The sequence below is a fragment of the Bidens hawaiensis genome, unplaced genomic scaffold, assembly GCF_021521415.1.
Source record: "Bidens hawaiensis isolate Kalapana, Puna unplaced genomic scaffold, B.hawaiensis_p1.1 tig00009539_1, whole genome shotgun sequence".
Lineage (NCBI taxonomy): Eukaryota > Viridiplantae > Streptophyta > Magnoliopsida > Asterales > Asteraceae > Bidens > Bidens hawaiensis.
Window position 1 is genome coordinate 314,254 of NW_027491707.1, and position 288,358 is coordinate 602,611.

Here is a 288,358-nt window from a genome sequence, read left to right on the forward strand (position 1 = left end):
AACTTTTCATAAAACTAAACCATAACAACTATGCTTTCATAATGATAAACAATCAGAAAATAGGCAAAAGATTAGAGTTATTATTAAAATCACCTGGATTTACCAAAAGCTTTAACCCGGATTTCACCATATAAACATGGACCATCCACCCGGGTTAAACAGGTGTTAGTAATAGTTCATAAAGTGTAGGAAAGATAAAAGAAGGGGCATCAAAGGCGTCATCCCCGAAAAAAGAGGATCCATCCACCTTTGCTACCCCCCCCCAAGTAATTGTCTAAGGATCATGGATCCTTCATCCTAATTATTTGTTGTCTTGTTACAAACCACCAAACATTCCAAAACACAAACAAATAAAAAAAAATGGGCTCAGGCCTTATCTCAGCATCCTTCATCACCCACCTTTGCAGCTTCCTCCTCCGCTACCACACCTTTACAGGCCTCGTTCCCCTCAGCTTCATTTCCTCTAGTTGTTGTGTCAGTACTCTCACCAGATTAATCCTTGCCTCCTCCAAGAGCCACCAGAGCCTGCTTCCACTTGGCCATGTCCCATGCTGATTTGTTAAACAAAGGATCACCAGCCTCTATCGCCATCTTGATCCTCGCCTGAAGCACATACTTAGCATCCCATATCTTAGACATATTAGTAGAATGAGTCACCTTTTCTTGTAGTTGGGCTTCCACTGTGGATGCTTGATCCTCCACCTACTTCTTTTCCTTTATCAGCAAAAATATGGTCTTGTCCTTAGCGGCAGCCATAGCCCTTATTCCCGAGAGTGTGTCTTCCAGGTCCTTGACGATCTTGTCGTGATAGCTCTTGGCAACATCTATGACCTACATGTAAAGATAAAGTAAGTTCAAGATAAAGTATTTTCCAAAGAGAATAATGGATCCGCAGCAAACGACAGACATGATAAAGGATCCTTACCTTGGTAAGAAGGTGCCTCCCAGCTTCAAGGGATCCTCAGGCTCAATAGTTTTCTTCTTTTTGGAGGCTCCAGATTTGGCGCGGGTAGTCACTGGACGTGGTTCTTGAAGAGGAGTGGGCTTGGGAGTTTCTTTCTTCACGATTAGACAGTCGATATCCTCCAGAGAGAACTGAGATGCTGATTTGTTGGACTTTTGAGCACCTACAGAACATATGAAATAGATAGGTCTCCTATTATTTGTCTTTATTGTAAAATATTAATAAATCTTACTTGACATGTCGCATGATGTCTCTGAAAAGGATTCTTGAAGAACTTCTACGGTTTTGGCTTTAAATGATCTGATTTCAGGATCCAATGCTAAAAACATTTTCACCATCTCCTTCACACCGGGGAGTTCATCAATCAGTACAAAGTTATCCACAGAAAAATTAAAAAGAAATTTATCAGAAGAAAGATAACTTTCCTCAATAACTTATCAGAGGATATAGGATCCTACCCTTCCTAATCTACTTTAAGGGCAAATCAACTCCACTAGGGATGGTGTCTCTTTTGACGAAAAAGAATTGGTTTTTCCATAATGAGCCATTTTGGGTGGCTTTGAGGATGGGGGCTGATTGATGAGGTCTGGATTTTAGGATAAAATGAGTGGATCCATGGGTAACCAGGGTATATAGGTACGCCAATTCCGACAGTCCAAACTCAATGTTATCTTCTTTTATGATTCTTTATACAGTATATAACACCCTCCAAAGCATCGGCATTGCTTGGATGTAACTCATGCCGGTCAGAGTAAAGAAATTTTTGGTAAACTACGGGAGAGGATATGAGTAACCGATGAGAAAAGGATGCATCGAAAAACACTCCCAGGTGTTTGAATAAGAAACGCTTCTTGTAGAAGAGTTGAAAGGTCGGAATACTAGGTCGGTTGGAAATAAAGAAGCCAAATCGTCAACCTTCGGATCTGTGAACTTATAAATCTCAGAGGAAGGATTGGTAAGGAAATTTTGAGAATGCGGGTTGTTCGATTCCGATTACTCGGAAGAAGAAATATAAATACAAGACATACTCAAAAAAAATATACGATAGAGAAAGAGCAGAAAGGATACCTGGGTTTCCGCTGATATGTGATTATAAAAGGATGAAAATGTTTGCATATATAGGCGGAAGGGAATATCCCAATGTATTATATAAATATATGATCATTATATCTAACATGTCACATCTAATATGTTTTTTGCAGGCTATTTGAATTCAAAATGACAGTTGTGATCTACTCATAACCGCCATTTTGGGGGCAATTTTCAGGGCACGAATATTTTGTGCTGAGGATACATTATCCTTACGTGATTTCGAGATCAGTTATCCTTAATATATGTTCCAGATTATCTCATGATCAAGGATCCTCAATATTTATTATATACTCAACAGTTGTTCTCTTTGCATGGTGTTATATTAATAGGTCTAACGGCTAACACTACGTGAATATCGACCTTCGGCCACACATGTGGTCTGGGCGATTTGCCACACTTCGGCTTAAATGTGTGGCTAAAAGGTCTTTGACCATGTTGGAAAACCTTCCAGAATGTTTTGGCCACACATATTATTCTTCACGTGACCATTGTATACCTAGTCAGGTACTTTTCGCCACACTATGAACAAAACTGTGATAAAAACTAGCCACTTTATAAAAACGTGTGGCGAAATGTGACCTACAGTCATAGTTTGTTTGATCTTTAATACATGTGACCAAAAACACATGCATTAGCCACAAACTATGACATTTAACTAGCCACATGTTTTAAAAGTGTGGCCAAATTTGACAAACGGCTACTGTATTGATAAGAGAGGTGTCTAAAAGGTAAAAGATATAGCCACTTATATTACGTTGTGTGACCTAATGTCACATTTTCTAGCCACATTTTTAATAAAGTGGCGAAAAATGACGAACAACCATTGTATTTATTAGTTATGTGGCTAAAACGCTTAAAATATATGGCCACTTACACGAAGTTGTGTGACCAAAGAGTAGTTTACTTTTATTTTTCATAAGTTTTTTATTGTCACGGAAACACATACTATGTGTGGCTATAAGTTATAAATTGTCACACTTAAAGGATGTTTTTGTGTGTCCAAATGTAATTAATGGCCACTTATACGAGGTTGTGTGACCAAAGAGTATCTTAGTTTTACTTTTTATAAGTTTTTTATTGTCACGGATACACTTATTATGTGTGGCTATAAGTTATAAATTGTCACACTAAAAGGATGTTTTAGTGTGTCCAAATGTTATTAATGGCCACGTATTACAGGTTGTGTGACTAAAGAGTAAGTTATGTTTTTTTATAAGTTTTTTATTGTCACGGATATAGTTATTATGTGTTGCTATACGTTATAAATTGTCACACTTAAAGGTTGTTTTAGTGTGTCCAAATGTAATTAATGACCACTTATTTGTGGTTGTGTGACCAAAGAATATCTTAGTTTTATTTTTTGTAAGTTTTTTATTGTCACGGATACACTTATTATGTGTGGCTATAAGTTATAAATGGTAACACAATAATATTTTTAAGCGTGTCCAATCGTCATTAATGAGCACACGTTGATTTGACGACTGGCGACGTCATCATTGCCCTTACAGTTTCTTGTGCCGCCAAATTCAAATTGTCAGGGAGATGTACCGGCGGTTTCCGATGATGATAAATACCAGTCACAATCACAATCACAATCCACAATCACAATCACTATCACAATCACAATCCACCTTTCTTCCTATTATAATTTCCGATAATGGATGCAGCTAAATGGCTCGAACGTGCACCGGGTGCTCAAGCCCCCAACTACTACGACAACCCCACATTTTTCACGATACGGTTCCACTTTTATTCCGGCGCCTTCCGGAGGAACCAAAGGGTGGGGTATATTGACAATGTCGACCCTCAAACCTTCTCGTACCAACAACTTAACCGAATGGTTAGGTGGCTTGGGTACACGACTATTGATTATTTTAGCACTCAAATGGTAGTGCCGGGAATCGAGGTGGCGTACATCGACTTGGAAGACTTCCCGCACTTCAGGGCGGTGTCCGTTTATGGGACATTCCATTCTGAGGTGAACCTTCGCCTCCGTAGGCTTAGGGACTCCACCTACACCTCCGTTGGCATGTACCAGAGGATCATGCCCTCTCACCTCAGAAGGAGAATTGAGGCTCAAATTAAGGTAGATAAGGCTTGTTGGGAAACTCTTACTGAAGAACTTGTGAAGACTAGAAACAGCTTGGATGCCAGGGATCTCATTACAAAAGTTCTTACTCGGATGCCCGCTTGTTGTATCCGAGATCTTGCTGTTTTGTTTATGGTTTATGTAGGAAATAGGGAGCTTGACGAGTTAAAACTTTTAGGCAAGGCAATTCTTGAACTGAATTGCTCAATGGAATTGAAGTTGAATTTTCTTATGTCACTCAGAGATTAGTATGTGATGGTGTTTCATGGTGTATTTTTATGTGTGTCGCTCAGAAATTAGTAGTAATAAAATTTGTATGTTTGTGATGGTGTGTTTGTATGTATGTTTTGGTAATAATAAAATTTGTTGGTTATGTGTTAAAACATTGATTCAACATGTAACTATTATCTTAAAGTGGTAATGTACATAGCAGAACATAACAAGTATCTTAAAGTACATAGCAGTCAGTTTTGAAATCATTCAAATTTGTTGTTGCCTTTTCTTAAGTTTAGCAGTCAACTCTTCTCCGGTTAAACGAGTGTCGTCATTTTCATGAAATAGCAGCGCTTTCTTGATAAGAGTATTTCGGTTTCGGTTTGTATCCGAGAGGAGGATTTTGCACAAATACATTAACCTTAACCCTCTTAGCTGTCTTTGTTGTTCAGGGCCTTCCGTTTGGAGATTACACCGCCATGGTCTCTTCCCATAATATTTCTCCATGTGTCTCATAGAAAAAATACCACAATCTATTCCATTATTTTTTGTTCTCCATCTCATCTTCAATCTATTGATTGTTGCTACCTGGATTTTCTGAGCAATGGGGTGTTTGATTGTTTTAAGATACATGCAAAAGACGTTTCTCTACACAAAATAGAAAGCAATTTAAGTATTTTGACAATTTTTATAACATGTATGTATTTTTTTGGGTCAAAGGTATATATTTTTATCAGTATATCAGGATTCTTTCCGTATCTTTCTTCAAATTTCTCTCTAATTGCTTTTGATTTGTCTTCTAAGCTTTTAAACTTTGCATCAGCTGGTATTTATTGGTTTGCACTGTTGTCAAGTAAGTCTATCACTCCTGTTTGAAGATTGAAGGCAACCACAATGAAATGCTCATGTTGTAGAATTGGCACGAGCACTATAGCAACCTCCTTGAGTGATAGAATTCCAGTCCTTGCCATTTCTCTTTCGAAGTTGTCTGTAAACAAATCCAGTCTTTCTTTGTATGTGAAACCCTTTGACTCAGAATAATGGTCACTTGTCTGTATAATAATTAAAATGCAGATGATTAAAGCGTTTAGTCAGCGTTTTCTAATAGTACAAAAAAATAGATTAATCTGTACCAGCAAATTGCTTGAAGCAAAGAATCTGAACGGTGATGCTGCAGATTTTTTCTTTTCCTCATAGTTCATTAATTCATTGAATGCATCTATTGCATTGGTTCAGATATTAATGCCATGAGAGAAGCTTTCAAAGAGCACCTTGAATTTTTCTGTGTAAGTGGTCTTGTAGACCTCATCCCAAATGTCTCCAAGACAAAAAAAATTTATACTCTGAAAGTATTTCTTCATCTTCTGTGACACTAGCGTATGCGTCAACCTCTCTCAGAAGATATGGAGAGTTCAGGCTATCACTTGTTGACAATCCGGTGTCAACTGTTACAAATAAAACAACTCACATTAAATTTGACTGAAAATAATTGTAACTATAAGTAAATACCTTATTTGCCCTTTTGGTTTTTATTTATAATTACATACCCTCTTTTGCCCACGCAACCACTGTATTAACAACTTCATCAACATCTTCGCACGAGACATTGTTTTCTTGACCTGCATCACCTGCATCATTTTTTACGACAGCCAAAGATGTAATATGTTCAACTATGATTATAATTAAGCTGGTACATATATGATATACCTTTCTGAGCAGCCACTGGACCACCAACACCAACATCTGAATCAACTGCATCACACAGATGTAATAAGTTTAAAAAAACAACATACGTGTTTTAAGAGCGTTTTAACTATACTAATAATTAATTAATTTAACCCAAATACCTTTTAGAGCAGCCACTGGACCACCAACATCTGAATCTTGTGTTTTAGGGACCACATTAGATGTTGTGAATCTGTTTTCCCATTCACAACATCTAGCAAAGATATTCTCATTCGATGGATGTCTATCCTTTCCTTGACGGACCAACTCGTTGATCTCGGAGCAAATCTTATCAAATTTCTTCAACTTGTTATCCATTGCCTTATTCCAAGACTATAAAAAGAGAATATAGTTTGGGTTAATTCAAAAACATTTTCAATTTATCCCAGCCAGTTGTAATAGAGTTAAATAATAGTCAACAAGCACGATAGGCATTTGCAAACTTAAAGGTGAATAATCGCTTACATAATCATCCAAATCTTGTTCAGCTGTTTGATCAGCATTATCTGTTTCAGATGCACTTTGCCCATCTGTTTTTTAATTACATATAATGTTGTATTACATATAATGCATGTAGAGATAAGATATATGAGAGTTTTTTACAATAAAATAAGAAGTATAATACCATGTTCTTGTTTCTCCTCAGCTGTAGTGTTTTCTTCAACTCCAGGCTTACCGGCAGCACTAACTGTCACAGCAGCAGCAGTCTCATCAAGTCTCTTCTCGGCAGCACTAACTGTCACAGCAGCAGTATCAGCAACAGCAGCATCAGCAGTCTCATCAAGTCCCTTCCCGGCAGCACTAACGGTCACAGCAGCAGGAGTAGAATCAGCCGCATCAATCCCTTTCCCTTTAACACTACACGTCACAGCAGCAACATCTTCTTCTAAGGGAACGCCATTATTCTCCAAGTATTTTTCCATCTTATTAAGAGTAGTTGTTGTTATGTAGTTGACTGCAGGCGTTGTGACGGGAGTCCCAAATGGACCATATTTTTTCTGGTATTCATGCGTGTAAAGCATCACAAGGAAGGTGATCGGACCGTTGTATTGAACGTCGATACCTCTCCATTCTTCCTTTGTCATTTTCAAGTTTTCAATAACATAGCTGCACCAGTCCATATTTGGAATATCGGAGGTTTATCAATTGCGGCGATTAATCGTTGATTGACTGTTGTTGATTTTGTCACAAATCCTATATAGGTGTTGACCAACACAAGGAAATTAATCTTAAACAGTTCACCAACTCCTTGATCTGTGGCCAGTTTATCTTTCACATTCTTTACACTTATTCTTGAACCTGTCGGGAATTGAGATTTGAACAAATCAGTAGTAACATCTTCCCCCAATCTTGGTCTACTCTTGCCTAAAACAGCAATCTTACCCATTGGTATCCCAACACTTCATGTACTTTTTGTGGTGTTATCTTAATAACACCGCTCCCAATGTTCAATTCATTTAAACGGTTATTATAGTTCATGAGCAACCAATATCCCAAAGTTGTTGGAGTTTGGGTTACTTGAAGTCTTAACATTTACCTGAAATCCATTTCTTCTACACAAGTTTTTTGGGCAATAGTCATTGCCTTCACTGCCTCAACAATATGAGTAGGTGCACACCTATTCATCAACCTTTTTTCTACAAATTCAACAAAAGGTTGTCCCCTCTCGGCTGGCTTCTTTTCTTTAACAGCTCTTTTTTTCGGACGCTGAAAGTCCGGGCCGGAGGTGCTGGGTTCCACCTATTTCCGCTTTGACAACAACCTGTCGATTTTTGTGTCAAGGTCTAAATCAGAGTCTGCTTCCACGTCATGTTTTGTTTTCCCCACCGGAGCAACTTTTTTAGTCTTCCTTTTATCAGTCTTGGTTTTTTCAACAACAAAATCACATACATACAATAAAACACGGGGGTAGGAGATAACAACACGAATCACAAGGAAACAGGAAACTCTTATCAAATATCATAGTGATAAATTTTCATACCAAATCCATAACACGCTAATCATACACTTATAATATGCTTTAATATTATACATAGATTTAAAAAAACAAGGATATGTATTACAACAACAACATGCTTATCAAACGTATTAATACATAAGAAGATTCAAACAAATGCTTACATTTAAAGAATAAGTAAACCTAAAACGCTAAAAAAATCATAAAGTAACACATGTTCCATCTTCATTTTGAGACCTATCGTGCCTTTGCTTCGTCCTTGGTTCCGTTTCTGAAGTAGATGAGTTAGGGTTCTTCATTTTGGTTCCGTTCCAGAAGTAGATGAGTTAGAGTTCTGAGAACTCATGCATGTACTTGTGCTTGTGCTTCACCGTAGAAATCGCCGACGGTTTTTAGGAATTTTGACTTACGAGGGTAGTTATTCGACTTTTTGAAAAGAAGGCGCGTGCTTTTTAATTTTTAATCATACGGTAGTTATTTGACCCTTTTAAAAGAAGGCGCGTGCAAGGTGGTCATGATGGTGGTGGACGGTGGCGGAGGTGCGGTGGTTCGTGGTGGCGGATGTGTGGTGGTGGGTGGTGAGGTGGGCAGTAGGTGGTGGTGGCGGAGGTCGGTGGTGGTGGTGGTGGTGATGGGTGGTGGTGGTGGTGGGTAGTGGGTGGTGGTGGTGGATGGGTATAAATAAATGTATATATACTTATATATAATATTAGTGGGTGGTGGTGGTGTGGTGGGTGGTTGTACGTGGTGGGTGGTGATGGAGTGTGGTTACTGGTGGGTGCTGGGGATCGTTGTGGCGAATGTGGGCGGTGGTGTGTAGTATGATTGCGGATATGTAATACATGAGACAATGACGGTGCTATCCCGTATGATGACCATGATGATTGACCCAATTATGACGAGACGTTGCTAATATAACTACCTGGGTTGGTGGTGGTTATCATATTGATGCTGCTAACCTATATATACGGTTTGCTTACGCCAACCCATACAATGGCGACTGTAGCTCGTACGACGAGCATGACGTCTATGATGATGATCACACATATATATGATGAGGACCAATTATATGTACCTATATGACAATACGCCACACAGGTGCCCCCCGCCCCCACACACACACATATATGTTGATGATAATGGTGACACCAATGTTTAATGACATATAACCCGTATGATCGACGACGACCATGATAACGTATACGATGGTCATACTGATGGTAGCATGTACGACTGATGATGTCGTTTGATAACGACGACAATTCATAAGATGGTGCCGACGGTGATAGCTAATATTGGGCGTTTTGTTTATGATAACCCATACGATGTTGGCTACATCCACTACATGGCAATCGGATGATAATGATGATGATGATGATGGAGATGTGCGACGATGATGACGACACTGATAGCGAGATATATGTTTGAGCCATTATGATCAACGCCGACTACGATAGCCTATACAATGACCACGTTGATTACCCGCACGTCTGATGATGATGCCTTTTCATGGTGATGGTGATCGATGATTATGATGATGATAACCACTATATTACATGATAACGATGATAACTTTATGATGGTGATCATCATCATAACACATATGGTGATGATGATAACCTAGAAGATGATAATGATACAAAACTACATATTTGAAAATCTTACTAACGGTTATGAGCCTCTCTATTACGAAGTTGTAAATCATATCCAGAAAATCTTACTAACGATTAAGATAATACTTCAATAATGGATAAAATTTTAAATTTATTTAAAAAATATGATTTATTAAACGAACTTCTCTTTTAACGAAATTTAATACCGGAATGTTAGTAAAAAAACTAAAAGTAAATGTTTTTATACTATTTTTAGAAAGTTATAAAACAAAAAACCAAAATATATAAATAATTAAATGTGTAGAAATAAATAAAACCAAAATTCAAAACCCTTTTAACTTCAAAACCCTAAATCGACTTCTACTTCACTAGACTGTAACTCGTAGACATCGCTTATCGAGTTAAGAGCATAAAAATGCACGTCTCAATAATGGAGTTGGTTCCTGGTAGATATCGACAGCGATTCCATGAGTAGGATGGTATGTTAATGTTATCGCTTAATTTTTTTTATGAAACATTCTAAGAACATTTTTTGTGTTACTTATAGCTCATTCCTAAAGCTGTTCAACCAATGTTTGCTGACATGAAATTGAATACCGGCTGTTGTTTGATTTACGATCAAAGTGGTAGAACGTTTTCTGTTGTTATAATCAAAGTACTTGCTGACTTTTATTTTGGAACCGGTTGGACTGAATTAATCAGAGAATGTTGTATAGAAGCTAGAACATATGTTGTTTTTGAGATTAAACCAAGATGTATGTTAAAAATGTTTACTTTCAAAAGAAACGTAAATGATCAATCCGGTATTATGATATGTATTCCAGTCAGAAACCGACACGTCCATTACTTGGTAAGTTTTAATTTATGTTTCTAATGATGGTTTACAAATTCAAATGTCCTATAATTAACATGTTTAATAGGATTTCCCTGAGTGGTACGTGATTCAAGAATTTGGTGACAATTACATGAATTCGCTTTTCGAGCTTATTGCTCCAGATAGATATATGTTTAAAGTTTCATGTCTTAGGGATGGAATGGGTTGTAGGCTAGAGGATGGACGGAATGAGGTTTTTAAACAAACCAACTTGAAAGGTGGCTCGTTTGTTGTGTTTTAAATCATATCAGATAAGACATTTCATATTAATGTCTTTCATGAAGATGGTATAGAATTTATCCTTCCTGATCCAAATCAGCTGTTTCTCAACTATCAATCAAGCAATCAGGGTAGTTCCTCCCAAAACCCAATTCATCTTGATGAGCAATATGATGACTCTAAAATCGTCTTCCACATGAACGTACCCAAGAAATTGGTAAATTGAATTTTTAAATTTCTTTTTTATTTACAAGTATATTTGAAATTTGCTTTTCACATCGTCTTCCGAGTCACATTGCTACCAAGTTTGATGCCTATGATGGAATGCCAATCACTTTGGTCAATCCCGAAGGTCGTAAAAAGAAAATGAGACTTCATGGTGAACTATCGGACCTGAACTTCAGATATCGGTTACCAAAATGGAAAATTTTCAAGGTGGAAAATGATATACAGATTGGTGATAAGTGCAGACTTGAATATAACTTCAATGAAGCTACTTTGTTAGTTTCAAAAGTTGATTAGTGATTTGGTGATGTTTGGAACATTTGGGAAATATTTGGTGACGTGTTTGGAAACATTTGTGATTTGGGTATTTGTATATGTATGGTTGTTGTATTGATACACTTTTTAGTTTATTGTGTTGAATGTTTGTTGGTTAACTAGCTTTTAAATGCTTTAATTTTTATAGTTTCTTGTATCATCTATTTTGTTATTCACTCTTATTTTTGTTTCATGGAATGTATTGTAATGGTGCCTTTTGTATGAAAACTTGTAATGAATGGTAATTATGGTTAAATCTAAAAATAAAACAAAAAACACTTTGTTAAAAAACACTATTACGCTTGTCATGCGCTAATATACATAAACATATATAAATACCTAATACGCAATACACGCTTATCCAACCATATTCTGGCAAAGTGCTTATTTTCAGGTTCTCTGCCAATAATTAATCTATTGGTTCTTAGTTAAAAGGGAGGCAAAACTCAAAAACTCCAAAATATTGGCTCCAAATATTCAAAAACTCCAAATTTCATTTAACACTCCAAAAATCAAGTTACACTCCAAATTATTAAAAATTTTCCAATCCACAAATCAGCCAAATTATTAAAAAAAAACAATCGAAGATGAAGCTTATAGATGAAAGAATCGAAGAACATGTTTTATACTCCGACGAGGAAGCCAACTATGACGACGACGCTCAATCAGACGACACTGAAGGCTACTCCAGCGAGGAAGCCAACGACGACGACGGTCAACCAGACGAGGTTATAGGGACGATGGTTATCGAACCCCTCAACAGTTTGGAGGCTATCCAACCCCTCAACAGTTTTGCTACTACGAAAAAACCTACAAGGGGGTTGACGAGGCTACCTAAGCTGCGTACCCAATATGCAAACTCTGGTGGTGTCAAACTGGCAGTGGAATTTGATAATCTGGGTAGGTTCACTGGCAAAAACAGATCAAAGTTTGCAAGTTTTTTAGGGGATGTTGTAAGGGAAATAGTTGGCTTGAGACATTTAAGTTGGAGGGAGGTCACAAAGGAGCTTAGAGATGAACTGTGGGAACAGATGACGGTTATTCTTTATTTCTATTTGTGCATTTTATATTTTGAGATGTAATTTACCTTTACTGTATTATATTATGTAGAAATATTTTGAGATTGAGGATTGTCGCAGGCCTTCTGTGATGAATCGGCTCGGACACCTTCTTCGGGATTTCAGAAGAAAAATGTATGCCAAATACATTATGCCGAACATCGGTAAACCTCTGAAGCTGAAGGCGATACCTAAGGGACACAGGACGATGATCAGGTAAGAAGACTGGGATCGCTTCGTTGAGTACACACAATCAGAGATGTTTCAGGTATAAATCCTCTACTCTGCAAACGTAGATTGATCGACTATATATGGTTTATGTTTTTTGTTTAAATATAATGAAATTTTATAATGTGTGGTTGAAGAAAATATCGGCTTCATCAAAGGGAGCTCGAGCAAATAATGTTTTTGATCATCACATGGGACGAGGGGGTTATACCTACCTTCGAGAGAAACAGGTAATCACCATCAGCTGCTTTCTCTCTAGTTCAATGATTTGTTGGTTATGTGTCTAACGCATGACCATCACCTGCTTTCTATTGAATATTTTACAAGGTCAAAAAGAAGGAAATTGGACCGGATGAGATCCCCGGCCGCGCATTAATGTGGATGAAAGGAAGGGAGGACAAAGATGGTGCATACAAGAATGCTGTTGTCGAAGGCGTGGCAACCAAATTAGTATGTTTTAGTATTAAACTTTTTAAATCATGTTAAAGTCAATTCATTGCCTTATATTGGTGTCAAAAAAAACTTGAGTCTGTATAACTTGTCTCAACACTTGATGTGGATACATAAGCGTGTTACAAGTGTGTTAGAATATTTGTTTTCTTGCAGGTTGAGCATGAGGAGCAGATCGCCTCCGAAGCCCTGGCACTTCAACCGTGCACAGATGCCGTCACCTTAGTGCTTGGCAAAAAGAAAGGTGGGTTTTTAAAAGGGATTGGGTACGGATTGACAACATGTAAATATTGGGGTATGAGTCGGGTAAAAGGCTAGTTTAAGCAATGGATTGCCTAACTTGAGCATGAGGCGGTGCAGAGAGATGTAGTGGTGAACAGGTTGACATCTCTACTTGAATCCACGACTGCTTTGCTAGCAAGCCGTGAGAAGGAACGGTTAGCATTTGAAGCCAGGTTCAGATATCTCAAAGGATTGTTGCCGAAAATGTCGGGAAGTCAAGTAAGTGATGTATGCTGCATATTTATTAATGCATTCGACATACATAATTGGCACTGTTTTTTTGTCACAATTCGTAGGTAAATCCTGTTCCCAACCAGGTTGGTTCTAACCAAAGTACTAGTGTTGTGGCCCAAAATAAAATGCCAGGACCAGTAAGTATCTGACAGTTTCTTTGTTTTTAACAACTTTCCATGTGACTTTTCATTTTCCATAACCTAATAAATTGATTTGTAGGCCAGTTTGTGGGAAACATCTTAACCTCATGTGAGGTTGTGCAACAAGAATCCGCTTCTCAGGTAACCATTTGACAGTTTGATAGATTTGTTTTAATAATTAACTTTCCATGAGTGTGTGCTGATTTTGCATAAGTTAATTGTAGCCCAAGTCTGTGGATAAAATAGTTGTCAAAATGGTAGCCGCTCCCCATATCGCGACATCAATAAGTATTTGACAATTTCAGTACTTGTTATAATTCGTTTCCAATGTGAGTGTGCTTATTTTCTATTACCGAATTGCAGGCCAAGTCTGTGGAAAAAAGTGTAGACGAACCGGTACCCGCTCCCTATATCGCGACATCAGTAAGTATTTGAAAATTTCAGTACTTTTTATAATTCGTTTCCAATGTTAGTGTGCTCATTTTCTATTTACCGAATTGCAGGCCAATTCAGTGGAAAAAGTTGTTGACCAAACGGTAGTCGATCCCCATAGTGCGACATCAGTAAGTATTTGGCAGTTTCAGTTTTATATTTTATAACCTAATAAGTCCTAACAAATCCAATTTCTGTTATATTACCAATGAAGCCTGTAGAAAACAATGTTGACTAAGCATCAACACAACTACACCACACTCCGAATAGTAACGGCTCGAAAAAATCGTCAGTAAGTATCTGGAAATTTCAGTTTTTCCTTTAATTGTTGATTGATTCATTGAACGGTTTTTAGGTAAAACGGAGAAGCCGTAAAAGAAAAGTTGATGTATCTATGGATGAAGCTTCCCCAGCTGCTGAAATAAAGGTATGTACTGCGCGAAACATTGTTAATTTCCCACCAACATGGGTATGTACTTATATATTGACTTCAACTAAGCCATCTCAATTTCACATGCTGGTTTATAGGTGTATGAGTGTCGTTTGTGTTTGAATGACAAGCTTAACAAGGTGGCAAATGGTAAAGTTTATTGGTCACCGGTTCCACAACAGTTGCATGGAAAAGCAATCCCGGAGGGTTGCTATAAAGTTAGTATTGATGAAGTCATAAAGGAACAAGCAATTATTCCTTGTGAGGCAGGTGAAATTGTGACTGTTGGCAACGCACGTGGTTCTTTTGTTGCTTGGCCAGAACACCTAATCTTATGTGACCAGTAGGTTTGTTCCTTTCTAACTTAACCGAACAAATATCTATGTTCTTTTTCATTTAGTTTAAAAAATGAACACTTTTGTTCGTTTATGTTTGTTTGTTTATAATCTAAACTAACGTAATTGAACAAAGATAAACGAACATAAATGAACTTCCCGCCGAAAGGTTCACGAACAGTTAAACGAACGTTCGGTATGTACGTATGCATACCGTTTTGTTCTATTCAATTACAAAATACGACATTAATTATACATATTTGTTTTTTATATTCTGTTGTTCCAGCTACCACCACTCCCATCCTCACAAGAACCAGACAAAGCTGGCAAGAAGACAAAGGCAAAGTACACAACGATAGACCGGGTGACCAAACAGAAGACAAGGAGCAGTGCCAAGAAAACCGACGCCTTAGCTAGTATACAGGTAGTCGTTATTTTTGTATTTTGTAAGATATTTTGCATATACATTTGCTTAAGTGAATATTATTGTTAATATAATTTGTTTCTAATTTTGTTTTGTCATGCTTGCTTATAACTGTTTTATATTACAGCACAAAAAATAAAAATAATTATATATTTTCTAATTACACACAATTTGGCCACATAGAACACATTAAATAGGTGTGGCCAAAAGTAAGACAATAGCCACACCTGAAATGACCATTAGCCACAACATAAAAATTTTTGTGTGACGAAAAGTATGATAATAGCCACACTTTGTATTACAAACGGTAAAGACAATGGCCACACCACAAACAACAAAAGAAGGTTTGAGTGGCAACTTCACATTTTTAGCCACATTAACAACAACCTCCAATGTCTATATGATATTATTAGCCACACAGTACCTCACTAGGTGTGACGAAAAGTGTAAGGCCCCGTTCCCGGTAGCCCTACTTTAGCGTCGGATTTACTCATAAACACAATTCTTACAAATCAGAGTTAATTAAAACTTTCGCGGAATATAAAACTTAACCGTTTATTACAAAACATTTAATCTTTTCTTTAAAACCAACTTAAAACATTACTTTTAAAACATCATTTCTTTCATCTTCAGATGCCAGTCGTTCAGTCCATGCCACGTGCCATCCTCATGCTAACTCTTCAGTCTGATCACCTGCGTGCATACTAAAAGTCAGCTACGCTGAGTGAGTTCTAGTTAATCAGGTAATCATACATTACATACACATATCATACATACTTACGTATCCGAAGATACATACTCATAATTAACTAGTTACCCTTCTTATCTACATACATACTTACTACCATACATATCTACAATCACAATCCTCAGTCTACCGAGAGTACGTTCATAGTCCGCCGTCTATACCTGTACTCAAGGTCGTGAACATGTAAAAGGTCCGCAGTCCTTACCTATGTTCACCGAATATGGTACGTGCAAGGTCCCCAGTTCTTTCCTATACCATCCTAGATTAACAACACATACAAGGTCCACCGTCCTTCCCTATGTTGCAACCTAATTCATAGCACGTACGAGGTCCACAGTCCTCCCCTATGCAATCACAACACAATTACAGCACGTATAAGGTCCGCAGTCCTTTTTTATGCTGGCTCCTAACTGAAGTACGTATAAGGTCCGCAGTCCTTAACTATGTTCTCATCTATCATCTATAACACGTATAAGGCCCACAGTCCTTAACTACGCCATCACATGCGAAGTCTATGTCCAACGAAAGTTAGAGGGATTTGCCATCCTAACTTGCTACGTCAGACGTAGAACTACCATACCGTTCATGTACCTGCAAACACATTCTTCACATATACAATTTATAGCATAAGAACACTCTAGGCATTCTTCACCTCATTCAATTAACAATCATACTCTTTGTCGGCACGTGTAATATCCGAAGATCGTTCACCGCCCGAAAAGCATTCATTCATAACAATCATACATCATCCATATATAATATTTTTATTTTTATATATAACCTGACAGTACACGCAATATCCAAAGATCGTTCGCGTACCGACAAGCAATCATTCATATCTATCACATATATCACATATGGCATACACTTATCACTTAGGATAAATGTATTAACAAACACATCGAGTATGCACACAGCCCCGAAAAATATAACAAGGAGTGGGGCAAGAAACTCACCTGAACTCTGCTTCTTCCTCCAATAATCTTTCCTTACGTGAGCTCGGCTAACTGTATAATGTTTACATGTGTCAATTAACTATTACTACTCAAAATCACTTTTCTATCTTAGCTATTACCCACAACGAACGGGGGTCCGGGGGCAACGCCCCTGGCAGCGGGGTCTAGGGGCGGCAGCACCTAGCAGGGTCCAAGGGGCAGAGCCCCTGGATGGGGTCGATCTAAATTTTATTTACATTAACTGTCTTAACACATTTTCCCTTAGGATTTTAAGTCATTATTTTATTCACCTACTCTTTTGTTAGCCCGATTCGTGGTCTAGAACTGGATTACTTTTACTTAGTATCTTAGGCGAACTTAACATTAAGCGAACTTAACCTAAGCGAACTTAGGTTAAGCGAACTTAACGTAAGTGCTCTCATCAGTGGCGAACCTAACGCCAGCGAACTTAAGGCAGCGGACTTGTGTACATGCGGACTTATCATTGGGAGAACATATGGAAAGGCGAAGTTACGTGTAGGCGAACTTATCTACATGCGAAGTTGTACACAAGCAAGCTTATCATTCGGCGAAGTTAGCGCCCGACGAACTTAGCGCCCAGAGAACTCTTACGGCGAAGTTACTCAGTGGCGGCTACGCGTTTGGTTACAGTCACTGGTTCCAATCCTATCGCCTCATTTTGGTTCGTATTTGACCCATTCATAACCCCCGTCAGCTTATAAAGATTCGACATAACCCGTATACACTTCCTCCAATGTCCCCGACTCGATACTTAACCCGTTTAACCTAAGGTATAAACCTTTAAGGCTAAATGTTTAATACTAGATCTGGGTTTATTTTAAACGAGCCATTAGCAGCCGTGTGGTCGTTTATGACATCAAGTTTGCTACTTTAATACTCTCTTATACCCGATCTATACTAGGTTCAAGTTTCAAAGACTAAACGTTCATAAAAACGTAAACTTTAGATCGAAACGTACCTTTTCGTGTTTGTTTGGCTTAGTTATGGACTTAAGATCTTGTATTTGTCTTGTGTATTGAAGGATCTATCAAGAATCACGTTCGCTTGGCCTTGGATCTCAGCCTCTCTCTCTCGGCCGTGTATACGTGTAGGAGTATGTGTGTTTTTGAGTGTGTTAGAATAAGATGGAAATGAATGAGGGTTTAGGGTTTTAGGATGGTTTAAGGGGTATTTATATCCCTTAAAGCCCATGGACCTAAGGCCCATTATCCTTTAATCCACCATCTCAATCCATTTAATTACCCAAGTCCATAGTTCTTTCTATAATTAATATTAATTAAATATTAACGCTCGTTTCAAATCATAGACTTCTTTTATTTATTACTATAATATTCGGGATGTTACAAGTCTTCCCTCCTTAAAGGGGTTTCGTCCCCGAAACCTAACTTATTCCTTGTAAAAGGAAAACTCCATATATTCGCACATTTTATTGAATTGCCTTGCTTCATGGGTTGTCCTTCTTACTCCTGACTTGTAGCCATCGAGCCATGTTCATGTGTTTTAGCTATTAAGGTAGCTTGTCCATGAGGCCCTCGATGTACCATGTCTCGTCTCATTTTTCCAAAGGCGTCACTTCGCACTATTTAACACTACTATCTAAAACGACATTCTATCATAATATAACAATCATTCATAACCAAACTCAATGTATTACACATCACAAATAAGCATAGGTTTTAATCCTTAACACAAAACAAGTTCTTAGGCAGTCATAATTAAAACGAAATAAAACTATTGCATAAGCAATTTTTCTTTCATCGAGCGCTCATCTCTGCAGTTTTCCTAACTCCTTACCCTTTCGCACCTCCCGCCTTTGGTTCCTTGCAATCCCTAGCCTTGTGGTCAGCTTTTCCGCATTTGAAGCACTTTGGACGATCATGGCATTCTCGAGAGTAGTGCCCACTCTTGCCACACCGATAGCACTTGTTTGTCCCAGTCTTGCATTCTCCCTGGTGCACTTGCCCACACGCCTTACATGCATCCTTGTTTCCAACCTTGGCCTTCCTCTCGTCAGTTATTGTCACCATCTCGCCAGACCGCTTAGAAGAGGTAGCCCATTTCTTCTCCTTCTTTTCCTCCACCACCACATCGTCCTCAGCCAGGTCACCATAAACCACTTCCACAAGCTCAACAGTAGAGTCAAAAGTAGCAGGTTTATTTGCCCTGACTAACATGCGGACTTTTTGTGGCAATCCCCTCACATAACATTTGATTCTCTTTGTCTCGGTGTCAACCATATCCGGCACCAACCTCGACGGTCGGTTGAATTCAGTAGTATACTCACGGTGTGTCATCTTGCCCGCCTTCAGATTCAGAAACTTCATCTCGGCCCTCTCAACCTCAGCATCAGCACAGAACCTTTTCATCACTAACTCCTTCAGGTCATCCCACCTCATTGCCTTAATCTCCTCTCGGGTCTTCCTTTGTTCCACAGTTTCCCACCAGTACATAGCCCCATCTTCGAATGACTGAGTGACATAACCCACTGCTTGGTCGGGACGGCATTCGCTAATACAGATTTTCTTGTCCATTGTGGTTATCCATTGGAGAGTAGCGATTGCGTCTCCCAAACCAGTCAGCTTTGACGGGTCGCATCCTTTGAAGGACTTATAGTTGCACCCACCTCGGCCTATTTTCCTGTCATCGACCTTCACAGACTTAACCTCACTCGAGGCCTCTCTTTCTCCTTCCCCATCCTTCCTACCATCACCATCCGCTCCTTCGGCAGTTCGTTCACGGCTTCCAGCAGATCTTTCGAGATTCAGGTTCTTCACAACAACAACTACAGCTTGAACAATGGCTGCTTGAACTGCAGGGCTAAGTTGAACCTCTTCGTTGTTGACCGGACCTCCTCCAGCTGCACTCCCTTCTCTCCAGTGTTAGAAGCTGTCTCCACCGAAGGTCGTCGGACCCTACGTGGCCTACCCCGACGTCCAGTGCGACCTCTCGCTCCGTCAACTGCTCTAGATCCAGCCATCGTATACTAAAAGAAGAAAACACAAACGTCATCACTCGAGGAATTATTTAGCACGTGATTCGTAAGGTAAGTAGTTAATGACGTTGATCAAGTGTAATTAACTATTTGCATTACTACTCAGGTTCTACATACTTCCCTTTATGATTTCACTTGTGCTAGTTTCTACTCTTAAACAGTTAATCAATCAAGATCAATTAATCATATCCCTAATATTCACAAATACTTTATTTAGCAGTTAAGCTAACATTAACATTCATATTTAACCATAAACCTTACCTTTACTGAGCTTGCTTGAGCGACACATGGCATTCTTGAACTGGCATCTTCTTTCTTTTCTTACTTAAATCACATTCTCTGTTCGAGTCTAAGCATTTAGGATGCTTAAATCTCTCGAACTTATGCTCTGATACAACTTGTAAGGCCCCGTTCCCGGTAGCCCTACTTTAGCGATGGATTTACTCATAAACACAGTTCTTACAAATCAGAGTTAACTAAAACTTTTGCGGAATATAAAACTTAACCGTTTAGTACAAAACATTTAATCTTTTATTTAAAACCAACTTAAAACATTACTTTTAAAACATCATTTCTTTCATCTTCAGATGCCAGTCGTTCAGTCCATGCCACGTGCCATCCTCATGCTAACTCTTCAGTCTGATCACCTGCGTGCATACTAAAAGTCAGCTACGCTGAGTGAGTTCTAGTTAATCAGTAATCATACATTACATACACATATCATACATACTTACGTATCCGAAGATACATACTAATACTTAACTAGTTACCCTTCTGATCTACATACATACTTACTACCATACATATCTACAATCACAATCCTCAGTCTACCGAGAGTACGTTCATAGTCCGCCGTCTATACATGTACTCAAGGTCATGAACATGTAAAAGGTCCGCAGTCCTTACCTATGTTCACCGAATATGGTATGTGCAAGGTCCCCAGTACTTCCCTATACCATCCTAGATTAACAACACGTACAAGGTCCACCGTCCTTCCCTATGTTGCAACCTAATTCATAGCACGTACGAGGTCCACAGTCCTCCCCTATGCTATCACAACACAATTACAGCACGTATAAGGTCCGCAGTCCTTTCCTATGCTAGCTCCTAACTGAAGTACGTATTAGGTCCGCAGTCCTTATCTACGTTCTCATCTATCATCTATAACACGTATAAGGCCCACAGTCCTTAACTATGCCATCACATGCCAAGTCTATGTCCAACGAAAGTTAAAGGGATTTGCCATCCTAACTTGCTACGTCGGACGTAGAACTACCATACCGTTCCTGTACCTGCAAACACATTCTTCACATATACAACTTATAGCATAAGAACACCTCATTCAATTAACAATCATACTCTTTGTCGGCACGTGTAATATCCGAAGATCGTTCACCGCCCGAAAAGTATTCATTCATAACAATCATACATCATCCATATATAATATTTATATCTTTATAAATAACCTGACAGTACGCGCAATATCCGAAGATCGTTCGCGTACCGACAAGCAATAATTCATATCTATCACATATATCACATATGGCATACACTTATCACTTAGGATAAATGTATTAACAAACACATCGAGTATGCACACAGCCCCGAAAAACATAACAAGGAGTGGGGCTAGAAACTCACCTGAACTCTGCTTCTTCCTCCGATAATCTTTCCTTACGTGAGTTCGGCTAACTGTATAATGTTTACATGTGTCAATTAACTATTACTACTCAAAATCACTTTTCTATCTTCGCTATTACCCACAACGAACGGGGGTCCAGGGGTAGCGCCCCTGGCAGCGGGGTCTAGGGGCGGCAGCCCCTAGCAGGGAAGGGGCAGAGCCCTGGCTGGGGTCGATCTAAATTTTATTTACGTTAACTGTCTTAACACATTTTCCCTTAGGATATTAAGTCATTATTTTATTCACCTACTCTTTCGTTAGCCCGATTCGTGGTCTAGAACTGGATTACTTTTAATTAGCATCTTAGGCGAACTTAACATTAAGCGAACTTAACTTAAGTGAACTTAGGTTAATCGAACTTAACGTAAGTGCTCTCATCAGTGGCGAACGTAACGCCAGCGAACTTAAGGCAGCGAACTTGTGTACATGCGGACTTATCATTGGGCGAACATATGGATAGGCGAAGTTACGTGTAGGCGAAATTATCTACATGCGAAGTAGTACACAAGCGAGCTTATCATTCGGCGAAGTTAGGCATAGAGAACTCTTACGGCGAAGTTACTCAGTGGCGGCTACGCGTTTGGTTACAGTCACTGGTTCCAATCCTATCGCCTCGTTTTGGTTCGTATTTGACCCATTCATAACCCCCGTCAGCTTATAAAGATTCGACATAACCCGTATACACTTCCTCCAATGTCCCCGACTCGATACTTAACCCGTTTAACCTAAGGTATAAACCTTTAAGGCTAAATGTTTAATACTAGATCTGGGTTTATTTTAAACGAGCCATTAGCATCCGTGTGTTCGTTTATGACATCAAGTTTGCTACTTTAATACTCGTTTATACCCGATCTATACTAGGTTCAAGTTTCAAAGACTAAACGTTCATAAAAACGTAAACTTTAGATCGAAACGTACCTTTTCGTGTTTGTTTGGCTTAGTTATGGACTTAAGATCTTGTATTTGTCTTGTGTATTGAAGGATCTATCGAGAATCACGTTCGCTTGGCCTTCGATCTCACCCTCTCTCTCGGCCGTGTATACGTGTAGGAGTATGTGTGTTTTTGAGTGTGTTAGAATAAGATGGAAATGAATGAGGGTTTTGGGTTTTAGGGTGGTTTAATGGGTATTTATATCCCTTAAAGCCCATGGACCTAAGGCCCATTATCCATTAATCCACCATCTCAATCCATTTAATTACCCAAGTCCATAGTTCTTTCTATAATTAATATTAATTAAATATTAACGCTCGTTTCAAATCATAGACTTCTTTTATTTATTACTATAAAATTCGGGATGTTACAAAAAGTCTGATAATAGCCACACTTTATATTAGGAAAAGCATTATGTGTGACAAACGGTAAGACAATGGCCACACCACAAACTACAAAAGAATTTTTTACTAGCAAGTTCACATTTTTAGCCACATTTAGAATAACCTCCATTGTCTATAAGTTATTATTAGCCACACAGAATTTAACTATGTGTGACGAAAAGTTTTACAATAACCACACTTTATATTAGGAAAAACATTTTGTGTGACAAACGGTAAGACGATAGCCACACTATAACCTACAAATCAGTTTCCGAGTGGCAAATAAAAATATTTAGCGACTTTTAATGTAACATCCAGTGTCTATATAATATAATTAGCCACACTATTATTAAATATATGTGGCCATTGCTTTGTTATATCCACACGGTATAGGTCACAATGCACGCTTAACACAACCCTATTGGCCACATTATTATAAAATCCATGTGGCTGAAACATTAATATATGTGGCCGAAATATGTGCAATGGTCATGTGGCCATTTTTTACCGTTTAGCCACACTTATTGGAGAGGCTTCTTGATGGCCAGCAACTAAGGCATGTGCCCTTTAGCCACACTTATTACAATATAAGGCCACTAAAAACTGTGTGTAGCCATATCATACCCACGGTGTCGCGACCTTTGGCCACATATGACCTGAAACAAATGTGTGTGGCTAAAGGCCTACGGCCACACTTTTTTTGGGTGGCTGAAGGTCGCTATTCACGTAGTGTAATGACTTAGTCAATCCTATTATTATGCCATCCAAATGGTCTAGCACGTGGTTAAAGTGCATGGAGCCGCTTTAGTGGAGTAGTGACGGATTTATAGGACATTTTATTAGTATAATTTTTGTATTTATATTGAGGCATGATCAGCTAGGAGAGGACACATTACACACAGTTGATAACATACAATTTATACCATAATCCAAGCAGTATACACACACACTTAGTGTTAGGCCATGATTTTTATACCGAGGATCCTTTATCCTTAATTATTTTATGCATAGTTTATCCTTGAAATACATGTCAGGATATAAAGGATCGACGATCCTCGGTATTGTTTGTTACTAATGATTGCATTTAGCATGGTGATGTGTTAAACAAGTATATCAACTTGGAGACGCATTTACATCAATTATCCTCATGGAACATCATATAACTGGAATATGGATATAGGATCCTAATACAACGTAGCTGATTATGGACGAACTCTCTAGAAGATCGAAGTTTAAATATCACCAACGGCTGAACGACTGGTTCCTCCGCTTTCCTCGCTATTGAACGAGTATACGCACGTGGTCAAAGTCATGGAGCGGCTAGTGGAAGACTTCCGTCTAATTAAGAGATATTGTTATTGTTATGTTATTATTTAAACGAGTAATGATCGACTAGATAAACACACTTGTATTCCCACACACTAGAGCAGATTCAACACTTCTCTCTACGCACTAGCTTACATTGTAACCTCGATCATATACTCTAAAAGCATTTGTAACCACTTTTCGATTATTAATAAACTCGACGGTTATAGTTTTCACCGTCCGGGGGTTTTTTATGCCGGAGACCACGATAACCACATACTAACCGACCAAAGGTTATCTTGTTGATCATTGATTAATATACTTCAACCAAAGATTATCCAATTAATCCTTGACCAGAGCTATTTTACCAACGATTGCCTCGATAAGTTTTGACCGAAGTAAGACTATCTTGGTTAAGGGCTTTTTCCCTCGTAATCACATCTTTGTGTTCACCAATATTACGCTTATACACTTGCCATTATCGAGTCAGCACCTTACCTCACATAACGGATTTGGATACTTGATCCTTAGCTGATTTTTGTCCAAAATAATTTGGCACCCACCGTGGGGCAATTGATGCTATAATCTATATTATTCTTATCATTCTCAACTCTTTCATACCCATATCACTATCAATGGCCTCTCAATCATCCTCTACTTCATCAACCATGCCGGCTATTGTCCCTCTCTCTTCAAGGACTTTGCCACTGATGCCTCCGCCAATCACGGGAGCTCCAAGGGATGCTGCTGCCGGAAGCAAGACGCAACTGCCAGTCTTCTAGAGCACAAAAACTGATGCTGCTGCCCTGGTGGTTAATACTAACAATGATGTTTCATCTATGTCTTCGCAGGTTAAAGCATACATGGAGCAGCAGAACAAGACCAACCAGAGGATCCTTCATGAGATAGAGGATCTCAGGAAGTACAAGAGGCCAGCTGAGGATATCACCCCCTTGATGCCCAGGATGTTGGATTTCAGCAGTCCAGAATCCATGGCACAGTTCTCGCAAGGAGCATCCATCCTTCAACCAGGGTCCATGGGTCAACAGGCTCCAGGATCCTCAATCTTTCAACCAGGATCCTCTATCCTTTAATAGAGGCCCGCGAATCAACAAGCTCATGGGTTCTCATTAGATCAGCCAATGTCATCCAACCTCCATCAAGGATCCATGGGCCAGCAAAGCCAAGGATCCTCATATTATTGACAAGGGTTAACTTTCTTTCCGCCAAGGTCTACCGGGACGTATCCTCAGCAAGGATCCTTCTTCCAGAATCAAGGATTCTTAGGAGTACAACAGCAACGATCCTCCGAAGTTCATGAAGGAGACATAATTCCCATGGAAACCATAGCCTCTGGAGGACCAACTCCAATCGCTGAGTCCTCTTATCCCAGATACTCGACTGGAATACCAAACTCCACCCAGCAGAGAGGTAACTGGTACGATACCATATCTTTAGACACTAACCATGTTCCCATGCAGGATTCAGGCATCAACCAGGCCATGGTTAGGGAGTTACAGAAGTTAAAGGATATGACATCCAGTGTCCCAGGAGTGATACGTCCAATTCCCGAAATACCGGAAGGGAGTCACAAATTATCAAGATTTGCTCCTCCCATATGTGACGCTGAAATTCCAAAGCGGTTTCAAACTCCCAACATGAAGACGTATGACGGGAGCACCGAATCTGAGGTGCATGTTGCCCAATATCGGGAGAGAATGGAAATTAATCCCGTACCTGAGAAACTCAAAGAGGCTTGCCTTTGTAAGGGGTTTGGAGTCACATTAACGGAAACTGCACTAAAATGGCTACTAAGTCTTCCACCTTTCTCGGTTACATCTTTCTCTCATTTAGTTAATTTGTTTAACACTCAATTTTCCTGTAGTCGGAAATTTGAGAGGTTAACCAGTGATTTATATCGTGTTATCCAAACCAGTGATGAATCCCTTAGGGATTTCGTTACCAGGTTCGGAAAGGAAGCTCTAGAAATCCCAAACCTTGATATGACTACTGCTGTTGAAGCATTCAAGATGGGAATTCAAAAGAGCTCCCCTTTTTATGATAATTTAGTGATGACTCCATACAGGACATTAGATGAAGTCAGAAGTAGGGCTTTGAGATACATCCGCCTAGAAGAAGATAAAAAGATCCAGGATCGTCTCGGTGGACAAACGAAACAAGAAACCCCCGAGAAAAATAAAGGATCCTGGAATAGGAACAACAATGCGAAGCCATATGCCAAGTTCAACAATCAGAACGTGCTGACAGTTGAAGAAGGAGAAGACAACGAAGACTATCCTTGCATCTCCAACTATTGTTTCTCTTTAGATACTCATGGTTTGATTTGTGCCATGAAGGATCTGGGAGAAAAAGCAAGGTGGCCCCGAAAGAATGAAAAGGTCGTCGGCTTCAAAGACAAATCTAAATGGTGCGCTTTTCACGAAGATTTTGGCCATGCAACAGACGAATGTATTGCCTTAAGGAAAGAAATTGGGTATCTTTTAAGCGAAGGTCACTTTAAAGAACTCTTGGGAAGAAAGAAATCCGAGATCCAAGATCCTGAAGATCTTCCACAGAAAGCAACACCACCACCACCAGATGCTCATGTGATCAACTTCGTCTCCAGAGACTACGAGCTATTCCAAGATTCTTGTACCATCAAAGAAAATTCTGTAGAGAAGTTCGAGTTGGATGATGAGAGAAGACCGCTCATCCCTACTACTCGAGTGACTGATCAAAGAATATATTTAAAATCAAGGATCCAGGGTCCTCATCAGGACAAGTTGGATACGCAAGCGGTCAGTTTCATCTCTGGAGGGTCAGACATATGTGGAACTTCTTTCTCAGTAGCAAAAAGACTTGCCAAGGAGATTAAGATGGATAACGGGGATCATCTGATAGTATCGACAACATTAACAAAAGACAAAAGAATCTTCTTCGATGAGGAAGACAAGCTGAACATCCAGGATCCTCATCAAGACGGTTTGATTATTACTTTATTTATCTCTAACCATTATATGCGTAGGATCCTAGTGGACGGTGGCAGCTCGGTCAACATTATCCAACATGATGTCCTGAAGAAAATGAACATCCCGGATTCAGAAATCGTTCCTAGGACGTCCGTGCTGGTCGACTTCAGTGGTGAAACTAAAAATACATTGGGGTACATCAACTTGCCAATCTATATCGAAGGGTTAAATTCATATCAAAAATTTTGTGTTATAGATAACCTTTCCTGTTGCAATGTTATTTTAGGTATGCCCTGGCTCCATGGAATGAAAGCAGTAGCTTCAACTTATCAACAATGTATCAAACTACCTATCCCTTGGGGAGTCGTGAAGATAGTGGGTGATCAAGCGGAGGCCAGAAACTACTATTCATCGTCAATGAAGCCAATAGCCAAGCCAACCATAGCGTAGCAATTACAGCAACATCCTAGGAACGTGTTGGAGGCTTGGGAGAAAGATCTTAAAGAGGTATCATTGGGCCCCGAAGATCCAGAAATAAAGGTGTTCCTAGGATCCAATATCCCTAGTAAGATCGAGGAGGATATAGTATCCTTCTTATAATGAAGAAGATCCACTTTTGCCTTCAAGCACTCGGATATGACAGGTATTTCAAAAGAGGTAATCACTCATAAACTCGGCCTTGATTTATCTGTAAAACCCGTCCAACAGAAGCGAAGGAAATTCGCTCCTGAGAGGAACAAGATCATACAAGAAGAAGTTGAAAAACTTCTTAAGGCCGGTATGATCAGAGAGGTTCAATATCCTCGATGGCTAGCCAATGTGGTCGTTTTTTCAAAAAAGAATGGAAAGTGGAGGGTGTGTGTCGATTTTACCGATTTAAACAAGGCATGCCCCAAGGATCCTTTCCCATTACCACATATAGATGCCATGGTGGATGCAACAGCTGGACATGAAATGCTCACCTTTTGGATGCTTCCTCTGGATTCCAACAAATTTAGATGGAACCATCTGATCAAGAAGATACAACATTCATGACTCCAACCGGCATATATTGTTACACTGCTATGCCATTCGGACTAAGAAATGCAGGGGCAACATACCAAAGATTAGTCAACATGATGTTTAAGGATCAGTTGGGTAAGACTATGGAAGTATACATAGATGATATGGTAGTGAAGTCAAAGAAATCTGAGGATCACCTTAGAGACCTCGAGGAAGCATTCAATATCCTTGACCACTATAACATGAAACTAAATCCGTCCAAATGCCACTTCGGTGTTAAGGCTGGAAAGTTTCTGGGATATATGGTCACAAAGAGAGGAATTGAAGCAAGTCCGGAGCAAATCGAAACCATTATCAATCTCAAATCTCCTGCAAATGCCAAAGACGTCCAGAGACTCTGTTTGTTCATTGTGTCAGTAGTTTAATATCTTGTGTTTTACGTGTGTCTGTAATTGTTAAAGTTTGATATGTTTGGTTTATTATCTGTTTGATTAAGTTCGCAGCTTATGTATAGCCGAACTTGTGTTTGTGTCAGCGAAGTTATGGACAACTTCGCTAATGATTTTAGGCGAAGTTGTCATAACTATATAATGTTTCGCTGTTTTGGTTTAGGGTTAAAGTTTTTGGTTTCAACTCAGCCGAACGTGTTCTAAGTGTGATTCTTGTTTATCACGTGGTCTGAATTAATCAATATACTAGCGTTTATTAGTATTATCGTGTGTTTCGCGTTATCGATTATTCATCGTATTATTAATAACACTCGTATCGCTTTACGTGGGGATTCCGCACCCGCGTACGACGAAATAGTCCTGTGAGATCTGGCTAGGAACCTACAATTGGTATCAGAGCATTTGCTCGTGATTGTGTGGTTCGGGATTATCACACGGGTGTTAAGATTGTTCCGTTCGACTTTTCGCGGAACAAGTTTACGTTGAATTACTTTGTGTTTTTGCATTACCCATCTTTTCGCTTATCACGGAATCCTAAAACAACCTCACTCACCTTGTAATTGCCCAAATTGTAACCTGCGTAATCTCGTGTTCAAGAGGCGAAGTTGCCTTCACTGTATTTAGGGTTTCGGCGAAGTTATAGATTTGGCGAAGATAAGTTGAGGCGAAGTTGTGGAGGCGAACTTAGGAGAAGTTAAGAGCTCTAGCGAAGTTATAATAACTTCGCTTCCTCAGCGAAGTTAGAAATAACTTCGCCGTTTGTGCACTTTTCACAGAAGGTTCTCTTTTAAGGACTTGGGTTATTCTATCTTTTCAATAATGGCATCATTGAACATTACGGAACTTGTAAAGATGGAAGTTGAAGCAGGGTCTGCAACGAAAGCTCCAAAACTGTTGAAGGGTACTGATTTTTTTGCTTGGAAAGATCGGTTTGAACAATATGTCAAGTATCAAGACGCGAAAATGTGGGTGTGCATTCAAGACGGGTATATTCGACCAACATCCGAGTTTGAGGGTCGTGAACAGATCAAAAAGTATAGTAAAATGGAAGATGATGAAAAGAAGATGTATGAAGCTGAAAGTAAAGCTCATGCAGCGATAACTATGGCTCTTCCACAAGTGATACTTCACACTTTCAAGAAATACAAGACTGCTAGAGAGTTATGGGAAGCATTAGAGAACAGATATGAAGGTAATGTGGGTATACGTACTTCAAAAACTAAGTTGCTGAAAACTCAATTCTCGGTATTTAAGTATCTGAAAAATGAATCACTTGATGATATCATCACTAGATATTATCATCTGATGACCGAACTTAACAATTACTCAATTGAATACAAGGAAGAAGAGATTGTAGAGAAGCTACTAGATGCTCTCCCACCGAAATGGGAGATGTATACTGTTCTGATGAGAGAGGATAAAGATTTTGATAAGGTTGATTTAGAAACAGTGGTAAACAAGTTAAGAAATTTTGAGCTGAATATGGTTCGAAAGGAGACACCAACTGATCAGGTACAGGATCCGGGAATGTATGGTGCTAAGGTTACTCCAAGCTCAAGTTCGAGATCAGAATCCTTTGCTTATTATTCAAAGGGGGAACCGAACTCCTCGTCAGATGGACACGTTTCTCTCAATATGGATGGTGACATATGCTTTGTAGCAGGGGGTAATAATTCAGCAAAACCTCAACCACAGACTGGTAATTTCTCAACAAATGCTCCAAGTAATAATTATTCAAATATGCCCTATGAGTGTGAAGTCAGCAGAACAACAATTTGCTCTTTATGCATCCTTCATCGCTTCTTATGAAAATTATATTAAGGGTAAAATAGTCGACCCTGCAACTCTAGATGAAGACTATGACCAGATTGATGCTGATGATCTAGAAGAGATGGATCTACAATGGCAGATGGCAATGATAGTCAGAAGGGTGAAGAGATTTATAAAGAAGACGGGTAGAAAGTTTGTTGGTGAGAGACCGGGATTTGATAAGTCAAAGATTCGTTGTTACAACTGTCAACAGAATGGTCATTTTGCTAAGGAATGTAAGAATGAAAGGGTCGAAAGAAGTCAGAACAGGCCTGCTCAACAGAATGGGAATGGTAGTGAGAATAAAGCTATGGTGTCACAACATAATGGGGTTATAACTGGAGCATATAGGTTGAGGAGGTTTTCGAACAAGCAAACTTGGTAAACATCATAGTTGGAGGAAGTGAGAGAGAGACAGGAGAAGATCTAGCATACATGGCAGAAGTGAATGATCAGCTCTCTGAGGTAAGTTCTGAACTTCATTGTGAACAATGTGATAACCTGTCTGAACAATTGAAAACTTTAAATGATCAGTATGTTAGTTTGGATACTCAATTTAAAACATTAAAAGAAGATCATTATTATTCTAAAACTTAAGAAAATAGGTATTCGGTAAAGCTAAAAGCTAGTGAAAAGGATATCAGAAGTCTTAAAGCTAGTTTAGCTGAAAAAATTCAAGTAATTGATCTAAGCTACGAAGTTTTAGAAGAGAAAACCAAACTAATTGCTGAAAAGGATAAACAGATAGCTGATTACCAGGTGAAAGTGGTGGAATTAAACAGAAAAATTGAACAATTTAGAAATTCTTCCAATATGTTAGATCATATAATAAGCGTTCAACGTTTCCCAAAGGAAAAAGGGGGAATTGGTTTCTGTGAAATTCCACCACCGTACAACAATAATTACACTTATAATCCTTGTAATCAGGAATCTGAAATTGATGAAATTAGTCAGACGGTTCCCACAAATGTGTTTGTTAAACAAACAGAAGTTCCTGAGAGTGGGACGAGTCAGAAAACCTCTACTGTCTATAATTCTGCCTCTAGTTCCCTCTCGTCAAATTTGGACACACCGTCTGAATCTGATGAGAAAGTGGAAAAGGTCGTGTTGCTTAAACGGGGGGATGAATATAAACCAGGTGATAAGAAGTCTTCTTTAAACCCGTTTGTCCCACTATATATTAGAAAAACGGATAGTAACACAACTTCGACAACTGAAACAACTTCTAAAGCCAATGTTCAACAGAACCAGGGAAATACGAACAGAAGTTGTTTCAGATGCAACAGAGTTGGACACCTGGTAGCTGATTGTCCTCTAAAATAGAAAAAATCTGAAAATATGAGGCCTCCTAAAACTGAGAATAAAGCGAATACTAATTATAATTCGGGTAAGAATGTGAACAAACCATATTTCAATCATTGGACTAATCCAAGATTACAAAGAAATCAGTCTCGTTTTTTCCCAGTAAACTACCAAACCAACTATTATAATTCTGCTAATTCACGAAGGTTTGGATGGCCTCATAGCCAGTCTTCTACACGTTTTCCGTTCAGAACTCATAGAAACTATTCTCAAACTGACTTTGGGCAACCAAGGTACTGGATGCCGGATAACAGGTTTAATCAACCCAAGACGAGAATGTCTTGGGTCCCCAGATTTTAATCTGTTTCTTTAAGTGTGCAGGAACAGTCTGAAAGGACTGTGAACAACAGGTGGGTTGTCGAAACTGGCTGTTCCCGGCACTTGACTGGTAACAAGAAATTGTTACGTGATTGGAAAGTTATACAAGAAGGAAGAGTGCGTGTTGAAGGTGAAAGTGAAAAGAGTACTTCAAGCGCTGATATGGGAGAAAGGATGGACACTCAGATGTTAACTGTCGAAGAAGAGAGCTACACGCATAACTCAAAGGTTGATTCCATGAATAACTTTGCCGATCTTTTTACTAAAGCGTTTGACCGATCCCGTTTTCAAAACCTTGTTGAACTTAATGGGATGATCAATCCCGAGTAACCTTGTTTTCAGTTTTCTTTAAATAAAAAATATTTAAAAAAAAACCATCACTACTACTTAAAATTATGTCGGTTGCTCAAGTTTGAAAGACGTATCCTCGGAAACGGTTGGTCCTTATCTCTACATGTAGAGTATGAGAATAGCCATTAACTGGATGACTGAAAGTGACTGGGGCGGTTATGATGAGCTTTGGTTCTTTCGCTTAAAATTAATCATTCATACTTAGTTAGAAGTACACATACTTGTATCTGGTCGGTCCGGCTGATCCATTGGATCTTCAGGATAGCCATTTACCTGATGACTTTGCCGTGTTCGGGGCGTTAGAATTTAAAATTTTTTTAGGGAGATAATATAATTTTTCAAGTCTATAACTTCGTAAGAAGTTTCAAATTGTTGTTTAAGAGAAAATTGATCTAACCTTGGAAAGTGATAGATAAACTGATTTTGTGTGCCTAACTGGTAAAGTTATTAGGCTTAAAAGGCTCTAGAACAGTCATTGTATGTCACGGTAGCTTTCTATAGTATGTAAAAGTAGAATTGATACAAACTAAATCTTCTCGATTTATTGTGGAGTTTCATTCTGATTTGTGCATGTCTCCATATATATCTTTCCGAATGATAGGCAGAAAAGTGATTACCCAGTTATACACGAGCCCGTAAGTGTTCTGATTCTCGTGAAGTTCTGTGCTGAGTATCTGCAGTGATCCAGATTCGGGGCTTGCAATTTGTCTTCAATTTTGAGTTATGTAAATGTTAAAATGTGTATTAAAATAAAAAGTTATTAAGCCTTACGAAGCTCGAGTTTACTACAACAATATCAAGACAAAGGCTACAAAGAGGTGTACATAAATAAGATAGAACGGGAAGAAGACTCTGAAGAAAGTGGTGTGCTCGTAACTAAATCTGACACTACGGGTCAAAGTCAACTCGGGGTGAGTTGGGGAAAGCCAAATACGCTTTGAGAATAGATAGGAGGCATCACAATCTCTCACGTGATGTCCATCTAAATTTAGAGCTTAATTGAACCTAATCTGTATCACAGAAGCAATGAAACACCATACTAAGTTTTATACCTGCTTGCAACCTGTTTCTTTATGTCATAATGTAACGATTCCGACAAAACCCGGTATACCCTAACCGGTAGACAATAGTTACGTTATATTTAACGTCGGGTACATGAATTACCATAGTAATTATACGAGAATACATGGTTCACTGTATTGATTGTACGTGAATATATAATTCATCGCATTGAATATGCGATTAACCGATCGATAGTTATTGAAACCTGAACGAATCGAGGGTTCAATTATAAACGAGATATATGATATTTAGTGATTTTACGAAGCATTAAAGCTTCGGGATAAGTGAATTAAAGCACAGAAAAAGAATTTCGATTTAATACCTCAAGCTGGCCCTGTTGCTAAAGCATCCTACCGACTTGCACCGTCCGAGATGCAAGAATTATTCAATCAGTTACAAGAATTGTTGGATAAGGTTTTATACGACCTAGTTAGTCACCATGGGGTGCACCAGAGTTATTTGGGAAATGAAGGACGGAAGTGTTAGGATATGTATTGATTAGGGAGAATTGAATAAAGTGACGATCAGGAATAGGTATTCACTTCTTCGAAGTAAATGATCTATTTAACCAATTGCAAGGGGCGATTTATTTTTAGAAAATTGATCTTAGATATAGTTATCACCAAATGAAAAATCCAAGAGGAGGACGTTGCAACAACAGCGTTCGGACTCGTTACGGCCATTATGAATTCTTAGTTATGCCTCTCGGGCTAACAAATGCGCCGGCAGTGGTCATGGACCTCATGAACCGAGTCTATAAACTTTATTTTGACAAATTTGTCATAACATTCATTGATGATATTTTGATATATTTGCAACGTAAGGAAGAGCACGAACGACGGTTAAGGAAAATTGTGGAAGTGTAAAAGCAAGAGGAGTTGTACGCGAAGTTTTCGAAATATGATGTTGAATAAAGAAGGCATAACCCCTTGGTCATGTTGTAAAGCAACAAGGATTTCACATAGACCCAAATAAAATAGAAACCATTAAAACTGGCAGTCACCCAAGGCACCAAAAAGGGAATGCGCCAATTTTTAGGACTAGCCGGAGACTATCAGCGGTTGACTGAATAATTTTTAGCATTACCCAATTCATAATCCTTTGTACTACGCAAATGTACAAATTTTATAGATGATGACAGACCGCTGTCTCATATTCAACGAAGATGGGTCGAGTTGTTAAGCGATTATGACGGTGACATCCGTTATCACCCCGGCAAGGCTAACGTCGTAGCCGATGCCTTGAGTAGGAAGGATCGGGTTAAGCCATTGCGAGTGCGAGCGCTGGGGAAGATAGTTCAGTCGAACCCTTCGGACCTGATTCGAGTCGCTCAACGTGAGGCGTTGGAAGAGGAACAATTGGAAAAGGAGGGAGTTTACGGCAACGAGAAGAATTTCGAACAAGCGCGTGGACGAAATTCTCTATTTCAAAGATCGGGTTTGGATCCCGACCCTCCATGACCTTCGTGAATTAATCATGGACGAAGCGCATAGATCGAAATATTCCATACATCTGGGATCGGATTAGACTATTGATGATACGAATATCTAAAAGGATTTTGTTAATGGCCGAGTTTGGAGAAGGATATGGTTACGTATGTTGGTGAATATTTAAGTTGTGCAAGAGATAAGGCTACATACCGAAAACCCTTGGGAACGCCACAACGACAGAAAATTCGCCAACGATAGTGGGAATAAATTACATTGGATTTCGGGACGCAAATTCCCAAGATATATCAAAGGCATGAGGACAATTGGGTAATCGCGGATCGATTAACCAATCCTCGCATTTCATTCCAATCTATGACGTTTACCACAATGAATTCTCGCCCAAATTCCTAATGGTGAAATGGTATCTCGTCGTGGAGTACCATTTTCAATTATCTTAGATCGAAATAGCCATCCTACTTTCATTATTGGAAGGCGGGGGAGGAAGCATCGAGAGCTTGAAGCTTTCTATGGGTGAAGTACTTATCACCAATTTGCTAAATTGAAAATGGGCGTCAATCAAGCCATTTCTTTCAAATTGATTCGAGAAACAACCAATCGGATTTATAATATTTAAGGTAAGTTGAAAGCAGCGCGAGATTGGCAAAGGATTTATGCCAACATACAAAGGAAACCATTATCACTGCAAAGATGTGACAAGGTATTCTTAAGGCATCACCTTAGAGAGGTGATATGAGGTTTGGCAAAACTGAAAATAACTCCGTAATATATTGGACCTCATGAAACTATTTCCATGATTGGTCAGTTAGTTTATCGATTAAAGTACTCCAGGGGATAAGTACTATACATGATGTTTTGCCATGTATACGGATTGAAAAGTACCTAAGCGATGAGGCAACGAAAGTACTAGTATTGGAGGTACTCATAGAAGACATACTTGATATCATAAATAATTCCGTAGAGATAGTAGACGGGAAAACTAAACAGTTTGGACATACCAAGCTTTATTGATTAAGATTAAGTGGAATTCACAGCGAGGACCAGATTATACCTGGTAACGCGGGGGTAAATTCTGAAGGAAAAACCCCCACCTTTCTCTCGGAAGGGGATAGTGGACGTGTAAAATTTCGAGGACGAAATTTCTTAACGGGGGGAGAATGTAACGATTCCGACAAAACCCGGTATACCCTAACCGGTAGACAATAGTTACGTTATATTTAACGTCGGGTACATGAATTACCATAGTAATTATACGAGAATACATGGTTCACTGTATTGATTGTACGTGAATATATAATTCATCGCATTGAATATGCGATTAACCGATCGATAGTTATTGAAACCTGAACGAATCAAGGGTTCAATTATAGACGAGATATATGATATTTAGTGATTTTACGAAGCATTAAAGCTTCGGGATAAGTGAATTAAAGCACAGAAAAAGAATTTCGATTTAATAGTACGTCGGTACGTTAAACGAAACCTTTAATACCAAACCGAGCAAGAGACGATCGATCAAGCCGAAAAAGATGCGTAATAATTAATAATATGACATTTTAAGTTAATAAATGTCATGATTTAAGTTTTTGAAGTTTTTAAATCGGTTTTATATAAATTTGATTTTTTAGCCGAAAAATGACCGTTTTAGCCTCGTTTTAAGCCGAATTAAACATTTAACCGAAAAACGAACTGAACCAGATTATCCAAAACATTATCCAGATCTCCGATATCCGAATGTGTGGCTAGAAATGAAGAGGTGGGTCCCACCCCACCCCCTATCAATTCCGATCGGAATTATTGGATAACCCCAAGCCTTCATTTCTTTTTTTCATCCAAAAATCCAACAATCCTTCAAACCTCTCAACTTCATGATCAAAAACCCGAGCTTTTGGAGCAAGAAAACAAGGTAAAGAATCGAGTTAATCACGTTTCTATCTTCGTTGCTTGAGTTTGTTTGCAAGAAAATGAGGTTTCAAAGTTGAAAACCGATTCTTGCATGATCAAGTGATGTATACGGGTTATACAAGGGATCTTGGTCCAAGAAAGGAGTTAAACGAATCAAAAACGAATTTTTACGGTTTAAATCTTTGTTTTTGAATCATAACCGAAACTATAGTGTAAGAGGCTTGATCGTGAGTGTAACTTGCTTGGTATTGTGGTATGTTGGTTGTAGGTTCTGTGTTTAGTGGTAGATAAGGCAGAAAGACGAGTTTGTAGCTTGTAGTGGCGGAAAACGAAAGGTATATTCGGTTATGTTCGGTTTTGGGAGATTTGGACAGATTGTTGATGCTTTAGAGTTAGGTCATGAAATTTTACAGAGGTGTTAAACACATGAAAATATGAGTTTTGTGAATTTTTGGTAATTTTTGGATAAAGGATGAATATTTGGTGAATTTAATGCTCGGTTTTGGCTAAAAATGGTGAAAAATAGTTAAATATTATGAAAAATTCTGGTAAATTTCAGATAAGCTTTTTATATCATGTATAAGTCACACACAAAATTTTAGGTCAGTTGGAGAAGTCTAAGAAGGCTTTTCGGTTAAATGAGTTCTAGGGTTTTCTAACTCGGTTTTAGTGAAAATGGCATGTAAAAGAAGATTTTGGTTCTGGAAAAATTACAGGGGACTATGTGGATGGAAGGGGACATCCAGGAGAAATTTGGGATTTTTCTAAGATCGTTTGGTATTTACAACATATTTAGTGTTTAAATGGTGTTTAAAAATAGATAAATAAATTTTAAATATAAGAATTAATTCTGGAAATATTTTTATAAAATTCCCCACTGTTAAAAAGTGATTTGTGCAAAATTTCAAGATCCGAGATTAAACGGATAATTATTTGTGCTAATTATCAAACTTTTAAAGTTAAAACGCGTAAACTGGTGAAGTTCGCTTAAGCGAGCTGACTGGTGTATAAAAACCCTAAAAATGAACTATTTTCATATAATAGAGTTTAACAAGTAAAAATAAATCATCCGAACATAATTCGGATGATTTGAGTAATTTTAACCTATTTTAACAGTTTCCGTTACGCCAAAGACGGAAACGAGTCTCGCGGCCAATCGGGACGTCTAAACCGAGCTCTAATTTCACATCTTTAATTAAATTATCAGTCAACCACTACTTTCGGGTCGTGTGTGACCAAACTCATTTTTGAAACGTAAAAACGGATAACCGAGCTAGGCACGCAAAACGAGAAAAACGACTAATAGTAGTTGTGACCATGGAACTCTAAACGACATCACAATCTGAGTCCGGAGAAGTGTTTCTGGGTTAACATTGCCCCCAGAACGGGTACAGTGCTGGGTTAACAGTGTCCCCAGATGTACCGGTTAACTTGGTTAAAGTTATATTAATAATGAGTGTATAGTAACGATCGTAGGGATCATATTACAGATTGGACGTGTTAACTGATAATGATTGTTGTTACCTGCTTGCATTTGATAAGGTGAGTTTCACGAGCCCCTTTTTCTGAATTGTTTTCAAATATCTTCCCGGGGCGGAAAGCATGTTACTATTGAAATGTTTAAATACATACCGAACGCATGGATTTGCGTGTATTTATAAATATTTGATTGTACGGGAATCGTACGGAATGGGTACAGCACTGGGTTAACAGTGTCCCCAGATGTCTTTGGAAGTGTTTCCGGGTTAACATTGCCCCCGGAGTGAGTACAGTACTGGGTTAACAGTGTCCCCAGGGGTTCCTAGAAGTGTTTCCGGGTTAACATTGCCCCCGGAGTGAGTACAGTACTGGGTTAACAGTGTCCCCAGGGGTTCCTAGAAGTGTTTCCGGGTTAACATTGCCCCCGGAGTGAGTACAGTACTGGGTTAACAGTGTCCCCAGGGGTTCCTAGAAGTGTTTCTGGGTTAACATTGTCCCCATAGTGAGTACAGTACTGGGTTAACAGTGTCCCCAGATAATATTATATTATGATATGGATTTATCATGGTTTACTAAAATTGTGAAACTCACCAACTATTCGTAGTTGACCCGTTTTCTCACATGCTTTTCAGGTACAATTAAGATGAAGTGATTGCTTACGTGCTAAGTGCTTGATGTGTGTAAGATTTGCGTGCAGGATGTTAGGATACATTATAACAAATAGAATTGTGTACCGCATTGTATGATGCGTGTATCACCTAGACGGTAATGAAATACCAGATAATGTAATTTGAAGTATATTAATGCATTCAGTTTTCTTTATAAACAATGTGGTTGATATCAGAGGTGTCTGTCGCATTCCGTTTACGTTTCCGCTGCGGTTACGGGGTGTTACAGAACTTGGTATCAGAGCCATTGGTTATAAAAGAATTAGGATGTCTATAAAAGATACCTAAAATATAACCAGTAGCTCAAGTTTTATAGGATCTGAATATCAACTAATAATTTATAGTGACGAGAGCTGGATGAACTTCGATGGACAAGTGGGTTATTATGGTCCGGAACATAATAACAGACTTGTCCGCACGAGGGAATTCAGGGGAAGTCACGGGGAACATTAATAGGTAAAAATGGCAACATATGTGTAAAGTATATAATATTATTTATGCGCGCTAATGTGTATATATATATATCTCTATGTGCATATCTTGTGGGAACATTTATTGAGAAATAGGACCCGGATAAGGAACCGGGGGATAAAATAATAAAAGTACCGAGGATGCTGAGATTTCTAGAGCATCGGTTGATGATAAGTCTGACTTATCGGGCCATAATTATGATGGTACCAAGTTAGATCTCCCGTTTGGCATTAACCAGAAATATCTAGTAACCGTCACTCCCAACCAAAATTTATAAATCCCTTACCCTACCAACACCGGTACCGTATATCCTAATAGCCCCCTATGTTCACCCGAACCATCGACCCTCACGTACGGACGAACCTGTACCTGAACCCATCCTTATTCCATTAAAAAAAATAATAAAAAAATAAATAAAATAAAATAATAATAATAAATTTGATGATAAATGAGCAGATAAAAATAATATATAGAAATATATATGTGTATTTCTCACTCTCAAACATATGAGACATACCACCTCCAGATCGAGAATTACCGATTTTAGCGAACCTAGAACGCCTGAGGACATTGACTGAGCAAGTGATAGAGTTTCCCATAATAGTAATTGATAATATATGAAGGCAACCCATGTCGTGCGATTACCTTGAACCTTGCAACTCCCTATGTTAACCTTACATCCGTTAGATGCCTATACCCATGTATACTCGAATAGAATGGTTACCCATACACAGAGAGGTGTTGGAACCATTATAGCATAGTTGATTATTCGTTCGTAGGTGGTATACCGTGTATGCCGGATATACGAATAAACACGGATATTATAACACCGTGGTACGTAATCGTTTGATGCTCACAGTGAGCATGTGTCGGTTATGCTGACATGCAGAAGGATATTGAAATCAAGTATATTAAACATTAATCTTTGTTGAGAAAGATCTATATTTCAGTTGGTGACAAGGGTTATGAAACATATTTAAACGTTAACCGACGTCAGGCTAAGTCCAAGTGTTATTATATTTATGGGACATATATATACTAGATACTGGTATGTGTAATATGTATGATAATATTTGGTGTGTATGTGTACCTGCTGTTATGATTGAGCTGGTAACGAGTTATATGGTGAGATTAGTATTGCTTACTGCGTACGGGATGAGTACGGCAGAATGACGTAAAATGAGTAACTCCAATGATGGAGATTGATATGATTCAGTTGATTGCTCAAGGATAGCAGATGATGATACCGAATGTCGTATCACAGATCACTGCTAGTGTTGATGCAAATGTGATCGCAGACTTATAGATCGAACAATCACATGATTATGAATATTTCAATTCTTAGTGTTATTACTAAGAGTGTTAATGTCCCACCGAATACTATTATGACTACAAGTATTAGTTATAAACTAAACATGAATAGTAGTCGTAATGAATTAGATCCGGTATGAAGGATATGTTTATCGGTTGTGTTAAGGGGATTATTAATAGTTTACTGATGGTAAAGGGAGGAATAGATTAGCGAGTGGATATAAAAGATCGAAATGGTTAAGGTTATTGGTAAGAGTCTAGAACATTGTGTAGTGAAATATGCTACAGATATGTTGGTAGATTATGTTGTATCGTGATGGAACACGATGGTACAAAATTATAGTTAGAAAATTATTGCTCAGATGATATGGTCAGGATTTAAAATTCTTGTGCTAGAGCACTTTTATTCGAGTAATTAAACTCAGAGATTGGAAACTGAGCTATGAAAGATAGAAATGTTGTGTGCTGATCACTTTGAACACGCTAATCGTTTGAAGGAATTGTCATGTCTGGTAACATGGCTAATTACTCCTGAAATTAAGCAAAGTGAGCGCTATATTGGGAGCTAACTCCATCGATAAGGAGTATAGTCAACCCTGTAAAATATACAACCTTTGGAAGGGTTGTGTCACAAGCCAGCATTGATATATTTGATTCTATGGGAAGCGGAATGGAAGGACGTTAGGTGAAACGTCGAGTGTTAAAGAAGGGAAATGATAAAGGTATAGTGCAAGATAGACTTGTGAATAAGTAGGTATGTCCTACAACCCAGAATTATACTAAGACTAGTTCTGGTGTGAAAACATGAACCGCATAAAGGGTCCTTCCTTAAATGTGGAAAATATAGTTATCGGCAGAAAGAAGAATATCGGGTGATAGTAGGCCACAGGTATGGTAAAGATGGACGTAATGCCCCAATTGTAGAACCAACTGAAGCCATGTGGACCGGCAACCCCAACCCATTCGTGTACAACCACTCCGAACCCAACAACTTCAATAACAATCCATCCAAAGAAATCAAATTATGCCAAACAGTTATACTTGCTATGAATGTGGCAGTACAGAACGTTTCAAGAGAAATTGCCCAAAGTGAACCAAGGTGTTGTTGGAAGATGAACCTCATGACAAGCATCAACCTCTGATCAAGCAAGGAGCCGTGCTTTTGTGAGTAATTCAAATAAAGCACATCATGATCCAAAAGTGGTATTAAGTACGTTGTAGTTTTAAATCAATAGGCTTCAGTGATATTTATACGGTCGTCGATAGAAGTTAGTTCCTGCTTGTTAGGACATGAAATGTCATGTGTATGTCCCCAGTTCTATCCGGATGGTTCGATATGAAAATAACGATCGTGGAACCAAGTTAACGGACTGAAAATGTCAAAAGAAACTGATTCGATCGAATCAGTGACTGATTCGATCGAACCAGGACTCATTCGATCGAATGAGATACTCATTCGATCGAATCAGTATTCGATATATAAACGAAACTTAGGAAATTTCACAAGAGAGAGCACACATTACACACAGTCACGAACCTGCTGCTGCCGAAAATCCTCTCTGCCAATCTTCGTCGTGTCGGTCTTTTCCTCCGTCCCTAGGTGTCAAACCGTCTTTGGAATCGTAACCGTGCGTTGTTGATCACCACCGAATCGCCGTGTTAGAGGATTCCGCACTCTAACACGTTGTCCCGTGAATCGTTGGGAAACCGTGTCCCGCACCGGTCCGACAAAGTGGTATCAGAGCCTTTGGTTCTTGATTCACGTTAGATTCGTGGTGAAATTCGTGTTTTTCTCGCGAAAATCGTAATTTTTGCCGGAAAATTCCGAATTTTTGGTGTTTTTGATCTTGGTGTTCGTCGTGTTCTTGTCAAAAACTGTTAAAATTGTCATATTTTGGTGTTTTGATCTTAGAATTGTGTGTTAAAAGTTCGAGTTTCGTCAAGAACGTTCTTCGCGTTCTTCGTGTTCTTCGTATTTTTGGTGGTTTTGATCCGTTTTTTGGTTGGTCTTAAATTGTTTTTGTGTTAAAAGTCATATTTCGATCTTAATTTGCCTCTGGATCTTTCAAAATTCGTGTTTTTGATTCAAAATTCGAAAATCCGTCAAAATCTTCTAATTTTAGAATTTCCAGAAATTTCGATCGAACCAGTCTATTTTTGGAACTCATTCGATCGAATAGCCTTCCTATTCGATCGAACAAGTTTGAACTTTGACCGAATCAGTTTTTCCCGCCGAGAATTACTCCTAGTTCATTCGATCGAACCAGAATTGTTCATTCGATCGAATTAGTCACCATTCGATCGAATAAGTCTTTTATTCGATCCGACGATTCGATCTTTGTCTTATTCGACTGTCAGAACCCGTTCGATTGAACCAGAAACTCTTTCGATCGAACCTCTCAACCCATTCGATCGAACCAGATTCACATTCGATCGAATAACTTTCAGAAGATCAGATCAGTATTTCAGTGAGACATTCGATCGAACCAGAACACATTCGATCGAATAGGTCTCTCATCCGATTGAATCAAACCCATTCGATCAACAGTTCAACGTTAAAGCAAAGAAACAAAGATGGCTGCAGGTTCGAGTACCAACAAGAGGATTCAATCGATTCTCGAAAGTGATTCTGAATCGGGAAGCTATAACAAGCCACCAAAGCTAATGACTTTAAACGAGTTTACAACCTGGAAGACAAGATTTCAAATTCATATAACAGGTGTAAATCCTGGACTTTGGGAAGCTGTCCAGACAACTTGGGTGCATCCAACGAATGATGATGGTGAGTCGTTGAGCTATTTTAGGTTATCTGAAGAACAAAAGATAGCCTTCGATGCTGAGAAGAAAGCCTTCTCCTTACTATCACAAGCACTCTCCATTGATCTTTTTCATCAGTTTAACCAGTTTACTACAGCGTCAACTCTTTGGAACGCACTGGTTGACCGATGTGAAGGATCTGATTCCCTTAGAGAAATTCACGCACGGGAGCTCAAGCGTGAATTTGATCTGTTTAGTCCAGAGTCGGGAGAAGATATTGATTCGTTACTGTCGAGATTTTATCATCTAATGTCAGAACTCAAGTCCTATAACGTCAAAACTACAGGGACTGAGAAAGTTAGATGTCTTGCACAAGGACTTCCACCTAGCTGGAGCACCTTCCTGACAGTAATGAGAAGAAGTCATCAGCTGGAGACGATTCTCCTGTCTGATTTTATTAAAGAAATCAGACACGAAGAGGCAGAACTAAGAGCCTCCTCCAGAAAACCGAGATCAACTTCTGACAAATCTCTTTACATGTTAAAACCTCCTATGTCAGATTCAACTGATCATGCTCCGATGAAGACCGCTTTTGTCTCCTCAACGTCAAATCAATCAAAGGGGACTGAAACGAGATCTTCCGTCCCACCATCAACTTATGGAAACTCAAGTACTAACTCCGGACCCAAGTCAACGGAGAAAGCAACGTTGAATACTGAAGGCTTGGGAACAGTAACAGTGGAGGTTGCCAAAGAACACATGGCAACTCTAGGCACGATAATTGAATCCTACAGTTTAATGGTGGCGGGTAAGCTAGGAAATAGTCATCTGGACAGCGATGACTATGAACAGCTTGACGAAGATGATATGGAACGCATAGACATTATGTGGGCTCTTGGCAGTGCGTTCCGAAGGGCCAGAAAGTGGACGAAGAAAACAGGTCAGGCCCTCTCAATAAACAACAAATCCAAGTTCGGCTTTGATAAAAACAAAGTAAAATGCTACAACTGTGGCGAACTTGGTCACTTTGCCAAGGAGTGCTCGAAGCCAAGAAGGGAAGGTCACCAATATCCCTTCCGAACCACTTCATCATCATCCACTCCTGCTGCAGCAGCTGCAACTGTCAACCTTGAGAGACAACTGGTCCCTCAAAATCAAACCGCAGCAGACAACGTCAACATCAACAACGAGACTGCTCTTGCAGTTCAAGGGGATGAAGGCGAGACATGGAACTTGAGCATCAACATGGCTGATGTCACAATAGTAGATGAAAACTCTGAAACCGAGTCTGTTGTTTCCTCGACCATTGAAGAATATATTGTCGATGAACCAGCTGCTGAAGTCCATGAAGGAGAACCTGAGGTTGAAGTGGTATCTTTGGAGATTAAGGAGGATCACGAAAAAGAGTCAAATGTTCCTCAAATATCTCCATGTTCGACAATTCCCGCAGAGGCTGCTAAAGTTGAAGAAGTTAACGAAGTAGAGTCTAAAGCAACTTCTGCATCGTTTCTGGAAAAAGCTGGGAATCTTTGCTTTGCATTCATGGCAGAAACATCAAATGCCAAGGTAAGTTCTAACCCATCAACTCCCAAACCAGAAAATGTTAAATGTTTAAAATGTGAATTGTATGAACAAGAAATTCAATCTCTAAAAGAGAGAATTGAAGATCTCGAGGCTTACAAACAAGCAGCCTCAAGATCTTTAATGGAACTGACTGACGCGCTTGCACAGAATAAGGCTTGGAAGCAGAAAGAGTCTGTTTTTAAAGAAAAGATTGATAGCCTTAAGCGTCAGAACAAGGAACTTGAAATATGTGTTCTGAATCAACAAGATTCTATCAATTTTCACATAAATAAGAATAATGTTTTGAAAAAAGAATTGGAAAACTTGAAAGCTGATTTTGAATCATTGAATTTCAAATTAAAAAGTTACTCAAATTCATCTTATTTATTAGAACACATCATTCCCGAGTTCCGAGGCAAAAAGGAAAAAGGCGTGGGATATAACAATGTCCCACCCCCGATCCTGAATCAATTTGCAAGCACACCAGGAGCTGTGCCGGATGATGAATCAAATGATTATATACCCGAGGACACAAACGAAATTTCTAAGTCTAAGGGTAAAGAAGTCATTGACCCGGCTCCTGAGTCCAAACAAAATGTTGTTGCCACAGACTTAGGTTCCACAACTAAATCGGGCCCACCACCATCTAAGTCAAAGGCAACAACAACAAGAAATTCTCAGAAGAAAAAGTTTAATCCTAAATCTGAGAAAGTCTATGTGGAACATAGTACCCAGTTTGTAAAGGAGGGTAACGTTAATGAAAAACATAATTTCTCAAAACACCCTCCTAGACAAACTACACCCCAAAATGTCAAATCCAGGGGGTACTATGATAACAGACAAAACCAGAGTTATTTCTCTCCACCAAGTCAAAGGGGGAGAAACTACTGCTTTTCGTGTGGAGAGGTAGGGCATATAGCAAGATTTTGCTATAAGTACACGGATCCTAAGCAGTACATATCGACTCCGGATCCGAGGTATGCCAAGTCACCTCCTAGGAGGCGACCGACCATTGACGTTCAAGGTCAAGAACGGTTTCACACACCGAGGTCGGTTTCTCCTCGGAAACCTCAGCCAACCTCACCACACCAATCCCCAAACCCCTCAGATCCAAATGTTTCCACTTCGACAAGTGAAACTCAGTCTTCAACCAGCTATCTCAAACATGTTGAGAAGAAGACTGACTTTTGGAAACCAAAGAAAACTAACACTGTTGATAACAACGTCAAATCTGAAAACAGTGTTAATGAGGGTAAATGGATTGAATTGTTCATTCGTGATGAAGATGGAAAACCCAAGACCTTAAGGGCTTGGGTTTCCAATGATATTTAAACCTTTTGTTTTTGTGTGCAGGTTGCTCTATATGATTCAAGATTCAATATGTGGATCATAGACTCAGGAGCTTCCAGGCACATGACTGGAAACATGAATCTCCTTTCAAGTGTCAGACAAATAAAAGGAGGTGCAGTTTCCTTTGCAGGAAATCAAGGAGGTTATATCACGGCCCAAGGAATTGTGTCTAATGGGCGAATTTCGTTTGAGAAAGTTAATTTCATCAAAGAGTTGGAGAACAACCTGTTGTCGATAAGTCAAATCTGCGACAAAGGTTTCAAAGTTATGTTTGACGACCGAGATTGCCACATCTTGGCTAAGGATTTCAACTTTCCTGAAGACAAGGTTTTAATGTCAGCTGCACGCCAGAGTGATCTCTACATTCTGGATATGGCTAAGGCAGGGTCATCGTCTCCAACGGCGACATGTTTTGTGTCCAAGGCATCCGAACGTGATACTGTCTTATGGCATAGACGGATGGGACACATAAATGTCAGGAACATGAACAAGCTTGTGCACAACAGACTAGTTGAGGGAGTTAATCTGAGAAGTTTTCGTCTCCCTGATTCGTGTGTGCAGTGCAAAGCCGGAAAGCAAATAAAAAGGTCCCACAAATCTAAGAGTTTCCACTCAATTGATATTCCATTGGAACTCCTTCATATGGATCTTTTTGGCCCAATAAGCGTCAAAAGTATCTCTGGGCACTCATACTGTCTAGTGGTTACTGATGAATATTCTAGATTCTCTTGGGTGTTTTTCTTGAAAGTAAAATCAGAAACGTTTGGGTGTATACAACTGCTGGTTACAACTATTGAGTCTCAATACAATCTGAAGGTTCGAAGAATGCGGTCAGATAACGGTACAGAATTTAAAAATGCGAATGTTGAAAATTTCTGCAAAGAAAAAGGGATCGTTCAGGAGTTCAGTGCCCCATATGTTCCACAAATGAACGGGGTTGCTGAAAGGAAAAATCGTACGTTAATCGAGACAGCAAGAACAATGTTAGCCGACTCAGTGTTACCTGTTACGTTTTGGAGTGAGGCAATTGCCAACGCCTGTTTCACATTAAATCGGGTAGGCATTGTCAAGCGCCACGGCAAGACAAGTTTCGAGCTTCTTCAACGACGAAGGCCTAACTTAGAGCACCTGGAACCATTCGGGGCTCTTTGCACGTTACTTAAAAGGCAAGTCGATAATAAGTTCGAGGAGAAGATCATCAACGGCTATTTTCTGGGTTACAGCATACCTCTCAAAAGGGTCTTCAACAGAACAACAAAATTAGTTGAAGAATGGTACCATGTCGATGTTCAACGCTACACAGAACCAGCCAAGGGGACAGGAGAAGACTGGTTGTTTGATTATGACAAATTGTTCAAGTCATTCAATCTGTATGAGATTGCTATTCAAATGATGTATGAGGCGCAAAATGCACCTCCTGATGAATCTTTGCAATCTTCAATTCATCCTGGTCCGTCATCATCTTCCTCCACAGAGTCTAGCGATCAAGTTCAAGAATCTTCCGAATCTGAATCTGAAGATGAATCTCCAGCAGATGATGTACAATCGGCACCAACTCAGGTTACTTCACAACCTTCATCGTCGAATCCAGAAGTGCCGAATGCAGATCAGCCTCTAACGTCTAATTCAGAGGCACCACAAACCGCTCCAGTTCCTGAGCCGAACTTAACTAACTTGGAACAAAATGTTGTCGTTCCTGACAATCCGGTTGTTAGAACTGAACGTGATCATCCACAAGACAACATTATAGGGGACATTCAACAGGGTGTCAAAACTCGTCGACAGCTGAATTTTGGTCTCTACACAGAAATGATGGAGTCAGGATCAGTTGCTCTTAATGCCCATGAATGCTTCTTAGCACAAGAAGAACCACACAGCACCACCGATGCATTGAAAGATCCCAACTGGGTCTCAGCCATGCAAGAGGAATTATTGCAGTTTAAAAGACTTGGTGTGTGGAAGCTGGTGGATCTCCCCAAAGGACAGAAGAAAATTGGCACTAAGTGGGTACTAAAATGTAAACGTGACGATCGTGGAGTGATTGTTCGCAACAAAGCCCGCCTGGTGGTCCAAGGGTTTAGGCAAATCGAAGGCCTAGACTACAATGAGGTATATGCTCCGGTTGCTCGTTTGGAGGCAATTCGGATGTTCTTGGCGTATGCATCTTTCAAGAAATTCAAAGTATATCAGATGGACGTCAAGAGTGCCTTTTTGTACGGTCACATCGAAGAGACCGTATATGTGGCACAACCTCCAGGTTTTGAAGACCCATATCACAAGGACAAAGCCTATCTGCTCAACAAGGCTTTGTACGGTCTTCACCAAGCCCCGAGAGCTTGGTATAAAGAACTATCCAAACACCTTCTGAACAACGGGTTTAGAAGGGGAACCATTGACTGCACGCTATTCACAAAAGAAAAAGAAGGAGATCTAATTATGGTACAAGTGTACGTGGACGACATCATCTTCGGGTCCACGAATAAAACACTTTGTAAGGAGTTCGAACAAGTGATGAAAGAAAAATTTGAAATGAGCTCCATGGGTGAGATGAAGTTCTTCTTAGGACTTCAAGTTGATCAAAAAGATTCCGGTATCTTCATTCACCAGACAAAATACGTCAATGACATCTTGAAACGGTTTGAGATGTTGAGTTCTTCTTCACAGGGAACTCCTTTAGAGGTTAATCACGGGATTAATCCTGACGAGAAGGGTGAATTGATCAATCCAACTCACTATAGAGGGATCATCGGATCTCTAATGTACCTGACTGCTTCTCGACCAGACATAATGTTTGCTACGTGTCTCTGTGCACGTTACCAGTCAAAGCCGAAGGTCTCCCATCTGATTGCAGTCAAAAGAATTTTGCGTTATCTGAAGGGTACTCCAGATTGGGGTCTCTGGTATCCTTATGATGACAACTTCGATCTTCATGCGTATAGTGATTCGGATTATGGTGGTTGTAAACTCGATTACAAATCAACTACAGCAGGATGTCAGTTCTTTGGAAGTCGTTTAGTAACGTGGCAATGCAAAAAGCAGACGTCAGTCTCCACTTCAACAGCTGAGGCGGAATATATTGCGGCTGCCAGTTGCTGTTCTCAAGTTATTTGGATTCAGCAACAAATGCGTGACTACGGTATTGAATGTTTTACTACTCCCATATATATTGATAATTCTGCTGCAATTTCAATTACCAAAAATCCGGTCCATTTTAGCAAAACGAAGCACATCGAAATTCGATATCACTTCCTTCGTGACTGCTACGAAAAGAAGTTAATCGATGTGATAAAAATCCCCACTCAGGAACAACGCGCTGATCTCTTCACTAAAGCATTTGATAAATCACGGTTTTTATATTTACTAGAGATCAACGGCGTTAAACGTATATCAGATGATGTTCCTGAAGATATCATTTAAATTGTTTTCATTTTTTCTTTTCTTAAAAATTTAAAAAAAAAAATCCAAAAAAAAAAGATTTTGTTTTTTTATAAATTCTAGGGGGATTTTGGTTTCAAGAAAAACCAAAAACAATATAAAATACAAAAACCCAAAAACATTAAAAAAAAATTTTCAAAATTTTGAGAAGTTGATCTTGTTACAAGATCGCTGATAGTACACAGACGCTATCATACTGAGACATCAAAAAGATTTGCTATTTCTGTACAGCTTATTTTCATTTTTCTTATATTAAATTTTTATACATCACTATCGCTTAAAATTATGTCGATTACCTCAGTTTGATGGACACATTTTCGGATGTGTTTTGGTCCTTACTTCTACTAGTAGATTATGAGGATAGCCATTAACCAGATGACTGAAAGTGATCGGGGCGGGTTTTGATGGGTTTTTATTCTTTCGCTGAAAAATAGTCGGTTATACTTAGTTAGAAGGACACATACTCGTATGTGGTCGGTCCAGTTGATCCATTGGATCTTCAGGATAGCCGTTTACCTGAAGACTTTGACTTGATCGGGGCGAAATAATTTAAACGTTATTTAAAAAAAAAAAAAAAAAAAAAAAAAAAAAAAAGAAAAAGACATTCATATATATTCAGAAAATGAGAAATTGATCCAACCTTGGAAAATGATAGATACACTGATTATGTGTGCTTAACTAGTGAAGTGATTAGGCTTAAAAGGCTTTAGAACGGTCATTGTGTGTCATGTTAGCTTTTTATGGTGCGTAAAAGTAGATGTGATACAAACTAAATCTACTCGATTTTACGTGGAAACTCCTTAAGAGTTTTGTATGTCTTCATATATATCTTTCCGAATGATAGGCAGAAAAGCGATTACCCAGTCATACACGAGCCCATAAGTGTTCTGATTCCCGTAAAGATAGTGTGTGAAGAAACTGCAGTGATCCAGATTCGGGACTTGCAATTGTTTACTACTCTGAAGTCTATGTAAAAAAAAAAAAAAAAAAAAAAAAAAAAAAAAAAAAAAAAAAAAAATTTTACCTTATGAGTGATTGAAACATTCTAGAGTTAACAATGTCAAGACTTCTCAATCATGGAGTAAGAAAGAAAACGGGAAGCAGATGAAGACACTTACAACTTTAATCAGACACTATGGGTCAAGGTCAATTCGGGGTGACTTGGGGAAAGCCAAATACGCTTTGAGAATAGATAGGAGGCATCATAATCTCTGAATTGTTACCCACTTAAATTTTGAGACATAATTGAACCTAACTCGTATCACAGAAACGATGAAAACCATTTTAAGTTATTTACATGCTCACAACCTGTTTCTTTATGTCATAATACAGCTAAACACGGATCTGTGTGACAGTCACGTAATTAGTATGATTCCTGTTCGGATCTTTCTCACAAAAAGAATATTCATTATGTCTTGTTTAACTTCGTATATTCTGTTAAAAAAAAAAAAAAAAAAAAAAAAAAAAAAAAAAAAAAAATCTCGAAAAGTCTCAGTAGATAGTCATATACGTCTGTATGATTTCTTATTATAGATCCTTCTCAACCAAAAATAATGTGTTTTAAATTTTTGTACGGTTGTTTATTTCAGTTTGAATATTATAAAAAAAAAAAAAAAAAAAAAAGATTTTTATTCTGAATTAATTTTTTTTATTTATTTTATTCTGCTTTAATGTTGATGAGAAATCATCGTGACAGGTAGTCTGATCCCTGTCCCTCCCTGTAAATATTTTGATAAAAACCAAAAAGATTTTATTTCTATTTATTTTTTTCATTTTATCTATTTCTGTTTGTTTGAGAATCGATGAGAAATCATCGTGACAGGTAGTCTGATCCCTGTCTGTTCCTACTAAATGTTTATCCAGTGTGTAGGAATGAAAGAAAACTTCATGCAGGTTGCTAAATGTTCATCTGTGCAACAGGCTGTGCATGAAAGAAAGAATGAAGTGACAAGAAAACCCAAAGACGTTTGAGCCTGATATTTTTCCATTTGTTACTAATGTATTATGATCTATATGTTCTGTAGGAACGAAGCTCTCAGGATTGGAAAATGTCTAAGAAAACTAACCAAGTGTCAAAAGTTTATGTTTTCGTGCAGGTTCAAAGGCATCACGATCGATGGACTGGAAATAAGAAATTTAAAAAAAAAAAAAAAAAAAAATTATTTTTTCAAAAGTTTTCCCTCATTCGATCGAATAGGTTGCTATTCGAATGAATAACTCGATCGAATGAACTGATTCGATCGAATCAGTGTGTGAGAGAATGCGAACAGTTGTGAAGAGACTCATTCGATCGAATAGAATCTCATTCGATCGAATGATCCAAACGAACAAGTCCATTCGATCGAATAAGTCCAAAAACAGTATAAATATTCAAACTTATTCGATCGGACAGATTTATTCGAAAAATATTACGGATTTTCTCTCTCAAATTTGTTTTTCTCAAACCCTCTTTTTGATCCGATCACATTATTCAGTTTTTCACGTAGATTACAAAAATGTAAGTTTTACTTGTTTTTAACCGTGTTTTGATCGGGTTTTTGGTCGTGTTGGTTCGGGTGTTCTTCATTTCCGGGTTTCTGCTTGAATGAGTCGAATCAGTCTATTCGATCGAACGAGTTTCTTATTCGATCGAATGTGACTTATTCGATTAGTAGTTCGATCGAATCAGAAGTAAATGATAAGATCTATCTCATTCGATTGTCTGTTATCGAACCAGATCTCATTCGATCGAATGAATAGCTCAACCGATCGAATGTGTCGCTCGTTCGATCGAACTAGTCCAGAAAATTTGAAAACTTTAAACGCATTCAGTTGTTTCGATATCTGTTCGTTCTAACACGTTTAAGTTTACAGATTCAATGGCTGAAGTTGCAGAAGTGGTTGCTCCATTCAAAACGTCTATCAAGCACAATATCGTGGCTTTCCTGGACGAAAAGTCTAGCCACGGGAAGGATTTTGCAACAATTATCAAATTTCTGAAGAGGTCGAGGATTTCTGGACCTATCTCGAGGATCGTTGAGCCTATAATGTCAATTCAACAAGAGTTCTGGAGGAATGCCACGCACGACAAAACAGTCGTGCCGTCGGTTATTCGCTCCACGGTCAGAGGGCATGCCATCGTAGTATCTGCCCAGGTAATCCGAGAAGTCTGCGGTTTTGAAGACTTAGAATCAGATCCTACATCATTACATCCTGCGGCAACTAGAGGATGTTTCGCAAGAATGAAGTATGACGGCGATCTCAATGCCGGTCTGCTTCACAAAGCCAACCTGTGCCCCGAATTCAAGTATCTGGCACACGTGGTGATGCATTGCTTGGGGCCTCAACGAACTAGCTTTGACAAGCTGAGGGAAAGCATGCAGTTCACCGTAGCTGCTCTGGTGATGAACCGCCCCTACAACTTCTCTCAAATGACGTTTGGTCATATGGTGGAAAACATCACGTTAAAACAAGGGAAGAGCGAGAAGTTTCTTCAGTACCCGAGGTTCATTCAGATGATAGTTGATACTCAAGCACCGGGTCTACTGAAAGAAAATGAAGGTGATGTGGTGAAACTGGACCACATGAAGAATGAGACTCTCAACCGTCTCAAATCCTACAAAGAACGTCCCACCAGGCCACCACTCAAACGATGCTTCGGGCATATAGTCAATCCGTCCTACAGGGCCCCTCCGAAGAGGAAGTGGAGAAATGCTGCCAGTGATTCAGACGTCGAGAATTTACCGTATCAGGAATCCAGCGACGATTCTGACACTGAGGAGGTGGCGGTCACGGAAGACACAAGGACAGAAGCTGAAAAACAGGCAGATTGGTATCTAAATGTCGAGGATCTGGAGGCAGGTGAAGAAGTTAGAGCCGAGAAACAACCGGCTGAGGTAGATGCGTGTGAAGAAAGGCCTGCAAAGAGGCAGAAGAAGAAGGTTACAAGAAAGTATCGGAGTTTATTTTCCGATCAACCACGTCCTTCAATGGTACCATCAGTTGGGACTTCTGCTGCCCCTCCTGCTCAACCAGCACAGCCACCAACACCGCAGTCAGCACCACAACCTACTCCTCAACCTCAACCTGAAATGTCTATACCTCAAAAGGTTGCAACTGAAATTGCTGATCTTCACAAGGCTATGATGAAGATGTTATTGTTCAAGACAGAGCAAGAAGAACAGAATCGACTCAGAGATGAGCAGATTGCTAAACTTCAAGCTGAGAACGAAATGCTCAGGCTTGAAAACAGTCAGCTAAATGCTACTGTCGCTGAACAAGGATCTTCGATCAACGAGCTGAAAGAGTCAAATCTAAGCCTTGAAGCAAAGATCACTGAGCTGAAAGGAGATGTTCTTCGTCTGGAAGGTCCAACAAATGTCGATGTGGACACAGACGAACTGGACTCTTCTGATGATGGAGGTGAAGGTATTTAAGAGTATTTTGAGTGAATGTAGTGAGGACTTAAATGTTAAATCTTTTTAATTAATGATTTGTGTGTAAACTTAGTTTCATATGTAATGGTATTGTATTTCATGTTTATGATATTACATATGTTTATTTAAAATTTGTGTTACATTTTTTTTTTAATCAAACAGGTGATGCTGATCCGTTTAATGTCCAACCGCTGCAATCAAAAACAGCAGCGGAATATTTCACGTTTTTACTGGACAATCCAGATGAGCAGCAAAACTTCGCAAGTGGAGACTTGGAAGAAGGTGAAATTTCACACAATTTCACAGAAGAAGAACTGGAACAAATGTTTGAGCTATACAATGAAGAAACAGGCAAGTATCTGGCTTTGCCTTCAACAGAACAAACATCTTCTTCGGCTGCTACACCTGACTCAACATCATCTACGGCCGCTGATCCCTCTCAATTTGATGAAGTTGAAATGGAAGACTTGACACAGGAAGAATATCCAGAATACTACACGTCTCAAACTGACAATCTTCCTAACTCTGCAAGTTTCTTCCAAAATGTAACAGAGGAGGAAATACAGAAGAAGGCTGACGAAAGGTCAAACACAATGAAACAGCCTTCTGAAGCAGATCAAGCCGAATTCGTTGAGAAAACAGAAGAATGCAAGAAAGCTTTCAACGCTATTCTTGAGAAGATAAGGTCCAGACGACAAGCAAAGCCGACCATTCCTCACACAACGTCTTATAAGATGAAGGGTCGTAGAACTTCAGGAGAGATTATTGCTTGGGCGTGTCTGAAGGATCTTAATTGCATTGCTATCAAGAGAGAAAAAGGGATTGAGTACTTTCAACGTATCACTGACTTGAAGACTCTTCCTACTTATGATCTAAACCGTCTGAACTATCTTGATATGCTTTACGCCAGTTCATCTCCATTTGCCACGTACTATCAGAGTGTATTGCGAAAGGAATACAACTCAAAATGGAAGATGATCACTCCACAGAGGCCAAAGAGATATACAAGTAAAAAGGAGATCGATCCGATCACCAACAGGCCAAAGATTATCTTGAAGTACATGCCACCACTCACGATGAAGAAGATTCCTCTAAGAAAGATGAAGCAGGACTTCTACAAAGCATTCAGGCATTGGTACTATGATGGAAGACTGCATGAAGCAGTTATCGTGCTCAACGACAATGGAAATTGGAGCACAATTCGCATTTTTGATCCTATGTGGCTCACAAACTTGTCACGGGAGGATGTCTATACGCTATACAAGACAGAGATTCTTTATGCCCCCGAAGACAGAGAGCAAGCATTAACGTATAGAAATGTCATTAGGATTTGCTTTGCCTATGACATACATGCAGGATCAAACTGGAAAGAGCAACAGAAGAAGTATGCACAAGAAACTGAAGCTTAATTGTCATGTTTATTTTGTTTCCTGTTGTAATTCAAGGTTTAATCTTCTGATTGTAATTGTTCTTGAGTTGAATGTAATTTGTTTTGGAACATTGGGATAGATTGTGCTTAAATGTTTATCTAAAATTCCAATTGACAGCTTCTCAGGATATGCGGAACCTATGGTAAGTCTGACTGACTGAACCATTTGATCTTGAGAGAACTTCATGAAGAAAGGAGTTCGTGGATGCAACGTGCGCACCACTAGCTTTGAGAAAAGAGAGAGTGAGATAACTCCAAGGGGGAGTTACGATCGAGCAAGAGAACTCGATTGATTATAAGTAAATAGAACTGGCTCCAAGGGGGAGTTTGTTAGGACATGAAATGTCATGTGTATGTCCCCAGTTCTATCCGGATGGTTCGATATGAAAATAACGATCGTGAAACCAAGTTAACGGACTGAAAATGTCAAAAGAAACTGATTCGATCGAATCAGTGACTGATTCGATCGAACCAGGACTCATTCGATCGAATGAGATACTCATTCGATCGAATCAGTATTCGATATATAAACGAAACTTAGGAAATTTCACAAGAGAGAGCACACATTACACACAGTCACGAACCTGCTGCTGCCGAAAATCCTCTCTGCCAATCTTCGTCGTGTCGGTCTTTTCCTCCGTCCCTAGGTGTCAAACCGTCTTTGGAATCGTAACCGTGCGTTGTTGATCACCACCGAATCGCCGTGTTAGAGGATTCCGCACTCTAACACGTTATCCCGTGAATCGTTGGGAAACCGTGTCCCGCACCGGTCCGACACTGCTAACCTCCTATCATTTGGAAAGATACCGATTAGTGAAACTATAGAACCCCATACGGTAAAATCGCTAACGGTAAATCCCTAATGGTTAATTAAATTGTTCGGAATTGTCCTATTATTCTGAACGATTAACCTTCCCTTATTAACCTACGACCAGTAAAGTTAAGAAGTTGTGACGTAATAGTTAACGTGGATTGGCTAACTCAACATGAAGCTGAGATCAAATAGGACAAGAAGATGATTAGAAGCTCTCTTTCGGACGATGAAGCGATTAGATACAGAGAAAAGTGTACGGTATTATGTTACCACTCTAATCTCATCTTGAGATGTTATAATATTTATGACAAGAAGACGTGGTGTATTTAACAAACGCGATTGCCAAAGTATTTAAAAGAAAACATATAGAAGATGTTTCGGTGATACTTAGATATCCAGAAGTTTTCCCAGAAGAACTTCCTGGATTACCGCCAACCCGACAGGTCGAATTCAGAATCGATTTAATACCTCAAGCTGGCCCTGTTGCTAAAGCATCCTACCGACTTGCACCGTCCGAGATGCAAGAATTATTCAATCAGTTACAAGAATTGTTGGATAAGGTTTTATACGACCTAGTTAGTCACCATGGGGTGCACCAGAGTTATTTGGGAAATGAAGGACGGAAGTGTTAGGATATGTATTGATTAGGGAGAATTGAATAAAGTGACGATCAGGAATAGGTATTCACTTCTTCGAAGTAAATGATCTATTTAACCAATTGCAAGGGGCGATTTATTTTTAGAAAATTGATCTTAGATATAGTTATCACCAAATGAAAAATCCAAGAGGAGGACGTTGCAACAACAGCGTTCGGACTCGTTACGGCCATTATGAATTCTTAGTTATGCCTCTCGGGCTAACAAATGCGCCGGCAGTGGTCATGGACCTCATGAACCGAGTCTATAAACTTTATTTTGACAAATTTGTCATAACATTCATTGATGATATTTTGATATATTTGCAACGTAAGGAAGAGCACGAACGACGGTTAAGGAAAATTGTGGAAGTGTAAAAGCAAGAGGAGTTGTACGCGAAGTTTTCGAAATATGATGTTGAATAAAGAAGGCATAACCCCTTGGTCATGTTGTAAAGCAACAAGGATTTCACATAGACCCAAATAAAATAGAAACCATTAAAACTGGCAGTCACCCAAGGCACCAAAAAGGGAATGCGCCAATTTTTAGGACTAGCCGGAGACTATCAGCGGTTGACTGAATAATTTTTAGCATTACCCAATTCATAATCCTTTGTACTACGCAAATGTACAAATTTTATAGATGATGAGAGACCGCTGTCTCATATTCAACGAAGATGGGTCGAGTTGTTAAGCGATTATGACGGTGACATCCGTTATCACCCCGGCAAGGCTAACGTCGTAGCCGATGCCTTGAGTAGGAAGGATCGGGTTAAGCCATTGCGAGTGCGAGCGCTGGGGAAGATAGTTCAGTCGAACCCTTCGGACCTGATTCGAGTCGCTCAACGTGAGGCGTTGGAAGAGGAACAATTGGAAAAGGAGGGAGTTTACGGCAACGAGAAGAATTTCGAACAAGCGCGTGGACGAAATTCTCTATTTCAAAGATCGGGTTTGGATCCCGACCCTCCATGACCTTCGTGAATTAATCATGGACGAAGCGCATAGATCGAAATATTCCATACATCTGGGATCGGATTAGACTATTGATGATACGAATATCTAAAAGGATTTTGTTAATGGCCGAGTTTGGAGAAGGATATGGTTACGTATGTTGGTGAATATTTAAGTTGTGCAAGAGATAAGGCTACATACCAAAAACCCTTGGGAACGCCACAACGACAGAAAATTCGCCAACGATAGTGGGAATAAATTACATTGGATTTCGGGACGCAAATTCCCAAGATATATCAAAGGCATGAGGACAATTGGGTAATCGCGGATCGATTAACCAATCCTCGCATTTCATTCCAATCTATGACGTTTACCACAATGAATTCTCGCCCAAATTCCTAATGGTGAAATGGTATCTCGTCGTGGAGTACCATTTTCAATTATCTTAGATCGAAATAGCCATCCTACTTTCATTATTGGAAGGCGGGGGAGGAAGCATCGAGAGCTTGAAGCTTTCTATGGGTGAAGTACTTATCACCAATTTGCTAAATTGAAAATGGGCGTCAATCAAGCCATTTCTTTCAAATTGATTCGAGAAACAACCAATCGGATTTATAATATTTAAGGTAAGTTGAAAGCAGCGCGAGATTGGCAAAGGATTTATGCCAACATACAAAGGAAACCATTATCACTGCAAAGATGTGACAAGGTATTCTTAAGGCATCACCTTAGAGAGGTGATATGAGGTTTGGCAAAACTGAAAATAACTCCGTAATATATTGGACCTCATGAAACTATTTCCATGATTGGTCAGTTAGTTTATCGATTAAAGTACTCCAGGGGATAAGTACTATACATGATGTTTTGCCATGTATACGGATTGAAAAGTACCTAAGCGATGAGGCAACGAAAGTACTAGTATTGGAGGTACTCATAGAAGACATACTTGATATCATAAATAATTCCGTAGAGATAGTAGACGGGAAAACTAAACAGTTTGGACATACCAAGCTTTATTGATTAAGATTAAGTGGAATTCACAGCGAGGACCAGATTATACCTGGTAACGCGGGGGTAAATTCTGAAGGAAAAACCCCCACCTTTCTCTCGGAAGGGGATAGTGGACGTGTAAAATTTCGAGGACGAAATTTCTTAACGGGGGGAGAATGTAACGATTCCGACAAAACCCGGTATACCCTAACCGGTAGACAATAGTTACGTTATATTTAACGTCGGGTACATGAATTACCATAGTAATTATACGAGAATACATGGTTCACTGTATTGATTGTACGTGAATATATAATTCATCGCATTGAATATGCGATTAACCGATCGATAGTTATTGAAACCTGAACGAATCGAGGGTTCAATTATAGACGAGATATATGATATTTAGTGATTTTACGAAGCATTAAAGCTTCGGGATAAGTGAATTAAAGCACAGAAAAAGAATTTCGATTTAATAGTACGTCGGTACGTTAAACGAAACCTTTAATACCAAACCGAGCAAGAGACGATCGATCAAGCCGAAAAAGATGCGTAATAATTAATAATATGACATTTTAAGTTAATAAATGTCATGATTTAAGTTTTTGAAGTTTTTAAATCGGTTTTATATAAATTTCATTTTTTAGCCGAAAAACGACCGTTTTAGGCTCGTTTTATGCCGAATTAAACATTTAACCGAAAAACGAACTGAACCAGATTATCCAAAACATTATCCAGATCTCCGATATCCGAATGTGTGGCTAGAAATGAAGAGGTGGGTCCCACCCCACCCCCTATCAATTCCGATCGGAATTATTGGATAACCCCAAGCCTTCATTTCTTTTTTTCATCCAAAAATCCAACAATCCTTCAAACCTCTCAACTTCATGATCAAAAACCCGAGCTTTTAGAGCAAGAAAACAAGGTAAAGAATCGAGTTAATCACGTTTCTATCTTCGTTGCTTGAGTTTGTTTGCAAGAAAATGAGGTTTCAAAGATGAAAACCGATTCTTGCATGATCAAGTGATGTATACGGGTTATACAAGGGATCTTGGTCCAAGAAAGGAGTTAAACGAATCAAAAACGAATTTTTACGGTTTAAATCTTTGTTTTTGAATCATAACCGAAACTATAGTGTAAGAGGCTTGATCGTGAGTGTAACTTGCTTGGTATTGTGGTATGTTGGTTGTAGGTTCTGTGTTTAGTGGTAGATAAGGCGGAAAGACGAGTTTGTAGCTTGTAGTGGCGGAAAACGAAAGGTATATTCGGTTATGTTCGGTTTTGGGAGATTTGGACAGATTGTTGATGCTTTAGAGTTAGGTCATGAAATTTTACAGAGGTGTTAAACACATGAAAATATGAGTTTTGTGAATTTTTGGTAATTTTTGGATAAAGGATGAATATTTGGTGAATTTAATGCTCGGTTTTGGCTAAAAATGGTGAAAAATAGTTAAATATTATGAAAAATTCTGGTAAATTTCAGATAAGCTTTTTATATCATGTATAAGTCACACACAAAATTTTAGGTCAGTTGGAGAAGTCTAAGAAGGCTTTTCGGTTAAACGAGTTCTAGGGTTTTCTAGCTCGGTTTTAGTGAAAATGGCATGTAAAAGAAGATTTTGGTTCTGGAAAAATTACAGGGGACTATGTGGATGGAAGGCGACATCCAGGAGAAATTTGGGATTTTTCTAAGATCGTTTGGTATTTACAACATATTTAGTGTTTAAATGGTGTTTAAAAATAGATAAATAAATTTTAAATATAAGAATTAATTCTGGAAATATTTTTATAAAATTCCCCACTGTTAAAAAGTGATTTGTGCAAAATTTCAAGATCCGAGATTAAACGGATAATTATTTGTGCTAATTATCAAACTTTTAAAGTTAAAACGCGTAAACCGGTGAAGTTCGCTTAAGCGAGCTGACTGGTGTATAAAAACCCTAAAAATGAACTATTTTCATATAATAGAGTTTAACAAGTAAAATTAATCATCCGAACATAATTCGGATGATTTGAGTAATTTTAACCTATTTTAACAGTTTCCGGTACGCCAAAGACGGAAACGAGTCTCGCGGCCAATCGGGACGTCTAAACCGAGCTCTAATTTCACATCTTTAATTAAATTATCAGTCAACCACTACTTTCGGGTCGTGTGTGACCAAACTCATTTTTGAAACGTAAAAACGGATAACCGAGCTAGGCACGCAAAACGAGAAAAACGACTAATAGTAGTTGTGACCATGGAACTCTAAACGACATCACAATCTGAGTCCGGAGAAGTGTTTCTGGGTTAACATTGCCCCCAGAACGGGTACAGTGCTGGGTTAACAGTGTCCCCAGATGTACCGGTTAACTTGGTTAAAGTTATATTAATAATGAGTGTATAGTAACGATCGTAGGGATCATATTACAGATTGGACGTGTTAACTGATAATGATTGTTGTTACCTGCTTGCATGTGCTAAGGTGAGTTTCACGAGCCCCTTTTTCTGAATTGTTTTCAAATATCTTCCCGGGGCGGAAAGCATGTTACTATTGAAATGTTTAAATACATACTGAACGCATGGATTTGCGTGTATTTATAAATATTTGATTGTACGGGAATCGTACGGAATGGGTACAGGACTGGGTTAACAGTGTCCCCAGATGTCTTTGGAAGTGTTTCCGGGTTAACATTGCCCCCGGAGTGAGTACAGTACTGGGTTAACAGTGTCCCCAGGGGTTCCTAGAAGTGTTTCCGGGTTAACATTGCCCCCGGAGTGAGTACAGTACTGGGTTAACAGTGTCCCCAGGGGTTCCTAGAAGTGTTTCCGGGTTAACATTGCCCCCGGAGTGAGTACAGTACTGGGTTAACAGTGTCCCCAGGGGTTCCTAGAAGTGTTTCTGGGTTAACATTGTCCCCAGAGTGAGTACAGTACTGGGTTAACAGTATCCCCAGATAATATTATATTATGATATGGATTTATCATGGTTTACTAAAATTGTGAAACTCACCAACTATTCGTAGTTGACCCGTTTTCTCACATGCTTTTCAGGTACAATTAAGATGAAGTGATTGATTACGTGCTAAGTGCTTGATGTGTGTAAGATTTGCGTGCAGGATGTTAGAATACATTATAACAAATAGAATTGTGTACCGCATTGTATGATGCGTGTATCACCTAGACTGTAATGAAATACCAGATAATGTAATTTGAAGTATATTAATGCATTCAGTTTTCTTTATAAACAATGTGGTTGATATCAGAGGTGTCTGTCGCATTCCGTTTACGTTTCCGCTGCTGTTACGGGGTGTTACACATAATACCGCTGAACATGGATCTGAGTGATAGCCACTTAATCAGTATGATTCCTGTTCGGATCTTTTCTAAAACATGCAGGTTCTCGTCAAGACTGAAATTTGATCCCGTTTGTTTATATTAACTGTGTTTGATATTACTTTATTTACTTGTTTTGTTTGTGTTTAAAATAAAGCTTGTGTTACTATTAAAAGGCAGACTTTTATCCAAATTGGTCAAACCATTTTTACTCTTAAAACCCTCGGCAAATTTACTCTTAGAATCAACCTCGATCAAACCTGGTCGGGAGGACAGAGTACTTGGCATCTCAGGGGGATAGTAGCTGTATGGGTGATGAACTGAGATCAAAAAGTAGGGAGGAAAAAGACGATGATCCCAATGCATCGAAAGGTGCAGGTGGTGAGTTGCCAAGAACTGATCAAACTCTTGGGACTTCCACATCTGAGGGGGAGTCAGCAGCAGCGGGTGGATCTGGAGGTGAAAATGTTGTGGTGGTTGATGATGAGGAACCGGTGGTTGTTGATGATGATGAGTTGTTAGATGATGTATTGACTGTCTAGGAACTAGAGAAGTTAGGGGAACAGATTGTGATTGATAGTGAGATAGAGGAAGGTGAGATTGTGTATGACGGTATAGAACATGATATCCCCGTGGCTGATAGGGTGATTGAGGGACAGGATGTGTCGGATGAGTCTGAATGGGAGGAGCAGCCGAATTGGAAAGAATGATGTGCTCAATGGTTTTTCAAGACCAAGAAACCTGCCGTGCCACCAACTATGTTCAAGAAAAGTTATAACATTAAGGGGTACGCAGAGTCGAGGAAAGGTATTATCTGGTGGTTGTATGATGAGCAGTTGAAGTTGTTTGTGATCAAACGTTTTGATGGGATTCAGTACTTTGAGAGGACTTTGAGAGCACTTACCACCTTGCCTGAGTGTGAGGTAAAAGATTTGGCAAGACTGGGATTGATAAATAGGGGTGGTGACAATATAGCTAGTACGATTGAGAAGATTGTATGGAGGGAGAGTAGAAAAGAGAAGAAGTTTGAGTTACTGAAGCCTCAGAAAGACAAGATTGTGGAGGATAAGGAGAGGGGAATAAGGGATGATGGCAAGCCGTGGTTGGTGATGAAATATAAACCGATCAAATGTTTAAAAGATGTCCCTATGAAGTTGATGCCGAGAGATGTGTTGAAGAAGTTTAAATGGTGGTATGTTGACTGTGAGACTGCTGAAGCTGTTATGGAAGATGAAGACGAGCAAGAGCTTCTAAGAGTGTGTGATCCTATGCACTTGGTAAACTTGTCTCAAGCTGACTTGCAGGTACTCAATGATAAGAAGATTTTGTATACGGAGTATTGGAACGAGGAAGCCAAGAAGTACCAGAGGGTTGTCTCCGTGTGTGTCAAAAAGGGAGTTCATGCTAGTTGATGAGAAGCACGAGATTTTGGGATTACAAGACAAGGGATTGAAGAATAGAGATATGAAGCTACTGCCAAGGGGGAATCTGTTGGTGCATTGTGTCAGTAGTTTAATATCTTGTGTTTTACGTGTGTCTGTAATTGTTAAAGTTTGATATGTTTGGTTTATTATCTGTTTGATTAAGTTCGCAGCTTACGTATAGGCGAACTTGTGTTTGTGTCAGCGAAGTTATGGACAACTTCGCTAATGATTTTAGGCGAAGTTGTCATAACTATATAATGTTTCGCTGTTTTGGTTTAGGGTTAAGGTTTTTGGTTTCAACTCAGCCGAACGTGTTCTAAGTGTGATTCTTGTTTATCACGTGGTTTGAATTAATCAATATACTAGCGTTTATTAGTATTATCGTGTGTTTCGTGTTATCGATTATTCATCGTATTATTACTAACACTCGTATCGCTTTACGTGGGGATTCCGCACCCGCGTACGACGAAATAGTCTTGTGAGATCCGGCTAGGAACCTACAGACTCACCGGAAGAATAGCGGCCTTGAATAGATTTATCTCAAGATCTTCCGAGAAGTGCAAAGACTTCTATGATATTCTCAGAAAGAACAAGAAATTCGAGTGGACTGCAAAGCATGAAGCTGCACTCATGGCACTAAAGGATTATTTATCCTCAGCTCCAGCCCTAATGAAGCCCGTGGATGGAGAATCCATATATTTATATCTTGCCGTCTCAGACGGAAATGCAGTAAGTGCAGTCTTGGTAAAAGATTATGAAGGTGAACAACATCCTGTATACTATGTAAGTAAAAGTCTTCTAGATGCAGAGTCCATGTATTTTTAGAAAAACTAATTCTTGCACTTATTATGGCTTCCACTAAACTGAGACACTATTTTGAAACTCATCCTATTATTTTGAGAACTAACTATCCTATAAAGAATGTTCTTAGAAAACCAGAGATGTCAGGTAGAATGGCTAAATGGGCTGTAAAATTGAGTGCATATGATATCCAATATGAGCCGAGAACAGCAATCAAGTCTCAAGCGCTAGCGAACTTTGTGGCTGATTTCACTAGTTGTAGGTTCCCTGGATGGATATGCACGGGATATCTCGATCTACACAGGTGCGGAATCCCTGCGTAGGTCGTTACGAGCGTAGAACACGAATCAAACAAACACACGATACGAATAAACGAACACACGTTATATTATAACCGAAACACGTGATGTAATATCACTGATTACAGAGAACTCTCGAATACACGTCTGACGACTTACAATTCACAAAACTGAACTCTCTAAGCTAAGCCGTAACCTAGCATATAAATACACGACAACTTCGCCTGGCATGTTCAGGCGAAGTTGTCCCTAACTTCGCTTGACTAACAAGTTCGCCTGATAAGCGAACTTGTCAGTAACTTCGCTTAAACATAAACAAAACACAATTAACATTACAGACTCGATTACAGACACTAGACTATGAACTACTGACATTATGCACCAACACTAGTGATCTACAAAAAGAGGCTGACTTGGAAGTCCAACAATTAGAAAAGACCAAGGATCCTTGGATACCCTTTACAGACGGAGCATCTAACATAAGGGGAACAGGATTAGGGATCCTACTGAAATCGCCACAGGGGGACATATTACCCCAATCCATAGCTTTTGAGTTTCAGGCAACAAACAATGAAGCAGAATACGAGGCTTTAATCGCAGGTTTGCAATTAGACAAAAGCATGAGGATCAGGTATCTTCAACTTTATGTAGATTCTTTATTTGTCACACCCTCAAAATCCACTAACGGAGTTTTACCGTCAGAGGGTGTGAACTAACAGGATCGGAATCATCAGTTATAACTAAACGTTATGTTCAAAGTTTTTCAAACCACAAAACAATAAGTTTTAAACAAGTGCGAAAGCGTAAAAGCATAAACCAAATGTCGCGTCACGCAGGACGACTTAAAAACCCAATTTATAACAGTTTAAAAATAAGCTTTTGAAATAATAGAGTTCGACAATATGCATGATCCTAAACCGCGCGCCCGCCTCGGCTACCTGAGAATAACATACTAAAAGTGTCAACACAAGGTTGGTGAGTTCACATAAATAAATAAAAGTAAAAGTTTGCGTTTTTAACATTTGCGTTTGCGTTTGCGTTTTTGCGTTACCAGATAATGTTACGTTAATTATATATCAAATAGGTAGCTAGCCTATATAACAAGTATACTAAGTGTTCGACACCGAAGCTGACTGTTTATCAATTGCCTTGCCACTATGGTCAACCACGATCATGGTAAATGTGTTAGCCAAAATTACCCACTCGACCTACAGTCGAGTTTAGAGTTGGGTGGGGTTTGTCAAACCCAGTAGTACTACTCAACAGTGACTCGCTATTACTCAATATTAAACGGTTCGATGTTATGAAGGACTTAGTTGGTTTGTTTGCCCCTTAGTCTTTACAGGTGATATACAAAAACTAACAGAATCTACTGCGTTTGGAGTATGTTATCTCCCCCGAAATAAAGCGTTTAAATAAAGAGTAAAAAGGGGAACGTGAAACTCACTGTTTGCGAAGATTACTAAAAACAAAAGTCCGAGAGATGCGCGTCACAGAAAAATCCTCACTCGAGCTCTAAGACAAAAATGAGATCTTTCTAAGTATTTAAGCTATTAACGAGTCTCTAGACTCGGCACGTAATACCTATGTAAATAATACACTTCGTGTTTCGTTTGTGAATTTCGTGTGACTCGACAAGCACATTAGTGACTCATTACAAATGTAAACAACTTCTCAAGCATCAAGTATTATCATAGCATACTTCTAGTAATCATCTAACACAAGGGTATTTTGGTCAAACACGTAGCAATTATCGATCATCAACATAATTCATGTACTTTTGCCTAACTCAGCAGCTAGTTTTTATCGAGGCAGATTACTACTAGAAAGATTACTTGATTCAACAGATCATATCATAACAATTAATTTACCAAAAATCATCACAAAAGCATATATGACTTTGGTTTCCAGAAATATTTATATTGTAATTTTATTCCACATATGTTTCTCACAATGATCAAATTTCTAGAGCAAACTTACAGCAGTCAAAATCATGCGCAACAGAATGTTATTTAACATTCCCATCAATCTACAGATCCAATTAATGCAAGACTAATTGGGTTGAGTTCTTAACTCAAAATGCTAACTTCCAGAGGTGGAACCAACCCATTTGGTCTTGTAACCCACGAGTTATGATATTTACAAAACAGCCTTCCATCAGGTCTAAAAATTCAGATTCGCACAACGTTTTTGTAAAATCATAAAAGTTAACTTTTACACGTCCAAAAATTGCAAAGTTATATTCTTTAGAAACTAGACTCAACCTAGTTCACTTTAGTATTAAAAATCTCGACCAATTCTCACATTAACACCCCGTTACAGTCAATTGAACATCAACAACACAATCTGACCAGAAACAGTTTGCATCCAAACTTAACATATTAACCATCTATGGACCAAAATCCGTTCATATAACATTCTAGACACCATAATCACTATCCATGCACATCAAATACACACTACATACATGATTAGGGTTTTACTTGAACTCAAAATCAAAGAAAAAAGCGATAAACATGCAATAACATCAATTCTAGTTATCAAATCAACAACCAATGCACTTCCAGATTATAGGTTGGACTCTGATTATGGGTGTGCGATGGATCGTTTACGTACTTCACTTCCAGATTTTGATCTTAGCGGGTTCTCTAATAAGGACACCGCCCCCCCCCCCTAAAGCCCAACATGTTGTGGCGAGTGCCTTATTTAGTGGAATCGTCAAGAGTTTAGAAGTGAAGTTTGATCTATCCCCTCGCCAAAAGGCGGTGTTTGAATGCCTTCGGCCTCCTCGGGCTCAGGATTTTCTAACGGCTATCCCCATTGAAGGATTAGGCCAACGTATGTCGGGTTTGGAGTATCAGGCTATCCTTAGGTACCGGTTAATGATCCCTATGTTCCCGACGGATGAACCTTGCCCAATTTGTCGCAAGGTCTGTTTGGATTCTTTTGGTGACCATGCGGTGCATTGCAAAGAATTGCCTGGCTTTAAATACAGACATGATCTGGTTAGGGATGTTCTGTGTGATGTTCTTAAACGGGTAGGGATTTCTGCTAAAAAGGAGGCCCCTGTTAACTTTCTCACGGATCCTATTGAAGGGAGGTCTACTTTACGACCAGCTGATATTCTTGTGTTCGGGTGGGCAGGGGGGAAACACGCCTGTGTGGATCTTACAGGAGTGTCTCCTCTTATTGGGCTCAGGGACCGTGGGTTTGTTGTGGGTCAGGCTGCGTTGAAGGCTGAATCGGGCAAAGTTGTTAAACACGAGAAAGCTTGTTTAGATAATCAACATGTCTTTCTACCATTTGCCTTTGATACATTTGGTTTTCTGGCTCCAGAGGCTGTGAAATTTTTGAGTAGGGTTCAGCGCGTCGTACACGGAACCTCTTCAGCTTCTAGGTCTCAAAGCTTCATTTTTAGCAGGATTGGCTTTGCTGTTCAAAAGGGGGTTGCGGCGCAGCTTGTTGCCCGTTTGCCTGCCACTTTATTGTAATCGTTTTATAGTAAATTATATAAAACTTCGATATTAAAAGTAAAAAAAAATTGCCAACTTAAAAAAAAAAAAAAAAAAAAAAAAAAAAAAAAAAACAATGCATAATTAAACATTAACTAATCAAAACAAACCATATGAACATCATACATATGATTTTCGAAATCTAGGGTTTATAATTATACCTTCAAAAGCATAAAAACAAGCAAGAGGGAGGTGAGGGATGACTAGAAACGGGTGTAGAATGCTTCAATTGTGAAAACCGAGGTCGATTAAGGGTGGTATTGTATGTGTGTGTGTGTGCCGTCGCCAAAGAGAGGGAGAGGGAGGGGGATCGATCGTATGAATGGGTAAGGGTGTAGGATTTTATTTTTTTGATATTATTAATAATAAGATGTTACCCTTTAGTCCCTCAACTTCTAGTTTGCTAACTTTCTAGTATAATTAACTTAGTTCTTATTTCTTGTTTAGCATCACATATAATATAATCAAGTAACACATATGCTCATAAGGTTATCACGTATTTGTTGTTTTGATGTTCGTCATTTGTTAACCAATAGTTTGAGTCAACTCGTGTGCGTTTCGGTGCAATCCCGAAAGATTTCATGCATAATGATTGTCAAGCGTTATTTAAACCCTAGTTTAAATGTAATGAGATGTGCGTTATAGTTTTAGTGATCTTAAGTTTGAATTGACGGAGTTTGGATTAGTGGAGTTAACCTGAAATAGACGAGTGTCACATTATTGATAACTAACCACTGTAACGGCTCGTATGCTGTTAAAGGTGAAAAAATAATGAAATATTTAGATATTGTGAAGGAATTATCAAAATCCTTCGAAATATTTAGTATAACACAGGTACCGAGGGAAGAAAACGTTGGGGCAGATACCTTAGCAAACTTAGCCTCATCTTTGAAGATTCCTGAGGATTTGAAAATCCCAATAATCCACATTCTCTCGCCAGCGATAGGAGAACAGGAAGTTGGAGAGATAGCAAATGATAAAGAAATCGTGCTCTGGGATCCTTCATCCTCAAACAATAAAGGATCATGGATCCATCCGATCAAGAACTATACTCAGACTATAGAAACTCCAGCCACAGAAAATCCCAAGTCCTTCAAACTTAAGGTATCCCAATATATTTTGTTAAACGATATGGTATATAGAAAATCTCTTGCATGTCCAAATTTGAGATGCATCGAGGATCCTGAGATCCAAGAAGTACTCAAGGACTTTCATGAAGGAGATTGCGGCAATCACACAGGTGGAAGAACACTATTCTCTAGAATACTTAGAACTGGATACTTTCGGCCAACAATGAAGAAGCACGCAGTAGAATATTCAAAGAAATGTGATGCTTGTCAAAGACATGCGAATATCCTTCATCAACCGGCAGAGCCTCTATATCCTATATCCTCCTCATGGCATTTCATGAAATGGGGTATGGATATTGTAGGCAAGCTACCAAAAGCACCAGGTGGAAGAGTCTTTATGCTTGCTATGACCGACTACTTCTCCAAATGAATTGAGGCAGAAGCGTTTGTACAAGTCCGAGAAAAGTAAGTAATATCTTTTATTAAACGAAATATTATAACTAGATTTGGTATTCCTGCTGAAATTGTGTGTGACAATGGTTCCCAGTTTATCGGGAAAAGAACCACTAACTTTTGTGACAGCTGGGGCATCAAGATGATTACCTCTACTCCAGTACATCCTCAAGCTAATGGCCAAGCAGAGTCTAGCAACAAGATCATCATCAACAATCTAAAGAAGAAACTAGGATCCAAAAAGGGAAAATGGGCTGAAGAACTTCCTTATGTTCTTTGGGAAAATAGAACTACGCCCAAACATGCCAAACGCCCTTCTCTTTGGTGTTTGGATCAGAAGCAGTGATTCCCACAGAAATGGTTGTCACCACTGCGAGAACCAGCATCCGTGATCCTGAAGCCAATGAAGGAATCCTTCTTGAAGACTTGGATACTATAGAAGAACTAAGAGACCTGGAAAAGATTAGAATGGCAGCTTATCAACAAAGGGTGGCTGGGGCATACAACAAAAATATCAGAATCAGAAGATTTCAAGAAGGAGATTTAGTATTGAGGAAAGCCTTCCAAAACACAACAAATCCGGCTGATGGGAAACTAGCGCCCAAATGGGAAGGACCTTATCAGATTGAATCGGGGGCAGGAAAGGGGGCATATCATTCGCTCACAATGGAAGGCAATAGACTACCAAGAGCTTGGAATGCTGTCCACCTCAAGAAGTACTTTTTCTAATCAGGATCCAGTATCCTGAGAGGATGTATTATCCTTAGAGAATCAAGGATCCTAAAATCGGTATTATCTATCTGATTACTTATTCATTTTTCATTCTTATAATTCTAAGGATAGTGTATTTTTAACATTTATTTTTTTTTCCAAGTTTTTTAAGTAACAATGCAGATTTCAATGAGAAGATCAATGTCTAAGAGGTTGGCCACCTCTCCCTTACATTCAAGGTACTATCCTATTCCTCTCGGCTTAGCCCACGTTTTGATATGACTCCCGATGGTCATGTCTTCTAAGGTTTAAAGGTTTTCACCTTTCTTATAAATAGAGTTTCTACACTCTCGCCTGGAGCGCACGTTATCCAACGTATAGTCCGAGGCAGTGGGACCAGTACACGCTTAGTGGCTGACAATTTCGTTGCTTTCGGCTATATGGAGGATCCTAACATATATGGTAGACGTACCATTTCCTAAGGTTTTAGAGGTTTTCATCTCTTCCTAAGGGTCTTTTCGCCAGTTTTAATTCTAATGTTTTAGAGGTTTTCACCTCTTCTCAAGGGCCAAGTCGCCAGTTTAACGCCAGTTTATTGGGCTTGTCCCCAGAATATTTATTGGGCTTGTCCCCAGTTTATTAGGCTTGTCCCCAGAATATTTGTTGGGCTTGTCCCCAGTTTAATTTTTGGGCTTGTCCCCAGATTAATGGGTTTGATCCCAGTTAACATTATGAGATATTTGCAACAGAATTACTAAAGTTGTCTACAAAGATCAAACACGTAAGGATCCTGAATCCTAAATCTAGCACTTTAAGGATCATTGAGAGTTCAACATTTCTGGTAACTTGGGTCTATCTAGACCTTCCGGTATGATCTCTATTAATTAACCTTTGTGTTATTTTTAAATATTTCGGTTTAGAAAATTATTCCTTTAAAAACTGTTTTAAGGATATTTTATCTAAAAATTTACCCTTTGCAAGAACTCTCTTATGAAATTTTCATCAATTCTTAAAGATATGATTTCCTACTATTTATTCTTTGAGGATATTCTATCCTAAATGATTTTCTTGAGAATATTTTGTCCTATAAATCATATACTTAAAACTATTTTTCAAACTGTCGATAATGCTAAACTTATGCGCAACAAATTTTAGAAAATAAATGACAAGTAAATAATCAAAAGATTTATTCAAAATTATCTAACCCGGACTTCACCATACGAAAATATGGACCGTCCATCCGGGTTAGGTAGAAGTTACTAATTGTTCATAAAGTGTTGGAAATTAAAAACAGGGACAACAAAGGCTTCATCCCCACAAACAGAGGATCCCTCCACCTTTGTCACCCCCACCAATTGTCTTAAGGATCATAGATCATTTATCCTAAATATCTATTGTTTATTACAGACCACAATACTTGTTAATAAAAACATCATAAAAGCAAAATAAAACAGACTCGTGCCTTATCTGTTGTATCCTTCATCACCTTTCGTTGCCTCGTTTCCACCTTCAGTTCCATCCAAACCCTTCACCCCACTAGTTCCTGCTTTGCCCACGTCAACCATGACAACCACAGTCTCCTCCTCACCTCCACCTAGATCAATCAAGGCCTGCTTCCATTCTTTGATTTGCCATAAAGATTTATCAAAGGATGGATCGTTGGCTTCGGTAACTAGCTTGATTCTGGCCTCTAAGATCGACTTGGCTGCCCATACCTTCGCCTCTTCAGCTACTCGGTTGATTTCATCCTGCATCTGAACGGCTAGGGCGGCAGCATGCGCCTCTATTTCCCTTTTTTCTCTGGTCATCTTGGCAAGGGCCTTCTCATTAGCAGCAGCTGTTGATCTCAGCATGTTAAGGGTCTTATTATGTTCAGCAACAGTTTTCTCGTAATGATCTCGGGCAGAGTCAATGGCCTACAAATGAAAGCAGAAGAAGTAAAGGAAAAAGTCTAAGATAATGGAAGGTGGTGAAGATAAAGGATCCTTACAGAAGAAAGCATGTCCAGAATATGTTTTTCGGCCTCAAATGGGTTCTCTATCTCTGAGCTTTTCTTCCTCTTAGATCCAGACTTTGTTCGGGTTGTAATTGGACGAGGTTCGGATGTTGGAGTTGGGGTCGAAGTCTTTTTCTTGTTAAGAATATAATCGGTATCCTTGATGGAGAACTTGGAAGCAGACTTTCCATACTTTGGGGTACCTATAAATAGCAGTTAGCAGATAAGTTTTCAACTTTTAACATTTTTCACTAAAAATTATTATTCTTACTTGACATGATTGATTCTGGTCTTGGTCTCTGAAAAGCTTCAACAGACTTTGCCTGAAAAGTCCTAATTGCAGGATCCAAGGACAAAAACCTCTTCACTCTGTCTTCTACTCCCGGAAGATCAATCAGCAAATCCCAATTTTCAACTGTACAAATAACAAAAGTTATAGCGGAAGAATCCAGTATCCTATCTAAACTATCTAAGGATCCTAGATTCTACGCCTTGGTATCCACTTCTTGGGAAGATTGTTTCCACCTGGGATGGAATCGCGTCTTACAAAGACGAATTGGTTTTTCCAGAGGGTATTTTTAGGGGTAACCTTAAAGATGGGGTTTTCTTGATTAGGTTTCGACTTGAAAATGAAACGTTTAGAACCATGGGTAACAAGGTTGTACAGGTATGCTAATTCCACTAAGCCAAACTAGATTCCCTCCTCCGCGGTAATCCTTTCTATGGTATGAAGGACTCTCCACAACATTGGCATGGTCTGAATATAAAAAATTCCCGCCAAGTTGAAGAGCCTTTGAGTAAAGTTAGGAAATGGATACTTATAACCTATGAGGAATGGTTGGGCCGGAAAGCAAATCCAAGTTTTCGAGATGCTGTCACTACGGGCTGTGGAATCGAAGGGTCGGAAAACCGCGTTGAGTGGAAAGCATGATCGAATTTCATTGATTTTTGAGTCTGTGAATTTAAAGACCTCGGCAGATGGTGAGTGAAGAATGTTTTACGAATACAGTTCGTCATGAAGAAAATTGGAAGAAGAAGAGGATGTAGAAGCAGTTGACATATCGGATAGAGAGTAATAAAAAGATGAAAGGATACCTAAGAAGACGATTGAAATGTGTGATTATAAAAGGATTATAGTTATCACATATATAGGCGGCTTGTAATTATGGTTTACGAATACCAACCGCCTGACACACGTCTAATCATCTACTATTTTGCAGGATTTTAAATTTCAAAATGACAGTTGTGCTCCAGTGTCACCCGCCATTTTGGGGGGCAATTGTTAGGCCATGATTTTTATACTGGGGATCATTTATCCTTAACTATTTTATGGATAGTTTATCCTTGAAATACATGTCAGGATATAAATGACCGACGATCCTCTGTATTGTTTGTTACTAATGATTGTATTTAGCATGGTGATGTGTTAAACATGTATATCAACTTGGAGACGCATTTGCATCAATTATCCTCGTGGAACATCATATAGCTGGAATATGGATATATGATCCTAATACAGCGTAGCTGATTATGGACGAACTCTCTAGAAGATCGAAGTTTAAATATCACCAACGGCTGAACGACTGGTTCTTCCGCTTTCCTCGCTATTGAACGAGTATACGCACGTGGTCAAAGTCATGGAGCGGCTAGTGGAAGACTTCCGTCTAATTAGGAGATATTTTTATTGTTATGTTATTATTTAAACGAGTAATGATCGACTAGATAAACACACTTGTATTCACACACACTAGAACAGATTCAACACTTCTCTCTACCCACTAGCTTGCATTGTAACCTCGATCATATACTCTAAAAGCATTTGTAACCACTTTTCGATTATTAATAAACTCGATGGTGATAGTTTTCACCGTCCGGGGGTTTTTTGTGTCGGAGACCACGATAACCACGTACTAACCGACCAAAGGTTATCTTGTTGATCATTGATTAAGATACTTCGACCAAAGATTATCCAATTAATCCTTGACCGGAGCTATTTTACCAACGATTGCCTCGATAAGTTTTGACCGAAGTAAGACTATCTTGGTTAAGGGCTTTTTCCCTCGTAATCACATCTTTGTGTTCACCAATATTACGCTTATACACTTGCCATTATCGAGTCAGCACCTTACCTCACATAACGGATTTGGATACTTGATCCTTAGCTGATTTTTGTCCAAAACACTTAGAATCTCTGTAATCGTTGATTATAGCTTCCAATCTTGTAACCTTATTTTCTTGATTAATATAGTGGTAATAGATAATTGTTATCACCCGGGGTTTTTGTGCGGCCATCATCATCTAATCAAGGGCTTTTCCTCGTAACAAATCTTTGTGTTCATCCTTATTTCGTTTTCATAATTACCATTATAGTACAAGCGCTCTACCTCACAAAATCATATTTGGTTACATTATTCTTAAACTGATTTTTAACCAAAACAGTCCCATGACAATTCTGCAGCAATTTTCTCTTGTTATCGGTATTACATGGATAAATTTTTAACCTTTTTAGTTGGCCATTATGGATTCATTTTAAATTATTTTAGTTGGAACTTCATAGTTTCAAAATTTTATTATTTAAAAGTATTCTATTTTTCATAATACAAAAAGAAATTGAATTTTAATAATTTCATATTTTTTATAGTTAGCCAATTATAATTACACCTAAGAATATATTCATGTCACCAGTCTCACCTTTTACATTATTTTTTTCTTATTGGACCTTCGTTAGATTAAACTTTACCAAAGTAACTCGATTTTTTTATCTGAATTTCAAACTAATGTTTTAGACTTCATACAACTCCTTTGTGAAGTCTGAAGACTTCATACAACTCCTTTATGGGCTTTTAATCGGAAAGAGAATACGAGTCGATTAACGTAAAACTTACCTTGAAAGGGTGCTCCAAATGACAGTTAGTTTGATTAATTGTAAATTTAAACACACAATTTGAAACGAGGCTTCACTGTTTGGAGCACGGTTCGAGATAGGTTTTACATCAATCTACTTGTATCCTCGTTCAATAAAAAGTTCTAAAATATCAGTTTGAAATTCGATTTTTAACGGATGTTCAATAAGAAAAAATAGTGTAAAAGGTGAGAATGATAACAATAATATTCTCATGTAGTATTATTATAAGTCAATTTAAAAAAAGTAAGATTATTAAATCCCAATTTACCTAATTTAAATTTATAAAATTTTCAATGGAATAATGTTGTGAAATTGATAAAGTCTCTTTATTTTGAGGCTTCAATGTTTTTTCTTGTTAATGAATTGTATTCCATTCATTAGTTATTTACCACATACTAAACAACGCATAGTAATTATATATTTTGTTCATATATGATAACCAAACCAAACAATAAATTATAATGATCAATTTCTTTCTTTTCTCCATCATGTTGCCTCATATTTAGGGGTGTTCAAAAGAATCTGAATCTGATAATCCGTATCCGAAATATTCAAAATTTCGGATATCCGAACCCTAAAAATTTGAAGATTCGGATTTTCAGATAGTTTTGATATCTGAACTATCCGAAATACTAATTTTAATATATTTTTATTTTAGTATATACCGACTAATAATATTAGATGGAGTCACATAACCCTAATTTCACTCATATGTGCTGCCTTTCACTCTAGTAGATCTCCGTCTACGTTCTTTCCCTCTCTCATTCCCATATCATGTATATAATACTATTAAGTCAAATCACAATTCCAGCTTGTCTCAACTCATAACCGTCACCACCTCCGGTTCTCCAAAAGGACCACAACTGGCACGAAAGTGACGAATCAACCACTCCACGTCCGTCACCATCTCCAGCTCCCCGTCCGTCACCACCACTTCCACGCTCCACCACTGTTACTCCATTCTCCATCTAGATAAGAACATTTGCTTGTTTATATGTATTTTGAGCAATTTGTGCTTAATTTATTAGATTGAAAAACTTGTATATTTAAGTTTATTTTTAAAATAGTTTTTTTTTCGGGTATCTAATTAACTATCTGATCAGATATTTCAGATTCGGATAGTGAAATCCACTATCTGAAGGGTCCGGTTATCCAACGATTGGATATACGAATGAATTGTTACTTTTTATTGTTTAATAGACAGAAAAAACAGACAAAGAAATGAACACATACAACAAAAATGCCCCAAACTTCAGACAAATATAAAATTGTTAACAGTGGTCAGGATGATGGTGTGGTAGTGATGGTGGTGGAAACAATAGCGGTGGTGGCATTGGCGACGGTGATGGTGGTCTAATGAATTGTAGTGGTGAGGATAGTGGTGGTCACGTGGTGACCGCGAAGGAGATATGGGTGGTGGTTGTGATGATGGTGGCGGTGGTCAGGCGGTGATGTCTTTAAAGTATGGTTAAAGAGGGAATGCAATTTAATAAAATAAGAAAAAAGAAAAAGAAGTCAAAGAAAAAGGAGGTGTAGATAAATGATATTGATATGTTTAGAATGAGTGAAATTTCTCATTTAATAGATGATTATATTGCATTGACAAACCAAAAATCCATTTTTTTTTCATTTTTCTTAAAATGGTTCTTTCCATAATCCATATCATTTCAGCATATCAAATATTACCTTCTTGCCTACTATAGTTATAGTTTTATACTCGTTGTGAGACCATTATGGGGTAGTTAGAAAATACGTAGGGTTTATTAGTGGGTTAGCAAAGAAAAGAGTTTCTAGTGTCTTCTTTCAAAACTAAGTGACCCATAGAGTAAGCTATTTTTCTTCCATATTTTATATGTATTGCTAAAATTTTTCTTCTCCTTGTAGATGTGACAAACTGTACATATGATGGAGGCATCATTGTTGTTTGATAAAGGCTTGGGCACGGGGCAATTAAGGATATTGTGGAGATTCTTTTTCTGTAGACCTCCAATGACGACTTGCTTTTTTACCTATTATATTTGAGGGTTTGTGGTTGTATAAAGCAGTAGAGGCCTCATTATATGCCTTTGTAGCCTCTGGGGCACAATCTTGTGTAATTTAAAACCATAACTTATTAGATAGTGATGACAAGGTTTGTAAAATACATTATGTTTGTGTTTTGTCTTGTCTTTGTGACACGATTCCAAGCTTTATGTTCTACACTTTTACTACCAAGGAGACCCCCCCCCCCCTCCCCCGAAAGGCCAACATGTATAGAAAAAAAGCCGTTTTTGAGTGTCTACAAGAACTACATGTTCAACATTTTGTTCTAGATATCCCTAAAGATTGGCTAAACCAACATATATCGTCTGTGGAGTATTTTTATATCCATAAGCATCGTCTAATGATTCTTATTTTCAGTTGATGAGATATGCGATGTATGTCGTGTTTGGACTCCTTTGAAGAGAGCTCATTTAGTTCAAGTGCCGACATAATTTGGTTAGGGATGTTATCCTTGACATATTCAGGCGCACCGTGAGTACTATTTTAAAAAAATCATTTTTTAATTTCTTGACCGATCCGTTGGAAGGAAGGTCAATATTCAGATCAGCTGACATTATGGTCTTTAGATGGATATGAGGAAACACATGTGTGTAGATCTAACATGAGTTTCTTGTGGGCTTGGGTGTAGTATTTTCATGGTTGGTCTGGTTGCGTTAAAAGCTACTTTGTGAACATAATTAAACACGAGAGAGCGTGTCTTCCCAACAAACACGTGTTTATACCTTTTGTGTTGGACATTGTTTGTTTCCTTGCGCCTGAGGCTCTGAAGCTACATAGTCATGTTCAACTGCCCACGAAAAGTAATGCTATGACTCTAGGATCTTTGAATGCGATTTTTAAACGACTTAGTTTTGCTGAATGTGTTTAAAAAAATTATTATTATTATTATTATTATTATTATTATTATTATTGTTGTTGTTGTTGTACAACATGCATGTTAATATCTAGGAGTAGGCTAAACGTACCCCCTCGTGTACATGTCATACCCTTTCCTCTAGACTTTCAATTCATTTAACAATTTTATTTGACATATTAACACTCTAATATTTTTTGTAAACCTTATCATGATAGTAATATTGATTATTTTTTGTAAAGTTTTTTTTTGTTTTCACTCGTTTTGTGTTTATTATTTTTTTATCATAATAACAATAATATTTATTATCATTATAAAATATATTTAAACAAATAATGATATAATCTCTTTATAAAAACGATAAAACGATTTGTATATTTTTATCTTATTTTATGTCTCCCACCCGAGAAAAAAAATTCGTTGAATATATTTTGTTAGATTCGGACGTATAAGACTATTGTCACATTAGAAAATGACCAACTTGTTGATTATCAAGTCGATTTTATTTAATCCCTTTTATTGGTTAAAAACAATGCAATTTTCTTTAAACAAAACGTATGTTATCTCTAAAAAGTAAAAAACAAAAAAACTCCTAAGTATTAAAACAATTATAAAAACACATTTTTTTTAGATAAAAAATGTTTTTTACATAAACATGTTTTTTTTCATTAATTTTTTTTTAAATTATGAAAAAAAAGGAAAGAAAAACTCTTTAAAGAATATAAAAAACTTTTTAAAATAATAAATTAATAATGATAATAAAAGATAATAAAATGGTAAAGAAAAAACAAAAGGAATTAAATTGTATTAATGAAAAACTTGAAGGTAATGGTACATTTAGTAAATATGAAGTTGATGAGATGCACTTAGCATCACCCTAATCTCTATTGCATCTTAATTGTTTTCTCTAAGACTTAGACTTAGTTGTTTTTGGCCATGCTAATAATTTTTAGGTGTTTAGGATAGAATCAGGTACGATAAACTTTGACCAAGACAACGTAATTGGAGTCAATAATGACGTGGAAGCTTACGTAACGCTAAAAGACGGCATTTACTAATAGTTTTAGCACGACGTTGATTGAATAAGGGTATTTTATGTAACTAGCTTGACCAAATTTGAAACTTTGTTGTTTTTTGTTTAACCTGTACCTAATAAGAGCTAGTTAAACTAAAAGCTATTGTGTTTTTGTTAATTATAAATTATGAAACCATCAGACATATTGATAAATGATTGGGCTTTTGTCTCGTGTTACAGCTAGCGTATTAGATTAAGTGTAAATATGTTGTTTTTAGAACGACAGTTTTGATAAAAGAAGACTTCAAAGGATAGTATGAAACAAAGTTTCACCACTCTTTTAATTAGGTCATTTTTTTAAGTCCCATTTTTTTTGAACGGCCAACTAAGTAACGCCGGTACCCCGTACGCGGTCCCCATTGGCCAAAGGTAGCCCGAGCCGGCCACTAGTCCAGACGGACGGAGCCCCTAACGGTCCACCTGTTGAGGGATTCACCGGATAAAACCCAACCCCCACGCCCGCCAAACAGCACGACAGCGAGGAGCCGGTAAAACCGGGTGAGATCAGGACTCGAACCTTGGCAAGGCAGGGTTATCCCTCATATCTCCCATATTAGTTGGTGATAGTGAGGTTTGATCCCCTTACCTCTCACTTGTAAAGTGAGTGCTCTACCATTGAGCCACAACCAACTTACTTTTTAAGTCTCATTTAGCTCAATTAAATTTCACTTAATTGTTTAATTCTATGTTTTTTACTCATTTAACAATTCGTCATACAAGCATAAATTACAAAATATAAAATGAGTTCCTTGTTTTGGTCCTTTTTTTAAACAGTCTTATTATTAATGCATATAAAGGTAAAATAGTAAAAATTCTTGAATTATATATAATAAAATAATTAAAATTAAAATAGATAGCAATTACACATCAGTATATTTAGAAAAAGAAAAACAAATGTCACTTAGGCATGGTAACAAGCTTAACCTGGTAAAAAAGCTAGAATTAGCACATAAGTTAAAACTTAAGTGACTTAATCGAGATAAGAAACAAAAAAAAGAATAAATAACTTAATCAGAACAGTAGTGAATTTAGTTTCTATTCTATTAGTTCTATTAAATTACACCGTTTTGATGAAGGGTTGACTTACACTCTTTTTTATGCCTAAATTCTACGTTAAATATTTTAACCACTAAATTATCCATTTTTCACTTAAAAAGAATATAAAAGGTTTAATTTTTTTATATCATACCCAAACAATTTATTACACAACGATATATGTTTAAGATATTTTGAGAACTCTTACGAGTTATGAGAGCTCAAACAAACTCCATTAGGCCATGTGTAGTGGGCGTGGGCTCGGGAGATTTGTGGGCGCGAATGAGCTAGAACACCGCCCCCAACCCCCCCCCCCCCCCCCGGGCGATAATTGGGCGGAAAGGGGCGGGGACGGGTTGTTTTTGTCGCCGTGGAAGAAGAAGAAATATTATTATTTTAATACATGTTGTGTGTGTGTATATATGTATATGTATATGTATATATGTTGTGTGTGATATATATATATATATAGAAGAGGGTTTAAATAAAAAACAATTGTTTTGTGAGAAGTGTAAGAATGCTTTAAAATAAAACAAAACCACCTAAATAGGAAACTATACCATGTAAATAGGAAACTATACGGTTTTTAAAAACTACTAATCTCAACCGTCAGATCCTAGATCCAAGAGTCTAGATCTCTTCTTATGTTTCTCACAAAGTTATTGTTTTTTACATTAACCCTACCCTATATATATATATATATATATATATATATATATATATATATATATATCTACCTATTCTAATAAAGTAAAATAATGTAGACACATGTCAGTTAGTGGTTAATCCTCACAATTGTTTTCCCTCCAAAACTAATATATGTTATAGATTAATAATAATTCACTTTCCTTTTATATTATATTTATATTATATCTATAACATGATTAAATTATTTATTTTTCTTTAAACTCTATTTATATTATATCTATACACTTTTATAATAATAAATATTTACATATTATACCACTACTAATTGTTAAAATATATTTCACAACATACTTGGTGAAATCTAAAAATCAACAACAAATCGTTAAATATTGAAAAGAATATAATTTTAAATGTTATCATAAACATATTATATTATGTATATTGTTGAATATTGTAAATAATAAAACACTAATAAGCTTTCAATTTACGAAGTAATTTTTTTAATCATTAAATTATAAATATATGCTTAAAAGTTGATCCATTTTTTTATACATAAATCCATTTATCTGTTTTTTTTGTACATTGTCATATAATTTTATAAATTATAAATATATGATGTAAATCTATCTATTTCTTTTTCTGATTAATTTAGTAAACTATACATATATGTGTTAAATTGTAAGGAGAGTATATACCAACACTTTCAAATATATTAAAGTTTATCATATTTAGTTTCTTGTGGTTTTATTTTATCAATGATTGCTGCGGGTTTTTGTAGAACTTAAGTTTGATCGTAACGGGTTAAAAGTTGGTTAATAGATCGTTTGGTACAAATTAACTACATTTGGCTCAAATTTGTTACGGGTAAAAAGGGGTAATCTGAATATTTTTAAAATTTTGATAATGCAAATAGATTTATTGTTAAGTTTGTTACATGTTCAAAGTTTTGACTTGAAAATGTAAAACAAATTAAAGTTACAATTTTAAATGTGATTGGGTTTCGAATTTATTTTTAATGACATTTTTGAAAATAGTCAAGATTCGGGATTTTGCACTTTGGGTATTTTTCCCTTCACTATTAAAATTTAACAAAAAATGACGAACACTTCCGATATGCCACCTCAATGCCTATCAATGCTTCTAACTTTTATCAAATTAGAAAAAAATGTGTCAACATTGACTTTTCCTTGAATAGTGATCAGAATGTTTTATGTGAAGCATGACGTACAAAATTATGTTCAAGTGAAGCAAAACAATCATAAAATTGAACGGGTTAACATGTTATTTTTTTTATTGTCAATTGGCAAAGTCGAGAAACCTCTCAAAGTTATTAAATTCTTTTTTATGATGCCACTCAAAATTATTATTATATGAGAAGTATTTTTCAAAATTAGTTCATAACTAAATTTATTTCACTTATACATATATGATACTGAGAATAATTTTTCAATAGATGGAGTGTTCTTTAGTATGTTTTTGCACGTACAATATTTTTTAATTTAAGTTCATTTTTATTTTTTTTTTTGAAAAATTCATTTTGTGATATAAGTAAAATCAATTTATGTATAATGATACAAGCATATATGTAATACATTTTTCTATACACATTATGTATTGCTTTATTTGTAACTTATTTATTTAGATCATTCCGTGTGCTACACGGGCTTTAAAACTAGTATATATATATATATGTATAGGTGAGATCTAGAGAGAACTCCTTTTAAAGAGAGAACTAGAGAACTAGTAAAAATTTATTTTTAACTATTTAAAAAAAATATTTTATGATTTTTTTTCTTTCCTCCTTCTAGTAAGATGATATTGTTCCTAAAAAAATAAAAAATAAATAAATAACAAATAAAAAAATCGTCGATGTAATGCGTATGTGCATTATTGTGTATTTTTTATATAAAATAGTGTTTTATTGCATATAATACAACACAAATACATTATCTAATACACACTATTAAATATATGCAAATACTACATTAATAATTGTGTGCAAAACACATTATTGCATATCTACTATTATAATAAAAGACTACCCACTTGTGCCACTTGTCACTCTCTTAGCCATTCTCATCTATTTTTAACTTTTTTTTACAAAAACATTAATTTGAATTTGGTTAACTCATTTACCATGCTTCCTAAAAATTCGAATTTTTTGTTTATTTGGAAAGCTACAATCACGATTTACTAGATGTTTAAAACTTTTCATTATATATCTTTTTTTAATAACTAAAATACCATTAGTTGTTTCTTTTTTCATTATATAATATATATATATATATATATATATATATATATATATATATATATATATATTGACTATATTTTGTTTAATGTGCAGAGTTTAACATTTTCATTAAAATTACTTTATTTAAAAATTTTAAAATTAAGAGAATTTTAGGTATACATTAAAACCATTATTAGTTTTAGCTGAAACTTTGGAAACCTATAATTATGGTTTTCTGCTAAAACTCTAATCATACATATATAAGTGTGGAAACAATCATGGTTTACTAGGTGTTTAATATTTCAACAATTTTCTAAACGAAATTATCTAATCACAGGGGATGTGTATCAAATTATAAACACTCATTATTTAACACTTTTAACTAATATAAATGTGAACGATTTGATTTTTCAATCTTCCCTAAATTTAAATCAATAGATTATTTTAGGTAGATTTTTTAAGAAAGAAATTAATGGTCTAATATGATCAAGCTATAATTACGGGTTTTTTATTTAATTTGGTCAACTCATTTACCATGATTGTTTCTGAATTCATTCATTATTTTGAAAGCTGCAATCATAATTTTTAATAGTTATAGAGATATAAATATATCAACTTAATTAAATATTGCAACTTCTTTTTAAAATAATCATTAATTACACTTTAAAGTTTAAAACATTCATTCTCTAATATTTTCAAGTACTATATATAAGACACATCATGTAGTACTTTGCTAACTCGTCTCATACAGTTTAACATCTTCACAACTATGGCAAACATGTTAGTATGTCTTTTTTATATTTCTATCAATTGCATTCCTTATCTAATACTTCTACTATTTCATATATTCCTTGATTATATGACTTTTAATTGCAATAAATTAACAAATTGAAATATTTCAATACAAGTCGGTTGGTGATAGCAAATTTATCATGCTCAAACAACTTCTAAGTTCTACGGACTCTAAAGATGACTATCATCAAAGTTCGTGTAATTCGGTTTTGAGATAATCATGTTTGGGATAACCATGAACAAATAATCTCAAAGGACATGATATTAATTAATCAAGAGGTATGATATGTTATATGTGTTTATATATATTAGTTTCATTATATTATCATTTATATTACCTTTTTTAACATATGTATTCTTTGTATATGTCAGGGAAACATTGTTCATGAGAGCATATTACAAAAATTTATATACATATTTGAGAGATATATATCTGAAAATACGTGTTACATTTTAAAGAATGTTTATGCAGGTGACTACATTCCTACATACAAGTATGTGGATAAGAAAAAAAAAGTCAATCTCTTTTTAAAGTCAACTATTACACCTTGTGAGGAATTTGGTGGTGATTTATAAAGATTCAAATTTCACAACGTTGATGCACTTATTGACAAGGTTACTAAAACAAACACCATTGTTGGTAAGTATTATGTTACAAAATGATAGTTTGTATTAAAATTCCGTTAGTATAATATTATTAAAAGTATCCAATTCAATAAAAAAAATTAACCAACATATATGTTTTTACTTGAAAGAACTTTTGTTCTCACATGGACAACTATACATCGCCTTATCAAGAGTTACAAGCAGGCATATGCTAAAGATTTTGATTCTTGATAAACAAGGTAATCTGACCAATACAACTACAAATGCAGTGTAGAAGGTAATTTTCTTTCGTAAAATATTTGCGTAACGATTCTTTTGTAATTATTGTAATTTTAATGTAAGTTGTAATTGCATTAACAATATATGATACTTTCGGTGTTGATTGTATATTTCTTAATGTTTAAATTTTGAAATGAGAAAATTATGATTTGTCTCCCTATGTTTTATAGGCGGGAGCACTTTACATGCCCCCGTCCGATTTTACGTGTTACGTGCCATTAAAGCACAGGAGACAAATCATAATTTTCTCTTTTAAAATTTTAATCAATTACCTGTGTAATACACGGGTCTCAAACTAGTATGTAATACAACACTAATGCATATATGCACTATATCGATTTTTTTTAATTTTTGTATATAATATAAAACTATTGCAAATATACAATACAAACAACTATGTATATGCTATTTAACACTATTTCAAATATCAAAATGCACACTATTGCACATATGCAATATAAAAAAAAGTCGACGTATTGCATATATGCATTACAACGTTAATTTTTTTATTTGTTTTTCATTTTTATATTTTTTTTGTGGTGAAGAATAACAAAAAAAATAAGAAGGATGAAAGAAAAAAAAATTTAGAAAATATTTTTTTAATTAAATTAAAAATACTTCTTTATTAGTTCCCTAGTTCTCTCCATAAAATGGAGTTATCTCATGATCCTCTCCCTATATATGTATATTTATATATGTTGTGTGTGTATATATATGTATATGGGATTGATTTCTTTTGAGAACCACTTTGAGTTTTAAGAAATCGAAAGACCTCAACGTAACAAATTTTTTTTCGAAATTTTTTTTACACATGTGTAATACGTAAGTGTAAGTGGTGTACAAAAAATTACGGTATTTTTTTACACACCGAATCGACTTTTTATACATGTGTAACTAACGCTTAAACTTGTGTAATTATCAAAAATATTTATTCTCTCTCCTGCTTTATTTTTTAATTGAATTTAATCTCATGCACATATTTCATATCACTTAATTAAATGTGTGGTTCAAAATTGAGTTCTTAAAACTCACCATGGTTCTCAAAATAACCCTCCCATATGTATATGTATATGCAAAATGAATCATAGAAACAACCCGAACCACCCATTCCCTCATTTCGGTCAACACCATGGTTCCCAAAACCAACCGAACGTGAAGTTACAATGGAACCCGATGGACCTAAACCAACCGAGCTATCTGATTAACTTTTTGTTAGTTATGTATTTTTTTGTATTTCTTTTTAATTTTAATGCATTTTATTTAATTATTTAAAGAAATTGGTTTTTATTTGATTAGTTTAATTATAAAAGGAAAATAATAAAAAAAGATATCGTGGATCCAATTTGTAGCCCCTACACTAGAGGTGCACAAAAAACCCGTACCCGGAACTGGGCCCGAAAAAAATACCCGGAACCGGTTTTTATAATACACGGGTATTCCATACCCGAAACCGGAACCGACCCTACCCGTAGGGTATGAATAGGGTATGCATTTTGAGCTCAATACCCGTACCCGATTTATACTCGTAAATACCCAGAACTGGTCATACCCTATACTCATACCCGGTTATACCCGATACCAATTTTCTACTACTCGAAATAATACATGAGTTTTTATAGTATATGTTTATGTTTACTTCACAACTTTTATGTTTAAGTTTTTTAAAATTCATATTATTAAGTAAATAATTTGTACTTAAGTGAATTTACGGTTTTTGTAATATAGTTTAATTATTTTTATAAATTACAAAGCAAATTTAAATTTTAAATAAATTTAAAATTGTATAAAAAATTATAAATTCAAAACCCGGTATTAATAACTGGTCGTACCCGAACACACACTCGGTTCTTATACCCGAACCCGATCATACCCTACCCGGATACATAGGGTTGATTTTTTCTCCCCAATACCCTACCCGAACCCAATACCCGATTTTCCAATACCCGATCATACCCGAAACCGGTTCATACCCGAACCCGAGTATTAGAAAAAACCCGATTTGTGCACCTCTACCCTACACCATTACACCCCAAAAACAAATTCGCCCCCTTTGCTGACCGGGCGCCACGTGTTACAATTCGCCCCCATTTGTAGCGCTCCACTATACATAGCCTTATGATTTGACAATTATGTTTTTCATATATACTATATATAAGTTATATTACCTAGCTATGTTTTTTTTAACTTTTTCGTTACACGAGTTGACTATTGAAATATGTGTAACGAGTTGTTACAATTTAGTGTGAATATATAACATAACTTCTCGTTACATATGTTTTAGTAGTCGACTTGTGCAAAAGTAAAAAATAAAATTTTTTTCCAGTAAATGTAACTTTCTTTTTAAAGGGCAGGTAAATTGCACTGCGTAAATGTAACCTACATATTGATATGAAGAAAAAAATTAAATAAATATTGTTATAAATTTTCTTTGAGTTCTCAAAACTCATAAGAGTTTAGAAAATACCCTAACCATACCACGCTATAAGCATGAATTAACATCAGATTTAAAGTTTTTAAACTATATGAAAGTGCAGGTATTATTCATGAAGTCGGCATCATGTATTGCCCTAAACTATAAGTTATTGCATATCGTCTACAATTGTATGGTCATCTGCTTAAAAAACAAAAGATTCCTTGGATATTGATTGACCAACTCCGAAGTCGACATCATGTCATGTATAAACATTTTAGAAATCAAATTCAAAAAACATACATGTCAAATTACCTTGTATTCAATGGACTTTTATTAGTTGTTCATGACTTTTGGGGGAAATAATTTGTGGTCTACAAGATTTTTTTTTAAGTCTATCCTATTAGTTTTTTAAGATCTTGTTTCGAACGTTATGTTTGTAATCTTTGGATTCATTTGTTGTTTATATTTGCAAATTAAAATCAAGAAACAATTACATTTATTTTTTGTTTGTGGGATTGAAAAAATAAGTTATATGTACGGACGCATTCCTTTCACATATAATTTTATGTTAAAAACTGTTAAAACCGCATAAAATACATGTATCACATTTCAAACAAGTAAAATTTATCATGCGGATCTTAGAGTTTTCAGCAATTGTTTTTTTTTTAATATTTTCCTATATAACGACAAGCTATATAACTGTAATAGTATCCAAGTCCATTTGAGTTTATTATTGAAATATTTAATAAACAATCACTTTCTCTTCATTGGATTTTAAAAATGCGGTAATTATTTATTTATTTATTTCAAAATATATATTTATTTGTGAGTAATATGTGGGACAGCGCCATATACATAAAAATCAACGTCATAAACATCTCTTAATAAAGTTGAACATAATTCACATATCACCATTCATCGTAACAATATCATCAAAATAACAAGAGACGGAAAATAACTATGAACGAACCTCACACCAGATGCACGCTTTCACAATAAGCATACATGGTTTTCCCAAGGATAAACTTTTGTCAAATCACAAATTAATGTCACTCTTGACATATGTTAGGATGGTAAAGTGTCACATCACATGCAGTCAATATAGTTAGTCAAATGTCAACTGTGGTTAGTTGATTAACTGAGGTTTTCTGCACTTAGTTTATTAAATCTCCCGGCCCCCTCCGTAAACAATATGAAAATCATCTAAAATACATATATTCTTTTGCAAACTTACATTATATATCAAGGTTGCAAAAATCGTTAGCTAACCTAGACGGCCGACTGAAGAGTTGGGTGTACTCGAAATACTTGGTGAGAACTCGGACATGGTAAATATAAAGAAAATTAATTTTTAGATATAATATATATGTCAAATATCATAAGTTTACTAATACTTATAACAAAATAAATGAAGATCAATATAAATAAGAGTAATATATTGTTAAATAATAAATTATTCTAAAAAATTGTTAGTCATTAAGTAAAAAAAATAATATTTATTCTTTAACATTAAAAGATACGAGTTATGTTTTTATTTTTTTTAAGTAAAAATCGGCCAAAGTTCACTGAATAGATGCGATTGTGGCTGAGGTTGACCACCTTGTAGCTAGTACTCGGGGAGTACTCGGCCTTAGAAACCTACTTTTACAACATTGGTATATAACTTATCAATATCGATACAATATAATGCAACTGAATTTCCATATTATTCTATCAATAATACACAAACCCTTAGTAATGAAAACATAGAAATGATCACCAATCCAAACTCCACACTCTAATCCATGTACGTAATGCATCTTTCTTAGATTCAGCAAATAACACAATTATTTGGATATTCGTCCACAGTGCAAACACCGTATTGTTGTGGCATGTAATAAGGATAGTAATACCTATTATATTCCAGCCATTTCTTAAAGTCTTCTTCTTGTTCCTTCTTCTTCTTGTCATCACCTTTTTTGTCATCTTTCGCCGGTCCAACAGTGAGTATTGTCGGGTGCCATTTCTTAAGCTTACTGACAATACATACTGGATCAATGTCACCGATCACAGTTAGCTTCTTGTCTTTCATGTCCATCGCTATGGACTCGATCCCTGAAATTATTTCAAAAGAAGTTTTTGTGTAAGTTAAGTGCAATACATGGTTACTAAAATGGAAATAGAATGTAAAGAAACAATTCTTTACCTTGAAGGCTGGAAACTGACTTCAAAGCATTCCTTTTATCTTTATCGTCATGCACATCCACTTTAACAACCACTTTCTGCAAAGTCAATGATAAAATAAACTTAGGAAAGACTTAAATGCCGTAGTTGACTCAATGGTAGAGGCATATGCCTGTCAGTGGATGGTCACAGACACGCAGTTTAATCCTTGGCCATCGCGTTAATTCAGGAGTAGTATAGTTTTCATTCAAAGAAAAAAAAGATTGAAACGAGTCTAAATTAAGCATTGTTTTTATATAAATGATGTAAAGAAGTTGAAAACCATAAAGAAATATAAACAAAGATTATATTTTTAAGAAAAAAGACTTTCACTTGATTAAAAGTTTGTGATTTCAACATTAATATAAAACAGGAGTGAAGAAATTTCACCTTGTTTTCAGACATGTTGGCAGGTGTATTAAATAGTTAAAGAACTTAAGAGAAAACTTTGATTTCAAGTTGTGGGATGGTGAGTGATATGTGTATAAGATTTATAAGAAAAATAGGAGGGAAGGTAAGAGGGAGGAAACAGTGCGCTGATAGTTACTTGTGGAACAAATGTTACTAAAAAATGACTAGTTGGTCATAAGGCCAAAACAATATTCAATATTTGCAAAAGGGATTAGAAATATCAAAGACAAATATGAACACTTCGACCATGTCTGTAAAGTCATGAAGTGTGACATCAAGTGTTAGAATTCTTTGCTTTTGAGAATTGGGTCAAACGGATTGGTTAAATACGTCAAAACATGTATATGTTTTCCTGGTTAAGATGAAAAAAATAAGTTAGCAAGCGCTTTTGATAAAAGAACACTTTTGAAACAAACACTCTCTAATCAAGAATCTAGATCTTTAATCTTCGTTAAATTAAATATAATGTCAAAGAGAAATGATGCAATATAACGTACCTTAACTTACAAGAATACCTATATTCACGAAATTGATCCATAAAATCACATCTCAACATCTCGGAATCATCAATACATACCCAATTATTAATCGATTCACTGAAAAAAACAGATTTGGATGGTTAATCGATTAATTTTTTTCCCTTTTTTTCACGAAACTTGTTTTATGAGTGTTCTAATTTTTGACTGAGCGTTTTAGGTTTTCGGCTGAGCGTTTTGAGCGTTTTGCCTTTGTTTTTTTTTCTTTTGAGCGTGTCGCATACCTATCGTACGTTAATGCAGTATCTTGACCCTAATGTCAAATATATATTATTATAAAATACCTATTATTTATTAGGAATTATGTATTAAAGATTAAACCATTTGGCATATTTCCCGGCAATTAGCTTAATTATATAGTTCTAGCCATGCAACACTAGAGTAAGAATATAAAATAAGAATCGTCCAATTAGTAGGAAAATGAATAGAAATTGTCTAGTGCCTGAAACTAGATAAAATGTGCACGTATGCGCATGTGCGTGCGTGTATGTGTGTGTCACAAACCAGACTAATGATAGTTTGTAAATTTCAAAAGTGTTTTAATTTGGTCCATCATGCAAGTTTTCTCAAATTAAGTCATTAAATTTTTAAATCGGGCCTCATCAAATTTTTGGTGTAACAAGAAAGGAATGCAAGAGAAGATGCAATGTGCATTATATGTAGTTAGAAAAGGGTTCAAATAAAAAGAAGTTGTTTCTTAGGAATGGTAAGAACTTATAGAATTTTGATATTTGGCATTAAAACCTATGGTGAATGAATAATTTTAGTAAACTATGTCGGTTATAATGGTGAAAGAGTATTTCTAGGAAACTATGACAGTTTTTGATAATTTTAAATCTCAACCATTGATTGATATGATCCAATGGCTATGATTTATTCTTAGTCTTTCTATGAAATTACTTATTTTTAGGATAACCCTCTCCTATGTAGTTATACTTAAAATAAGTATAAAAAACTTTAAATTATATTATATTTAAAAAAAATCAACGTCTCCATACCACATCAACAATAAAGATAAAAAAAATTCTTAATGAAACAATTCAAAATGAAAATAAAACCTATAAATTAATTTAAATACAAAAATTTGTAACTTAACTGAAATATTTTTTTAAATTTAATTACTATTATAAAATTTTAATATTTGGTAAATATATTATTTAAAACTTAACTCTTCAAAATATTATAGCATTTGGGCCTTGGGTAAACGAAACTAATTGTCTGTCAAGTACAAAGTCAATGAGTCTATGGATCTATGGATGCATGTTAAAGAATGGTTTCAAGAAAATTTTATAGTAGAGGGAGACAAAATGTCATGTTCAAAAGTGACACACTTTTTTATATTTTATATATAAGAGGATAGGGATATTTCATACAGAGATACGTTTTTAAGGTTATAAAAACTCCTATAAAAATTACATAAAAATTTTTGTCCTTGGTAATTTGATTTCCCATATGTGGTTATGGTTCATTCAATGATTTAAGATATACCAAACATGCAACACTGTTTTCACGTCTGCTAGATTACACTTTGTGAAGGTTGAAAAGATGAACATGCCATGAAAAGTCTTGTTTACAGTCACTAACTTGTAGTCGTAAATGACTGTTGGAATATACATATCTTCAAAGATGTTAGATAAAGGTATGGATGAGGTTTACTATTAAATTTAAATTTTATTTTTTTTCCCGATTTGGGTTAATTCAAATCAACTTGAGTTCATACTTTTATATTTAAATAGGTTTTGAAAATTTTGAATTTGAGTTGATTGGAATAAAAATTGAGTTTTAAAAATGCCAAACCCTAGTAACTTGTTTCGAATAAACTGAATAACCCGAAAATCAATTATGTGGACACTTCAAATCCCTAACTTTAGGTGTTTTTTAAATTGATTCAGTTGTGAAATAAAATATCACGATGTATGTAAAAAACTTCACACCTCCCGTTCTTCATACTTTTTCAACTTCATACTTTTCCAAAAGAAACTCGAGTTTTTGGTGCGATTGCACAGACCAATCAATGGTTCAAGTCACACCTCCCATAATCCCATTGTGGAAGACATAATTTTTTCTGAAGAAAGCGCCATGATATATCTGACCCTGACCGGCGATTACTAGCGATTCTGGCTTCATGCAGGCGAGTTGCTGCCTGTTATCCGAACTCATGCCGGATTAATAGTATTTAGGGCCCTAGTTTGATGAAAAGTTCGTGTTAAACCTAATACAATGGATTTGGGGACTTTTGGCTATTACTAGTTTAAGTCACTTCTAATATGTAAAATATGTTGGATTGAATCAATTATATGTAACTGACCTGGGTGATAAGAATGGATTAATACGATAACAACAAAATAATTTGTGTGCTTGTGCATACTAGATGTTTGATAAAATGGTAAAAAAAAATTCTCGTAAAATTTAAATGATTTTGTTACCATATACATGACAAATCTTATCAATGGGTAAAAATGAATCAAATCAAAATGTTAACTTGTTTTGAATATCGTACATGTATGAATGTCGTAATACATTCTTAAACAAAAATCTAAACAAGACACCAGATATGAACGATCAAACACAAGAAATATAATCAACCACCAACCATGTAGAATGGAGTTGGCCTTATGACATGCCAGTTCGTGCCGTTGAGTGGTGCAATTTTGCGTGATTTTGCATCGTGTGATTCATTACATGTTAACTCATTGTATAACTAAGTTATTACATGATTATATTAATCAGTTATGTTGTGAAGGTCATCGGTAAAGCCAACGAATATGATGGTGGATAGTAATGATTGTGTTGTATCGATCATGAAAAAACTCAATTAATTAACATATAGACAAGGTAAGCCATGTATCGAATCTAGAGGAGCATGTGATCAACATCATGCGTTTGTTTGTTTATTTAAACTATTTACAAAATAACTATAAGAAACAATTATGAAGTTTCGTCGGAGTGCTGATCACACTAGTAGATTGACATTTAGATCGAGTAACACATAATGGTTTAAACAACTAACGAGAAGCAAATCACACCCAAGGTTCAAGCAAGTAATCATTCAGACCATTCATATTATTCAACAATACTTAATTACTAATTGAAAAATGTGATTTATATAAATGCCTAATCGTAGGCATTAACAATCATAGCACATATGTAACTCGTGTAAGGTAACCATCACTACATGAAAAAATGTTTGCTCAACAATAATAGAATTCATTACATAACATAAAATAATCTAAAAATCACACATAATCTACACCCAGGAATGGTTCTAGACGAGTCTCATAATCACACATACTCTACACCCAAGATGATGAACTACGACCCTGGTGGTGATTGGAGATGATCTAGGGCTCCTTGAATCGTCCCATGTCATCCCCAAGATGGATGAAGTAGGAGATGATCATTTTTTATTCAAAAAATGGTTTACATATGTAACGATACAAAAATTTCAGAGAAGATTAACATGGACCAATTGTTCACCCTAGGCAAATCAAACATCGGTCGTGGACATGAAAGATCCTTGAATCGTCCCATGTCATCCCCAAGATGGATGAAGTAGGAGATGATCATTTTTATTCAAAAAATGGTTTACATATGTAACGATACAAAAATTTCAGAGAAGATTAACATGGACCAATTGTTCACCCTAGGCAAATCAAACATCGGTCGTGGACATGAAAGATCCTTGGTTCATAAGTAATGGTCCCGCCTCTTGAATCACTAACGCATTTTGGGCTTAATGCTAGTGGACGAGAGGAGATCTCCACAATTAAGAGTGCTCTGATGGAGATCTCCACAGTTAAGATTGCTCAAGCTCAGTTAAGAGTGTGCAGAACCAGTCATGGAACAAGGTCTAGTGACTCCTAAGAAAGTGCAAGACAGGTTAGAGCCAGCAAGTACCGCAAAACCAAAAAAGCCATTCAGAACTAACGTTCCACCTATTCCATATCCTGGTCGTCTGAAGAATGAAATATTGTAAGCCTAGTACGCGAAGTTTCTAGAACTTTTCAAACAACTCCATATCAACATCCATTTTGTTGAAGTTATCGCTCAAATGCCAAAGTATGCAAAAATTTTGAAAGAAGTCCTCACAAACAAACTACCACCAAAGACGACTGATCCAGGGAGCTTTACGATCCCTTGTCTCATAGGAAATTTATTTGTTAGCAATGCCCATGGCCGACCTAGGAGCTAGCATTAATTTAATGCCTTGCGCGGTTTATGCAAAACTAGGGATAAGAGAGCCAAAGCCTACCCGCATGAGCTTTAGTAGCTGATCGTTCCAATAAATATTCTCGAGGAATTGTTGAAAACATGCTTGTCAACATTGACAAATTATTTTCTTAGTAGATTTTGTAATTCTTGATATGGATGAGGACAAAAGTGTACCTTTCTTGGCCACCACTAAAGCCCTCGTTGATGTATGCACATGAAAACTGACACTTAGGATAAATGATGAGGCAGTCACTTTGGATATAGATAAATCTACTCAACATCTACAACATCATGATGACACAATATATTGTATTGATATTATTTATTCCATTGTAAGTTGTTATATGAGAGAGTTTGTTATCATAGCCGTGCTCGAAACACAAATCATAGCGAAACTTTTCAAGAAGAGATCTATAAGTTCATCGAATGCAATGAAAAGGCATAGCCTTTTAGTGAAGAACAACCAACCTTTGAGTTAAAGGAAATCCTGGCTCATCTAGCATATGCCTTTCTAGAAAATGACTCCCAACTTCCCATAATTGTTTATGCCCATCTTGCCTAAGACGAAAAAGATAAAATTCTTAAGGTCTTGAAACAACATTAGAAGGCCATCGCCTAGAAGATGATGGACAACAAAGACATCAATCCTTTGTTTTGTACCTATAAAATCCTCATGGAGGAAGAGTACAAACCCGTAGTCCAACAACAAAGGCATCTTAATCCTAAAATGCAATATGTGGTGAAGAAAGAGGCTATGAACGATCAAACACAAGAAATATAATCCACCATCAACCATGTAGATTGGAGTTGGCCTTATGATACGCCACTTCGTGTCGTTGAGTGGTGCAATTTTGCGTGATTTTGCATCGTGTGATTCGTTACATGTTAACACGTTGTATAACTAAGTTATTACATGATTATACTAATCAGTTATGTTGTGAAGGTCATCAGTAAAGCCAACAAATATTATGGTGATAGTAATGATTGTGTTGTATCGATCATGAAAAAACTCAATTAACACATAGACAAGGTAAGCCATGTATCGAATCCAGAGGAGCATGTGATCAACATCATGCATTTGTTTGTTTATTTAAACTATTTACAGATTAACTATAAGAAACAATTATGAAGTTTCGTCGGAGTGCTGATCACACTAGTAGATTGACATTTAGATCGAGTAACACTTAGGGGGTGTTTGGTACAGAGAATGGAATTGTAGAGAAATGGAATAGAGAAATGGAATTGCAGAGAAAGGGAATTGGTCTGGAGAATGAGAATTGACTGTTCTGTTTGGTAGTACAGAGATTTCAGTAGAGAAATATAGCTGAGAATCATTTCTCTTGTTTGGTACATAGGAAATAAACTGAGAATTATAATAGTTAACGCTATGCACGGATGAGGTGATTACCAACCGAATCCAGTAAAAAGAAAGAAATAATACAAACACTTCATAAGATACCATCCACTTACAAAACTTAGTTGGTTTTGCACAATGGCAACACCAGCCCGTTTTTTTGGGCTTAGTCACTTATTATTCATTTTACAACAACGTGTTCGTTTTCAAAGAAACATGCCTGAAGATGGGAGAACAAGTCATTTTAATGACATCTATTTTTAGACAGTTACTGTGTATACACTGTATCTATGATGACAAATTGCTATTCAATCTAGATATTTCCTACCAGTCATGGAGTCGTATGTTGCAGAGCAGATGCATCAAAATTCCCTTCAGCCAGAAGCCGCATGGCCCCGTCTCTAGAGAACTTGCGAGCAAACAGAAAACAAGGGACCAATATTCCATTAGTCTTACACCATTCTGTTCGGTGTTCAGTCTCATAATACACATGGTTTATATCCTGCAATTGCAATATATATAAGTGGTTTCGCCATTTTAAGCAAAATGAATAATGATAGAAAAACATACAATATATAACCTTGATTCTTTGGATTTGTTGAGGGTTGGCACTTGCATAGTTATAGGTTACAGGATGCCAGCTTCTCGTTTCCATGTTTGTGGCGGACTGGATCCATGAAGTGTATGTCACAGTTCGCCTTTCAAGCTCTCCCTCGAGATCATTCATCTTAGGACACACAATTTAAACCTTATTATAAAGGGAAATAAGATTTCATAAGAAATTAAAAAATGTTTCTTACTGCAAGTAATGTCTGCACATAATGCTCATCAGGAATGCAATTACGCTGCTTCTGAAGTTTCTGCATATTTTGAAAAAAAAAATCACAATTGAGTTTTAGGCTGACCTTAAAATGATTTCAAGAAAATGTAATAACTTACATAATTCTGTTTTCCTTTACTATAATCTAAGGGTGGACGTCTCTGAAAAACATTAAATAAATAATGTTAGTAACAAATAAAAACCAATATGTTCATATGTTGTCCTTTTCTGATGTTATAACAAAAATGGAAATACAAACCTTACATAACTTCTTAAAAACAGGAAATACGATGCCGTCATATGCTACAACTTTTGCATGGCTTCTAATTAAAGCAATCCACTGAAAAGTTCAATTAAAAGGAGCCAAATTAAGGCAAAATTGCATAAGACAAAATGTGATAAAAATATGGTTCAACCTGTGAGGCTTTTCGCCATTTCCCCATTGGTATAACAGAAGACATCCTAGGATTGTAGCGACCTTCTTTCATATCAAGAAAGCTAAAACACATAAAGCCCAGATCAACAACAGTTTATACTAGGTGTTTGAATGGAAGTAATTATCTAATTACTTCAACTACAAGTTGCAATAATCAGTTTCGAGTATTTGGGCAACCTACGTTTGTTTATGATTTTCTGGTGTCAAATAAACTAACTAACTATTCAAAGCTGCTCGAATACTAAACAACTATCTACCTACGATTTCTAACTTCACGATTGAAATCAACATAATTAAGTACAATTAGGTCAAAATTAACAGCAATAGAACCACAAATTATGTACAGTACAATTGAATTATGCTTTAGAAATGATCTCCAAGCTCATGTACAATCAAATTAAGCATCATAAACATAATTCAAATCCGATAATAATAACAATAATAATAGATAGAACAACCTAACGATAAGCTTTTGGACGAGTACAATATCAACGAATACAATTCAATTCTGCTTAATCAATGATCTCCAAGCTCACGTACAGTCAAATTAAACATCATAAAGATAACTCAATTCTAATAATATTAGAATAACCTAATTATAACAGCTAGAACAACTAAATAACTTCATGATTAAAATCAACATAATTAAGTACACTCAGGTCAAAATAATAGAACAATCTAACGATAAGCTTTTGGACGAGTACAGAACTCAATAAATACAACTCAATTCTGCTTCAGCAATCATCTTCAAGCTCGAGTACAATCAAGTTAAACATCACCAATATAATTCAATTCTGACAACAACAACAATAATTAAATAACCTAATTACAAAAGTTTGAATAAGTAAATAACTATCTACCTAACCATTTCTAACTTCACGATTGAAATCAACAAATTAAGCACAATTAGGTCAAAATTCGCCAAGCTCATGTATAGTCAAGTTAAACATCATAAACATAATCCAAATCCAATAATAACAATAATAAGTAATAACAACTACCTGACTACAACAGCTTGAATAAGTAAATAACTAATAACTATCTGCTATGATTTCTATCTAACATCACGATTCAATTCAACATAATTAACTCCAATTAGGTCAAAACTAACGGCAAATAAGCCGTACCTTTTGAGACGAAGAGCCAATTAGCGCGTTCGCAAGAGCACCTAGCGGATTTGACGACGAAGAAGAGCCAGGTACGGCACACGCCGCAACGCCGGTGACTAAATCACGCATCGCCATCGGTCAATTGACTGTGAGCTCTGGTTCGATTGAGCTAGGGTTTGGATAGCAATCGATAATCTGTTTGGACCTTTATAGAGGAGGATGTTTGATCACGTTATGTATTGATGAACAAAACAACAAAGCCGAACAATAATAGGATCGTTGGAGAGAGTGAGGAAGAGGCGTGAGAGAGTGAGGCTGAGAAATGAAATCAGAGAAATCCAATTCTCCGCTTTTTGTAGAGAAACAAAATCAGAGAAATGGAAATGGTTTATTTCCATTTCTCACCTTTTTCTTACATAAACAAACAAGAGAATTCTTTCCAATTCCATTTCTCACCTCTCAATTCCCTCTACCAAACACCCCCTTAATGATTTTAACAATTAACGAGAAGCAAATCACACCCAAGGTTCAAGCAAGTAATCATTCAGACCATTCATATTATTCAACAATACTTAATTACTAATTGACAAATGTGATTTATATAAATTCCTAATCGTAGGCATTAACAATCATAGCACATAAGTAACTCGTGTAAGGTAACCATCACTACATGAAAAAAATGTTTGCTCAACAATACTAGAATTCATTACATAACATAAAATAATCTAAAAAAACACACATATTCTACACCCAGGAATGATTCTAGACGAGTCTCATAATCACACATACTCTACACCCAAGATGATGAACTACGACCTTGGTGGTGATTGGAGATGATCTAGGGCTCCTTGAATCATCCCATGTCATCCCCAAGATGGATTAAGTAGGAGATAATCATTTTTTATTCAAAAAATGGTTTATATATGTAATGATACAAAAATTTCAGAGAAGATTAACATGGACCAATTGTTCACCCTAGGCAAATCAAACATCGTTCGTGGACATGAGAGATCCTTGGTTCATAAGTAATGGTCTCGCCTCTTGAACCACTAACTCATTTTGGGCTTAATGCTAGCGGACTAGAGGATATCTCCACAATTAAGAGTTCTTTGATGGAGATCTCCACAGTTAAGAATGCTCAAGCTCAGTTAAGAGTGTGCAGAACCAGTCATGGAACAAGGTCTAGTGACTCCTAAGAAAGTGCAAGACAAGTTAGAGCCAGCAAGTACCGCAAAACCAAAGAAGCCAGTCAGAACTAACTTTCCACCTATTCTATATCCTGGTCGTCTGAAGAATGAAAGATTGGAAGCCTGGTATAGGAAGTTTCTAGAACTTTTCAAACAACTCCATATCAACATCCATTTTGTTGAAGTTATCGATCAAATGCCAAAGTATGCCAAAATTCTGAAAGAAGTCCTCAAACAAACTACCACCAAAGACGACTGATCCAGGGAGCTTTACAATCCCTTGTCTCATAGGAAATTTATTTGTTAGCAATGCCCATGGCCGACCTAGGAGCTAGCATTAATTTAATGCCTTGCGCGGTTTATGCAAAACTAGGGATAAGAGAGCCAAAGCCTACCCGCATGAGCTTTAGTTAGCTGATCGTTCCATTAAATATCCTCGAGAAATTGTTGAAAACATGCTTGTCAAAATTGACAAATTATTTTCTTATTAGATTTTGTATTTCTTGATATGGATGAGGACAAAAGTGTACCTTTCTTGGCCACCACTAAAGCCCTCGTTGATGTATGCACATGAAAACTCAAACTTAGGATAAATGATGAGGCAGTCACTTTTGATATAGGTAAATCTACTCAACATCTACAACATCATGATGACACAATATATTGTATTGATATTATTTATTCCATTGTAAGTTGTTATATGAGAGAGTTTGTTATCATAGCCGTGCCCGAAACACAAACATACCGAAACTTATTCCTGAACCCATTCAAGAAGCACCAGAAGAGATCTATGAGATCATCGAATGCAATGAAAAGGCAGAGCCTTCCGGTGAAGAACAACCAACCTTTGAGTTAAAGAAATTCCTGGCTCATCTAGAATATGCCTTTCTTGAAAATGACTCCCAACTTCCTATAATTGTTTATGCCCATCTTGCCTAAGACAAATAAGATAAACTACTTAAGGTCTTGAAACAACATTAGAAGGCCATCGCCTGGATGATCATGGACAACAAAGACATCAATCCTTTGTTTTGTACCTATAAAATCCTCATGGAGGAAGAGTACAAACCCGTAGTCCAACATCAAAGGCATCTTAATCCGAAAATGCAATATGTGGTGAAGAAAGAGGCTATGAACGATCAAACACAAGATATATAATCAACCATCAACCATGTAGAATGGAGTTGGCCTTATGATACGCCACTCCGTGCCGTTGAGTGGTGCAATTATGCGTGATTTTGCATCGTGTGATTCGTTACATGTTAACTCGTTGTATAACTAAGTTATTACATGATTATACTAATCAGTTATGTTGTGAATGTCATCGGTAAAGCAAACAAATATGATGGTGGATAGTAATGATTGTGTTGGATCGATCATGAAAAAGCTCAATTAACATATAGAAAAGGTAAGCCATGTATCGAATCTAAAGGAGCATGTGATCAACATCATGCATTTGTTTGTTTATTTAAACTATTTACAAAATAACTATAAAAAACAATTATGAAGTTTCATCGGAGTGCTGATAACACTAGTAGATTGACATTTAGATCGAGTAACACTTAATGATTTTAACAATTAACGAGAAGCAAATCACCCCAAGGTTCAAGCAAGTAATCATTCAGACCATTCATATTATTCAACAATACTTAATTACTAATTGACAAATGTTTTTTATATAAATTCCTAATCATAGGCATTAACAATCATAACACATATGTAACTCGTGTAAGGTAACCATCACTACATGAAAAAATATTTGCTCAACAATACTAGAATTCATTACATAACATAAAATAATCTAAAAATCACACATAATCTACACCAGGAATGATTCTAGACGAGTCTCATAATCACACATACTCTATACCCACGATGATTAACTACGACCCTGGTGGTGATTGGAGATGATCTAGGGCTCCTTGAATCGTCCCATGTCATCCCAAGATGGATGAAGCAGGAGAAGATCATTTTTGATTCAAAAAATGGTTTATATATGTAACGATACAAAAGTTTCAGAGAAGATTAACACGTACCAATTGTTCACCCTAGGCAAATCCAACATCAGTCGTGGACATGAGAGATCCTTGGTTCATAAGTAATGGTCCCGCCTCTTGAACCACTAACGCATTTTGGGCTTAATGCTAGAGGACGAGAGGAGATCTCCACAATTAAGAGTGCTCTGATTGAGATCTCCACAGTTAAGAGTGCTCAAGCTTAGTTAAGAGTGTGCAGAACCAGTCATGGAACAAGGTCTAGTGACTCCTAAGAAAGTGCAAGACAGGTTAGAGCCAGCAAGTACCGTAAAACCAAAGAAGCCAGTCAGAACTAACGTTCCACCTATTCCATATCCTGGTCATCTGAAGAATGAAATATTGGAAGCCTAGTACGGGAAGTTTCTAGAACTTTTCAAACAACCCCATATCAACATCCATTTTGTTGAAGTCATCACTCAAATGCCAAAGTATGCCAAAATTCTGAAAGAAGTCCTCACAAACAAACTACCACCAAAGACGACTGATCCAGGGAGCTTTACGATCCCTTGTCTCATAGGAAATTTATTTGTTTGAAATGCCCATGGCCGACCTAGGAGCTAGCATTAATTTAATGCCTTGCGCGGTTTATGCAAAACTAGGGATAAGAGAGCCAAAGCCTACCCGCATGAGCTTTAGTTAGCTGATCATTCCATTAAATATCCTCGAGGAATTGTTGAAAACATGCTTGTCAAAATTGACAAATTGTTTTCTTAGTAGATATTGTAATTCTTGATATGGATGTGGACAAAGTGTACCTTTCTTGGCCACCACTAAAGCCCTCATTGATGTATGCACATGAAAACTCACACTTAGGATAAATGATGAGGCAGTCACTTTTGTTATAGATAAATCTACTCAACATCTACAACATCATGATGACACAATATATTGTATTGATATTATTTATTCCATTGTAGGTTGTTATATGACAGAGTTTGTTATCATAGCCGTGCTCGAAACACAAATCATAGCAAAACTTATTCCTGAACCCATTCAAGAAGCGCCAGAAGAGATCTATAAGATCATCGAATGCAATGAAAAGGCAGAGCCTTCCAGTGAAGAACAACCAACCTTTGAGTTAAAGGAATTCATGGCTCATCTAGTGTAACACCACGTCCCGAACCCTCTCAATTTGAGCTTAAAAGTAATAACTTAGAAAGTACAGGGACCAAAAATGTATATTCTTAAAATATCCTCCCATCGCGCTACGCGACAGATTGACCAGTTAACCCATCGCGTACCGCGATGAGGTTAGTGAGTCAGCCAGACACTTGTCGTGTCGTAATGACACGTGGCTCAACGTGACAGGCCACGTGTCACACGCTGGTAAGGCGGCGTAAAAAGGGCGGCGTCGCGATACGCGACGGGTCACTAGGGATCCATTGCGGGACCCATTGCGTACCGCGATGGGGTTCTGGATCGGCTATAAAAGTAAGGTTACGAGCATAAGCCTCATTCATTCCACAATACACCATTTCAAACACACACATAACCTAGGGAAACGTGCCCAAGAGCAGTGACGAGCCGAAGCGCTGTTTTCTCGATTTTCGTGCAAGAAACGAGGTTATAATCAAGCTAGCAATCATATAAAGAGTAGATCAAGATCTTACCCTTTTCTTATTAGCAATCTAAGCATCAGAATTAAGGTAGGGGTTACGTTTAAGTTATTTGAATCATAGCTTAGACTATCAATCGAGGCTATGGCCTTCAACCTTGATCATATTTTACAAACATTCAATCACAATCATGTTTTCATAAACGTTACTTTATGATGAAGTAATGTTAAACGAAAGACATATTTTGACGGGCATGTCAGGGGAATACCATTAGTAGTATGTTTCTTGCCTAAGGAAAGTATTCGCATAAATCCCAATGAACCGAGGGACCCGTTACTTTCCTGAAGAAACTTATCCAACGTGGTAACCTCTTCTATGATATGCTACATAAAACGTCACATAAAACCTAGTGTTTTCAATCACAATCAATGATAAATGATTTCAAGGTGAAGCTCACAATCATAGCTTACCATCATTCAAAACATTCATACGAACCTATTTGTATATAGGTTAAGTATCATTCACAATCAATCAATCAATCAGTCAAGGTTTACAACACCGACGGAACAGGTGAATACGTCAACCTTTTCATCAGTCAAAATATATTTATACTCAATGAGACAAACGGGTGTTTGTCTTAACGAGTCAATCAATGTTTATATGAGATAATTAAATCTCTAAAACGTTATTAAATACAAAGCAGAGAATAATATCAACTCAGACCGAATACACATGTGTATGGATCCAAACATAACTGTTAAAAGCTCAAATCAATCAACCCATGGCAATGAAACCACGAGCTTAAACGGTCACGAACAGTTCTCAGATCAGGTCCGTTTGGCTCGGGGAATACCGTTGTGTGTGTAGGGCAGTGGTACATATACCGGAAGTAGAAATGCTTCCGCTGAGATTGTCAAGAAAACTACGTTTGTATTATAATGTCATTCAAAATGTTTTATTGAGTCATACGTTTTCACCAGCATATAGCTGACGTATTTTTCCCACCCATTGCAGGTAATTAGTACTAGTAGCATTAGCAAGGATTGGAGTCTATATGAAGATAGAAGCGCTTACTAGATGGCTCCGTTTTTGATATATAATCCTTGTAATATGAAAACTTATCTTTTGTAAACATATACTCGGGTATTTAAATCCCGAGTAAATTTTCAATGTAAATTAATATTATATTCAAATCTAAAGTCTTCCGCTAAAATCAATCCAATACTCTGATATATTTACAAAACAGGTACCAACTTGTGGTCACACGCCTAGGCCCTGAATACGGGTGTGACAGGTTGGTATCAGAGCCATCGGTTTCAGCGAATTAGGTATTAAAGCATTAGTACCTAGGCTTTAACCATTATTATGATTATTATTCATAGGGATAAGATAGGATTGGTAAACCTCCTATCCCTAATCTAACTAAAAGTGCAGATGTCTTATGTTAACTACTTTGGTCGTAGACACCGAGTAGCCAATCGATCAAAACCGACAATCAATTACGAACCATCCGATATGGAGAGTAGCAATAGTTATTATACTAGCTTTTTCAATCACAATCAACCAATCAATCCGGAATTACCATATGGGAGCCAACCCATGTATCTCCCAGGCAGTCAACAATATCCAATCGAAATCTCTGATAATACTGAGGACAACATTCCCCAGTATTACCCCTCCGACATTCCAACATATCATCCTTCCGAAGAACAGGAAGTGCAAAGCAAAATCAAGTAGGGAACTGAATCGGAGTCATCGAGCTGGATGAATTGTTACTCTGATCAAAGAAGATGGAAATAAAGATCACCACCATTTAACTACCAATACGAGACTCCACCAGCATCTGTAGAACTCGGTCACAAACCAAAATGGGGGTTAGCATGACATATAAAAGGAGGTTTGATTCACCAATCAAGAACCCTTATGAATCAGAGGCTGATCCCGAAGAGGATGAAGAGAATGAGAACCCTTGTTTCCCTTCATATTTAGGATCAAGACCTTCAATTTCACAACAAGCAAAGGAGATTCGCGAGAAAGCAAATCTCATCGAGAAATTTTATACCAATAATATTCCCGATGAAGAAATGCAAGCATACGTTGCTAATCCGCATCTCTATCCCAAGGAAAACGCTTATCTCTTCCCAGTTGCATCCGCACCGACGGGATATCCGAACCCGCCAAATTCAGTGATGGACAAGCTAAGGAATGAGAAAGTTGACAAGAAGAAGATTGGGAAAAAGATAGCTAAGAAGTGTGACAAGATGAAAAATCTTGTTACAAAATGGATTAAGGATTAGGAATCGTTGTTATATACAGTTGTTTATTGTTATGATCTTTTCTTGTAAGATAAATAATGTAATATAAAGTGTGTCTTTTCTAAAATCTTATTTTATTCATGTAACAACATGTCTAAAGCAAACACAAATCAAGAAACTCAAATTTAGAATAAAGGAAAGACAATCGAGGAAATTTTACAAGAAAAATCAACCGTGGAAAACATAAAAGCCTTACCACCAAATTATGTGCTTGGTATCCGTGATTTGATAAAAGAGGTTGTAGGTCCAATATATGAAATTCTTAAAAACGATCCTAGCCGTACTGCCTCTTAATCTAAAAGAGCAAGTGAAAGTCAAATTGCTACCTCAAAGAGAGAACCCAAGAAAGAACCAAAAAAGAAAGAAAAAGAACCAAAGATAAAAGAATCGAGTGATGAAAGCTCGACTGCTTAAAATCACTTACCTAAGAAAATAAAGAAACTTAAGATACAAGAAGGAAACGACCTCCGTGAAAAGAAAAAGAAACCTAAGATATACGAAGGTTGTGATTTCAAAGTATTCAAAGTCTATAACCCCCAAAGAGTTTCATGGGGATAAAGGTGTGATTCATACCCTCCGATGGTTGGAGGAGATAGAATCATTTGTGTTGATAAGAAAATGCACCGAGAGCGAGAAGGTGCAATATACCTCCCAAATGTTCAAAGGAGAGGCGTTAGAGTGGTGGAATACCCTGATCGGAATCAAGGGTAGAAAGAATCTGTACAAATTGTATTGGGAAACATTCAAGACTATGATATTAAAGAAATTATGTCCAATCAATGAGATGGATCAGATTCAAACCAAACTATAGAATCTTAAGGTCGTGGGAACCAACCTCAAGGAATATAACACCAAGTTCCTTGAGTACTGTAGGATTGTACCACATCTGGTTACTCCTGAAATCAACAAGGTGACACGATATATTTACGGATTACCAATCGAAATCCGTGATTATGTTCGCTCACATATGCCGTCTTCGACGGAATCAGCAATGGAGTTGGCCGGATATTTGATGGACGGGATGATAAGGAATAGAGACGAGAAGAAGAAAGACGATGGCAAAACGCCAGTTGGAGGAAAGATAAGAAAAACCGAGAAGAAGAAAGAGGGGGCATTTGTGTATAGCCGCCATGTTTGCAAAACTTGTGGTAGGAGACACTTCGGTAGATGTCTTCGACCAACTAACACCGGAGTATGTGGATTTTGCAAGAAGCCAGGACACTCGGAAGCAGAATGTAGGAAGAAGACTGGGGTGTGTTTTGAGTGTGGCGAGAAGGGGCACTATAGTACTGAGTGTCCAAAGAAGAAGCCAACTAGTAACAGTTGGTGCAAGTGGCAGCGGGGTGAAGACCGATGCCAAGAAAGGAAATGCTCGTGTCTTTATGTTAGACACTCAGAAGGCAGCAGACATACCTGACGTGATCACCGGTACGTTTCCTATAAATAATGTTTATGCCAGAATATTATTTGACTCGGGTGCAAACCAAAGCTTTATAGATTATAAATTTTGTAGTCTATCAAATGAGCCCTTAGTTAAACGAGATAAACATTATGAAGTCGAGACTGCTGATGGCAGTATAAGTAGAATAACCGAGGCTTTAGAAAATGCCACAATTTCTTTAGCCAATCATGTCATTCCTATACGACTATTACCCATGACATTAGCAGGTTTCGATGTTGTTCTACGTATGTAATGGTTATCGTATAATCAAGCCCATATCCTATGTAACGACAAAGCCATTGACATTCGAACATCCAATAATAAAACCATTCGTATAATTGGAGACAAAGAAGGAGGAAAAATAGGAATCATTACCAAGATCAAAGCAAGTCATTGCATAGGTAAGGGATGCCTCGCATTCATGGCCTATGTAACTAAAGAACCAGAACCAAAAAAGATGGAGGAAGTACCGATCGTTTCCGAAATTCAAGATGTATTTCCCGAAGAGCTACCAGGAGCCCTGCCTGACAGAGAAGTAGAATTCAAGATCGACTTATACCAGGAACATCACCGATAGCCAAATCTCCTTATCGTCTAGCGCCTACGGAAATGAAAGAGCTGAAGAAGCAGTTGGATGAGTTATTAGAGAAAGGATTCATACGACCAAGTTCGTCACCGTGGGGAGCTCCAATCTTGTTTGTAAAGAAGAAGGACGGATCTATGAGGATGTGCATAGATTACCGAGAGCTAAACAAAGTCACGATCAAGAATAAATACCCATTACCAAGAATCGACGACTTGTTCGATCAGCTTCAAGGAGCAAGTTGTTTTTCTAAGATTGACCTAAGACGGGTTATCACCAATTGAAAGTACAAGAAGAAGATATACCTAAGACAGCATTTAGAAACCGATATGGACATTATGAGTTCACCGTTATGCCTTTTGGACTCACTAATGCTCCGGCAGCTTTCATGGACATGATGAATCGGATTTGTAAGCCATACTTAGACAAGTTTGTTATCATTTTCATTGACGACATTCTTGTTTATTCAAAATCCAAAGACGATCATCAAGTTCACCTCAAAATCATACTTGAAACCCTAAGGAACGAGAAATTATACGCCAAGTTCTCCAAGTGTGAATTTTGGTTGTCCGAAGTACAATTTCTTGGTCATTTCATAAATGAGAAGGGTATTCAAGTAGACCCAACAAAGATCGAAGCCATAACCAAATGGGAGGAACCCAAGACACCGACTCAAGTCCGAAGTTTCTTTGGTTTAGCCGGATATTATAGATGATTCATTCAAGACTTCTCCCAAATAGCTGTCCCATTAACTTCACTCACAAGAAAAGCAATTAAGTTTGAATGGGGACCAAAGCAAGAAGAAGCCTTCGAAACACTCAAACGAAAGTTAACTAATGCACCTATCTTAGCTTTGCCAGAAGGATTAGAAAACTTTATCATTTACTGTGATGCTTCGCACACGGGAATGGGAAGTGTTTTAATGCAAGAAAAGAAAGTGATTGCTTACGCTTCAAGACAATTGAAAACTCATGAAAAGAACTACACCACGCATGACCTTGAATTAGGTGCGATAATTTTCGCGTTGAAATTATGGCGACATTACTTGTATGGTGTAAGGTTCACGGTATATACTGATCACAAAAGCTTGAAGCACATATTCGATCAAAAAGAATTGAATATGAGACAAAGCCGTTGGATGGAAACGCTTAATGATTACGACAGTGAGATCGTATATCATGAAGGAAAAGCCAACGTAGTGGCTGACGCCTTAAGTAGAAAAGAACATGAGAAGCCAAAGAGAGTTCGAGCTCTTAGATTAGAACTTAAAGTTGATCTAGCTAGCCAAATTAAAGAAGCACAGAAGTTGGCACTAGAAGAAGAAAACATTAAAGCCGAAAAAGAGAATGGTACAATTGATCAACTGGTTAAAGGAAATGACGAAATACTTAGACTCGGTACAAGGATTTGGGTACCGACGATCGGAAGTCTAAGAGACAAGATTCTCTAAGAAGCGCACAAGTCAAAATACATGATGCATCCGGGTAGTGACTAGATGTATCACAATCTAAAGGATGATTACTGGTGGATCGGGATGAAGAAAGGCATTGCCTTGTATGTAGCCAAGTGCCTGACGTGTTCAAAAGTGAAAGCTGAACGTCAAAAGCCGTTAGGACTATTACAACAACCGGAAATCCCGATACGGAAGTGGGATATGATAACCATGGATTTCATCATGAAGTTACCAAAAACTTCACGTCAAAATGATGCAATCTGGGTTATTGTAGATAGGCTTACCAAGTCTGCCCATTTCATTCCAATTCAAGAAACATTTAGCATGGATAAGTTATCACACTTATATGTCGAGAACATAGTATCCTTACATGGTTTGCCGCTATCCATCATATCCGATAGAGATAGTCGTTTTACTTCAAATTTCTGGTCAAGTTTTCAAAAGGCTATGGGAACTCGACTAAATCTAAGTACTGCATACCATCCCCAAACTGACGGCCAAAGTGAACGCACAATTCAAACCTTGGAAGATATGCTTCGTGCTTGTGTTATCGACTTAGGAGGAAGTTGGGACACTCATCTAGCACTGATGGAATTCTCGTACAACAATAGTTATCATACGAATATCCAAGCAGCACCATTCGAAGCATTGTATGGACGCAAATGTTTAACACCTGTATGTTGGTCAGAAACAGGTGATAGTCAGTTGTCAGGACCTGAAATTGTTCAAAGTACTACTGACCAAGTTATACAAATCCGTGAACGACTGAAAACGGCAAGAGATAGACAAAAGAGTTATGCGGACATTCGCCGCAAACCTTTAGAATTCAGAGAAGGCGACAAAGTGCTATTAAAAGTATCGCCTTGGAAAGGTGTTGTCCAATTTGGAAAGAAAGGAAAGTTAAGTCCAAGGTTCGTTGGACCATTCAAGATACTCGAAAGAATCGGACCAGTTGCTTATCGGCTAGAATTACCCGATGAGATGAAAGGCATTCATGACGTGTTTCACGTATCCAATCTACGCAAATGTTTAGCCGATGAAACCCTCGCAATGCCATTAAAAGATGTCAAGATCAATGAGAAACTTAAGTGTGTTGAACAACCAGTTCAAATTGAAGATAGTATGATTAAGTTTCTCAAGCACAAACGACTCAAGCTAGTGAAAGTCAAATGGGATTCAAGACAAGGACCCGAGTACACATGGGAACTCGAGTCAGATATGAAGAAAAAGTATCCCAATCTATAACAATAAATCTCGAGGACGAGATTATTCAAAAGGTGGGGAGGATGTAACACCACGTCCCGAATCCTCTCAATTTGAGCTTAAAAGTAATAACTCAGAAAGTGCGGGGACCAAAAATGTAAATTCTGAAAATATCCTCCCATCGCGCTACGCGACAGAGTGACCAGTTAACCCATCGTGTACCGCGATGAGGTTAGTGAGTTAGCCAGACACGTGTCGTGTCGTAATAACACGTGGCACAACGTGACAGGCCACGTGTCACACGCTGGTAAGGCGGCGTAAAAAGGGCGGCGTCGCGATACGCGACGCGTCACATGGGACCCATCGCGTACCGCGATGGGGTTCTGGATCGGCTATGAAAGGAAGGTTACGAGCATAAGCCTCATTCATTCCACAATACACCATTTCAAACACACACATAACCTAGGGAAACGTGCCCAAGAGCCGTGACGAGCCGAAGCGCTCTTTTCTCGATTTTCGTGCAAGAAACGAGGTTATAATCAAGCTAGCAATCATATAACGAGTAGGTCAAGATCTTACCCTTTTCTTATTAGCAATCTAAGCATTGGAATTAAGGTAGGGGTTACGTTTAAGTTATTTGAATCATAGCTTAGACTATCAATCGAGGCTATGGCCTTTAACCTTGATCGTATTTTACAAACATTCAATCACAATCATGTTTTCATAAACGTTACTTTATAATGAATTAATGTTAAACGAAAGATATATTTTGACGGGCATGTCAGGGGAACACCATTAGTAGTCTGTTTCTTGCCTAAGGAAAGTATTCGCATAAATCCCAATCAACCGAGGGACCCGTTACTTTCCTGGAGAAACTTATCCAACGTGGTAACCTCTTCTATGATATGCTACATAAAACGTCACATAAAACCAAGTGTTTTCAATCACAATCAATGATAAACGATTTCAAGGTTAAGCTCACAATCATAGCTTACCATCATTCAAAACATTCATACGAACCTATTTGTATATAGGTTAAGTATCATTCACAATCAATCAATCAATCAGTCAAGGTTTACAACACCGACGGAACAGGTGAATACGTCAACCTTTTCATCAGTCAAAATATGTTTATACTCAATGAGACGAACGGGTGTTTGTCTTAACGAGTCAATCAATGTTTATATGAGATAATTAAATCTCTAAAACGTTATTAAATACAAAGCAGAGAATAATATCAACTCAGACCGAATACGCATGTGTATGGATCCAAACATAACTGTTAAAAGCTCAAATCAATCAACCCATGGAAATGAAGCCACGAGCTTAAACGGTCACGAACAGTTCTCAGATCAGGGCCGTTTGGCTTGGGGAATACCGTTGTGTGTGTAGGACAGTGGTACATATACCGGAAGTAGAAATGCTTCCGCTGAGATTGTCAAGAAAACTACGTTTGTATTGTAATGTCATTCAAAATGTTTTATTGAGTCATACGTGTTCACCAGCATATAGCTGACGTATTTTTCCCACCCATTGCAGGTAATTAGTACTAGTAGCATTAGCAAGGATTGGAGTCTATATGAAGATAGAAGCGCTTACTAGATGGCTCCGTTTTTGATATATAATCCTTGTAATATGAAAACTTATCTTTTGTAAACATAAACTCGGGTAATTAAATCCCGTGTAAATTTTCAATGTAAATTAATATTATATTCAAATCTAAAGTCTTCCGCTAAAATCAATCCAATACTCTGATATATTTACAAAACATGTACCAACTTGTGGTCACACGCCTAGGCCCTGAATGCGGGTGTGACATCTAGAATATGCCTTTCTTGAAAATGACTCCCAACTTCCCATAATTGTTTATGCACATCTTGCCTAAGAGGAAAAAGATAAACTACTTAAGGTCTTGAAACAAAATTAGAAGGCCATCGCCTGGAAGATCATGGATAACAAAGACATCAATCCTTTGTTTTGTACCTATAAAATCCTCATGGAGGAAGAGTACAAACCCGTAGTCCAATATCAAAGGCATCTTAATCCGAAAATGCAATATGTGGTGAAGAAAGAGGCTATCAAACTCCTTGATGCAAGGCTAATCTATCCAATCTCTGACTCACTTAAGGTTAGTCCGGTCCAAGTTATGCCCAAAAAGGGAGGGATGACGGTAATGATGAACGAGAAAGACGAGCTAATCCCAATGAGAACCATCACTTGATGGATATTGTGCTAAAAGTAGTTATAATATTATTAACTAAAATTGTGTTAATCTGGACACTAAGTAATAGTTACAGACTTTTAACTTAACTAAAACTACTAATCGGTAAGTGAACTGGTCGACTCTAGAATAGTTATAGACTTTTTCTAAAAACCAACCAGCTTCATCGCCCTGATGCGGATGCTGTTTCACAATGAGATTCAGTTCTTTATTCTTCAATTTTACAGATATCCCTTGTGATTCCTCTTTGACATTTAGTTTCTTAACCGGATCTCCGAATAACAAAACTTCAAGCTCCTTAATATCTCTATCGGGGTTAAAATCTCTCTCATCCAAATCGGAAAAACTCACCAAATCTTCACCAAATTTATCCCTAAAATCGTCCTCCCAAGAGGGAATGCACTCCTGTGTCTTATTCTACAACCCAACATCTTCAAGCTCGATCATTGGCTCACTAAATTTTATTTGACTCATTAAGCCTAGTTGAAAATCCTTTATAATTAGTTCATATAGAATTTGTGTATTTTTATTCGAGCTATGGATGAAACGTAACAAATCACGTAATATCTCTTCTGGATGTGGTATGTGATCCATCATTGCGCCAGATGAGTCTTTACAACCGAGAACATTCCCCACCATATTAATCACCATGCATAATTTAGGCTTCACGCTATTTTCTCTAAGTGGTCCATAATTGCCTGTCAAAATGCCGCATTGTGTAACCTCTTTGATCTTTATAGTGGTCTTCTTCAAATCCGGTCCCGTAGTAATAATCCATGAAGATTATTGTAAAGATAAATTTAAACAGAAAAGGATCACGAACACCAAATAATAGTAAAATAAAAAATATATTAAAGAAAACTAAACAAATTTAAAACAATAAACTAAACTATATTAACCTAACTTCTACGACTAAAACAGACTCGAAAAGAAAAAAAGCGAAAAATAAATAAATAAAATAAAATCAAACTACTTAGACTCCTACGACTCAAAAACAAAACAAATAGCACGTATATATCACGCACGTCTAATCAAAGATTAAGAACGCAATCGCCACGAATCCCCGACAACGGCACCAAAATCTTGATATGCTAAAAGTAGTTATGATATTATTTTATGCTAATGTAGACATTAAAAATAATTCTAGTCTCTTAACTTAACTAAAACTACTAACCCGCAAGTGAACCGGTCGACTCTAGTACAGTTAAGAAAGTCCGGATATCGAACCCACGAGACTCTTTAAATTACGTACACTAGCTAAATTAGACTCTATTAACTGACAAGGCTATTTATATATTATTAAAAAAGAGGTTTTACTAAAAAAACCTAAATTTAAACTAATTAAAACTAATAAATAAAAACTAGGCACAACTTAACTTAAGACTGATATTTAATTCAAATAATGACAATCAACCACATAGGCTAGAATCCCTAATACGTCAATTATCAAATGGTAGGGAAATTCTTTGTTATGGAACCATGATCTTAAAATATTCACTTAAAAGGAAACCGAACAGGACCCTCGACCATTTTCAAGGAGACACCAATGGAATCCTAATAAGCTACTAAAGTTACCAATTTAATTAGACTCGCTTAGGATCGCTAATTTATTTTATGACAAGTACCTCTATAAGAAATCTTACCTTACAGCGCGAAAATCAAAGGTAATTTAAAGTATTCACTGGACTAGATAAACAAGACTGATGAACCAAACATAGACGGAATCTTTACAAAGAACTAAATCTAGCAATTCAAACAACCAAGACTTATCATATAATCTATAACCTTACAGCTATCTAGTTAGCAACACATTTAGGTCTACTTGATTTATTAATATTGTTCATATGGTTTTATTGCAAATCGGCCATAAACTAGTCAAAAACACACACAGGTGATGACCTAACATAATCCTATTATATGACAGATAATCACCAAAGACTCTGTCAAGAACCTAAACACACATACGCATACGCATACGCATCGAATGAATGTCAAGAACCTCTTACTTAATCACAAACCATAACAAAAGCAAAGACTAAACCAAAATAAAAAATAAAAAATAAACAATAGTTCATCATAACCTAGGCGGTTTAAGGGTTTAGCCAACAACCATACCAAGAACAAACCAAAGTAATTAAGTTCAAGTAATGAATTTATGATGAAAACAATAAATTTAAACCGAATAATAATGATGTTTGGATGAGTAGCTGTTGAACCCAAACACTCTATGCTAGAACCAACGACTTGCTCTCTCCTTCTCTATCCTCTCTTGGCGGCTGAACCGGTCTTCAACTCCTTTTCTCCATAAAGATTAAAAACCCCTCACCGACCTTTCTTGCCTTGACCTAATAATTCTTTTCGTGGCCTCCTTAACCGATCTTCAAAACCATGTCATTTAAGTCATGTGTTGCCCCCATCGGGTTTTCCATTCAAAATGGGGTGGCGGTGCAGCTTGTTGCCAGCTTATCAACCTCTCTGTTGTAATTGGATCCTTTTATTTAATATATGAAAATTTTCTGCTTACAAAAAAAATTACTCTCTAACATATATTAAATCCCATCAGCAATATTAGAACGTACCTACAAACATATGGGTGGACTTTGCCTATGGAAATAAAACAATCAAATTAATTATTTCTCAAATGAGATTATGAGCATGTATTTCTTTGTATTTCAGTTTATAATAAAAAATATATTCTAATTAAACAAATAATTTATTTTTGACAGGTAATATAACTAACTTTTTTTCTCTTAAATATGATTTTTAAACAAATTCTAGTTAGCATTCAAATATCCAAAATCATATATCAATTTAAACCTTTTAGGTTCGTTGTCTTTTCAAATGTTTAAACTTTCAATGTAAACAATCTAAGAATAATATTCATTAAAAAAATCGGGCTCAAAAGTACTTAAAAGTGTAAGAAGTATCTATATAATAGTATGTATATTTTAGACCATATCAATGAAGAGTATGCATTTATTACCGAAAGCCTAAGGATGCCACAAGGAAGGTTCATTTCATCCTTCCTTTCATTGATCAAATGCTCGAACGATTATCCAGAAAAATGTTGTAGTGCTTTCTTGATGGATTTTCGGGATACTTCCGAATTCCTATTGCTCCGAAAGATCACAAGAAAACCACCTTTACATGTCTTTATGGTACCTTAACTTATCAAAGAATGCCTTTTGGACTATGTAAGGCTCTAGCCACATTTCAATTATCTATAGTGGCCATTTTCTAGAAAGTTATCTACCAATCCACGATATTGTTCGAAGACTCATTCGATCATTGCCTCAACCTAGACAAAATGTTGACTAGGTATGAAGAGGTGAACTCAGTGCCCAACTAGGAAATGCCACTTTATAGTTAAAGAAGGCATTGTTCTTGGTCACAAAATCTCTTAGGTAGGAATAGAAGTTGATAGGGAAAAAATAGAAACCATTTCCAAACTCCCACTGCTAACTTTTGTCAAAGCCATTAGAAGCTTTCTAGGTTAACCACGTTTTTACCGCCTCAGTTCGTCGGGGCAGAGGATGCCACCATCCTCAAGTGGTTCGAACTAATAGAGACCATTTTACTCCATTGTGTGTATCCATAAGAAAATAAAACCACATATGCCTCAACTGTTTTTGACTTGAGAGCCCTCACGTAGTGGTGTTAAATATTCCAAAGGAGCAGAAGTCGTTATGGCCTTGTCATGAATGATATCAAGAATCTCATGCTCTGAGAATTTTGCCCCAAGAATGAGATCAAAAATTTGGAAACAAAATTTTGGGAACTCAAGCAATTAAGAGGGTGGAGATAACATCACCTACAATGAAACATCCTACTTTTGATAATAAAAGAAATTTTGTTTATTTAATAATGTGTTGTTATTTAGTTTAGATAAATAAAATATTAGAGTGTGAGCTTGGACATTTAAAAGATAGAATAGGGGATGGTGATGGGCCTTAGGTTCATGGGCTCTAGGGTATATAAATCTCTTAAACCTCCCTAAAACCCTCATTCTAATCCTCTAACCTCCATACACTCTCAAAAACACACACAAACACCCTCCTTTATCTCGGGCCAAGATCCGAAGGAAAAGACCCGAGCTCGTGGGTATTAGAGCATCATGACGAGCAAGACATACATCAAGATTAGATCGTGTTCGTGAAACCGATTCGTCTAAGGTACGTTTAAATTTGTTCGTTTATGCCCGGCTCATTTAGTATTCCTAGATCTATATAAATTTTAAAAATTAATCAAACCCAATGATTCTCGTTGAAATTCGTTAACATTTGTTAGGTTAATAAATCGAATATTAAACCGTCTATATACATCGATCAAACACATCATTAAAACATGATGTTTGGATGTTTAGATGATTGGGGTTAGTAGCGTTGTGAATACGAGTCTAATGATACCAATTTCGTGTTGTTTCAGCGTGATTCTGGGGTTAACTGCGAATCTGGTGTATGTTGACCATCTATGTTCTTCTTAATTTTGACTTTGACGATTTGGGTCAAAGATTGGATAACTACTGATGTTCATTCGTTATGATAATGAATGGTTGGTCATTCGTTGAACAGTCATAACGAATAAGATACATTTGTGCGCTCTCATGAAAAATGAACCTCTCATTCGCATCCTAGAATTCATAAATGGTCTTACTCATTCGTTACTGATCCATTCACCATGATATGACAGAGAATCAAGCCATTCGTTATAAGATACACTTGTGTTCTCTTGTAACGAATGAGCCTCCAATTCGTCTCAAAGAAATCACGAATGGCCTTAGTCATTCGTTATTTACTCATTCGTCTTGATAAGACTCGGATCAATCCATTCGTTATAACGAATGGAATCATTTGTCATAACGAATGAGATAGATAGCCAATAAAATAATCATTTAAGAATTTTAATGAAATTTTTGTTAAGGACAGTTAATGAATAGGATCCATTTGATTGGATTAGAATAGGATCCATTCGTTTAGAATGGGATCCGTTCAATTCGGTTAAGATTCATTCGATCGGAGTCTGTCATAATAATCATTTGATTAGATTACTTCAAACTTAAATTTTCCTGATGAAAATTTAGTAATAGACTGTTAATGAATAGATGTTTTTCTGACGGATATATTAAACTAGAAATATAATATGCGTAGGGATTGTTAATTGATACACGTAATTGTTATATAGTTAGCCGCATCTAGTTAAGGAAAGAAGTTACCATTAACTCTGAGAGGAATCGAGCTCAGGTGAGTTTCTAGCCTCACTTCCTTGTTATGTTTTCGGGGGTATGTGCATACTCGATGTGATTTGTTAATACACTTACCTTAAGTGGTAAGTATATGATATGCGATTGTTTTATAAATGATGTATGAAGGATATATGAATGTTATAGAAAAGATTAAGAGTATGTATGATAGTATATAAATATACATACATACATACATACATACAAACATATATATATATATATATATAAAGAAAAGTATGTATGGTTGTATTGTACGAGGGTGGCAGACACCCTTATAATATCTGTGATGTTATAGGGCGAAAGACTTTAAGGGCGGTAGACCCTTAAAATACATGTGATGTTAGAAAGTATGAAAGAAAGTAAGAATGAAGGTATATACTTATGTATGTACTAAAGAAAGATAAACAGGTTAAGTATGTAATATGTATCTTCGGATACATATAAGTAAGTATGTGAATGTAAAGTACGTTGCCTGATTAACTAGAACTCACTCAGCGTAGCTGACTTTTAGTATGCACGCGGGTGAGTAGCATGAGACAGCTGGCTTGACGAGGGACACATGGCGGTAGAATAAAGAAGCTGGAGACTTAATCAATGATGTTTGAACTTAAATACATGTTTTATGTTGTTTAAATCTTAAGACTTATGTAATGAATGGTTGGCATTTATCTATTCCGCGATAAGCTTTAATTCACTATGATATTTATAACTATGTTTATGAGTAAATCCAACGCTAAAGTAGGGCACTGGGACCGGAGCCTTACATACAATAACCGGTTCTATGAGCTAAGCCTTTTGGTCCCCCACATGGTCGCTCCTCTCAATAGAGCCATCGATAAATACATATCCGGTTTACCATGCAAATTCACGACTTTTTCTTAAGTCAAGACCCCCAAACTCTCCACTATGCCATCACTCTTGCCGCCACTCTCACCGAGAACCACGTTAAGATCAGGAACTTAACGCGGAAAATTTCCAAAAAGCTTATTAAAAGAGTCTTTTCGAAGCCTGTCAAAGAAGATGAGCCAGAATCATCTTCAAATCCTAATAAGTCAACAAAACTATGCCATAGGCCAAACACAAGTCCAACATGCCTACCCCAACAAGAAACCATAAACCGGCTCGCACCCTATTGCAATATTTTCCAACTCCACCATCCAGCCAGTTCCTCTTGCTCACCCGTACACCAATAGCAATCGTTTCGGCAATCTCACCCAATATTGTCGTGAAGCACCCCATGTACAAGTCGTTGCCCTGTGGTTCATACCATAAAACCCACAAACCCGAACCGTACCTTTTGTTCCAATCATCACCCCCGTTAGGCTTTCTACGATTGTGGTGACTCTAACCATCTCTGAAACACGTTTCCTCGACCCAATCAAGCTCACCAAGTCCATGTTGCACCTCTTCCCTACAACATCTCCCAAACTTACCAAATTCAAGCCTTCCAACCCTAAGTTCCACAACTCAATGCCCCCAAGCCCTAACTTATGCATGTCCCAACTCTACAAGCCCTAGATCTTCAAGATCCTACTTCGCAAGCTCCATTATCCCAATGTACTCAAGGGCAAGCCTTCACACTCAATGCCCACGAAGCCCAAAACTCGAGTAACATGGTGAATGGTTGGTTAATTATAACTATGCTTCAATATTGTTTCATACGAGAGCCGATATGAGCTTTATCTCTTTCGATTATGAATATATATTAAATGTACTCCGTAGTAAGTGATCTAAGTCCTTTACAATAGAACTAGCCAATGGTAGTTCGATTGTCATCGACTCCTGCACTCTCACCCTCAACAAGCATAAGTTTCAATTTAACCTTATGCCCATGCGAATAGGTAGTTTTGATGTCACAGTAGGCATGCATTGGATTTCTTTAAACCATGCTGAAATCATGTGTTTCAAGAAATATATCTGAATTCCTCTCGCTAGAGGTTTAACCCTACACCTTTATGGTAAAAGACGAGAAATGCAGTGAAGAAAAGAAACTCTCCAAACATCATGTTTAACTAAAAAATGATTTTATTTGTTTTATAATGATTTATAGTTAATATATATGATTTAAACAAAATATAAAAAGATGTGCAGTGACCCGGGTTCGAACCCGGGTCATGACCATAACAAACATACACAACCACTAGACCAGACTGCTTTGTGATAAAAAGATGGAAACAAATTAATATAACCTAACTTTCAACTTTATATTTTTCCTTTAAACCCTAGATGCTCAATTCGTTTAATCCGTTGATTGTTTGCTTGATTTATGTTAGGGGTTTTGTTAGACACTTGAAACAATACGAATGCATATAATACTTATTTGATTTGGTTCCGGAATAGTAACAAACGGAGCTTGGCCGAAGTAAAATTTGGACGAACAATTTGATGATTATTGCGTGTTTGTTTGTGAAAACTTATGTTTGAAACAAGTATAGATAAATATTATCGACCGATTTATATCTTCAATTGGATCGATTAGTGATTAATTCGTGCTATTAAGATTTGATTATAATCCGATCGGTTGAGCGATTAATTGGTGTTTAATAGGTTGTTACTGACGAAATATATCATGTATTATTGATTAGAGTTAGTGGAGAAGTCGATTGATATAGATTAATGGATAAGGAAACAATAAAAACGAGAAGATTGGTTTTCTCCGGCCCCGTTTCCGGCCACCTGAGGTCTTGCCAGAAAAACGAGTGGGAGGGACGGGAGGATTGGGTTTTGTTTAATATATTTTTAGATTATTTACACTTTTGGCTCTTGAACTATATATAACCTTATAGTTTGTTTTTAAACTTTATATACTCTTTAAACTAAACTTTATAACTACATAATAACTAGATTAAAACTTGTTATATTTTTAATATATTTAGATTGTTTACGTTTTATGCCCGAATAATTTGAACTTGATAAATTTTATAAACTTAAGGCTCAGAGATTCGTTAATTTGAACAATACGAGTAGAAAGTGAACATAAACGAACTTTAAATCATTTATCATTATATCAATTGATAACTTTCAAGAACAAGTACTTTGAAATGACAAAACGGGTCGGTTCAACAAAAACAAATATAAATACAAATACGAAAAATTGATGAATCTATGCACACTTCCTCAGAGTTATATAATATTCATCCGACGTTTTACGTTTCGAATCTCAAGAAGTGTTTAACCAAGGGTAATCTCCACATACCCCTCGACGAGGTACACATTGATGAATCTATGCACACTTTTGAAAGACCAATTATGCGATTTTCGTCCAAAAAATTTATTTTATGCAATTGAGCCATTGAGGTTTTCCGTTTATTGCCAATTACATCTAAATCATTAACTCCGTCAACTTTTAAACATTAATTCAAGGGTAAAACCGTCATTATAATTTATTTCAAATTTCAATTTCCCCCCCTGTATTTTATCTTTTTCTCTCCACACACTATCTTCTCTACCATTAAATACAAACATCACCTAATCCGACACCACCATCATTAATCCAGCACCATCACTATCGTCCCACCTAATTAATGAACCGACAAATACAAGACCACCCGTTTGATGGTTCACCGGAAAAATAAAGACGACGATCGGACTAGTATGGGTTACCGGTATTAGCAGCGACGTCCACTACCAAACTGTCTGTTCTTCTCAGGTCACTGCTACCGTGGCGGTATCATGTAGTGGCAACGGGAAACTGATTAAGTCATCGTTGCCGTAAAAAGACAATGTAGATCCGTCTTTATCTGCTTGCTCAAGTTTGTTGGAGGTTTCCACCACCCAGATCTACTCTCTCTCTATTGAACCATCTTTATCCGGCCATGGAACATCCACGCAACCAGCTCCGGCCACCACCGCCACCTCTGTCTCCACCATTGCCGTCCGATGTGTGAGAAAATGCTCTGAGGTTACCACTTGACATTATTATCTCAGATTGTGTATACCTTTCAGGCATGTCTCCTTTTGCTTGGCTTAAGGAGAATGAGATCGTTGCTGGCAAGGTGCATTGAAAAACAAAATAAGACAATGTGGTTAAATATGCTAAACTTGTTTAGATAATAAATACGTCTTTATCCATTTTGCTTTTAATACATTTGGTTTCCTAGCGTAGGAACCTGTGGAAATCCTGAATATGGTTCAGCGGGTATAGAAATTTTTCAGACTCTAAGACCCAAAGCTTTGTTTATAACAGATTTGATTGTGTCATTTAAAAGGAGATTACGATACGGCACAACTTAGTGTGTGTCAGTGTCCGATTGTCTACCATTGTATTGTAATTATTTGTCTTTTAGCAATCTATATAATAATAATAGTTGTTGTTGATGTTGCTGCTGCTCCTAAATGCATGAATCACCTATAAAAACTCAAGCATTTCAGCAGAAAATGAATATGTGTTATAGTCAAAGTTTTGACATGTCACATTAATCTCTTTATTCTTTATTACATGGTGTGTATCACAAGTGACCGAACTTTAAATTAATATCAAAACAGTTTTAACCATGATCATACTCTTCGAAAGGTCAGGTTTAGGATCTATAGTTTCTAATGAATTTTGATAGACATGAGATAAGCTTTACAACTCGGATTTTTCTATTTAACATTTTGTATCCATTACCCGACCCATTTATATGCTCGGAAAATTTTATCAAAATATCGCGTCTATCGATTTATTATTATTTTATTTTTAATTTTCATTATAATCATTGAATATATATAAATAACTATCAGATATATACAGTTTTAACATATTTTTGTTTTCACATTAAAACTACAGGGAATAAACTGGAAAATCTGCCAAGCTTATTATATTATACTCTTTAACTCGTTAACCCGAAACCCAAACCCGTCAGCTGGACCCAAACCTGCAACCCGAGACCCGTTTAGATATCTTATGCCTTAATTCTCGTCCTAATCAAGGAATTGATTTGTGTTTTTCTTTCGGATGATGTAATAATACGTGGTTGTTTTTGTTTATTTAAATAATGTGTTGTGTATTTTGGTTTGAAACGAGATGATTAGATATCATCACTAGTTAAAATAGTGTCTTTGAGCTATGATATGGATCTTAGTCGTGCCCCGACATTTTGTGACGTTGGTTGGTTGGGATGTGGCATGAAATCCGTTGAAAAAGAATTATCGAAATCCAGTGAATGGAAAGCTCAAGACTCTTATAATATGAAAGTCAATGGTATTCTCCAACTTGATTTGATGCATGATGAATATACAAGTACATGTACATGTAGACGTTTACATCAAACATATTATACATAATATGTTTTGCTAATAAAGATTGTCAAAACAGCCCCTAAATACTAATTAAATATATAATATACGATATAAGAAGACTGCTGAATATTTATAAACCAATACTATAAAAGAATATATCAATATTTAGTTACAGTAATGATCAGTAATGGATGGAGGAAATCAAATTCAAATTTCGGTGAAAAGGAAAACACAACGTATAGTTAAGGAAATCCAAACATGGAAAAGGATGTATTTGTTTGAGATTGAGATCGATAGTAATAGAGTACATCGCATATGAAACATAAGGACTTTTTTTTGAAAATTCAACGAAGAACAAAATGAAGATAACCATCGATTTTATAAAATTCTTCACTTAATATTATAAAAGCATTCTCAACTCAACGTCCAAATTTTTTTTAGAAGATTTTGTAAATTATAGGATAGAGTTAATAGTGTCAAAATCATCCCTGTGGTGTAGCCAATTATGCGATTTTCGTCCAAAAAATTTATTTTATGCAATTGAGCCATTGAGGTTTTCCGTTTATAGCCAATTACATCTAAATCATTAACTCCGTCAACTTTTAAACATTAATTCAAGGGTAAAACCGTCATTATAATTTATTTCAAATTTCAATTTTTCCCCCTGTATTTTATCTTTTTCTCTCCACACACTATCTTCTCTACCATTAAATACAAACATCACCTAATCCGACACCACCATCATTAATCCAGCACCATCACTATCGTCCCACCTAATTAATGAACCGACAAATACAAGACCACCCGTTTGATGGTTCACCGGAAAAATAAAGACGACGATCGGACTAGTATGGGTTACCGGTATTAGCAGCGACGTCCACTACCAAACTGTCTGTTCTTCTCAGGTCACTGCTACAGTGGCGGTATCATGTAGTGGCAACGGGAAACTGATTAAGTCATCGTTGCCGTAAAAAGACAATGTAGATCCGTCTTTATCTGCTTGCTCAAGTTTGTTGGAGGTTTCCACCACCCGGATCTACTCTCTCTCTATTGAACCATCTTTATCCGGCCATGGAACATCCACGCAACCAGCTCCGGCCACCACCGCCACCTCTGTCTCCACCATTGCCGTCCGATGTGTGAGAAAATGCTCTGAGGTTACCACTTGACATTATTATCTCAGATTGTTCATGAATGCAAGAAATGGGGACTGGAGTTTAAAGATCGAGAATGTGTTGGTATGAGAGATTTAACAAAAGAAGTAAATTAATAAATAAAGTGAAAAAGACAAATTTACTCTTGACCTAACGGTGAAATTAAACGGAGTTAATGATTTGGACGTAATTGGCAAGATTTGGAAAATCTCAATGGCTTAGTTGCACAAAATCTACTTTTTTGATGAAAGTCGTATAATTGACTAAACCTCATGGAAGATTTTGGCAATTTACACATAATTTTTTTTAATGTAATTATAGAGATGGGAATGTAGGCTTGAGCAGGCTGAGAATGCTCTAACTTGTCTTAGAATTTTAATATTAATACGCCATTTTGGCCTAATTAGGTTGAACTTCATAAATAGGCTTAATATCACATAGTGGGCTTTCAAGGCCCCGCCTAACGCCTACAATTTTTCAAGAACAAGTCGCGCCGTCTCCTTTATTGATATGGCTCACATGTGATTGATTCATGAAGGAGTTACTTGAACTCAAATGGGTGTACGACCAAATATGCAAGTACTGGTGTTTGGGTAGGCAAGCAGTAAACACGTTTGTGTATACCTTTCAGGCATGTCTCCTTTTGCTTGGCTTAAGGAGAATGAGATCGTTGCTGGCAAGGTGCATTGAAAAACAAAATAAGACAATGTGGTTAAATATGCTAAACTTGTTTAGATAATAAATACGTCTTTATCCATTTTGCTTTTAATACATTTGGTTTCCTAGCGTAGGAACCTGTGGAAATCCTGAATATGGTTCAGCGGGTATAGAAATTTTTCAGACTCTAAGACCCAAAGCTTTGTTTATAACAGATTTGATTGTGTCATTTAAAAGGAGATTACGATACGGCACAACTTAGTGTGTGTCGGTGTCCGATTGTCTACCATTGTATTGTAATTATTTGTCTTTTAGCAATCTATATAATAATAATAGTTGTTGTTGATGCTGCTGCTGCTGCTCCTAAATGCATGAATCACCTATAAAAACTCAAGCATTTCAGCAGAAAATGAATATGTGTTATAGTCAAAGTTTTGACATGTCACATTAATCTCTTTATTCTTTATTACATGGTGTATATCACAAGTGACCGAACTTTAAATTAATATCAAAACAGTTTTAACCATGATCATACTCTTCGAAAGGTCAGGTTTAGGATCTATAGTTTCTAATGAATTTTGATAGACATGAGATAAGCTTTACAACTCGGATTTTTCTATTTAACATTTTGTATCCATTACCCGGCCCGTTTATATGCTCGGAAAATTTTATCAAAATATCGCGTCTATCGATTTATTATTATTATTTTTAATTTTCATTACAATCATTGAATATATATAAATAACTATCAGATATATACAGTTTTAACTTATTTTTGTTTTCACATTAAAACTACAGGGAATAAACTGGAAAATCTGCCAAGCTTATTATATTATACTCTTTAACTCGTTAACCCGAAACCCAAACCCGTCAGCTGGACCCAAACCTGCAACCCGAGACCCGTTTAGATATCTTATGCCTTAATTCTCGTCCTAATCAAGGAATTGATTTGTGTTTTTCTTTCGGATGATGTAATAATACGTGGTTGTTTTTGTTTATTTAAATAATGTGTTGTGTATTTTGGTTTGAAACGAGATGATTAGATATCAACACTAGTTAAAATAGTGTCTTTGAGCTATGATATGGATCTTAGTCGTGCCCCGACATTTTGTGACGTTGGTTGGTTGGGATGTGGCATGAAATCCGTTGAAAAAGAATTATCGAAATCCAGTGAATGGAAAGCTCAAGACTCTTATAATATGAAAGTCAATGGTATTCTCCAACTTGATTTGATGCATGATGAATATACAAGTACATGTACATGTAGACGTTTACATCAAACATATTATACATAATATGTTTTGCTAATAAAGATTGTCAAAACAGCCCCTAAATACTAATTAAATATATAATATACGATATAAGAAGACTGCTGAATATTTATAAACCAATACTATAAAAGAATATATCAATATTTAGTTACAGTAATGATCAGTAATGGATGGAGGAAATCAAATTCAAATTTCGGTGAAAAGGAAAACACAACGTATAGTTAAGGAAATCCAAACATGGAAAAGGATGTATTTGTTTGAGATTGAGATCGATAGTAATAGAGTACATCGCATATGAAACATAAGGACTTTTTTTTGAAAATTCAACGAAGAACAAAATAAAGATAACCATCGATTTTATAAAATTCTTCACTTAATATTATAAAAGCATTCTCAACTCAACGTCCAAATTTTTTTTAGAAGATTTTGTAAATTACAGGATAGAGTTAAGAGTGGTTGTCACTGAGGAGAAAAAAATGTTAGTGATTTTCTGTAAATTTGGAGAGAGTGTGTTTGCCCTCATTTATTACATATTTACACAGCCCTAAAAAAATGAATTACATATTTCTACTTCTTAAACCACATATATTACATGTTTTCTCATTTCATTAAAATAAACTAATTGGTTGATAATTTTACCTAGGGCTGTTAATTTCTAACGTGACCCGAAACTCGACATGAAAAAAAATATGTTTTTGGTCGGCTGACACTACACGTTTTCTTAAACATATCAACCCGAACCCGACACGTTTAAAAAACTGGACAACCTAAACCCAACCCGTTAAAAAGTGGGTTGACTTGTTAACTCGTTTAACAATTTTAGATAAGTTAATATTTTGCTTTTAGAGATAAGAAGTTTTAAATTTTAAAGTTAAATACTTAGATTTTTAAACTTTCATATATCAATTAACTTTTAAAAGTAAAACTAATTTCTTTTTACACTACTTTTATCTACTTTTTTATTCCAATATTCCTATTATATTAGTTCTAACTATCTATTCTCTGGTTATTTTATTTGTTTGTTCTTATCTTACGCTAAATATATGAACCTTTTGTTAATTATAAATGAGAGATAAATACACTCAAATATAGATTTATCACAAATTATTAACAAGTTTTATATGAATAAGAGTAATTAATTGTTTAATTTATTACAAAGTCAATAGGAATTACTTATATACGTATATGAACGTAGAACGGTTTGACCAGAAACACAACACGAACACGACACACATTTAACTGGGTCGACACGACAAGGCATGCGTAAAAATATGGGTTGAGTTAGGATTGAAGAATCTCAACACGCTAACCCGTCAACCCGAAACTCATCAACCCGCCAACCCAACACGTTTGACACCCCTAAATTTAACTCTAGTGAACTAATTAAAGAACTACTTACATATATTTACTTCTTAATAACAACAATTACATATATCATCAATTTAAACCAAAACCGAATTGGTGTTTAGATGAATATCTAAAGCTAATCAATTCAGTGTAAGCCAATTTTTCTAATCGTTTGAAAATATAAAAAAAAGTATTTTTATACACTTCTGTCATGTTTACATTTAATTTATTTTTGTTTTATTCCTTTGCGTTATGTTACATCCATTTATGTTAGTACTATCTTTTTTAGTTTCTAAAAAAACTAGTGTAAACATAAAAATTGAAAATAAATAATATAGTCAACCAATATATTAGTAAACTAGATGAAGATGCCGTAAAGCCATATACATATAAGAATACTAGTCGAGTGTCCGTACGATGTAGCAGGAGTAATATTTTAATTTAAGATTGTTACCGAACCAAGGCTAGTTTGACTCAAACTTTACACCAAGCTGACTCAACTTAGCTCCAAACTAAACTAAAGCTGAAATCTTAAAGTCGAGATCGTCTTGATTTTTTTGATATTTATATAACTTGAGTACTATTAATTATATTTTTATAGAACGTATGAATAGAAAAAAAGAATAAAGTTAAGTAATATTTGAATACACATAAGTGGTCAAACTTTTACATTAAATAGTAGAATATATTAATAAGCGAAAACTTTTTTTAATTGTAACAAGTTTATTTATTTTTTTTATCAAATAGATAAAGGATTAGCTATGTAATTAATGGGGTGAAAATGTAAATATTTATATTTAAAAAACATGTACATTCATGCATATATTCATACAATAATAACTTGTATATTTCAAACCGTTCATTTGTTTTGAAAAAAAATAATATTGGAACGTCGACATAAATAAGCCCGTTTAAATGGGTATGCTCGGATTGTTTTTAATCACATTTTGTAAAACATATAAGATTAAAAAAAGAATGAGTTAAAAGTGGGTAAATACCATGGGCCAAAGTTGTAAATATTTCTTAAATTACAATATTAGAGTAAAGTTGAGATACCATAATTGTAATTATATTTGTTGAAATCAAATGAACGCGGGTGGATTGTGTTCAAAAGACCAGTATACCCCTTTGTACACGTGCATATGCATTATAAATAATAAAACCATTAAAACAAACGTCTTAATTTGTCATTTAACTATGTATTATATATAGTATAGATGAAGACTTTGAAAAGTCCAAAAGTTTACTTACCCAAAAATCGACAGAGGAAGACGCCGGAGGTTGTTGTGTTCGCCGTAGAAGAACTGCCGGAGATTGTTGTGTTCGCCGGAGGAAGAACCGTTTATTGGAAGAGAAGCCTGAGCAACGACCGATTGGAAGTGACACCGTTTGTTGTGTTCACTAAGATCGTTCGTTGATATGTCGTAAACATGGAAATTTCTACTAGTGTATTGTAAATTGAAGAAGGGTAAAATGGTAATTGCATACTAAAAGGGGAAATATGTAATTTATTGTTTAACATTAAGGAAATATGTTATAAGGTGAGTTAAGGAGGGGTTATACGTAAAAATCTCTTTACTTCTTTAATATTTTTTGAAATTGGTTATGAGTAAAAAATAGAGAAACTGTAATAATAAAAATATAAAAAGTATCATTTAATTGAAAATAAAAAAGAAAATAATTTTAGAGTAAAGTGTCAAAATCATCCCTGTGGTGTAGCCAATTATGCGATTTTCGTCCAAAAAATTTATTTTATGCAATTGAGCCATTGAGGTTTTCCGTTTATTGCCAATTACATCTAAATCATTAACTCCGTCAACTTTTAAACATTAATTCAAGGGTAAAACCGTCATTATAATTTATTTCAAATTTCAATTTTTCCCCCTGTATTTTATCTTTCTCTCCACACACTATCTTCTCTACCATTAAATACAAACATCACCTAATCCGACACCACCATCATTAATCCAGCACCATCACTATCGTCCCACCTAATTAATGAACCGACAAATACAAGACCACCCGTTTGATGGATCACCGGAAAAATAAAGACGACGATCGGACTAGTATGGGTTACCGGTATTAGCAGCGACGTCCACTACCAAACTGTCTGTTCTTCTCAGGTCACTGCTACCGTGGCGGTATCATGTAGTGACAACGGGAAACTGATTAAGTCATCGTTGCCGTAAAAAGACAATGTAGATCCGTCTTTATCTGCTTGCTCAAGTTTGTTGGAGGTTTCCACCACCCGGATCTACTCTCTCTCTATTGAACCATCTTTATCCGGCCATGGAACATCCACGCAACCAGCTCCGGCCACCACCGCCACCTCTGTCTCCACCATTGCCGTCCGATGTGTGAGAAAATGCTCGGAGGTTACCACTTGACATTATTATCTCAGATTGTTCATGAATGCAAGAAATGGGGACTGGAGTTTAAAGATCGAGAATGTGTTGGTATGAGAGATTTAACAAAAGAAGTAAATTAATAAATAAAGTGAAAAAGACAAATTTACTCTTGAGCTAACGGTGAAATTAAACGGAGTTAATGATTTGTACGTAATTGGCAAGATTTAGAAAATCTCAATGGCTTAGTTGCACAAAATCTACTTTTTTGATGAAAGTCGTATAATTGACTAAACCTCAGGGAAGATTTTGACAATTTACTAATAATTTTTTTAATGTAATTATAGAGATGGGAATGTAGGCTTGAGCAGGCTGAGAATGCTCTAACTTGTCTTAGAATTTTAATATTAATACGCCATTTTGGCCTAATTAGGTTGAACTTCATAAATAGGCTTAATATCACATAGTGGGCTTTCAAGGCCCCGCCTAACGCCTACAATTTTTCAAGAACAAGTCGCGCCGTCTCGTTTATTGATATGGCTCACATGTGATTGATTCATGAAGGAGTTACTTGAACTCAAATGGGTGTACGACCAAATATGCAAGTACTGGTGTTTGGGTAGGCAAGCAGTAAACACGCTTGTGTATACCTTTCAGGCATGTCTCCTTTTGCTTGGCTTAAGGAGAATGAGATCGTTGCTGGCAAGGTGCATTGAAAAACAAAATAAGACAATGTGGTTAAATATGCTAAACTTGTTTAGATAATAAATACGTCTTTATCCATTTTGCTTTTAATACATTTGGTTTCCTAGCGTAGGAACCTGTGGAAATCCTGAATATGGTTCAGCGGGTATAGAAATTTTTCAGACTCTAAGACCCAAAGCTTTGTTTATAACAGATTTGATTGTGTCATTTAAAAGGAGATTACGATACGGCACAACTTAGTGTGTGTCAGTGTCCGATTGTCTACCATTGTATTGTAATTATTTGTCTTTTAGCAATCTATATAATAATAATAGTTGTTGTTGATGCTGCTGCTGCTGCTCCTCCTAAATGCATGAATCACCTATAAAAACTCAAGCATTTCAGCAGAAAATGAATATGTGTTATAGTCAAAGTTTTGACATGTCACATTAATCTCTTTATTCTTTATTACATGGTGTATATCACAAGTGACCGAACTTTAAATTAATATCAAAACAGTTTTAACCATGATCATACTCTTCGAAAGGTCAGGTTTAGGATCTATAGTTTCTAATGAATTTTGATAGACATGAGATAAGCTTTACAACTCGGATTTTTCTATTTAACATTTTGTATCCATTACCCGACCCATTTATATGCTCGAAAAATTTTATCAAAATATCGCGTCTATCGATTTATTATTATTATTTTTAATTTTCATTACAATCATTGAATATATATAAATAACTATCAGATATATACAGTTTTAACTTATTTTTGTTTTCACATTAAAACTACAGGGAATAAACTTGAAAATCTGCCAAGCTTATTATATTATACTCTTTAACTCGTTAACCCGAAACCCAAACCCGTCAGCTGGACCCAAACCTGCAACCCGAGACCCGTTTAGATATCTTATGCCTTAATTCTCGTCCTAATCAAGGAATTGATTTGTGTTTTTCTTTCGGATGATGTAATAATACGTGGTTGTTTTTGTTTATTTAAATAATGTGTTGTGTATTTTGGTTTGAAACGAGATGATTAGATATCATCACTAGTTAAAATAATGTCTTTGAGCTATGATATGGATCTTAGTCGTGCCCCGACATTTTGTGACGTTAGTTGGTTGGGATGTGGCATGAAATCCGTTGAAAAAGAATTATCGAAATCCAGTGAATGGAAAGCTCAAGACTCTTATAATATGAAAGTCAATGGTATTCTCCAACTTGATTTGATGCATGATGAATATACAAGTACATGTACATGTAGACGTTTACATCAAACATATTATACATAATATGTTTTGCTAATAAAGATTGTCAAAACAGCCCCTAAATACTAATTAAATATATAATATACGATATAAGAAGACTGCTGAATATTTATAAACCAATACTATAAAAGAATATATCAATATTTAGTTACAGTAATGATCAGTAATGGATGGAGGAAATCAAATTCAAATTTCGGTGAAAAGGAAAACATAACGTATAGTTAAGGAAATCCAAACATGGAAAAGGATGTATTTGTTTGAGATTGAGATCGATAGTAATAGAGTACATCGCATATGAAACATAAGGACTTTTTTTTTGAAAATTCAACGAAGAACAAAATGAAGATAACCATCGATTTTATAAAATTCTTCACTTAATATTATAAAAGCATTCTCAACTCAACTTCCAAATTTTTTTTAGAAGATTTTGTAAATTACAGTATAGAGTTAAGAGTGGTTGTCAGTGAGAAAAAAAAAATGTTAGTGATTTTCTGTAAATTTATAGAGAGTGTGTTTGCCCTCATTTATTACATATTTACACAGCCCTAAAAAAATGAATTACATATTTCTACTTCTTAAACCACATATATTACATGTTTTCTCATTTCATTAAAATAAACTAATTGGTTGATAATTTTACCTAGGGCTGTTAATTTCTAACGTGACCCGAAACTCGACATGAAAAAAAATATGTTTTTGGTCGGCTGACACTACACGTTTTCTTAAACATATCAACCCGAACCCGACACGTTTAAAAAACTGGACAACCTAAACCCAACCCGTTAAAAAGTGGGTTGACTTGTTAACTCGTTTAACAATTTTAGATAAGTTAATATTTTGCTTTTAGAGATAAGAAGTTTTAAATTTTAAAGTTAAATACTTAGATTTTTAAACTTTATATATCAATTAACTTTTAAAAGTAAAACTAATTTCTTTTTACACTACTTTTATCTACTTTTTTATTCCAATATTCCTATTATATTAGTTCTAACTATCTATTCTCTGGTTATTTTATTTGTTTGTTCTTATCTTAAGCTAAATATATGAACCTTTTGTTAATTATAAATGAGAGATAAATACACTCAAATATAGATTTATCACAAATTATTAACAAGTTTTATATGAATAAGAGTAATTAATTGTTTAATTTATTACAAAGTCAATAGGAATTGCTTATATACGTATATGAACGTAGAACGGTTTGACCCGAAACACAACACGAACACGACACACATTTAACTGGGTCGACACGACAAGGCATGCGTAAAAATATGGGTTGAGTTAGGATTGAAGAATCTCAACACGCTAACCCGTCAACCCGAAACTCATCAACCCGCCAACCCAACACGTTTGACACCCCTAAATTTAACTCTAGTGAACTAATTAAAGAACTACTTACATATATTTACTTCTTAATAACAACAATTACATATATCATCAATTTAAACCAAAACCGAATTGGTGTTTAGATGAACATCTAAAGCTAATCGATTCAGTGTAAGCCAATTTTTCTAATCGTTTGAAAATATAAAAAAAAGTATTTTTATACACTTTCTGTCATGTTTACATTTAATTTATTTTTGTTTTATTCCTTTGCGTTATGTTACATCCATTTATGTTAGTACTATCTTTTTTAGTTTCTAAAAAAACTTGTGTAAACATAAAAATTGAAAATAAATAATATAGTCAACCAATATATTAGTAAACTAGATGAAGATGCGTAAAGCCATATACATATAAGAATACTAGTCGAGTGTTCGTACGATGTAGCAGGAGTAATATTTTAATTTAAGATTGTTACCGAACCAAGGCTAGTTTGACTCAAACTTTACACCAAGCTGACTCAACTTAGCTCCAAACTAAACTAAAGCTGAAATCTTAAAGTCGAGATCGTCTTGATTTTTTTGATATTTATATAACTTGAGTACTATTAATTATATTTTTATAGAACGTATGAATAGAAAAAAAGAATAAAGTTAAGTAATATTTGAATACACATGAGAGGTCAAACTTTTACATTAAATAGTAGAATATATTAATAAGTGAAACCTTTTTTTAATTGTAACAAGTTTAATTATTTTTTTTATCAAATAGATAAAGGATTAGCTATGTAATTAATGGGGTGAAAATGTAAATATTTATATTTAAAAAACATGTACATTCATGCATATATTCATACAATAATAACTTGTACATTTCAAACCGTTCATTTGTTTTGAAAAAAAATTATATTGGAACGTCGACATAAATAAGCCCGTTTAAATGGGTATGCTCGGATTGTTTTTAATCACATTTTGTAAAACATATAAGATTAAAAAAAGAATGAGTTAAAAGTGGGTAAATACCATGGGTAGAGATGGCCAAAAAAACCGGTTGGGGAACCGGTTTACCGGTTTAAACCGGAAACCGGTTTTTACGAAAACCGGTTTTTTAAAAACCGGTTTAACCGGTTTAGAAACCGCCGGTTCGTCTTTCGGTTACAAGTTCTAGATCCAAAACCGGTTAACGAACCGGTTAATGGAAAAACCGGTTTTTTTATTAACCGGTTATGGAAAAACCGGTTAACCGGTTTATAAAAAAACAGGTTAACCGGTTTATAACGGTTTATAACGGTTAACCGGTTTATAAAAAAACCGGTTTACTAACGGTCCAAGCTTCCACGGTAGCTTCGGAGTCTGCTTTTTCTGTTTCTGGCAGGGTTATATCGATTAGGAGGACTCGACTCACTGCACCAGCTATAGGGATGTCGATTTGCTACAAGGATTACTTGGACTCTTTAGATAGGGCACAACATCAACGCTCACTCGAGGGGGAAATGGAGTATGAAGCGGGCTTGTATGAAGACGAGGTCAATGAAGGACGCACTAAACCAATGACCGATGAAGAAGCCGCGTACGACGATTACCTAAGAAATAGCTCGGGATCGGGTAGCGAAGAAAATTAGTTAAAGAAACAGCAAACATGGAGGCAAATCATGAGTAAGAAACAGCAAGTTGTTCATGTAATCGTGTCTAAGCATTCTTTTTCCTAATATGTGCTCTTATTTACTTGTTGATTTGGATTTTTCTAATTTAGTTAAAGAAACAGCAAACATGGAGGCAAATCATGAACAAACTGCGATTGGGAACAACAGGAGCACCTGCTAGTTCACGATTTAATGTTTGTATTTTTGAGTTAAATCATGAACAACAGTTCTTGGCAGAGATTTCTTCAGTGTTAATGATTTAATGTTTGTATTTTTAAGTTACGAATATGCGATAACGATTTAATGTTTGTATTTTTAATGTAAAAACTATAAATGAAAGTTATGTGTTTTTAATCTTTGGTTTGTTGAAAACACATTCACCAACACTCACTCATACTCATCTTCCAAGCAAAGAACCCTAACAACGAAAGCAAAGAATGGCTTCGGTCAGTCCGTTTTGCCTTGTAGTTACCGTTTTGCCTTGTAGTTACCGGTTTGTTTATACTGTGAAAAAATAATGGTCTTCATTAAGTACAAAATATAAAAAACAAATATTCGAATTTGAAACCGCGAAATTTAAAAAAAAAAAAAAAAACCGGTTAATAAAAAAAACCGGTTTATTAACTGGTTCTAACCGGTTTCTAAACCGGTCCTAATCGGTTAGACCGGTTAGGGTTTTGACAACAAAAAACCGGTTATTAACCGGTCCGGTTATTAACCGAACCGGTTTTTTCCGGGCAAAAAAAACCGGTCCGGTTAATAACCGAACCGGTTTTTTTAAAAAAACCGGTTTGTGCACCTCTAACCATGAGCCAAAGTTGTAAATATTTCTTAAATTACAATATTAGAGTAAAGTTGAGATACCATAATTGTAATTATATTTGTTGAAATCAAATGAACGCGGGTGGATTGTGTTCAAAAGACCAGTATACCCCTTTGTACACATGCATATGCATTATAAATAATAAAACCATTAAAACAAACGTCTTAATTTGTCATTTAACTATGTATTATATATAGTATAGATGAAGACTTTGAAAAGTCCAAAAGTTTACTTACCCAAAATTCGACAGAGGAAGACGCCGGAGGTTGTTGTGTTCGCCGTAGAAGAACTGCCGGAGATTGTTGTGTTCGCCGGAGGAAGAACCGTTTATTGGAAGAGAAGCCGAGCAACGATCGATTGGAAGAGACACCGTTTGTTGTGTTCACTAAGATCGTTCGTTGATATGTCGTAAACATGGAAATTTCTACTAGTGTATTGTAAATTGAAGAAGGGTAAAATGGTAATTGCATACTAAAAGGGGAAATATGTAATTTATTGTTTAACATTAAGGAAATATGTTATAAGGTGAGTTAAGGAGGGGTTATATGTAAAAATCTCTTTACTTTTTTAATATTTTTTGAAATTGGTTATGAGTAAAAAATAGAGAAACTGTAATAATAAAAATATAAAAAGTATCATTTAAATGAAAATAAAAAAGAAAAAAATTTTAGAGTAAAGTGTCAAAATCATCCCTGTGGTGTAGCCAATTATGCGTTTTCGTCCAAAAAAAATTTATTTTATGCAATTGAGCCATTGAGGTTTTCCGTTTATTGCCAATTACATCTAAATCATTAACTCCGTCAACTTTTAAACATTAATTCAAGGGTAAAACCGTCATTATAATTTATTTCAAATTTCAATTTTTCCCCCTGTATTTTATTTTTTTCTCACCACACACTATCTTCTCTACCATTAAATACAAACATCACCTAATCCGACACCACCATCATTAATCCAGCACCATCACTATCGTCCCACCTAATTAATGAACCGACAAACACAAGACCACCCGTTTGATGGTTCACCGGAAAAATAAAGACGACGATCGGACTAGTATGGGTTACCGGTATTAGCAGCGACGTCCACTACCAAACTGTCTGTTCTTCTCAGGTCACTGCTACCGTGGCGGTATCATGTAGTGGCAACGGGAAACTGATTAAGTCATCGTTGCCGTAAAAAGACAATGTAGATCCGTCTTTATCTGCTTGCTCAAGTTTGTTGGAGGTTTCCACCACCCGGATCTACTCTCTCTCTATTGAACCATCTTTATCCGGCCATGGAACATCCACGCAACCAGCTCCGGCCACCACCGCCACCTCTGTCTCCACCATTGCCGTCCGATGTGTGAGAAAATGCTCTGAGGTTACCACTTGACATTATTATCTCAGATTGTTCATGAATGCAAGAAATGGGGACTGGAGTTTAAAGATCGAGAATGTGTTGGTATGAGAGATTTAACAAAAGAAGTAAATTAATAAATAAAGTGAAAAAGACAAATTTACTCTTGAGCTAACGGTGAAATTAAACGGAGTTAATGATTTGGACGTAATTGGCAAGATTTGGAAAATCTCAATGGCTTAGTTGCACAAAATCTACTTTTTTGATGAAAATCGTATAATTGACTAAACCTCAGGGAAGATTTTGGCAATTTACACTTAATTTTTTTAATGTAATTATATGGATGGGAATGTAGGCTTGAGCAGGCTGAGAATGCTCTAACTTGTCTTAGAATTTTAATATTAATACGCCATTTTGGCCTAATTAGGTTGAACTTCATAAATAGGCTTAATATCACATAGTGGGCTTTCAAGGCCCCGCCTAACGCCTACAATTTTTCAAGAACAAGTCGCGCCGTCTCGTTTATTGATATGGCTCACATGTGATTGATTCATGAAGGAGTTACTTGAACTCAAATGGGTGTACGACCAAATATGCAAGTACTGGTGTTTGGGTAGGCAAGCAGTAAACACGTTTGTGTATACCTTTCAGGCATGTCTCCTTTTGTTTGGCTTAAGGAGAATGAGATCGTTGCTGGCAAGGTGCATTGAAAAACAAAATAAGACAATGTGGTTAAATATGCTAAACTTGTTTAGATAATAAATACGTCTTTATCCATTTTGCTTTTAATACATTTGGTTTCCTAGCGTAGGAACCTGTGGAAATCCTGAATATGGTTCAGCGGGTATAGAAATTTTTCAGACTCTAAGACCCAAAGCTTTGTTTATAACAGATTTGATTGTGTCATTTAAAAGGAGATTACGATACGGCACAACTTAGTGTGTGTCAGTGTCCGATTGTCTACCATTGTATTGTAATTATTTGTCTTTTAGCAATCTATATAATAATAATAGTTGTTGTTGATGTTGCTGCTGCTGTTGCTCCTCCTAAATGCATGAATCACCTATAAAAACTCAAGCATTTCAGCAGAAAATGAATATGTGTTATAGTCAAAGTTTTGATGTCACATTAATCTCTTTATTCTTTATTACATGGTGTGTATCACAAGTGACCGAACTTTAAATTAATATCAAAACAGTTTTAACCATGATCATACTCTTCGAAAGGTCAGGTTTAGGATCTATAGTTTCTAATGAATTTTGATAGACATGAGATAAGCTTTACAACTCGGATTTTTCTATTTAACATTTTGTATCCATTACCCGACCCATTTATATGCTCGAAAAATTTTATCAAAATATCGCGTCTATCGATTTATTATTATTTTATTTTTAATTTTCATTATAATCATTGAATATATATAAATAACTATCAGATATATACAGTTTTAACTTATTTTTGTTTTCACATTAAAACTACAGGGAATAAACTGGAAAATCTGCCAAGCTTATTATATTATACTCTTTAACTCGTTAACCCGAAACCCAAACCCGTCAGCTGGACCCAAACCTGCAACCCGAGACCCGTTTAGATATCTTATGCCTTAATTCTCGTCCTAATCAAGGAATTGATTTGTGTTTTTCTTTCGGATGATGTAATAATACGTGGTTGTTTTTGTTTATTTAAATAATGTGTTGTGTATTTTGGTTTGAAACGAGATGATTAGATATCATCACTAGTTAAAATAGTGTCTTTGAGCTATGATATGGATCTTAGTCGTGCCCCGACATTTTGTGACGTTGGTTGGTTGGGATGTGGCATGAAATCCGTTGAAAAAGAATTATCGAAATCCAGTGAATGGAAAGCTCAAGACTCTTATAATATGAAAGTCAATGGTATTCTCCAACTTGATTTGATGCATGATGAATATACAAGTACATGTACATGTAGACGTTTACATCAAACATATTATACATAATATGTTTTGCTAATAAAGATTGCCAAAACAGCCCCTAAATACTAATTAAATATATAATATACGATATAAGAAGACTGCTGAATATTTATAAACCAATACTATAAAAGAATATATCAATATTTAGTTACAGTAATGATCAGTAATGGATGGAGGAAATCAAATTCAAATTTCGGTGAAAAGGAAAACACAACGTATAGTTAAGGAAATCCAAACATGGAAAAGGATGTATTTGTTTGAGATTGAGATCGATAGTAATAGAGTACATCGCATATGAAACATAAGGACTTTTTTTTTGAAAATTCAACGAAGAACAAAATGAAGATAACCATCGATTTTATAAAATTCTTCACTTAATATTATAAAAGCATTCTCAACTCAACGTCCAAATTTTTTTTAGAAGATTTTGTAAATTATAGGATAGAGTTAAGAGTGGTAACAACAAAGCGTTGTCGGTCCTGAGCGTTAAGGCGGTAAGTTGACGTGAATTCTATCGCTTTTAGTTACTTGCGCTTTGTTACTAGAACTAAAACAAAAACGTTATAAAAATTAAGGTGCGCCAATAGGGTGGTCTCAGTCCATAAAACTCAAGCATTTGTAAAACCCGACTGATATTGTTCCCGTGCGTTGAGATGGCGAGCTTATACAAATTCGGTCGATATCCGTCACGTTCATTATGGTACCAGAACTAAAGCAAAAATAAAAAACAAAATCGATTATCGGTTGGTTTTCGTTACGGTACCGGAACTAAAACAAAATGTGGTAAGTCCATGTGAATTCGGTCGGTTTCCGTTACATTCGTTACGATACATGAACTAAAACAAAACAAAGACAAATAAAACAAAAACAAAATTGGCATTCAATTGGCTTTCGTTAAACCTTGACGTTGATAAACCTGAGCGTTGTTGGTCATGGGCATTGAGGCACTGAGTTGACACGAATTCAGTCGGATTCGGTTACGTTCGATACGCTACCAGAACTAAAACAAAAAAAATTAATAAAACACGGTTGTTGGTAAACCCGAGCGACGATGGTCCCAGGAGGAGTTACGGGGGCTTATCGACACGAATAAATGTTTGAAAATCAAATTTTAAAACAAAACAAAAAAAGTATCCAATTGGGTGCCGCCAAGTGAACCAATAAGGTCACTTGCGGCACAAAACTCTTAATTTATTATATATAATAATTCCATTACATTAGAACAAACATTGATTTTGATTCACACATTAGACAAATCAAATATCAAACTCCCTTATTTAATAAAACTAATTTAAACATTTAAGTACCTTTTATTGTTTATTATATTGAGGAAGGAATTGTTAATTGAATCAGGTGGGCACGACTGCAGACAATACACCCTCCCCACTTATTAGCCGTGTGCCGTCGTCATTTAAATTGTTTATTATCCGGCCGGCCGATTATAAATTAGCTTGCTTTTATTTCCAGTTCATCTTTTAACAAATCAATTATTTGATTGACGTGTATTTTTATTTGTGCGTTCCACTGTATATTTTCAATTTATGTTCTGACGTTTGTGTCTTGTTACAGCCGACAACCACTTCGGATACATCTAACGTGTCAACTGAATAATTGTTACGATAGCGATGGCCATAACTACTGAATCCATACTTACACATGCCGTCTTCATCGTTTTATTATTAACTCATATCGTGTTATATTGTGTATAGGCAACTATAAGGATCAACAACAAATTGATAATCAGAAACACAAATGTGCACACAACATTTAGACACAAATGTGCACACAACATTTAGACACAAATGTGCACACAACATTTAGGATAAACATATTGTATATTTGTATTATTATAATCAAGAAACTATATCTCAAAATTTAATTACAATAATCCCCACAAAATAACCCAAATCATGGATATGTCTTTACAGGGTGACTCAATCTTGACCAACAAGTAATTACTAATATAATAAACCGTAATTGAAATTCCAATTACTCATTACCACATTAATGAATCACACGACCCCAATGTAGTTGATTTGTACCAAACGATTTATGTATCAGTTTTTAACCCGTAACAATCAAATTTAAGTTCCACAAAAAAATCGAAGTAATCCTTGATAAAAAAAACACCATAAACTAAATATGATAAACTATTATATTTGAAAGCGATTGATATATGTTATCCTTATAATTTAAAACACATATGTATAGTTACTAAATTAACCGAAACTTAAATAGAAAGATTTAAATCATATATTCATAATTTATAAAATTATATGATAATGTACAAAAAAAACCAATATATAAATGAATTTATTTTTAATAAATGGATCAACTTTTAAGCATATATTTATAATTTAATGATTAAAAAATTACTTCGTAAATTGAATGTAACACCGTGAAAATTTCGAGCTCAAAGTATCAACTTTCCAAAGTCTAGGGACTAAAATTGCCAAATTTCAAACTTGAGGGTTGAAAATGAAAAATAATATTTTCCTGAACCATCGCGCTACGCGATGAGTCAGAAGAATACTCCATCGCGTATCTCGGTGGAGTTGCCGACAGTTTGTGACACGTGTGCCACGTGGCACACGGTGGCACTAGGTGCTGCCACGTGTCGCAACGGCTGCCACATGTCAACACGTGGCAAGCCTATGAGGGACGTGTCAGCAGACCTATATCGCGCTACGCGATAGGTCTGCCCAGGGACCCATCGCGTAGCGCGATGAGGTCCAAAATTTTGTCTATAAATATTGGGCTCGGGATTCATTCCAACTCACACCAAAACCAGAGCTTTCACTTCTCTCTAACATCTCTCTAAGTGTTATAAACCCGACCCTCGATTTGCCTCGTAAAACGTGCCACGATTCCTCGATAAACGTGCCACTAACCCTCGAATGTGAATCAAAGTTTCCTTGAAGATCTACACCACTTCCCACTCTCATACAACCAAGACGGTGGTAGTTCTCAAAGTCCGTATCCTCAATAAGTAAATGATTGGCAATTCTCGATCGGCGTGTCGAGTAAAAGAGAAGCGGCGTCGAAGTGCTGCTCAAGTCCCTAGCATCCCCTACGCCATTGTGAGGTTAGGCGTAATGTTGAATTCAATATAATTAAGTATTATATTCAAGGCTTAGGCCTTAAGTCGAGGGTATACTCGATGCCTCGATAAACGAAAAGAAAACATAACAAAGAAATGAATGAGTATTGAACATTGAATTGTGATAAACATATATATGTGTGTAAGTATATATGTACTCTTTGTTATGAAATGATTATTTATTGAATAATGACTATTCTTAAATAATAAAAGAAAAGAATACGTTTCTTGGAGAAGAAGAAACGTCGGGTTTTTGATATAAACTAAAGGTTTATAAATTTACTTTTGAACAAGAGGTTTTCAAGTAAATAAGAATTGAACTAGAGGTTCAATCGAGGATTGAGATATAAGACTAAAGGTCTTAAGCCAGATCGTGTATCCGACCAACAAACGTTTACACTCGTAACTATAGGTTCGAAGTAAAAGAAAGGGAAAGACCCTTGGACGGTGAGTGAAGCAGATACTAAAGAGACAAGGTGAATACGCCCCCAAACTTTTAAACTTGTTTTCAAATGAGTCAAACTTGTTATGTGAAATTGTTTACAAGGAACTTTGTGTTCCTAAACCATTATAACTATGGGTATAAACCTAGCCCTCAGGTTGTGGTATACATATGTCTGGATCCTTACATAGGTGGTACTATGCGATGTATGGGCATGATCGCACCACCCTTGGTCGTAGGATGCTCCGCTGCAGGGAGTACGACCCTATGTGTGTATTTACGGTTACTTAATTGAAGTCGAACGCTGCGGTGTTTCGTGAGGTGACCTAGTGTAGAGGCTCTAGTTCATAATGTGTTATTTGACTTGATTATTCCTAAGTCACGTTGGGCCGAGACAGGCGTAGTCTCGAGGGGTAATTAAGTAAAAGAAATGTTTTTACGTCATCGTGTTCACCAGCATTCGTTGCTGACGTATTTTATTACATTTTACAAGTGAACAAGAATAGCGCTTGGAAGCTTCGAAGTGCTATGTCAAATCCGATGGCTCGGATCTTTTGTAATAGACTTTATAATAAAGGTGGTGGTTTTGTAAACACTAAACACATAATCTTTTGTAACAACTTAACGGATGTTTTATACATCCGTCTTTTATGTAAACATTATACTTTCGATCCTTATAAATTATAAGTCTTCCGCATTTAAAACGTAACTCTGATTTATATATAATTGTGGTACCAACATAGTTGTCATACTCCTAGGCCGTGTTTTAGGGTGTGACAAGGTTTTGTATCAGAGCCATCGATCTTAGCGAATTGGGTATCATAAAACAATACCCAAGCTTCGACCCAAGTTTAGGAACTAATTGCTTATGTGTCTAGAGATAAGAAACGGCTGGTAACCTTTCTTTCTCACTCCACACTCTAAACCACCCATGTTATAGATGTCGTTTAAAGCTTACATGGAAAGTTATGTACGCAAGGCCAAAGAAGCCGGAATTGCCGAACCCTATCCCGAGGATAACATGAGCGAAGGGTACTATGAAGCCTACTTCAATCAAGATGTGAAACGCGACCCATTCAAACCCGTGTACTACCCCGGAAGCCGACACTACCCAATCGACATCCCCGATAGTCCACCGAAGTTGAGTATTGAGGCGCCAAGGCACTCGAGCTATCATCCACCAATTATGCCAATGTATCAGCCATCAGAGATACCAACATATCAACCATTGGAAATACCCCAATATTTCCCGACTGGTTATATACCGGAAAATCCATAACCAACCGAGGCTTTCACCATCCAACCCATGGAGACACCACAAGTCTATTCACCCAGATACTTACCAAACTCTCAACCATCCGCCGAGTGGATAAAATACCTTGCTGAACAACAAGAGTGACATGCCGAAAGCTCCACTTCCAAGGAAGTTTGTTCCCAAACAATCCAATATGAAGGGCCGTCTCGTAAGCCAAGGATGAGGGTGATGACGCCCACTGAAATATTCGAGAAACTTTCGATTGAAACCACACAACTAATGGAAGAGGGTGAGCAAGAAGAAGAAGAAGAACCTATGGAAGATGAAGAACCTGTGGAAGAAGAAGAGTCTGATGATGAAGACCCCGATGAAGATAACGAGGAGGAACCAGTGGAGGAGTTTGAAGGGGAAATGGAAGAAGAGCATCCCGACAACTCAAATGAAATGTCAAGCCCGATCAATGGATCACTCACTTCCAACAATGCAAGATATGGTTCTATGGACCCGTATGTCCAGCATTTTGAAAATCTTAGGAACCAAGCTTCATCAAGCTTCCCACCATATCAAGGAGAGATCCCGTCAATACAAGAACAAGCCGATGAGGTTCGTGAGCAGAACCAAGCAGCCAAGGCTTACCTCTACCTATCCTCCGATGGGGATTATGTTCTGTACCCCGAACCACGGAACCATTATGAAATGTTGACTGTGGGTTACCGCGACCCACCTCCGCAGTACGGCTACCCCAATGTGATCCCGCAATCATATGAAGAACACCTGGATCGTGCATTACACGAGACCGATGATTGGAGGAGGAAGGCACATGAAGAAGAGAAGAAAAAGAAGAAGATTGGCGAAACAATCCTTCGAAAGTGCAACAAATTGTCGAAGGTTGTGAGGAAATTCCTGAAAGACTAGAGATTGTGGTCGCATGAAGAAACAATGTGTAAAATAATCCTATCTGTTATGTGTAATGGATATATGAATAAAAGAACGTATGAAACGTTCTCTAGTATGGATAGGATCAATTATATATCTTTGATAACGATATATTAATCTATGTAATATGAAAAATATATATCATTTGATATATATTTATGTGAATAAATAAATGTATGTTTGAAAAAGAAATGTTGTTAAAATTTCAGACCTAATTGAAAAAGAAAAGAAATATGCCTGAACAAAGCAACAATAACGAGAATGAAATTGCTCGTCAAAAGAAAGAAAAAGAAATGAGAGATAAGGGGAAAGGCCCCGAAAATGAGCAAGGGGAAGAAATTCCCGAGAAATATTTGAATAAAATCCAAAAGATGGTTAAGCAAGCCGTGAGAGAGGAATCTGAGTGGAGATCTCAATCTCATCAATCCCGACATTCTCAATCTGTTAATCCATCTGTTCATCCTTCTCATAAACCCGTGAAATCCCATCCGAAACCTTCTCATGATGAGGAGAGTGATCATGGATCTAATGCTAATGAAGGCATTAGACAAAAGTTTAAAAGAATGAAAGTGAGTGGGTGTACTTTCAAGGATTTCAAGTGTTATGGACCAAAAGAGTTCCATGGTGACAAGGGAGCCATCACAACCGTGAGGTGGCTCGAGGAGATGGAAACACTTGTTATCAAAAGCGATTGTACCGAGGAAAAGAAAATTCAATACTCTGCCCTAATGTTCAAGGGTGAAGCGCACAAATGGTGGAATGCGATATTGATGAGTAGAGGAAGAGATAAGATATATAGTTTGTCATGGGAGGAGTTCAAAGCCATGGTAATGGCAAAGTTTTGTCCTATGCATGAAACCGACCAAGTGCAAACAAAGTTCCTTAACCATAAGGTCGTAGGGAAAAATCCTAGGGAATACAACACCAAGTTCTTAGAGTATTGTCGCCTTGTTCCCCAACTGGTTAACCCCGAGTCCAACAAAGTAACTAGATATATTTGGGGACTTCCACGAGAAATTCGCGACATGGTGAGGTCTCACTTGCCTCAGACCGCCGACTCTGCTATGGAGTTAGCCGGATACTTAATGGGCGGCATGGTCCGCAACAAAGAAGAGGATAAGAAGGTGACCCCGACAACTACTCAAGGAAGAATTGGTGGAGGTTCCAACTTTAGAAGCAAATGGGTGAATCGAAGCAACTCAACGCCATGCAAGACTTGCAGGAGATACCACAAGGGCCGATGCAACTTCGCCCCGTCTCCTAAAGTCTATGAGTCCTGTAATCGTACGGGACATGATGCTGCTAACTGTTGGAAGAAAAGGATGACCTGCTTCCAATGCAAAGAAATGGGCCATCTGAGCTTTGAATGCGCTAAGAACAAACCTGCTGCTGGTGGTGCGGGTGAAAGTGGTCAAAATAAGAAAGGAAATGCTTGAGTTTTCATACTCGACACAAAGAGGGCCGCTGACATGCCGGAAACAATAACCGGTACGTTTCTAGTCAACGACACCTATGCTAGAGTTTTGGTTGATTCTGGTGCAAACTTAAGTTTCATAGATTATAGATTATGTAGTCTATTAAAAGAACCATTAATAAAATTAGATAAAACTCTAAGCGTCGAGACTGCTAGTGGTGAAATCGTTAAGATCTCCGAAGCCCTTGTAAACGAAAAAAATCCTTCTAGCTGGTTATCTTTTGTCTATTCGTTTGTTACCCATGAGTTTGGCTGGTTTTGATATTGTACTTGGTATGGATTGGTTATCCAATAACCAAGCTCGTATCATCTGCAATAGCAAAACTATAGAACTTCAAGCCCCCGATAAATGAACGATTCAAATTGAAGGGGACAAAGACGCTGGCCAAGTTAGCATAATCCCTATGATTAGGGCTAACAAGTGTTTGAATCAAGGATGCCTCGCATTCATGGCCTATGTCACCAAAGTTTCGAAGCCAAAACAAATTCAAGACGTTTCTATCGTGTCTGACTTTTCCGACGTCTTCCCTGATGAATTTCCCGGAATCCCTCCCGATCGTGATGTAGAATTTAGGATCGATCTCATTCCCGGCACTTCTCTGGTCACCAAAGCCCCATATCGTTTAGCACCGACCGAAATGAAAGAATTGAAGAAACAACTCAACGAACTCTTGAAGAAAGGATTCATTCGACCGAGTTCTTCACCTTGGGGAGCACCAATTCTATTCGTCAAGAAGACAGACGGATCCATGAGAATATGTATCGACTATCGTGCTTTGAACAAAGTCACAATCAAGAACCGATATCCACTCCCTCGTATCGATGACCTTTTCGACCAACTTCAAGGTGCTAGCTATTTCTCTAAAATCGATCTTCGTTCCGGCTATCACCAACTCAAAGTCCAAACCGAGGACATTCCTAAGACTGCTTTTCGAACAAGGTATGGACATTATGAGTTTACGGTTATGCCGTTTGGACTCACTAATGCTCCGGCCGCATTCATGGATATGATGAACCGAATTTGTAAACCTTACTTAGATAATTTTGTTATCGTCTTCATCGACGACATACTCATTTATTCTAAGTCAAAGGCCGATCATGAAATTCATCTTCAAACCTTGCTCGAGATTCTAAGGACCGAAAACTTGTACGCAAAGTTCTCAAAATGCAAGTTCTGGTTGCACGAGGTACAATTTCTTGGCCATATCATCAATGTTAAAGGTATACAAGTGGATCCCGCTAAGATTGAAGCTATCTCTAAGTGGGAGGTCCCGAAGTCACCAACCGAGGTCCGAAGTTTCTTAGGTTTGGCTGGCTATTACCGTAGATTCATCGAGAACTTTTCTTGTATCGCCGTTCCTTTAACTTCCTTGACTCGAAAGAACATCAAATTTGAATGGGGAACGAAGCAACAAGAGGCGTTCGATGTACTCAAGCAAAAGCTCACTCAAGCACCGATCTTGGCTCTGCCAGAAGGTACTGAGGGCTTTGTTGTCTTTAGTGATGTATCCCACTTAGGTTTGGGATGTGTACTAATGCAACATAAGAAAGTAATCGCTTACGGCTCTCGTCAACTCAAGATACACGAAAAGAATTATACAACTCACGATCTAGAGTTAGGTGCTATAATCTTTGCGCTTAAGATTTGGAGGCACTATCTCTACGGAGTACGATTCACCATGTACACTGATCATAAGAGTTTGAAGCATATCTTTGATCAAAAGGAGTTGAACATGCGCCAAAGGCGATGGATGGAAACGCTCAATGACTACGACTGTGAAATTGTCTATCATGAAGGCAAGGCTAACGTCGTGGCCGATGCCTTAAGTCGAAAAGAACATGAAAAGCCAAGAAGAGTCCGAGCGTTGCGCTTAGAGCTTCAAATTTATCTCATTGAGCAAATTAAGACCGCTCAAGTTCAAGCAATCAATGAAAACCAAATCGCCGATGAAAAACGCAACGGCACCATTGACTCGTTAGTCAAAGGTGACGATAGTATCCTAAGACTCGGTAATAGGATTTGGGTACCAATCATTGGAGGTTTGCATGAGAAAATCTTGAACGAAGCTCATAAGTTGAAATATAGGATGCATCCCGGAAGTGACAAGATGTACCATAATCTCAAAGAGAATTATTGGTGGAACGGGATGAAAAGAGATGTCGCTTCGCATGTGGCGAAATGTTTGACTTCTTTACAAGTCAAGGCTAAGCATCAAAAGCCTTCAGGATTGCTTCAGCAGCCCGAACTTCCTGTATGGAAGTGGGAGTTGATTACTATGGACTTTATTACTAAACTCCCGAAAACGACTCGACAACATAATGCTATATGGGTGATTGTGGATCGTTTAACGAAATCCGCACATTTCATACCCATCAATGAGTCGTACTCAATGGATAGACTAGCGCGTATTTATGTAAACAATATTGTTGCCTTACATGGAGTACCGCTATCTATAATATCTGATCGAGACAGTCGTTTTACGTCTCATTTCTGGAAAAGCTTCCAACAAGCTCTTGGTACGAAATTGAACCTTAGCACTGCCTATCATCCTCAAACGGACGGGCAAAGTGAAAGGACTATTCAAACGTTGGAAGATATGCTCCGCGCTTGCGTGATCGATCTAGGTGGAAGTTGGGACGACCACTTACCCCTAATAGAATTCTCGTACAAAAATAGTTATCACGCAAGTATTCAAACCGCACCATTCGAAGCATTGTATGGACGGAAGTGTAGAACGCCCATATGTTGGTCTGAAACCGGAGACAATCAATTGTCTGGACCTGAGATAGTCCAAGAAACAACCGACAAGGTTCTCCAAATTCGAGAACGACTTAAGACGGCGCGTGATCGTCAAAAGAGTTATGCTGACGTCTGCCGAAAGACGTTAGAATTTAATGTCGGTGACAAAGTTCTGTTGAAAGTCTCGCCTTGGAAAGACGTTGTTTGCTTCGGTAAGAAAGGAAAGCTAAGTCCTCGATTCGTCGGACCTTTTGAGGTAATCGAATGAATCGGCACTGTTGCATACCGTTTGCGACTGCCTGAGGAAATGCAAGGAATACATGATTTATTCCATGTTTCGAATCTGCGTAAGTGTTTGACTGATGAATCTTTGGCAATGCCATTGAAAGACGTAGAAATAAACGAAAATTTGAAATTCGTAGAACGCCCAATTAAAATTAAAGATTCGAAAACAAAGAAATTGAAGAGAAAAACATTGAAAATTGTGAAAGTTAAATGGGACTCGCGTAGAGGGCCCGAATATACTTGGGAACTCGAATCGGAAATGAAACGGAAATACCCCAAACTATTCTTGTAAAGCAATCTCGAGGACGAGATTTGTTTCAAGGTGGGGAGGATGTAACACCGTGAAAATTTCGAGCTCAAAGTATCAACTTTCCAAAGTCTAGGGACTAATATTGCCAAATTCCAAACTTGAGGGTTGAAAATGAAAAATAAGATTTTCCTGACCCATCGTGCTACGCGATGAGTCAGAAGAATACTCCATCGCGTATCGCGATGGAGTTGCCGACAGTTTGTGACACATGTGCCACGTGGCACACGGTGGCACTAGCTGCTGCCACGTGTCACCACGTGGCAACACTGCTGCCACGTGTCGCCACGGCTGCCACGTGTCAACACGTGGCAAGCCTATGAGGGACGCGTCAGCAGACCTATATCGCGCTACGTGATAGGTCTGCCCAGGAACCCATCGCGTAGCGCGATGGGGTCCAAAATTTTGTCTATAAATATCGGGCTCGGGATTCTTTCCGACTCACACATAAACCAGAGCTCTCACTTCTCTCTAACATCTCTCTAAGTGTTATAAACCCGACCCTCGATTTGCCTCGTAAAACGTGCCATGATTCCTCGATAAACGTGCCACGAACCCTCGAATGTGCATCAAAGTTTCCTTGAAGATCTACACCACTTACCACTCTCATACAACCAAGAAGGTGGTAGTTCTCAAAGTCCGTATCCTCAATAAGTAAAGGATTGGAAATTCTCGATCGGCGTGTCGAGTAAAAGAGAAGCGGCGTCGAAGTGCTGCTCAAGTCCCTAGCATCCCCTACGCCATTGTGAGGTTAGGCGTAATGTTGAATTCAATATAATTAAGTATTATATTCAAGGCTTAGGCCTTAAGTCGAGGGTATACTCGATGCCTCGATAAACGAAAAGAAAACATAACAAAGAAATGAATGAGTATTGAACATTGAATTGTGATAAACATATATATGTGTGTAAGTATATATGTACTCTTTGTTATGAAATGATTATTTATTGAATAATGAGTATTCTTAAATAATAAAAGAAAAGAATACGTTTCTTGGAGAAGAAGAAGCGTCGGGTTTTTGATATAAACTAAAGGTTTATAAATTTACTTTTGAACAAGAGGTTTTCAAGCAAATAAGAATTGAACTAGAGGTTCAATTGAGGATTGAGATATAAGACTAAAGGTCTTAAGCCGGATCGTGTATCCGACTAACAAACGTTTACACTCGTGACTATAGGTTCGAGGTAAAAGAAAGCGAAAGACCATTGGACGGTGAGTGAAGCCGATCCTAAAGAGACAAGATGAATACGCCCCCAAACTTTTAAACTTGTTTTCAAATGAGTCAAATTTGTTATGTGAAATTTTTTACAAGGAACTTTGTGTTCCTAAAACCATTATAACTATGGGTATAAACCTAGCCCTCAGGCTGTGGTATACATATTTCTGGATCCTTACATAGGTGGTACTATGCGATGTATGGGTATGATCGCACCACCCTTGGTCGTAGGATGCTCCGCTGCAGGGAGTACGACCCTATGTGTGTATTTACGGTTACTTAATTGAAGTCGAACGCTGCGGTGTTTCGTGAGGTGACCTAGTGTAGAGGCTCTAGTTCATAATGTGTTATTTGACTTGATTATTCCTAAGTCACGTTGGGCCGAGACAGGCGTAGTCTCGAGGGGTAATTAAGTAAAAGAAATGTTTTTGCATCATCGTGTTCACCAGCATTCGTTGCTGACGTATTTTATTACATTTTACAAGTGAACAAGAATAGCGCTTGGAAGCTTCGAAGTGCTATATCAAATCCGATGGCTCGGATCTTTTGTAATATACTTTATAATAAAGGTGGTGGTTTTGTAAACACTAAACACATAATCTTTTGTAACAACTTAACGGATGTTTTATACATCCGTCTTTTATGTAAATATTATACTTTCGATCCTTATACATTATAAGTCTTCCGCATTTAAAACGTAACTCTGATTTATATACAATTGTGGTACCAACATAGTTGTCATACTCATAGGCCGTGTTTTGTAGTGTGACATTGAAAGCTTATTAGAGTTTTTTTTATTTACAATATTCAACAATATACATCGTATAATATGTTAATGATAACATTTAAAGTTATATTAGTTTCAATATTTAACAATCATGGTTTGTTTTTTGTTTTTGGATTTCATTAAGTATGTTGTGAAATATATTTTAACAATGTATAGTAGTATAATATGTAAATATTTATTTTTATAAAAGGGTATAGATATAATATAAATAGAGTTAAAAGAAAAGTGAATAATTTAATCATGTTATAGATATAATATAAATGAGGTGTAAAAGAAAAGTGAATAATTATTTATCTATGGCGTATATTAGTTTTGGAGGGTAAAAATTCCGAGGATTAACCACAAACCGATACACGTTTACAATGATTTTATTTGATTAAAATAAGTAGATTATTTAAACATACTTTAAGTTTTACTTGTCGGTATAATCTGTTTAAACTTTTAATATGCATTAGGAACAAATATAATTTAGTAAAACAACTCCAAATAAACTCAAAAGTGTATCAAACGGTATTCGTATAATTTAGAGCACATCACAAACAACAATCAGAATCATGTTCTTAATATGACGTGAAGGCGGGTAAACAATTCAGTATATAATTCTTTTAAACCAACTCCCTTTTTATTGTAAAGTATAATTCTAATTCAACGCACATATCGCCGGTCCTTCATTGCTCCGCGCCAATCACAACTTGGTCAAACCGACTTAAGAACAAATATTACTTCAAAAGAGCTTAGCCGCTCTGACGTCAATTCAAGGACGAATTGATACATAAAAACACAAAAGAGCAGGCAATATTTAGGGTAAACCTATCGTATTATGATATCACTAAACTAGCTCAAAACTCAATACAATAACCCTAATCATCTATAATATGTATAAACGAAAACATAAAAATCTTACGTGTCACGATGTGGTCGCTCCCTCTTTTTTTGGAGTCACCAGATTTGCTTTATTTTTAAATGGAGGCTTCTCATGCATTTGACCCGAATTCATGGGTATGGGTCTTACCAAACCCGGATATTTCTTAAACGGGTTATAACATCTCATTAAATTAAAAATTATTCTCACCAAATTATTGATGTAATAATCCTATAAAATAGGATATACTAAAAAATAATATCTTATTTAATTTAAAAAAGATATATATATTATTTAAATTAAAAAACCAATTTTATAGTAAAAAAAATAAAACGAGTCTTCGGTCTCATCAAACCATAAGTATATTATTAACTTTCATAAATATTATTTATAATTAAAAAACCAATTTTATAGTAAAAAAATAAACGGGTCTTGGGTCTCATCATAACCATATAAATTTTAAACCAGGTTATAACATCTCATTTATTTGTGAAACAATTTATCATCAAACCATAAGTATATTATTAACTTTCATACAAAAAAATATATAAATTCAAAAAATAAATAAATATTAAAACAAACAATATAAACAACCCCTTAATACGGGGGATAAAAACTAGTGTGTGTGTGTATATATATATATATATATATATATATATATATAAATAGGGGAGTGTTATTTTGAGAACCATGGTGAGTTTTAAGAACTTTAAGAACTCAATTTTAAACCACACATTTAATTAAATTATATGAAATATGTGGTTAAGATTAAATTTAATTAAAAAATGAAGCATGAGAGAGAATAAGTATTTTTGATAATTATACAAGTTTAAGCGTTAGTTACACATGTGTAAAAATTCGATTCATTGTGTAAAAAAATACCGTAGTTTTTTGTATATCACTTACACTTACGTATTACACATGTGTAAAAAAATTTCGAAAAAAAATTGTTACGTTGAGTTCTTTCGATTTCTTAAAACTCAAAGTGGTTCTTAAAAGAAATCAATCAGATTAAAAAAAAAACAAAATAAAATAATAGGTGATATGATTGATATACGATATAATAAAAATAAACAATATTTATTGTTAGGTCAAAAATCAAAAATTGGCTAATATTAAAAACCTAATACATGTATGGTTTAATATTATTTCTTTTTTATATGATAAAATCTTGTTAACAAGTAAAAATGTTGAATTCGGAAATTTGGTTTAGAGTTAAACAAAATTTGAAGTCAAATATGATTATTTATTTAGTAAAAGATTTAAATATAATAATATGGTTTGTAAAGTTACCATATTTAAATTACTTAACAAAAATAAAAAGTCTAAGTACTTTACTAATGTACCCTTACATTTAAATAAAACAAAAGGAAAAAGAAAAAAACCTTATTAGCTGAATTCATTTCTCTCATTTCTTACAATAATTTGATTTCTTCGTTGAACTTAAACATATATATACACACACACACACACGGTTAAGTTCAGGAGAGAATTCAAATTATTACGAAAAGTGCGAGAAATCTTTTTAAACCAATCACAATTGTTCTTTTCTTTTATCGTTAATTTTAATACTAAGGGTAAATTAGTAACAAATGCTATCTTTATATTTATGATAATTATTAAGTCTAAATGGAAGGTTAAATATTATGTATTTAATTTAATTATTACTTTTAATTTAAATTACATCTATTGTTTTGAACGATTAATTAAACATCTATTTTAGTTAAAAGAAAGTATGAAAAGACTTTCTTTATTAAAATACAAAATTCAATTACTTTTAATATGTCAAAAAAAAAAAAAATTACGAACCATATATTTATATCTTACACAACATATTTACACGCGTTATATTTGTATAGCATTCAACCCTACACAGCCTACACTATATATTTACATCATGCACAACATATTAACAAACTATATATTCACACAACATTTAATCCTACACAACTTGTAAAATGTTGTGTAGAATATAAATAAATTGTGTAGGTTGTGTGTGTGACATTCGTCAATTTTGGCTTCTATTTGTATTCGTTTGTGTATTCGTTTATCACGTAAACCGACCCGATTTATATCCCGAACATTTCAAATATATAAATATTAGAATTTTATGTTACCAAATCATTCCCATTTGTTCAATTTGAAAAGCCTCTTTTACGGATTCGAAAACGCATTTAAAACGAACGTATACATCAAGAACGAACTTTTGGACGCGAAATGAATCACGCTAGACGAACTGAACCAACCCCACCCCTAGGAAGGGCGTGCCGCGCGGCCACCAAGGGGCAGAGGGTCACGGGTGGCGGCCTCAGGTCTGCATGCATTCGTTTTTCTTGTTGTTTTGTGCTTTACTTGTTTGTTTAACCTACCTATTTGCATGTAAACATAAAAGAGAACCTTGCAAAGAAGCTTTGACCCTTACCATATATACACACACCCATCTCCTTCATTTTTACAGTTGCTACATCTCCAAATTCTCTATAGATCCAAGGTTGTTTATTTATGTGTTCTTGAAGGTTTGACTTCCAAATGTCAAACCAAGTTTAATATTTCATTCTAATTAGCTTATGCAGTCTTATTTATACTTGTTTATGGTGGTACAACATATATATAATACACACCCGTTGTTACCTTTGGTAGTTACTTCTCCGACTCCGGTTGGTTAAGTTTCGGACCTCGTAAGGCAAGGCTTTATGGAGGACTTCGTGTTCTTGATATATACACACACACATAACTTGTTGCACATATTAATCTTGTTTAACTTATGCTCTTTTTAGTTTGTTTGTCATATTTATGAAGTTCCATGGTGGGGGTTTGTAGAGACTAACCTCGGTTTAACCGTAAATAGTCCAAACCATGAACCGAACTTGTTACTAGTTTTGTTAAATAACTGTTTTAAACATGCTTTATGTTAGATTTAAGTTTTTAAATTCATTTGTACAAGTTCTTGGATATATGGGCATGTGGAGACCATCAAGAAACGTATTGTGAGATGGAAACCGAACCAATCCGATTTTTACTCGCTTAAGACGCACAAGTGTGTTTTTAGCTATCAAGACTTGTATATTTCTTTAAAAATAGTTTACAAACTGATTTTAATTATTTTCTTATGTAATTGGAAATGTTGGATCCAACTTGATCTCATAACATAGTTTGGACCGATAAAACCGAACACTCGCTTAACGTGCGTTGTTAGTTCTAAAACAATAGAACTACATACTTGGTTAAGTCTTAACAAGTTTTATTGAGTTACCTCATAACATTCATTATTTTGGAAAGTTGACTTTGGTTTTGACCAATTATCAAGACCCGAACCAATAACCCGAAACACTCGTTAAGACCCATTTTAGTATATTTATCTCAAAGGAACTTGCATTTTTGCATTTCTCCCACCTTATTACTTAACATAGGTTAAGTAAATATTAAGGTTAGATACTTTAACTTGGTATCGAGCAAAATTACATTTTAAAGGGGTTATTATTATAAATTCTTAAATAGTTACATTTTAAACCTTGAACTTTAATAGTTTACTTTTCACAACAATTGTTTTATTTAAAGATCTTCAAAACAACCTTTCTAAATCCAAGACTTTCTTTTATTTAGGCTTCATACGTTAAACCCGTCGTTCCGACAAATCTTCAAATTACCAACCTTTCAAGTTTATTACTTGAATGTGAGTACTTTCATACCCCGTTTTCCATCTTTCGTTTTGGGGTGACATTTCATACTTATTCAACTAAATGCTTTATACTTGACTCTTAACCCACAAATATTATTGTATACTTTACTTAAATAATTGCTCGATTTGGTGTTCTATGATTATATGCCTATGTGTTTATCGCTTTTTGTTGGTGGAACTATAAAATCCTTGACTATTTGGCATCCCCTTATAGCAAGGTGTCGTTAACGTAATGCAATTAACGATGACTATAAAATCGTAGACTATTTGGCATCCCCTTATAGCTAGGTGTCGCTAACGTAAATCTATTAGCGATATCTATTTATCCAAGCTATTGTTTTTATTTATTGTTTCGTATACAAGTTTTGTGGCTTTTTATTACTATATACTTATATGCTCAAACCTATGAATTGTTCACCAACCTTTGTGTTGACAAACTTTATTTTATGAAATGTTACATGTTTGACTTTTGTTGACTCGAGGACTTGACGAAAAACGTTACCAAGACTATTAGGATATTAGTAAAACGAACAATATAATTGTTACTTGTATTCAATTTGTTTGTATGAACGAGATGTGTTGTTTATTGATTTATTAAATTGTAAGTCCCGAATCTGGATCACTACAATATGATATCAACCTAACGAGTATTAGTGTGGAAAACTAATACTCGGTGATTCAAGAACACGAATAAGAACAAAACACCCGAACACAAATATGCTTCAAAACACATGTATATTGATTACGTCTAATGCTTAAGCCTTACAATACTTGATCAATGATGAGAATGAACAACCTACTCAACACATCATCTAGCCATATATATAGAGTGACATAACTAGACCGGCCCAATTGAGACCAAGCCCACCGAGAACACTTATGTGTTCTCGGTTTACACCATATTCCCAAACCAAAATTACTAACGAGCTAGACAAACTCAAACCAATAATCTGGGCCCAACAATCTCCCCCTTGGTTTGCAGCTTTGTCTTTATTCTTCTTTCATGTAATCAATGTCCGCATCCTGCAAGAGAGCGGACATTAAACTGAAAGAGTTGGGTCCCATGGTCTTCATATCCAAGGTATCAACCGTCTTTACCAGATCAGGGTAGTGAAAATCGAAAACCATCTGTAAGAATCTTGGGTACATCAAAAACATCTCTTCTTCTTCGCCCTTAGATTGCTTATCATTTCATTAAACACAAACTTTGAGTAATTGTAATTCCACCCCATGATCAACGCAGCAATGGCAGACATCTGGGTGTGACTGATCTCATCCGAACCCCCTTTTCTCCCCGAAATACACGTGAAGAAAGTATGCAGCAAGTATCTCGAATAAGGATGAAACAGTTTCTTGATCGCCGGTGGATAAGTACCTTCATACCCCATTCTCATAACAACTTCTGTAACATCGGCAATAGAGTACTCTGTTGGATAATCAGGTTGATCCCCATACTCAAGTGCTTCTCTGATAGTTGCTTCAGTAACAGTAACGGGCTTTAACTGTATCATGGAGTCGATTGAAGTGACTCCAGCTGCTTGTTGAGAGTTGATCTTTGCATTCTTCCAGAAGTCGGTAACCATCTTCTTACAAATGACCGGATTCTCTCGAAGTGCTTGAGAGATTCTGCAAGTGTTGAGTCTAGTGATCATCGACTTATACTCCCTTTGAGCCAGTGGCGGGTCAAACAAATAACCAGCAATATTGTGAGTGTCCACAAATTTTAACGTGTTTTGATCACTCATGTCTGCAAGTCACAAATCAGTCTTGAAACTTTGATTAGTGAGAAGGGTTTTGATCTCGACTGGAGGGGTAGGATTTTGGCAAATAATGAGGAGGATAACACCTTTTGAGTATTTATACCACCCCAGCGGGCCAAAAACCATTTGTGGGCTGAAAACCCTTGGATGGCCCATGGAAACCGAATACTTAATAAAACCGGCCCAAACCTTTTAGTACTTTTAAAAACTTGTGAATTAAGGCCCAAACATGATTCATGACCCACTGTAAAGTCCAAAACTTTTGAAATTCAAGATTGATAACACGGTTTAAGCAAACGTTCTGAGGAGAGTAATTTCGAGGAGAAACAAAATTTTACATGACAAACACAAACACAATAAGACAATAAAAAATAAAATAGAACATATTTTTCACCAAAAACAAACTCTCATTATAATAATATCGGGATCAAATTTCAGTTCTTCGTAAAATCTCCGCCCTTTTTATGAAAAGATCCGAACATGGAATCATATCGTTTAAGAGGCTGTCACAAGGATTCATGTTCAACATTATTATGACATCTAAGAGACAGATTGATAGCGTGTATCCCATACTTAGCATGATATTTCATCGCGTCGGTGATATGATTTAGGTTCATTTAGGCATAAATCTCAGATGGACATCACTCATGGACTTATGATGCCTCCTATCTCTTCTCAAAACGTATTTGGCTTTCCCCATGTCACCCCAATTTGACTCCAACCCCCTAGTGCTTGATCAAAATAAAATTTTATTTATATACAAAGCCTGGCTTATAAGTAAGGTTGAACGTTGGACTTAATGCCAGTAAACTAACAGGCCTTTCATTCGAGACATGACATAACTTACTTGAATGCCCCCATCTCTGTAGTTCTAGTTTAGACCCTTGAAGCCGTTAAAGATAAAATAGTAATGATAATCATAAGATTTTTAGCTAACTATATATATATATATATGTATATATATTATAATTAATTATTTTTTTAAATAATAATATCATAGTATTGACTGTATAATATTTTGGTGATCAAGACACTAACGGGCTCGTGTATGACTGGGTAATTGCTTTTCTGTCTATCATTCGGAGAGATGTATCTGGAGACATGCACCTGTCTTCAAAATGAACCTCCAAATTAAGTTTAGCAAATTTAGTTTATATCACTTCAACTTTTACGCATCGTGGAAAGTACCATACACATCAATGGCTGTTCTAGAGCCTTTTAAGCCTAATAACTTCACCCGTTAGGCACACAAAAACAATTTATCTATCACTTTCCAACGGTTGGATCAATTTCCATTTGAAAATATTTTTAAAGCTTCTAAAAAAGCTATTAACTGAATAAAAATATCAATTCCCAGAGAGTTAATGAAACAGAAAAAAAACCGCATTAAGCATTCAGTCACCCAAGTCACTCTAAGCTTTCAGGCTAATGGCTATCCATTATGACCACAAGTGGTTAATTGGACCAAACATTCATGAAAACACATGTCCTTCCGACTCAGAGTTACTGGCATAATTTTAAGTAAAAGAACGCGAAACACAAACAAAATATCATAATCGCCCCGGGTGCTTTCAGCCTGTCAGGTGTGGCAATCCTGTGAAACTATAGATGTAACACCGCCTTAACCATATACAAGTATATGTCCTTCAAACTTGAGCAACCGACATAATTTTAAGCAAAAATGAATGTTAATTTTTTTTAATAAAATTTAACACAACGCACACACACACTCTTTTTGTAATTTTTTTAATTTTTAACACAACACACACACACACACACTCTTTTTGTAATTTTTGAATTTTTAACACAACACAATGCACACACACTCTTTTTGTTTTTTTGACTTTTTCTCCCCCTAAATTTGTGCAAAAATTAAACAAAATAAGTACAAATTTACTCACAAAAAGACTCAATCCTCGAAACGAATCATTTTAAGAAAACTCACAAGAACATTAAACTTTGCTGTTCCGACCGGTTTTGTAAATAGGTCCGCCGCATTATTGTCGGTGTGGACCTGTTCAAGATGAATCAATTTTCGATCGAAACAATCACGAATAAAATGAATTTTAATGTCTATGTGCTTGGTTTTAGAATGTTGGACTGGATTTTTCACAATGGCAATAGCCGCATCATTATCACAAAAGATAGGAGTGTCAAGAAATTCCAAACCGTAATACAGCAATTGATTTTGCATCCAGATGACCTGAGAGCAGCAAGTAGATGCAGCAATATATTCTGCTTCGGCTGTTGACGTGGATACTGTTTGTTGTTTCTTACACTGCCATGAAATTAGTCTATCTCCGAGAAACTGGCATCCAGCTGACGTGGATTTCCTGTCAATGTCATCTCCACCATAATTGCTATCAGCAAAAGCATAAAGATCAAATTCTGATTGTTTGGGATACCAAATACCTAACTTTGGTTGTCCCTTCAGATATCTAAAAATACGTTTAACAGCAATTAAATGAGAAAGTTTAGGATTAGCCTGGAATCGAGCACATTGACAAACTGCAAACATTATATCGGGATGACTGGCTGTGAGATACATCAGAGACCCGATCATCGATCGATAGAATGTCTGAATTACGGGACTCCCTTCAGGATCTGACGTCAAAAGTGGTCTTTCAGCCATTGGAGTATTAGCACTCTTGCAATCTTGAAGTTCAAACTTAGCCAACATATCTTCAACGTACTTTCCTTGATGTAGCAAAATACCCGTGGGACTCTGTCGAACTTGTAACCCCAGAAAAGTTGTCATTTCACCCAACGAACTCATCTCAAATCTTTTCTTCATAACCCCTTCAAATTCTTCGCACAAGTTAGTACTGGTGGAACCGAAGATGATGTCATCAACATAAATCTGTACTAGAATCAAATCCTCCCCAACAGTTTTCCGGAACAAAGTCAGATCAATGGTTCCCCGCTTGTAGCCATGGTCAAGAAGGTGCGCGGTCAATGTAGCATACCATGCTCGAGGAGCATGATGTAACTCGTATAATGCTTTATCTAACTTGTAAACATGATTTGGTTTCTTGGAGTCGACGAAACCCGGTGGCTGATCAACGTAAAGTTCTTCTTTGACCTCTCCATATAGAAACACTGTCTTAACATCCATCTGATAAACTGTGAAGCCCATGAACGACGCATATGCCAGAAAAATTCTAATTGCTTCAAGTCTAGCTACAGGAGCATAGACTTCAGTGTAATCTAATCCTTCAACCTGTCGAAACCCGCGGACAACCAGTCGTTCCTTATTACGAACAATAACCCCCGTATCATCCTGTTTGTTCCTAAAAACCCATCTTGTATCAAGCGTTTTCTTTCCTTCCGGTAACTTAACCAATCTCCACACCTTCAACTTCTCAAACAGATTCAGTTCTTCATGCATAGCATCAACCCAACCAGGCTCTTGAAGAGCCATCTCAACATTCTTAGGCTCAATTTGAGATATGAAACAGGAAAACATACAACTGTTAATGTGTCCGGTTTGACTTCTGGTGGACACACCTGCTTCAATGGGACCTATCACGTTCTCAATCGGGTGATTCTTTTGAATTCTTGAAGGAATTGAGTGATCAGGAATATCACAGTTAGGTTGAAGATTTGTGACATTTTCCCCAGATTCAGTTAGAGGATTTTTCCAACCAGACGTTGCTGTACTGTGAGAGAACGAGGTGCCAGCAACATATTCATCTGGAATGGTGTCGGGAAACAACGTGCTCCCGAATATCTGATGAACGGAACTCTCCCCCTCAACGTTTACGGCATTCTCAGACAGGTTTGGTTAAGAGTAATTGGTCTCTGAAGATTGAACAGATTGATTTTCAGATGGAGTTGAAATACTTGTCAACTCGATAGACTCGTCATCCAGTACCGGAGAAATGTGAGATAGAGGTTGAGAATCATCTTGAGTAATCTCTACTGTAGAACCATTTTGTGACTCTGAATTGATGACAGGAAAAACATTGAAAGGCTTGAATAATTCATTGTAGTCGAACAGCCAGTCAGGACCGACAAGAGCATCAGTCTCATTTTCTTCCAACCACCGAACTTCATAAGATTCTATGATTTTCTTAGTTGACTTGTTGTAGACCCGATATGTCGTATTCCCCCAATATCCAACGAAATAACATTCATCAGCTGCAGCTCCAAACTTGGGATTTGATTCTAGAATCAGTAAAGTGCACGGACACCCGAAAGTCTTGAAGTGTTCGACAGTGGGTGAATGGCCATAAACAATCTCATACGGAGTCTTCATCTTAGACTTATTGACTATCACCCGATTTTAAACATAACAGGCCGAATTAATGGCTTCTGCCCAGAAGAACAATGGCAATTTGAAGTCACACAACATTGTTCGGGCAGCTTCAATTAAAGTTCTGTTTCTTCTCTTAGCGACACCATTTTGTTAAGGCGTTCGCGGAGCACTGTACTGTTGAAGCACCCCCTTTTCTGAGCAGAAATGATTCAGAATTTCATTCTTAAATTCCGTTCCATTATCACAGCGGATTCCTTTCAGCTTGAGATTCAGCTGATTTTCCATGAGTACGATGAACTTCTTTATCAGATCTGCAGTTTCGCTCTTATTTGACAAGAAAAATACCCAGGTAAAACGTGAATAGTCATCTGTAATAACTAGACAATAAGAGCTGCGAGATAAACTTAACACATGAACAGGTCCGAAGAGATCCATATGAAGTAATTGAAAAACAGAAGAGATGGAATTAATCATTTTAGGCTTATGAGATTTTCTATGGTGCTTTCCTAAGGCAAAAGCCACACATTTTTCGACGGTTACAAAATCTTTGATTGGTAAGCCACGCACCAAGTTGTTTTTAGCCAAACGATTTAGATTTTTAATATTGGCATGACCTAGCCGACGATGCCAAAGCATGACATTATGTTCCAACACTTTTAAAAACAAACAAGTAATTTTGTCGGGAACATTTTGGTTCACGTCGATCACATAAGAATTATCTTTTCGTTGTGATCGAACTAGAATCCATTCCTTTGGTATAATTATACCGGGTTTCAGAATCAAGCACTCCTTTTTAGTAAAATGAGTTGAAAAATCTTTGTCACAAATTTGTGACACACTTAATAAGCTGTGCTTCAATTCTGGAACAAAATTAACATTTTCAAATTTTAGCACACCATTACTTACAGTACCCTTTTGAGTTATCTTCCCTTTTTCTCCTCCCGCAAAAGACACGTACCCACCATTAAATGTTTGAATGTCGTTTAGCTGGGTGATGTCTCCTGTCATGTGCCTGGAACAGCCACTATCAACATACCAAGGTCTGATGATATTCTACCATAGCTGTCCCTGCACAAAGTGCAGGATTAATTAGTTTTTGGTACCCAGTCCATACTTACACTGGGTGACCCTGACTCATCAATTTTTGTTACAGACTGCCATGTCATATCCTTTTGATCATAAAAAATGGAGTGATTTGATGCTTTTGCCGGAGATTTAGGCAACCACTTATGTCTGGAAGACTTGGAATTATAAGTATGAATGGTTGTCTTTATCTCCGGTGCCTCAGATGTAGAACTAGTTGATGAGACAATCTTCTTCTTCTCCTGTTTAGGTCTAGTGTTGGTGTTTGTATGAGTTTTTGACTGAGAAACACCTTTACTGATTCTTCTATTGACTATGCTGGGTTTGGTCTGATGAGGACTAAACCTGCCAGACTTGTTATGATTCCAATCATCGTCAAAGGAACTAGTCAAAAAATGTCTAAAACCTTTCCTATATGCATCGTGATGCATATACGACATATTCCTTTGATAGAATCCGTAATATGGAATGTACGGACGATGTGGACAATTTCTGGCATTGTGACCCAGAATGCCACAGTTAAAAGATGTCTGATGTTTTATGAAGAAATTATTCTGATCAGATCCTTGTCTGGACTGGTTGTGTGGACCGGTCTGTTTAGATTTGCTAGAATTTGCATTTTGGTTTTTTGATTTATCACCTTGTTTGTTGTTGGAGCATACCTCCTTGACAAACTTAGGTGCAACATATTTTTCGGATTTTTTTAAATTTTTTTTATTTTTAATTTTATTAGAAATAATATCACTAGAATTTAAAGTTTCAACCGAATCAACCACAGAAGTATCCTTGCTCTTTAAAACAGAGCCCACACAAACAGTCGGAATAACAGAATTTAAAACAGGAAGTTCTAAAGAAACATTATTAGAAACGTAATTATTATCAAAATCAAAACATGGGTCGTCATCCTCATCAGTTCACTCCTTCACAATTAATTTTTCTGCACATGAGGTAGACACGTTAGAATCATTCACTGTCACACCCTCAAATTCCACTAACGGAGTTTTACCGTTAGAGGGTGTGAACTAACAGGATCGGAATCATTAGTTATAATCAAACACCGTAAATAAATTTTCAGACAACCAAGACATCAAGTCTTAAGTAAAAATGCGGAAGCGTAAATCGTAAACCAAAACAGTTGCGCCACACAGGACGACTTAAAAACACAAGTTGTCAAGACAGAAATTAAAAAGCAGATTTTAAAACAATGGTGTTTAGCGAATGCATGTCCTAAACCGCGCGCCCGCCTCGGCTACCTGAGAATAACATACTAAAAGTGTCAACATAGGGTTGGTGAGTTCACATGTATAAATAAAGAAAACGTTTGCGTTTAAGTGTTTGCGTTTGCGTTACCAGATAATGTTAAGTCAATTTATATATCAATAGGTAGCTAACCTATCAACAAGTATTACTAAGTGTTCTGTGTTCGACACCGAAGCTGACTGTTTATCAATTGCCTTGCCACCATGTCTACCACGACGATGGTAATGTGTTAGCCAAGATTACACCCACTCGACCTACAGTCGAGTTTAGTGTTGGGTGGGCTTTGGCAAACCCAGTAGTACTACTCAACAGTGACTCGCTATTATCCAAATATTAACCGGTTAGATGTTATGAATGACTTTAGTTGGTTTGTTTGCCACTTAGCCTTACAAGTGATATATAAAAATTAAACAAAATCTACAGCGTTGGAGTATGTTATCTCCCCCAAATAAAAGCGTTTAAAAAGAGTAAAAAGGGGACGTGAAACTCACTGTTTGCGAAGAAAATAAAAAAGAATCCGAGAGATGCGCGTCACGGAAAATCCTCACTAGTGCTCTAAAATAAGAATGAGATTTTCTAAGTATTTGAACTATTATTGAGTCTCTAGACTTGGCACATAATACCTATGCATGAGATACGTTTCGTGTTTCGTTTGTGAATTACGTGTGACTCGACAAACACATTGGTGACACGTTACATGTGTATACAACTACTTAAGCATCAAATACTAACATTGTACATTACTAGTAAATTATTCCCCACAAGGGCAATTTAGTCAAAACATGGCAATTATCTATTAACAAACACGTTTCATGTATTTTCACATAGTTCAGCAGCTAGTTTTATCGAGACAGATTTCTACTTGAAAGATTACTCTATTCAACAGATCATAACATATCAATTAATTCACCAAAAATCGTCACAAAAGAACACATGAGTTAGGTTTCCAGAAATATTTTTATTGTATTTTTATTTCACATAGTACTACCACAAAGATCAAAAAATTATAGTAAACTCACAGCAGTCAAAATCATGCGCAACAGAATGATATTTGCTATTCCCGTTAAATGGTAAATTCAATTAATGCAAGACCAATTGGGTTAGGTTCCTAACTCAATTTGTTTTCTTCCAGAAGTGGAACTAACCTATTTAGTCTTGTAGTTTATGAGATATGATAATTTCGAAACAGCCTAACAGCAGACCTCACAATTCAGACTTGCACTACAGTTTTGTAAAATAATAAAAGTTAACTTTTACACGTCCAAAAATTACAAACTTGGACTTTTTAGAAACTAGACTCAACCTAGTACATTTTAGTATTAACAAATTCGACCAATTAACACGTTAACATTCAGTTACAGTCGTCCAAACATCAATTTAACAATCTGTCCAGTACCAGTTTACATCAAAACTCAACATAACAACAACCTATGAATCACAATCCATGCATATAACACCCTAGACACAAGATTTACCATTCATGCATATCAATTCCATGTTACACCCATAGTTAGGGTTTTTCTTGAAAACTCAATTTCAAAGAACAAGCAATTAACGAACAATACTAACACAACTAACTATCAAATCAATAACAATTCATCAATAAACATTCAATTAAAACCTAACTCATCTCAATCATTACTTTCAAGAATTAGGGTTTTGATTAACCCATTCAATATCGAAATTAAACATCAAGAATGCATAGAGGAGACGTTAATTACATATCAAGCACCTTAATTCTTCAACCAAACTTGAAAACTCTTGTGTGTGTATGTGTGTGAAGTGACGCCAGCCAAGGGAGAGGGAGAGAGGGAAGAACGATCGTACAAGGGGAGGGAGGGAGTAAGGGTTGGGTAATAATCTGATTATAATTATTAATTTGTTACACTAAGCCCCCTTAACTTCTAGTAAATCAATTTCTAGTATAAACAATAAACTTTGGTTCTTGAATTAATGTTTTTACAAATAAATATCAAGTAGCACATAGACTTAGCACATAATTATCAAATAATTTTTGTTTTGATGTTTGTCGTTTGTTCACCAACGGTTTGAGTCGACTCGTGTGCGTTTCGGTGCAATCCCGAAAGACTACATGTGTAGTGATTGTCAAGCGTCATTTAAAACCCTAGTTTTAATGTAATGAGATGTGTGTTATAGTTCTAGTGATCTTAAGTTAGAATTGACGGAGTTTGGATTAATGGAGTTAACCTGAAATTGACGAGTGTCACATTCACACTTGTAGTGGATGGCCCGGCACAAGCATAGCCAGTTCCCTCACATCTATCTTGTTTACCGTATTTCAAATCCTTTGTCTTTTCTTCCTGTTCTTTAGTAACAGGAGTAGGAACATAGTTGTGGTTGTATGGTGGGGGAATCTGACTAAATCCTATTCCCTCACCTTCATTTTCTTTCCACCATAACTGATTTTCAATCATTGAGTTGACAACTTTACTGGACCCATCGAATTTTTTGAAATTAAATTCAGCCGTTTCAAACTTGCTAGTTAGATTCAAAATTTCAGATTTTGCGGCTTCCAGTTTAGCAGTTAACTCAGCGACTTCTTGTTGTGCATCAAGATAGTGACAACTTTTAATACTAAAATCAGACTTAAGTTTCTTAATATCTTTGTTAAGAGATTCTATTTTGTCTAGAAACCCTTTTTCATTTTTCTTAAGTTTGAAACTCTATGACTTTACTCTCTCCATGTCTCTAATTAAATTGTCATTATGAAGTTTATACATCTCAATTTTCTCACTGCAATTTAAGGAACATGGTTGAAAACATACCTCAGATGAGTCCGGAGAAGTGAATGCCATGTAAGCAAACTGAAGCTCCTTTATCTTCTCCTCAGCAGTGTTCTTCTCTTCAGATTCCTCAATTGTTGCGAAATTTGCAGTTTGATTACCAAGATTCAGCGCTGCCATCTGTACATCCCATGAGAACGTTTGAGCAACCATACCTCTTTCCCCATTACTCGAACTACTACCAGCTTCACCCCGAACATTACCAGCTAGAACCAAGGCCCTTTCAGTACTTCCTTCTTTAGCCAGATTTGTGCACTCACGAGCAAAGTGACCCGGCTCATGGCAGTTATAACACCTTAGAGTCTCTTTGTTAAAACCCACCTTTTGATTATTTGGCATGTTCCAGTTGTTTCTACCTAGTAAATTTCTTAGCACGGAAAACCACCATGACAATTTGCCACGAGATGTCCATTTCCTCTACATCATCAGGATGAATCTGATCAAATTCAGTAGCAGCCATGGGTTGAACCAGATCTCCTGCCAGAAATGCATGATAACAGTTCATAAATCCTGCCATTAATGCAATATTTTCTTGAGTTTCTTTGGTTATGTTGGGAATCTGGTTGGAGTTGATACTGGAGGCAACTTTGCTAGTGTTACTGACTGACTGACCGGATTTGGTAAAGAACACAGGAGCTGGATTGGGTGAATTATAAGATGATGATTGACCAAGGGTGGATGAGAACATTTGAAAATTTCCGGGTGGTGGTGGTTGCGAGGACTTAAATAGCGAAAAGCTGTCTTGAGACATGAGGGCACTGTTAGAGGTAGCATTATATCCAGCAGCGCTATACGAACTCGCATGATTTATTGACCTTTGTTTATCATGCATATCACAAGCCTTAATTGTGGCAATCATCTCAGTCATACTCATTCTGTTAAGATCCTTGGTCTTTTTGATGACTGCAACATGCATATCCCAATTCTTTGGCAAAGAATTCACCAACTTGTTGTTAATCTCTGAGGTTTGTAAAAGTATTCCAGCATATCTCATTTCAGTTGCAAGAGATATGAATCTTTGAAGCTGAGATTCCAGTGTTTCCCCAAGAACATGATTAAACATGTTAAATTTCTGTCGCAACAAGTCCTGACGGCTCCTTTTCATATCCTCGTTACCCTCGAAAACTTCTATCAGTGCATCCCACAACTCCTTTGCTGATTGAAGCTCTCTAAATTGAAGGGCTATCTCAGGTGAAAGTGCAATAGTTAGAGTCGATAAAGCTTTCTCATCTTCTTCAACCTTTGCAAAATCATCATCGTCGTATTGAGAAACTGGTTTCACAAGAACCTCAGTTGAACCGGCTCTTTGATAAGTAATCCTTTGAGGTCCTCTCACAATACTCCTACAAATCTTTGAATCCTTCATCTTGGCATAATGCTCAAAACGAAATTTCCATTCATTGAATCCTTCAGCAGACAATAAGCGAGGTACACGTGTAGTAGTGCCCATGATTGAATCAAGCTCTTGATGAAGCAGTGAATTGGTTGAGTTATTTCCATTTGTTAAGTGGGCCATCACAAATAAATTACTGATTACTGATTAAGAATTATAAGTTATAAGTCCAAAGTCCAGTTGAAACTTAAGCCCAGTGAGTCCAGATGGAAAGGCCCAAGGCAATTCCTGAACCGAGAACTAAAAATCAAAACCCAAATTGCCGACAATTGTAGATACCAGAAACTATGGTTTGACCGAGAACCAGGGTAACCGAAAACTAGGAGTTTGCCAAGATCACTGCAAGCCGAAAACTAAGAATGCCCGAGATCATGAACTAACCGAGAACTAAATTAGCCGAGAACTAAGAGAACTTGATTGAAATCAGTTTATCTTGGCCGAAAACTTGAAGATGTTGACTTTCAACTGTGTAACAAACTCCAGAAATATAGAGATATGATTTGTTTCCAAATTAAAATTGATCTTCCGCCAAAATTAGCTTATCTTCTTCTTCAACAATCCACTCGCCGGAAAAAGAACACAGTGACCTTGTAAATGATATTCTTGAATCGTTGATACCACAATAACGAGCCTGAATTCGTCAATGGCTCTGATACCAATTGTAAGTCCCGAATCTGGATCACTACAATATGATATCAACCTAACGAGTATTAGTGCGGAAAACTAATACTCGGTGATTCAAGAACACGAATAAGAACAAAACACACGAACACAAATATGCTTCAAAACACACGTATATTGATTATGTCTAATGCTTAAGCCTTACAATACTCGATCAATGATGAGAATGAACAACCTACTCTATACATCATCTAGCCATATATGTAGAGTGACACAACTAGACCGGCCCAAATGAGACCAAGCCCACCGAGAACACTTATGTGTTCTCGGTTTACACCATATTCCCAAACCAAAATTACTAACGAGCTAGACAAACTCAAACCAATAATCTGGGCCCAACATAAATAAAATGAGTTGATTAAAGATTGTCACTTTAAATAGTGTCTTGTGTATTTGTCCAATCACGTTGTACCCCGGCATGTTCCACCGCCTTTGGTCGAAATGTGATAGTGTGAGATCTTAATTTGTGTGAATGTATAGTTCGTAAATATGTTCTTCATAACATAAATATGATGTATAGACTGTGTAGGGTTAATCGTTGTGTAGATATATAGTATGTAAATATGTTGTATAGGATGTAAATATATTGTTTTTAAATAATAGATGTACGAAATAAAAGTCCCGATGATTTTAAGTAATACATCATAAATTTTCAGATACCAAATCTAATTTAAAATATATGAAACAAAATATATAATGCTATAAATTTTGAATGCAAATGGTTGATGATACGGAAAACGTTAAAATGTATTTTTGTAAAAATAAGTAAATAATGTAATATTTTGTGAAAATTAATTGTCACCAGGTCAAATTAAAAAGTTAGAAATTAGAGAATTACCATTAAAGAGAATTACCGTTAATATTTGCATGTTTCATACGTTTGATGTTCGAATAAAATTACAACATCACCCTTTTTCTTAAAGGACAATAAAATCAATAACTCAATAATTACAATAATGTCATAATTAATATAGTCCATATATCAATTCTAATAAATGGTTATTATTCATTTCTCACACTTCTTGTATTATGATAACTTCTCTTCTGAACCATCCCACACACACACACACACACACACACACACACACACACACATATATATAAACGAAAACATAAAAATCCTACGTGTCGCGATGTGGTCGCTCCCCGTTTTTTTGGAGTCATCAGATTTGCTTGATTTTTAAATGGAGGCTTCTCATGCATTTTACCCGAATTTACAGGTATGGGTCTTACAAAACCCAGAAATTTCTTAAACGGGTTATAACATCTCATTAATTAAAAATTATTCTCACCAAATTATTGATGTCAAAATCCTATAAAATATGATATACTAAAAATTATTATACGTTTAAAAAAATATTATCTGTAATTAAGAAACAAAAATATAGTAAAAAAAAGAAGAAAAGGTATTGGGTCTTATCAAACCTAGATAACTTTTAATCCGGGTTATATCTTATTTATTTGTGAAACCTTTTTATCATCAAACTCTAAGTATATTATAAATTTCATTACAATAAATAAAATTAAACCCAAAAATAAATAAATATTAAAAACGAGTAATGTAAAATAGCCCCTGTAATACGGGGATAAAAACTAGTATATATATATAGGGGTGAGTATTGTACAATAATGACTTATCGTACATTACGTACGCGAGACTCCTGATCATCGATTTCAATTTTACGCGGTGGCAGTTTGGTAAATAACCCAAACAATAGTTCACGATCAAATTCATCGATTTAGAATCGATTCCGATCCAAATTCAGAACTCCTTAACCTATCTCATCCAATTTCTAAACTCTAATCACAACTTACAGTATGAAATCTCAAAAACCAGAAATTGAAATAGAAAGCCACTGAACATTAAAAATCTTCAAATTGATCAAAAATTAATGATTTAATCAATCAATTGATGTGTAAGAGGCTTTAGAATCATCAATCGATTATGGAATTGCAGAAATAACGCACTCAGTCGAGCTCTGATTAGGGTTCAAAATATTATGTTTAAACGTTTCGAAACAAAACTGAAGACCTTTAAACGTTTTGACCAAAAAAAGAACATCTTTAAACGTTCTAGTACATTCAAAGAAGTTTTGGGTGTTCAAAAAAACGAAAATCTTTAAACATTCTAATACGTTCTAAGAAGTTCAGGGTGTTTAAAAAAGTATTGAAGTTCTGATAAAGTTTAGAAGTTCTAAAAAGTTCTGGGTGTTTAAACTGGTAAAGTTTAGAAGTTCTGGGTGTACAAAACAGATAAAGTTTAGAAGTTCTAATAAGTTCTGGGTGTTCAAAATAGATAAAGTTTAGAAGTTCTGGGTGTTCAGAACTTCTGAAACTAACAAAAAATAAAAAAAATTAAACACATGTAAACATAAAATTGAACATTGAAATCACTTCATATAATCTCATAATCATCAAACAAACGTCAATTGACCGTTAATTTGATCATTGATTCGATCATATGAACAAAATATGGAACGTCTGCAACTGGGTTTACTCAAAACTCAAAATTGATTAATTGGACCAATTTCAAAGTTTAATTCACTACTAGAAAATAGGCCTAATGCAACTTTTTAATAGCAAACTTTTTCCAATGAGTTGCATTTTACTCTAATGCAACTCCATTAAACATAAAGGTTGCATTAGAAAACTTAATGCAACCTTGTTAGTGCACGGTTTTGCGTCTCGATTCTTTGTATTTAACATTAACGTTTTGTTGATTATTTTAATGTAATAAGTTTTATTATTTATGTCTAGTTCGCTAAAAGTATTGGCTAGTTCTCTAGGGGATGTTAGCGAACTAGCCCGGAAGCTTGTATGCTCTTGATTCGTTAGGGATGTTAACGAATTAGGAGGCGCTTCGCTATAGCTTAAGTTAACGAATGGGGAAGCCGGTTTGCTAGGGGATGTTAGCGAACCGGATTACCCCCTATTTATAGTGAACCACTGCTCACAATTTGTAAGTTTTGCAGAGCTATTAACGTATATTGTGTAATTCCAGATCTCAAAGCTTCATATTAATCTTATACAATTACTAATCCTAATATAGTGATAATATATACATACATAACAATTGAATTAAGGTAACTAAGAGAATAGATCCGTATACGTATTAATCAATTAGGTTCAGATCTCAGATCTGATTAAGTGTTACTGATACGAGTTGGAGAACGGGATCAAACAAGTGGTATCAGAGCATTCGGAGCTCGTTTACGCTTGATTTGGTTGTTATTATTATTGATTAGTGTTTATTTTCTGTTTTAGTTAAGTTTGGATAATTTGGATTGATTTTGGTTTGAATTATGGACGGATTTGAGTGAATTGTGACTGGTTAAGAGATTTGTGTGATACGGATTAGTGGATTTGTGTGTTGGATCGGATTTGTGTTGATCTGTGATGTTTTCGGTTTAAGTCCGAAACTGGGGGATTGATTTTGGTCAAATTGGTAATTAATATTGGATAATCGATTACGAGATGTGTTTAGTGTAATTCGCGACGTTGTTACGAGGATTTTGATAGGTTAATTGCACAATTTGGTTGAGTAACAAGGGTATATTACGAATCTAGTATAGTTGAGTATCTGGGTTATTGTTCATAAAATCTGGAAAATTACTTTGAAGATTTGAAGATGGGATTGATGAATGTGATTTTCTATAAATTTCCAGGCGATTCGCTATGTTTTATACTCTGATTTGTTAACAATCTTGACAATTCGTTACTTGATTCGCTAGTCAATTCGTGTAACATATCAATTCGTGTTATCTAGTTCGCTAAACTAGATAACTGATTCGTGTGACACGTGTTTGTCTTGGAATTAGTGCTCTAACAACTTTTGCCACGTGGCAGAAGGAATCAAGTTTGTTACAAACGGTTGTAACTAACTAATTCGCTACAGTGGCTGATTCGCTATAGCTGATTCGTTAATCACTGTAGCTGAGTCGCTAAGCATCTCTTAGTGATTCGTTAAAGATTATTTGGGCAATTCGTTACTACTTCGCTAAACCTTCCTTTGACGATTCGTTAAGTTGATTCGTTAAAATTGACTTTTGATTCGTTAATCTCATTTGTTAAACAATCAGTCTTAACTTTGTTAAAGATCTGATTCGCTAAACACTGTACACAGTTCGCTAAACACTGTTCACAGTTTGTTATAATTGTCTACAGTTCGTTCTAACTGTTCACAGTTCGCTACCTAATTCGTTAAAACCAGTTCTTTAAACCTTTTAGTTTTCAAAATGGCCGGGATGTATGCATTGGCGTCCCAAAACATGTTGATGCAACAAATGTTGCAACTTGATACGGAAATAGGTTCACACTCTAAATGTCCTAGGTTGATGAAATTCAGTGATTTTGCAAAATGGGAACCTCGGGTTCGTGCTCACTTAGGATCTGTGCATCCTGATTGTTCTTACTGTTTAGATGAGGTCTATACTGAGCCTATGATTGGAGATGAGACTACGGGTTATACATCAAAGGCTATCTTACAATACTCTGTTTAAGAAAAGAAAGCGTTAGAGATTGAGATAAAGGCTTATTCCACTTTAACCGTGGCCTTGCCTGAGACTATCTTTCAACAAGTTGGAAGTATTAAGAGACGTGCTGCTTTATTTCAACATCTTCGTATGAGAAGCATGGGCAATACGGCTGAAAGTAAGAAAGTGATGCTTATGTTTTAGTTTCGAAACTTTAATCTATTGAAATGGGAGACTGTTGAAGAGATGACAACAAGGTTTAATCACTTGATCGCTGAGATGGACAAAAGGAAAATTGAAGTTCCTGAAAGTGATAAGATTGATACTATCAAGAGTATACTTCCTAGTTCGTACTCCACATTCTTAATGGTTCTGAAGGAAAACAGTTATTTTGCAAATGAAGATCTGACGGCTATTGAATTTATGCAAAAGATTGAGGCCAGAGAATATGATTTGAAATGTCAGAAATCTTCAAAAGAAAGTCATGATCCTTCGTTCAATGGTGGAAGTATGCCTCTTAGTTTAACTATATCTCCACTTACAGCTTTTCTTACTCAAGTTGCTGCATGTGATAATGAAAATGCTTCATTTAATGATCCACAAGCTTGTTTCTATAATGCTGGAAATACATCTGCTAATTCTAGTTCATCTGGGGCATCGGGAAATTCTTCTTCTACTAAAAAATTCTTATTTCAATCAAATGTTAACATAAAGGAAGCTGAACAGAATTTTGCATTCCTGTCTGCCTTTATGTCTTCTTATGAGAATTTTGTGAGTAGTAAGATTGCTACAAGTGATTTAACCAATGAGGATTATGATCAAATTGATCCCGATGATTTAGAACTCATGGATCTTAAGTGGAACATGGCGATGATTGTTAGAAAAGTGAAGAAGTTTATTCAAAGAACAGGTAAAGATCTTCCTTCATTAAGTAAGAAGCTTGGGTTTGACAAACAAAAGGTTAAATGTTACAATTGTCAAGAATTGGGACATTTCGCAAAGGAATGTGATAAACCTAAGAAAGAATACACTGGGTCGAGAAATCAAGATCAAAATGATGCTGGAAAGTCTTCAAGTTCAAAACCATCATCTTCTGGAAGTCAGGCTTTGCTATCTAATCTAGATAGTAATGATTGGTCTCAAAAACTGCTTTGCAAAAACAATCAAGCCAACCTAGCAATGTTTGGAATTGGTGAAACTTCTCAAGAAGATAGCAAAAGTGAGACGTTATCTGTTGGTGCATAATGTCAGTAGTTCATAGTCTAGTGTCTGTAATCGAGTCTGTAATGATTAATTATGTTTTATATGTCTTAAGCGAAGTTACTAACAAGTTCGCTGTTTAGGCGAACTTGTTAGTCAAGCGAAGTTATGGACAACTTCGCCTGAACATGCCAGGCGAAGTTGTCGTGAATATATATGCTAGGTTACGGCTAGTTTGAATATATTAGACATAGATCATGATATCGTGTGTAACGTGTAAACCAGAGAGTTTCTTGTAGTCAGTGATTCATATCACGTGTTTCGGTTATAATATAACGTGTTTGTTTATCATATCGTGTTTGATCTATTCGTGTCTTCTACGCTCGTAACGACCTACGCAGGGATTCCGCACCTACGTAGATCGAGATATCTCGTGTTGATCCATCCAGGGAACCTACAATTGGTATCAGAGCTTTTGCTCGATTGTGTGGTTCGGGATATTCACGCGGGTGTAGAAATCGTCCCGTTTTGACTATTCGCGGGACGTGTTTTCTGTGTTTTTGTGTCATTCTTACCTCCTACCATCGTATTCAACCCTTTACATCGTCAAAAACCTCGAAAAATCCAGAAATCAGATCTGCAGAAACTTCGTGTTCATCAGGCGAAGTTGCCGTCACTGTTCGTAGGGTTTCGGCGAAGATATAAAGTTGAGCGAAGTTATCAACAACTTCGCCTACCTTCTCAAGTTCGCCTATCTCAAGCGAAGTTCTCTACAACCTCGCCTACTTCCTAAGTTCGCTTACCCTAAGCGAAGTTACACTCAACTTCGCCAAGTCACGCAAATTTAAGAAAGATCCAGCGAAGTTAAGTCTAAGCGAAGTTATCCGTAACTTCGCCTACAGTACTTTTCAGAAGAAATTTTTTTGATTTTTTCGGGTTTCTTAGTTTTCGAGAAGGATGTCATCAATTAACGTCTCTGAGTTAGTAAAGATGGAAGTAGAAGCAGGATCAGCTACAAAAGCACCAAGGTTGCTGAAGGGAATCGATTTCGTTGCATGGAAGGATCGGTTCGAACAATATGTCAAGTACCAGGATGCAAAGATGTGGGTATGCATCCAGGATGGTTATATTCCACCAACTATGGAGTACGAAGGTCGTGATCAGATCAAGAAGTACAGCAAAATGGAAGATGAAGAGAAAAAGATGTATGAGGCCGAGAGCAAGGCTCATGCTGCTATCACTATGGCTCTTCCACAAGAGATCCTTCATACGTTTAGAAAGTACAAGACAGCAAGAGAGCTTTGGGAAGCTCTTGAGAACCGATTTGAAGGAAATGTGGGAATCCGTGCTTCGAAGATCAAATTGCTCAAAACCCAGTTCTCAGTCTTCAAGTATTTGAAGAATGAATCTCTAGATGATATCATCGCCCGATATTATCATCTGATGACTGAACTGAGCAACTATTCAATTTCTTACCGAGAAGAAGAGATAGTTGAGAAGCTTCTTGATGCTCTCCCACCAAAATGGGAGATGTACACGGTGCTGATGAGGGAAGACAAAGACATTCCCCAATATGATCTGAAAACGGCAGTCAACAAGCTCCGAACCTTTGAGCTTAACATGGTTAGAAAGGAGACACCTACGGATCAGGTTCAAAATCCAGGTATGTATGGTGCTAAAGTCAACTCTAGTTCAGGTTCGAAGACTGAATCAGCTGCCTACTACTCGAAGGGAGAGTCGGGTGCCAACTCATCACATGAGGGGCATGTGTCAGTCAACACGAATGGTGATGTTTGCTTTGTAGCAGGTGGATCTAGTGCTTCTAAACCGCAAGCAAGCAAGAGTAGTTGCTCTCCAAGTATTCCTAGCAACAACTACTCTAAGATGCCTATGAGTGTCAAATCTGCTGAAGAGCAGTTTGGTCTCTATGCTTCTTTTATTGCTTCCTATGAGAACTACATTTAGGGGAAGATTGTTGATCCAGCTATGTTGGATGAAGACTATGACCAGATTGATGCTGATGATATGGAAGAAATGGATCTGCAATGGCAGATGGCTATGATCGTGAGAAGAGTGAAACGGTTTATGAAAAAGACCGGAAGAAAGTTTGTCGGTGGAAGGCCAGGGTTTGACAAGACGAAGGTAAGATGCTACAACTGTCAGCAAAACGGCCACTTTGCTAAGGAGTGCAGAAATGAGCGTGTAGAACGTGGTCAAGGCAAGTCTACACAGCATAATGGGGGTAGTAAAGATTATAGTGCTATGATTTCCAGAGAAGATGGTGAATACAACTGGAACCTGCATTCTGAAGAAACTTTCGAACAGGCCAATTTGGCGAAGGTTGAAACTGAAGGAAATGAGAAGGTTACCGGAGAAGAAAAAGCTCTCATGGCAGATGTTAAAGACCAGCTCTCCGAGGTATGTTCTAAACCTACTTGTTCTAAATGTGAAAACTTGTCTGAGCAATTAGCAACTATAACTGATCAGTATGTTGGTTTGGATGCTGAGTTTAAAACTTTAAAAGAAGATTATCACTTTACAAAAGTAAGAGAAAATAGCTATAAAGTTAAAATAAAAGCTTGTGAAAAAGATATTAAAAGTCTAAAAGCAAAACTTGCTAAAAAAATTCAAGTGATTGATCTAAGCTATGAAGTTTTGGAAGAAAAAACCAAACTAATAGCTGAAAGAGAAAAACAGATTGCTGATCACCAGGTGAAAGTGGTGGAACTGAATAGAAAACTTGAGCAGTTCAGAAATTCCTCTGCTATTCTTGATCACCTTGTTAGTGATCAAGGTTCCTCTGTTAAGAGGGGAGGAATTGGTTATCATGAGGTTCCATCACCTTATAATCACAATTACACTTTTAATCCTAGTGTTCAGAAATCTGTTGACTTTGAGGTTGTTCAGACAGTTCCAATTCCAGTTACTACTAAAGAACCAGAAGTTAGTAAGCCTGTTGCAAGTGTTAAAATTTCTGCTCCGAGTCCTGTCTCATCTAACTCGGACAAGTCTTCTGAGTCGAGTGAGACAAATCAAGAGGAAGTATTACCAAAAAGTGGAGAGAAAAAGAAAACATCTGAAAAGAAGTCTCCACTAAACCCGTATGTCCCACCATATGTGAGACAAACGGGCAGTAATACAGCCTCAACATCTAAGACAACTTTTGATAAGAAAGTTGAAAACAGGTGTTGTTTTAAATGTAATCAACAAGGACATCTTGTTGCTGATTGCCCTCTGAAGCAAAAATTCAGAGGAGTGAGGCCTTTAAAATCTGAGAAAAGAGCTAACAGTAATCAATTTAATGATAAAACTGAAAACCCATTGAATTTCAGAAAATGGACTAATCCAGGTTTTCATAGAAACAAATCTCAGTTTTACACTGCTAATAACCAAACCGTAAGTTATAATTCTTTTAATTCACAAAGGTTTGGAAGGCCTCACAATCAATCTACAAGGAGGTATCCTAATAGGACTTACAGGAATTATACAGAGACTAACTTTGGAAAGCCAAAGTTCGGGATGTATAGATCCAAGACCAATTGGTCTTGGGTCCCTAGATACTAATCTTTTGCTTTAATCGTGCAGGAACAGTTGAACAGGGCTGCCAATAATCTTTGGGTTGTGGATAGCGGCTGTTCCCCGCACATGACGGGTACCAAATTCTTGTTACACGATTTGAAACCTGTTCAAGGAGGGAGAGTGAGCTTTGCAGGAGAAAGTGGAGGCAAGATTACAGGAATGGGAACGGTGTCCAATGGAAAGATGACTCTAGAAAAATTAAACTTTGTCGAAGAATTGAAGCACAATCTGCTGAGTGTGTCGCAGATCTGTGATAAGGAGTACACCGTACATTTTACAAAGAATGAGGCGATTGTGTTGCATCCTGGTTTTCAGATACCAGAGGAGTGGATTGTGATGAAGGCTCCACGTGAGAGGAATACGTATATTATGGATATGAGGTCGACTGAAATGGCCACGGAAGAATCATGTCTTATGTCAAAAGCGAGCGAATCGGAGTCCGAATTGTGGCATAGGAGAATGGGGCACATTCATCTTCGGAAGATGAACCACATTGTCAAGAATGGACTTGTGCTAGGCGTTCCCTTGAAAAGTTTCAACTTTGAAGACAAATGTCTAGCGTGCAAGAAGGGAAAGCAGCACAAGAAATCCCATCACACCAAGAAGGTCAATTCTATTATCAGTACTCTAGAATTGCTTCACATGGATCTCTTCGGTCCCGTGAATGCAAAAAGTCTAGGAGGTACTTCTTATTGCTTGGTGATCACTGATGATTACTCACGATATTCGTGGGTATATTTCCTGAAATCAAAAGATGAAACGGCTCAGATGGTGAAGAATTTGATTACCAAAGTTGAGAACGTTATGGATTAAAGGGTTAAGTTCATCAGGAGTGACAATGGAACGGAGTACAAGAATTTTGAAATGGAGATCATCTGCCTTCAGAAAGGGATTGAGCACCAGTACAGCGCTCCGTATACTCCGCAACAGAATGGAGTGGCTGAAAGGAAGAACAGAACGTTATTTGAAGGAGCCAGAACTATGCTGGCTGATTCGAAGCTTCCTGTGGTGTTCTGGGCTGAAGCTGTTGCTACAGCATGTTATATCCTGAATAGAGTCTTGACTGTTAAAAGACTTAATAAAACGTGTTATGAGCTTATGCATGGGAGGAAGCCCAACTTGAGTGGTTTTGAACCATTCGGGTCCCCTTGTTCGATTTTAAAGACAAATTCTAAATTTGGTGAAGTAGCAGATGAAGGAATCTTAGTCGGTTATGTTGTTGCGACTCCCAACAGACGTGTCTTTAATACATCGACCGGCAAGGTTGAGGTGGTGTGTAACACCGATATCACAAGTTACAAACCGCCAAAACCAAGCAACGGACCTGCTGAGTTTTTCGACTATGATAGACTTTTTAAGTCTTTTAACATACCTTATTTGGATAGTGCAGAACTAGAAGAAAGAGTTGCTACGAAGATGATCCTTGATGAGGAAGAAAATCTAGTGCAAAGACAGCTGTTTGATAAATGTCAACCTTCCTCATCAAATGTTATCGATACCCTTGCTGCCTCTCCTGAAGAAGAATTTTTCAATCCGTTTCACTCTCAGCAAGAAACAACCATTGACGAGCTCTCTTCTAACTTGGAAGACAATTTGCATGTCGGTTCTGTTCCGACCACGAGAATTCATAAAGATCACCCTTTGGAGAATGTGATTGGTGATGTGTCCTCCGGTGTACAAACAAGACGTAGCTTGAATGAGCACACCTGTGTTTACACAAGCATTAAGGAGACAGGCATAATCAACGAATGCTTGTACACCTGCTTTATCAGCCAGATTGAACCAAAGAATTACCAAATGGCTCTAAAGGACAGCTCGTGGGTCGAGGCCATGCAAGAAGAGCTGGCTCAATTCAAGAAAATGGAAGTTTGGACTTTGGTTGAAAAACCAAAGAATGTGCATGCGATAGGCACAAAATGGGTTTTTAAGTGCAAAAGAGATGAGAAAGGGATTATTATAAGAAACAAGGCGAGGCTAGTCGTTAAAGGTTTTAATCAACAAGAGGGGATTGATTATAATGAAGTGTTCGCTCCTGTGGCAAGATTGGAAGCCATTAGATTGTTTTTGGCATTTGCTGCTTATAAGAAGATGAAGGTATTTCAGTTGGATGTGAAAAGTGCATTTCTAAATGGGAAAGTTGATGAGGTTGTGTATGTTGAGCAACCTCCGGGTTTTCCTGACCCAGACTTTCTAGACCACGTGTACAAGTTAAGCAAGGCGTTGTATGGACTACATCAGGCACCTCGTGCCTGGTACTCAACCTTATCAGATTACTTGCTTGAAAATGGGTTTGAAAGAGGAAAGATAGATAGCACGTTGTTCTTCAAGAGAGAAGGAAGCGACTTCCTGCTGGTGCAAGTCTACGTGGATGACATTATCTTTGCTGCATCAAAAGTCTCCATGTGTCAGGAGTTTGAGGCCGTCATGAAGAAAAGGTTTGAAATGAGTGCTATGGGTGAACTAACTTTCTTTCTAGGATTGCAGGTTGATCAGAAGAAGGATGGGATGTTCATTCATCAGACCAAGTATGTCCATGATGTGCTCAAACGTTTCAAGATGGAGGACAGCACTCCATTTGATACTCCAATCTGCGTCAACCATAAGTTGGGTGCTGAGACAGACAATGACGCAGATGTGGACCCAACTCAGTATCGGGCTATTATAGGTTCTTTAATGTACTTAACTGCTTCTAGGCCTGATATTATGTTTGCAGTTTGTCTTTGTGCTCGTTTTCAGGCAAACCCAAAGGAATCTCACATGAAGGGTGTGAAGAGGATCTTGCGGTATCTCAAAGGCAAACCTAAGCTGGGGTTGTGGTACGCGATGGGAGGAGACTTGGAGCTAGTCGCTTACACAGATTCTGATTATGGAGGGTGCAATCAGAGTCGGAAGTCAACAACTGGAGGATGTCAGTTTCTAGGAGGCAGATTAGTGTTCTGGCAATGCAAGAAGCAGACATCAGTCGCCATTTCAACATGTGAGGCAGAATACATGGCAGCATCCAACTGCTGCTCCTAGGTTCTGTGGATTCAACAACAGTTACGCGACTATGGTCTGAATTTCTCACTTACTCCTATTTGCATTGATAACACAGCTGCTATCTCTGTAACTAACAATCCCGTGAAGCACAGTAAAACTAAACATATTGACATACGTCATCATTTTATACGGGATTGTGCTGAGAAGAAACTGATTGTGCTTGAAAAGGTGGATACGCTTGATAATTTTGCTGATTTATATACTAAAGCGTTTGACAAATCAAGATTTCAAAACCTTGTTGAGTTGAATGGGATGATCAATCCCGAGTAACCATGCTTTTTGTGCATATTAAAAAAAAAAAAAAAAAAAAACGTCATTATCGCTTAGAACAATGTCGGTTACCTCAGTTTGATGGACATGTCTTAGGATATGTTTGGTCCTCATTTCTACTTGTAGAATTTGAGGATAGCCATTAACCAGACGACTGAAAGTGACCGGGGCGGTTTATGATGAGCTTTCATTCTTTCGCTTAAAATTAGTCGATCATACTTAGTTAGAAGGACACATACTAGTATGTGGTCGGTCCAGCTGATCCATTGGATCTTCGGGATAGCCGTTGACCTGAAGACTTTGATTTGGTCGGGGCGATAGAAGTTAAATTTTTCTTTAAGGGAAATGAAATTATTTTTCAAGTCTACTACTTCGTAAGAAGTTCGTTTGCTATGTTTAACAGAAAATTGATCCAACCTTGGAAAATGATAGATATACTGATTCTGTGTGCTTAACTAGTGAAGTTATTAGGCTTAAAAGGCTTAAGAACAGTCATTGTATGTCATGGTAGCTTTTTATGGTGCGTAAAAGTAGAAGTGATACTAACTAAATCTACTCGATTTTATGTGGAAACTTCTTAAGAGTTCTGCATGTCTTCATATATATCTTTCCGAATGATAGGCAGAAAAGCGATTACCCAGTCATACACGAGCCTGTTAGTGTTCTGATTCCCGTGAAGAAAGCGTGTCAAGAGACTGCAGTGATCCAGATTCGGGACTTGCAGTTGTTCTCTATGTGTTTGTTAAAAAAAAAAAAAAAAAAATTAGTCATTGAGACATTCTTTAAATGTCAATCATGATGTAAGAAAGAGAACGGGAAGCAGAGTCTAAAGATCGAAGAATACTTACAACTTAATCAGACACTACGGGTCGAAGTCAATTCGGGGTGACTTGGGGAAAGCCAAATACGCTTTGAGAATAGATAGGAGACATCATAATCTCTGAGTTGTTGCCCACTTAATTTTTGAGCTTAATTGAACTTAACTCGTATCACAGAAACGATGAAAACCATCTTAAGTTATTTACCTGCCTACAACCTGTTTCTTTATGTCATAATACAGCTAAACACGGATCCTTGTGACAGTCACGTAGTTAGTATGATTCCTGTTCAGATCTTATCTAAAACGTAGTAGTCCCTGTCGAGACTGAAATTTGATCCCTTGTACTTTAATTTTTAAAAGTTTTTCGTACTTAGGTAGTTTTATGATTTTATAACTGGTTACTTGGACTTGATCGTGTCATTTAATTCTTAAAGGGAAGTTTTTAAAACTTAATTGCAAATTGGTCAAATTATAGGGGTTGATTTTGTAAAATTTGGTATATCGGCGAACTTGTGAATAACTACGCCCTAGGCGAAGTTATCCACAACTTCGCCTGTATAAATCCGCTCCTATATAAAGGAATTTTTAAGGTCAACAGTTTCATAATTTTCAAAACCAGCGAACTTATCCGATTAACCAGCGAACTTGTCTTTCGATTTCATCTTTGTTCTTTTTCTCAGTTTCCGTTATCGATTCAAGGTTCGTAGTGTCGTCATAGCTAATAATCTTTGTCATTGTTGTTAATCCTAGGTTGTTTCGACACCCGGTTAGTGACCTCGGACGTTCGATCCTTAAACCCGGTTTCAAACTTGTTTTAACGTGGTCGTTCACACATTCATCGTCTAGATAACCATAAAATCATGTTTTCCGGATTCCTTAATCACGAAATCACCAACTGCACGTTGTTTCATAAACCTATCAGTCGCCGTTTCAGATTCAGGCGAACTTAAGGATAAGGCGAAGTTATCCGCAACTTCGCCTGAGGTTTAACTTCGCCTGAGGCGATGTCGTGGTGAGGCGAAGTTATCATTAACTTCGCCTGGACCTTTTTACGTATTAGTTATTAGACGAACTTAAAGATGAAGCGAAGTTGTTCCCAACTTCGCCCCACTTTTAACTTCGCCTATACAGATTTTATCACAACTTCGCTCATGGTAACAAGCGAACTTGTGTTATGCTTTAACGTTTATCTAACTTGGTTCGTTTGTTGCAAATATGGCTGCTGTTGCTGGTGCTGGAGGTGCTGGGGGCGATGACGGGGGAGATAACCAGAGACAATTCTTCCCTGGGCATAATATGTATATTACGTTAGACCCAGATGCGAGTGGTGTGGAGGATTACCGCGAAATCATCACTTTCCTCCTTCGCTCGCGGATATTCCACGCGATCACAACTACCCTGCCGATATCCTTATCCAATATTGAGGATTTTTGGCAGACGGTGGAATACGATTGCCGCGTTGAGCCCCCAGTTATGCGAGCAACTGTCAACAATCAAGAAGTTCAGTTCTCTTCTGAATAAATCCGGGCGGCTTTACGTTTCGGGAATGAGACCAGGGATGACCCGACGGACTTTGTGGCTCCTTTCCGAGATGGAGCGTTTTTACGAATGGGCTATTCGGGCCCGTTGGGCGATACACAACAAAGGAAGGGTTTCCTACTCGATCAGTGGTGCTTCCTCATGCACGTAATGATTGTCTGCATGTCAGGGAGGAAGGCGGGTACTGACGGGATGGTGCGACCATGCAGTCGGCGATGACTGCTCTGACTTATAATAAGCGTTATAGCTTCAGTCAGATGGTCTTCTATGAGATCGATAGACAAAGACGGGCAGTGGCGCGTGAGAGGTTCATTATGTATCCAAGATTCATCCAGATGATCTTGAACCATGTGGCTCCAAATCTACCTCAGCGCCGCCCGATCAGATACGTGGAGAGTGTGAACAAACGTATCTTCGCTCAGTGCAGGACATCGAGCGCGAGGAGCAAACCTGAGCTCCGTCCCAGGCATACTCCACTCTTTGGGTATTTAATCAACCCGGAGTATGTTCCTGCCATTGGGGACGAGTTCAGAGATCCTCAACCACAACAGGCAGGAGCACCTCAACATATACCTGCTGCGCCTGTTGTGTCACGAGAGGAGAACATAGACCTTGATGAAGTGTTTGGAGGTCAAGGCTACTTCGATATGGACCGAGTTGATCCTCAAGAAGATGTACAGGTCTCGGTAGCACAAGTTTCGAGGATGGATGTTACTAGAGCAGCTACGACGGTGGCTGACTCAGATTTTGATGATGTAATGGATGAGGCAAGACGTATGATGGTAACTCAAGAGAGGACGTATGGGAAGAGAAAGAGGACAGATGACGACAGTGAGTCAGAAGAAGAAGAAGACATTCATAAGTTGATCAGACATTCAAGAAGGGACAGGACAGGTGCAGGTATGGGAGCAGGTGAGAGTTCAAGAGTCGTACGTTTCGCTCCGCCCGCACTGTCAGGTATGTCAATTGTCCCTACACCATTACAGGTCACAAGGCCAAGCGCCACGGACGTTCCCGTGGTGGCTACATCATCATATGTTGGCCTCCCATCTATCACTACTTTCCAGCTGACGACTCCGGAGATTGTGTCTTTACCACCTCCAACTCTTACTCCTTCAGAGGTGGTTGCTCAATTTGTTGAGTCGTCAGTCGTTGCAACTGCAGGGTTATCAGTTATGATACCACCTGCGGTTACGCCTGCTTCTGATGTCCCGGTTACATTTGAAATCCCTCCTCAGTATACCCAAGACATATCTCACATGAAGTTCGATTTAGATGCAACCCTATCAGACTCGGAAAGAATAGCTGCACTTGAACGGGTCGTGGCAGAACAATCAAAGGTGAATCTTATCCAAACCCAAGCTATTCAACGCCTAGTAGCAGAAAATCAACTACATTCGTCCCTCCTGGTTGAACATGGAAAAATTATAGATGCTATGAAGGAGTTCTTGGCATCTCAGGGGGAGACGAGCTGTAAAGGCGACGAGCTCAGGACAAAAAAGAAGAATGACAGAGACGATGATCCCAATGCATCGAAAGGTGCAGGTGGTGAGTTGCCAAGAACTACTCAAGCTCTTGGGACTTCCACAGCTCAGGGGGAGTCTGCAAGCGCAGCTGGCGGTTCTGGTGGTGATGAGGTGGTGATGGTAGATGACGAGGAGATGGGAGATGATGTGATCGATGCCTTGAAGGAGTTGGATGATGATATGTTGGATGATGAGTTTATGTGTGAAGATGATGTTCTACCAGTCGAAGAGATTGAAAATATTGGTGCAGAAATTGTGATAGAAGATGATGTTGAAGAAGGTGAAATAGTTGAGGAGAATGTTGAACACGAGATCCCTGACATTGAGAAGTCGAATGTATGTGAAGATACAGTAGTTGATGATACAGAATGGGAGGAGCAGCCTAGATGGAAGGAAGGCTATGCTCATTGGTTTATCAAAACGAAGAAGCCAGTGGTACCTACAATGTTCAAGAAAAGTTATAATATTAAAGGGTACGGTGAGTCAAAGAAAGGCATTATCTGTTGGTTATATGATGAACAGCTAAAAGTGTTCGTGGTGAAAAGATATGATGGGTCCAATACTTTAAGAGGACGTTGAGATCTCTAAATATCTTACCTGAGTGTGAGGTAAAGGATTTGGCCAGACTAGGGTTGATTAATAGAAGTGATGATAATATGGCCAGAGTTATTGGGAAGATAGTATGGAAAGAAAGTATTAAAGAGAAAAAGTTTGAGTTGTTAAAACCACAGAAAGGGAAATTAGTTGAAGATACTGAAAGAGGAATGAGAGCAGATGGCAAACCTTGGATGGTGATGAAATATAAGCCGATTCGGTGTTTGAAAGAGGTTCCAATGAAGACTATGCCTCAAGATGTGCTGAAAGATCTGTAATGGTGGTATGTGGATTGCCAGACTGCTGAAGCCGTGATGGAAGACGAAGACGAACAAGAAGTGCTAAGAGTGTATGATCCGATGCATCTTGTTAATTTATCGAAAGCTGATCTGCAGGTTTTAAACGAGAAGAAGATATTTTATATTCCTGCTTGGAAAGACGAAGCGAGGAAATATCAGCGAGTAGTCACGGTATGCGTGAGAGAAGGAGTACATGCATGAAGACCAAGAGCATGAAGATTACAAGACAAGTGCTTAAAGATAAAGACATGAAGCTACTGCCAAGGGGGAGTCTGTTGGTGCATAATGTCAGTAGTTCATAGTCTAGTGTCTGTAATCAAGTCTGTAATGATTAATTATGTTTTATATGTCTTAAGCAAAGTTACTAACAAGTTCGCTGTTTAGGCGAACTTGTTAGTCAAGCGAAGTTATGGACAACTTCGCCTGAACATGCCAGGCGAAGTTGTCGTGAATATATATGCTAGGTTACGGCTGGTTTGAATATATTAGACATAGATCGTGATATCGTGTGTAACGTGTAAACCAGAGAGTTTCTTGTAGTCAGTGATTCATATCACGTGTTTCGGTTATAATATAACGTGTTTGTTTATCGTATCGTGTTTGATCTATTCGTGTCTTCTACGCTCGTAACGACCTACGCAGGGATTCCGCACCTACGTAGATCGAGATATCTCGTGTTGATCCATCCAGGGAACCTACATTATCTGATAATGATTCTGGATCTGAGTCGGATGATTCAAGCGAAAAACTGCCGATTAATTTTGCTTGTATGGCGAAGATCAGCGAATCTTCCACGTCTGCTTGCACAGCCAACCAGAATGAGGTTAGTAAATCTACTTCATCTAAGGTATCATGTGTTGATTGTGATTATAACAAATCCAAAATTGTTTCATTAAAACTGCAAAATGACAATTTATTAAAAGAGATTGTGTCTTTGAAAGATACTTATAGACAATCCTTGAACTCTCAAATGAACTCAAGAGAGAAGATTGAGGCTTTGACTATAAGTAATCATGATTTGAAAGCCGAGTTATCTGTGAAAATGACCATTAATGACCAAAAGTTTCAAGAAATCTTGAAACGTCGTTCTAAGATAACAGAGCTTGAGAACGAGATTCTTGAGTTGAAGAACAAGTTGGGTAAATTTCGAAATTCTTCATTTCTACATGAGGTTTTGTAGAAATTCCTCCACCATTTCACAATGATTATAAAATGAATCCTTTTGCTAAAAAGGAAGAAGAGGTAATTTTGAAAGAACCCGTGATTCTAGAAAAAGCTAAACCTGTTAAATCTGAAACTGTTAAAACCCAAGTTGCTTCTTAAAAATCTCATGTTCAAAGTAACAAGGTGTTTGTTGAACACGATGACAAGGTCATTATCGAAGATGTGTTTGAACCCGAGATTATACACAAGAATAAGAACATTCCTAGTTCTAATCATATTCTGTGCGAGCCTCATGAATTTGAGGAAGCAGTGTATAGTTCACACAAACCTCAAGAGACAAAGGTAAATTCAATGAAAGTAAACTCGGTGAAGGCTAAGAAATCAGATAAACCCAAAGTGTCTGATGAGGATTTGTTACGTTTTATCAATCCCAATGCTCTTAAGCCATTACCTGCTAGAGTTTTTAAGTTAAAGGGAATGGACACAATGTTCACTGAAAAAGACATTCCAATTAGTATCATTAAACCTGAGCTAATTGAAAGTTTGTTTTACAATGAAACTTTCAAAGTTCGTGAACTTGAACGTCAATACGCTCAAGCGAAAACATCAGTTTCTTCAGATCCAATGATAAGAGTAAAACAAGTTTTAAAACAAGCTAAGCAAGATAAATTTGTTAAGTCAACTGGAACTGACACCTTGAAAAGTTTCTCAAACTGTTCTAATTTAGATTTTTACTTAAAGAAGAAATCTGAATTATTTGATGAGTTTGCTAAGAGCATGACTTAGAATGTGAGCCATCAACAAACTTCTGAGTCAGTCATTCCAAATACCTCGCATCATCATCGGGTAGACATGCGAACTTGTTTCTTGTGCGGTCAACTTGGTCATGTTGTGAGGGATTTTAATCAGAAGTATCAGCAGAATCTTCATCCTTTTATCAAGGATCATTCCAAACCGATTCCTGTGGTAAAGGATATTCTAAAACGACCAGTGTCGTATGCTGATGATATTCATATTATGTTCTCTAATGTGAATCCGCGTAAGGTGGTTCATGTTAATGAGACTAATGGTCAAGTTAAGTCATAGTTTGTTCCAACTACTCCTTTGTGTAAGAATGAAAATTCAAATGTGGTTCAGGCAGCGTATCTAAAACGAAAGTCAAAGAAACCTGTAACTTATTCACAAGTTGCTGAACAACAAATGAATGCAAGTAAAATTAATTTTTCCCAAGGAAAACAAGTGGTGCCCAAGACCAAGGTCTGGGCTGCCTTTTTGAACTAATCACTTTTGTTTTGTGTGTAGGGTTCATCCAAGACCATTTCTGGTGAAAACTGGATCATGGACAGCGGATGTTCTCGCCATATTACTGGAAATCTCAACCTCTTATCAAATGTGAGAAATATTCAAGGAGGTTATGTGGCGTTTGCTGGGAATTCTAGGGGAATGATCACACAAGAAGGTGAAGTGTCGAATGGGAAGATTACATTTGAGAAAGTAAATTATTGTGATAAAGTTGATCATAACTTATTAAGTGTGTCACAAATTTGTGATAAGAAATACACTACCGTTTTTACTGATAGAGAGTGTCTTATTCTAAAACCGGGATACGTGATTCCCGAGGACATGGTTGTCATGAGATCACCACGATCAAATGATATTTATGTCTTGTATATGAACTTTAGATCATCAACATCGATCGAAACGTGTTTTGTCTCGAAAGCAACCAAGAAAGACTCCATCCTTTGGCATCAAATAATGGGTCACATACATGTTAGAAAGATGAACTATTTAATGGCAAATGATTTGGTTAAGGGGGTGTCGTTGAAAAATTTTAAATTATCCGATCATTGTGTTGCTTGTAAAAAGGGCAAACAAAAGAAGAAATCGCACCCATCCAAGTTATTTAATTCCATTGATACTCCGCTTGAACGATTACATATGGATTTATTCGGTCCAGTGAATCGTGCGAGTATTGCTGGAGACTGGTATTGTCTAGTCGTGACTGATGATTATTCAAGATATTCGTGGGTGTTATTCATGAGCTCGAAAGATCAAACGCCTGTTTTGGTACAAAACCTTATCACGAAAATCGAATCACTTTACAATCACAAGGTGACGTATTCGTAGTGATAATGGAACAGAATTCAAGAACACTATGTTGGATTTCTTCTGTATCCGAAAGGGAATTCACCGGGAATATAGTGCACCGTATGTACCTCAACAAAATGGCGTTGCTGAACGAAAGAACAGAACTTTGATTGAAGCTGCAAGAACCATGCTCGCTGATTCTAAGCTGCTGGTCCAATTTTGGAATGAGCCTGTGAATACGGCTTGCTATACGCTTAATCGGGTTTTAACTGTGAAACGACTCAAGAAAACAAGCTATGAACTCTTGAACAATCGTAACCCTAAATTAAAGTATTTGGAACCTTTTGGATGTTCTTGTACTATGCTGAAGAGGGATGCGGGTAAATTTGAAGAAAAAGCCATTGAGGGTTATTTTTTAGGGTATGCGTCACCTAAGAAACGGGTTTTTAATTTTACGTCTGGTTGTGTCGAAGAGTGGTACCATGTTGATTGTCAGAAGTACACGACTCCTTCACAAGGGAAAGGTCTCGACTGGATGTTTGATTACAATGGTCTATTTAATTCTTTTACTCCATCAACTGATCATCCGGATGAAGATGTAGTTCGAGCGTATTTTGAAGAACATTTGGAAATTCCACGATTTGCAAGTTCAAATGATATTGAAGCTCCAATTGCTGTTCCAACTGAAGAACCTGAAAACGAAGCTCCTGTTCATTTTGATACTGCTTCTACTTCTTCTGATGATAGTGCTTCAGTAGTTGAGAATAATGTTTCATCTCCTGAATTGGGTGAACATTATACTAACTTATTTGAAAACGTCGCTGTGTCTGAACATCCGACACTCAGAATTCATAATTATCATCCACAAGAAAACATTATTGGAGACCTTGATGTAGGGGTTCAGACAAGACATCAAATCGCCTCTTCAAGTGACAATAATGCTCTCTGTGTTCATGTTGACTTACACGCATCTGAAATTGCAGCTGTTGTTAAGTTTTCCTATTTTCTATCTCAAGTTGAGCCAACAACTTCTCGTGTGGCTTTACAAGATCCTTCTTGGGTAGAGGCTATGCACGAAGAACTACAACAATTTGCTCGTTTAGGTGTTTGGGATCTTATTGATAAACCTGCTAGAGTCAAGAAGGCAATTCCGACTAAGTGGGTATATAAGTGTAAGAAGGATGATCGTGGGGTAATTGTGAGAAACAAAGCACGTTTAGTGGTGTAGGGATTTCATCAGCAAGAGGGTATTGATTACACTGAGGTTTACGCGCCAGTGGCAATATTAGAGTCGATTCGAATCTTCCTGGCTTATGCTGCTTACAAGAACATCAAAGTGTTTCAAATGGATGTAAAGAGTGTCTTTCTGAATGGGGAACTTCACGAAGAAGTGTTTGTCTTACAACCTCCAGGTTTTGAGGATCCAGATTTTCCTGACCGTGTTTACCGTTTAAACAAGGCATTATATGGTCTTCATCAAGCCCCGAGAGCTTGGTATGGCACGCTCGCCGACCATTTGACGGATAACGGCTTCAAGCGTGGAACTGTTGACTGCACTTTATTTTACAAGAATATTGGTGATGATCTTCTACTTGTCCAGATCTATGTTGATGACATAATTTTTGGGTCTACGAACGACAAATTATGGGAGAGATGAATTTCTTTTTAGGGTTGCAGGTTCACCAATCTGATAAAGGAATCTTCATTCATCAGACAAAATATGTGAACGATGTCTTGGAACGGTTCAAGATTACTGCCGGAAAAATCCCTTCTACTCCTCTTTCAGTGGGTCACAATTTATCACCGGATGAATTGGAGGATACTGTTGATCCGACCCTTTATCGTGCTATGATTGGTTCTCTTATGTATTTAACTGCTTCTCGACCCGACATAATGTTTGATGTTTGTTTGTGTGCTTGGTACCAAGCTAGTCCCCGAGTGACTCACCTGGCAGCGGTCAAGCGTATTTGGCAATATCTACGGGGAAATCCTGACATCGGGTTATGGTACCCCAAAGATAATTCTTTTGATCTTACCGCCTACTCAGACTCGGAGGATGCAAGATAAATTTCAAGTCTACTACAGCGGGATGTCAATTCTTAGGAAGCCGGCTTGTTTCCTGGCAGTGTAAGAAGCAGACAACGGTCTCCACTTCAACCACCGAAGCTGAATATGTTGCAGCCTCGAGTTGCTGTTCCCAGGTTCTATGGATACAACAACATCTACGTGACTACGGTTTGAAGTTTCTTACTACTCCCATTTTAATTGATAACTCTACTGCTATTAGTATCACCAAGAATCCCGTACAACATTCTAAAACGAAACATATCGAAATTCGATACCATTTTATACGGGATTGCTATGAAAAGAAATTAATTGATCTTGAAAAAAGGCACACTGATTTTCAAAAAGCCGATCTATTTACCAAAGCGTTTGATAAAACACGTTTTCATTTTTTGCTTGGTTTAAATAGATTGAAGACCCTTGCTGATATCCTAAAGTTAGGATAACTATCTTTATTTGTTTTTAGTTTAAATTTCTTTTTTGTTTTTTAGGTTTTAGGGGGTGAAAATCTAGAAAATACAAAAATATTGTGCTTTATGTTTGTATAGAGAAAACCCAAAAACGTTAAAAAAACATAGAAAAATCAAATATATGTTCTTTCTTGTTTCATTTTAATATCGGAAAAACCAAAAACATTTTAAAATGAGAAAAGTAAAAAAAAACTGTGATTTGTGTTTGTACAGAAAAATTTCTGAAAAAGACAAAAAGAATGTAATTTTTCCGTTGTTTTTGTAAAGAAAAATCCGAAAAAAACAAAAAGATTGTGTTTTCAGCTTGTATAGAGAAAAACCAAAAAGATTTTTGGCTTATGTTCGCTGAAAATTATGTCATTTGCTTCTATTTTTAAGGACATATACGTGTATATGGTTGGTCCTGATAATTTCTTTAAATCTTCGGGTTAGCCATTTATCTGACAAATAGAAAGTATTTGGGGCGTTCATTAAGCTTTCTACTTTATTTTTTTGCTGAGAATCTAGTCAGTTATTTAAGTTTGTGAAGTATGCTTGCATGTTTTGGTCCCGTCCTCTACTTGTAGATGAATAGGATAGCTATTAATTTATGAGCTTAAATTAACTGGGGCATTTTTTATTAAATTTTGTTTATGCTCCTCAAAATTTTGAGTTTTTGAAGCAAAAAGAGAAAATGATAGTACATTAACAATTTGACCCCAAATCCAGAAAGAAATAAGCTTAAAAGACTGAGTGCTTAATCATTGGTGCATTGGTAGGTCTTAAACAAGCTGTTAGAGTAAAGTAAGTGATATAAACATAAAGAATAGCCAAAATGAAAGAGGTGTTAGTCTCTAGAAAAAGTCTTGGTGAGGATGGCAGAAATGTAATAACCAGTTTTACTCAAGCCTTATATTTGTTGATCAACCAAAAATATAATAAAGCAAATAACAAACGTTAGGATTCTGGATATTGTGAGTCTTTATGCGGCTTAATCATCTGGGTATTCATAAGCATGAATATTTCACTCGCTTTCAAGAAGCAAACCCAAAGTCATTAAACTTGATCACCGCTGTACTTTGTACAATCTAAATTACCGACTTGATCAAAATCCACTGTTAGTCATACAATTGTTCCTCCCTTACGTGCGTCTTAATACCAATAAGAAACGGACCCCTGGGGATACAATGTATGTAAGCCAACAGATGGACTCGTGCATACTCACTCACAGTAATAGAAACTTGATGCATTGCTCAAAATTTCAAAGTTCAAATATTTTGATCAACATTATAATGGTTTAAGTCAAGTTGGGGTGATTTAGCAAAAATCAAATTAAGCTTGAACCGAGATTAGGGGCTGATAGTTTCTAATATTCTGTGCGCTAATTGAACCATTAAAATCATATCACAAAAATGCTCGAAAGTTTGTTATAAGATTTAAGTGGACAACAATATCAATGACCGACTTAACGCCAGTCATAATATCGCTGAAATATAAAAACTGTGATGGAAGGGCATTTTAGTCAATATGATTCTCTGCTCGAACTCAACAAAAATACAAAAATATGTACTGCTTTTGACAAAATCATTGAAAAACACAAAAGATTGTCAATTTTTTTTAAATGTTCGGATATTCTTGTGTAAATACATTCTTTAAATTTGTTAAATTCTTTATATTTTTTAATTCTTATAAAATACCAAAAATATTTTGCTTCTCTTATTTTACATATTATTTAATAGTTTTAAGTTATGTCTCGTAAATATGAAACGTTTTTAAGGTAATTTGTTATCGGGATAAAAAGATTCTTGATAAGTTTTATTTAATTCATTTATTTATCAAAGTTAAATTTAAGTTAAAATTAAATAAAAGGGTTTTATTAAAATTCAATTCGTTAAATTATGGATAACGAACTAGGAGATTCTTAGCGAACTAGAATCTAATTCGCTAACCTAATTCGCTTCCGAACTCTGTAAAGAATCATCCCATTCGCTATACATTATTTAACGAATCAGTCAACGAATCATTACTTGATTCGCTAACTTAAGTTAACGAATCACGTGGCGATTCGTTAATTTACGTTAACGAATTACTTAGCGATTCGTTAAATTAAGTTAGGCGTATCACCCGTTCGCTAACTTTAAGTTAAACGAATCACGCGATTCGTGCAAGTGGCACCTAGTTTAGTGTGACAGTATATAAAAGGACACGAAGCTGAATAGTCCTTCACTGTTTTCTTCTTCCTTAACCTTAAGGAAACTCTGGCCAAATTTTCTCTGAAATTCGATCTTCATATTTTCACATTTTAAGGACTAATTTGGGTTTCTAAGGTATAGATGATTCAGGCGATATCATTTTCGTCATGAATGATTGTGTTTTGATGGTCTAATTATTATCTTTTACGGGTTTAAGGGTTTTAAGTTTTTGAAATCCGATTACAGGGTAATTTATGTTGTTTAACTTGATGATTTTTGATACCATTGTGTTCGGAATCACTTTCCGATACCCTTGGTGAGCTTCAATCATTCTATGATTGTTCGTTTGCTGGGTTAATCGATGGCTCATACTATCGGGTTTTTACAGTGTGTTTGCGTAACCTATGTTCTTTAAGATATTGAGTTTCAATCTCAACTATTTTGGATTACGAGTGTAATTCCGAGCATACCGAGCTCATTTGCGTGTTGATTCGACGATAGTTATGGTCTAATCGTATCTGGACCTAATGTTGACTATTGATGTTCTTCACAATTTTGACCTTGACCTTGGAAAGTCAAAAATTAAGTTTAATTTAAACCATTCGCTATGGTTAGCGAATTAGGACTGTTTCGTGTCCAATTCGTTAACTAGTTAAGCGAACTAGTTTAGCGAAAAGAAAATGACACGAATCAGATTATGATTCGCCTAATATATAACGAACTAAAAGTCCAGTTCGTTAAAATTTAAATAGTGCTTCGCTAATCCAGTTCATTAAGGTTTTACTTGATAGCGAATCACCTGATTCGCTACTGAATAGTAACGAATCAATGTGATTCATAGCGAATGACATATTAATTTATTTAATTAATTTTGATTAATTCAAATTTAAAATTGATTAATTAATTTAAGCTAATTAATAGAATTTAAATCGTCTAAACGCGTAAATAACTTAACTACACATATATGGACATCAAATATAAATTCATTTTTATTATATTCAGTCATCTCATACTCGTTTTTACTTATATAGTAAATATGGCCGACCAAGAACACCCTCCCCAAGATCAACCTCCACAGGAACAACAGGCCGAAGTTATCTTACTGCCATTTGACAAAAAGCACAACATTTGTGCTTATGTAGATCAAGACATGCCTGATTTAGAGACTTTTGGAGCTATGCTAACATTTTTACGCCGCTCACCGATACACTATGCTATTACTGCTCGACCTACGGTGTATTTCAGCATTATCAGACAATTCTGGAACACGATGGCTTATAATGAAGATAACAAGACTATCACTGCTACAATCAATTGAACTCAAATCACGATTGATGTTGCCGTGATTCACCGTGTACTCCGATTCGATGACACTGATGACTACCCAAGTGAGTTTGATAGAAGCTTGGTTAGAGGCTTATTCACACGACTACTTTATAATGGAGATATTCGGAAGTCGATGTTGAATAAGAACGGCGTATGTGCACCATACAAGTATCTCCTTTCATGTATTATTACACTGTATGAGTGGCCGAGGGGTGGTTTTGATGAGTGCATATTGAGTATTCAGTCGGCATTTGTGGCTTTGATCTTGAACAAGCAGTATAATTATTCGGAGCTGGTATTTGATCATTTGAAGGAACAGGTGCAACAAACGGTTCAAACGAAGAAATTTTTGATGTATCCTCGCTTCCTCCAGTTAATTATTCAAGATTTGATTCCGAATCTGGTTATGGATCAGGGGGTGGCTAATGTGCTTCGTCAAGAACACATGACTGCTGATACTGTTCATCGTATGTTAATCTACCGAAAGGAGAAGCCACAGAATAAAAGGATTATTGGTCATATAATCAATCCTGATTATGTATGTCCTCCTAATGAACGCTGGATCCACGATGATTCGGATTCTGAGCGCGAAGGGGGTGAAGGTGGGAACGATGGTGACAATGATGATAATAATGATGGAAATGATGATGATGGTAATGGAGATGGACATGATGGTGATGGTGGAGCTGGTGAGAGAGCTCATAAAGAACAACAAGATGTAATCGATGCTGCTCTTGCTGCGATCATAAAAGCTCAGCTTGATAGAAAGCGAAAGGGTAAAGCGGTTGCTACCGGTGAACCATCGAAGAAGCCTCGTGTGTCTGAGGGGGCTGGAGTGATCATTGGGGTCCCACCAACTCGTCAAACAACGCCACAAAGCTCGACGGTGCCGCTTACTACTAGCACCCCAATGCTAACTTTGACGACGACCTCAATATCACATGAAAGATTTGGTAGTATTCCTCAGATGACATTGACAGAGATACCAAGACCTCCAGCTGTTTTATCTACTGTAACTCCGACAATATCATTTCCTTCTTCTCCTCCTCAAACAACTCCTCCTCCTCCACCCCCGCCTCGTGATATCTCTTACTTGAGAATCACTAGGCCTCAAGGACCTGTTCAGCCGGTTCACCCATCCTTATACAATCTTCAACCAAGTCGTCAAACCGAGATGTTGATGAATCTGCTGCATCTTTACGAGAATCAAATGGCAGAAGATCGTCAGAATCAGAAGCGTCTCATGGAAAATCAAAGACGATTGATGGGTTACGTTTTGTTCTGCCAGAAGGAGACAAAAGCCCTCCATGAGATTGTATCGTCTCAGGGGGTGAGGTTACAAGAGCATGATGAACGACTGAAAGAGCAGAATGATCTTATTCTTCAACTGACCTGCAAAGAGGATGCCTTGAAGTGTATCAAGAAAGATGATAAGGATCCTGATGAGTCAGATGCCGGGGGTGAGCCGAAACAAGCTCACGGTTCATCTGCTGGTGCTGGCACGAGCGTTGGTGAAGAATCAAGTCAACAGATGGTAGTTTATCATGATCCAACAGCTGCCAAGCCAATTGAAATGATTGCGGCTAATACGGTAATTTTTGTCGATGGATCTGGGATGGTAAAGAGTGTGGTGAACAGGGATGAGATTGAGGTTGGAGAGCTTATGGAGAGATCCTTGACACGAGAGCAGATTTCGATACTGCTAGGGCTGAACGATGATCAGTTGAATGTGTTAGAAGCTGAGCCCGATGTCGAGGTTGTGAATGAGGAAGGATTGGATGAGGACCCGTTGTTTATGAACACGGATTTTATTTATGAGAATGAGGAGATTGAAGTAGAGGACGTGACTGCAGATAAGTATCCGGACTTGTTTCAACACATGAACGCTGATCAAGGTGCTCCGGTATTTCAAGAAGAGATAATGAAGGAAGCTGAGGATGGATTGGAAAAGGTTGTTCAAAGGAACGTAACCTCACTCAACGAAATTACTGATGAGGACATTAAGAAGTGGTTCAAACGGAACAAAGTGGGTAAGATTATCAGTGCTTACCGTTATGTGGATCAATAGAGGAAAGAGACTGCTGAGGCTTGGGTTAAAGCTAATCAGGTGACTACCTTTAAGACTGTTTCGAAGGTACATGGTGACATTGTCTCTTGGGATTATGATTCGGACCTTAAGGTATGTATAGTCAAATGGGAGAAGGGTGTTCAATACTACGAGTTTATAAGAGACGTTTTAACACTACTGCGGTGGGATGTACGTACCCTCGCGAGACGTCCTTTTATCAATCGTGGTGGCCACAAGACCGTGGACATGTTTTATCAGCACCTTCTCTTTGAAGTTAATCATGGTTTCAAGTTCTTTAAGCCCCAGGTCCCAAAACGTACACGTAACGACGAGATAGATCCAAAGACTGGGTGGAAGAAACTTGTGTTAAAGGTGAAGCCGCCCAAGACCATGAAAAAGGTTCCAGTGAAGACGATGCCGCAAGACATGTATCTGTCCTTCAACCGCTGGTATTACGACTATCGTACCAGTGAGGCCGTTATTGTTTTGGGAAGAGATTTAGAGACAAAGCTGATCAAGATAATCGACCCGATGTGGTTGGTTAATTTATTCGAGACCGATAATGACGAGCTTTTCAGGAATCAAATTTTGTTTTAGCGTCGTGAAGATTATGACCTGGCTATGCAATTCCAACGTGTGGTTCGTGTGTGTTATGAACATGGGATTCATAGTTGAAGAGACTGGCAGTCAAAGCGCTTCATATAAGTTAAAGACAAAGAGCTCAAGACGAGGGGGTGTCTGTTAGTGCACGGTTTTGCGTCTCGAGTCTTTGTATTTAACATTAACGTTTTGTTGATTATTTTAATGTAATAAGTTTTATTATTTATGTCTAGTTCGCTAAAAGTATTGGCTAGTTTGCTAGGGGATGTTAGCGAACTAGCCCAGAAGCTTGTATGCTCCTGATTCGTTAGGGATGTTAACGAATTAGGAGGCGCTTCGCTATAGCTTAAGTTAACGAATGGGGAAGCCGGTTCGCTAGGGGATGTTAGCGAACCGGATTACCCCCCTATTTATAGTGAACCATTGTTCACAATTTGTAAGTTTTGCAGAGCTATTAACGTATTTTGTGTAATTCCAGATCTCAAAGCTTCATATTAATCTTATACAATTACTAATCCTAATATAGTGATAATATATACATACATAACAATTGAATTAAGGTAACTAAGAGAATAGATCCGTATACGTATTAATCAAAGAGGTTCAGATCTCAGATCTGATTAAGTGTTATTGATACGAGTTGGAGAACGAGATCAAACAAACCTTTTTCATAAAAGGTTGCAAAATTATACTACATTTGCAACCTTTTTAATAAAAAGTTACATATTTTAATATAATTTGCAACTTTTTTCTTGAAAGGTTGCAAATTTTATTGAATTTTGCAACTTTTGTTAAAAAGGTTGCATTGTTAAAACTTAGATACAACTCGTGTTTTTAAAGGTTGCGTAATTCAATGAAACGATAAAAAAATATAAAGTTAAGCACTTGAGATAATACAAGTTATAAACATAATCATTCCCCATTCGGTGGTTTATACTAATAATGTGAACGAAGCATGGGTTAGATTTGTTGTTAGTCAAAACAAGATTTTGTAAAACAAACCACTAACGAAACGAACAGAACGTAAAACACAAAATTATAAAATTTAAATATTAAGTTGGTTATTATAAATGAAATATTATAATAATATAAAACAAACATTTAACTAACGAACATACATAAACAAACGTAAACTAACCTAAATGAACACATTACCGAATGTTCGCAAACGCAAACTGTGTTCATGTTTGTTCATTAGTTTAACTTAACGAACAAAAATTCTTGTTCGTGCTCGTTAATTTATTAAACGAATAAACGTAGATGAACTTTCCGCCAAATAGTTAACGAAATGTTCATTCAATATTCAGTTCATTTACAACCCTACTAAAATATAATATGAAAGGAACTTATTATAAATAATAAAATTTTGATTTCACGTATATTATTATCCTATACTTAATAAATTATTTTTTCGAATGATTAAATTTCTAGAATCAGACATTTTTCATATTTTCCTTTGAATGGTTAATATCAAACCCTTCAACTGAGTAGGATCAAGATACCCCTCCATAAGTGACAATAAGTTACAAATTTAGACCAAGTTGAAAATATATAGAAAAGCTAATTAAGAACAGTTGAGTCAGTCTTCTATTTAACTCATCATCCTGCTCATCTTCTAGCAAGTAGGGTGTAAATGAGCCAAACCTCTAATGAGCTAGCTACTTAAGATCGGCTTGTTAAAAGCTTGAGTTGAATCGAGCTTAAATGATCTCGAGCCTAAAATAAAACTTGTTTAGTAAATGAGCTCGAACCTAAAAATAAGTTCATTTAATAATTTAGCCCGAGCTTCAATTGTCAAGATCGAGTTGGCTTGAGAGCCTAAATGAGACTTAAGGATATATAATTTGTTATTTAATACATTGCGTATATAATTTTTAAAAAGTTACCATTATAAATAATAATGAAAAAAATAAGTATATTGTTATCATAACCTGTGTACTATTACACTACGTGAATATCGACCTTCGGCCACACATGTGGTCTGGGCGATTTGCCACACTTCGGCTTAAATGTGTGGCTAAAAGTGTTGGGTTTTAACAAGATTATCAAAGTGATAAAATCCTTATTTTATCAAAAACACAGCGGATATAAGTTTTAAATCTTGTTGATATGAAATGTATAAAACCAATTTTAAACATGCAAAACCCAAGCCCGGATCCAAATACGAAATACACACTATCAAGCACATGCATGTCACTATAAGTTCATGCATGTTAATATTACCTTTCAAGAGTAAAACCCGGATGAAAAGGATGATTATTGAAAGGCTAGAACTTGAATATGGAAGTTCCTCAAGCTTGTATACCCCAAGCTCTAACAACACACCTCTTCTAGCTAGGATTCCACTTGAAATTTTCTTCTTCCTTTTCCTTTATGTTGGCCGAACCCAAAAGAAAAAGAGGAAGAGAGGAAAAATCTTTACTTGTATAATATGTGTTATTGTTATGAAAGGATGAAAGAGAAAGACTTGGTTTTATTCAAAGTCATCTTTCTCTCCACCAATGATATCCATTGCATGTCTCCACTACCTCAACAATAATAATAAAATAATATCAAGTATAAGAGAGAGAAGTGGGGCCACCCCTTCCTTTACATTATTAATATTATTAATTTTGTTTTATAACATAAATATATATATCCATATATATATTTATGAGTTATAACAAAACTTATTACATGTTGGGTGACATGCTTAGTAACCATTATTTACATATTGTTATTTAACCAACTTAATTAACATGTAATGTTCTCTCATAAAATATAAATCATCCATATGATTTGTTTATTACACAAGTACATTCTTATTTAGAAACCCTTTTCCAAATAACTCAAGTGTCAATATCCATTTACTTATGATCATATCATATATAAACAAATATTATCGGTGTTTGTCTAGCTTGTTATTAGGTATGACCCGACTTGGATCAATACGTACTAGCCACATCAACTCTAATATGTGTCTTGGCAGATCAATTCCAACAATCTCCCACTTGCACAAGATTCATAGAAGATTGATGCAAATAGCAAATACCGCCTAACTAAGGTTTACTACCCCTAATACGCATGACGAAGTGCCATTCAATAACATCATCCCTTTCAAGTCCCATACTTGAAATGATTTAGGTGAAACTATCATTTATCTTTTTGACACAAATGTCATGTTAAATCCAGAGACACAGAGTGATCATTCTCTGTTGATTTAACTTGTCAGGCCTTAGACATTTAACTCTCAACGAATAAGAGGGACAAATCCCATATTGACTACATACGTCTCTCACTATCACCTTGTACTATACTTGAGCTTAGCCTTATGTACTGACATATTTCAGAGCAGCGAAGAACTAAGTCAAAGCATAATAGTCGATGAATATCAAGACCCAATATGTATCTCAGGTCGGAGGATACTATGAAGTTCGCCTTTACTCAATATTTACTTATGATCACAAATCCCAAGGATTCCATGCAGTAAAATTGAGGGCGGGTCAGTCCAATATTTATCCCATAAATATCTATGAACCTTGGCAGCAACCCTTTGCTATATTCATACCTCATGAATATCTACCAATCCAAGTTCATAATAGTCTTACTTTCACATTTGTTCCCACAACTATGAACGAATACGAACGTTTAGAATAATTTAAATTATTCACGGATTTAAACATACTAAAATGGAACATAACTCAAGAACATGACCATAACCAAAACCATATGATTGAGTTAAAATAAAATTGTTCCAATATCCAAATACAAATTTTGATCAAATCAAATCACTAGAATATTGAAGTCCTAAGGCGCAAGTATGACCCTCATGCTTCGGCCTTTCAAGGAGTTTCGTGAGTGGGTCCGCAATGTTTTGATCAGTGTGAACTTTGCGAATACATATCTTTCCTTTTTTAACTTCATCCCTTATGTAGTTGAATCACCGCTCAATGTGCCTAGTCTTTTGATGTGCACGGGGTTTCTTGATTTGAGCAATCGCAACCTCGTTGTCACAAAAGATTTCTAGAGGGTCCTGAATGGTACGGACTACCCCTAGATCGGCAATGAACTTTCTGATCCATGAGCTTCTTGAGCTGCCAATGAGGCGGCGATGTATTCAGATTCAGTGGTGGACAAGGCTACCACATCTTGTTTTGCGCTCTTCCAATAGACAGCACCACCATTGAGAACGAAAACATATACCGATTGTGATCGAGAATCATCTCGATCAGTTTGGAAACTCGCATCAGTGTAACCCTTTACAACGAGTTCCTCCTCACCAGAGCCATATATTAGAAACATATCCTTAGTCCTTCTAAGGTATTTCAATATGCTCTTAACAGCCATCCAATGGCTAGTTCCCGGATTTTGTTGGTATCGACTTGTCATGCTTAAGGCGCTTGACACATCCGGTCTAGTGCAAATCATGGCATACATGATGGATCCTATAGCAGATGCATATGAGATACCACTCATTTTGTCTTGCTCATCCTTTGAGCTTGGACATTGAGAAGCACTCAACATCGTTCCTCTTTGAATAGGTACCAAACATTTCTTAGAGTTTTCCATCTTGAACCTTTTCAAGATCTTGTCAATGTATGCACTTTGATTCAAACCTATCAACCGCCTTGATCTATCCCTATAGATCATTATTCCCAGAATATAGGCGGCCTCACCAAGATCCTTGATGGAAAAACAGCTTCCAAGCCAGGCTTTTACACCTTCCAAGGTTGGAATGTCATTTCCAAACAGTAATATGTCATCGACATATAATACCAGAAAGGTAATGATGCTCCCACTAGCTTTCTTATACACACAAGCTTCATCAACGTTTTTGATGAATCCAAATTTCTTAACTTCATCATCAAAACGGTGATTCCAACTTCTAGATGCTTGTTTCAATCCATAGATTTATTTCTTCAACTTGCATACTTTGTTAGGATGTTGTGGATCGACAAAACCTTCGGGCTGAACCATATAGACATACTCTTCAAGATGTCCATTTAGAAAAGCGGTTTTGACATCCATTTGCCATATCTCATAGTCATAATATGCGGCTATGGCAAACAATATCCTTATAGACTTTAGCATCTCCACGGGCGAGAAAGTTTCATCATAATCAACCCCTTGAGTTTGAGTGAAACCCTTTGCTACAAGTCTATCTTTGTAAGTATCCAAGTTTCCATGCATATCAGTTTTCTTCTTGAAAACCCACTTACTTCCAACCAGTTTGGAATTTAGAGGTGGAGCAACCAAGTCCCATACTTGATTGTCATGCATGGATTGCATCTCAACATTCATGGCTTCTAGCCATTTGTCACAATCAGATTGCGACATTGCATCTCGGTATGTGGTGGGTTCATCCGAATCTACCACGTAGCATCCATCCATGAAAAATCCATATTTTTCAGGTGGGGTGCTAATTCTACCAGATTTGCGAATGTTTTGTGTGTTTTGATCAACCATTTGATCATCCTCAACAACCTCTGGTTGATTGCTAGTGTCAACCAAACGTGTATCGGCTTGTAGTTCTCGATCCTCTTCGAGTTCCACAGTTCTGTCAGTTCCTTCCATAAGGAACCTTCTTTCCAAGAGCTTTGCCTTCCGAGCTATAAACACTTTATGCTCGTTTGGATTGTAGAAATAATATCTCATCGAATCCGTGGGATATCCTACAAATATACACTTAGTGGATCGACATTCAAGTTTGTCAGGGGTGTAGATCTTAACATAAGCCTCACAACCCCATACCTTTAAATATGAAAAAGATGGAGCCTTTCCATGCCATATTTCAAATGGTGTCCTATCCACTTTCTTGGTTAGTGCCATATTTAAAATACGGGCAGCGGAGATCACAGCGAAACCCCAAAATGATAGAGGTAATGAGCTTCTAGCCATCATGGATCGAACCATATCCAGCAAGGTTCGATTCCTCCTCTCGGACACACCATTATGTTGTGGTGTTCCATGTGGAGTAAGTTGTGAGACAATCCCACAACTCCTAAGATGTTCTAGAAACCCATCATTGAGGTATTCACCTCCTCTATCGGAACGAAGTACTTTGATTGTTTTGCTGAGTTGATTTTGTACTTCATTTTGGAAGACTTTGAACATTTCAAAGGCCTCATTTTTGTGTCTTAACAAGAACACATACCCATAGCGACTATAATCGTCGGTAAAGGTAATAAAGTATCTTTCACCATTTCTTGTCATTGTCCTAAAGGTCCACATACATTCGAATGTATGATACCTAATAAGTCTTTCGCCCTTTCATTAGTTCCACTAAAGGGCTCCTTGGTCATCTTTCCCAATAAACAAGATTCACATTCATCAAATGAATCATCACTTGATTTCAAAAGACCATTATTTTGAAGTGTATGAATGCGATCCTTGTTTATATGACCAAGGCGACAATGCCAAAGAAAAGTCTTACTTAAATCAAATTTGAGTCTTTTGGTGCTAGATTGGTACAACGAGTTATCAATGGATGTGTTATCATGAACTAATTCATAAATGCCATTAGACGGCATCGCTTTAAAATAAAAGACATTATTCATGAATACACAAATACCATTGTCCACAAACTTTAAATCATAACCATATTGTCTTAAAAGAGAAACGGAGATAATGTTCCTAGTCAAACTAGGAGCATACAAAATGTTTTTCAAAACAACTTCCAAACCATTTGGAAGCTTCAAAACATAGTCTCCTTGGGCTTCGACAACAACCTTTGCTCCGTTTCCCATGAAGAGACTTGTATCTTCTTTCTTGAAATGTTTATTTCTTTTGAACTCTTGCAACGAATTGCAGATATGAGTTCCACATCCGGTATCCAATACCCATGTGTTAGAAGAAATAACATTAAGATCAATATAGATCATGAAAGTTGTACCCGAGGTTTGCCCCGCATCCCTCTTGCCTTTCAACTCTTTGAGATAGGTTGGACAATCTCTTTTCCAATGTCCTATCTCACCACCACCAAAGCACGGGTCGTCAAAGCTAACCTTTAGCTTTTTAATATTTGGTTTAGGTGGTTCCGCTTTAGCTTTCCCTTTGACGTTACCCTTGACATGTCCCTTTCCTTTGGCAACCTTTGCCTTAGGTTCTGGGTGATGCCTTTTTACCGATTGTGTTTCTTCCATATGACATGCATGAGCTCTTGAACCCTTTCAAAGTGTTCCACCCTAACTTTAGTAAGGAACATTTCCTTAAGTTGGGTGATCATGTCATATGCCCCATGATTTTCAAAACCCTTTTGAAATTCGGGAATCATAGTTCCCAACATGAGACAAGAAACTTGCACCGAATCCTCGGTGTATTAACCAATCGTTATAGGCATCATCATCGTCAACGTTTGGTTCGTCGGGAATAAGATCGTCTAATATGTAGGATTTCCTTTCTTGTTTGAGAACAATTCTCAAATTTTGATACCAATCCATAAAATTATTATGGTTAAGATGATCCCTGTCAAGTATAGATCTTAGTGATAGGTTATGCACGGGTGGGATAATTTCGTTAAGTGGATTGTAGATTGCGGACATCTACACAATTTAACAAAGTTCACTTTTAGTATTTTTGATATCAATAAATTTTAATCTTTAATACCCTTTAATGTCTCCAAGACAATTATTGATTAAAATCTAGAATCCAACGTTTCATTCAAATAGTAGTTAGGTGACCTTTATCCTACTATTCGAATTAACAAGGTAGTCAACGTTTGACGATTGCAACCCTTTGCAACTTCTAGTTTTATGGGATCGGTTAAACATCATATGTTTAGTTGGTATGTTTAATCCCATCAACACCTTTGAACGCCATGTTAAGGTGACCCTATAGTCATGGTTTCCAAATCAAGTCGTCCTACTTACAAACACGTGTGAGTTTACTCATACAAGTGGTTAGGTGATCCTAATGCCAAAAGTAATTGTAAAATCACCTTAAGATCACAAGTTTTCTCAAAAGTGCTTAGGTGACCCTAACCCACTATCAAGTCTACAAGTGACTTAAGTGTCGTATAAAAGGATGGTGTTTAACTTGTTTTTAAAAGGGAATTTTAGTTTTCTAAATTCTAGATTGGAAAACTATTTATTGTACCTTTCATTTGCATGCATTCAAATGTATGGTACTTAGTTGAAAAACCCATTTTCAAAGTTCCTATTAATAAAACCCATTTTATTATGAAATCATTAGCTATTAATAAAACCAATTTTAATTACCTAACGATTTCTAAGGAACCGATTTTATGCTAGTTGATTTTAAGTTGTTAAGCAAACCATATTGCAAATAATACAAACATAAGTAAATCAACCATGCAAGCATAAAATATACACAACCACAAGTTCATAACCATAGCCTCCTAATGTTGACCACACTTGTTGACCGAAGACAAGTGTGTCAAAAAGTCTCTCCTAAGGGACCCAAAAGAACATGCACTTGTGTCGGTGAACTCCCACTTGATTCCGCATCCATATGCTCCAAGTGTTTACCCCGTGTTGTGGTCTCCTTCATTTTACTTGGGCTTCAATCCATGCATCTTTTTTTACAAAATACATCCTAATACATTTTTCTAGTAAAAGAAATACATCTAATCTACTTATTATTACAAACCAAATGAATGAATAAATAGATTACAAACCCAAATAAATATTACAACCAAATTGAATGAACAAACAACCAACACAATCATTCAACCAAACACAAGGCCATGGATAGGTTATGAATATCTATTACACATCCAAATATGCAATAATACAAGATCAAAATGGTTCCCCTTTTTTACCTCAAAACTTTCGGCCAAAGCTTAAGCAAACCAAAAGTTTCGGGTTTTGTCCAAACAAACTAAACAATCATCCAAATGACTTGGTTTTTCAAGATTACCACATGCATGTAAAGTATAACCTTGAAAAACCATAGGGTAACCAAAACCCCAAAAAGTTTCGGCCAAATGGTGAAACCCACCATAAACCCGAAAAATTTTGGGTCTAATGAAGCATGCATTCTTATAAGCGGCTCTTGATGTCATTTTTGGGTTTTAACAAGATTATCAAAGTGATAAAATCCTTATTTTATCAAAAACACAGTAGATATAAGTTTTAAATCTTGTTGATATGAAATGTATAAAACCAATTTTAAACATGCAAAACCCATGCCCGGATCCAAATACAAAATACACACTATCAAGCACATGCATGTCACTATAAGTTCATGCATGTTAATATTACCTTTCAAGAGTAAAACCCGGATGAAAAGGATGATTATTGAAAGGCTAGAACTTGAATATGGAAGTTCCTCAAGCTTGTATACCCCAAGCTCCAACAACACACCTCTTCTAGCTAGGATTCCACTTGAAATTTTCTTCTTCCTTTTCCTTTATGTTGGCCGAACCCAAGAGAAAAAGAGGAAGAGAGGAAAAATCTTTACTTGCATAATATGTGTTATTGTTATGAAAGGATGAAAGAGAAAGACTTGGTTTTATTCAAAGTCATCTTTCTCACCACCAATGATATCCATTACATGTTTCCACTACCTCAACAATAATAATAAAATAATATCAAGTATAAGAGAGAGAAGTGGGGCCACCCCTTCCTTTACATTATTAATATTATTAATTTTGTTTTATAACATAAATATATATATCCATATATATATTTATGAGTTATAACAAAACTTATTACATGTTGGGTGACATGCTTAGTAACCATTATTTACATATTGTTATTTAACCAACTTAATTAACATGTAATGTTCTCTCATAAAATATAAATCATCCATATGATTTGTTTATTACACAAGTACATTCTTATTTAGAAACCCTTTTCCAAATAACTCAAGTGTCAATATTCATTTACTTATGATCATATCATATATAAACAAATATTATCGGTGTTTGTCTAGCTTGTTATTGGGTATGATCCGACTTGGATCAATACGTACTAGCCACATCAACTCTAATATGTGTCTTGGGCAGATCAATTCCAACAAAAAGGTCTTTGACCATGTTGGAAAACCTCCCAGAATGTTTTAGCCACAAATATTATTCTTCACGTGACCATTTTATACCTAGTCAGGTACTTTTCGCCACACTTTGAACAAAACTGTGACAAAAACTAGCCACTTTATAAAAACATGTGGCGAAATGTGACCTACAGTCATAGTTTGTTTGATCTTTAACACATGTGACCAAAAACACATGCATTAGCCACAAACTGTGACATTTAACTAGCCACATCTTTTATAAGTGTGGCCAAATTTGACAAACGGCTACTGAATTGATAAGAGGGGTGTCTAAAAGGTAAAAGATATAGCCACTTATATTACGTTGTGTGACCTAATGTCAAATTTTCTAGCCACATTTTTAATAAAGTGGCAAAAAATGACGAACAACCATTGTTTTTATTAGTTATGTGGCTAAAACGCTTAAAATATATGGCCACTTACACGAAGTTGTGTGAACAAAGAGTAGTTTACTTTTATTTTTCATAAGTTTTTTATTGTCACGGAAACACATACTATGTGTGGCTATAAGTTATAAATTGTCACACTTAAAGGATGTTTTTGTGTGTCCAAATGTAATTAATGGCCACTTATAAGAGGTTGTGTGACCAAAGAGTATCTTAGTTTTGCTTTTTATAAGTTTTTTATTGTCACGGATACACTTATTATGTGTGGCTATAAGTTATAAATTGTCACACTTAAAGGATGTTTTAGTGTGTCCAAATGTTATTAATGGCCACGTATTCCAGGTTGTGTGACTAAAGAGTATCTTAGTTTTGTTTTTTTATAAGTTTTTTATTGTCACGGATATAGTTATTATGTGTTGCTATAAGTTATAAATCGTCACACTTAAAGGTTGTTTTAGTGTGTCCAAATGTAATTAATGGCCACTTATTTGAGGTTGGGTGACCAAAGAATATCTTAGTTTTATTTTTTGTAAGTTTTTTATTGTCACGGATACACTTATTATGTGTGGCTATAAGTTATAAATGGTAACACAATAATATTTTTAAGCGTGTCCAATCGTCATTAATGGCCACACGTTGATTTGACGACTGGCGATGTCATCATTGCCTTTACAGTTTCTTGTGCCGCCAAATTCAAATTGTCAAGGAGATGTACCGGCGGTTTCCGATGGTGATAAATACCAGTCACAATCACAATCACAATCCACAATCACAATCACTATCACAATCACAATCCACCTTTCTTCCGATTATAATTTCCGATAATGAAACCAGCTAAATGGCTCGAACGTGCACCGGGTGCTCAAGCCCCCAACTACTACGGCAACCCCACATTTTTCACTATACGGTTCCACTTTTATTCACGCGCCTTCCGGAGGAACCAACCTGTGAGGTATATTGACAATGTCGACCCTCAAACCTTCTCGTACCAATAACTTAACTGAATGGTTAGGTGGCTTGCGTACACGACTATTGATTATTGCGTACATCGACTTGGAAGACTTGTCGCACTTCAGGATGGTGTCCGTTTATGGGACATTCCATTCTGAGGTGAACCTTCGCCTCCGTAGGCTTAGGGACTCCACCTATACCTCCAATGGCATGTGGCAGAGGATCATGCCCTCTCACACTCCATCGGATGCGGCTCCGGATTCGGATACGGAATCTGATGGCAGGACTCCGGATATGGATAGCGATGTAGATTCCGATTTGGAATCGGATGCTAGGAGTTAATATTATGTAAATTGGTTTTCTATATATTAATGTAAATTTTAATATTGTAAATGTTATTATATTTTGTTATCTGAATGTTATATTTTGGTTGCGTTTGTTTAGCGTAGTTGATGTTGATTTTTTATAAATAACGTGTGAGTGAATAACAAAATAGACCTAAAATTTAATTTTTGGTAGTTGAGACAGTAATTTGTTGTAGTTCAGTTGATTTGTAGCGTATCTAGTAAGATAAACTAGTTTTTTTATTTTAATTAACTTGAATGTAGGGTATTATTACATAAATATATTTCAAAGATTTTCTGACAGGTATTAAAAGCGTAAAAAGTGTGTGAAATACTAGTTTTTATTATTTTAATTAAATTGAATGTAGGTTATCATTACATAAATATATTTTCAAGATTTTGGACAAGTAGTAGGTATAAATGTAATTAATTATCAGGATTATATAGCTTCTTTGCGTTTCCATAGCGTGTGGAAACCATTTTGATAGGTAGTATGCAGTTATATACTCAACAACCAACTATATAACAACAGAGACTTTAATGACTGCAATAAAACTGGTGACTGAAATTTATTACACTTCTATATATGTTATGTGAATTCCAAACTTGGCCAAGCAGAAAATACTAAGGTTTCCACAGATCTTAAACTTCCCAAAGATGTTAGATTTTGATAAAATCCTTTCCAAAACTCAATGCCATCACCAGATCTTAAATCTAAGGTTACTGGTGATGGCATTGAGTTTGGAAAGGATTTTTCAAAACTGAATTTTATTTCTTTAAAGGCTTCTTCAAAGTCTGGAGGGTACATTTTTGGTATGCAGGTTAGTGAAAAGAAGGGCATAATAGTCTTTTTTTTTATAAAATGAGTTGATAATATTTTGCAGGAAACCAGCTGTTGAAAAGTATGTTGAAACATAACCAAATAGAGGTTGTGCAAGAAACAAAACCATTAGACGAGAAATGATGCATTTTTGGGCTTTCTTTGTATTAATGTAACGCGAGTCGAATGTAATGACTTTATTGATCTTACTATGGTACACTACAAGTCAACTGTGACTTTTATCAATGTAACATGATGTATGTTTGAACTTGACACCAATTGACCAAAATAGCTAGAAGATGAAATGAATTCAACAAACCGGCCTGTACGTATAAGTAGTAATAGTATTAAAAACAACCAATATTTCTTTAGTTTGAACTATTAAGTACAAAGTAAAGAAGGAAGATATCATGTATCACAACTATATTTAAACATTATTTACATCTAACTAGCCGAACGAACACAACTGCTGGGTCGACAACCCCGACATCTGCGTCAATCTCCATTACGAATAGTTGTAGGCTTTTTCCCGGGCCGCCAGTAATCATCCGGGGACTCATTACGAAGCAGTTGATTTGGTTGTACAAGTGGCAATGTATTACCCTCATGAGGGAAAGTTACCGTACTAAAATCCTCATTGACCTCGTCATACGAATGCCTATAATTCTTGGGTGGAGTCATGAGGACAACATGCTTTTTTCTATCCAGCTGATCTTGAACATAAAACACCTGGCGTGCTTGCGAGGCCAATATGAACGGATCATCCTTGTGGCCAAATTTGTTTAGGTCGACCGACGTGTAACCAAGAATATCATGTTTGACATGTTTACGGTCAACCCATTAGCACATTAAGACCGGAATTCTTTTAGTATGATAATCTTTGGCTAAATGTAGGCTATCATTACCATAATATTTTTCGCGGCATTTTTGACAGGTGACATATAATTGTGATCAGTTACTTCTGACAGGTGATATAAATGCAAGTAATCTTTAGATTAAACAAAAACACATGAGACAAATTGTTGCGTTTCCCAAGCGCGGGACACCCTTTTGTTATTTTATTGCAGTTACTGTTCGTCTGTGAACATTTTGGTTATATATACATACACCACATTTGTAAAACTCATATACCTACATAATTTTAAATTATTTTTTTAGTTAATAATGGATTGCTCTTCATCATCATCGTCGTCATCATCATCATCATCATCATCATCATCATCATCATCATCCAGATCCTACAAGGCTGCCCTCAGAAGGAGAATTGAGGCTCAAATCGAGGTAGACAAAGCTTGTCGGGAAACTCTTACTGAAGAATTTGTAAAGACTAGCAACAGCTTGGATGCCAGGGATCTCATTACAAAAGTTCTTACTCGGATGCCCGCTAGTTGTATCCGAGATCTTGCTGTTTTGTTTATGGTTGATGTAGGAAAGAGGGAGCTTGAAGAGTTAAAAGTTTTGGGCAAGACAATTCTTGAACTGAATTGCTCAATGGAATTGAAGTTGAATTTTCTTATGTCACTCAGAGATTAGTATGTGATGGTGTTTCATGGTGTGTTATTATGTGTGTCACTCAGAGATTAGTAGTAATAAAATTTGTATGTTTGTGATGGTGTGTTTGTATGTGTGTTTTGGTAATAATAAAATTTGTTGGTTATGTGTTAAAACATTGATTCAACATGTAACTATTATCTTAAAGTGGTAATGTACATAGCATAAGATAACAAGTATCTTAAAGTACATAGCAGTCAATTTTGAAATCATTCAAATTTGTTGTTGCCTTTTCGTAAGTTCAGCAATCAACTCTTCTCCGGTTAAACGAGTGTCGTCATTTTCATGGAATAGCAGTGCTTTCTTGATAAGAGTATTTCGGTGTTGGTTTGTATCCGAGAGGAGGATTTTGCACAAATACTTTAACCTCAACCCTCTTAGTTGTCTATGTTGTTCAGGGCCTTCCGTTTGGAGATTAAACCGCCATGGTCTCTTCCCATAATATTTCTCCATGTGTCTCATAGCAAAAATTCCACAATCTATTCCATTACTTTGTGTTCTCCATCTCATCTTCAATCTATTGATTGTTGCTACTTGGATTTGCTGAGCAATGGGGTGTTTGATTGTTTTAAGATACATGCAAAAGACATTTCTCTACACAAAATAGAAAGCAATTTAAGTATTTTGACAATTTTTATAACATGTATGTATGTTTTTTGGGTCAAAGGTATATATGTTTACCATTATATCAGGAGTCTTTCCGTATCTTTCTTCAAATTTCTCTCTAATTGCTTTTGATTTGTCTTCTAAGCTTTTAAACTTTGCATCAGCTGGTATTTATTGGTTTGCACTGTTGTCAAGTAAATCTATCACTCCTGTTTGAAGATTGAAGGCAACCACAACGAAATGCTCGTGTTGTAGAATTGGCACGAGCACTATAGCAACCTCCTTGAGTGATAGAATTCCAGTCCTTGACATTTCTCTTTCAAAGTTGTCTGTAAACAAATCCAGTCTTTCTTTGTATGTGAAACCCTTTGACTCAGAATAATGGTCACTTGTCTGTATAATAATTAAAACGCAGATGATTAAAGCTTTTAGTCAGCGTTTTCTAATAGTACAAACAAAATTGATTAATTTGTACCAGCAAATTGCTTGAAGTAAAGAATCTGAACGGTGATGCTGCAGATTTTTTCTTTTCCTCGTAGTTCATTAATTCACTGAATGCATCCATTGCATTGGCTCGGATATAAATGCCAGGAGCGAAGCTTTCAAAGAGTACCTTGAAGTTTTCTATGTGAGTGGTCTTGTAGACCTCATCCCAAATGTCTCCAAGACAAAAAAATATATACTCTGAAAGTATTTCTTCATCTTCTGTGACACTAGCGTATGCGTCAACCTCTCTCAGAAGATATGGAGAGTTCAGGCTATCACTTGTTGACAGTCTGCTGTCAACTGTTAAACATAAAACAACTCACATTAAATTTGACTGAAAATAATTGTAATTATAAGTAAATACCTTATTTGCCCTTCTGGTTTTTATTTATAATTACATACCCTCTTTTGCCCACGCAACCACTGTATTAACAACTTCATCAACATCTTCGCACGAGACATTGTTTTCTTGACCTGCATCATTTTTTTACGACAGCCAAAGATGTAATATGTTCAACTATACGACAACCAAAGATTATAATTAAGCTGGTACATATATTATATACCTTTCTGAGCAGCCACTGGACCACCAACACCAACATCTGAATCAACTGCATCACACAGATGTAATAAGTTTAAAAGAACAGCATAAGTGTTTTAAGAGAGTTTTAACTATATTAATAATTAATTAATTTAACCCAAATACCTTTATGAGCAGCCACTGGATCACCAACACCAACACCAACATCTGAATCTTGTGTTTTAGGGACCACATTAGATGTTGTGAATCTGTTTTCCAATTCACAACATCTAGCAAAGATAATCTCACTCGATGGATGCCTATCATTTCCTTGACGGACCAACTCGTTGATCTCAGAGCAAATCTTATCAAATTTCTTCAACTTGTTATCCATTGCCTTATTCCAAGACTGTAAAAAGAGAATATAGTTAATTCAAAAACATTTTCAATTTATCCCAGCCAGTTGTAATAATAGTCAACAAGCACGATAGGCATTTGCAAACTTAAAGGTGAATAATCTCTTACATAATCATCCAAATCTAGTTCAGCAGTTTGATCGGCATTTTCTGTTTTCAGATGCACTTTGACCATCTGTTTTTTAATTACATATAATGTTGTATTACATATAATGCATGTAGAGATAAGAGATATGAGAGTTTTTTACAAGAAAATAACAAGTTTAATACCATGTTCTTGTTTCTCCTCTGCTGCAGTGTTTTCTTCAACTCCAGGCTTAACGACAGCACTAACCGTCACAGCAGCAGCAGTCTCATCAAGTCTCTTCCCGGCAGCACTAACTGTCACAGCAGCAGTATCAGCAACAGCAGCATCAGCAGTCTCATCAAGTCTCTTCCCAGCAGTACTAACGGTCACAGCAGCAGGAACAACAGCAGCCGCATCAATCCCTTTCCCGTTAACACTACACGTCACAGCAGCAACAACAACAGCATCTTCTTCTAAGGGAACGCCATTATTCTCAAAGTATTTTTCCATCTTATTAAGAGTAGTTGTTTTTATGTAGTTGACTGCAGGCGTTGTGACGGGAGTCCCAAATGGACCATATTTTTCTGGTATTCATGTGTGTAAAGCATCACAAGGAAGGTGATCGGACCGTTGTATTGAACGTCGATACCTCTCCATTCTTCCTTTGTCTTTTTCAAGTTTTTAATAACATAGCTGCACCAGTCCATATTTGGATTATCAGAGGTTTTATCAATTGCGGCGATGAATCGTTTATTGACTGTTGTTGAATTTGTCACAAATCCTATACAGGTGTTGACCAACACAAGGAAATTAATCTTAAACAGTTCACCAACTCCTTGATCCGCGGCCAGTTTGTCTTTCACATTCTTTACACTTATTCTTGCACCTGTCGGGAATTGAGATTTGAACAAATCTGTAGTAACATCTTCTCTCAATCTTGGTCTATTCTTGCTTAAAACAGGAATCTCACCCATTGGTATCCCCAACACTTCATGTATTTTTTGTGGTGTTATCTTAATAACACCGCTCCCAATGTTCAATTCATTTAAAAGGTTATTATAGTTCATGAGCAACCAATATCCCAAAGTTGTTGGAGTTTGGGATACTTGAAGTCTTAACATTGACCCGAAACCCATTTCTTCTACACAAGTTTTTTGGGCACTGGTCATTGCCTTCACCGCCTCAACAATATGAATAGGTGCACACCTATTCATCAACCTTTGGTCTACAAATTCAACAAAAGGTTGTCCCCTCTCGGTTGGCTTCTTTTCTTTAACGGCTCTTTTTTTCGGACACTGAAAGTCCGGGCCGGAGGTGCTGGGTTCCACTTGTTTCCGATTTGACAACAACCTGTCGATTTTTGTGTCAAGGTCTGAATCAAAATCTGCTTCCACAACATGTTTTGTTTTTCCCACCGGAGCAACTTTTTTATTCTTTTATCAGTCTTGGTTTTTTCAACAACTGAATCACATACATACAATAAAACACGGGGGTAGGGGATAATAACACGAATCACAAGGAAACAGAAAACTCTTATCAAATATCACAATGATAAATTCTCATACCAAAGCCATAACACGCTATGTATTACAACAACAACAACAACATGCTTATCAAACGTATTAATACATAAGAAGATTCAAACAAATGCTTACATTTAAAGAATAAGTAAACCAAAAACGCTAAAAAAATCATAAAGTAACACCTGTTCCATCTTCATTTTGAGACCTATCGTGCTTTTGCTTTGTCCTTGGTTCCGTTTCTGAATTAGATGAGTTAGGGTTCTTAATTTTGGTTCCGTACCAGAAGTAGATGTGTTAGGGTTCTGAGAAATCGTGCTTGTACTTGTGCTTCACCGTAGAAATCATCGACTGTTTTTATGGATTTTGACTTAAGAGGGTAGTTATTTGACTTTTTGAAAAGAAGGCGCGTGCTTTTAAATTTTAATCGTACGGTAGTTATTTGACCCTTTTAAAAGAAGGCGCGTGCAAGGTGGTCATGATGGTGGTGGATGGTGGCGGAGGTGCGGTGGTTCGTGGTGGCGGATGTGTGGTGGTGGGTGGTGAGGTGGGCAGTGGGTGGTGGTGGCGGAGGTCGATGGTGGTGGTGGTGGTGGGTGGTGGTGGTGGTGGTGGGTAGTGGGTGGTGGTGGTTGATGGGTATAAATAAATGTAAATATACTTATATATAATATTAGTGGGTGGTGGTGGTGTGGTGGGTGGTGATGGAGTGTGGTTAGTGGTGGACGGTGGCGGAGGTGCGGTGGTTCCTGGTGGCAGATGTGTGGTGGTGGGTGGTGAGGTGGGCAGTGGGTGGTGGTGGCGGAGGTCGGTGGTGGTGGTGGTGGTGGTGGTGGTAGGTGGTGGTGGTGGTGGTGGGTAGTGGGTGGTGGTAGATGGGTATAAATAAATGTATATATACTTATATATAATATTAGTGGGTGGTGGTGGTGTGGTGGGTGGTGATGGAGTGTGGTTAGTGGTGGGTGCTGGGGATCGTTGTGGCGAATGTGGGCGGTGGTGTGTAGTATGATTGCGAATATGTAATAAATGAGACAATGACGGTGCTATCCCGTATGATGACCATGATGATTGGCCCAATTATGACGAGACGATGCTAATATAACTACCTGGGTTGGTGGTGGTTATCATATTGATGCTGCTACCCTATATATACGGTTTACTTACGCCAACCCATATGATGGCGACTGTAGCTCGTATGACGAACATGACGTCTATGATGATGATCACACATATATATGATGAGGACCAATTATATGTACCTACATGACAATACGCCACACAGCCCCCCCCCCCCCCACACACACACATATATGTTGATGATAATGGTGACACCAATGTTTAATGACATGTAACCCGTATGATCGACGACGACCATGATAACGTATACGACAGTCATACTGATGGTAACATGTACGACTGATGATGTCGTTTGATAACGACGACAATTCATAAGATGGTGCCGACGGTGATCGCTAATATTGGGCGTTTTGTTTATGATAACCCATACGATGTTGACTACATCCCCTACATGGCAATTGGATGATGATGATGATGATGATGATGATGATGATGATGGAGATGTGTGACGATGATGACGACACTGATAGCGAGATATATGTTTGAGCCCTTATGATCAACGCCGACTATGATAGCCTATACAATTACCACGTTGATTACCCGCACGTCTGATGATGATGCCGTTTCATGGCGATGGTGATCGATGATTATGATGATGATAACCACTATAATACATGATAACGACGATAACTTTATGATGTTGATCAACATCATAACACATATATATGGTGATGATGATAACCTAGAATGTTATGAGGCTCTCCATTACAAAGTTGTAAATCATATCCAGAAAATCTTACTAAAGGTTAAGATAATACTTCAATAATGAATAAAATTTTAAATTTTTTTAAAAATACGATTTATTAAACGAACTCCTCTTTAAACAAAATTAAAAAACTAAAAGTAAATGTTTTTATACTATTTTCAAAAATTTATAAAACAAAAAACCAAAATATATAAATAACTAAATGTGTAGGAATAAATAAAACCAAAATTCAAAACCCTTTTAACTTCAAAACCCTTTTAACTTCAAAACCCTAAGTCAACTTTTACTTCGCTTTACTGTAATTCGTAGACATCGCTTTACTGTAAGAACATAAAAATGTCACGTCTCAATAATGGAGTTAAGTTCCTGGTAGATATCAACAGCGATTCCATGAGTAAGATGGTATGTTAATATTGTTATCTGGTTAATTTTTTTTATGAAACATTTTACAGTTTTGCAACAAATACATTCTAAGAGCATTTTTTGTGTTACTTATAGCTCATTCCTAAAGCTATTCAACCAATGTTTGCTGACATGAAATCGATTACCGGCTGTTGTTTGATTCACGATCAATGTGGTAGAACGTTTTCTGTTGCTATAATCAAAGTACTTGATGACTTTTATTTTGGAACCGGTTGGACTGAATTAATCAGAGAATGTTGTATAGAAGCTGAAACATATGTTGTTTTTGAGATTAAACCAAGATGTATGTTGAATATGTTTACTTTCGAAAGAAACGTAAATGATCAATCCGGTACTATGATATGCATTCTAGTCATAAACCGACGCGTCCATTACTTGGTAAGTTTTAATTTATGTTTCTAATGATTGTTTACAAATTCAAATGTCCTTTAATTAACATGTTTAATAGGATTTCCCTGAGTGGTACGTGATTCAAGAATTTGGTGACAATTACATGAATTCGCTTTTCGAGCTTATTACTCCAGATAGATATATGTTTAAAGTTTCATGTCTTAGGGATGGAATGGGTTGTAGGCTAGAGGATGGACGGAATGAGGTTTTTAAACAAACCAACTTGAAAGGTGGCTCGTTTGTTGTGTTTGAAATCATATCAGATAAGACATTTCATATTAATGTCTTTCATGAAGATGGCATAGAATTTATCCTTCCTGGTCCAAATCAGTTGTTTCTCAACAATCAATCAAGCAATCAGGGTAGTTCCTCCCAAAACCCAATTCATCTTGATGAGCAAGATGATGACTCTGAAATCGTCTTCCATATGAACGTACCCAAGAAATTGGTAAATTGAATTTTTAAATTTCTTTTTTATTTACAAGTATATTTGAAATTTGCTTTTCACAGGGTCTTCCGGGTCGCATTGCTACCAAGATTGATGCCTATGATGGAATTCCAATCACTTTGGTCAATCCCGAAGGTCGTAAAAAGAAAATGAGACTTCATGGTGAACGATCGGGCCTGAACTTCAGATACTGGTTACCAAAATGGAAAATTTTCAAGGTGGAAAATGATATACAGATTGGTGATGAGTGCAACTTTGAATATAACTTCAATGAAGCTACTTTGTTAGTTTCAAAAGTTGATTAGTGATTTGGTGATCTTTGGAACATTTGGGAAATATTTGGTGACGTGTTTGGAACATTTGTGATTTGGGTATTTGTATATGTATGGTTGTTGTATTGATACACTTTTTAGTTTATTGTGTTGAATGTTGGTCAGTTAATTAGCTTTCAAATGCTTTAATTTTTATAGTTTCTTGTATCATCTATTTTGTTATTCACTCTTATTTTTGTTTCATGGAATGTATTGTAATGAATGGTAATTATGGTTAAATCTAAAAATAAAACAAAAAACACTTTGTTAAAAAACACTATTACGCTTGTCACGCGCTAATGTACATAAACATATATAAATACCTAATACGCAATACACGCTTATCCAACCATCTTCTGGCAAAGTGCCTATTTTCAGTCACAGGTTCTCTGCCAATAATTAATCTATTAGTTCTTAATTAAAAGGGAGGCAAAACTCAAAAAGCTCCATTGGCTCCAAATATTCAAAAACTCCAAATTTCATTTAACACTCAAAATTATTAAAAATTTTTCACTCCACAAATCAGCCAAATTATTAAAAAAACAATTGGAGATGAAGCTTGTAGATGAAAGAATCGAAGAAGAACGCTACTCCGATGAGGAAGCCAACGACGACGACAACGGTCAACCGGACGAGCTTATAGGGACGATGGTTATCGAACCCCTCAACAGTTTGGAGGCTATCCAACCCCTCAACAGTTTTGCTACTACGAAAAAACCTAAAAGGGGGTTGACGAGGCTACCTAAGCTGCGTTCCCAATATGCAAACTCTGGTGGTGTCAAACCGGCAGTGGAGTTTGATAATCTGGGTAGGTTCACTGGCCAAAACAGATCAAAGTTTGCAAGTTATTTAGGGGATGTTGTAAGGGAAATAGTTGGCTTGAGACATTTAAGTTGGAGGAAGGTCACAAAGGAGCTTAGAGATAAACTGTGGGAACAGATAACGGTTATTCTTTATTTCTATTTGTGCATTTTATATTTTGAGATGTAATTTACCTTTATTGCATTATGTTATGCAAAAATATTTTGAGATTGAGGATTGTCGCAGGCCTTCTGTGATGAATCGGCTCGGACACCTTCTTCGGACTTCAGAAGAAAAATGTATGCCAAATACATTATGCCGAACATCGGTAAACCTCTGAAGCTGAAGGCGATACCCAAGGGACACAGGACGATGATCAGGCAAGAAGACTGGGATCGCTTCGTTGAGTACACACAATCAGAGAAGTTTCAGGTATACATCCTCTACTCTGCAAACGTAGATTGATCGACTATATATGGTTTATGTTTTTTGTTTAAATATAATGAAATGATTATAATGTGTAGTTGAAGAAAATATCGGCTTCATCAAAGGGAGCTCGAGCAAAGAATGTTTTTGATCATCACATGGGACGAGGGGGTTATACCTACCTTCGAGAGAAACTGGTAATCACCATCAGCTGTTTTCTCTCTAGTTCAATGATTTGTTGGTTATGTGTCTAACGCATGACCGTCACCTGCTTTCTCTTGAATATTTTACAATGTCAAAAAGAAGGAAGTTGGACCGGATGAGATCCCCGGCCGTGCATTAATGTGGATGAAAGGAATGGAGGACAAAGATGGTGCATACAAGAATGCTGTTGTCGAAGGCGTGGCAACCAAATTAGTATGTTTTAGTATTAAACTTTTTAATTCATGTTAAAGTCAATTCATTGCCTTATATTGGTGTCAAAAAAACTTGAGTCTGTATAACTTGTCTCAACACTTAATGTGGATACATAAGCGTGTTACAAGTGTATTAGAATATTTGTTTTCTTGCAGGTTGAGCATGAGGAGCAGATCGCCTCCAGAGCCCTGGCACTTCAACCGTGCACAGATGCCGTCACCTTAGTGCTTGGCAAAGAGAAAGGTGGGTTTTAAAAGAGATTGGGTACGGATTGACAACATGTAAATATTGAGGTGTGAGTCGGGTAAAAGACTCGTTTAAGTAACGGATTGCCCAACTTGAGCATGAGGCGGTGCAGAGAGATGTAGTGGTGAACGGGTTGACGTCTCTGCTTGAATCCACGACTGCTATGCTAGCAAGCCGTGAGAAAGAACGGTTAGCATTTGAGGCCAGGTTCAAACATCTCGAAGGATTGTTGCCGGAAATGTCGGGAAGTCAAGTAAGTGACGTATGCTGCATATTAATTAATGCATTTGACATACATAATTGGCACTGTTTTTGTCACAATTCGTAGGTAAATCCTGTTCCCAACCAGGTTGGTTCTAACCAAAGTACTAGTGCTGTGGCATAAAATAAAATGCCAGGACTAGTAAGTATCTGACAGTTTCTTTGTTTTTTACAACTTTCCATGTGACTTTTCATTTTCCATAACCTAATAAATTGATTTGTAGGTCAGTTCTGTGGAAAACATCTTAACCTCAGGTGAGGCTGTGCAACAAGAATCCGCTTCTCAGGTAACCATTTGACAGTTTGATTGATTTATTTTAATAATTAACTTTCCATGAGTGTATGCTGATTTTGCATAAGTTAATTGAAGCCCAAGTCTGCGGATAAAATAGTTGTCGAAACGGTAGCCGCTCCCCATATCGCGACATCAGTAAGTATTTGACAATTTCAGTACTTGTTATAATTCGTTTACAATGTGAGTGTGCTCATTTTCTATTACCGAATTGCAGGCCAAGTCTGTGGAAAAAAGTGTAGACCAACCGGTACCCGCTCCCCATATCGCGACATCAGTAAGTATTTGACAATTTCAGTACTTTTTATAATTCGTTTCCAATGTAAGTGTGCTCATTTTCTATTTACCGAATTGCGGGCCAAGTCAGTGGAAAAAAGTGTTGACCAAATGGTAGTCGATCCCCATAGTGCGACATCAATAAGTATTTGGCAGTTTCAGTTTTTATATTTTATAACCTAATAAGTCCTAACAAATCCAATTTCTGTTATATTACCAATGAAGCCTGTAGAAAACAATGTTGACCAAGCATCAACACAACTACACCACACTCCGGATAGTAACGGCTCGAAAAAACCGTCAGTAAGTATCTGGCAATTTCAGTTTTTCCTTTAATTGTTGATTGATTCATTGAACGGTTTTTCGGTAAAACGGAGAAGCCGTAAAAGAAAAGTTGATGTATCTACGGATGAAGCTTCCCCAGCTGCTGAAATAAAGGTATGTACTGCGCGAAACATTGTTAATTTCCCACCAACATGGGTATGTACTTATATATTGACTTCAACTAAGCCATCCTAATTTCACATGCTGGTTTATAGGTGTATGAGTGTCGTTTGTGTTTGAATGACAAGCGTAACAAGGTGGCAAATGGTAAAGTTTATTGGTCACCGGTTCCACAACAGTTGCATGGAAAAGCAATCCCGGAGGGTTGCTATAAAGTTAGTATTGATGAAGTCATAAAGGAACAAGCAATTATTCCTTGTGAGGCAGGATCAATTGTGACTGTTGGCGACGCACGTGGTTCTTTTGTTGCTTGGCCAGAACACCTAATCTTATGTGACCAGGAGGTTTGTTCCCTTTTAACTTAACCGAACAAATATCTATGTTCTTTTTCATTTAGTTTAAAAAATGAACACTTGTGTTCGTTTATGTTCGTTTGTTTATAATCTAAACTAACGTAATTGAACAAAGATAAACGAACATAAACGAACTTCCCGCCGAAAGGTTCACGAACAGTTAAACGAACGTTCGGTATGTATGTATGCACACCGTTTTGTTCTATTCAATTACAAAATACGACATTAATTATACATATTTGTTTTTTATATTCTGTTGTTCCAGCTACCACCACTCCCGTCCTCAAAAGAACTAGACAGAGCTGGCAAGAAGGCAAGGGCAAAATACAAAACGATAGACCGGGTGACCAAACAGAAGACAAGGAGCAGTGCCAAGAAAACCGACGCCTTAGCTAGTATATAGGTAGTCGTTATTTTTGTATTTTGTAAGATATTTTGCATATACATTTGCTTAAGTGAATATTATTGTTAGTATAATTTGTTTCTAATTTTGTTTTGTCATGCTTATAGCTGTTTTATATTACTGCACAAAAAATAAAAATAATTATATATTGCCTAATTACACACAATTTGGCCACATAGAACACATTAAATAGGTGTGGCCAAAAGTAAGACAATAGCCACACCTGAAATTTCAAAAATTAGAGTCTATAAATGACCATTAGCCACAACATAAACATTTTTGTGTGACGAAAAGTATGATAATAGCCACACTTTTTATTACAAAAGCATTATGTGTGACAAACGGTAAAGACAATGGCCACACCACAAACAACAAAAGAAGGTTTGAGTGGCAACTTCACATTTTTAGCCACATTAACAACAACCTCCGGTGTCTATATGACATTACTAGCCACACAGTGCTCACTATGTGTGACGAAAAGTTTGACAATAGCCACACTTTATATTAGGAAAAGCATTATGTGTGACAAACGGTAAAGACAATGGCCACACCACAAAAAAGTGTTTGACTGGCAACTTCACATATTTAGCCACTTTGACAACAACCTCCAGTGTCTATATGATATTATTAGCCACAGAGTACCTCAATATGTGTGACGAAAAGTTTGATAATAGTCACAAACGGTAAGACAATGGCCACACCACAAAAGAGTGTTTGAGTGGCAACTTCACATTTTTAGCCACATTGCCAACAACCAACAGTGTCTATATGATATTATTAGCCACACAGTACCTCACTATGTGTGACGAAAAGTTTGACAATAGCCACACTTTATATTACGAAAAGCATTATGTGTGACAAATGGTAAGACAATGGCCACACCACAAACTACAAAAGAGTTTTTGACTAGCAACTTCACATTTTTAGCCACATTTAGAATAACCTCCGATGTCTATAAGTTACTATTAGCCACACTGAATTTAACTATGTGTGACGAAAAGTTTTACAATAACCACTCTTTATATTAGGAAAAGCATTATGTGTGACAAACGGTAAGACAATGGCCACACCACAAACTACAAAAGAGTTTTTGACTAGCAAGTTCACATTTTTGCCACATTTAGAATAACCTCCAGTGTCTATAAGTTATTATTAGCCACACAATATTTAATTATGTGTGAAGAAAAGTTTTACAATAACCACACTTTATATTAGGAAAAACATTTTGTGTGACACACGGTAAGACAATGGCCACACTATAACCTACAAATCAGTTTCTGAGTGGCAAATAAAAATATTTAGCCACTTTTAATGTAATATCCAGTGTCTATATAATATAATTAGCCACACTATTATTAAATATGTGTGGCCATTGCTTTGTTATATCCACACGGTATAGGTCACAATGCACGCTTAACACAACCCTATTGGCCCCATTATTATAAAATACATGTGGCTTAAACATTAATATATGTGGCCGAAATATGTGCAATGGTCACGCATAGTAAATAGTTATGTGGCAATTTTTTACCGTTTAGCCACACTTATTGGAGAGGCTTCTTGATGGCCAGCAACTAATGCATGTACCCTTTAGCCACACTTATTACAACATAAGGCCACTAAAAACTGTTTGTGGCCATATCATACCCACAGTGTCGCGACCTTTGGCCACATATGACCTGAACCAAATGTGTGTGGCTAAAGGCCTACGGCCACACTTTTTTCGTGTGGCTAAAGGTCGATATTCACGTAGTGTTAGTTAAGTTAGTTATGTGGGTCGTTAATCGTCGTCTATTCTAAACAACATTGAACATATTTGCTTAGCCATTAGTGCATACAATTTTTATATGTTATCTAACACATAAGCAGCAGCAACATCTTTTAAACAATGAACACATCAGATTCAAGATTTACATGTCTAATAGGAAACAAAAGCAAGCAAATGACACTTTGTTTGTTATTTCACTATTTTTTTCTTGATAGTATTTTTTTCAAATGACAAAATGAGTTTGATAAGGACGAAGAGTATGGAGACATGGAAGATATGATCATTTCAAGGATAACGACACACACATGGATGATAGCAACAAGGAATTGGAAAATGGCGAGGGCCATATTCATCTCAAATTTGAACTACAACGCCCCGAATTAGAAAAAGCAGCAGGCTTGATTTAATTTTTATACCATGTTTTTGGCTTGTTATTTATTAAACTATATATATGATTTGGTTGTAATGTATGTAGTGACAAAGATGTGGCGGTATTTTTCTAGGCAGCTTATCTATTACTACTATTAAGAATTTTCCATAAACTAAGTCATCTATATTAGTGTGTTCTTAGATGTGTTGTTTGCTGGCAAAGGAAATATACATGTCTCAAATAATATGCACACAGCTAGCCCAAAAAAGTTTTGCTAGAATTCAAGACGTATTTTGTTCGTTATTTGTGTATTCTGCTGTTTAACATGTTGATTATTTCTAACCGATGCATGCTACTATGAAAATAGAGAAATGCAGACCCAAACAAGGAACTACCTAGTTTAACCACATTATTTGAAACGTAAAAGGACCGAAGGGCGAGCATATCTTGATACGCACTTCAATGAAAATTGTAAGTTCTTTCTAGCTTCGTTTTGAGAATGATGCATAATGCATCCCATATGTGTAAGTAGGGATATTTTTTCCCAAATACCAATATTAGTACAGAATTGATACATAATTCAAAATTAATTTATCTACAGGTCAAAATTTAACTAATAATTCATTTAGCTTTCTATCATTGTTTAATTTAAACTATTAGCGGGTCAAAATTTTGAATTATTAACGGTTTATTTACTGGTCAAAATTAATCTGATAATGGGTTAATTTAGTTGTATATCTGTCACACCCTCAAATTCCACTAACGGAGTTTTACCGTCAGAGGGTGTGAACTAATAGGATCGGAATCATCAGTTATAACTAAACGTTATGTTCAAAGTTTTTCAAACCACAAAACAATAAGTTTTAAATAAGTGCGGAAGCGTAAAACATAAACCAAGTGTCGCATCACGCATGACGACTTAAAAACCAATTAAAAGAGTTTAAAAAAAGTTTTTGAAAATGATAGAGTTCATTATCATGCATGATCCTAAACCGCGCGCCCGCCTCGGCTACCTGAGAATAACATACTAAAAGTGTCAAAACAGGGTTGGTGAGTTCACATATATAAATAAAGGAGAGCGTTTGCGTTTAAGTGTTTGCGTTTAAGTGTTTGCGTATGCGTTAATTATATATCAATAGGTAGCTAGCCTATAAAACAAGTATTACTAAGTGTTCGACACCGAAGCTGACTGTTTATCATATGCCTTGCCACCAAGTCAACCACGACCATGATAATGTGTTAGCCAAGATTACACCCACTCGACCTACAGTCGAGTTTAGAGTTGGGTGGGGTTTGTCAAACCCAGTAGTACTACTCAACAGTGACTCGCTATTATACAATACTAAACGGTTCGATGTTATGAAGGACTTTAGTTGGTTCGTTTGCCACTTAGCCTTACAGGTGATATATAACTAATAACAAAATCTAAAGTGTTTGGAGTATGTTATCTCCCCCAAGTAAAAAGCGTTTAAAAGAGTAAAAGGGGAACGTGAAACTCACAGTTTGCGAAGAATTCTAAAAACAATTCCGAGAGATGCGCGTCACAGACAATCCTTACTAGTGCTCAAAAACAAAAATAAGATTGTCTAAGTATTTAAACTATTATTGAGTCTCTAGACTCGGCACATAATACCTATGCGTGAGATACGTTTCGTGTTTCGTTTGTGCATTATGTGTGACTCAACAAACACATTGGTGACACGTTACATGTGTATACAACTACTTAAGCATCAAATACTAACATTGTACATTACTAGTAAATTATTTCCCCACAAGGGCAATTTAGTCAAAACATGTCAATTATCTAACAACAAACTCGTTTCATGTATTTTCACATAGTTCAGCAGCTAGTTTTATCAAGACAGATTTCTACTTGAAATATTACTCTATTCAACAGATCATAACACATCAATAAATTTACCAAAAATCGTCACAAAAGGATACATGAGTTAGGTTTTCAGAACTATTTTTATTGTATTTGTATTCCACATAGTTTTCTCACAAAGATCAAAACATTACAGTAAACTCACAGCAGTCAAAATCATGCGCAACAGAACGATATTTGTTATTCCCGTTAAATGGTAAATTCAATTAATGCAAGACTAATTGGGTTAGATTCTTAACTCAATGTATTTTCTTCCAAAAGTGGAACCAACCCATTTGGTCTTGTATTTTATGAGATATCTTAGTCGCAAAACAGCTTACCAGATGGCTTCCCGAATCAGCCTTACACAACAGTTTTGTAAAATAATAAAAACTAACTTTTATACGTCCAAAAATTACAAACTCGGACTTTTCAGAAACTAGACTTGACCTAGTATATAATAGAATCAAAAATCACTTCAAAACATGTAATTAAAATCGAGTTACAGTCATTTAAACACAAATTCAATAATCTGTCCAGCATCAGTTTCATCAAAACTCAACATACAAATAACCTATGCATTATAACCCATACATACAACCCTCTAGATGCATAATCCACCAACCATGCATCTCAATATCACTTTACATACACAATTAGGGTTTTACTTCAAAGTTCAATTTCAAGAAACATGTAATTAACAATCAATAACAACATAACTAGTTATCAATTCACTAGCAATTATCAACAAAAACATAATTAAACCCTAACTCATCTTCAATCATCAATTTCAAGATTTAGGGTTTTGATTAACATGCTCAATATCATAATTAAATCATTAGAATAGCTAGAGGGGATGTTAATTACCTATCTTGCACCTTGAATCCTCCAACAAAACTTGAAAAATACTTGTATGTGTGTGTGTTGTATGTGTTACGGCTGCCAAGAGAGGGAGAGAGGGAAAAACGATTGTACAAGGGGAGGGAGGGAGTAAGGGTTGGGTAATAATCTGATTATTATTATTAATTTGTTACACTAAGCCCCCTTAACTTCTAGTAAATCAATTTCTAGTATAACAATAAACTTTTGCTTCTTGAATTAATGTTTTTACAAATAAATATCAAGTAGCACATAGACTTAGCACATAATTATAAAATAATTATTGTTTTGATGTTTGTCGTTTGTTCACCAACGGTTTGAGTTGACTCGTGTGCGTTTCGGTGCAATCCCGAAAGACTACATGTGTAGTGATTGTCAAGCGTCATTTAAAACCCTAGTTTTAAATGTAATGAGGTGTGCGTTATAGTTTTAGTGATCTTAAGTTTGAATTGACGGAGTTTGGATTAACGGAGTTAACCTGAAATTGACGAGTGTCACAATATCAAAATTAATCTATCAACGGTTTATTTTCAATTTTATATCAAAATTAACACAATTGCTTGAAATGCTAAAAGAACTTGAAGATGATCATCAAAGGAAAGAGGTTGAGATAGAAGCTATTTGGAAAGATTTTGATAGCCAACGAGCAGTTTTTGAAGCTACAATGCGGAATATTATGGAAAAGTTAACTAATCGAGTACTTCAGGATCTTAAAGAAGAGTAGGATTTTTTCGTTACATTTTATATTTGTAATTGAAATTTTATTTTGATTATGTTATTTTTTTAAGATTGGACATATGTTAAATTGCGATACAAGATTATCTACTATATTTATGCTATTGTTTTTTTTTATAATTGAGTGCTATTAATAAAAGTTTTAGTATTTCAAATAATGAGCTAGAGAGTATGAGCTTGAGAGTTGCATTTGCCAATAAAAAGGTTGCATTTGTTATGACTAAAATCTTAAAAAAATGTTGCATTTGAGGTAACAAAGGTTGCATTTCTTTTTAAAAAAAGTTGCGTTTAAACGTAAAAATGTTGCATTTGAAAAGTAAAGGCAACCCTTTTAAAAAATGTTGCATTATCTAGCAAAAAAGTTGCATTAGGTCTAATGCAACTTCACCTAATGCAGCCATTGATTAAAAGTTGCATTAGGCCTAATGCAACTTTTTCAAGGCCTAACGCAACTTTTTGATGGGGTTGCAATAGCTTCATTTTCTTGTAGTGATTGATCAATTATTTCAACAATTTCAATTTTAATTGGTCAATTTTATCAATTGACCTGTGAAAAAGGCGTGACTAGGAAGATGGTGTTCACGACGGTACCGTCGACGGTCATGACGGTAGATGCAATCATTGGACGGTGACTGTGAAGTCGTACGAAATCGTTGGAGCAGTGGAGCAGAGGATCAGAACGGTCGCGTGTTTTTTGAAAATCAATGGTGAAGAAACTCGCGTACCTATTATATGATAAGGGATTATTGAATTTGATCATTTATATATATTTATATATATATATATATATATGGAGAGGATCATGAGAGAACCCCATTTTATGAAGAGAACTAGAGAACTAATAATAAAGTATTTTTAATTTAATTAAAAAAAATTTAAAATTTTTTTCTTTCATCATTCTTATATGTTGTTATTCTTTACCACAAAAAAAATTAATGAGTAATGCATATATGCAATACACCGACTTTTTTTATAATGCATATGTGTAATAATGTGAATTTTGATATTTGAAATAGTGTTGAATAGCATATATATAGTTGTTTGTATTGTATATTTGCAATAGTGTAATATTATATACAAAAATTAAAAAAAATCGATATAGTGCATATGTACATTATTGTTGTATTACATATATGCGATAATTTGTTTTGCATACAATTATTAGTTTTGTATTTGCATATATTCAATAGTGTGTATTTAGATAATATATTTGTGTTGTATTATATGCAATAAAACACAATTTTATATATACAATACACATTAATGCACATACGCATTAAATCGACGGTATTTTTTTGTTTGTTTTTTAGGAACAATATCATCTTATTAGAAGGAGGTTGAAACAAAAATCACAAAATATTTTTTTAAAAATAGTTAAAAATAACTCTTTGCTAGTTCTCTAATTTTCTCTTTAAGAGGAGTTCTCTCTAGATCCCACCTATAAATATATATATATATATATATATATATATATATACGACGGTATTTTTTTGTTTGTTTTTTAGGAACAATATCATCTTATTAGTAGGAGGAAAGAAACAAAAATCACAAAATATTTTTTTAAAAATAGTTAAAAATAACTCTTTGCTAGTTCTCTAATTTTCTCTTTAGGAGGAGTTCTCTCTAGATCCCACCTATATATATATATATATAGTGGTTGAGATTGGTAGTTTTTAAACTACCAAATAGTTTCCTAGAATTTGGGATTTAGGCCAAATAGTTTTCTAATTCTAAATTTTATGTTATTTATATTATTCCTACAAAACTATGTCTTTTTATTTTAACCCTTTTCTATATATATATATATATAGGGTAAGGATCCTAAGAGAACCCTTTGCAAATTGAGAACTTTGAGAACCATTTTGGACCACTAAAAACACCTTTAAAAAAATATTTAAAAAATCATAAAACAAAAAATAATAAAAATTTTAAAAAAGTAAAAAAAACAAAATTCTTGTATTTCATTCCGGTTTCATTAAAAAAATAAAAAAAATGAAAAAAATAAAAAAAAACAAAAAAAAACGTCGTATTATACACATATGTATAGTTTTATATAATCTTTAGTTACATAATATACACATATGTACAGTATCATTTATCTTAAATTATACACATGTGTACAAAAAAATCATGTAAATATACATATATGTATATAGTATACATATGTGTATATAATTTAGCTAAACCGAGTTTTTTTTTATGAAACCGGGATGATAAAATAAGAATTTTGGTTTTTTTACTTTTTTGATTTTTGTGTTATTTTTTATTTTATGATTTTTTTATTTTTGGGTTTTTTGTGGTTCAAAATGATTCGTTCTCAATTTCAAAAAGATTCTCTCATGATCCTGATCCTATATATATATATATATATATATATATATATATATATGGTTCTCTCTCTCTCTATATATATATATGGTTCTCTCTCTCTCTCTATATATATATATATATATATATATATATATAGGGGTGGGATCAAGAGAGAACTCTTCTTAAAGAGAGAACTGGAGAACTCCTATTTACCATTGATTTTTCATAATTAATGGGTGAAAAATAAGGGAAGGGGAAAAAGGAAAAAAAGAGAGTGTTTTTAATGAAGAAGGGTAAATTTGGAATATGCATAAAAAATACAATCTGTCTTTCTTCTCCTCGTTCACTCATCACGCATGCCCAAAATCTAGGGTTTTTACATTCCTCTAATTGATCACTTGTTTCATCCAATTGACTACGAATTCAAGCACAAAAACGAAGAACATTATCAGGTAAGCAATCATATTAGTCAATTTCACACATTATTAACATCAATTGGACGTATTACAATGAAATCGTGTTCAACCATCTTCGTTTTTGTTTTTTCTGGTTAATTGAAGAGCAATAGTGTTAAATAGTCACATAATTAGTTTCGATTAGGCTTATATTGCATTGATTCTGAATGATTTATGTATGTAGTGTTGATTAGGCATATTATGAGTGTTAGTTAGGCGTACACACTACCGAGTTTGAACAATTTGTATGCGCGGTATCGATTAGGCATACTATAAAGCTATCGTGTTTGACGTGCTCTATTTTTTTATTGTTTTTTTGTGCATAATCGATGATTAATACATCGCTGAAGAACATTAATTTAAAATTAAAGCTATGAACGATGAGCATAAAGATCAGAATATATATTTTACATGATTTTTCAAGTATTACATATATGTATTGTTGATGCAAAACACCTATATGCAGTGTTGATATATTGCGTATGCGCAATGCTGATATATTGCGTATACATAGTGCTAATGTGTTAGATTTTTGCATATATAAATGGTACATTTTACTGCATATTTATGTTATATTTCGTGTATGTAGCGCTGAAAGTAGTAACTGCTTTTTGCTTTTTATGTTTAATCAATTAATAGAGTGTTGACGAGCATTAATTTGTAAACTGAAATAGATGAAAACTATGAATAAGGCGCTTATTGATATCAATTTGGGTGTTTTACATGATTAGTCTAATATTTCACTTATGCAATATATAGGTGTTGTGTTTTGCTACACGGTTTTTAGTTATATTGCATACGTGTAGCATTGAACATAGTAAGGTTAGCGCATTTGAACTTGTTTGTTTATACTGCATATTTTAAGTTATAGTGCATATATGTATCGTAGCTGAGATGGATGTTATTGTTCAGTTTGTTGCATACATTTAGCTACGATGCATATATGTAGTACATAACATGGCACGTATCGGATGTGTGCTTATGTTTTAGGCATACTTATTTAGACATATTGCATATACGTAGTACATAACGTTACATATATTTGGTTACACTGCATATATGCAGTATTTCATTTACGTGAAATTTTTTTGTAGCTATGTATGTTTTTATTAACAATACTACAAAGATGCAGCACTGTTGTATTATAAATATGCAACACTAGTTTATTGCATATATGCATTACTAGTGTATTACTTGCAAATATTAATTGTTGACTTTAGTTTATAACCATATGAAGTACATGCATTACATATATGTAGTTATGATGTATTAAACACATGCATTGCTATTCTGTTACTACTATATTGCGTGTAGATATTAACTGTCGAGTTTACTTCACAAACAGGGCTGACGAGCATGAAGTAGAAAATGTATAAATTCAAAAAAAGAAACCAACAGGAGTAGAAAGTCAAAGAAAACATGTGTTGGAAGTTGCAAGATAAGCGTAAAGTGGAGAATCAAAGATGGAATTAGTTAAAAAAATGTTATTATGTTAGCTTTGTTTTATTATTTAAAGCGGACTTAATTTTGTTATTGTTTATTTTGATGGGTTTAAAGTTCATGACAACTGTTTAGTAGAATTGGGTGAATTCGTGTATGGGTTGTCAAATTAGACATATTAGAATATTCTGTATATGAATATGAATATAAATGTTATGCTATGTTTATATGATATGAAATTTGTAGCAATATAAAATGAAACGGGTTAAAAAGTGGCATATAAAATGAAATGGGTCAAAATATAGCACTTTCAAATAAAGCGGGCCAAATATGTCAATATTAAATATATTGGGTCAGTTTATAGCATGATAAAATGAAGCGAGCCAAAATGCAGCAACAAAAAATAAAATTGGTTCGAGATATAGGAATTTGAACTGAAACGGGCCAAAATATATCAATATGAAATGAAATGGGCCAAAGTGTAGCAACAAAATTTGTAATGGTTAAGATTTCTTAGTGATGTTGAGGTTAATGAAGGATAGTGACATACGAAAATTAGATGTTTTTTTTTGTAATGGATTTGGACCTATTATGTATGGTAATTAGATGTTCGTTTTCACATAATTTTGTGGTGCAATCAGATATACATTTTTCCATTCATTTTGCTGCAATTTGATGTGTAATTTGGCTGCTGCTTGGTGTGTATTTTGGCAGCATATTAGCCTTCAATTTCCAACATTATAGTATGAATTTTTGCAGCTTTTAGATGTACATGTTAGTGTGTATTTTGGCTGCATTTTTCCATTTATTTTCCTGCAATCTAATGTGTAATTTGGTAGCTTTTAGATGCATATTTTTTGTTGTAATTTGGCAGCAATTTGACTGCACATTTGCATTCATTTTCCTGCAATATGATGTGCAATTTTGGTTGCATTTGGCATCAAATTTCCAACATTTGTAAATGCGTATTTTGGCAGCAACGTATCTCAGTATATAACAACCATCACTTCAACTTATTGCATCAAAAACTAAATTGCAGTACATTAATACCAAATTAGTACATCAACATATAAGACCTTTATAGACGATAAAAAAAGACCTTTACAATTTAGGTCAATTTGAACAAGAAATACAAGCCAAAGTATAAACACTATCTCAATAAAAAACCACCAACAATGTGAAATTAAATTAGTATTTAACTAGTGAATCTAGCATATGATGTCACACAAACCTTAAGATAGAAAGCTTAGATGCAGTAGGAGATTGGCCTCTTCGAGTTATAACAGATAAGGTGCAAGCTGCAATAAAATGTACTTTCAGGAAACTTCTGAAAATATGAAGAAACCATTAGAGAAAGTATTAGACATGGCTGACATAGTGACATGAAATTTAATCTACTTAAAATATGAAGAAAAACTATACTGACACATGGATTGAGTTTATCCACAACCATCTCTAAAAATTGGTATTTGTCAACCATTGAATGACTTCTACATAATTAGGATACATATGCTCATTGTCTCCAATAAGCCTCACAAAAACCTATGTATAAAGAGGTAACTTAAGTATCTAACCATTTTTTCATCAAGTCAGAGTGATCAAGAAACTAAAAGTCTAGTTGCACATACCATTAACTAAATTATATAGTCAAGAACTAAGCTTGATGCAAGCTAAATAAGAAATTTACTTACCTCTTTTATTAAAGCGATTACTATCAAATCAACGAGATACTAGAGAACACATATGTTAATCTCATATATATAAATCATGTGTAACACTGTATTGCATATATGTAGTACGTGTACAAAATAAGATGTTATCTTGTTCAACACCATAAAATTTCAAGATATTACCAGTAGACTTGCTAGAAATTGAATCAATATTAGCATAGGAGCTCGATTGGCTATTTTGATCAAATATATCATATGTAGTTTTATATTACATATATGCAATACATATAATTATATTACATATATGCATTATATAATTAAGATGTTACATTATTGATCAATGCTAGAAGACTGCAATAGAATTCAATTAGATTTACTTGTATTTGAATAAAATATCAATAGATGAGCTCGGTGAGGGCACTTCGATAAAACAAATTATTTCACTGTATAACATTATTTCTCATATGGAAGCACCAATATATTGAATTAAAAGTTAATATTCTAGTAAAACTTTTAGACAAAACAACACCTAATCAATTCAACAGTAAAACGATTGAAAAACCTTCAATTACCAGGTTTAAAGATTGAAATCAAAGCTAGAGAGTCAATCTTCAACGATTTTATGTACGTAACGTAACACCTAATCAATTTAACGGTAAAACCATTGAAATACCTTCAATTACCGGGTTTAAAGATTCAAATCAAAGCTAAAGAGTCAATCTTCGACTATTGTATATACGAAACGATGCGATATAATTGATCTTCAATAGGTATTGCCGATTAGGGTTCCGATTAGGGTTCAACATCGACATTTATGGTTCAGGTAACATCTTTAATAGCTGTTACAGGGGAGATGGGGAAGACAGGGCACAGGGGTTCTCACGCGTGTGTGTTGAGATGTATTGGGAAACATTTTTACAAAAATAACCCTCTACTTAGAAGTTCTCTAGTTCTCTCCATAAAAAAAATTCTCTCATGATCCTCTCTCTCTCTCTCTCTCTCTCTCTCTCTATATATATATATATATATATATATATATATATATATATATAGTGGGATCTAGAGAGAATTCCTTTTAAATAGAGAACTAGTAAATAATTATTTTTAACTATTTTTAAAAAAAATATTTTGTGATTTCTTTTCATTTCCTTATTCTAATAAGATGAAATTGTTCATAAAAAAATATTAAAAAAACTTGTCGGTGTAGTACTGTAGTGCATATGTGCACTAATGCCTATTGCATATATAGAATAGTGTTTTATTGCATATAATACAACACAATTGCATTATCCAATACACAATATTGAATATATGCAAATACGACACTAATAATTGTATGCAAAACGCATTATCGCATATATGTAATATAACACTAATGCAAATATGCACTACATCGATTTTTTTTAATTTGTGTATATAATATAATACTATTGTAAATATACAATACAAACAACTATATATATGATATTCAACACTATTTAAAATATCAAAATGCACACTATTACACATATGCATTATAAAAAAAAGTCGGTGTATTGCATATATGCATTATTCGTTAATTTTTTTTATTTTATTTTTATTTTTTTATTTTTATACTTTTTTGTGGTAATGAATAACAACATATAAGAAGGATGAAAGAAAAAAAAAATTTAAAAATATTTTTTTTAATTAAATTAAAAATATTTCATTATTAGTTCTCTAGTTCTCTCCAAAAAAAGGAGTTCTCTCATAATCCTCTCCCTCTATAGGGTTATCCTAAAAATAAATAGTTTCCTAAGAAGACTAAGAATAAATCATAGCCATTAGATCATATCAATCAATGGTTGAGATTTAAAATTATCAAAAACCGTCATAGTTTCCTAGAATTACTCTTTCACCATTATAACCGATATAGTTTCCTAGAATTATTCTTTCACCATAGGTTTTAATACCAAATGTCAAAATTCTATTGGTTCTTACCATTCTAGGAAACAACTTCTTTTTATTTGAACTCTTATATATATATATATATATATATATATATATATATATATATAGGTATTGGATCATTTCAGAAGTTTTTTTTACTGCGAGAAGTGAAGGTGTAACTCCATTAATCCTTAATTTCACTCCATTTCTTATGTGTAGGTGCATATGTATGTGTGTAGGTACGTACGTTTGTATATGTGTACGTATGTTTGTATATGTGTATGTATGTTTGTATGTGTGTAGATACATAGGTTTGAATGTGGCTCGGTGCATTTATATGTTTTTAGGTAGGTTTGAATGTGTAATTAAAACATAAATACAACCAACCTACATATATGTATGTAACATCATATGAAAGGGAGTGAAATTTGGGATTAATGGAGTTATACATTCACTTCTCGCACTTATCGCTGTAATATCACTTCTCGCAAGATCCATCCCCTATATATATATATATATATATATATATATATATATATATATATATATATATATATATGAGATCCAAATTTGGCCAACAAGTCTCATATATTTTTTTTTATCCAAGTGTCCATATTTTTTTTTGTCCAATTACAAATGTTATTTCCAAAATTTATTAGTCAATTTCAAGTTTACCCTTAAATACACACAACTAACATTAATTATTAATATTTATGGACCTAATTTTCAAAAACATTATTGTCAGTGGTAAGCAAAAAAAAAACAATAATTTAATTTACCTTAAACTTCGTGTTTTTCAAACTAAGGCATTTTGACCGGGATGGAGAGAGTAATAAAACTCTAATTACGACCTCATAAATCCATTACAACATTAATAAATCTCACGGCCCAATAGGTTTGACCCGGTCACCACCTACACATGCCAGACCTATTATGATTGAAATTACCAACATAACTACATAAGGATTCTAAGTCTTCGTTTCTTGCGTTAACTACGTTCTCTCTTCATATAAATACTATTTATATTTTATTTAATATTTAAATATTTTATAAACTTGATTGTCACGTCATGTGGATTTTAGTCATGTCCACAAGTGAGTATCCGTAACGCAACAAGTTCAACTAATTGTCTGGTTATGACGACACTGTATTTTTTATATATGGGAATCGGTTTCCGTTGTTTCGATACTATAATAGCATGAACAGTGCAAGATTAACATAATAACATACCCGATTTGCTTAAAAAGAATGAGAGATACATATATTGGGCCTAGACCTTTTTTTCTAAGCCCATTAGTTTTGATGATGAGGACTCTTATATCGGGAACCCAATTCCGTTTGCAGCAGCCTGTGTAACGCTATAGCTTGTGACATGGAAATTATTAAAATAAGACACATTTTAAATATCAACGAAAAGATCATCAAATGTTTTGAACAATTGGGTTTGATTTCCAATATTTGTGCAATGAAAGCTTAATGATGCAAGGTACGATCGAAAAAATAATTGTAAGATGTCAATGAGGCCAGTGGCGAAGCTTGGCCAATTTTGTTGGGGGGCCGGGCTCAAATTTTCGGCCAAAAACGGGTAAATTTACACTATGTATACAAATTTTTGGCCGAATATCGGAAAATATACACTGCTAAGCGGAAAAACGGAGGGGGGGGGGCCCTGGCCCTTGAGAAGCTGCGCCCCTGAATGAGGCCTTCTATCGACTCTCGTGGAGGTGCCAACAGCCATGTCATCCCTAATGGTCACGGACTCATCGCCAAGCCACAACATCACTATTATCATGGAGTGCTAAACCTCATTTTTTTTCTTTAGGAGCCATCCGCTTACCCTCTTTTGATGGATTGGGACTATGTCAAACTCAACAATCACACACACACATTTATTTTATTTAAATATTAGTTAAACTTAGTAAACTTACAACATGTTTGTTAAAGGATGAATTAGTTAAAATCCATCATTTACGTGACAGTGAGATGATGTTTTAACCAGATCCTTCTAGTTAACTCTCAACTCACTGCCTTATAACAAATTACAAGGAAATATAAATTTTGAGTAAACTAAATTAATGACCACAGAATAGATGCGTAATTGATTTTTAAATATACAAAACTACAAAGATCATCATTAATTTCGAAACCTGTCACATACAATCCATAAAATGGTTGTTTTAAATTAGGGGTCTATTAACTTGTTTAAAGGGGCATTTTGCCATTCCTTACAGTTGTTACATAACTCCACATAATGATTTCACCTGTGAACATATTAACGTATCATATGCATTAATTACCACTAAACATACTAAATTGCAACAAGGTTAGATCGAGCATTAGTTTTTAATCCAACCAGTCTAACAATAACAAAATCAAGAAGACCAATATCTAGCATTACTTAAAAATAGTTACATGTTTATGTGTCTGTTGCCGATTATTCTTAAAAAGTTGGACATGCAAATCCAACAATTGGTAACCGAGTCTCTTAACATTTGAGTTATTTGAGAAAAAAGGAAATCTTCTTTTTCTATTGCTAAATTTTACAAAGTTGGTTATAAAATTAAAAAATATCTGACTTTTTAACTTAAAAGAAAGCGTATATAGTAGGAATATCTACAATAGAGAGAAGATATGTTGATAGAATGATTACTACGTATATTTATACACGGTTAAGATATTATAATATTTTAAAATTTGTAAAATGCATTAACTCTAGATAAGAAATGATTGATGGGGATTTAGGGAAGCACAACAGTGTTTGTAAAAGGATGTTATGTGGTGGAGACACTTCATCTAAAGACTAATTAACTTAACCAACCACGCTTTTAAAGCAAAGTCCCAAAATTCTCTTCTAATTAATCGCAAATCATAGCTAATCTTTGCTTTATGAATTAATTTGTTAACACGAATATTTGTATAAATTGGATGTGGCTCAATGGTAGAGCACTCACTTTACTAGTGAGAGATAGGGGGTTCAAACCTCACTATCACCAATTTATATGGGAGATATGAGGGATGACCCTGGCTTGCCAGGGTTCGAGTACTGATCTCACCCGGTTTTACCCGCTCTACGCTGTCGTGCCATTAGTCGGGCGTTAGGGTCGGGTTTTCTCCGGTGAATCCCTCAATAGGTGGACCGCTAGGGGCTCCGCCCGTCCGGACTAGTGGCCGGCTCGAGCTACCTTTAGCCAATGGGGGCCGCGTACGGAGTACCCGACGTTACTTGGTTGGTCGTTCAAAAAAAAACACGAATATTTGTAAACAATCATAAGAGTTTATTATATAATATATGAAAATTACCGCTTATTATATAATATATGAAAATTACGAATCATATGTCACGGTGAAATATTCCATGCATAAAAGTAAATTAAACTTCCGTTTTCTTTGACGAAAAACCAAATTACCAAAGAGCATAGGTTCGTCTTAAAGACCATCCCACTATAGTGTATGCGTTTGCGTATGCACCATCAATAACGAAAAATAGACAAGTAAGCATGTAGTATGTAAAGCATGAACAAATATGAAATGATAAACACACAATGGCATGAACATGAGTCGTATTGAAAGTCAAAACATGAAATAAACGAGTTGTAGTTGTCATATACATGCCACAACCCAGGTCCGGCTCCAAAAATTAGAAAAAAATAAAATTGGGTCGAAGGCGAAAAATATTTTGGGCCTAAAGTAAAAAGAATATTTTTTTTGTTTAAACAAATTAATTTTTAAATTGGCTTCCTTGGTTATGGTTTGAGTTGTTTAAAAATTAATGTGTAAAATGTAACATCCTACTTTTGGTTATAATAATAAAATAAATTTCGTTATTTTATAGTGGGTCGTTATCGGTTTAGAAAAATAGAATACGAGTTGGGCGAGTGTTGGGTAAATGAATATGGGTTATGGACTTGGGTTAGGAAAGAAAGAAGGAAAGACCATGAGCTTAAGCCCATGATCCATAAATATATAAACCCTTAATCTCCATTTAATCCTCATTCACACATATTCCATACACCACCCAAAACACACACTTAAGCTTTCCCTCTAGTTCTCACATTCTCTAGTCGAAACCAAGAAAGAACCCGAGCACCGACCCGAGGTAATGATAGTTTAATATTGTATGAGCTTAACCGGTTAGATATAGTCACGAAACGACGAGCCGACACCGTTAAACCGTTTAAGTCACGAGATCCGGGTGGAATCGGGTATAAACCGAACCTATGATGAGCTTAGGGGTCACCCTAGCTCAGATCTGGATCGAACAGGACGAAAAACGGTGAAAAACGAGTTAAAACTCGTTTTCCGACGTGTTCGCGGTTTTCTGGCGGCTTTCAGACGGCGGCGCCGGAAAAGTTAATACGAGGTATAGGATGCCAGGGAATGTTCTGACATTCCCTAACCTAACCCTAGTTCGTTATGGGAACTTAACGAATTGAAGGGTGATTTGTTAGTTAATTCGCATGAGGGAGCACGACGAACTAGCTCTATTTCGTCTCTGATTCGTTAGGGGAAAGGGGTAACGAATTACCTTTGATTCGTTATGACCAGTTCGTATAAGGATCATTTCGTTAAGGTCCAATTCACTATATGGACCGGTTCGTGAAAGGGTCCAATTCGTCATAAGGACCAGTTCGTTATAATGCTTGATTCGTTACAAAGCCATGTTCGTTATAATAGTTAATTCGCTATGAACTCCCATTCGTTAAGGACTGAATAACGAATTAGAAGTTTAATAAATGACAGAACAGTCCCTGGACTTAGAAAAGAATGATTTAATTACAAAGAAGCCCTTGAACTTTTTAAGTTAGGAAATTTAATAATAATACGAACTCTAATGGAAAATGTGTTATGACAGTCAAGCTCGACCCCAGCCAGGGGCTCTGCCCCTTGGACCCTGCTAGGGGCTGCCGCCCCTAGACCCCGCTGTCAAGGGCGCTGCCCCCCGGACCCCGGTCGTTGAGGGTAATAATTAAGACTAGAAAGACAATATAAGTAGTGATAGTTAATTGATACGTGTAATTGTTATACAGTTAGTCGTGCACATCTCAAGAAAGGAATTACCATAAACGGTGAACGTAACCGCATTCAGGTGAGTTTCTAGCCCCATTCCTTGTTATTTTTTCGGGGCTGTGTGCATACTCGATGTGATTAGTTAACACACTTATCCTAAGTGATAAGTGTAGGCCATATATGTATTATGTGAAATGTATGAATGATTTCTTGTCGGTACATGAACGATCTTCGGAATTGCATGTACTGCCAGGAAATGGTTGATGTTATATGTATGTTGTAAGATGCAGAATGAATGATGTATGTATGTGTGAACTTACGATTATGTATATAGAAAGTAAGTTAAAGAGGTAGGGAAGAAAGGGTACCAGACCCTAATAATATCCGAGGATGGAGGGTACCGGACACTAATAATATCCGAGGATGAAGGGTGACCGGACCCTAATAATATCCGAGGATGAAGGGTGACCGGACCCTAATAATATCCGAGGATGGAGGGTACCGGACCCTAATAATATCCGAGGTATGTAGGGCGAATGCTCTTTATAACGTAAGGTCAGTTATGTATGTGTATGAAAGATTGATGGACAGGTTAAGTATGAAATGCGTACCTATGGGCACGTGTATGTGTATGTAAAGTAAGTTATGTGATTAACTAGAACTCACTCAGCGTAGCTGACTTTTAGTATGCACGCAGACAAATAGGCTGAGGCAGCTCGCATGATTGAAGACACATGGCAAGGAATCGAAGATACTGGCATCTCGAAGAAATGTTGTGATGTTTTAAAGAATATGTTTTGTTTTAATTAACAATGAATGTTTTATAAGACAAGATTTGAAGGTTATGTAACTTATTATTGTTGAAGTTTTAATGTTCCGCGAATGTTTTAATTAACTCTGATATTTAGAACTGTGTTTATGTGTAAATCCAACACCAAAGTAGGGCTACCGGTAACGGGGCCTTACATAAAAATAGGCTAAAACATGTTTCAAATAAGGCTAGAACGCACAACCTTTTGGTTGGAAGTCATACCCATTTACCACTAGACCAAGTTGGTTGTTATGTAATTTTGTTAAAACATTAAGTATAGATATAAATTTTTTATAAATATATATATAATTAAAAAAATTCCAGGCCTATGGTCGTCGACTATCCTGCCATATGCCATTGCCGGCTTTGCCACAACCCAAAATAAGAAAAGCATAAAAAGAGGTTTTAATAAACTCGCATGAAAGCATTCGCGAATGAATGAACAAAATATGAGTTAAGCGAGTGAACTGGTTCGACACGGTTCAACGAGTAATCCTATATTTACAAATTGACAACGTTTAAAGTAATTCCAAAAGGACTATATGAATAAGTTATTAAAATCATAGGTTAGGCTCTTTAGTTGGGTTTTAATTATAATTAATTTAAAGTAAACGTTTAATGAAAGGTTATGTTTAACGAGTGTTTTTTATTTAAGATTATTTTATTATTATAAACGTTATGTTATAATAACTACTAATAAATTTTAGTGTTTTCGGTTTGGTCAAGATAAACGCACCGAACAATTTCTAGAAATAAAGTGTTTAAGCGAGTGATTCGGTTTTATCAGACTCGAACCCGCAAATATGTCGGGTTCATTTCCGACAAACTCAAAATGTAAAAATATTGTTTATCACTTAAAAATCAGATTATATTTCCATATGAATTAATTAAGAAACTCCCCCCCCCCCCCCCTCCCCCTCCAAATTTTTTTTTCAAGAACATGAACCCTAGGTCGAAAAATGGAATAATTGGATGTTGAAACACCTCAATCAAATGGAATTGATAGAGGCGTTTCTATCCAATCATGATAACTAAAATGAAAAATACAACAATTACCTAGTGGAGGCACGAGGAGGACGAGACCCGATTTTAACTTTTGGAAGTTAAACAAGCAAGAACACCAAAGGTGCAAACGAAAGCGTAAATTGAAAGTGAACTGAGGGGTGTAACGGGATAGAAGAGATAATGGTTTGGTTTTGATAATGCAAAACGTATCATAAACGAATAAATTTGTTTATTTGATAAGATTTGGGCCAATAACTATTCTTGGTAAAAAATACACGAACTTGATCACGTTTTGGCAATTCTTAATAGAAAGATAAGGGATTTCGTGAAGGAAAAAGTCTAGAATCATCCTATGTCGGTTAATCAAGTCAACAAACGATTTTTGGAAGCGATTAGGCTTAGTTCGGAAGTTTATCTGTTGAGTTGGCCGATATTCGCAACACAGACACCCGAGTCGTGTATCGCAAAGCATGGATATCTTGGAATTCACTTGTCTCTACCCATAAAAGGGTACTTTAAAAATATTACTTCTCAATCATGTATCTTTTCCTAATGTTATCCTTTTTCATTTGGGCTAGGGTGTGGGCATCAAGGTCAGTGTCGGTGATCGATATCTTTTAAAAGTCGAGATCTCTGTCCATTTACTTATGTTTAAGGACCCCAAACGACCTCCTTATTGACTTAAAGACGTTCATACCCAAGGTCGAGTATATCTTGGGGTTGGTTAAGCGGTTGGGTGGTGTTCGATCGCGTATTGGTTGAGTCGGTTTGCTGGGATGAAACTTGGCCAAAACCAAAGCTTGAAGGATTAAATGGATTTATATTGTGTTGGGTTTTTTAATAAAATTTGTGAAGATTTGTTGTAGATAATTAGAAAGATTTGTTGTTGTTTAAAGAAAAGTGATGGGTTAGGTTTAATATATATAACATGATTTTTATTTATTAATATAGCCATTGAATTAATGGATTTTTTTTGAAAAATGAGCCAAGCCCAACGTTGTGTAGGAAACGTTCGCCCTTAAAACGCAGCCTACAACGCAAGGGGATGTGTTCACATGTTTTTGGGTTACAATGTCACATTCGTCATATTTTTGTATTTGTATAATTGACCCATTTGTAATTCGGATCGTCATTATTAATAAAAGCTAATTATTTATATACATTTATGAAGTGTATTATGATTTATTTTACTTATGTTGATGTGGTGTTACAAACTCGATCATAAACGTTTATTTTATGTATTTTATACTTTAATAGCAATTAATCAAAGTCCACCAACTGAAATTATTAATATACAAAACTTTCTACGAAATATGTCTGTCGTGATACGTGACAATGTTAGAGTTTTTGCCAATTTTCAATTGGGTCGCGATACGTGACTGGTTTGTTCTTCACCCTTCGAGACATGCGTCGCCTTTCAAGAACATGCCTGATTTATTTTAATATTTAATAGTGTTTTAATTATAATATAATTTTTTTATCTATTTAATGAAATATTATTTGTTTATTTTTATTAAAAAAATTGAAAATAAAGTAGAGAAAATAAATCCGTAATCATTGCAGAAGAGTTTCCCCACTACACCACTTTTTGCAAAACTCTCAATTGCTGGCTAGGACGCAATGTGTCGCAAAATGCCCAAAGGTAGAGAGTATTGATTATACATGGTCTTATGGTTTGTGGGACTTGAACCCAATATTTACTCCTCTAAAACCCTGCTTTTTAAAGGTGCTGCCTTTGCAAATGGACCACCAACCCATTGATTAAAGATATGCTTATTATCTTATTTGAATATTGCAATAATATACTTGTCCTTAATTATTAGAAAACCAAAGAGAGAGTGAATAGTTTTTCTTGACAGTTAATCTAAATTTAGTGAGCTAATGACTTTGTTCAAATCTTTTCATAACTTATAAAATTAAACACAAATGAGTAAAGACTTAAATGTTAGAGATGACATAACTGGATTTATAGAGGTTCAAGTAAATGTTAACTAATTCACTCTATTCCTTTCACCGTTCCTCGATCGAGAGCTTTTTTCACTAGTCGTCTCCCTAAAATGTAGGGATCACCAATATAATCCCCACTCTTCAAAGAAGTGATCACCTTCTATTTTCACTATGTCAAGATAGTGAGTGTTCTCCCAACAACTAATTAACTCTATTTTAAGATAGAGTTCTCAACCTAATACAAAACAACACTATATCAAGATAGTGTGTTTCTTTCTCAAATCATCAACTAATGATGAATCATCACTTGTCAAAACACTATAAAAACATCTAGTATTGACCCCTCAAAATACAAGTAAGATAGTAGGTTGGATAGCTTGAGCTACCTTTTCTTTTTCGCTCTACACTCTCCTCTATATATAATTGAAGCTTGATTAAACTTGAATGATGGAAGAGATTATCTTTGAAGTGTGTGCATTAATATTATAGAGAAAAAAAAGGCAAAGACTAAGTTTGAATAAGTCTTCTATCTATAACCAAGTATGTGTGGACAAGGCTAAGGGACTAGTGACCCGACGGTCACTTCAACGGATGCTAGTCCACTTCACATTGATTTAACCAATATGAATCTTATGTGTGCTCATTGTCTTGATATTTAGGCTTCTAATCTTGACTAACACATGTGAGATCATGTCTCAGTCACTTCTCACTTCTCCACACAATGCAACCCAAGTATTTCACCTATTTGGTTACACATACTATAACATTTGCTATTTTTCCAAACCCAAAAGCCCGACCCATTTAAATTTTTGGATTTTAATTTCGTGTTCGTTATGTTAATTTGATCAAGTTATTTTTGGGCATTTACGAACTCAGTTTTAAGTATTGTACGTCATAATTGTATTTAAATAAAGTCCAGGGGTCAAATTCGTTTTCGTGTCGGTTTTGTTAATTTGATAAGTCTCTTTCGTGTATCCTTCATACAGAACAATTGTAATATGCTTTGGCATCATGTCAAAGCATATTCCTTTGATTCCTTGGAGTAAGGAACAAGAATGAGTTAATTTTTGGTTAAGTTTTGGATTTCTTTCATATTTGACCACATTGCAATTATTACACAGTTATGACGCATTCTTGGGCAATAAGTTGAATTAATTCTATATAAAGGACCTCTAACCTCTACTCAATGTTCACCCCCACCTCAAATTACTCTCATTTCCTGCTTTTGCTTCTTATTTTACAAGTCCGTCAAGGTTTGACTTAAGAAGTCAATTGAATTGGTTGATCATCATCTTCCTCATGTTTTTCTGGTAATTTGTAAGTATAAAAGTTGTGTATTTTTATCTAACTAACAAAACCCGTCTATTAATTTTACTTATAGGAGGGGTTTTGCTACTCAATTGCGGTTTGACCCGTTTAGGGTTTTTGACATTAAAATTGTGATTTTCAATGACATTAAATTCTGATCAAAATTGGCTTTCGCTCCAGTTAAGTTTTTTGTTCGTTTCATATTTTAAAGCTACTATACTCGAACTTGATCATGAACGCTGTTCGGACTCAGTACGTATAAAACTCGCTTAAATCTCGTTTTTGTCATAACTTGATAACCTTAATGAATATTAGTATGATTCCAGTTGTATTCTTCTCGATTATAATTATAAATTCATATATTAACTTTATAGGTTGTTTTATGTTGAATAAGTCAGATCCCTTGTTCTATTCTTATTATCGCGTTAGCTCGCTTAATCACAAAAGTGAGTAATCAATCTCCCCCTTTTCTATTTTTGTTTTGGGGGCTTTATGCGTGCACCAAACCCAAGTTATTGTTATTTACTCAAGTATATTATCAAACTCAATTCCATTATTTGCGCATTTGTGCTATTGCTCGAGTTTGACATTTAGACTTTATCTAAATGCAATTATGACCTAAAATACTTAAAATTGAGTTCGTAAATGCCCAAAAAAATATAAATAACAAGAATTTGATAAATTAACATCAACGGACCCGAAATGAATATCCAAAAATTTTAATGGGTCAGGTTTGGAAAATAGCAAAAGTTATAGCATTCCCTTCTCTTGAGAGTTTCGTCTCGAAATTAAAGAAAAACTACGAAAAAAGTCGTTAAAATAAATTTTTAAGATTTTTTTTAAAATAACATAGAATTTTTTTGTAAGGCCCCGTTACCGGTAGCCCTACTTTGGTGTTGGATTTACTCATAAACGCAGTTCTAAATCAGAGTTAATTAAAACTTTCGCGGAATAATAACAATAATAGTCAACCATTCATTACAGACGTTCTTAACTTGTCTTTAAAACATAACATAAAGATAATATCAAAACATCACGACAAATCTTCAGAAGCCAGCCTCTTCGATCTTGCCATGTGTCCTGTTCAAACCAATTGTCTCAACCTGTTAACCTGCGTGCATACTAAAAGTCAGCTACGTTTAGTGTGTTCTAGTTAAACACATAACTTACTTTACATACACGTACACGTGCCCAAAGGTACGCATTACATACTTAACATGTGCATCAATCTTTCATACACATACATAACTAACCTTACGTTATAAAGAGCATTCGCCCTACGTACCTCGGATATTATTAGGGTCTGGTACCCTCCATCCTCGGATATTATTAGGGTCCGGTACCCCCTATCCTCGAATATTACTAGGGTCCGGTCACCCCTCATCCTCGGATATTATTAGGGTCCGGTCACCCTTCATCCTCGGATATTATTAGGGCCCGGTACCCTTTCTTCCATACGTCTTTAACATACTTTCTATATACATAATCGTAAGTTTCGCACATACATACATCATTCATTCTTCATCTTACAACATACATATAACATCATCCATTTCCTGGCAGTACATGCAATTCCGAAGATCGTTCATGTACCGACAAGAAATCATCCATACATTTCACATAATACATATATGGCATACACTTATCACTTAGGATAAGTGTATTAACTAATCACATCGAGTATGCACACAGCCCCGAAAACATAACAAGGAATGGGGCTAGAAACTCACCTGAAGTCGGTTACGTTCACCGTTTATGGTAATTCCTTTCTTGAGTTGTGCACGACTAACTGTATAACAATTACACGTATCAATTAACTATCACTACTTATATCGTCTTTCTAGTCTTAGTTATTACCCTCAAAGAACGGGGGTACGGGGGCAGCGCCCCTGGCAGCGGAACTCGTGTCCCTCTAACTCTATCTTACAGTTCTTAACCATTTTCATTATTTTAACAGAAGCGTCACTAGGGTTTCTACTATAAAAGTTTCAGACACTCGGCAACATTTAATTTTACCTAATTTACTAAACGGTGTAGCTACGAAACTTCTATTTGCACCCGAATCAAATAATACTGAAGCAGAAATACCGTTTACTAAAAACGTACCAGTGACTACATCCGGAATCTGCTTGGCTTGTTCTTGGGTCAGCATGTAGGCCCTAGTCCTTGGCCTAGTTTGATCAGCATCTTTCTTCCCACTACCTCCAGCTCCACCATCAGTACACTCTCTTGCCATATGACACGTCTTACCACACTTGTAGCATGCGGGTTTTACGTCACACTCATTAGCATAGTGCCCCACCTTCCCACACTTATAACAGGCATTTGTTCCAAGTCTACACTCTCCACCATGAGGCTTTCCACACTTGTGACACACATCCGAACCAGTACCCCACTTGCACTCGCCACCGTGCACCTTCCCAGACGTCTTGCACGTCTTCCTCTCCCACACCTTTTGCTTCTTGTCCTTAGAGTTCCATAACTGAGTACCCAGTCGCTTAACAGGAGCGACCCACTTTTTATCTTTCTTCTCTTCCCCCACCACCACATCGTCCGCAGCCAGATCCTCATAAACTATCTCTGCAAGTTCGACAGCAGAGTCAAAAGTATCAGGTTTATTCGCCCTGACCAGCATGCGAACCTTTTGTGGCAATCCCCTCACATAGCACTTGATTATCTTAGCCTCAATGTTGACCATATCGGGTACCAATCTAGACATTCGGTTGAACTCTGTAGTGTAATCACGATGTGTCATCGTCCCGGCTTTCAAGTTCAGGAACTTCATCTCCGCCCTCTCAACTTCGGCATTAGCACATAACTTCTTCTTCACCAATACTTTCAGATCCTCCCACCTCATAGCCTTGACTTCCTCTCGACTCCGTCTTTGCTCAATCGATTCCCACCAATACATCGCCTCATCTTCAAACGATTGGGTGGTATAACCGACAGCTATCCATGGTGGTTATCCAAGGGTAGCGATTGCGTCTCCTAAACCAGTCAGCTTCGGCGGGTCACATCCCTTGAAGGACTTATAGTTGCACCCGCCTCGGCCCCTCTTCCTACCATCAACTTTCACAAATCTAACCTCAATCGAGGCCTCCCTCTCTCCTTCATCATCTTTCCTTTCACCTCATCCCGCCCCTTCAGCGGTTCTTTCACGGCCTCCAGCAGACCTTTCAAGATTCATGTTCTTCACAGCAGTGGCTACAGCTTGAACAACAGCTACTTGGATTAAGGGATCGAGTTAGACTCCTTCATTGTTCTCAGGGTTGCTTCCAGCTGCGCTTCCTTCAGCTCCGGTGTTGGAAGCTGTTTCTACCGAAGGTTGTTGGGCACGACGAGGCCTGCCACGACGTCCAGTGCGCCCCCCTGCCCCCAATAACTGCCCTAGATCCATCCATCGTATTCTGGAAAGGAAAACACAAACGTCATCACTCAAGGAACTATTTAGTACCAGGATAGTAAGGCTAATAGGTAATAACAGTGGCCAGCTATGATTAGCTTATCACGTTACTTTTCGTGTCCTATAAACTTCCTCTGATGAGTCTATTTGTGCTGGTTCTACTCTAAACAGTTAACCAATCGAACAATCTATTAATCCTATCCCTAACATTCACATATTATTTCTTTAGCAATTAAGCTAACATTTACATACATATTTAATCATACACTTTACCGTTACTGAGCTTGCTTGAGTGACACATGGCTATCTCGAACTGGCATCTTCTTTTTTCTTACTTTAATCCCATTCTCTGTTCGAGTCTAAGCATATAGGATGCTTAAATCTCTCGAACTTTGCTCTGATACCAACTTGTAAGGCCTCGTTACCGGTAGCCCTACTTTGGTGTTGGATTTACTCATAAACGCAGTTCTAAATCAGAGTTAATTAAAACTTTCGCGGAATAATAACAATAATAGTCAACCATTCATTACAGACGTTCTTAACTTGTCTTTAAAACATAACATAAAGATAATATCAAAACATTACGACAAATCTTCAGATGCCAGCCTCTTCGATCTTGCCATGTGTCCTGCTCAAACCAATTGTCTCAACCTGTTAACCTGCGTGCATACAAAAAGTCAGCTACGCTGAGTGAGTTCTAGTTAAACACATAACTTACTTTACATACACGTACACGTGCCCAAAGGTACGCATTACATACTTAACATGTGCATCAATCGTTCATACACATACATAACTAACCTTACGTTATAAAGGGCATTCGCCCTACATACCTCGGATATTATTAGGGTCCGGTACCCTCCATCCTCGGATATTATTAGGGTCCGGTACCCCGATCCTCGGATATTATTAGGGTCCGGTCACCCCTCATCCTCGGATATTATTAGGGTCCGGTCTCCCTTCATCCTCGGATATTATTAGGGTCCGGTACCCTTTCTTCCATACCACTTTAACATACTTTCTATATACATAATCGTAAGTTTCGCACATACTTACATCATACATATAACATCATCCATTTCCTGGCAGTACATGCAATTCCGAAGATCGTTCATGTACCGACAAATCATCCATACATTTCACATAATACATATATGGCATACACTTATCACTTAGGATAAGTGTATTAACGAATCACATGGAGTATGCACACAGCCCCAAAAACATAACAAGGAATGAGGCTAGAAACTCACCTGAAGTCGGTTACGTTCACCGTTTATGGTAATTCCTTTCTTGAGCTGTGCACGACTAACTGTATAACAATTACACGTATCAATTAACTATCACTACTTATATTATCTTTCTAGTCTTAGTTATTACCCTCAATGAACGGGGGTCCGGGGCAGCGCCCCTAGCAGCGGGGTCTAGGGGCGGCAACCCCTAGCAGGGTCCAAGGGGAAGAGCCCCTGGCTGGGGTCGAGCTAACTCAAATGTTCAAGGGCCTAATTGTAACTAATTTTATTTCCATTAACTGTCGTAACAAATTTTCCATTACAATTTTGAATCATTAATTGATTCGCAAACTCAAAAGTTCAAGGGCCTAATTGTAATTAATTCATTCTTTTCTAAGTCCATGGACTGTTCTGTCATTTTATTAAACTTTCTAGTTCGTTATTCAATCTTTAACGAATTTGGGTTATCTTGGCGAACTGGCCCAAGTAGCGAATTGAACCCTTTAACGAACTGGTTATTAGGTGAACTGGACCTTATAACGAATCAGTTCAAAGCGAACCAGTCTATGTAACGAATTGGTCCATCTAATTCGCTGTCTTTTCTAACAAACTGGTTATGGCGAATCAAGGGTAATTCGTTACTCCTTTCCCTTAAGGAAATCGATACGAATTAGAGCTAGTTCGTTATGCTCCCTTATACGAATCAGCTAACGAATCACCTATTAATTCGTTAGGCTCCGCTAGCGAACTAGGGTTAGGTCAGAGAATGTCATAACATTCTTTGACATTCTCCTTAACCTCGTACCACTTTCCGGCGCCGCCTTTGCCGGAAAATCGGGTTAAGCTCATGCAATATTAAACTATCATTACCTCGGGTCGGTGCTCGGATTCTTTCTTGGTTTTGGCTAGAGAAGGAGAGAACTAGAGAGAGATCTTAAGTGTGTTTTTTGGTAGTGTATGGAATATGTGAGAAATGAATGAAAAATGGGTAATTAAGGTTTATATAATTATGGATCATGGGCTTAAGCCCATGGTCGTTTTCTTCTTTCCTACATGACCCAAGTCTATAACTCATATCCATTTTACCCAACACTAGCCCGACTCATAATAATTCGTATTCTCATTTTATTAACCGAAACTAGAAAAACAGGATGTTATATTTTTGCGTGACCCGAAAAACGCTGCAAATGAAACTATGGCAAGGGCACTTAAATATAAGATGTATCAGCGGCTTATCCACCATGCCCTTATCTAAGTTATGACTCATAATCGTTCGCACTTATGATTTCCATGCGAGGACTTTGATAATTATGTTCCGGACCATAATTACTTTCATTTTCGGACGACCCACATAATTCGTCTCATTGTATGGGTTATAAAGACAATAGTTATCAATTATTAAAAATAATATATCTTTATGGAAAAATAGTTAACCGGTGAGCTTTAGTGAACTTAATATGTAAATGAAAAACCAAAATGTCGTCATAAATATGTGAACATTAACAACAAAATACGATAAACGAGCCTTAAAGGTCGTCATTACAAACTTCAACAAACAATCCTAAGATAGAATGTGAAAGTTTAAAAATATATTGAGATAACGAAATCATTGGGCTCGAGAATGTAAATTTAAACAAGATTTTATAAAATTTTAGAAGAATTGAGATTGGATAGGTGAGAAAGATTATGATCATAATAACGTCCATAGCCCCTGATTTTTATAAGAAATTAATGCTCGTGGTAACCAGTTATAGGCCGCTAGATTCAGCAAAAATTTGCGCATGAATTGGAGAATAATGAGGATTGGTTTTAAAATAATATAGGGGTCCCTACGTAGTTAAACAAAATAAAATGTGAGAGCGATGAGAGTCGGCACATAAAGATATCAATCAATCAATCATACCCAGTGTAGTCCCACCAATAGCAAAGCTATAAGTAGGGTCTGGGGAGGGTGGGATTTAGGCACACCGTACCTCTATCCAACGGGATAGAGAGGTGGCTTTCGGAGAGACCCTCAGCTCCTGACTACAGATGTATGCAGCAATATAAAAGGAAATCAAAGTTCAACTATTGTATAATCGATAGTAGCATGTAGGAATAATGATAATACTATATATATGAAAAGAAAATACCATAATGGTGTGTGACCTAAAATAAGGTAAATAGAGGCCCCTAAGGTATTCATTTCTCCCTAAAAATCCTTAACTTTAATTCTACTTCTCCAAGAATTCCTATCTTTAACCATGTCCTCTGAGAGATTTAGGTCTATCAAATCATGCCTAATCCTCTCATCCCATTTCAACTTAGGTCGTCCTCTACCCCTTCTCCCCTCTATAGTAATGTTTCTACGGCTCTAACCGGGTTCGTCGCCTGTCTTCTCTTCACATGTCCAAGCCATCTCAATCTCAAATCTCTTAACAATAATGATAGAATATAATCTTGAAATAAATAGTCTTGAGAATATTGAGTAAAGCATGACAACTTAAAAAATCAATAGCTAAGAAGACATGGCAAGTCGTTTGAACCGAAAGAAAATAAAAAGGAAAGTTGAAATCGATGAGGATCTTTGGGTAACTTGAATCCTTAGTTGTGGTTGACCTGGAACATTCGGCGTTGTGCACCTTGGACGGTTTGATATTTATGATTATTGATCAAGCTCGGTTGGGTTTAAATAGTTCGAACATGTTGGACTCGAATAGGTTGCATGGATGAAATTCGATTGAAATGGGCTTGATAGGTTGGGCTTGCAGTTCTTGTGTTTACTTGATTTGGAATGGGCTTGAACTTGATTCGGTATATAAGTCTAGGGCATTCATTGCGAAGTTGACTTGGATCACCACAATTTTTAGCAAGCTTGATATGTCGAGAATGAAGAGGTAAAAGGCAGATCAACGATTTTAGTCATAGATGGGTTGGGTTGGGATCGCATGGGTTCATGACATGGGGTGATGATATGCTTATAATGCCTGCATTTAGAGCATTATCGGCAGGGTAAAGTTGGATTTTGGATCTTTTAGGTACAATACAAAGGGTATGGCCCTGTGTAATGTTTCTTGTTAGATTGAGTTTGAGGGTTATGGGTTGAGGTTTGAATTGGTTAAGTGATAGTTCTTGTGTTTATTGGTGTGGGTGTGGTTGTTGAGGTTTTCTTAGCATCAGTCGTGGTTCTTGGCTAGTGTGATGGCATCAAAAAGAGTTTTGGAATTACGAATCGAAACGGAGTCTCGAATTTGCATTCACAGGATGGAGACGTATTTATCGATGGTCGAAGAGGATTGACCAAGTGAGGAGCTAAAACGTTTAATTCATGAGATCGGTTATTGTAGGTGGTGAATTTTCATAAATGGTTGGGGTAAAAGTTAAGGATGATGACTTTTTAGCATTGATAGATTGGATTTGGGTGAGTAGGTTCAAGATCACATCGGCAATTCCTGTGATGATGCGGGCGGCCAAGCGATGGTAATGGTTGTTGTGACGAGAAGACATCCTTTAGGGAAAAATGTGTAAAAACTTATGAGATGGAGGAAATTTTGCGAAATACATGGGTTGGTAGTTGTGGTTGCGATGGCATTAACAGTTTGGAGTTGGGTAATAAGGGTTGGAAGGGCTTCCACTACTCCCTTCGTGATACAAGTGGGCGTCTCGCGACCTGAGTTACTAGTGCGCTGACGACAGTTGATAAGGAGATAGGGCATACTATGGGGAAAATATGTGCAAAGCGCTCTTGCTAAACTAGATTGAGGTAGCATATGAAGCCAAAGATGTCAAAATGGCTTCATACCTCGCAAAGGCCAAAGCACTCTTGCTAAACTTCCTGACTTGCAAAGTAAAACATATAACGTGAAGTGAAAATAAACAAGCAGATGCGCTTAGAAAGCTAGCATCAATAAGCTTTGAACACTTGGAGAAAGACATACGGGCCGAAGTCCTCGATAATTCTTCAGTCCCCGCCAAGGAAGTCTGTGTCTTTTTGCGCGCAGCACCAATTGGATGACACCGATCATCAATCTATTTTCCACGGGCGCACTACCAGATAGCAAGGAAGATGCCAGAAAGATATGTCACAAAGCGTTGAATTATCAAATGAAAGAAGGAATTTTGTATAGGCGATCTTACCTCAGACCACTACTCCAGTGTGTGGACCCGCAAGACGCAAATTATCTGCTTTGAGATATTCACGAAGGCATTTGTGGGATTAACGCAGGGCCAAGAATGGTAGTGGCAAAAATCATGAATGCAAAGTATTATTTGCCAGTTATGCACCTGAACGCAGAAAAACAAATCCGCAAGTGTCGCGCATGCCAGCCACACACACCAAAAACAACATGATACAGGTGAAGTCGAAGTGGCCATTCCGGAAATGGACTATTGATATCACCGGCCCGTTTCTAGAAGCGCCACGGCGGGTGAAGTTCATAATAGTTGCCATTGACTACTTCACCAAATGCATCGAAGCAAAACCCCTGGAAACCATCAATGCCGCCATCGTTAAGAAGTTCATTTGGGAATTCATCATTTAACGCTTTGGTATACCAACAAACATCGTCAGCGATAATTAAACACAATTCGCTGACCAACGCATCAAAGCCTGGCTTTCAAAGTTAAAAACATACATCAAGCGTTCACCTCTGTAGCGCACCCACAGGGGAATGGTGAAGTTGAACGTGCTTACCGCAACATAGTTGATGGTATCAAACAAAGACTCAATGGCTACAGGTCGGGATGAATAGATCAAGTCGCACATGTGCTTTGGGCCATCCGTACACAAAAGAATAAAGTTGACGCGAAAACACCGTTTAGCCTAACTTATGGCAAATAAGCGATGATCCCCGATAAAATAGGTCTATCCTCACCCCGCGTTTTGGCAATAAATGAAGATAATGATAAGCAAAGGCGCATAGACCAAATGATTTTGGAAGAACAACGGGAGTTGGCCGCAATGCGTGAGCAGAATTACAAATGTCAGCTACAAAAATATTTTGACACCAAAGTCAAAATTTGTGAATTCAACGCAAGAGATTACGTCCTTCCCAACAACGAGGCATCAAGAGCGCATGCACCAGCAAAGGCGCATACACGTTGATTCAACTCGATGGCTCATCGGTTCCGCGAACATGGAAAGTGGAGAAACTACGAAGGTGTTACATGTAAATCGAGTTCATTACTATGTAAACCGGCCAAGAGCCATATGTTATAAATGAAAACGATACTCCGTGGTTTACAACCTTTGTTTGGCGAAGACATAATATTTAAATACAACAAAGAATGCAAGAAAATCTTTTTCAGTAATACAAAGAAACATTTACAAAAAAATGGATACTTACACCCGCCGGATTTTTTACAAAACTAATCTAGACGAAGAGAAGCTTCATAATGTACTATGTATTCTGCTTCCTTCTCCGTCGGATTTTTTATGCGAAGCAGCATCATTGCCACCCGCCTTGGATAGCTCCAACAATTCCTTCAGCTTCTGTACGCCATCTTCCATCTTGGCATACTGGGCGATGACAGACAAGATGGGAAACAAAAGCGCATCGTATTCAGCCTCGGCAGCTTAATACTCCGCTTCCACATCAACGCCATGGAGCGCATAGAGTTCCAGGGGAAGTTGATCTCGCACATGTGTCATAGCCTCCTGGAATCCCGCCTTGTGCCCCAGCTGTTGCGCAACCGTCACAAGCCGCCCAACGCTATTGGTCATCACATCATTTGTTATGATGTGTTGGGAAACCTACAAAGAAAAACGTGAATAAGAAACAACACAAGAAATAGTAGATAGAATAATAAAGTAAAGAGGATGATTTACCTTGCGGATGGCTTGCTTTAGCAGCCAATCGTGGTCTGGCAACGACAATACACTGAGTAGTTAATGCCTCAATGGTTTGCTCATGAGTGGCAATCGCGTCGGCCATCTTGCCTGCATCCTCCTTCCTAACCGCCGCTTCAGCCTCCAATTCTTTAACTTGATTGCGCAGAGTGACCTTTGCTGCTAGATCTTGGGCACGTGCATCAGCAAGATCTTCGTTAGATTTCTTGCATGCGGCCTGAAACTCTTTATAGCGCTCACTGACAGACTCCGCCAAGTCTGCCTCAACCTTTGCTAACCTTCCTTCAGTAGCCAGAGCATGGCGGTGCTTTGCCGCTTCATAGCCCACCTTCCAGGCGGCCTCCTCTACACTCTTCACAAAAAGCTCCATCTCCCTCATGGAGGTGGCAACCTCAATCTTTTCACCATGCAGAGCTTGGTTATCATGAACGAGCTCTACCAAACTAGAGAGACCTCGGACGGTGTCATATATGGCGTCAAAAACCAAATCGTCGCAAGGCTAGAACCTGCGAGCAACACGCTCCCCATGAGGAAACGCATGGTCCAAAAATTCGGCGCACATAGCCGGATCTACAAAATTGGTGTCGCGAGTGATGTTTCACTTGGGCTAATAAGCTTGATCAGCTTCGATAGAATCGTGGGGGTTTATATTTACATCCCCTGAATCGCCACTGGCACTACCCCCGCTACTTCCACCAAGATCATAAAAATTAATAACTCACAACCGCCCCAATTTGGAAAGGGGGCGGCTGTAACCTTTCGGTTTTTCAACTTTTACTTTGTAACCGTTACCCGACCCATTTACGGGTCCGGGCTCTATAATAAATAAAATCCCGCACTTATCGAGTTATAATTACTATATTATTTATTTATCGCTACATCTATTTAACATTGACGTTTTTAGCCCAAAATATAAAGTTCCAACCATTCTGCGTCCATCTCCAAACTTGAGGGTTCTATCTGTAATTCTGTTATAATCCATATTTCAAAATGGAAATCCATCACCAAAACCCGACCCATATTCAAGTGTTCGTGTACCCGAGATCAATCAATCAATTAACTATTGTCCATAATCCGTTTGTAATCAATTTATGAATTTGGAAATCGTTAATTTATGTTAGGCGTGGCTCACCGACGATTTGATTAAGTTAATAACACCAATTGACTCGTTTATCCTTCTTTAGCCTAACCGAAAACCTTAAATCACGGATGAACACGAAATCATTGTTATCATTTTAATTAATTGCTTGAGATCATTCCTTATTACTCACCGACATTAACCCTCTATATAATTCGATTATAACAGTTGTAACATAACTCGTTGATTTCGTTTCTTTAGCCGTCTTTGTTCTTCCTCGTTCTCAACCTTCTGTTCATCATCCAAGGTAATTAATCACTTGGTTGTAATCGCATTTGATCATAGATCAAAAGCCCTATACTCACTTTGATCAATCATGCGTGATTGTATCAGATCTGATTTTCTAGGGTTATATAATCAGTGTTATGAAGAACAGCTATTATACAAATATTTTAGAAGCTGTTCTCTAACGCATGTCGCAAACATGGCGTGCTGGTAACACTTGGGTGTTTGGGAGCGGAGGTTGCGGGTTTGATCCTCCCTGCACCCCTTTTCTGTTTAAAAGGGTTTTCATTAAATTGATTATCAAGTTTAATAATAATAATGTTTAATAATGATTAAACTAGGTTGTTTTACAAAAACAAAAAAAAACCGACCTTTTAATACACGTTAACTCACATATATTTTTCTAAGGCACGTTTTTCATATACAGATACACACACACACACACACATATATATATATAAAGATGATTATAACTTAAAAAGTAACGTTTAATAAATATATAAATCAAGTAATAAAACTAAATATGATATTTTATTAAATTATGTTTTCTTAAATAATAGTTTAATAATAAATCCTTACGAATATAATATTACTTGGTTATCGCTTAACTAATGTCGTAACCAAGATCCTTATTTTTTTAAACACATTCATTATCCTCTTAAGCTTTAACGTTCGCGTGTGATTCCTTTCCCCATTCTCACTATCTTAACCATCATCATTCATCCTTGATGTGAGTACCACATTCCCCTCCATTTTACTCATTTTATCACTTTTGGGGACATATACGTAACTTAGTATATTTTTCATACTTTATCTATACAAAAAACTGCAATTGTTGTCTTATGTGTTAACTAATCGTATGTCATACTTGTTATATGTTTATGCGCTCAATGTAAACCGCATTCGGAGAGGTCCAGCATAATTTCAAAAAATATTATGATCATACGCTAGTCGATTTAACCTTGTGTTTTTCGACATCTCATTTTATTTGCGCATTTGTTGATTGGTTAAATCTCATATGACTCGTTGCCGCTTTGTTTTTTATTATATATATATAACTGAACTGGTGTATTGCTTACTCAACCTCGCGTTGACAAACTATATTATTTTTAACCCATATGCAGGTCACCGTTTGATGTGAAGTGTTTGGACTTAGAAGATTTGTTTAAGGGCTTATGCTAGAAGAATTTATTTTGAGACTATGAATTTTCATGATTTTGATATATCTTTGATGTTTTGTTTATTTTGGATTTTGTAATGAATAATGGTGTTATGTGAATTTAATAAATAAATATTTGAACTTTTAATATTTGCATGATAGTAACCTTACGAGCTGTAACAATCAGTCCACGCCCCGGCATTTTCGCCGTAGGTTGGGGTGTGACAGATTAGTATCAGAGGTAAAGGTTTAAGATAGGTCGTTAGAGATTGCCTTAGACACATGTTTAGGAGCCCTATATGTGCTTATCTGCTTACCTTACGTGTTTTATTTGATTGTTACATCTTTCCCTTAGTTAATAATTTTTCTTATTATATTATTGTCCTGCACACACGCACTGCGGGAAATTCCTTAAGAATTCTCACCTGTTGTTTTCGCTCGTTCACATTAAGGCTAGGTTATGTCGCATGCCCCTATCATATGAAAAAGGGAGAGAAACTGTGAGTTGGACACTGGCAAAATAGTTCCAAGAACCAAAGGTAAGACGTTATTTTTTACCTGGGTGATAACCTGACCACAATACTCAACCCTATGGACCCGAGCGAGACCCATGAATGCCATATGACCGACACCCTAAGCTGTCAACCGTAACCACACTAATGGTGGCATTCCTATATTTTTAAACCGAATTCATGGTGGTTCGTGGCTTAAATTTGGTAACCTTTTATTAACTTGTTTTGTATTTTTGTCGGAGTCATCAACGTGGTGGTTCACAAGATACTCCAACTACCCATATTTTATTTCGATAGTTCATTATTTGGTTGGTTCACAAGATACTCCAACTACCCATATTTTATTTCGATAGTTCATTATTTGGTTTGGTCGGTTAAGGACGCTCATCGGGCTGACAAACTATATTGCATTGATAATTCGTTAATTAGTTGGGACAACCAAATTTCCATGTAACGCTCATGGGCTGTCGAACTCAAATTTTTATTCGTTAATTTTTGTTGGGCCATTCAAATTGCCATGGAAAGCTCATGGGAGGTCAACGTCCCTAGATCATTCGTTAGATTTTTGTGTGAAACTAACCTAACAGAAAGTTAATGTTTTCAACTAACTTTGTTACCCTATAAATATTTACACATATGATCCCCCAACTCATAAACCTTTACTCTTATTTTCCCGTAGAATGTCGTCACTCAGAAATCACCGTCGTCATCAACGTTCATCTGCCTCACGCGACCACCGCCTGGCTGCTAGAATCACGAAAGAGTTTGCTGCTGCAATGCCTACAATTATCACTCAAATCTAGAGCCTCAACTCTAACGGATCAGCCACCTCGACCGCACCCAATAACTATGATTTCCATAACTTCTTAAGCACCAAACCTCCATCTTTCCGTGGTGAGGAAAATGCCACCGCCTTGTTCCAATGGTTTGAAGAAATGGAAAACATATTTATCCACTATGAACGTCCGGATGTCAAATGGACCAAGTTTGCTTCTAGCTTCTTTGTGGATCGAGCTGTTATCTAGTGGAATGCCCTGAGGAACGAACAAGGGTCTGATTTGGTCATGGCGATGCCTTGGGAGGAACTGAAGGATGCGATGAAAAAAGAATTTTGCCCAGAACACGAACTGCTGAGGTTGGAAGGGGGGTTTTCGGATCTTAAGCAAATTGGTGGCGATAACTCTAGTTATTCTAACTGATTTCGCGAGCTTAGCCGTATCATGCCACATCTGGTAACCCCCGAGACTCGCGACATTCAGAAGTACATTCGTGGTCTCCCACTCTTTTTCTGTGATGCTGTAATGAGTCATAGCCCATTAACAATCGGCGAGGCAATGGACCTAGCTGCCTCCCTCACTGTTAGTCACGTTTGGGATGGAGCCTTGTCTCGCAAGGATTCCATGCCCACTCCAGGCAAGACAAAGATCGACTCCTTTACCGATGCCAAAGCTGAGACCAAACCATCCAACAACAAAAACCGCTTCAACAAGAACCACCAAAAACGTAAGCCCAACCATCAAAACTACTACGCAAACCAATCCAACAACCAAGCCCCAAATGAACCTAATGCCCCAAACAAGAAAGCTTACTTTGGCTCACATCCCCTTTGTGCCATGTGTTACCGCCATCACCCAGTTCAATCCCGTTGTCGGTTGTGCACTCAATGCAACCGTTACGGCCACCTTGGCAATACTTTCCGTGCACCGCCTGCTTCTCAAGTTGTCCAAACCCGGTCTGCACCCCCTACTAGTAGACCTGCTGCTAACCCTGCTCAGCCCGGTATTCCTAATACCCGAGCTTGCTACCATTGCAGAGACCCTAACCATTTCCATAACGCCTGCCCATTACTCACCAATGCTAACCAAGCCCATGTCATGCCTGCACCTCTTTATGTTACCCATCCATAGCAAGCCCAAGTATACCATGCACTGTACTACTGTAACATCCCGGCCTCTCGTACACCAATATTGTCATCTTTTCCCCGATGGGTTGCCCATCCAGGAACTCACGGCTTTGTTTTTGGATGCCCAAGTAGAGACTTCACAGGTGGTCACCCATCCTTGTACTACTTCCACCTAAGAGCGCTTAACCGGAGTAATCATGTGGTCCACAGCCAACTAAGCCCAAAACGCGTTGATGAGTAATGAGGTAGGAAATTTACTTATGAACCAATGATCTCTCTTGTCCACGACCGATGTGGGATTTACCTAAGAGTGGGACGATGTTTTGTTTGCCAAGGTGTTACAAACAACCCCCCTTTGGACTTATCGTCCTCGATGAGGCGTGTCCCATCATCCCGAACGACACAAGAGTGGATCTGATATCACCTGTAACATCCCGGCGTTTCGTACACCAATATTGTCCGCTTGCTCCCGATGGGTTGCCCAACCAGGAACTCATGGCTTTGTTTTTGGTTGCCCAGATAGAGACTTCTCAGGTGGTCACCCATCCTAGTACTACTTCCACCTAAGCACGCTTAACCGTGGAGTTATCATGTGCTCCACAGCCAACTAAGCCCATAACGTTTTGGTGAGTGAAGAGGCAGGACATTTACATATAAACCAAGGATCTCTTTTCTCCACGGCCGATGTGGGATTTACCTAAGAGTGGGACGATGTTGTGTTTGTTAAGGGTGTTATAACTACACTGCTCAAGCCTACCAAGTGCAAACCAACCAACCTCAAGCCTATGCACCCCCAAACCCATGCACCTCATGTGCCTCAGCTCATGGCTCCTCCATCGGCATCAACTCAAGCCCCTGCTATTCAAGCTCCTCCTTTGAATCAAGTTGCTAAAACCCCTCAAGGATCCAATAGTCGCACGTTTATGATGAATGTAAATCAAGCTCAGAGTTCTAGCGATGTGGTGAATGGTACGTTTCTCATTGATAATCATCATGCTTCTGTTTTGTTTAATACGGGTGCCGATAAGAGTTTTATATCTTTGAATTTTGCGTATATTATTGATAAGCCTTGGGATAAGCTGTCTAGACCTTTTACCGTAGAAGTAGCCGACATAAATTTTATTATGATTGACTCGGTAGTCAGGGATCGCGTCATAGTTCTTAAAAAAAGCCGATTTTATAATTGACCTCATTCCGATGCAAATGGGTAGTTTTGATGTAATCATATGGATGGATTGGTTAACTTTTAATCGTGCGGAAGTTGTTTATTTCGAAAAGTTCATTCGTATACCTCTCGAGAACGGTCGTGTTCTTAAGGTTTTCGGTGATACTCCAGCGTCTAAGATTAATCTCTTGTCGTGCTTTCAAGCTCAACGTTATTTACGCAAGAAATGTGTCGCCTTCCTAGCTCTCGTAGTGGAGAAAGAGCGGAAAGAGAAGAAATTATCAGATATCCTGGTGTTGGTGAGTTTCACGACGTCTTTCCCGATGATGTCACTGGTTTTCCTCCGGTTCGTCAAGTCGAATTCCGAATTGATCTTATACCCGGAGCAAATCCCGTAGCTAAAGCGCCTTACCGTCTTGCACCCTCCGAGATGCAAGAACTCTTGAGCCAAGATCAAGAACTTTTGGACAAGGGTTTTATTCGCCCGAGTTTTTCTTCTTGGGGCGCACCTGTGCTATTTTTTAAGAAGAAATATGGTTCTTTACGCATGTGCATTGACTACCGTGAACTAAACAAGCTTACCATCAAGAATCGTTATCCGCTCCCTCGAATCGACGATCTTTTCGATCAACTTCAAGGAGCAGCATGCTTCTCGAATATCTATATCCGTTCGGGTTATCGTCAACTCCGATTTAGTGAAGATGATATCCCCAAGACCGCCTTTCGTACTCGTTATAGTCATTACGAGTTCTGTGTTATGCCTTTTGGGTTGACAAACACACCCGCGGTTTTTATGGACCTCATGAATCGTGTTTGTAAACCTTATTTGGACAAGTTCGATATTGTTTTCATCGATGACATCTTGATCTATTCGAAATCCGAGAGCGACCACAAGAATCATCTCCATACCATTCTTGATCTACTTCGAAAGGAGAAATTGTATGCCAAGTTTTTTAAGTGCGAGTTTTTGTTGAAAGAAGTTCAGTTTTTAGGCCACATTGTTAACGACAAGGGTATTCATGTTGATCCCGCAAATATCGAAGTTGTTAAGAATTGGAAGCCGCCTACAACTCCCACCGAAGTTCGTTCTTTTCTCGGTTTGGCGGGTTATTACCGTCGCTTCATTCAAAACTTTTCCAGGATCGCATTGCCCCTCACCGCTTTAACACACAAAGATAAAACCTTTGTGTGGGGGTCAAAGCAAGAAGAAGCCTTTGAAACTCTTAAGGATATGCTTTGCAATGCACCTATCATTGCTCTTCCGGAAGGAATTGAAGATTTTGTCGATTTCAGCGACGCTTCTAACCAAGGGCTTGGTTGCGTTCTTATGAAACTAGGCAAGGTTATCTCTTACGCTTCGAGACAGCTCAAGGTTCATGAGAAAAACTATACGACAGATGATCTCGAACTTGGTGCTGTCGTATTTGCCTTAAAAATTTGGAGACATTATCTCTACGGTACGAAGTGTGTGGTGTTTACCGATCATAAGAGTCTCCAACACATTTTTGACCAAAAAGAACTCAATATGAGACAACGTCGATGGGCCGAGTTGCATAGCGACTACGAATGCGAAATTCACTATCATCCTGGAAAGGCGAATGTCATGGCTGACGCTCTCAGTCGTAAGAAGCCATTCAAATCTATGCTTCTTACTTGTGTCAAAATGATATCGAAAAGCGTGTTCTCGATACTCAACACGAATCTGTCACCGAAGGCAATATGTATGACGAGATGTTGTGTGGTGCCGAAACCCAACTTGAAATTAAACCCAATGGTCTGCTTTACTTTTTGAACCGCTTATGGATCTCCAATAGTGATGATCTTAGCACATTTTTTATGGACAAAGCTCACAAGTCACGATATTCCATACATCCCGGTGCGGATAAGATGTACGCCGACCTTCGTTATGTCTATTGGTGGCCTTGGATGAAAAAAGATATCTCTTTGTATGTTTCTTAATGTCTCACTTGTTCCAAAGTGAAAGCCGAACATCATCGACCTATTGGTTTACTCGAGCAACCTTCCGTCCCCGAGTGAAAATGGGAAGGTATTGCCATGGACTTTATCACTAAGCTTCCATCTACCCGCAAACAACATGATAGTATTTGGGTAATCGTTGATCGTCTGACCAAGTCTGCTCATTTCATTCCCATCAAAGAGATTTATTCTGTTGATCAATTGGCACGAATTTACATTGAGAAAATTGTTTGTCATCATGGAACTCCGTTATCCAATATATCTGATCGTGATGGTCGTTTTACTTCTAGTTTTTAGAAATCGCTTCAATCCGCTTTAGGAACTCGATTGGATCTTAGTATTGCTTATCACCCGCAATCTGATGGTCAATCCAAGCAAACAATCCAAACTTTAGAGGATATGCTCCTTTCTTGCGTCCTCGATTTTGGAGCAAATTGGGATATTCTTATATCGCTTATCGAGTTCTCTTATAATAATAGTTTTCACTCTATCATTGGAATGGCACCTTTTCAAGCACTCTATGGTCGTAAATGTCGATTTCCGATCTGTTGAAACGAAGTTGGCGAATCTCAAATCACTGGTCTGGAACTATTCCAAGAAACGACTGATCGTATTGCTCTAATCCGTCAAAACCTTCTTGCTGCTCGTAGTCGCCAGAAGAGTTATGCTGATAAGAGACGTAAACCCCTAGAGTTCAGTGTTGGTGATTTTGTTTTACTCAAAGCTTCCCCTTGGAAGGGATTCATTCGTTTTGGAAAGAAAGGAAAACAAGCTCCTCGTTTCGTTGGTCCTTTTGAGATTATTGATAGAGTTGGTCTTGTTGCATATCGACTCAAACTTCCTGTTGAACTCTCTAATATTCACCCGGTGTTTCACGTTTCTAACCTCAAGAAGTATCTTGCCAAGGGTAATCTCCAAAATCCCTCTCCATGAAGTTAGTATCGATGAGACTATGCATTTCGTTGAGCAACCCGTTGAGATTATGGATCATGGATAAAGTTACTAAGCGAAGCCGTATGCCTTTGGTTAAAGTTCTTTAGAATTTTAAGCAAGGCACCGAGTTTACATGGGAGCGTGAAGACCAGATGAAACTCAAATATCCCCATCTTTTTGTTGTTGCAGATTCTCTAATTTCGGGATGAAATTCCCAAAAGTAAGGATACTGTAACCTTTCGGGTTTTCAACTTTTTCTTTGTAACCGTTACCCGACCCATTTACGGGTCTAGGCTCTATAATAAATAAAATCCCGCACTTATCGAGTTATAATTACTATATTATTTATTTATCGCTACATCTATTTAACTTTGACGTTTATAGCCCAAAATATAAAGTTCCAACCATTCGGCGTCCATCTCCAAACTTGAGGGTTCTATCTGTAATTCTGTTATAATCCATATTTCAAAATGGCTATCCATCACCAAAACCCGACCCATATTCAAGTGTTTGTGTACCCGAGATCGATCAATCAATCAATTAAATTGCTGTCCATAATCTGTTTTTAATCAATTTATGAATCTGGAAATCGTTTATTTATGTTATGCGCGGCTCACCGACGATTTGATTAAGTTAATAACACCAATTGACTTGTTTTTCCTTCTTTAGCCTAACCAAAAACCTTAAATCACTGATGAACACGAAATCATTGTTATTATTTCAATTAATTGCTTGAGATCATTCATTGATTACTCGTCGACATTAACCCTCTATATAATTTGATTATAACAGTTGTTACATAACTCGTTGATTTTGTTTCTTTGGCCGTACTTGTTCTTCCTCGTTCTCCCCCTTCTGTTCATCATTCAAGGTAATTAATCACTTGGTTGTAATCGCGTTTGATCATAGATCAAAAGCCCTATACTTACTTTGATCAATCATGCGCGATTGTATCAGATCTAATTTTATAGGGTTATATAATCAGTGTTATGAAGAACACCAATTATACAAATATTATAGAAACTGTTCTCTAATGCATGTCGCAAAGATGGCCTGCTGGTAACACTTGGGTGTTTCGGAGCGGAGGTCGCGGGTTCGATCCTCCCTGCACCCTTTTTCTTTTTAAAAGGGTTTTCATTAAATTTATTATATAGTTTACAAATAATAATGTTTAATAATGATTAAACGAGGTTGTTTTACAAAAAAAAACCGATCTTTTAATACTCGTTAACTCACATATATTTTTCTAAGGCACGTTTTTCATATAAAGATATATATATATATATATATATATATATATATATATATATATATATATATATACGAAGACATAAAAATCCTACGTGTCGCGATATGGTCGCTCCCCCCTTTTTTGGAGTCACCATATTTGCTTGATTTTTAAATGGAGGCTTCTCATACATTTGACCCGAATTCATGGGTATGGGTTTTACCAAACCCAAATATTCCTTAAATGGGTTATAACATCTCATTAAATTAAAAAGTATTCTCACCAAATTATTGATGTAAAAATCCTATAAAATAGGATATAATAAAAATTAACATCTTATTTATTTTAAAAAAGATATATATTATTTAAATTTAAAAACCAATTTGATAGTAAAAAAAATAAACGGGTCTCGGATCTCATCAAACCATAAGTATATTATTAACTTTCATAAGTATTATTTATATTTAAAAAACCAATTTTATAATAAAAAATAAACGGGTCTTGGGTCTAATCAAAACCATATAGCTTTTAAACCGGGTTATAACATCTCATTTATTTGTGAAACAATTTATCAACAAACCATAAGTATATTATTAACTTTCATTCAATAAAAAAATATAAATTCAAAAAATAAATAAATATAAGAAAAAAACAATATAATAAACCCCCGTATACGGGGGATAAAAACTAGTATATATATATAAAGAAGATTATAACTTAAATACTAACGTTTAATAAATATATAAATCAAGTAATAAAACTAAATATGATATTTTATTAAATTACGTTTTCTTAGATAATAGTTTAATAATAAATCCTTACGAATATAATATTACTTGGTTATCGCTTAACTAATGTCGTAACCAAGATCCTTATTTTTTTAAACACATTCTTTATCCTCTTAGACTTTAACGTTCGTGTGTGATTCGTTTCCCCATTCTCACTATCTTAACCATCCTCGTTCATCTTCGAGGTGTGTACCACATTACCCTCCATTTTACTCGTTTATCACTTTTTGGGACATATACGTAACTTAGTACATTTTTTCATACTTTATCTATACACAAAACTGCAATTGTTGTCTTAGGTGTTAACTAATCGCATACCATACTTGTTATATGTTTATGTGCTCAATGTGAACCGCATTCGGAGGGATCCAACATAATCTCAGAAAATAGTATGATCATACGCTAATCGATTTAGCCTTTTGCTTTTTGACATCTCATTTTATTTGCTCATTGGTTGATTGGTTAAATCTCATATGACTCGTTGCAGCTTCGTATTTTATTTTATATGTATAACTGAACTGGTGTGTTGCTCACTCAACCTCGTGTTAACAAACTATATTATTTTCAATGCATATGGAGGTCACCGTTTGATGTGAAGTGTGTGTGGACTTAGAAGATTTGTTTAAGGGCTTATGCTAGAAGAATTTATTTTGAGACTATGAATTTTCATGATTTTGATTTATCTTTGATATTTTGTTTATTTTGGATTTTGTAATGAATAATGGTGTTATTTGAATTTAATAAATAGATATTTGAACTTTAAATATTTGCATGATAGTAACCTTACGAGCTGTGACAATCAGTTTACCCCCCGGCATTTCCGCCGTAGGTTGGGGTGTGACAGCGGCTGAACGTCCTCATCACTGTCAAGAACGAGATCCTTGGGTGGTGAAACCTTCGTAGATTTCAGGAAGTCAGCGAACGATGCAGGACCATATGTCCTACTCACTAACTTCCCAAACGGAACCTCAACCTGCTCGTCTAAGGTTTCCGTCAAGGATTGAAAAACTAAGAACGAAGTTTCGACCTCAGACGGAATAACAAAGTCCGCTGTAATAGACACTGACGTCACAATGGTTTCGGCCTCAGACGGGCCAACCACACCCGTCGTCATCGGTAAAGTCACCGATTGAATAATGGGCAATGCCTCAGACGAGTCTCCAACACTCGTCATCATAGGCAAACAAACTTTCGTCGCCATAATCGTCACATGCACACTGCTTGGCACAGCCATTTCAGTTTATCCATTCTTCTCAAATAGCGCCTTCCGTGTCTCTGCAAAAACAAATAATTATATTAATAATAATAATAATCTATAATATATATAAAAAGAATGGTAAGGACCTCTTAATTTTTAAGAGGTCCAATCTATAATGCAACATGTACAAGTGTAACATCCTACTCTTGATTATAATAAATAAATGAAATTTTGTGTATTCGATAAAGTGGCGTGTGTCGGTTTAGATAAATAAACTATAAGATGACGGGCTTGGAGTTTAAAAGATGGAATAAGAAATAGAATGGGCCTTAGGTCCATGGGCTTAAGGGAGTATAAATACCCCTTAAACCCTAATCCTTTCCATTTTATACATCTCTACACCATAGCCTACACCATCAAAAACACACACAAACACTATTCTATAACCCGAGTCAAGATCCGAAGGCGAAAACCCGAGATTATTGGTACTAGAACGTTGAGACGAACCAAGACGACATCAAGACTTGACCATGTTCGTTGTTCGACTCGTTTAAGGTACGTTTATGACTTGAACTTGTTCGCTTAGGTTCTGATTTCGTCAAGAAATCATAGATCTAGGTGTATATGGTAAAAACGAATCCAAAGACACAAAACTTACTGAAATTGGTTAATATTTGATGGGTTAATCAATTGATAAACGATCCGTAGGTATATATGAACAAATCGCACCTCTGAAACGTGAATGTTTGCTGATTGGACACCTAGTGTTTGTAGGCGCTATGATTTCGAGTTCATTGATACCTAAATCGTGATATTTCGTTTAGAATCGAGGGTTTAATTGCAGATCTGGTATAGGTTGACTAATTCGTGTTCTTGACAATTTTGACTTTGACCCTGGGTCAAAGTCTGGATAAAATTGATGCAATTCATTATGGTAAGATAACAAATTAGTTCATCAATTCGTTATGCCCAGATAACGAATTAGTTGGGCCATTCGTTAAGACAAGATAAAGAATTGGACCATCCAATTCGTTACGTCAGATAACGAGTTACACTAACGAACTAGGATAGCGAACCAGGTAATGAATCAGGTGATTCGTTACGATTAAGATAACGATATAAGTCATGTTCAGATGACGAATAGGAATGACGAATCAGATGATCATAAGGGACGAATCAGGATAACGAATCAGAGGAAATTCGTTATGGCGAATGAGTTAGCGAATTAGAAAAATAAATTAAATCCTAATGGAAAATGTGTTAAGACAGCTTAACCCCAGCTAGGGTCTCTGCCCCTTGGATCCCGCTAGGGGCTGCCGCCCCAAGAACCCCCCAGCCACGGGCTCTGCTCCTTGGACCCTGCTAGGGGTTGCCGCCCCTAGAACCATGCCGCCAGGGGCGCTGCCCCCGAACCCCCGTTCGTTGAGGGTTATAATTAACCTAGATAGCATGATTCGAGTAGTGATAGTTAATTGATGTATGTAATTATTATACAGTTAGCCGTGCACAACTCAAGAAAGGAATAACAATTAATGGTGAATGTAACCGAGTTCAGGTGAGTTTCTAGCCCCATTTCTTGTTATATTTTCAGGACTGTGTGCATACTTGATGTGATTTGTTAATACATTTATCCTAAGTGATAAGTGTATGCCTTATGTGAATTATGTGAAAGGTATGATTGACTGCTTGTCGGTGGTACGTGAACGATCTTCAGATATTACACGTATTGTCAAGTTATGATTATGGATATAATGTTATGTATTATGTATGAATGATATGTACGCAAGTCATGAATGAATGTAAGAGGTAGCAAAATACAGAAAAAAGGGACTGAGCCCTAAAAATACTCAAGGCAGAAAAGGGACTGCGCCCTAATAATACTCAAGGCAGAAAAAGGGACCGAACCCTAATAATATCCGAGGCAAAATAGAATAAAGTAAAGTAGAATTTAGAATATAGTATGAAGGTAAGTATGTATATGATGTACGAAGTATGAGAATATAAAGTATGTACGAAAGTATGTAGTAATGAATGTATTGTATGTTGTATGATTAATTAGAACTCACTCAACGTAGCTGAATTTTAGTATGCATGCAGGTCAGTAGAATGAGACAGCTGGCTTGAGCGGGGACACGTGGCAGAAGAATAAGGGACTGGCATCCAAAGAATCAAGTCGTTTTATAATTTATGTTATGATTTGAAAGACAATATGTTTGATAAGACAAGTTATGAATTAACGTGTAATGTTTTATGAATGTTTTAATATTCCGTGAATGTTTTTATTAACTCTGATGATTAAACTATGTTAATGAGTAAATCCGACGACCAAATGTAAAGCATCAGGAACGGGGCCTTACAACAAGTTTCAATGCATAAAATTTAAATAGATTAGGGTTATTTTTGACTTTACACAAACCACACTAACTGTAACTTTTAATTGTTATTTTATATGTAAAATATATACCCCTTAAAACTTATAATATATACCCTTAAACTTTAGTTAACTTTTTAAATATTTGTATGTTTACACATTTTACCCCTCATCTTTATCAAAAAATTTGACAAACTTACTTTTTTGTTCTTTCGTCTATATTTCTAAATATATAATGTTCTTAAAAAACCGAACCTACCATTACGATGTGCTTATTTTGGTCGATGTTTCGATATAATAAAATTTCAAAAGCGATTTGTAGATTATAATGTACAAGTCAATGAAGCATTAAAGTACAACTTAGATATGCAACTAAAAATCTATAAGATGTTTATAAACAGCCCTCGTTCTATTTTACATTATCAACTATTAAATTATAAAACCAGCCATCCTAATAATTTTTTCATACGCTAATATTTTTTTAAATAACCGGCATCATAAAAAAGAGAATTTTATTTTGTTTAATTTGAGTATAATATCGCCTTACTTTTTTTAGTTAAAAATGTTAACATTAGCATAGTGGTATTTGCGATCCAGTTTTGATAGTTTTTAAAAATAAAAAATTAGTAGCGGTTTTTGATCATCGTAAACAGAAACACTGCCGTTAAAAATTGAAACTAAACCATTATCAACGGTATGTTTCCCGCTGCATCGCGCGGGCACACGTCTAATAATAATAATAATAATAATAATAATAATAATAATAATAAGACCAAAAGAAATGGGAAACAAGCAAGAAGTGGACCTAGCTAAATACCGGAGACTTAACCAGACCACTTAGCTTCACGAACCCGCCAAGCCGGGGCTTCTTGAAAAAAAGAACTTCTTCCTCTTCCCGGTCATCTACCGTGAACCCCGCGTAGTGTGGGACAGAGAAAGCTCCAGCGTTCACGTCGGAACCACCGAAGAACCATGCGACATCGTGGTGTCTCAAATAGTTTCAAGCTGGAAGACTGAAGACAACACAATGCCTTTAACAACCTGGCTGTTGGCAGTTGGGTGTAAATTTGTGTCCACGAAAATCCCGGACTTATCCAGTTGCGGCGTGGACGACACAAGTGGCTGGCCAAATGGCACATATGAGATGACGATGTCATCATCATCATTCTCCTATAGGGGCCTCTTGTTAGCGCACTTCGAGGAGGCATCCATCTTCCAGCCGTCGCCTTGTGAATCCTTCTCCTCGCGTAAGGGAAGGTGCACAATATGAGATTTTTTACCTGTAAAATATAAAAACATGCATCAGTATGTTATATGGTTTAGGTAATAATGATATGGCAACAAAAGCACCCACCCTCTCTTGGGTTAACAAAGCTGGGAGGAGGTGGCGGCCGAGGTGGTAGTGTTTGGTCCATAGGATTGGGAAAAACAAAGTTATGAGCCGTCCTGGATAGGATAGTCTCCTCCCGGGGACCCATTTCCCGCTGAAAAAGGGTCTACACACCCTCATGGGAAGGTTGTCATAGCAGCAACGTATCCTCCACCTCTATAAAACAGATATAACTGTAAAAAAACCAGCAAAAAAACAAACAAAAGCTTATCACCTTGTCTGCCATTATGGATGAAAGGCACCATTATGGGTTCACCCCAGATGAAACTCATCACAAAAAACACCAACGCAGACTCCGGATACGGACAGAGCGGAGAAAGGCTCTCCTTCAAAACATTATATCAGTTCGCACCAGAGTACGGAACTGGTTTGGGCTCTAGAAGCTCCCTGCCTTCAACAAAGTGCATCACATGAGGAACCACACGCTCAATAACGTAGAAGAATATACTCTTCCAATCATGTAGGCACTTGGGCGCGTCAAGAGCGAGGGCTTTGGCGCCAGAACGGGTAAACAGATTATACCAGCCTTGGGAGTTGCGCCACTAGTAAAAAGCCACCAACTTATCAGCCGAAGGGCTTATACCTAAGCAGTGACAAGTAAACTCAAAATGACGAATGTGCGCCATTCCGAGTGGATGTACTTGGGTCAGTTGCAACCCAAACACATCTAAAACCTCTAAAAGAAAACGGGTTATTTGCAACCGAAAGTTGCCAAGCATGAAAAACTCCTTGTGCACGGCAATCTTGCCGGCAAGAGCTTCCATCACCGTTTTACCTTGAGCCAGCAAACCCGGGTCAAATATTGGGTCAATCCAGAAATCCTTGGCCACCCACGAACTCCATAGTATGAGGTTGCTTCGAACCTTTCTCCTTATTCGGCTGAAAAGAACCAGTCGCATAGGGAGAAAAGCTGGCAAAACTAAGAGTTCGTTGAAGGAAAGGAAAATATAAGATGAGAAGAGAGAAAAATGAAAGTGAAGATGAATAAGAGAAAAATGGAAACATAACATCTCCTTTTAATCACATCGCAATTAATGTTACGGGAGTAAAATGAGGGGATAAGATGGGAGAACCAATAGGAGTTAGGCACGGGAAAAACAACTCCGGGAAATGTGCTACAGCTGAGCGTGTCACTAGGATTCTTGCCCACGCACCTGACACATACGAAAAAACTATCTGCAAGACGTAATCGTCGTCAACACGTCACATCACACGCGCCCTTATCCTGACAGTCATTAAATTCATCTTTCTCCACCAAGGACACATGTAATTTCACATATAACCACAACACTTGGTAAAAATCATCAATACCATTATGACGGAAAAAGACTCCACCTTAGGAAGTTTCACAATAACCTCCCGCCATGATAAGCTTCGCCTAAAGAAGGTTTGCAATAACCTTCCGTCATAATAGGCTTCGCCTAAGGAAGATTCATAATAACGTTCTGCCATAATAGGCTCCGCCTAAGAAAGGTTCACAATAACCTTTCGCTAGGGGTGTTCATCGGATCGGATAACGGATTATTCATGTTATTCGGATCGGGTTATTCGAATTTAAAATTTTTGGACCCTATCCGAAATCCGATCCGATCCGAATTAGGAATATTCCTAACAATCCGAATCTATCCGAATTCAATTTGGATCGGATTCAGTAATATCCGAATAATCCGAAATTATCCGAATAATCCGAAATAAACCTAAAAATTTTTCTTATTTTTTTCTTCATTACATTTAATAGTTTAGAATCACAATAAACCTACAAACTGGAAAATACGAATCACTCTTACACAAATTTAAAGTTTAAACTTCAAATAATAGTCTAATAAATACATTAAACCGGAAAATTCCACTAAAACATGTTTTTTATTCGGTTAAACGGATATCCGAATAATCCGAACAACCCGAATTTTTTACAATTCCAAATCCGAATCTGAATTAGTTATTCGGATATTCAGTTTGATCTGATCTGAATATCCGAATAAGAACTCGAATCGGTTTATTTGGGTATCGGTTTCGGTTCGGATTTCGGTTTTTTTGGATTTCGGATATCTTGAACACCCCTACCTTCCGCCATAAAAGGTTTCTCCTAAGGAAGGTTCACAATAACCTCCCGCCATAAAAGGCTCCACCTAAGGAAGGTTCACAATAACCTCCCGGCATATAAAAGGCTCCGCTTAAGGAAGGTTCATAGTAACCTCCCACCATAAAAGGCTCCGCCTAAGGAAGATTCACAATAACCTTCCGGCATAAAAGGCTCCGCATATGGCACTACTACATGGAATATTAACTCCCACAACGGAATATACCAGGGGAAACATTCAAAGAACACCCAACAACACCGACTCAGTCCATAGCTCCCCTCGTTTGAAGGCTACAATGGACTGGGGGGACTTGTAGAGGTAGGGTACTAAACCCACCCATAAACATAGTGTACCTTCGCTGGCTATTGGGTCATGCGCCATGCAAAGGTCATGGCGCTAGATGTTATATCTACAAGCGCCAAACATTCTGTGACACCTCAGGAATGGGAGCGCCAAAGATCTCCATGAGCATGCTACAAAAAAGAGGTATATTAATCATAAAGAACACCCAACCAATGGGGAATTGACAACACATAGTCAATAGTTCTACATGGTACCACATGTCAACATAAGACGGCCATGATTTCCACCAACTATCCTTAACGCACGTCCAAGGATCCTGATTGGTGGATAGCCTGACAGGGCAGGTGGTCATAACCTCTCTCTCCTATCCAACGACTATAAATACCAAAGTACCTCCAAATGGTAAAGGATCCAGACTTCTACTTATTGTTATTCTATAGAGAAGTATTGTCTATAAATCAATACTGATTCTCATGCCGGATGGTAGTTACGAGAGGATTCCCCCATATCCTCTCGTTAAGCTCACGGTGTTTTGTTTTGTAGGTGAACTGCTCATTTGTGCCGAAGAATATTTAACTCATGGTGAAAAATACCTAATCATCACCCCTAGACTAAGCAATAAATTGAAAGAGAATTTCGTGTTTTTTCAATATATAATACAAAGGGAATAAAAAAATAACCAAAACACCATCGCATTGAATATTTATAATACATAAAATTTGTGAAAAACTAAAGTGCACCTCTCAGAAGTCAGATCTAATCTCTGTATTTAGATTCGAGTGTATTAAATATTGGTTGGAAAAAGGCAGCAAGTTAAATAATATTAACAAAATAACACCAAGTTATTAAGGGGACCCATTGCAGAAAATAGTGGCTCTATTGCTCCACCTTAAAGCTAAGAATAATCATTATTCTCCATTTGATTTTCTAACTCACATCATCTCCTAATTCCTTTTCGTTACCTTTTCTTATATACTTTTTTCTGTGTGTATTTGAATTTAAGCTTGCGATTTATCCAAGCAACAGTCTTCAATCCTCACAATCAAATATGGTGAAATATTTGCATCAACCTACAAATATATACTCTCCAACATCTTTCACTCTCTTGTTAGGCTTCTAGCATCCTTCAATTTCTTTAGCTCGAGTGTACCACACGATTTTAAGCCTTTGTTTGTCGAATTTAGAAAAATACGTGCAACTTAAAATTGAACGGCAAGTGAGGCGGATGTATAGCGCTTATTGTTTGAACATGTAAGGGATTCCACCGATATTAATCAAATCTTATAAGTGTCCCATTAAAGTTTTTTTATGTCTTTCTACTCACTCCGTTTACATTATATGTTAAAATTGTGTAACTTTTTCTGAACGTCAATTTTTTTAAATATAAAATAAACTAAACGGAACACACACACACACACATACATATAATTGATTTCTTTTGAGAATTACTTTGAGTTTTAAAAACTTGAAAAAACTCAACGTAACAATTTTTTTTTAATTTTTTTTACACGTATGTAATACGTAAGTGTAAGTAACGTAAAAAAATTAAAGTATTTTTTTACACACCGAATTGACTTATTACACATGTGTAATTAACATTTAAACTTGTGTAATAATAAAAAAAATTATTCTCTCTCCAGATTCATTTTTTTAATCAGATTTATTCTCAGCCACATATTCCATACTCATTTAATTAAATGTGTGGTCTATATTGAGTTCTTAAAATTCTTACAACTTATCAAGTTCTCAAAATATCCCTCCTATATATATATATATATATATATGTTTAAGTTTAGGAGAGAAATGATATTACTGCGAGAAATGCGAGAACAGAATATGAGCCACTAGTTTTATTTTAGGTTTTTAAAGCTTAAATATAAATGAAAAAGATGTAAATACAACAATAAATACACACCTTCTCTTCAATTAATATAACCAATATAATCATAATAAATCTCTCTCTAATTAATATATCTACCTTTTTTTTTCGAATAGTGTGGATCAGTTGGTCAACTCTTCAATGGCATACTCCAACCGGTTTGCGGGAGACTAGCCACCCGAGTTCGATCCGGCACACCACCAAGGCAGAGTTGGAGAGCGCCGGAGGCCAAAAATGGCACCATACCCAGATAATGCTGACAAGCATCACAGGCCGGGATCGAACCCGACACCTCTTCGTGCGGGAAACCCCCTAAGGAGTAAAACCCTCACACCTCCGACCAGCTGCGCTGGACATCATCGACAATTAATATATCTACCTGATTTAACTATAATAATTAAAAAGATAAAAAACTAATTTAGTTTTATAATTTATTTATATTCTCTTCATTTTATCCAACAAAAATACAATTTATGCATATAATAATAGTTGTTTATATTAAAAAACAATTTCTTTCCACTCAATTAATTAGCATATATCAACGCGTAATTTTTAACAATAAATATCAAAACATAATAAATATTTTTTAAATAGATATATCTAGAAAAACTATTGTTATAAATAATAAAAAATGTCATACAAATTTGTTCATTAAATATAAATAATAAATATACAACCTAAAAATTATATAATTTACACTTGTTTTGAGCAATAAAAACGTACAACATACAAAAAAGTATACAACTTACATATTTAATTCGACATCAACAATTATATAAATTACAGAAAGATACACATATATCCTACAAGTGTGTAGGTTATATGTTATTTTTATTCTTAGAACAAGTGTTGCTTATATGTTTTTTGTAGGTTGTATATTTCACATTTAATGCAAATATGTGTAAGATAGTTTTTTTTTATCATTCATCACAATGTAACAACGTGTTTATGGATATTGATAAGTTGAGATGGAAAAAATTGGTTTTAAATCGAAAGACATTTTAATGTATGAATAATTTGTATTTGTATAGGATAAAATTTTCTTGTGTAGGTTATATGTTTTCGTGTACGTGTGTATTTTATTGATGATGGATTTTGTGTGTAGGTTATATGTTTTCTTATTCTTAGAACAAGTATATGCTATATGTTTTTGTGTAGGTTGTATAATTTTTTGTTGATATTTAATGCAAATACGTGTAAAATAATTTTTTATAGGAAAATTGGATTTTAATAATCCCTATTAAATGGTATTGGCCGATAATAATCCCTATTCGTTTTATCGCCACTGGCGGTCCCAAATTCAAAAAAGTTGGCCTCCAATGGTCCCCCGTTAAAATTGACTTAACGGCGTTATAGTTTTTTTTGAATTTCAAACCAATGTTTAGGGCTTTTGATCGTTAGTAGGATACGAGTTGATTAGTGTAAAACTTAGTTTGAAACAATGATCAAAATGACTCGATTTTGGTTAATTGTAAGTTCAAACACCCAAATTGAAGCATTGTTTCGTCATTTTGAAGCACTATTTCAAACTAAGTTTTACACCAATTGATTTGTATCCTCCTAACGATCAAAAGCCCTAAAACATTGGTTTGAAATTCAGAAAAAACTATAACGTCGTTAAGTCAATTATAACGGGGGACCATTGGGGGCCAACTTTTTTGAATTTGGGACCGCCAGTGGCGATAAAACGAATAGGGATTATTATTGGCCAATACCATTTAATAGGGATTATTAAAATCCAATTTTCCTTTTTTATATTATTTATCACAGTGTAACTACGTGTTGAAGGATATTAGTATATTGAGTTGGAAGAAATTGGTTTTGGATATAAAATAAATTTTAACGCATGAATAAATTGTACTTGTGTATGATAAAAATTCAAGAGGCAAAAAATAAGTTACAAAAATAAATGAATTCTTAATATTTTTTAGTTATATTAATTTGATTAGTTATGTTAATTGAATAGATAACCATTATGGTTTATTGGTTATATTAATTGAAGATAGATAATGCATTTATACTTAATTTATTAAAAGCTTTTAAAACTTAAAATAAAACTAGTGGCTCCTATTCATTTCTTGCAGTAATATCATTTCTCTCCTGAACCATCATATATATATATATATATATATATATATATATATATATATATATATATATATTTAGGGGAGGGTTAACTTACAATAATAGGTTATCGTACATTAGGTACGCGAGACCCTGCACCACCTGATCCTAATTGCAATTTAAACTACGCGGTGACATAATTGTAATTAAATCAAAAAAATACTTCTCGCACAACAGATCGTCATTTGCTGCAAGCCTTCAACCATAATCAAATCATCCACAAAACTAAAGCATAATCAAAATCGATAAACCCATTATCGCTATAGTTTAATAATTTTTAAATTGATCAAAAATAGTTGATTTAATCAATTGAATTGATGTGTAAGAGGCTTTAGAATCATTAATCGATTATGAAATTACAGAATAATACACATAATTGAGCTATGATTAGGGTTCATGTTTAAACGTTCTGAACAAAACTTTAAACGTTGTGGACTTTTTGTACAGAGTTTCTAAACTTTTTGTACATAACTTCTAAATTTTTTGTCTAGAACTTCTAAAGTAAAAAGTTTAGACCAAAATGAACACCAAAATGAACAAAAAGTTTAAACGTTCTGGCCAAAATGAACGCTAATATGACCAAAAATTTAAACGTTCAAACTAATACGTTCTGACCAAAACTACAAATTTAAAAGTTCTGATCAAAATGAACACTATAATGAACAAAAAGTTTAAACGTTCAACTAATATGTTCTGACTAAAACCACAAGTTTTAAATGCTCTCAAAATGAATACTAAAATGACCAAAAAGTTTAAACGTTCAACTAATACGTTCTGACCAAAACCACAAGTTTAAACGTTCTGATCAAAATGAACAAAAAGTTTAAACGTTCAACTAATATGTTCTGACCAAAACCACAAAATGCCACTACATTAATACGTTCAACTAATACGTTCAAAAATTAATCGTTTGAAGCTTTAAATTGATGATCATTTGGATCAATTTCAAGGTTAACTGATCAATTTGGTTGATGTAAATTGATCAATTCTCATCGATTCTGATTATCATGTACACAAGTATATGATGTTTGTGTGAAACCCTGCCAAACAGCAGACGATGGCTGTGAATGAAATTTGATTATGTTTCTGATCTTGGTATGTTATTTAGGAGTCGATGTATGATAGTGGTTGATGAGCGAAGGATTTAATTAGGGACAGAATAGGATTTGAAGAAAATTACAATCTGCCCACCACGTGTATTCATAAATCGACGTTTCAGACACCCGCGTACTTATTGTACGGTAAGGGATTATTGTATTGGATCATTTATCTATATATATATATATATATATATATATATTTCAATAATTTTTTTTTCTAAATTTAAGTAAAATAAACAATCTTTTAAACTTGATTATAATTTAGTCCATTTTCCTTCACTATATATTACGTTTGATGAACATTAAATAGCAACTAGGAATTCCTACTTAAGTCGCTTAGTTTTCAAATGTTTTTACACTTATAAGAAAATTTTATAACGTAAAACTAGGAGCGGTAATTCCCGACACGATAAAAAACAACACAAGAAAGAAAAAAAATGTTTTGGGTATGCCGAAGAGCCCCGTTTTATTAAATAAGCCAGCCCATATAGTATCCGTTAAAAAATGGGATGTCCCGTTAACTCATTTAAGTTTTTTTGAATTTGATTTTAGAGTAGAAGGGTTTGTTAGACAGGAAGCTATAAAAACTTTTAAGATCTTTAAGCTTTAAGCTTTTTAGATAAAGCTCTTACTAAATTAAAAGTCTTGTTTGTTTAAGGAGTTTGAAGCTTTTAGGTATGGAGAAAAAACTTAAAGCTTAAAACCTTCTACTAATAACGTTTAGAAAGAGCTACAAGCTTTTAGTATTTTAATTTACTTAAATAATCTTCCAAAATACATACATTTACTATTATTGTTTTTAATTATGATCATTTTAGTAATTTTTTTAGATTTTATTAAAAGCTCCAGCTACCCTGCCAAACATCTAAATATATCTGAAAAGTTACAGTTATCAACTACAGCTTCCAGTCACCAGATTCTAGCTACAGCTACCAAATGTGCTAAAATTTCAAGTTAAATATTCTAACTTTTACTTTTTTATATAATGATTAACTTTGAAAAATGAAATAAATTTCTCTTTTGAACCTTTTTTTTATGTATTATTCACTATAACAATTTTATTTTACTAGTTCTAGCTGACCAATTCAACCAATCATCAGATTCCCATTCAATTATTCAAATCTCGAACTAAATAAACTCAAGTTTGTTAATCAGGAAATAATAGATAAATACTTAAAAACTATTGAAATAATACAAATTACAAAAAAAGGTTTCATGTGGATCTGAGTAATTAATTAATTGTTCAAATTGCTATAAGTCACTATGTACAACTTATATTAAGTAAACATATACCGGGTCGAACTGAAACATGAACCGCATACAACACGATTTTTAGTGGGTCAAATAAGTGTGTGGGCCGGGTTAGGGTTGTAGAGCAAAACCCACCAACTCATCAACCTAGCACACCAATTCGCTAACCTGCTAACCCAACATAATTTACACCCCTGATGAAAATATCAAATGAAATTGAAGGACTTCAAATAAATAAAAAACTGTTTGGATTAACTTAATGAAACACTTGTGAATTCGGAGGTTCAATTGACCGGCAACATCTCCACTATGAATTGTGATATGCCCTCCCAAATAAAATCTGGTTTAACGACGGTTGTAAATTCACACAAGTGATTTTTTTTTCAAACTGAAAATTTTTATCAACAAACCAGCCGAAACAACCAAACCCCTATCTACAACCCAAAGAGGAGCCCAAAGACAACGATCACCTCAGATCAAACTTACACCATTTTAATCAACCTATCGATTTACATTTAGATCCAACTTACAATGGTCACGCAGATGATTATAGCAAGAAATCAAGCTTTATATGTATAATTAAAATGATTTTCTAAAAGACGTAATCGAACTCTTAGTGATGGTGGCCATCTAAGACTTTTTAAGGATCATAGATAGTTATGAGTACATAACATAAATTGAATGTTTTTGTCAAACAAAATCGAACATCTCACCTAATGACATTGTTGTATTCTTATTAAGGAAAAGGGATTTTAATAGTTCTATTTATAGAAATACACCTCGCGTCCATTTCAACTTCACTTTCCCAAAAGAAGTTTATATTTTAATCTTCTAAATTCTAACTGATTTTGGATTACTCTGATGCTCTTAAATCTTGTTAAAAACCCTATATTAATTACATACTCAACTAAAATGATCAACTGTTTAGTTTCTTTGAAATTTAGACTAATCACACAATCCAACATAAAAATCTTTTATTTTGATCAGTTATTAGGGCTTAGTGTTGGTTTAACACGTAAAACACACTTTTATACTAGTATCGGTTAAGCTTAAATTTATTCTCCTCAAGTAATTTCGATTAACTTAAAATTATTTACCTTAAGTATTTGAAACCCTGTAAAGATAGAAATCATATATACAATTATATTATTCATTTAAGGGTTTGATAAAATACAAATCTAATTAACGTGTTGTACGTGAAAATTATGTATAATAATTATATATACAAGTAGGGTAATTATGTAATTATATCATAGAGTAATTACGTACTCTATGATTTAATTACATAATTACACTACTTTTATAAATAATTACTCTACTTGATTCTTACATTAGCAGGTTAATTTATTTGTACGTTACCTTTCCTCATTCATATAATTAGTATATAACCGTACCATTAATTACTAGAGCATATTTTAACCTAGTAAAAATTATAATTAGGTTAGAGGACTTATTTTTTTCTGAAAGAAAATTGATCAAATTTGAAAATGGATGTGCTTACACACCATTTGATTGAAGTCGTTATAAGGCTAAAAGGGCACTTGAAGAGGTAGGTCCCAGCAGAGTCCAGTTGGACCCGCAAGACTCACCTCAAATAGGGACGTCTGCGCAGTTGAACCCGTAAGACTCACCTTCAACAGGGACGTCTGCGCAAAGGCTAAACTCGCAACCCCTTGAAGAGGGACGTCTGCGTAGAAAACAACTGGGCCCGCAGGACCCACCATGCTTAGAGACGTGACGTCCTTACGCGCAGTACGCAAGCTGTTCCCTCAGGAAAAGCCTCCCAATGGTGAAGTACTCCTCCTGTTCCCGCAGCTGCGGATACAAGCCATCAGGGAAGGCTACCTGCACAGCAAAGCTACACGCACAAGGCACTTAACTCTTAAATAATTCAGTAATGTCACCTGAAGAAGGAGTGAGCAAGCCGAAAACACTCCCGCACAAAGCCGGGAGAGCTCCCGCCCAAATGAGCTAGTCCGTACGATACTGGAGGATCTTTTGTACTGTATCTGACGAGGTATGGACAAAAGACCTGACCAAGGATACGACAGCTCACTGACAACAGTATGACGAGCAGCACGCTCTTGTACTGTATGTCACTATTAGCCACTGCCTACTCACCGACCTGTCGGAGGACGTGCATGGCATGGCCTGCAGTTGGTGGAACAGGAATAGTACACAGCCGGCCTGGTCACTATCAGCCGCTGCCTATCCACCAACCACCAGCATGGCATGTGCGTAGCCCACAGTTGGCAGAACAGGAACACTATTCAGCCGGCTGTACCTGCTTGGAAACCTACCTTCGGCTATAAATACTCCAACACCTTGGAATGGTATCATTTCATCTTATCTCATATCTCATATCTTGATATATTACCTGATATCTGCTCTAGTCATTCTCTTAATATACACTTATATTCAAGATCAATCTAGTCTGATTCTCACGCTGGAGGGTGGTCACAAGAAGGTACCCCCCCTTCTCAGTGACGAGCTCACGGTGTCTGTTTTGCAGGTTATCAGAAGAACCATCTTCGCCGGATCTAACCCCTCGTGGGAAACATCTATTTAACCCCCAGATTATCCGTAATCTGCCCGGGGTCGATTAGTGTTTCTTCATTGGCGCCATTCGTGCATAAAAGCTAGAACTTAAGTCTTTTTCAGTTTTCTCAAAACTTCTGGAAAGATGGTTAAAGTTACTCCGGTCCCAAAACCAACGAGTGACCAAGAAACCCCGGTAACCACAACCCCAGCTACTGGGGGGAATACCGGCGACTACACAGTTTTTACGAACACTACCTCGATTACCCAAGCCGGGGCAAGTGCAGTAAATTTTACGAACACTACCCCAGTTACCCGAGCTGGGGCAAGTGCAGTAAATAATCTTTCACTGGGATTCACCGATACCCAGCTAGAGAGACAACGAACGAGGCGCCCCCGCCAAACACTCGATGAAGTTAAAGAATGGGCGGAAGCACGTCAAAAAGAATTCCAAGCTGAGTTGGATGAACGCTTACGTTCACTCCAACAGGCTAATGAATTCGGAGAGTACTTGGACGATGATTCGGAGGAATCCGATAGTGACGCAAACCCTCGTCATAGGGCGAAAGGGAAGCGTAAGGAAACGGACTCCCAACCGAGAAGGCATTTTGGAGAAACCTTCAAACCAAAAAACGCGGGTGGAAACCCACGTGACTTCTCCAAAACATTTAGACCAACTGCTGCAAAGGCGGGAACATCCAAATTTGCAAGGGACATTGCGGAAGCAATCGCCCCGAAAAGTGCCAAACAGATGTCCAACATCGGCACTTACGATGGTATATCTGATCCAGACGATCATTTGAACAGGTTCATAGCGGGGGCAACCGTCAGTAGTTGGACGGAACCTACGTGGTGTTACATGTTCCAAATGACGCTTGTTGGGGCAGCTAGAGCGTGGTTCGATCGTCTACCGGTCCACCACATCTACGATTGGGCAGACTTCCAGTAGAAGTTCAGCCAACACTTCAGCCAACAAAGAAAGTATAACGAAGAGCAATGGATAATCCTCAACTGCGTCCGAGAGGAAGATGAGTCTTTACTAGACTTCATCACGCGCTTCAATTCAAAGAAGCTAAGTCTGGGCACTATTAGCGAAGATGCACACCGTCAGATGCACACCGTGCCTCTCTAAGACACGATATACAAACTTGGTCAGGTCTTTGAGCTGTGTGGAAAGTTCATACTTGTATCAACAGTGTGGAAAGTTCATACTTATATCAACAGTTTGGACTGTTCTTATCCTTTCACCAACTCTTCGAATTTCAAAAAGATTCAAAAGTAAGCGGGAATATACCCCTTACCTTGGCAACCAAGTAACTAAAAGACAGGTGCGAGTACAGTGTTAAGGCAAAACCCTTCACATACTTAGCACCTGCAGGGAATTGGAGCCAAGAATACCTCGGCAACCAAGTAACCATAAGACGGGTGCGAGTACAGTGTCAAGGCAAAACCCTTCACATACTAAGCACCCGCAGGGAATTGAAGCCAGGAATACCTTGGAAGTAAAGTAACTATAAGACGAGTGCGGGTACAGTGTCAAGACGAAACCCTTCACATACCTAGCACTCCGCAGGGAATTGAAACCAAGAAGGATCTTCTGGGCAATGCTTGCGGAAACGGGAATAACATCCCGCATAGCGGGAACGTCGAGAACTAGATTGTTTGAAGCTCCAAGATGGAATTGGTTGTTTAAACATAATTGATCACCATGTTCAAAACTACAAAAACCTCATGGAGAATCTACACAAGTGGGACTCAACGCTCCTGACTTGCGAGGAGGTTACAGACCTACCCGCATCACACCCAAAGATCAAGCAGAAAAGTCGGGAATTTCTGCACGTGACATTAGGACTTCCGCGGGAAGAATCCCCATGGAAAACCTTAAAACTAAACCCTTTTCAAAACCCTTTGCCTAAGTCCAAAAGTTCACCTCACTTATTAACAATTCATGAGAAGAACATTGGACTGGGGGGACTTGAAGAGGTAGGTCCCAGCAGAGCCCAGTTGGACCCGCAAGACTTACCTCAAAGAGGGACGTCTGCGCAGTTGAACCCGCAAGACTCACCTTCAACAGGGACGTCTGCGCAAAGGCTAAACTCGCAACCCCTTGAAGAGGGACGTCTGCGTAGAAACCAACTGGGCCCGCAGGACCCACCATGCTCAGAGACGTGACGTCCTTACGCGCAGTACGCAAGCTGTTCCCGCAGAAAAAGCCTCCCAATGGTGAAGTACTCCGCCTGTTCCCGCAGCTGCGGATACAAGCCATCAGGGAAGGCTACCTGCGCAGCAAAGCTACACGCACAAGGCACTTAACTCTTAAATAATTCAGTAATGTCACCTGAAGAAGGAGTGAGCAAGCCGGGAACACTCCCGCACAAAGCCGGGAGAACTCCCGCCCAAATGAGCCAGTCCGTACGATACTGGAGGATCTTTTGTACTGTACCTGACGAGGTATGGACAAAAGACCTGACTAAGGATACGACAGCTCACTGACAACAGTATGACGAGCAGCACGCTCTTGTACTGTATGTCACTATTAGCCGCTGCCTACTCACCAACCTGTCGGAGGACGTGCATGGCATGGCCTGCAGTTGGTGGAACAGGAATAGTACATAGCCGGCCTGGTCACTATCAGCCGTTGCCTATCCACCAACCACCAGCATGGCATGTGCGTAGCCCACAGTTGGCAGAACAGGAACACTATTCAGCCGGCTGTACCTGCTTGGAAACCTACCTTCGGCTATAAATACTCCAACACCTTGGAATGGTATCATCTCATCTTATCTTATATCTCATATCTTGATATATTACCTGATATCTGCTCTAGTCATTCTCTTAATATACACTTATATTCAAGAGCAATCTAGTCTGATTCTCACGCCGGAGGGTGGTCATAAGGAGGTACCCCCCCCCCCTTCTCAGTGACGAGCTCACGGTGTCTGTTTTGCAGGTTATCAGAAGAACCATCTTCGCCGGATCTAACCCCTCGTGGGAAACATCTATTTAACCCCTAGATTATCCGTAATCTGCCCGGGGTCGATTAGTGTTTCTTCAGCACTGAAACGTGTTTGATTCGTTGTTGCGGAGAAAATTTGGTCGGTATGTTCTAGGTTCACTATGACATGGCGAGCTATAACAAATGAATGAAAAAAAATGCTCTATATAAAATATTAACACTTGTATATCTTATATCTTATGATAAAAAATATAAACAGTTAGGATACTTAATAAAGGAAGCTGAGTGTTCGTGATATATGACTCAAGAGTTGGTGGTCAACTGAGCATCCTTAATTCGATATATTTAACTTCTAATTAATGATGTGCGAATTTCATTAGGGACTGCTTATAACTTAATTGTATTTGTCGTAAAAGTTAATTAAACTAACCATCTTTCTATCTAACGTGGTTTAATTATATATACCATCTTCTTTTATTTTCTAGACGGTGGGATCTCTTATCTTTTTTGAGTTATGTAAAG

At 36.6% G+C, this 288,358-nt stretch overlaps 3 protein-coding genes and 5 long non-coding RNA genes across 11 annotated transcripts in view; 2 read left to right on the plus strand and 6 right to left on the minus strand.

The window, feature by feature from the left end:
* Window positions 1-5,840: 5,840 nt before the first annotated feature.
* LOC143532647 (uncharacterized) lies at window positions 5,841-216,372 on the minus strand. Its single transcript, XR_013135217.1, has 4 exons — window positions 216,281-216,372; window positions 6,953-7,943; window positions 6,227-6,790; window positions 5,841-6,110 (listed from the first exon to the last, which is right to left on the minus strand). It is a non-coding gene; the product is annotated as an uncharacterized LOC143532647 (long non-coding RNA).
* LOC143532648 (uncharacterized) lies at window positions 8,700-9,592 on the minus strand. Its single transcript, XR_013135218.1, has 2 exons — window positions 9,156-9,592; window positions 8,700-8,999 (listed from the first exon to the last, which is right to left on the minus strand). It is a non-coding gene; the product is annotated as an uncharacterized LOC143532648 (long non-coding RNA).
* LOC143532634 (heavy metal-associated isoprenylated plant protein 39-like) lies at window positions 89,533-90,702 on the minus strand. Its single transcript, XM_077027633.1, has 3 exons — window positions 90,315-90,702; window positions 89,908-89,983; window positions 89,533-89,816 (listed from the first exon to the last, which is right to left on the minus strand). The coding sequence occupies exons 1-3, from the start codon at window positions 90,327-90,329 to the stop codon at window positions 89,533-89,535; spliced, it is 375 nt and encodes a 124-aa protein (XP_076883748.1). The 5' UTR covers window positions 90,330-90,702.
* Window positions 96,769-97,796, minus strand: LOC143532635 (glycosyltransferase BC10-like). The gene is made up of 6 exons (XM_077027634.1): window positions 97,674-97,796; window positions 97,517-97,597; window positions 97,377-97,418; window positions 97,238-97,297; window positions 97,018-97,164; window positions 96,769-96,939 (listed from the first exon to the last, which is right to left on the minus strand). The coding sequence occupies exons 1-6, from the start codon at window positions 97,764-97,766 to the stop codon at window positions 96,769-96,771; spliced, it is 594 nt and encodes a 197-aa protein (XP_076883749.1). The 5' UTR covers window positions 97,767-97,796.
* On the plus strand, window positions 212,355-214,435 carry LOC143532645 (uncharacterized). The gene is made up of 2 exons (XR_013135215.1): window positions 212,355-212,729; window positions 212,760-214,435. It is a non-coding gene; the product is annotated as an uncharacterized LOC143532645 (long non-coding RNA).
* Window positions 214,293-214,732, minus strand: LOC143532644 (uncharacterized). Of its 4 annotated transcripts, none has more exons than XR_013135213.1 (2): window positions 214,555-214,685; window positions 214,293-214,420 (listed from the first exon to the last, which is right to left on the minus strand). It is a non-coding gene; the product is annotated as an uncharacterized LOC143532644 (long non-coding RNA). The 4 variants fall into 4 exon arrangements; XR_013135212.1 differs by having other exon boundaries at window positions 214,302-214,420; window positions 214,549-214,683; XR_013135214.1 differs by having other exon boundaries at window positions 214,302-214,384; window positions 214,525-214,628.
* An 889-nt stretch (window positions 216,373-217,261) lies between the features above and the next one.
* Window positions 217,262-218,287, minus strand: LOC143532646 (uncharacterized). The gene is made up of 2 exons (XR_013135216.1): window positions 217,643-218,287; window positions 217,262-217,487 (listed from the first exon to the last, which is right to left on the minus strand). It is a non-coding gene; the product is annotated as an uncharacterized LOC143532646 (long non-coding RNA).
* A 70,065-nt stretch (window positions 218,288-288,352) lies between these two features.
* The window catches only part of LOC143532636 (myb-related protein 330-like), a 3,063-nt gene continuing 3,057 nt past the window's right edge, over window positions 288,353-288,358 (plus strand). Inside the window, exon 1 of the mRNA XM_077027635.1 lies at window positions 288,353-288,358. This exon is cut by the window's right edge and continues 583 nt beyond it. The gene's annotated coding sequence lies outside the window, so the exon portion shown is untranslated.

What these genes read in the sequence shown, in the direction of transcription:
- LOC143532634 (XM_077027633.1), bottom strand. An exon ending in GTCAGTTTCCAGCCTTCAAG is followed by an intron (nt 89,817 to 89,907) that starts GTAAAGAATTGT and finishes AAATAATTTCAG; the next exon opens with GGATCGAGTCCATAGCGATG.
- LOC143532635 (XM_077027634.1), bottom strand. Translation starts at nt 97,766, where the DNA reads ATGTGTTTTAGCTTTCTTGATATGAAAGAAGGTCGCTACAATCCTAGG. An exon ending in AATGGCGAAAAGCCTCACAG is followed by an intron (nt 97,598 to 97,673) that starts GTTGAACCATAT and finishes TGAACTTTTCAG; the next exon opens with TGGATTGCTTTAATTAGAAG. An exon ending in GTAAAGGAAAACAGAATTAT is followed by an intron (nt 97,298 to 97,376) that starts GTAAGTTATTAC and finishes CAAAATATGCAG; the next exon opens with AAACTTCAGAAGCAGCGTAA.